The sequence below is a fragment of the Ictalurus furcatus genome, chromosome 11 (genome assembly GCF_023375685.1).
Source record: "Ictalurus furcatus strain D&B chromosome 11, Billie_1.0, whole genome shotgun sequence".
Classification (NCBI taxonomy): Eukaryota; Metazoa; Chordata; class Actinopteri; order Siluriformes; family Ictaluridae; genus Ictalurus; species Ictalurus furcatus.
The window spans coordinates 9,543,419-9,756,808 of record NC_071265.1 but is presented as its reverse complement, the minus strand read 5'-3'; the positions used below and the strand labels follow the sequence as shown (position 1 = coordinate 9,756,808).

The following is a 213,390-nucleotide window of genomic DNA, read 5'->3' as shown; positions in this document are numbered from 1 at the left end:
AATAATAATATATATAAACTAAGTCTGAAAACTTTTTGGAAGACATTTTGCTAAATAATTGTTAATTTTGCTTATGTATGGAGACTTTTGGGACACCCTGTTTATTATGATCTAGAAGTGCTATAAAGCTAAATCCCTGTTTGAGGGAAATGCTTTATATTATGGTTCCCTTAAAGTGCACCTATTATGGTTTTTCAAATATTACCTTTCATTTAGTGTGTTGTTAGAGCTGTTTGTGAATGTAAAAAGTCTGCAAAGTTTAAAAAATTCAAAGTGCACGACAAACAGGGTTATTGACTCCCAAAAGAAGGAAGCGATTCTGAACAGCTGAATCGAGTCGTTAGTGATTCCAGACTTATTTCCTGTACTAACCTATGTAGGTTTGTAACAAAAAGCCCCGCCTCTGGTCTTCATCGGCTGCTCGAACAGACTGAGCTGAAACTTGTTATGGTAGTGGGCGTTTCCTTTTCGACACCCGCTGACAGTGGTAGACCAATCACAACAGACTGGGACATCTGACCAATCAGAGTGGAGTATGCTCTCTGAAAGGAGGAGTTTAGAATGAATCCTTTAGAATGGATCATTGAATGAGTTGTTTGTGAAACTGGGGGAAAGGTAATGCTGCAATTTAAATTATGAGCACATTAAAGTGTTTGTTGACCTCGGATGCATGTAAATCTATTGTATGAGACCTTTTAAAACAAAATTAGGCACGTTTCAAAACCATAATAGGTGTGCTTTAACACCATTTGGTGCATTAGTTAACATTAACACAAAAAAGATTCTAAATTAACTATGTTAACATGTAAAAATTGGTTTTGTTTAAATGTATTCAATCATTAATGTTTATTCAATCCATAAGTCAAAAAAATGAGAGCTAATATTACAGTCTCTTTCTAAATGTTGATAACTTACTGGGTTAAACATTGGAACTTCAACCTTAGTTCTGAATTTTTCCAGTTAGCAAATGTAGACATGTTAAGGTGTTATTCATAGAAGTCATTATGGGTGATGAGTAAATACATAAAATAATAATAAATAAGCTGAACTTTCTTGTTGATAATTTGTGCACCTCAAATACCCTTAAATTATACTTCAAACAGTTGGGAAGCTATTGAAGAAAAAGTATTTGAGACATTTGACCTAGATCACCTAGTGGTGGTGGAAAAAAAGGTCTGTTAAATAAACCTTAGACCTCTTTGTTCTTAATGTTTCCTTGTTTGATTTGTCTGAGTGGTGTGTATATTTAGTCTTTGTTTAAAGACTACTCTGGTTATAATGGATATTATGGGGTTGTTGTTTTTTTTTGTACATTCCTGAGCTTGTGGATGTTATTTGTAGGTGTTGTGCAGGAGAGGGCGCTGTCTTCACTGTATCCACCTCTTTCTTTGGTTTAATCAGCACCAGAAAAGGCCAGATGATGGGATCAGAACATGTCCTTACAGAAAGTGCTCAATCTTTTACTGAATGTCTTCAGCCAAGAAGACAAATATTTCCTGATGATAATACAAAACAATGTAGCTACATTCCCTGAGCGAATCGATTCGTTTGTATCCCATATGTAGGGACAAAATTCTGATATCTCATATGTATGTAGTCATTGCACTATTTAGGAGCACATTTATGATGCCGTTCTGGTATCCAACACCAAAGCAGCAAGTTTGTGCTTCTGGTTTTCAAACATTCAGGGAAATCATGTTCGTTAATGAAATGAAATGAAATGTTACTGAAGCTTAAGAACATGAAGCCCTATTAGAGAACTTTCCATGGCAAAGCCTGGCATCTTTTCAAGAAAAAACCCACCCATTAAATATAATTATCCTCTTGCATGGGGTGTTTTCCTGTGAGAGGGCAGAGTAAGCACTACGCTAGAACTCTTTTATATGCCAGAGATCTGCGCACTCAGTTTTTCATGATCCCCGCTGGCCCAGAATGACAGCCGTTAAAAAGGACCACCATTGTTATTGTTTAATAGAAAAGCAAAATTTGTTCCCCAGAGCCCATAAATTGAGGAATTGACATAGGCCCGTTTTAGGTGGATGTCTGATGGGTAAAAAAAATAATAAAAATTGGTGATGTCAAGAAAATGCACACACTGAATCACTGAGTGGTCACCCAGCCTGAGCCCTCCATACAACTCCATGAGTGCAGCATCCTAGGGTTCAAGATTATGAACATACAGTGTGTGTGAAATTATCAAAAACTTCTACAGAAGAAGATAATCACCGTCATCACTATTTGGTATTTAAGTTTGCTCTTGTGTTGAGTTTGCTCTTAATAAATATGGTAGAGTGCAAAAGTTATCGCACCCTAATATTTCAAATTCTGAAACCAACAAAGCATTTGTCATCTTAAGTTTTAATAAAAAGATCACAAAAATGATTACGTGTTAAGAAATTGAGAGAAATGCTTAGTGAAACAAAGCTGTTTGAGACTTCTGTGGTCCTTTTTTTTTTCATTACTATTACATTCTTTGCTTGCCTCTTTTGGTCATTTTATTTCTTCCTGTATAATACATTGCACTACTGTATACCTTAAACAATTTAAACTATTAAATTATTACTATTACTATTACTTAAACTATTTTCTACCACTGTCCAGCTCAATATTTCAATATTTCCTGTTTTTAGTCTTAACTTTGGCATTGATGCCTAAACACATTTTAATAAATAATCATAATAATAAATAAGTAGACTGGGCACGGTGGCTTAGTGGTCAGCATATTTGCCTCGCCCCTCCAGGGTTGGGGGTTTGAATCCCACCTCCGCCCTGCGTTCAAGGAGTTTGAATGTTCTCCCCGTGCTTCGAGGTTTCCACCACGTACGCCGGTTTCCTCCGCCAGTACAAATACATATGTTGTAGGCTGATTTGTGTTTCCAAATTGTCCATACTGTGTGAATGGGTGTGTGCAATTGTGCTCTGTGATGGGTTGGCCCTGCCTTGTCCCCTGAGTAGCCTGGGATAGGCTCCATGACCCTGTGTAGAATAAGCGGTATGGAAGATTGGTAGATGGAAAAAAAAAAGTCAACTGACTTCTTGCTAGGACACAATAGCTGTAAAAATATAGTCTGTATGTCACTGAATTGGGACTGGAAGACCATCAAGTGAACATGAAATGTGTATCTGTACATTCTTGACTCAAAGACCAACAGGGATGTGAAGTTTTGCACTCCCATTTAGTCATCTGAGTGCGTGAAAGTATTCAGCAGATTAATTCAAATGAAATATTGAGATGGCCACCTCTCTGACTCTCCCCTGCTTGTCCTCCTTCTTCTCCTTCTTCACCTTCTCCTTCCCAATGTATTGATATTTTAAGAGATGAACTGTTGTGTCAGATATCAGTGCAAGCAGATCTATAATGACATTGATTTCTCTCTCCCATACTGGCAGATTGAAAATACCTCCAGTTGTGCTTCCTTTCAATTTAATGAGCTTTACTGGCATGACGGTATATATTTACAGTATTGCCAAAACATTACAGAAAACAGAACTGGAGTTTAGAGAAGATATACTAGATCAACCTATCTATCTATCTGTCTGTCTGTCTGTCTGTCACAACCACTGCCTCTGCCTCTATCACTTTTTCTGTCTCTCTCTCATGCTCATTATCAGTCTGTCTGTCTCTTTATGAAGCTATCTGTCTGTACCACAGTGACCAACGAAGTACCCACTTTTACCAAACAGGTAAGCAAAAGAATCACTGTGGAAAAGTGGTGATTTTTTTTATTTTTCCATGACCAGCAAAAATTCCATACTCCACATTCACAGCTACTTAAACACATTTGTGGTGAGAGCAATAAAAAAAGGGAAATGTGCATTTTTATAACAAGATTAAGAACGTCACAGGTGCTGTGGTCCGTATTAGCATTATGAGAGAGAACAGATGAACTGACCTACGCATAATTCACAGAATTACTTCAGGAGTGAAATAAATGATCCATGTAATAGAAACCTTTGCAAATGTTCAAGTTGTTCCCATGCCGTACAAGAATCAGTTTCCATCCTCACAGTGGATGATATCATCTGTGGGTGGTACAAGTTATAAACTATTGAAAGAAGGCAAAAAAAAAGAAAGATAGATATATATATATTGCTTTTAAAGTAATGAGAAGCTATGAGAGAGCCTTTCACCTGTCTGGTGACATTAGGATTATAAACAATAGACTCAGTCATGTCTCTAAATCCATGAATCTATTTTCAGAGCGCTATTCGTGACCCCAGGGTATGCTTAAACTTGTAGGCAATTCTATAGAGCTATTTTTCAGAGATTGGCCTGGAGCTTCTACTGGATGCAATGTGACCTTCTCGACCTCCAGCTCTCACTTCTCTGCACCAGGCACCAGTAGGAACGAGAATCTCTTGGTTACGTCTGTTTTTCTTTTGGAACACTGGTTTTCAGACTCAAATATTAGGTTATTCAACTGTGTATGATTATACTCTAGCTATGAAAGATTTTTGCATTACTGAAGTTTCCACCGACAAAACACATTAAGGCTAAGTTGACATTATTTATAGCTTGACTTGTTTTGAGGTTTGGATTAACCTTGTTCAATTTAAGTGACCAGTCAAACAGACTAATCTACATATTTTCTTGGTTGTGATTTCTACCACTGTATAAAAAAATAAATATAAAAAAATAAATAAAAAATCTGAAACACTGACTAAACTTCATGGGCCATATTTTATTTTGAGAAACACTGTTTTGGAATATATAGTAATATTTCAGATTTTTTTTTTTTAAACCTTTCACATAAACTATCTAGAGTTGTCAAATTCAATGGAAACAGTGACGTCCTGAAAGAGTGATGGAAGGACGTAGCCTACTGTGTGGAAAAACTTGCATTCCATGATTACCCAATCGGCAGGGACGATCAATTCTCAACTGACCTCAGAGCAACTGACCTATAGGTTTGCCCAAAGACTTTATCAGCTGTTATGTTTAGATCTTTTTATTTAGAGGTATGCAACACACATAACTATGATATAAATATTTGAGAATACAGTCAGGTCCCTAAGTATTTGGACATAGAATTTCGTAATTTTGCCTCTGTTCACCAAGATGTGATCGAAGTGTAAACTTTCAGCTTTAATTGAAGGTGTTTAACAAAAAAAAAATCGCATTAACTGTTTAGGAATTACAGCCATTTTTGTAAAAGTCCCTCCATTTTCAGCAAAATTACAAAAAAACAAAAACAAATTGTGTCACTGTCCAAATACTTATGGACCTGGATGGATATAAAACCGTGTTAACCGAATCAGCCTGCTACTTGCAGTAACTGTAGCTAATAGGGTTATGCTAAAAACTAGTTGGCTATAAATTAATACCTAATATTAGTTTAATTTCATGTTGTTGTATCATGTAAACCTACTCGTTATTATACCACAGCATACGATTCTCTAATCTAATCTAATCTTGTGTGGATTCATTTTCTATAACAGCATGGCTCTGACAGTAATTCCGACTCCAAATCAAATCACAGGTTTATATTAATGTGCTCAAGCTACGTTATTCTATTGTTATTGTTTCTATAGTGACAGCTCGTTCGCAGTGATTGTATGGCAGACACTCCACATAATCTAAGAATAATAGTTAATTGGATTAAAACTTATTATTTAACAAAGAAATATATACTGTACGATTTCCTTCTCACTGATAGAGTATTTATTTATCACAATACATATGCACACTGAAATTCTTTTCTTCGTATATCCTAGCATGTTAGGAAGTTGGGGTCAGAGCGCAGGGTCATCCATGAAGCAGCGCCCCTGAAGCAGAGAGTGTTAATGGCCTTGCTCAAGGGCCCAACAGTGGCAGCTTGGCAGTGCCAGAGCTTGAACCCCCAACCTTCCGATCAGTAACCCAGAGCCTGGCAGTGCTGGGGCTTGAACCCCCAACCTCCCGATCAGTAACCCAGAGCTTTAACTGCCAAGCCACCACTGGTGGGGCAGAAATCTTTGTACCTTTGTACTGTGTAACATGACAAGCTGTGTTTTTTTTTTGGTCTTACTAACTTTGAGAGAGAGAGAGGAACATCTGTTTACAACTGCTATAGCATAAGCAGGAACTATCTTATCTTATGGATGTTCAACAGCATCAAATGTAATTATAAATGGTTAAAAAAGTATTTATTACTTCTTATTACACTTATTTTGTAATAAATAAAAATTGTAATCATTGGCAAAGTGTTTGTATTATAAGAGGAATCACACTTTGGGACTAGAACAGCATGCTTCACTTAGCGTCAGGCCGTAACACACCACCCCGTCGTGGATTACTTTCCTATAATGGTAGGTTCTGTCATGTTTTATTCCTTACATAACATACTGCAAATTTGATAAAGTTTATTAGAATGAGCACTGAGTATCATGTAAGATAATTAAGAAATCAGCAGGTAACTTAGGCTGTCTTGTAAAATAAAATTTTTAACACAGTAAAATGAAACAATCTAGCTGGAGTTAGAGCTGTTTATGGAAAAATGGAAGGATAACACAACCAATTGGAAATGAGCGATTGATTTAGTACACATCTGGAATTGTAATATGACGATGACACCTTTCTGCAATGTGGACCTTTATTTATTTATAAACTATTAGCATTACAATTCTATTTATGTCATTTAGGTCATTTTATCCAGAATGACCTACATAAGTTGTAGCTTTGTAGTCTCCATCAAAAGCAGATCCTCATGCTAGCTTGACAGCATTACATGTTGCTTGAGTTGTTGCAGGGCAGATAAAGCTGCTGACACACTGCACAGGTGCTGTTTTAATCGGAAACACTTACTCAGATTGCAAGATTAAGCTCTGTCAAAGCTCTTGTCTTCACCCATCAGTGCAATGAGGCTCTCCCCACCTGTCTCTGCCCTCTTATCAAGGGAGCCTTCATCCATCTGGAAAATGGCCACCTTCCTTTCCCACATAAACATCTCCCTGTAAAATACCTCACCTCCCAGGAAACAGCTCATCAGAATCACAACAATCATAAACACACATGCTGGCATCTGATTGAATTTATCTTCCAGGGTCAGGCTGAAGTCATCTGGAAGTGATTTAAGACCCATAAATTATCCGTGTTTGTAGCGAGACATGAGGAGAGGGAAGAGAAGACAGGACCGTAACTGTGTTAAGTTGCCGGGGCAGTTAAAATGCAAAAGTAGTGAAATACTGTAGAACTGCATGTTTTAATGTTTCACCTATAAAAGAATATATCATGGCATTTTATTTACTGTACTGCAAGTATTGCTTGCAATTTATACAATGTTACTTATTTAATGAGTGATTATTGCATTATGGAAGCAAATGCTGCTGCACAAATCTGATTATTTTCATGCAAAGTACTATGGCCATGAATATCTATCATACACAATATATACCAAATATTACTGGCAATTTCTACTTATTTTCTTATTAAATATTACACAATTGTCATACTGTGCAAGGAGGTAATACCTAGCATATATATTCACTGCCAGTCAAAAGTTTTTTGAACACCCCATATTTCAGCATATTTCTTGACCTCAAATGACTGAAATGCTTGTTTGTTTGTTTGTTTTTTAAGAAATGACTTAATTTTATTGGAACAATCTAGATCTAATCTAAACAGATTATGTTTAACAGTAAATGCTAGCACTATTATGAGACAGACAGACTTTATTGGTCACATGTACATTAAAGCACAGTGAAATTCTTTTCTTACCCCATACATGTCAGGAAGTTGGGGTCAGAGTGCAGGGTCAGCCATGATACAGCGCCCCTGGAGCAAAGAGGTTTAAGGGCCTTGCTCAAGAGCCCAACAGTGGCAGCTTGGCAGTGCTGGAGCTTGAACCCCTGACCTTCTGTTCAGTAACCCAGAGCTTAGTAGTGCTGGGGCTTGAACCACAGTAGAACTGTGAGCAAACTTGAGCATTACATTTGGACTTAAGTTTTAAGTCTAAGGAACAAGAATGTGCAAAATGTTACCTTGTAATGTGCTCTAGAGATCGAAGAGCTAGGCCCATCCTCAACTGAGATATCGATGTTTCTGTAAACAGCTGTATAACCAAAATTTAACCCCAAATGTCTGTCATAGTTGTTGATCATGTTGTTTTTTGTTTTTTAAACTGGTGGTTTTGCAATGCCAATACATCGAGGTAATCACTAAAAAAAAAAAAAAAAAAAAAAAAAAGTGAAAATTAAAAATGGTCAAGCAACCTGTATTGGACCACTTGAGATGGAATGACCCGCCTCCACCATCACTGCCTTGTAATCAGAGTGAAGATTTAGAGATATGTTACAATACCTACATTGGTCAAAGGGATTTTACTTAAACCATCTGACTTTTGGGATCTACATAACTAACTCAACGGCTAGATTATACCTAGACAAACCCAGATTTTAAATTCCCTGGAAATTTACAGTCCTTCAGGAACATTTTGATGCATTACTACTGAGTGTGTAGGGAATGAATCGCATTAGATGTCACACACTCTGCTCTCAAAAAGCAAGTATTGCAGTAGCACTCACCATCACATATTCAAATCTTCTTCACATTAACGTGTATGGAATGTGTGTTTACTTGTAAACCAGGATTAAAGAAGACAAGTGACTTCCTAACCACAGAGATGAAGCAATTTCTAATGAAAATCTGTATTTATTTATCCCTTTTTTAGTATAGCATATTCCCTTGTTTTCCATTAGTGCCATATCATCACAAAGAACAGAACTGGTTAGTGTACAATACGTTATTGAATTCCTTGCGGTACTTTTAACATTACATTTATGTGACTCAGACAAGTTGTTGGTGCCCATCAAAGACACATAGTCCCATAATTCCAGCTTGTCTCACTATTCTTTCCTGGGTGCAGCTGATGAAGGAAGACCGAGGGGACATGTAACCACATGTGCCTGATGCGTGCCTGATGCGTGTATATCCTCTGTGCTCAGTCATGCAGTTGCCTGTTTTTTTGGCACAACAGGCACAAAGCTGACTTGTCCCTGGTTAATTAAACGTAAGCGCTGTTGAACAGGGTCCATTCAGATCAGACAACTGAGCCATTTGCCTTGCCAGCTCGGCATGCTTCATTTAAAGGTTTTTAGGATTTAACCTTTAAAAGCAAATTTAAATATGTACTGTATGTACTATGAACTACAAACACTTAGGCACTGTCACTTTGCTTTGGCATGTTTCACCTCAGACACTTGATACTTCACATCACAGGTGTTCACTATATCTATCTATCTATCTATCTATCTATCTAATAACACACTAATACACAGAGCAGTACTATTGGTTTAATTTGTATGTAACAGAGCTGTGGCAGTCATAAAGGGATGAATTTAATCTCACTATTATTAAATTAAAACTAAAAATCTGACTCACAAACACAAAAAAGTTAGAAAATTGAAAAATGGCTCTTGCACACTGTGTTTACAATAGGTAGTAATACAATTGTTATCATTTCTCTTAAGAAAAACATTTAAAATTTCCAAAAGGAAATCTTTTTCTTAAACTTGTTTACTTTGGATATTTGGTAAACTGAAAAACTGATTTAGTCAGTATAATGTCTCCTCATGCATACAGTTGAAATTTAACCTTTTTTATTATTATTTCATAAAGACAACCAACATTTCTCATAGTACATTGGTGTTCCGTTCTGAATGGAAATCGACTTATCAGACTTTTTCAATCAGTATAAACAAATGAATTATTTTCTCGCTGCAGGTCTGTTATAAGATTAGACACGGTTGGGTTTCTGTGTGTAGAGTAACGTGACTGTGTTAAACTGCTGGTGGGTGATGGGAAGGACTGATGGGTTCACAGCTCTCCACAAGAACATTGGTACAGAGATAAAATGGACAGCACAACTAAAACTTTTTGATAGTAAAACATTGTATACAATTGCCACAATAAAATCAAAAGCATCAATCTGATTGCAATCAAAAAAGCCTAGCCTACTAACCCTAGTAGGCTAGGTAAATAAAATAAAAACATCTTTAACACTTGTCTCCTTTCATATGAGCCATTAACCACTACTGTGGTGGGTGACATCACAAATAAATTCAAAACTGAACACTGGCAATTTGGCCATATTTTGGCCTCTAGTAAGGCCTTTGGCCTGGATCAATGTTGTAAAAATTTCAAATATGCACTTATAGTAATACATTAAACAAAAAAATTTTAAATATGCACTTATAGTAATACATTAAAGAAAGGAATTCGCATTATAATCAGACGCTTTTGAAGTGACACAAAAAATGTCAATAGGCTGCATAAACTGGCATATATTGATTTTAACACAATTATATTTTTATTTGTATTTTTTATTTTTTTTAGGTATAGTATATTAGTGGAAGGTAATTTCACATGCATAAGGCTACATGAAATGGTAAGGGAATAACATTTCATGGGAAAGGACAGTAAGCACTGTAATTAGGATTTCCACTAATTTCAAGGTCAATTTGACAAAATCAATAGACCAAAATGGCAGCGAGCCCTGCTGTTTCTATTATTACACAGTCTTAGATTAAAAAAGGAATTTCTTGAAGATTCTTTAATTGGTAAAACAGTCATTAGCTTCCTAAAGTGGTTTGATATGGAACTCCTCTGCTGTAGCTTAGGAAATACCCGTATACAGTATGTATATACTACAATATGCTCACATCGTGTACCATAAAACAGACCTGTATGTCATCATGTGTTGGTATATCGCTGTTATCCATTAGCAGTTCCTGAACAAGTCTCAGCGGACCTTTTTGCCCCTTGTCTCAATCTAATTACATCACTGCGTGGGAACCATGTGGCCTGTTCATGCCCCTCTGTTCTCTTCCTCCGTGGTCGCACACAGCTGGGCATCCCCAGAGGAAAACACTTCACTCTGGCAACTCGAGCTTCCATCTTATAGCCCTGTGACTTTAAACCACACACATGCACACACATGTTCGCTACCAAGTATGATACATTCAGAGCCATTCAAAGACAACAAGAGCTCATACTGTATTTGCTCATTGTTTAGATGTCTTAAATTATTTGAATTTGAATGAAATTATTAGAATGAACTAAACCAATAATATTTTACTAGACAGCTCTATATCAGCTCTCGTTCAGTGTTCCAGTTCTAGCTCAGATTCTAGTGGTATCGAAGTTTCCATTCCTCATAGTACTGGGAATAATAAAATGATATTATTATCCGAGTGGCTATGTGGGAACTACTGCAAACATGATGATGGAACGCTTACAGATGAGAGTCATGGAGTCACTATTGCTCATAGTGAAAACAAAATAATGGCCAAACTCTACACACATCACATACAAGCTTAAACAAAATGTTTCTGTCAGCATAGTTCTGGACTGGGTCTGGGGTATAATTTCAGCGAGGGAGACTAAGGACAAGCCACAGTAACGAAGAGGCTGATGGAGTTTTCTGGTAACTTAAGAGATGTTTTATATCAATTATAAATAAGCATGAATAAATAATGCTGTCTTTATGGTATACGACTCGGTCCATTAGTTTTTGGAGGGCAATATTTGTATATCTCAGGGGTACCTAGATGCATTTAATGATTTCTTTGCTACACCTGAATCCTTATGTCGTCTCAGGGAGTTTGTCTTTTCCACCATCATTTGGTTTGCTCATAAGATATCCAAACTTAAATCCAGATTTCTGTAAAACTGCTTTGTGAAAATGTCTCTTATTAACAGTTATGCACATAAAATTGAACTGGAATTGATCGATGGCATCGGTTCATTAGTAGGATTGAAAAATATTACAGAGGTTAAATGACTAAACTGTGCTCCTCTAATATTCATGTAAACAGCCGTAAATCACTCTTTAATATCACATCAACAGAATATGATATAGTTTTGCATATGCATATTTTCTTTACAGTATTACTAGTGTCTAAAAAATGCTAAACATTGAGCTACGGTGAATATTACAGCAGAACATCTCATCCATGATGGGATATTGGAGAGCCAAGATGGATGAAGTGCAACACTCTGGGGTCTTACAGGCAGTCATGAAACCACGAACTCCAGAGAACCATACACACAAAATGTATACACAGAAATCAAATCAGATTCTACAATGAACCTGACTATATGATCAGCAGTAAAGTTAATGGACAGGGCAGAATGTCTTAACTTTCCAGTAATCATCAGATATGGTAGCGTTTTGGTCTTCATAAGGCTGTTTATGGGAGTTCTGTCTTAAAAAGGAAGAGGAGAGCCACAACTGCATAAACACATCTGTCTTCACAGGTGTGGAGGCATCTGCAGATGAAAGAGTGCTGTATCGTATTTGGGGGTACGGATCAGGGCAGAGTCAGAGATCTGATTATCTTCCTGTTTTCGCTATAAAGCAACATCTGTATGCAATACGATGGGGCCTGTGTACATCTGTATGCAATGTGATAGAAAAAGTATGCATGAATATAGACATGCTATATTGAAAGTAGCTGAAATTCTAAGTCTAAATACTAGAAAAAAGCAACCCTTAATATCTGAATTGATTCAAATGATAAAACATGGTTGTGTAATGAAACGTTTCCATCCAGACAATATTTATTTTCGAACTATAGCTGGTTATTACAATGAACGCCTGTCACACAAATGTATTACACCGTAACCAAGACAGTAGACAGCTATGTTTGTATTGTATAAAGAGGTTTGTTGGCAAGAGGAGGCCCATTGTCAGTTCTAGCGTAATAAGAGAGACTGGGTTGGTGAGTAGTGTACTAGTAGGGCCACTTGGTTTTCCCCAGCATTTTCAGTACCAAAGTTTTTCATTTTAACACAAAGTGACTCTGAAAACTACAAATAATTTGTACCATTTTTATACTATTACTATTCTATTTAGCTTCAATATTATTTTCATGTCAGTTCATGGTTAAAGGAAACATTCAAGAGTCTTGAGTCAATCTTGAGCAAATTTGGAAACACAAACACCAAATCAAAATGGAAAGGGCAGGTCCTTATTAAATTAGCGATTTGAAAAATGTGAAAAATCTATAAAAAGATATAAATGCATTTTGTTTAGCAGCACTGAATGAATGAAAAAATGTTGCAAACATATACTGTTGAATTGTCATCATTATTCAAAGGAAGACTAAACTAAAAATTGAAAGAAGCATTTTTGATGAAGTTAGTATTTTGTTGTACATGCAACAAATTATATCCTCTGTTATTTACCTTTTTTTAAAAAAAAAAAACCAACCAAAAAAAAAAAAAACAAACAGATTATGAATTATCCATTTTAGCCAAGCACATCTGCCAGAATGACTTCAAAGAACTATAAGGGCACAGGATGTAGTGGCTGTTTAAGAGGAGTTGTTGTTAACGGTTCTTTTATGCCAGAAAAAGCATTTTTTTTCAGTAGCAACTATGTTCTAGTAAACAGAGGGATTGGATTAAGGCCACTATGAGAAACATGAACGGAAATGCCCTTTCAGTCTTTCTCAGCGTGCCTTTCTAGCTGTCTCCGGCAAGGCTTACAGCTGGCCTGTCTCACTGGCCAATCTGAAAGAAAGTTCACAAACCAACCAAAGGATTTTCCTCAAGACTGTGCAGGATGTGACTTGCCTTTCAATCAGAGTAAAAATCAGGTCACTTATATGGGAAAACATATGGTCACTATATGAAAACTATATGGTCGCTACAGGCTGTATGGAGTCACAGAAGGTCATTGCGTGTGTGTTTTTTCCCCAGAGAAAGCACATACTGTAGGACATGTTTAGTTTTTTGTCACACGGCATCCTGTCTGAATTTGGAGGGTCAGCAGTCTTGCCATTATTTATGATAAGCTGTAAAGTTAAACTGAAACCAAATGAGATTTTTGAGGAAAGACAATAGCATGGGGCTTCTCGGTCTGAAAATAAAACCATATCTTCTAACTGAAATAGGAAATTATAAACTGAAAAAGAAATTTGGGTTGAATTGACAATGTAACCACAAATATCCTAAAATAACTAATTCATGTGTAATATGGTGTGTGTATATATATATATATAATCACACACACACACCCTATTACAGATGTCTGAACAACCATGAAAAAATCAGATCATGCCAAGGTTTTTACTGGCCATGACAAATCATTAAAACAGAGCAGGAAGGAAAGATTGACTCAAAACCATGGTAAAGGAATAAAAATGAATGGCTTTGTGTTAATAATAGTCCAGTCTTTTTAATGTGTATTAAGCTCAGTATCAATTGGAGTTAGGGTTTTTGGACAGAAGAGAGACCAAATGTAGAGAGACCAAGAGGGATTAGTTAGAAGAAGTTAAATTAATCAAAAGATTGTTAGGAAGTATTTGAAGTATTAGTTGCTGCGTTTACTAAATATCTCATTTGGAACCTATTAGCAGCCTGCAGCCTGCTGGGTTGAAGAGAATGCTGAGTGTGCCTTGAGAAAGCTTTTAAACAGAGTCATTACACTGACACAACTCTAACTGTCAGCTATAAACTGTGTAAAATGTGCTTACTTTGCCTGTACTTTATTTGTTCATGGATCTTAAAAAATAAAAAGATGAAAAAATGTAGAAGAAAGTACAATGCACAACACTTGGTGTTAGATGAGCCGGTATCTGTTATTCTCTAGCATTTCACTACATCCATCATGAGAGAATATTATTATTATTATTATTATTATTATTATTATTGCTCTCTCAGTACCACCTTTGTTCTTTATGTTTTGTCCACTGATGTCCAACCTGTAGTCTGTCTCTCACTGTATAAGAAAACATCTTAGCAAGTGGAAATACCTTGAATATAGTAAAAATTCATCTAGTATTTCTTATTATAAGATCACAATAAACCATCCATACATTTTCTGTACAGTTTTCTGTCCATTATCTGTACTGCTCATCCTACCTTATTCGATTATTGAACCTATTTCAAATCATTTGTACTCATTTCGAGCTTGAAATAGTTTTGTTTTATTCTTTTTAATAGTTGTTTAATGATCCTATAGTTGGTTTATTGTAATCTTATAATAAGAAATACTAGATAAATGCGACTAGATTCAAGATATCGTCACTTGCTAAGATTACTTTTTTGGCAGCGCTCTTCCAACATAAAAAATACTGCCCATTGTCAGATTTAATATTCTGTTCACACTGAGACACATTCGATGAACAATTGCAAAACTTCAAGGCAAACGAAGGCTGCACCATTTCAGGACAGGCTGCTGATTTAATCCAATAAACTAGTACAAATATAGACTTGCGTGTTTATAGTTTACAAGTAGATTAATGTGTTTAAATGTGGGGTAAATCATAATGGCAGTATTGCTAGCCCATAATTATAATATAGGTGTGTGTGTGTGTGTGTGTGTGTGTGAGAGAGAGAGAGAGAGAGAAGAGCAGTCAGAAGATTACATGATGATCCACCCACAAAATGACTGTGTTTATCAGCCCGGTCAGTGGCCAAATAACCTACTCCGACTAATTTTACCCCATACATGTAGTTTTATTTACTGGTGCCCCGTGTAAGGACGATTAGCAACCAAAGCTCACCTTTCATCCAATCCAACTCATATCACTTCTTCTTCTGGCAAACTCAACCCTCTACATTTCTCTTATTTATGTCATCACATCCTCTGTCTCTTGGCCTCTTGTGCATCTTGATGGTCACTGAACAATCATGCACACACACATACACATCCCACACTAACAGTAGTCATGGAAACTGTTCCTAGAATCACAGCCATTATTAGCATTCAGTGTGGGTGTGTGGGAGAAAGAGGGCTGCTCCGAGAGCGTTGGGAACATTAACTCTCCAACGTTTGTCCTTAATACGCTAGAGAACACAATTTCACAGCTTTTCAGACATCCATGTTAACAATCCCGTACTTCTTTAACTAATCAACTTTGGTCAGACATCACCGTTTATTAGGTAACACATCAAATGTCAAATAGCATTTATAGCTTCATTACATAAAACTATTACAGCAGTGCAGTTCTCTGCATAAGTAAAACAGGCAAAACCACATCCAGCGGCACTAATATGGGTTAACACTAATATAAAAACTGCATTTAATTAATTCACTCCATGTGGTTTTTTTAATTATTATTATTACTACTATTTCTTTAATACAGAACCCACAGAAAAGTGTGACCTCTCAAATACACAAACCCACACATTTTCATGCATTCAATTCCCTGCATTCACAATCATGATGCTCTCACTACATTAATGTGCCTTTATACTACTACATGGTTGCATAAGAGTTGGTAAAAATGCTTTAGCACAATCCATCATAAATCAACAGGCCACATTTATCTGAATTAGTTCATTACACACACACACACACACACACACACACACACACACACATTATTATATATATATATATATATATATATATATATATATATATATATATATATATATATATATTTCATCTGATTATATATTGTATATACAGATTATATATTTAATCTGTATATATATATATATACAGTGTCTGATTATATATTTAATCATATTGCACAAGCATTTTCACATAGGCGCAGAGTCTATGCTTACTGTTCACACAGAAGTCATCCCGACTTTTTGTTGATGTCTTTACTTTCAGAATGACCAAGACATTAATGTTAAAGACCTTTCATTTTAGATTATTCGAACTTGCTTAAAGTTCCCCTTAGTCCCTAACTTCGATTATTAAACAGTTATCATGAAAATAAGTAGATTTCATTGTATTTTCTGTTTGCATATTCCACCCTTGAACCTCGAAGCATGGGTCTGCCACAGTGTGCTATTGCAAAAAAAACAAAAAACATCAATGTGCATTACTTTTATACTGCAAATGTGTCAAATGTGACAAAAACAGTGACACATTGTATTGATTATATTATATTTATGGAACTTTAAACTTTAGAATAAATAGAAAAATATCACTATGATGCCTTGTGATTTTGTAGCTAAAAACTTTGGTCCTCTCTAAAATACTCAATAACTGTGAGCTGATCTACTATTCATATCTCAGGTCTTTCAGGCTACGTCGGAGTTTACATGAAAATAAGAGATTGTAATTTACTTATAGTGATCACTTACCTTTAACCCTCCTGTTATGCTATGTGTCAATTTGACCAGTTTCCACATTTGAGATGTCTGAAATACTGGTTAATCTCTCTTATTCTCTTTGAAATTTTTTGACTTTCCTCATTTCGGGTCATGAACTTATATGCAAATATTTCTTCTTATAGTTTGTCTTGGACAAGCCATAATAAATGTTAACTGTTTTAAGCTGTTCTTTGCTGTTTTTGTCTGTATTTAACTGTGGAAGTCACTTTGACCCATAACATAATGGATGTAACTTTTTTTCCCAACATAATAGGAGGGTTAGTTTGAGATATTTTAACTAAAGCATGTTAAATTAAATGTTTGTATTGGTCAACTTGCACAAGTAAAGGAAAATCTAATCATTAATACTGATATTAACACAGAAAATGCTTGAGTTTATCAACCATATCTCTGCAAAGAAATATTTAAAGGAACTGGAGAACTTACTGATGAACCAGATTCCACCATCACATATAAAATACTGCACCAGCAATTCCCAGCTCTAGTCCTGGTGTTTTCCTTCCCTGCATGTTTGCTAGTTTTCCTGCTCGAACACACCTCCAACTAATCAGATAATTAACAGGTGCTTCCTGAGTCAATGTGGGAGTGTTAGAATGAGGAAAGTACTAAATTGTGCAGGGTAAGGGTACTCTAGCTCCAGGGCTGGGAATCACTGAGCAAAATACTTTTAATAGATAAACATTTGTACAGATAAATGATTGTAAACACAAATATAAAGTTCATGCTTTATAAGTTTTGGCCCCTTGGGATCTTTGACATCATATCTCTATATCTGAATTAATTTAAGATCGGAGTCAGTTTAAACGTACATAAGGATGTTCTTATCAACCGAGTAAACTCAGTCTGTCCAATAAGGCTCTGAAGTCCAAAATATAACCAGCCAACTTGGGCTGCATCTTTTAAACCCTCACAAAAATGTCACATCATCCTGTGAGTGCACCCAGCGCCAGTGTGCATCGTATTCCAAGTGCACTTTGCCACTCATTTTGCAGCTTTCCAGCTCCACCTTGCCATTCTTGTAAATCTTACCCTTAGGGCTCAGAGTCTTCGCCAGCCTCTCAGCTGCAAGAGCCTTGGGGGACTCTATGTCTTGTTTAACAGCGCTATCCAGGACTCCAGTATTCACTCCATTATTCTTACTAGCTTCTTCATGGTTAGAGTCATGGTTGGAAGGTTTCACATCATGGTTAGAAGGTCTCATGTCCTCTTTAGGGCCATTGGGTGTCACGTGAGCGGATTTGGAGTTGTCTGTGCACACAGGTGCGGAGCAGAGTACAGACTCGGCCCCGCTGGAGGTGCAGTACTCATCCAGATCATCAGCCAGAGTGTCCAGGTAGCTGCCGATGGAGATGTTGTCCAGCTTGTCATGGGGCTCATGTAGGCTGCTCCAGCTGCCTCCCAGGCTGTACTGACTGCCCGTCAGGCTGCTGCAGTGGCTGGTGAGCATGCCACGCTCTTCCATAAGCCACTTTGCTGCCTCAATTCCCTCGTGCAGTGCCACGAGTTGTTGCAGGATTCTCACATCCACCGCCCGGAGATGAGCCTAACATCACCAGAGACACAATAAAGATGTATTTAAATGTAAGACATGATGGGTGGTACTCATGCAACACATAATTCAGGGGAATGCTGCCCATCCTTGAATTCTCAAATCTGCAAGACAGCAAGGCCAGAGCTAAGAGCTAATCTGACAGTAGTGCAGTCTGCAATTTAAATCACAAGTTTCTATTAATGTATTCTTAATAATATAATGTTAGCATTTCTATAGTAACTACTAATGTTCAGGGACTTGTATAATGGATGCCATACTAACACATGGTACAAATGTGTTTTATAATCGTTGATATGAAGCTTTCTGTAAGATGTTTATTTAACATTCTCCAGTGCCAGTGCTTTGTAATGGTCTATAATTTCTCTATAACACTTGAGTCTTCAGGATAGGAGGGCTTTCCACTTTGCAGTTTCTCAGTAACATGGCAAGCTGCATTTTTTTGTCGGATTAAATTCACGCAAGACAAAAAAACAAAGAGGCCAGTTAGAGGATGTGTGAAGTGTTTATAGCTGTTATAACGTAAGTGATAGCAGGAACTACCTTGTCTCTCAGATGTTCTACATCCACAATGTTAGCATAAACAGTTAAAAGTATGTGTTGTTCATTAATAAATTGGTATAAGAGGAATAAAACACTTTGAGACATGCTATTATAGAAAATCTATACTTCATTATGGGCAACATTACACCACACTGTAATTGATTCCTCAAACAACGTACCCTGTCATGTTTTATTCCTTACATATAAAAAATGAAATGTACTGCTCTAAATCTTTTTACAGTAAATGAGAGATTGCAGCAGTCGGTATACTCGGATTAGCAATGCTTAATCCTAGTGTGAGATCTGCAGTTGGGTTGTTACGCTGATGAAGGCTAGAAGGTCATTATGGTAAGTGCTTTTGAAATTTATGGATCCCTCTGACAACATCAATTCTCTGTACTGAACCTCTTTACAGTATTGATGAGAAGTTCGGGTCACTTTACTGACTCGGATCTTTGAACCTTGTTCAGCAAAATGAACCAATCTTTTTTCGAGTCATTTCGTTCATTTCAGCAGAATATAATTAAAATGTTACATGTTAAATTCCCCAACACATTTAGTACTTAATAAACTATAAAATAAACTATAGACTAATGCAAACAAGGCTGAATTATGAGAAACAGAAATTATTAATTAATAGCTTAGCATTCACCTCTTGAGTCTTCGGGTTCGAGTCGTTCGTTCTTCTGGTGACCGCCGCATAGGCTGAATGCACTGGGGCTGTGATGTGATGAACGAACGACTCAAACCCGAAGACTCAAGACGTGAACTAATCATTTAGTGAACAGTGGACTAGTTCAACAAAACAGTCTTCATATAAAACCATAATGAACTTTCTTTTACTTTCACACTATCCATTGTTACTTAGATGAGGACGGGTTCCCTTCTGAGTCTGGTTCCTCTCAAGGTATCTTTCTCATATCATCTTAGGGAGTTTTTCCTCACCACCGTCTCCACCGGCTCGCTCAATAGGGATAAATTCACATGCTTAAAATCTGTATCCTGTGTTTATATGTTTCTGTAAAGCTACTTTGAGACAATGTCCATTGTTAAAAGCGCTATACAAATAAAATTGAATTGAATTGAATTGAATTTCTGTTTCCAGTACTGCATGGTGCATTGCCTATGCGGCGGTCACCGGAAGAACAAGCGACTCGAACCCGAAGACTCAAGAGGTGGACTAATCATTTCTGTTTCCGGTACAGAACCTATGGGGATGTTGGAGCGCACGCGCGGTCAAAAATGTACGGATCACTCTCTGAGACAACTCGTTGTTCCCGAGTCATATTAAAGATTCGTTCAAAATGAACGAATCATTCGTGAACGACACATCACTACTTTACAACGCTGGACATCTTTTCTTAATTAAGTAAATAGCAAACATAAGAATAGTATGCTTTATAATACACTGTTAATAGCAGTTTCTAAAATTTAGCGATAGAACCACATTAGGTGTGGCTATGTAAGGCCCTAGGTTTGTCTTATGAATATATTATGAAGCATTTTAGTAAGAAACTAATCTGTATTTTTTAGGGCAGTTCTTAAATGGTTGGAGAGCTTTTATGAAGTATAAATATATAGTGCCATATCCATAAAAGCATTTATTTCACACTGAGCCACTCATGTAACCCCCTCAAGGCCAAATCAATTGAAGAGATAAAGGGCGAGCATTGATTGCTCTTCCGAACATTTGTAAACCCATGTTATAATCTTTTTTTCTTGAACAAAGCAGCATGTATCAGATATCATATATCTGGAATGTAGGGTTGTAATGATACACAAAATTCTAATTACATACAATGAGATATGGGATACTTTCAATAAAGCAAGAATAAGCATTGCCTGAATATGTCCCTAATATTAAAATATTCAATAAGTACAATATATATGCAAAAGTTTGCGGACGCCTGACCATCCCATTCCAAACTTATTCCCCTTTTGCTGTTGTAATAACCTCCACTCTTCTGGGAAGGCTTTCCACTAGATTTTGGAGCGTGGCTGTGGAGATTTGTGCTCTTTCTGCCACAAGAGCATTAGTGAGTTTAGGCACTGATGTCAGGCAAGGAGGTCTGGGGTGCAGACAGGCTCCCAGTTCGTCCCAACAGTGTTAAGTGGGGTTGAGTGTCAAGAACACTCGAATTCTTCCACTCCAATCTTGGCAAACCATGTCTTCATGGACCTCACTTTGTGTACAGTAGCACTGTCATGCTGGAACAGGTTTGGGCTTCTTAGTTCCAGTGAAAGGAAAATGTACTGCTACAGCATACAAAGACATTCTACACAATTGTGTGCTTCCAACTTTTTAGTAACAATTTTGGGAAAGTAGCAGATATATAGTCAGCAAAAAAAAAAAAAAAAGAAACGTCCTCTCACATTCAACTGATTTATTTCCAGCAAATTTCTAAACGTGTAAATATTTATATTAACATAAAAAGATTCAACAACTGAGACATAAACTGAACGAGTTTCACAGACATTTGACAAACAGAAATGGAATAATGAGCCCCTGAACAAAGCAGGGGTCAATATCAAAAGTAACAGTAGAAAGGTCTTTTTAGTGTCCTAAGTTATTGTAACTGTGATCTTAATCGCCTACCACCTGTAAACTGTTCGTGTCTAAAGGACTGTTCCACAGGTGCATGTGCAATAATTCTTTACGGTTCATTGAACAAGCATGAAAAACATTATTTAAACCCTTTCCAATAAAGATCTCTAACAGCTTATTTGGATTTTACAAAATTATCTTTATAATACAGTCTCCTGAAAAAGGGACATTTCTTTTTTTGCTGAGTGTAGGTGTGATGGTCAGATGTCAACAAACTTTTAGCCATACGGTGTATAATAATTGAATGACACAGTGTTTGCATGATCCAGTCAGACCCTTGGCAGCATACAATGATACAAAAGCTGTGCAGTAGATGGAAACAAAATTAAATGTGGCTAACTTTTACCAGTGTGACTCACAAGGGGGACGTGTCTGAAGTGTGGCACTTTCTACATGTTGTAGTTAGCTAGTTGAGTTTTCACATGTCAGTCATGTAGCTCTCTGTAACCCTAAAATGTGTTTTTGAATCCTATGTTCTACATTACTGATGCATTTTCCATTACTATGAACTTCCCAATTCCTGCTGTGATTTCCTTATCCCAGATTTCCTCAGTTTAAACATTTGATATGTTTTCCATGTTCTATTATGAATAACATATCGGTTTATGAGATATGCCAATCACTGCATTCTGTTTTTGTTTACATTTATTTACATTTTACACAGCATCCCAACGTTTTTGGAATTGGGGTTGGAGATACCGAGGCAGAAGAGTGGTGTCAAACATGTTTGTGGTATTAGCGCTGGAGTACTGTACACATATTTGGCAGATTTGTGTCAAATGTATTGTTTCGGGTACACTGTGTGTCGGAGATCAGTGTGACAATGCACAAACAGGACAATAACTGACCAGAATACCGCTCATACAGTACAGTGAGTACTAATAATGCTAGCTACAAACAAACTGCTGTTGAAGTTGAGAGAGTTTAAATGTAACAGCCGTGATGGTGAGCATAATAAAGTTGTTATAGCTGAAGAGACAAAGATATACACTTGACTCTCTTATATATGGATCACAACCAAAACTGCTTACTGTTTAGAAATACTATTTAGCTCGTAGTATGCAGTTTGGCATATGGCCTTGTATAGTTCAAATGTGTATTGACTTGCCACTCACAAATTAATCCATGCAGTTGAGCAGAAAGACTTTTACAATTAGCTTCTAATATGGGTTCATCTCAAAAAATTTGTGGAAAAGTTAATTTTTTTTGGTAATTTAATTCAAAAAGTGGAACTTTCATATATTCTAGATTCATTGCACATAAAGTGAAATATTTCAAGCCTTTTTTGTTTTAATCTTGATGATTACGGCATACAGCTCATGGAAATCAAAAATCCAGTATCTCAAAATATTAGAATAAAGAATTTATAATACAGAAATGTCAACCTTCTGAAAAGTACGAATTACTGCATCAATGCGGCGTGGCATGGAGGCAATCAGCCTGTGGCACTGCTGAGGTGTTTGTTATGGAAGCCCAGGTTGCTTTGATAGCGGCCTTCAGCTCGTCTGTATTGCTGGGTCTGGTGTCTCTCATAGATTGTCGACCTGAGAAGAGCTCTAATCAGATAATTAACTCAAAACACCTGCAAAGGTTTCCTGAGTCTTTAATCTCTCAGTCTGGTTCAGTACACACAACCACAATCATAGGGAAGATGAAAGTAAATTTTGCATTTCATTTGGAAATCAAGGTCCCAGAGTCTGGAGGAAGAGTGGAGAGGCACAGAATCCAAGTTGCTTGAAGTCCAGTGTGAAGTTTCCACAGTCAGTGATGATTTGAGTTGCCATGTCATCTGCTGGTGTTGGTCCAATGTGTTTTCTCAAGTCGAGAGTCAATGCAGTCGTCTACCAGGAGATTTTAGAGAACTTCCTGTTTCCATCTACTGACAAGCTTTATGGAGATGCTGATTTCCTTTTCCAGCAGGACGTAGCACCTGCCCACAGTGCCAAAACTACTAGTAACTGGTTTGCTGACCATGGCATTACTGTGCTTGATTGGCCAGCAAACTCGCCTGACCTGAACTTCATAGAGAATCTATGAGAGACCCCAGACCCAACAATACAGACGAGCTGAAGGCCGCTATCAAAGCAACCTGGGCTTCCATAACAAACGCCTCAGCAGTGCCACAGGCTGATTACCTCCATGCCACGCCGCACTGATGCAGTAATTCATGCAAAAGGATTAAAGCTCAGACCGAGTACTGAGTGCATAAATTAACATACTTTTCAGAAGGTCAACATTTCTGTATTATAAATTCTTTATTCTAATATTTTGAGATACTGGATTTTTTATTTCGATGAGCTGTAAGCTGTAATCATCAAGATTAAAACAAAAAAATATTTCACTATATGTGTAATGAATCTAGAATATATGAAAGTTCCATTTTTTAATTAAAAAATGAACTTTTCCACGATACTCTAATTTTTTGAGATGCACCTGTAGTATTTTTCCATCTCAAAGAGCTTCTAACCACTAAATGTCCATATCCTACATACAGCAACTTTAAAGATGATTTCTGATGTAATGTTATCTACTCTGTCTGCCAGCAGCACTCAACATAAGCTTATGTAATATAAATAGCCTAGTCTATAAGGAGAATACTAACCATCCCTTTTGTGCTTTGTCTTTTCCCTGAAACCTAATGAACTTCAGCAGCTTCCCACTGATCTCCAGGCTGTTTAGCTCATATAGAATCTCTGAACCGTAGTGTCAGCCAAATATCCTACATTTTACCATACAGGTAGCTGGAAATATAGACAAACACAATGAAGTATGAAATACATACCTTTATGTGTAGCAGCATCTGTTTCTTTGTCCTGTTGTAACATTATATGTGTTTTATACATGTACTGTGAACAGTGAAACTAAGAACTGTAGCCTGATGTTAGCTAGTTAAAAAAAAATCCAAAAATAAATCAGTAGAGAAACGAAAGACCTTGGAGACACAGACAAAGCAGAAAACTTAGCCTTAAACGGTTTGTAAATGCATTATTTACTGCTGATGTCAGCCTCCCTAATTACAGTAAAAAAGACACAGAGAGAGAGAGAGAGTGTGTGCGTGTGTGTGTATGTGTGTGTACACACATATTAAGCCGTATGTATGGCCAAAAGGACCAAATGTCCTCATAATGATAGGATAGTATCAAATGCCCTCACAATAATACACTGTTTTTAAAGCATTAATTTGAAAAACTAAAAGAACCACATATTTCCTTCTGGTTAATAATGTTATGATTAAGGTTAGAGGAGGGATAGATATAGCATTAGATACAGTCCTCTCTGAAACTATTGGAACAGCAAGTCCAATTCAATTGTTTTTCTGTAGATTGAGGATATTTGGGTTTGAGATCAAACAATGAATATGAGAATGTTTTAGAATTTCAGCTTTCATTTCCTGGCATTTCTATGCAGATGTGTTAAACGACATTTCGTATCAGACCACCCAATTTGTAGGCAACCAAGAATATTGGGACATGTGACTGACAAGTGTTTCTTTTCACCCAGGTGTCCTGTTAGATTGTTGTTTAAACAATAAATATCTCTGAACATCTACTCTAGGTTTTAGCCTTCAGTTTCACCTGTGAAGACTGCATTTGCTTAAAAGGATAAGCCAACGTGAACATCAGAGAGCTGTCTATGGGAGAAAAGCAAGCCATTTTGAAGCTGAGAAAAGAGGGGAAATCAATCAGAGGCATTGCACAAACATTGGGCATAGCCAATACAACAATTTGTAATGTCCTGAAAAAGAAGCAACAGACACCGAATGGGTCGGCCAAGGAAAACAACAACAGCTGATGACAGGAACATTGCGAGAGCTGTGAAGAAAAAGCCAAAAACAACAGTCAGTGACATCAACAACAGCTTCCACAGGGAAGGGGAGAAGGTATCACAATCGACCATTCAAAGAAGAAATACAGAGGCCATATACAACAAGATGCAATCCACAACAGTCAGAATTGGAAAGTTTCGAAAATTGAATTTGAAACAAACAACAAACGAAAGAGTCTGCGGTATAAGCCTGGTAAAGCATCACAAAAGAAGAAACCAACAATTTAGTGATGTCAATGAGTCACAGGATTTCTGCAGTTATTGTAAGCAAGGGATATGCAACCGAATATTAAGTGTTATTTACTTTAATTTACTTCAAGTCTTATGTGTTCCTAATGTATCCTACCTATAAATACTAATCTATAACTTATCTGTTCCTATACTACCTATAATTGTTACTCACCTAAAAAATTGGGTGGTCTTATACAAAAGGTTCTATGTTTTATGTTGTTTAACACATTTAGATCTAAAAACAGGAAATAAAAGATGAAATCATAAACTCTCTTCTCATATCCATCTTTTGATCTCAAACCCAAATGTCTTTGGTGTATAGTACAAATGAATTGGCCTTGCTGTTCCAAAAGTTTCTGAGGGGACCGTTCAAAGAAGATAGAAAACTGACTCACTCTCTCTCTCTCTCTCTCTCTCTCTCTCTCTCTCTCTCTCTCTGTGTGTGTGTTTGTTTGTGTTTGTTTGGGTGTGTGTGTGTGTGTGTGTGTGTGTGTGTGTGTTAGAGAGAGCGAGAATCCAAAACGAGAGAAATAGTATGGTATTTTGCAGAAAATAGAAGGAAACTGCAAAACGAAAGGGGGACATAAAGGGAGTCCAGTACCTCAGATTCATAGACTGTGAAACTCGATTCCCAAACCACCACTGAATATTCTTACCACTTAGCATTTTGAATTTAATGAGCTCCATTGCTTGAGTTAGCTCATTATAGGCGTTTACATTTACACAGATACCTACTGACAGATATAATGCCGAAATCCTCACGACAGTAAAAGGTCAATTAATAAATAGGAAACTTTACAGCTAAAAGTCTGCTTTAATCAGGGAACAAATTAGGAAATCCTTCATGCCAGTACTGGTAATGTGCAAAACACCAAACCAGTTCTGAAGGGATTAAGGTGATGATTTAATTCTTCATGCTACTTTTGTTTGCACTTGAGCTTTTGTATACACACAAATTAAGCCTGGAGAACATGGCATTTTGCAAGTAGAAGTGAAAACTAGGTAGAGAAAGCGACAGGAAGTAGTAACTCAAATCCCAAGAGAGCCACTGTTCGGTCCTTGAACAAAGCCCTTATTTCGTCACATTCCATGAAAGCATTTGCCAAATGAATAAATGTAATGTAATGTAATGTAAAGAGAGAGTTGAGTAATGTGCAGAAAGCAAGGGACAACTAAAAACAGAGAGAGAGAAAGAAAGAGAAATGGCAGTAGAAGTGGATGTGTATGAGGTGGGCTCTGATTGCTGGATTCTTCTCTGAGGGTTTGGGCTTGGATCGGTTTGGCGCTACGCCTCAGTCTCAGGCAAATCGTGCTGCTCATAAATTCCCATTTCTTCCTGGCTCAGCACTGATGTGGTTAAGTTCCCCTTCCCCAACTCTCCCTGCCTGCAATGCATATTGTAAACCCATACGTGTTAAACTACATACATGAGTAATGTCTAGGAATATTCTGTCTAAGCCGTGAAGCCCTGAAGTCCTCCCTAATTGTGGTTCAACACTGGTGAGATATAAATGATTGTATACACAGTACATTTTATCAGTATGTAAAATAAATATGGGTATTAGTTCTAGTCTAAGGTTATTAGTCCATCATCCTTTGCAGACCCTTTTCAGTCACTGTCATGAGAGAGTGAGACAACATACCGTTATGTCTGAAGCAAACAGGGGGTGAAGGATCTTCACTTTCACAGCCAGACAGTTCCCATTTTTCCATTATGGATTCAGCTCTAATCCCTGGAATTCTCATTTTTCCTGCTAGAGGATTCTGCTCTGTTAAGTATCACACCTCAGGCCAGGGTCAAGTGTGCGCATGTATTTTTTTTTTTTTTAGGGTAACTGGTGTCTTTATTCTTCATCAGCTTCTTATCAAATCTTCTTATATGGATTTTGTCTTGCGTTTCCTGGCCGGAAAGTACAGTGGTGCTTGAAAGTTTGTAAGCCCTTTAGAATTTTCTATATTTCTGCATAAACATGACCTAAAACATCATCAAATTTTCACACAAGTCCTAAAAGAAGACAACCGCAAAACAATTAAATAAATGAGACAAAAATTATTATACTTAATCATTTATTTATTGAGGAAAATGATCCAATATTACATATCTGTGAATGGCAAAAGTATGTGACCCTCTAAGATTAGCAGTTAATTTGAAGGTGTTTTCAATCAATGGGATGACAATGTGACAATGTGTGAGTGATCGCCTGGTTTTATTTACAAAACAGAAATCTATCAAAGTTTGATCTTCACAACACATGTTTGTGGAAGTGTATTATGGCATGAGCAAAGGTGATTTCTGATGACCTCAGGAAAAGGAGTTGTTGATGCTCATCAAGCTGGAAAAGGTTACAAAACCATCTCTAATGAGTTTGGACTCCACCAATCCACAGTCAGTCAAGACCATTGTTACCCTCCCCAGCAGTGGATGACCAACAAAGATCGCTACAAGAGCAAGACATGTAATTGTCCAGGAGGTCACAAAGGAGCCAGGGTAGTGTCTAAGCAACTAAAGGCCTCTCTCACATTGGCTAATGTTAATGTTCATGAGTCCTCCATCAGGAGAACACTGAACAACATTGATGTGCATGGCAGGAATGGAAGGAGAAAGTCACTGCTCTCCAAAAAGAACATTGCTGCCTGTCTGCATTTGCTAAGGAAACACAGACAAGCCAGAAGGCTACTTAGAAAATGTTTTGTGGATGGATGAGACCAAAATAGAAATTTTTGGTTTAAATGAGAAGCGTTATATTTGGAGAAAGAAAAACACTGCATTCCAGCATAAGAACCTTATCCCATCTGTGAAACATGGCAGTGGTATCAGTGATATCATGGTTTGGGCCTGTTTTGCTGCATCATTAGGACGGTTTGCCATCATTGATGGAACAATGAATTCTGAATTATTCCAGCGAAATCTAAAGGAAAATGTCAGGACATCTTTCTATGAACTGAATCTCAAGAGAAAGTAGGTCATGCAGTAGGTCAAGTCAACAACCCTAAGCACACAAGTCATTCTACTAAAGAATGGTTAAACACAAGGGTGTTAGCTGGACTGTTAATCATCCAGGGCAGAGCCCAGATTTTTCTCCATCAAACAACCTTTTTAAATGGTACTTCTAAATATACTGTTTGTCTGCATTTTTCCTTAATTGTCAGGGCTAATTGTTTAAAAATGTGAAAATTGGACAAAAAGTTGGATTTATCATAAAACTTGCCTCGGGGGTTATCACTGTTTGCAGGACTACCAGACCAATAAAATGTCAAAATTTTTGGCTATCGAACATGAGACAAAGCCAGTTTGGTGTCACTAGCCAAGGGGAGGCATAACTAATCTATCACTGTATGGGTTTAGCTGCTACAGTGCCATGCAGAGTACGTTATCTTTCCTTATGCTGTACTCATATCATATTCACGTAACCTATACATATTCACATTTACACACCTTGTTTTCCTACTCAGCATGAGAGGATGTTAGTGTTTCAATCCATTTACTACTTAAAAAAAAAAATTGGCATATATCTGTTTCCTCATACTGACTATGTACTAGCATTTGGCGGAATTGAGAGCTGTCAGAATTGAGAGTGTTTCCACGTATTTTCCTGTAAACCATGTCTGATTGGTCTCGCCTCCGTTCACTGAAGATATAAAATTACAGGCTGTCTTTCTTTTCTAACATAGTGACAAACCGCTCCAAGTGGAGAATTATCCGGGGCTAAAGAAAAAATCTTCGGGGCTACAACCCCGAATGCCCAGACCAGGTTACGCCCCTGGTTAAAGAAAAATAAAGTTAATATTTTGGAATGGCCAAGTCAAAGTCCTGACCTTAATCCAAAAGAAATATTGTGGAAGGACCTGAAGCAGGCAGTTCATGTGATGAAACCCACAAACATCCTGCAGTTGAAGCTGTTCTGTACTGAGGAATGGGCTAAAATTCCTCCAAGCCCATGTGCAGGACTGATCAACAGTCACAGGAAACATTTAATTGCAGTTATTGCTCCACAAGGGGGTCACACCAGATACCAGAAGCAAAGGTTCACCTACTTTTGTCACTCACAGATATGTAATATTGGATCAATTTCCTCAATAAAAATGACCAAGTGTAATATTTTTGTCTCATTTGTTTAATTGGGTTCTCTTTGTCTACAGTTTTAGGTCATATTTATGCAGAAATATAGAAAATTCTAAAGGGTTCACAAACTTTCAAGCACCACTGTATGTCAGGAAGCAGGTCAAGGTAAAAAAAAATCAAATGCCATTTTGTCCAAATATTGCAGACTATTTGCAAACACAGCCTCAGTCTGTGTTGACGTCACAGGCAGCCCAATGTCAAACTGCAGTCATCATAGACTGCATGACTAGACATCAAACCCTGTATACCCCTGCATACACTGTTTTTCTCAACGTCTATTGCTGCACACAGAAATAATGACACATTTAATTATGAAAGACAGGACTTCTTTCACTGAAACTGTTCCACATTGCTCATACTGTCCTTCAGTGCTTCTCTGTCCTCCATGCAATTACTTAGCACTTCTCATTGCCCCTATCTAGCTAGAGTCATTGCTTCCATCTGTCAGCACACCATCCCCTGTGTTTTCCATCTGTGCAGCAGAGATACAGAGAGAAAAGGACAGGGAGAGTGGGAATGAGCAGAGAAAATGAGTTTATGCGTCACCCGGTGCACAGGTGTTCAAAACAATGTCCTTGTGGTAACTCATTTATCCAGCGGAGTTGTAGGTTTTATGTCCTTTGTTAAACAATGAAATGTAAACATTACAACCTCACTACCTCTACTTGTTCTGAGTAAAAGCAGACACTCTAACATCACATTCTTCATATGTAGTCGGATCAAATTTGTTTACATGCAGCTTCACTAGGCTACTTCTATCCTAAACTTTGGCCTTGCCTCTCTGTTTGTCTGCCTATCTGGGTAGGGACGGGAGGTGAAGACACTGCGGTCACACACTGCAGCAGAGCCGGGTGTCATAACCACACTGCGTGAGGTCTGAGTCACTGACAGCTAGCTCACCACTGCTTAGGACTAATAAGAAGATAATCTAACATCAATTGCGATCAAGCACCCCTTTGAGAGGAGGAGGACTGATCAAATATAAGCTGCTCTTGACATTGAGTCTGTAAATACACTGTCCAAAAAAGGTACTAGTTTTCTCCATAGTCCTTATCAGTGTGGTCAGTCCATCCATCCATTTTCCATATCAACCCATCGCAGGGCACAATTACACACACATTACAGACAATTTGGAAATGCCAACCAGCCTACAACACATGTGTTTGGACTGGGAGAGGAAACCTCTCTCTGGAAACCTGGAGGAAACCTCCAGATAGGAGTACCCGGCGGGAACCCCGAAGTACAGGGAGATCACACAAGCTCCAATCACACAGGGTGCTGGCGAGATTCGAACCCCCAACCCCAGCACTGCAAGGCAAACATGCTAACCACTAAGCCATTGTACCCCTGCCAGCAGTTTATGTATTTATCAAAACTCTCACATTCAGCATCAATAGATGCTCTGTTCAGAAGAGAAAATATTTCCATATGGCATCCCAGGCATTGTAAATTGTCTAAAAACAAATGACAAGAGATTAACAACACGTAGATGGCTCTTGGTCCACTCCTCCATGCATAATATTTTAAGATGCTTTATATTCTTTGGTTTTCGCAGGTCAACTTCCCTTTTCAATTCAAATTTGGAGGCTGAGATTGTTGTTGCAAAAATGTTGGATTTCTATGTTGACCAAGTGTGCTTGGCTTGGCTTTCTTTTTACAAGCTCCATCTTTGGTCTAGTCTGAAACTCTTGGCAAACACATTTTGGACTGAAATATCCTAGTACATTCATGATGCCATCAATCTTCATAACCACCAACTACAAAACAGCCCCAAAGCATTACTGATCCACTAGCATATCTTACCCTGGGTATTAGTTGCTTTTCCATGTGTATAGTTCACTTTTGTCACCAAATATTCTGCCAAAGTGACCAAAAGGATACATTTTGCTTTCATTTGATCACAACACATGATACCACTGGTCGTTTGAATGGAATCACTGTTTTAAATACAATTTAATTTTTAAATACAGTTTAAATACAGTGTGCACGGGTACCGTGTGCTCATGAGTCTTTAATACCTGTGCTCAACTCCAGGCAAATTTCCAACTATTTCAGATGTGAAACTTTTTTGGTCGAATTGTGCTTAATGGTATTTTTTAACTGCATATGTATTTTTTTAATATTAATTCCCTGATTTGGTCAGGTCAAAAACCATCTGTCTCTTTTGTGTTGAAAGTTCTTTGGTTTTAATTTTTTATGACCCTGTTTTAATGTGAAACTTTATGCATGTATCACTTCATACTATCCCTAACCCATACTACTACTATTAATAACAACAGCAATACTAATACTACTAATACATATCTGTATTTTATTACATATAGTACATAATAGTACATATCTGCTTGTTATTTTTTTTTAATGTAGAATATGCAGTAGCCAGACAGATGATCTTATCTTACCTTTTCGCCTGTGAATTAAACTGTAGTTCCCATTCCCAGCTATGCTCAGCACTTTTTCATGTTTTCTAACTGCTCGAGGCTAATAAGTGGGAGGTGAGAAATTGCATCAGAGGAGGTGAGAATACAATGAGGAGGAAGAGTACTGTTAAAATACAATTTGTCAGCTAATTATCAAGCTCTTCATTAGCTGAGTCAAGACCAAACAGGGTAAACACCACAATTTGTAGAGCCTATGTTCCTCAAGATTAGGATTGAGAACTACCCACCTAAAACCACAGAATTACTTGCTGTTCAATACAACAAACTGGTTGGAGCGGCTGGATTCTCCTGATCCGCAAACAGCCTAATCAATACTGATGTCCAGACTAATCGGAAATAAGGCTGACAGAGGCAGTACTTATAATGGTTTTCCACTGACTCCTGACTGCTTTCCCACTCAATCAAGAGACTTATGGTAACATCTAGGCCTTATTTTCTTAATGGCTTTGAATTATTTCAGTAACTTGCCTGTGGAATTCGTGAAGAATGTGATGGATCATGAGCATTTGACTAGTTAATGGAAAATAATAGTCTATATTTCAAACATTCTCTCCTTTTTCCAAAGAGGATGAGTGTATACACAAATTTAAAATGTCCAGATTATATCTTCTTGGTATTTTTCCCATGCTGTACATTTCACATTTAAACCAATTTTACACAAACACGTCCCTTAAGGTTCTGAATCTGGTTTGATTATATGGCAATTATACATTGCCAGTTCTCCTATTTCCAAAGTAGTATTGTAAGGACAAATATATGTAGGTCAGGTGTCATATCTACAGCTTTGTAACATGTTTAGAGCTTTGTTACATTGGCGCGGAACAATAATAAGTACTTTTATGTTTTTTTTGGGAATGTGGGTGGACTGGTCTGTGGAATTTGAGCTGTTATATATATATATAAGATGGTGAAGAAAGCAGCCCACATAAAGAAAATGCACATATCAGGGTCATATAGTTCACCTTAAGTGATTTTTAGACTTAATAACAAAATAGAAAACATGTAACTGCTTTAGAAATGAGCTACATGATTAATTGGTGATATTCGTATGTTTCATTTATATGAAAATGTTTCATGCCATTTTGCTAAATACATTTCATGTCAGAAAAAAAAGCTCAAGCCTTTATGCAGTCACAGCCTAAATGTTCATGCCACAATGTTTCACAAATGAGGTGCTCTGAATAAAGAGCAGTTCAATTTCTCCACCCTTCCTTTTTCCATCACTCTGGTACAGGCTAATCTCATCTCATCTTAGACTTTGTCCAAGAACATTACAGGCTGCTTACACAGGTTTTAGGAAACTGTAACCCATGCATTAAGTTATATTGTGGTCAAACCTTTAAAGAATATGGTGGTGTTTTTTCCTCTTTATGTTAGTCATATCTTTGCCTACATGAAGTGCCCTTGTTCATAATAGTTAGTAGTTTTTATTCAGGACTGAAAAGATATTTTAATAATTAATCATTGTGTTCTTGTTTGTGACAGTATACCCAACATTTTTCATACACATAATGTTTTGACTAAGGGGCCCAGTCATTAGCACCGTTGCCTTGAACCTCCAGGGTTGGGGGTTCAATTCCCACCTACGCCCTGTGTGTGCAGAGTTTGCCTGTTCTCCCCCTGCTTCGGGGGTTTCCTCTGTGTACTCCGGTTTCCTCCCCAGTCCAAAGACATACATTGTAGGCTGCTTGGCATTTCTAAATTGTCCGTAGTGTGTGCGATTGTGCCCTGCATCGGGTTGGCACCCCATACAGGGTGTCCCCCACGTTGTATCCCTAGTCCCCGGGATATGCTCCAGGCTTCCCATGACCCTATGTAGGATAAGCGGTACAGAAAATTGATGGATAATGATTTGACTCTCTCTCTAATTGATTCTAATTCACTTCCATTGACACCTCTTTGGATTTCATGTTTATGAGCCAAGAACAACAGACTCCAGACTCCAACAGACTCCAGACTCTAAAATCAACTCTAAAGATTTCCTTAGCTCTCGCTTCAACTATTAATGCATTGAGATTCATTTGGCCCAAAAAAAACCACAACTAAGCAGTTATTAGTTAGAGTTTTATATGAAGCAGGGATTCACTGGGACTGAAAATAAGTATTGCTATTGAACAAACATTGGCCTGAAATGCTGCATCTGCATCAGATCAGATCTGATACGTTTGTAAAATCAGTCCACTGATGCATTTTTCATAGACGCTGTGAGTGTGTATGTTGGTGACTAACACCCTTTGTTAGGACACCACCTTAATTTTAATAGTTAGGCGAGGTATAAAAATATCTGATATGGATGTACATATCCTGAATTTTATTATTATAGTCTCCATTTTATTACTGTTTCATTTTTAAATCCAGTAGGTTGGAGTGCAAAGCCATATGTTCCACTGAGTATGAGTGAGAATCATATGTACCAGAGCAGAGCTGTAAAAAAAAAAAATCAGATGTCACTACTATAAGTGATTCCTGACTAGTAATACTGTACTTGGGGTATCAAAGTGTCACACACACACACACACTGTTGCAGAGAAACATCACAACACAACCAGTTCTAAAGGATCTGTTGTTGCATGGCAACCTTGAGTCCTTGTGCTGATTCAACAGCAAATGGAAGCTGTACTTCAATGTGCATATTCAACAAGAACACTTCACTAAGCTGTAGAATTCTTGTTGTTAATGCTAGTCCGCTCCAAACCAAGGATGCTAGCAGAAATTTTGGGCCCCCTGACAGGTTATTGCCCCCATCCCTACTACTCTGCCAGACAGTCTTTGTTGCCTGGGGTTCCACTTGGACCCCCATGTCTCTTTTGGTGTTTGGACTTGTACCATTTGCTACACACATATGATTAGATTGGTCGGCCATCCACACATCCAACCAGCAGTGGTTTTACAATGGTCTTGTTCCACTGATGAATAGATATAGGGTTGGTGACAAGATCTGAATAACAACACAGTGAACATTTAACCCTTGTGTTCTGGGTGCTGAGTAGCAATCGATAATGGGTCGTACTGGTAGCGGAGACAAAAAATAATATTTGAAACGACCAATCTACACTCCTGGGCAAAAGTTTTGCCTTAAATGGCAAAATATTAAGTTTTAAATGTTGTCTTAACAACACATGATTGGTGAGGAAATTAGCAAGAATTAAACACATAGGTAAAGTAAATGTGTATGGGATAGCGTTTTCCTTTTATTTCTTGTAATGTTTAAGCCTTTTGGGTAAACTTGGTTAAACAGCTTCTTTTTTAAAAATGTATTGTATTTTTTACTTTATTTTAATTTTGTACATCTGGCCATGTGTTAGTTTGAATTTTACATCAAACGTTTGAATAATTATCATGAGTTTACCTTTGTGTAAAAGAAGACTATATAAGACTATAAGTCTATATAAGACTGCATAATTTCCCTGTTTCTAGCCTTCTCCCCCCCAAACACTTCACTGCAGGAAAAGTAAATGAGCAAACGGTGGCTCAGGAGGTCTCAGGACTGCATTTGTTTCGTTCTTACTAAATTTCGTACCAATGATTTGTTCTTAAAACCATAAAAAGCTTAATATTTACGCTTGGGCTCTTTCTGGGCTTGGCCCCCTTTTTTTTTTTTTTTTTTGCCTAGGACAGTAAATCATCTCTCATGTCTGGGTATGTTCTTGCCTGCAGGTAAGAATGAAATAAGTCGTGGACGTAATGTCAAATAGAGCGAATTCACTTATTTGTGTTGTTTTCTGTAAACTGGTGTGAACTGATATTTCAACACTTTTTATAATCTGTAGTTTAACCTGCAAAGCGAATGAACCAAATGTAAATTTGTCGTATTTCATGAGAAAGCACACACAGTTTAATGTAAAACAAACAAACAAACAAACAACTTTTTGATAGCAAGTATGCAGGTTTTTTGTTGTACCCAGACACTTTATTGAACATTATACAGTATTATGAACACATCTTTACGCATGAGGACGCAAAGAAGATGGGCTGTTACACGCTGGTTGACTCACCCTGTAGACACATACTACCCTAATCACTAGCAGATAGTAGTCTTACCATCTCGACTTTGAGCTTCCTGATCTTCTCATCCAGTGTCTGCTCCCCGCTGTCTGCGCTCTCCTGCCGGATCACTTTGCTCTGCTCGCCGCGTTGCGCTGCGTCCTGCCGCATCCACCTGAGCAAACCTTCCGGCGTCTTCCTCCCCAACTTCACCTCCAACTCTTTCAGGTCGGGCACACATTCACTGCCACTAACTTCTTCCATGATGTGGTCTTCAACAACAACAACAAAAAAGAACTACTTTCACTGCGATTTCTAAATTCGTGCTGTCGAGTCGAGCTGGTTGTGGCAGGCTGCTTTTAGACCGGATTGAATGAAACTGCAGTCAGCTCCAGCTCCTGTACCATTCGCACTGGCCATTCAGTTTCTGCCTTATACAGCTACAGAATCCATGAATGAGACTCGGGAATCATGCTATAAACATGACTGGCGTTGCGCTGTTCACAGGGAGGAAAAAAGGTAGGAATGACGCAGCGCAGTGGGAAAAAAAAGGTCTGAGCTTCTTTAAAGAAAAAAAAAATAAATACTGTTGTTTATTTTTCCAAAATAATGTCCATCCTCAGGTGTGCGGCAGCAAGACCCTTTCCAGTTTCGCATCATATGTCACTATGACAGCTCTATTAGATCGGATTAATAGCGAGTGGAGACTTTTTTCTGTCTGGAATCTGATGTGAAATCACTAATCCTCCGAATCTGATGAACTCAGTGGGTCAGTTTGGCCTCCATCGCGAGACGCAAATTCCACCTGCATGACAGCCAGTGCTGAATCAAACACACACACACACACACACACACACACACACAGCACTGCGAGTTAGCCGCCGTATATACTGTAGTATAACACCACCCTTCTCTCTCTCTCTCTCTCTCGCTCTCTCTCTCTCAATTCAATTCAAAGTACTTTATTGGCATGATTGTTTACATACAACATTGCCAAAGCATCAATATAGAGCTCTCTCTCTCTCTCTCTCTCTCTCTCTCTCAAACACACACACGCACCCACACACACTACCGTAATGCCGTAATGACACACTACCGAGTTTCCTCCCAATCCCACACCCTCTTCCAAATTCTAAAAAAGCAACGGTAGTAGCAAAAAAAATTGAATTAATTAATTAAAGTTTCATTTATATGTATATCACTATGTAACTTTGATTTGAATGTATTTTAATGTTGTAGCAAATAATAAGAATATTATTATTATTATTTGTTGTTGTTATTATTATTATTATTATTATTATTATTATTATTATTAAGACTAATATTTCTAATCATTTTTACATAACTAATGATAACTAAATAAAATAGCAAAGTAGTCCAAGTGATCCAGTTAATATGAAATGGATCATTTGGATTGAACACTTTATCACACAGTAAGTCATCCATCCATCCTTCCATTTTCTGTACCACTTATCCTACACAGGGTCATGGGGCACAAGGTGTGGGACACCCTGGACGGGGTGCCGACCCATCACCCGGCACAATTGCACACGCATTCAGCTCAAGCACACCTGGTGAAACTAGTGAAGCCCTTGATTAGTTGTATCAGGTACGCTTGAGACAACACCTGTTTTTCATATTTGTGCTGTTGTGAGGGATTCTATTCAGGGGGTTGAATAATTTTGAAACTGGAGAAATCCTTATAAGTTGCATTTTCAGTTGAGTTTGGGGAAACCACTTGAAGCATTCGTTGTGTTGAACTTCTAAAATCTTTTAATTTAATGTATGCATCAGCTTGATGGAAAACTTCATACCTACTTGCACTTGTACAGTGACAGTAAAGGTATTCCTATTCATCTGGTGGGAAACTACAAATTAAAAACTAACAGTCTCATTTATCTACCCCTGTTATTATAATATCAGCTTTGTGTTACCGTTGTACATAGAACATGAATGGTTATGAGTCCAGCACAGTTCTGTAATTCATCTGATTCAGCACCTACCTGCTGACCTAAGCATGTTGGATCAGCTTTGTTTGAGCAGGGATGTCAACAGCTGTGCTGGACATACAGTTAGGCTCTATAATTGCTATAACTCTGCTAAAGTGAGACACGTTCAAGTTAAATTCCAGCACTAAAATTCCTATGAATTATTGCATAAAATATCTGCTCCCAAACACAGCTGGCAGCTCATAAAAATGTGATTTCCTTTCTGAAGGTTTTTTTTTCTTCCAGAGCAGCCTTACCTGCCACATTCAGTAAGTTAGTCTCATATTTTTTCTACCTCATTTTCACTCCAAGGACATGCTTCCAGGGCCTGATGCAATATAGCCTAGTCCCAAAACCTGACACACAGCATTCTTTCCTGCAACACCAAATGAGAGATTTGGACATTTGGCTGTTAATAATACTGCCATGAATGCAGGGATGGGCAGTATATGCGACATTTAATATGTCTTTAAAAAAAGAATAAATAATTTTTTTTTTTTAATTTAATTTGATTGTGGTAAGGTGGGGGCTCCAAGCTCCTGTGGAGGATAAGCAGTATGAAAAATGAATGGATTGATGTTTTACAGTAAATCTGTATTTAACTTGTCTGATATAGTGTTTGTGTTCTTTGCTGAAGTATTTTGCAAAATATGCTCATTCTGGTGTAGTTAAGGCTGACACTCACACTGGAACTGTTCTAGGTCTAGGACCTTTGGTAAATAGTTCATGAACAGTACAGAATTTCCAAAGACCTAGACTGATCAGGGAGAGAACAAAGAGGTAATAGTGTGTTGGTGGACTCATGGTTAACAATGCCCTTTATACTGCCGACTAAACATAAATCAATCAATAAAAATACTGTATTTTATTGATTGATTGATTTATTTTGATATTTTACAGTCGGATTGTTTTGTATTAAGTATGAAGATACATTTTGATGTTTTGGCTTAGTTTTGGATTAGTTCAGGACCCATTGGTTAAATATTATATTATTTACAGTCTATATGGGTAGAATAATAAGCAGATGTGGAGTTTTAAACAGCATTTTTCTCGAAACTCAATTAATCCGTGCAGCTTCTAAATGAATCTCTTTCTAGGAATTATTAATAGTATACTCATAAACTCATATTCACTTGAGTAATGGGTCTGTCAGATATGGAAGTGGAGCACATGGTGAGCAGACTGAAGTGCTTGCAGACTAAAAGAATTTAGAAAGATAATATCATTAAAAGTTTGCAGGTAACACCATGGAAAAGTCATCATGAAGGAAAACTGAACAGCAGGGGAAAAAGGTTATCTCTCATTGCAGACATTAAAGACTTTTCATGCTTAAGTAAACAGATGGGGATCAGCTAGGATTCAGTTACTCCAGTTACTCCAACATGGAGACAGAGCTTTATGACCAGCTCGGGTTGTATTTGCATTGTTGCCGCATTATGGAGCTAATAATTCTTTATGAAAATGCTGCTGCATTTGAATTTTATGGACTGTGGAAACCGCCTAATAAATGATCTTGCTGAAGGCATTTTTCTACATGTTTTTTTAAATGGCCATGTCATTTCAGGGTGCTTGTTACTTATTCCAGCACCAGAATTCAGTTGACATCTAGTGGTCATTGAAGGAAATGCAAAATGATTGTGGTAGACTTTTTGCATTGAAATGACTGTAGTCGATATACAATACAGTGTGAATTGAGATATATTCTGAATTCCAGTATTGTCTTTTTGGCCATTAATACAATTTAAAAACACATGATACATATAATGTTTACAGGAAAAATATCATGTTTACAGGAAAAATGTTCACATTATAAAGATGCATGGCTTACCATTTTGCCAAAACTGACTGAACCATTTGAATGATTTAATGTTTGGGATATATACATATTTTTCCATTGGTTGAAGGTGCAATAGACAGTTTTAGGTTTTCTCCCCCCTTACAAGTACAAATAACCAGGAAAATATGCAGAGCATAATACAATTTAATGGTTTAAGCCATGACCTCAGCACAAGTGGAAGAAAAAACCTGTTTGGTAAACTGCCTTCCAGATCAGAAGTGTTTGGCTGGGCCTCGTGTCAACCATCTGACTGTTTAACAAGTGTTTTGGTCATGCTTGAGAGGCCTTCCACAGTAGGTCTACCTTGTTGCATAGCAACAAGCCACTTGTTGCAGAAGAAATGGCCACATTTGAAACATATTTGCTTTACTTTTCTCCATACCTAACAAACAATTGTATGAAAGCAGTAGAACACTCGAGGTTGTGTTTTCATGAACAGCATCGCAGCTGAGAAGATATACAGCTTGTGTCTGTGATGAAATCACAGATCTGGTGTTATTCACGATAACACAAGGCCTCGAGTGTTTTATTACTTCAGCATGTCCTCCGTCGCATTCCATGACATATCAAACAGCTCCAAAACAGAAGCTTACTGTAAGCAAGCTCGCTCTCTCTGAAGTGTTTTTTTTTTTTCATCTAAAAAGTTTATGGAGTCAGTAGACATAACAGAAAAGTTCTGTTTTGGAAAATGAGAACTTTCCTTGGGTCTGTTTAGAAACAATACAACATTATTGATGACAAAGCAGGTGTGTGATCTGACATGCATTATTGCTCACATACCTGCCCACTCAATTCCTCCATTCTAACGCCAAATGTATTGACTCGGGAGTGCAGGGAACCAATACTGAAAGAGAAAAGCACTTGTCAAACCACATCATTCTTCACTCTTCCCCTCCCTGGTAAACCTGTATTTCCTGTCCTGGTTACAACATAACAGCATTTCTAGTGTCGGGCACTATCAGTATTAGTGTGTTGGATGGTGAAGAGACAACCATGGAGGAGAGCACAGATGAGGACCTTGAGTCTCTGATTGAAGGCTTGGCCTTCATCCCTGGACACTTTCACATGCCGCTGAATCTAAACATCGAGCCAAGTGGGCCAGCCACCCTGCGCCTCCGTGACACGCAGATAAAACGTGAGAACCTACGGGCTGAGCTCGAGGCTGAGACGGGTAGGTTGCATTATGCTATACGAAACATGCTAGGCTTGCTAGCCTACCATCTTGATGAGCTAGATGAAGCTGAGGAGGTTTTCCATAGCATCTGCCAGGAGGATCCAGGAAACCTCAACGCTTGGGCCAACCTAGCCCATGTGTACGAGCAGCTCGGGAGGGACGGTGAGGAGAGCGAGTGTCTAGAACGTGTGAAAACTCTCATGGACCTGGAGGCCAATGAGAGCCCAACAGATGGCAGGCTCAGGGCAGCACGATGCCTGATAGAGCAGGCTTTTGCCCAGCCTCATGATGTGGAGCTGGATCGAGAACACCACCTGCAGGAAAGACTGACCACCGCACTCACCTTATATAATCGAGGTCTTCATTATGGAGGTGAACTGGTAAGACTTTGGCATTCCAGGAAAAGCCTTTATTTATTTATCTATAATATTTATTAAAATATAATTTGGACAGAAATTCACACGTTATCTCTCTGTTGATTTTTATAGGTACCTCAAGAAGAGAAGTGGAGCTGGTATTTCAAAATGGCAACAATTCACATAAAGTATGAAATTCTCCAATTTTAATGTGACTGTTTAACTATACCTCAGCCAAATATTGGCTGCTTTAATCATAGACGAGTAATACATTCCTCCAGACATACAATACATTCTTTTGAAATCCTCTTGCCTTTATAGATTGTATGGTATTGTCAATGATTCCAAGGATTTAGAGTATACTAGGCTTGCGCACTTCAACAAAGGTCTGACACTGCTAGTAGAGACTCTAAAATCAGACACGACACACATCAAAGGTAAACATTTGTCTTATTAGCATGATCACCAACAAAAGTTTTAGCTTTTCCTTTGGTCGTTTACTTTTAGCTTTTTACTTGGCTTTGCTGCAGCTTCTGCATGCCTTGATAGCTTATGTTTTTATTACTTTAAATGCCTTTTAAAAGTCAATGACTTTAATGTGGGATGTTAAATAAGAGCCATGTGTCACAGACAGGCCTGTCTAGTTTCTAATGTCATGACTGCCACGTCTCCATACCTAGTCTTTAAGCTGACTCAACTGCCTCTGTTCTTAGCACTTGCCTGGTGTTACATTGGCCTCATGCTTGAGAGGAAGGACGAGTTCTCCACTATCCCAATGTCAGTTCATGACTGTGGCCTGTCTGGATCTGAGCCGCTGTCGTGCTATGGATCGGTACTGTATGTTAATCCAGACATATCAGAAGCTATGCAGACTGTAGCTCTATAGATGTATAGATTGTATCCTAACTTTAATGGGTTGTACTGTAAGTTTACTCCACATTCCTACATTACAACCCTCTTGCTACTTATATGTTCTGAGTTTCTTAGCACAGACATTTATTTTAATTCCACAACATTATATAAAGCACTACTGTAATGTGTTTTGCATTAAAAGGAATTCTCCATTCTTTTTTTCTGCCTAATTCTATCTCTACTGCATAGGTAGTAAATGTGTGATTAAACTGACATAATTTCAACGTTCACTGTTAACTCAAAACTCACTTACTGAGAGTTGTTGGGGCAGTTTAAAGTATGCGACTGATACACATTCAGAATACACACACACTAAAACAAAGGTCTTAGGATGAGACATGAGTGAATGTCTTGTTAAAGTTGTACTTTTAAACAATGGAGCAATACAGTAAAAAGTAATTCCAGTTAAGGGTTTTTTTTTTTAATGCAAAAAACTTCAATTTACATAACTATAAATTCTTTAGAGCTTTTTTTTTTTTTTTTTACAAACAAATTTGACTCAACAATGAAAAAATTCAAATAAAAAAAAAATCTCCAAACATACCAGAGAAATCTTACATAAGCACTTACTGATGGAATACGAGTTTTTATTTTTTCCCCCAGAAAAGGGAAACATGTCAACATGTGATAATCACGTTCTACAGAAGCAGTAGATAGAGATTAAACATGTTTTTTAATGGGCTATTTCATTAATAGTTCTAACCCTTACTGCTGTCTATCTCTAACAATTCACCTAATCTAGTTTACCTCAGGCCTACATCAATACTGTCAGCCTTACACCTCCCACATACACAATTCAGTTGATATGCTAAAGGAAATGGCTGGTATGTTACTTAATTAGTTGTCATGCATTACTGAAATAATATGCAGTATGAAATGATCTTCTTTGGGTGTGTTTACAGGGAATCAAACTGGCCACAGATGATGCATTCACATTGAATCAGCTAGCCAATGTGTTTTTTTGGTCAGGCAAATATGAGATGTCAATGGGCATCTGTAACATGGCCCTGAATGTGCTGCCTGATGCAGAGCTAAACTGGAACGCATACTGCACTCGAGCTAAGGTATGTACAGCTCAGAAACACCACATAGCATATAGATATACAGTCAACTTCAAATGCATTGGAATGGCAAGACCAGTTTCTGATGAATATGCTAAAGATGAATGAGACAATAGATCTCTGCTTTTATTTCCTGATATGTACATCTAGATGGGGTTTAAAAAACAAACAAACAAACAAAAAAAACAACAACTTTGCGTGAACCCACCCATTTTTCAAGTGATTAAAAAAAATCTGAACATTTATTGAAGGGTGTTTCTTGTTGCCCAGGTGTTCCCTGTTAGATTGATTGTTTAAATAATTAATAGCTCTGATTGTCTACTCTTGATTTGAGCCCTTGGTTTCACCTGTGAAGACTGCATTTGTTGTTAAAAAGGATAAACCAAAATGAAGACCAGAGAGCTGTCTATGGGAGAAAAGCAAGCAATTTTTAAACTATTGCACAAGCACTGTCAATCTAACAATTTGAAATGTCCTAAAAATTTTTTGAAAGAAACCACTGGTGTACAAACAACCAAACATCAAACTGGTCAGCCAGGGAAAACAGCAGCAGTTGATTACAAGCATTGCATTACATTTATTCATTTAGCAGACGCTTTTATCCAAAGCAACTTACAAATGAGAAAATGCAAGCAAAGCACAGCATTGTGAGAGCTGTGAAGGAACAACCCCCCCTCCCAAGATGAAAATCAGTCAGTGTGATGTCAACGACTTCCACAGGAGGTATCACAATCCACCATTTGAAAAAGGCTTAGCAGAAATATAGAGGCCATACCACAAGATGCAAACCACTCATCAGCAGTAAGAATCAGAAAGCCAGATTGGAATTTGCAAAGAAATACAGAGATTAGCCACAAAACATCTGGAACCAGGATTAACCTCTACCAAAGTGATAGAAAGGCTAAAGTGTGGATAAAGAACGTATCTGCTCAAGATTCAAAACATACAAGATCATCAGTCAAGCACTGTGGAGGTTGTGCCATGGCTTGGAGTTGCATGGCTGCTTCTGGAACAGGCTCACTAATCTTTATTGATGTTGTAACTCATGATGGTAGCAGCAGAATGAATTCAGAAATTTACAGAAACATTCACCCTGCCAATTTACAGAGAAATGCATCCAATCTAATTGGGAGGGACTTCATCAAGCAGCAAGACAATGATCCAAAACACACAGCCAACTTAACAAAGGACTACATCAGGGGAAAATAGTGGAAGGGTTTAGACTGGCCAAGTCAATCACCAGACCTTCAACCAATTGAGCATGCATTTAACGTCTTTATACATAATCCATCATTGTGTTGTTGCATTAACAGTTTAATCATGAGAGAGCTATGTAAAGGTCTAAAGTTGATTATATATGTGGTATTTGTATCTGGAGGCCCTTGCTATGCAAGTGAAACAGTATATATTGTACATTAGCCATGTCAAAGTCAGCACTTTGATACATAATTTAAAGAAAAACCAGTTACATTCTTGTCCAATTGCTTACAGATTGCAGTGTAGATTTAAGAAAATATAAGAGGTAATATCAATGACCCTTTCATTATAAACTGACCCACTCTTCTACTCCTCAGTTTTCTTTATTTTCTAAGCATTCTGTCTAAGAAATCTTACCTGGTAAAACAACTTTTTCCCCCCATTCTCTCTCCAGCTTAAAATCACAAACTATGTTAAGGCCTTGGAGCAGGCAAAGCTGGGACTGAGTGGGATTCCTGACCGTCAGGACCTGAGAGAGGCCCGAGCTGACCTTGAGCGGGTGCTGAGTGTTCAGCCGTGTCTGAGGACTCACCTAGAGATGGGACAGGTGAGTCAAGACACCAAACATAGTTAAATGCTAGCTTACGTTGCTGCATTACTACAGAAAGAAATACCACGAACATGTTCAACATAAAAGTGCACGACATGTTAATACCAGTCATCACACCTGATCATGCATGAGTAATGACTCATAATTGCATTATTGGGTGTCGCCCAGTAGGGGATGGGTTTCCTTTTTGAGTCTGGTTCCTCTCAAGGTTTTTTCCTCATGTCATCTTGCCACGGTCGCCTCTGACTTGCTCTTTAGGGATTGAACTCTATATCCATATTTATATGCATTTATGCAAAGCTGCTTTTTTCCGGACTGACTGGATTTTCATGAATACCACATTTCTTTTGTAAAGACTCCTGCTAATGTTTGATGAATAAATCTGTTCATATCCAGCTTGATAAAGTATTATGAACCTTTAATATATTATCACATCTTTCTTCTGACAGGTCTACTACTACATGGGTGTGGATGCCGTGAAGGAGAGTATAATGGTGGATGAGATGTCAGTGAATCAGGCTTTGGTCAGCCTGGCACAGGCCTTGAAGTGCCCACTGGGTTCCACTCTGCCAGAACTACAGCTCCTGCGTGGCCGGTGCTTGCTGCTTAAAGGAGAAGAGGAGAATGCCATCGACTGCTTCAGACAATCACTGGAGCTGGAGCGACCTGGAAGCTCTGAGCAGCAGGCGCTGCACTTCCTGCTGGAGGCTCTGTTGACCAGTTTCGCCAAGAGCACAGGGAACATCAGTCACATTTTATCCCAGTTGGAGGAATGTGTAAAGCAGGCTGAGGAGATACATGGCACTGACATTGTCCGGGTAGAGCTCAGGCTGTTGTGCAGGACATACACTGATGAAGTGGCAGAGCTGTCAAGGGAGCTTGTGAAGAAGGGGAAGTTGGGAATGGTGAGGAGACTGCTGCAGAGCATACAGCCTCAAGATAAACTACCTCTGGGCAGATCTCTGTCTGTGTAAGAGTAACAGACAGAGGATGAGGAGGACCTGTGAGCATTAGACTGCCTGGGATTGAATTATCCCTCCTGTAGTTAAAAAGGGGGGGGGGGGTGCTAGATTGAGAAAAAAGTCATGAAAAAAATTCATGGGGTCACAAGCTACAGGCCAGTTGTAATAATAAATATAAAGAAACAAATAAAAGGCCTGACTGCTAGCATTAATCTGACCTTTAATTCAGGTAAATGTAGCTTAATAATACAACCCCAATTCCAAAAAAGTTGGGACGCTGTGTAAAATATAAATAAAAACAGAATTTGATGATTTGCAAATCTCATAAACCCCTATGTTATTCACAATAGAACATAGAAAACACATCAAATGTGTAAACTGAGGAAATGTACCCTTTTAAGAAAAAAAATTGGTGAGCCAGCCAGGAGGGTTATAAGGTAAACAGGGTTATTTTGGACTTCATGGCTGCAACACATCTCAAAAAAGTTGGGCCGGGGGCAACAAAAGACTGGGAAAGTAAGTGTTACTAAAAAGAAACAATTGGAGGTTAACTAGCAACAGGAAAGTATAAAAAGAGTATCTTAGAGAGACAGAGTCTTTCAGAAGTAAAGATAGGCAGAGGTTCAACAATCTGTGAAAAACTGCATCACTTGAAACAAATAATTACAGGGCACTTTAAATAACTAATTACAGATTTGACTCATAAGTTAAATTCGTCCAGTACAGTCTAGACAGTTGGTAAGTAGGTTTATATTAATATGCTGATTTACATATGTTACTGTTTCTATAGTCACAACTTGTTCACAGTAAGTAATTTGTATGTAAATGTAGACAATTTACATGTCTATTAATAACCAGATTATTTTTACTGAACAATAAAAAAAACTAAAGAAAAACAAAACAAAACAGAAGTGATGACATGTTCTGTAAGGAGACATTTATTTAACATCTGTGAAAGAAATCTCTGGTGTCAGTGCTCTGTACCACCAGAGGAGATTCTTCAGGATTGACGGCTGTCTGGTTTCCTAGTAATATGATTTTAAGAATAATAATAATAATTTTTTTTCTCTTATTAACTTCAAGTGAGATAAAAGGAGAGGCTGGTGATGGAATGACTGTTTATAGCTGCTATAATGTAAGTAATAAGAACTAACTTATCTTGTAGACAGTCCACAACATTAAACATAACTGTATACAAATATAAAGTGATTAAAAGCATGACATCATACATTAATAGGTTGTGATATTAGAAGAACAAAACACTTTGTTCAGGCAGTTATGAGTTACAAGAAAATAATCCACAAGGAGCTGATGTGATGTGGTCAGACCAGAAGCAGAGTTCCTCTTAACACACCTAAGTTGATTATTTCATGTTTAATTCTTTATGAAATAGCAGGCCAACTTCAGTTTGAAAGCAAATTGTGGGTTACTACTTTATAGCAATGTCTTTCATTATCTTTAATTGTGTCACTGAATTTCTGCTATGATATGCTGCCTGCATATCTACATGAAAGGCTCTGAGAATGTCAGTCTGTGTACCTTCCTGGAGTGTGTGTCTCTGGTCTTTCACGCACCTCATCAGTGATACACATCAGCTTCTCTCTCACATGATGAATTCTCACGTATTTCTGAACAAATGCTTCCTTTTCCTGGACTGAACTAGCTACTACTATAGTCATTTCCAGAACAAACTTTTAAAAATTGCTTCCAGACAGCCATTGTGTTCAGAACAAATTATGTGATAAACAGACATATACAGTGCCTCCAGAATTTATTCACCCCCAAGCGATTATTTGTGACCCCCCCCCCCCGCTTGTACTGCAACATCAATGCCAAGTATATTACAATGTGAAATTATTTATTTTATTTCAGTTCTCAAGAGAGTCATAATCCCATTCTAATATACTTAAATTTGATGTTGGTGAATACTTTCTGGAGGCACTGTTCATCAAATAATTATATACTGAATATTATATGACAGTTAGTACCAACCATGAAATCCAATCAGTTGTAACGTGTTCTAACGGCACAGATTGTTCACTGGATATGTATCATTCAGCTCACCATGGTCACATTACTCTGAGCTGTTTTAAATCATTATTCATTCAAATTAGAAGAGATTCAAACATATGACTTAGATCCTTTATCTTATATGGTCAGAGTTGGAAGAAGTGTGACATGACTTTTATTATTAAAACAGTAACTTAAGCAGTAACAGTGACCATTGAGTAGTTGCGTTTTCTTTTTTTACTTCAAGCGACAGTTACAACTTTTCCACAGAGGTTGGAATAATAAATACATGTTTACTAAACATGATACCTATATTATCTTTAATGATGAAGAGCTAGTTAGTGAATCTTATTGAAACACTGCTAGTTTACAGACTTGACAAAATCTATTTATTTCCCTAATTAAATATTCTGTTGCCTAGCAACAGGCACCACTGGTGGAACTACTTTGTGGCTGAAGGGAAAAAAAAAAAATAAATAAAAATCAACATTTGAAAAATATTTGTAGTTTTTTTGCATCATTCCCCCCCATTACTATGTAAAGTCTTCAAATGCAGCAACAATTCATGATAACACAGTCCCTCTCATGCTCTATTGTTTAAATTGAGTATAATTTGTGTATATAATGCACACAATCTTTATATTACTCTTTTTAAGAACATATTGCTTGAGTGAATCCTTATAATATTAGTTTAAGAATTGAGCAGAGAAAAATGTGGAGCAAAAGCTTACTGTTTTTGGAAAGGAGTTTATTTATATAACCCGTTTCTAGGATGTAGTTCTTTACTTGATCCAAGGAGGCAGTGTTTTCATTACATGGGGCTCCATTAAAAGCTTTGTCTTAAGAAGTCATGTTTTTGTTTTTTCACCTTTAAGCTTCTGTGAGGTACTCTTGTACGTGCATTAAAACAGTACTTTGGGTGAATTAGGGAATACTGATTATTAACATGAATTTGACCTTTGGCAAAGGTCATCACACCAATCAGCAGTCACTTATTCAGGACATGAAGAAAAACCACAGTACAACAGGTGCTTCATCAATGGCCAATACACTCAGTGTCCTTTAACCATCTTTCATTTCTGTCTATGGACTTTCTTTCCTGATAAAAACTGTTTACAAAATGGCGACCCTTTTACCAATATGATGAAGCTTGGAGTTCCTTCCTTTATAAAGCACCTAAACAAAGAATAAAAGGAATCCGTCAGAATAGCACATGCTATATTACTTTTTAACAAATTATTCAACTTGTTTAAAAGAAAGAAGGATGTTATGTCGGGAAAGGAATGCGGATGTGTGGTGTGTCTGTGATCGTGTGGGGACGATTGAGTAACGAATGTTTTCTTGGTGCTTGAGTGAACTCGCTGATTGTTTACACTGTGTACGAGTGAAAGAAGCGAGTAATTGAAGCAGTGTTTAGGTAGGCTATTGTGTTGTCCCATTCCACTGTCTTGCCTTATATGTGGCCGAGTGTACACCTCATTTGTATATATTGCAACCTATTGTAAATATTTCTTTTCTTGGTATCATGAAAGCTGGAGGGGTTGGGTGCCGTTTATTTTGAGTCGGTCTTTTGTTCTCTGTTTTGAATCAGCAAGGGAGTTAGCTTAGACTCTGTATTTTATTTCCAAGTACTTTTTCTGATGTTAGGTTATTTGAAATGATACGGGTCAAGATAACTCCCGTTTTGTTTTATTATTTTGCCCTTGCCCAGCCGTGAAGAGATTGGCTTTTGACTGATTGGTTTGTTTTGGGATTATTTCTTTCTTGCCAGCATTAAATTGGCAAAGAGAACAAAGATTTGAACGAAACGTGTGTCAACTTCATTATTATGATTATTAGTTATGTTACTACTCTTTATGTTCCATCTCGACCCTACACCGGGGTCGTAACAGATCTTTAAATAGGAAAAATTACCATGGACGCTGTAGGATGTCTAGAAGAGATGTCTCCAGATCCACTTCATACAAGTGCCCCTTCTTGTGATCTTCAAGAAACAGCTATAATAACGAGTTACATATGAAGACGAGGATGTGTCATAAGTTACACAAAAATTAAAAGCGGAAAAAGAAAAATCTAATTCACGCTATACTGAATTAAACATATTAAAATATGGGTAGAACTGGAGTTCTAGACTGACCTGAAGATTTTGTGGCTTATATTTTCTGTCTGTGTCCCATGGAGGAAGTTCCTCTCCAAACATGACTGTTAAGTGATCTATAAAACTGAACAACAAGCAAAACACACACTGTGAAGTGACCAGATAACTCTATAATTCACACACATACAGTAGGGTCAAATAAAAGTAGGTCTTACACCAATAACTGCATTTATTTTATTATAGGAATAAAACATGACAGGGCATGAGGTTATAGGAAAATAATGAATGACAGGGTGGTGTGATGTCGCATGACTTGAAGTGGAGTAACCCTGAAGTGGATTCATTTTCTATAACTGCACATACTGAAGTGTATTATCCCTTGTATATGACAGAAATTTTTGCCCGTGATTACAAGTTTTAATTTATTAATGAACGACGCATCCTGCTTTTTAACTGTTTTAGTAACATTTAATGTTGTGGAATGTCTGTGAGACAAGTTAATTTGTGTTATCACATATTATAGCAGCTTTCTTTGACTCTTTCAAAGTTAATCATACCAAAAAAAGAAAAGAAGAAAAAAAAAAAAAAGAAGTCAATTCATGCCATGACTCTTTCCCTAAATGTTCCCTAACAGAACATTTCCTGTATTGACAGCTATGCATTTTTCTTTGTAACATAGCATTAATAACACTTATTAATCCATTTATTAGTAGCTTTAGATCGTTCAAGATATAAAGCCCTGTGAATGAGTTGTTACTATGGAAACAGTAGCATATTAGAATAAGTGTAATAATATAAACTTGTGATATCAATTACAGAAAGTCCTATTGGACCTACTGTAATAGAGAACTAAACACTTTCTGACCAATCAGATCAGAGAATTCAACAGTGCTTTAGTAGAAAAAAAATCTAATGGAAATTTAAAGCTATTATTTTTGCTATTTAAGAATACATTACTTGATTTACAACCCCAAATCTGAAAGTTGGGACAGTATGGAAATGCTAATAAAAACAAAGAGGAATGATTTGTAAATGTACTTTGACTTGTATTTAAACAAAAAACGTATAAAGACAAGGTATTTGATGTTTTACCTAATAAACTGCATAGTTTTTGGAAGATAAACATTTATTTTTAAATTGATGCATGCAGCATGTTCCAAAAGAGTTGGGACGAGGCAATTTAGGACTAATAGCAAATAATAAGTTGAGATAAGAAGGTGATGTGAAACAGGTGAGGTAGTCGTCTAATCGTAGTATATAAGGAGCCTGCAAAAAAAAGGCCTAGTCCTTCAAGAGCAAGGATGGGTCGATGGGATCTGCCAACAGATGCGTCACCGAATAATCCAACACTTTGAGAACAACATTCCCCAAAGACAAATCGGTAGGATTTTGTGCATTTCACCTTCTACAGTACACGATATAATTAAAAGATTCAAGGAATCCGGTTAAATCTCAGTGCGTAAAGGGCAAGGCTGAAAATCACTTCTGAATACGTGTGATCTCCGATCCCTCAGACGTCACTGTCTTAAAAACCATCATGAGTCTGTAACGGATATCTTGACATGGGCTCGGGAATACTTTGGTAAACCTTTGTTAGTCAACACCATTCGCTGCTGCATCCACAGATGCAATTTAAGGCTTTACTATGCAAAGCAGAAGCCATACATCAACACTGTCCAGAAGCGCTGCCGACTTCTCTGGGCTCAATCTCATCTGAGATGGACAGTAGCACAGTGGAATCGTGTTTGGTGGTCTGACGAGTCAACATTTCAAATAGTTTTTGGACAAAACAGCCGTCGTGTTCTCCGGGCCAAAGAGGAAAAGGACCCTCCAAGCTGTTATCATCATCAGGTCCAAAAGCCAGCGTCTGTCATGGTATAACAAGCGCATGGTTGCGTAAACATAGTGTGCAGGTGCTAGCATGACCTGCCTGCAGTCCTTACCTGTCTCCGATTGAAAATGTTTGGCACATTATGAAGTGCAAAATAAGGCAACGAAGGCCCCGTATATTTGCGCAGCTGAAGAAATGCATAATGGATGAATGGGGGAAAATTCCACTTGCTAAACTTAACCAACGGGTGTCTTCTGCGTCCAAACACTTAATAAGTGTTATTAAAAGAAAAGGTGATGTTACACAGTGGTAAACAGTCGACTGTCCCAAAGTTTTTGGAGTGTGTTGCAGTCATCAGATTTTAAATGAGTGTATATTTTCAAAAATAAATTAAGTTCACAAAGTAAAACGTCAAATAATGTGTTAATAATGTGTTTTCAATATAGTACAGGAGGAACAGAATTTTCAAAACGCTTTTTGTTTGTTTCTTTTTTTGCATTTTTCATACTGTCCCAACTTTTTCGGAATTGGGATTGTATAGTAAAAAGTTGTAATCATATTAGTGAAGCAATATAAAGGTTCATGATACCATACATGAATGATTGCTAAACCATGACTGACGAATGCAGACCTGGAGTTTTCACAGAAGGCTGAGACGAAGTCGGTCTGTCTGTGCTCAGGGTAAAGGAACAGAACAGGCCAGTGGAGGACGCCCTGCTCATCCAGGTACACCTGTGCTCCTGTGACTTCCTGAGAGCTCAGTCCATCCAAACTCAACTCTGCCATGGCTGCTGTGGATCCTTCATCACCATCATCATCATCCTCACTGTCAGAGCCCTTATGCTGAGCCTTCTTAGCTTTTAGAAGCCTAATGCCACGCTCCTGGTCCAAACAGCATCTTGATCAGTTTCGACTTTTGGAAGGTGATTTGTGCTGGATGTAGGCATATAATACAAGGCTTTACCTTAATAGCAGCCAACAGTGCTCCTCTCTCGTTCTGCTCCTTTTTCTCTTTAGCTTTAGCCTTTCTGGCATCTCGTTCTGCAGCCCTCTAGAACACAAGACAACCGGTACAAATGCTATGGAAAATGGAGGTATAACACACAGATCACACAAACCCTATCTGCGATGCATGGGAATTAAAGTAAGACAAAAAATAAGCATACTGTACAGTTTAATATAACTTACAGCATGGTTATTTTTATTTATATTAATTATTTACGTAGTTGCTAGTCTCGGCTCTGCCTACCTTCTGTTTGTCTGCAGTAGCTCTGAGCTCCAGCAGTTTCTTATCGGTAGGCTGAACCTTGAGGCCTTCATCACACCACTGCAATGCATCTGTATAATTATGCAGCTCCATACAGCACTGGGCTCCTATAAATGCACACACACACAATGCTTAGAGACTACTGTTATTTGATAAGTAACTTGATTAAGTAGCAATTTATATATATCAAAATAAATTGCCATTATATTGAAATAATGTGTACATTATTACATATTTTTCTTGCTACTCACCTCTGATGATGGCTTTAATGTGGCCTGGTTTCAGTTTCCGTGCAGCAGTTGCATCATTCAAAGCTGATCGCATATTTCCTGTAGAAGGTGAACAAAATGAAAATCCAATTGTGGTATAAATACATTGCATAAATGTGTGCTATTACTGCTGTATATTAGTTAAATCAGCTAAATATTGTTTTCTTTTCTGCTCTTTGCAGTGTTTAACTTTGTGTTTAAAATCAAGGCAGACAAATCAAATCTATAAACAGACAAGTGACAAATTAAAGGAAAAAACAACGAATGCAGAGGGGGCATTTGTTTGCATCCGCTTGCCTCCTAAGAGGGAAGCATCACTGCAAAACAATTCAAAGTTCTTTTGAACTTATGATGAACCATTTCTTTCCCAATGGGAGTGGTCTCATCCAGGATGACCCCAGCCCCATCCACAGGGCACAAGGGCTCAATGAATGGTTTGATGAGGATATAAATGATTAAAATCATATGCTATGGCCTTCACAGGCACCAAATCTCAACCCAGTTGATTACCAATTGAACACTCTCAATCATCATCACCAAAACACCGACTGAGTGAATGTCTTTTGAAAGAACATTCAGTTCCAGAGACCTGTAGGATCCGTGTCAAAGCACACTGAAGCCACGCATTCTGGTCGCCTGTAGTGCATCAACAGTTTACTAAGTCATTTTATGTTGATTTTTCCTTTAGTTTGTCCTCATCCGTAGTTTACTCCAGTGCCACACATGACCAAAAATACACTTGCTTTAAGAGAAATATCCTCACCTAGATGGAAGTGGGCTGCAGCACGATTGGTATAAAGGACAGCGTTTAAGTCCGAGTCGGCCGAGTTTTTTTTCAGGCCTGCTGTGTAGGACACTACAGCTTTCTGATAGTTCTTTTCCTTAAAATACTCATTGCCCTCGTCCTTTAGACTCTTTGCTTGCTCTGTAGGGGAGGAAGTAAAGTTAGGTTTAGTAAACTGAAGTACTGTATATTTGAAACACTTTAAGTAATCCCTGTGCTTAAACAATTGCAACAGCCTGAGAAGCTGTATACCGGCGATATCTTCCCAAGTACTCCAAAAATCCAGTGGGTAGAGTCTGACCTGATCCAGCACCTCCTACATGGGCAGAGTCAGACCCAAAGTTAAGTGGGTGGAGTCTGACATGATCCAGGGGGTGGAAGCATGCAGCTGCCTAAAGGTGTTAAGTGTGTTGTTCCTTGGTTTAGGGATATAGGAGGTGTTGGATCAGGTCCAGCTCCACCCCTGGACTTATGGTTCTGCAGTGAGGACTACCTCGTACCATCAAGTGGTCGGTCATCATCATGTATAATGGATTGGATACAGGCAAGATCAGGATGTTTAACGGGGTCTATGTCCTCTGGGGCAGACTTCATGAACATGGGCACTTTATCAAACTCCTAGAATGCAAGATTATCACAGTTTAATACATTTGTGACTCTCATATATTAAATCAGTTAATATTAACAACCTTTTATGGGTCATCAATAGCTAAACCTTTTTATCATTACCCTTTTATTATGCAAGAAATGAACCTTTAATAGGAGAGGTGTTAAATGGCGCACTTATATACGAGTTATATTCTCTACTAATCAGCAAACACCTGTTACAGACTTGTCCACTCTTACCTCCTCCCAGTTGCTTTCACTGAACGCATTTTGGTATTTGCAGGTCTTAAATTTCTCCATGAACTCGTCCATGCCATCATCGCTTTCTTCTTCGTGGGCCTGTGAAGCCATTGCTTTTGTCACCTATAATGTATTTTTTATGAGACCTTCATACCATTTACCGCATTGCAAACTGGACTATAATTCACTTTCAGAAGAAACGACAAGCAGTACACTCCAACGTTATACATTTAGTAAACACATGTGCGTTCCGTTACTTCCGGGAGTGACGTCACGCCGCTACGTCACTCTAAACCGGCGCTCTCAGTGAGTTACCGAACCTGCTAGAGATATTTAGCGTCACCGTGTGGTCCGGAGTACATTTAAAGCCAACCTTCCTCCAAGTGAATAAAACTCCGACCATTTTTCTCAACCAAGACAGCATGGTGGAAAAAGGGAAAGAACATGCATTGCCAAAAACAAACCATGTTTCCTGCTAATGAGCTGCTATTGTAGAGCAAGATGGTCTAGAGCAGGGTTTCTCCAAGGTTTTAAATCCACTGACCCCCTTTGTAGCCTACAGATTTATTTAAAAATTTGTCAGATTTTTTTTTTTTGCAGCTTTCGATTATTGAATTTTCCATAGATACAACACGTTAGATTTGTGTTGACTTTGGTTCTGGACCCCTAAATATAATAACTGTGATAATGCTGGGTTGTGATTTCCATCACCATAAAAAAATAAATGCATAAATAAATAAAAGAATAAAATCACTGACCCTGTGTCTATGCTTCAGAGACCCTTGGGGGTTCCCTGGACTTTTGTTCTAGAGAGAATTTTATTTTATTTACACAAGACCAGTCCAGGATGATTCATCTTTGGCAGCTCTAAAAAGCATTAAATATTACACAATGCAGATTATGAAGTCTGGTACTACCCAACACTCAGTGCTCCCAAAAACAGACATATGCAAAAGGCACTTCACCTAAAGCTGTTCTCTGAGCACTTATTTACAAATAAATGTAATAAAATCTATTCAAATGTAAACTAATTGGTGGAAGCAGAAGTATTAACAGATCAGTTTTATTATTATTTATTTTAAAAAGGTCATCATCAGTACAAATGGGACGCACCATATTTGATACATACTGCCATGATATCAATACCAGTAAACTCCCTGTATTAAACGTTCCCTCATGTTACAGATCGTATGAAGTTACACACCGCAAAGAAGCTCAAATATATTAGATCAGAGTTTCTCAACTCTAGTCCTTGAGGCCCACTTCCCTGCAGAGCTTTAGATTTTCCCAACGCACCTGATCCAGCTCATGCTCGAAGCATGGAAAGCTTGAAACTGTACAGGATTCAAGTTTCGAATCCAAGCGTTAGATTGTCTCGACTCCAGTCAAAAAGTGCAGTAAAGCGTCTTTACTGAGGAACATGGTCTCTCCATTATGCTGACACACCACCTCAAACACAGGCTGCTCCTCCATGGCCTTATGCCCAACCACCACCACATATGGGTAACCCAGCATGTTGGCGTCTTTTAGCCGCTTCCCAATGGTCAGCTGGGTTCGGTCATCCAGAACCACCTCTCCTTTCAGGTTTGGTAAACTGTTTCCTAAGCTTTGGGTGAGTTCTTCTGCCAAGTTGATGGCTTCACTGGCTTTGCTGCCCTTTTTCGGGGGCAGGATGCACACTTGATAAGGCGCGAGTAGCCCAGGCCAGCGAATGGATTCCTCAGAGGAGAGTACTTCAATGGATGCAGCAAGGATGCGATTAACACCGAGGCCAAAACAGCCCATCTCTGTCACTGTAGGCTTGTTCTGAGCATTAACAAACGTGGCATTAAACACTTTGGAATATTTTGTTCCAAGATAGAAGGTATGTCCCAGTTCAATGCCTTTTGACTCGGTGAGATCGGTCATGTGGCACTGAGGGCAGTCAGTTTGATCCACTTCCACAGTTTCAACATTAGCAGAGAAGCCGCAATTCCCGCACATAAGCAGACGGTCTTCCCCTATATCAGCTGGCAGATGAAACTCATGCGAGAGCGTTCCCCCGATATTGCCTGTAGCAGCCTGCACCTGTACCCACCTCAGCCCGAGGCGGTCAAACAAGCGAGAGTAGGCGTGGCACACAGAGTGGTAGGTGTGGAGAGCAGCTTCCTCACTGATGTCAAATGAATACATGTCTTTCATGTAGAACTCTCGGCCTCGGAGCAATCCGAACTTCGGCTTCTGCTCATCGCGAAATTTCCGGGTGACCTGCAAAAATCAGAACTATACGTTAAGTCTATAAAAGTACAACATAAAGTAGAACAAAGAAACTCCATTCTGTAGCCAATACCTGGTAAAGCAGCAGTGGCAGCTGTTTATAAGACAACGTGCTCTGAGATGCCAGCAAATCCGTGACTGCCTCCTCGTGTGTTGGGCCGAGACAGTACTCTGCGTCGTGTCGATCCCGCAGCCTGAACATCTCCTTCCCCATGAGCTCCCAGCGCCCACTCTGCTTCCAGAGCTCCGCTCCACACAGAGCTGGCATGTCCACTTTCTGCCCACCAATGGCCTGCATTTCCTCATCAATGAGCCTCACTAGCTTCTCCATGGAGCGCAGGGCAGCAGGAAGGTAGTAGAAGCAGCCTGGGTTGGAGCTGTAAATGAGACCAGCCTGCATCATCAGCCTCTGGCTTCGGCATGTCATGTCCCCCATATCCTGGCCTTCACGCAGGTTTGAAGGCTGGAAGAGCCGTGATACCAGAGGTGTCAGAGTTACTGGTTTGGAGGACACACGAGTTGAGCACTGTGATGCTTGTGGATGGCAGTGGTGACTCCTTCTGCATGCTTTGCTCAGGGATCTGGGCAGCAGGGCACATGCTTTGCCGCGACAGAGGTGCAACAACGACTCCATTGTGAATGCTTCTGTTTAGAGACAAGGGAAAACAGATGAGATGATATGAAGGAATATTTGCCTTTAATTATTTTCCCTCTGACTTCAGGAGCATTCGCTAACGTTTTAGGTTCATTCATGTTTATCTCTGACCCTCCAACGTTATGTTAAATGTCACTTATGTCTCTGAATACATCCTCTCTCCTCTCTACATAAGCATCTGTAGATTGAACTGATGCACATTTTGTGAAGTTATTCTTCTGATGGCCATGCAGTTAAACTGAAGTTACTCCATTTATCCATGCATTTTTTGTATCACTTATCGTACACAGGGTCATGGGGAGCCTGGAGCCGATCCAAGGGGACTCAAGGCGAGGTACACCCTGGACAGGGTGCCAACCTGTCGCAGGGCACAATCGCACCCACGTTCACACACCACGGACAATTTGAAAATGCCAGTCCCCCTACAACTCATGTCTTTGGAATGGAGGAAGAAACTGGAGTACCCAGAGGTAACTCCTGAAGCACGGGGAGAACATGCGAACTCCATGCACATAGGCCCGAGGTGGGATTAGAGCCCCGAACCCCAGAGGTGCAAGGTGCAATCTCCTGATTGGTTTTTGACATATTTATAACAAAGAAAAATGGATAATCCATCCATCCATCTTCTATACTGCTCATCCTTCAGGGTTGCGGGGAACCTGAAGCTTATTCGAGGGAGCATTGGGCACAAGGTGGGGTACACGATGGACGGGGTGCCGATCCATCACAGTGCACAATCACATACCCACTCACACACCCACTCATACACTACAGACACATTGGACATGCGAATCATCCTGCATGTCTTTGGACTGGGGGAAGAAACTGGAGTACCCGGAGGAAACCCCCGCAGCACAGGGAGAACATGCAAACTCCACACACACAGGGCAGCAGCGGGAATCAAACCCACAACCCTGGAGGTGTGAGGCGAACATGCTAACCACTGTGTGCCCTATAACAGATAATAATAATAAATCATAAATCAGTGATAAAATATCAGTAGTTTGCACAAAGCGTACAGCCCAACGATCAAATGAAATCATATCTATCTATAGATGGTGTATAAAATAATTCCTCTTAATCTAAAATGGACCTTCTGCTATTGTAGATGTTCCCACATGGACACCCTACAGATTATACTTCCAAAAAAAAACAATTTATACCAAAGTCTCACTCTTGCTTCAGTGGATAATCTGATCTGGATACCAGATGACTACTGCAGTAATCATTAAGACTGTCCTGTACTCATCCCAGGACTCTTATCCCCAATATGTTCATACTGGACATCCAGTGAACACGCTGTACTGTGTCTTTACTCTTCTCCACCTGTACAATGTAATGAGCTATAATCCCACTCTCCTGTGTTTCTTCCTCATGTCCTCTCAGGGACATCTCTGGTTCCTGGAGTATCCTCTGGTTCCTCTGCTCATTAGGGATCTAAACTAACCTCCGGATTTCTTGAAAGCTGCAGTGTGACATTGTCTAGTCCTGTAGAAACTGAAATAGCCTCCTACTTCTTACAGACCAATGTCAGCAAATAAGAAGGTAGTTGACGCAGATACGTAGCAATATTCTGTGTCCAAACCGGTGTTCTGTCAATTTGTCCTACCTTGTGAGATTTTCCTACCATAGTGCAAAATTATAGCTATAGCTATCGATCCATCCTACCACACTGAACAATTTCTGCTTCTGTGACTACGTAAAATAATTCAGTGTAACTTTGCTGAAGATTCTTATTAGGCAATGGTAGGATCATTTTACAGTGCAAAATACCCAATCAGATTGTCCTACCAGTATACAATAAACAGGTAGGATGATTGACAGTGCAAAATACCCTATCAGATTCCAAGTCCACGCGCAATTAGTAAAAAAAAATGTTGGGCGTGTTGTTCAACGTGACAAAAATGACGCAATATTGATGTGAGCGTGCGCAATAAGCCCTGGTAGGACAACGTGAGGGGTAGGATGAACTGTCAGGACACCGGAAACAGTATTATTCTGACTGTTAAACGGAAATTACTCTGCACGGCCACTGTAACACCTTTTTACAAGGCCGTTTACTAATAACAATAACATACCGTATACACTTAATAGCTTAAAACATGACAGCTCGTTAGGCTGCTAATTGCAAAGAGAAAGTAAACTAACAAGACTACACCACATTAAACCAACTTACCGTGTATAATAAAAATAAGAAGAAAAAAGCTATTTGTTCTTAATTATCTGCTCTGACTTAAAGAAGAAATGCTATTTCCAGCAAAACATGCAGAGCTTTGAATAAACTCCAACGACATGACGGCAGGGTTTAAACACAGGCTGTAATCCAATTCTCTCACTGCAGCCTTTATACACACATATACACACACATATATACACACACACAGGGTAGGAAATGGTGGCTTCTACATCCTTCGTAGTGCACTTTATGTCTGATCGCCAGCCGTTTTGAAGTGAAACCGTTTTCTTCTTCAGCGTTTTGTGTAGAAGCCATGTCGCTGCTGCCATCTGGCGGTTAAGTGGAGGGACTGACATGTGTTTAGTCGGCAGGGTCTGTTACCGTGGTTACAGTAAACCAGCGCGTGAGAGTACAGTTCTGCTGTATGTTTTATAGTTGCGTGAAGATACACCATGTCCAACACCACGGCAAAGCAAGTGAGACCTACTGCAAAAGTGACCCGGTAAGTTATTCCTTTATGGATAAAATACCTATTTAGCGTAAACAACTTAAAGACTTAAAATGAGCTAACGCCACTATTACTAAACATTTTTGGAAATTAGGTAACGTTATAGTTCGTTTAAGTCATTTATCTGTATTTATTCTAGCACTTTAACATTTTAGTAAAGTGGAATTAGGGTGAAGTCAGCTAAAATGGGCCAGATAAGGTTGGAGCCTCATAGCCTTTTATGTTTTTACAGCCAATCACAATAACTGATCTTACATTGCTGCTACAACACTACTTGACATATAGCAATATTTTGATTGGTCTAAGGTTCTTAAAGTGGGCGGGGCAGAGTGTTATATGAAGCATGTCAGAGAAAGTGTATGGTAAGTGATCATGGCATAGTAAATTTCATTCATCACTAATAAGAGTGATAAAGCAATTATAAGTAAGCTTACCAATGAAGCAAAAGGTCTATGAACAATGTTTTGACAGGCTCTTTCAAATATTTTAATTTAAATATTGAGAAACATTGATTTTTTTTGTGGAAAAAAAAAGTCATTTTAGGTAGTGGCCCATTTTGGCTTAACCAGCTAGCTAAAATGGACCACAATTTTCAGCTAAAATGGGCCGCACACACACACACACACACACACACACACACACACACACACTCACTCTCTCTCTCTCATACACAGAAATTGAGGGTGAAAAATAGGTTCAGATATATATCCGTACAAAATCTTTTTAAATATTTTGTGTTGCAGACAGTATGGCAGGAGGACAGGCAAAGAAAGGAAAAAGAGACAGAAGAAGAGAGAAGAGAAAGGGAAAGGAAGGAAGATGTCAATACAACCAGTGGAGAAAGGACAGAATGAGGGGTGACATTAATGAATACCAGGAGATAGTTGATAGAGTGCAAACCTTAAATGTTCGCTTTTTAGCAAGGGCTTGGAACATTCCAAAGACGACTTTGCATAGGCGCATTAGTGGCAAAGTTGCTGGCTCTGGCTACGCATCTGTGAGGAAGCAGTACCTGCCAGTGGAATCTGAGAAAGAACTGGCCAGTCTTATCAAGCTCCTCTCCAAAAGAGGCTTCCCTCTTACCAAAAGAGCTGTCCAGGGTATTGCATTTAATTCTGCAAAGACCAATAATATCAAAGGCTTCTCTGAAGTAAAAGGCACTGCTGGATATTACTGGTTTCGTTTTTTTTTTTAAACGGAATCCAGACCTCAGCGTCAGGACACCAGAGGCCATTTCAGCAGCAGGAGCAGCAGAGCTGAACCCTGGTGTGGTAGGAAAGTGGCTTCAACGGTATGAAGACCTGCTGGAGGAACTTGCAATTAGAGATGTTTCATCACATCTCTGGAATTGCGATGTATTTGGCCTGCAAGACCAGCTTTGCTCTACCCGTGTGGTTGGGGATGTGGGTAAACCCTGTGTAGAGGTTACTGCTGGGAGAAAGGAGAGACCACGACGTTCCTTGCAGCATTCAATACAGCAGGAACATTTAGGGTGTGCTGTTGTCAGTGCAACTCATGGTACCACGAGAGCTGTGGAGAAGATGTGCCATTCTATTAAATGAAAGTTGTTGCTATGGCACACTGAACACAATAGTGTCAATTTACTGTTAAAATTAAAATGATTTCAGATGAAATTACCTGTGTTATCTTTTTATATTGGTCCATTTTAAGTGAACAGCTGGCCCAATTTGCCTGAACATTGTGCTGTGGCTCAAGAGGGTACCTGCCGATACTCTAACTCTCATAATTTTAAAACAATGATACTTTTTCACATTTTTGAAAGAAAATTATATTGAAGAGACCCATGCTAATTTATAAAAATATCATTAGATATCATGCATAGCTTATTTGATGGTATTCTAAATCATTTACCAAAAAGTGGACCATTTTAGCTGACTTCACCCTATATAATTATAGAGTTTCATGGTTCTAATTAAAAGCAGACATATATTCAGTACAATGTACAATATAAATAAACAACAACTACTTCTTCTACTGATCATCATCATCATCATCATCAGTCCCACCTCCACCCTGTGTGCACAGAGTTTGCATGTACTCCCCGTGCTCTGGGGGTTTCCTCCGTGCACTCTGGTTTCATCCTCCAGTCCAAAGACATGCACTGTAGGCTGATTGGCATGTTCAAATTGTCCGTAGTGTGTGATTGTGCCCTGTGATGGGTCCAGGGTATCGTCCACACCCTTGTGCCACGAGGTCCCTGGGATAGTCTCCAGGCTTATCCCCCGCGACCCTGTGTAGGATAAGCGGTATGGAAAATAGCTGGATGGACGGATTATTATCATCAACAACAACAATCATAATAAAGGATTGCTTTTCCTCATACTTTTAAAAAAAAAAAAAAAATTGTGGGTTTTTTTGTTGGTAAAATAAAATAAATAAATTGCAGTTTGGAGGTTGATGTGTAATATCAATTTGATGTAAGTCAAAAAAAAGCAAGCTGATTTGTTTAGTGTATGCAGTAAATGTATGGGCTATACACTGTACTGTGATGAATTATTATAGTATAATGATTAAAGTTAAGATGGTATCGGTAGAAATAAGGATTTATAGCTAGAGTAAAGACAAATTAAGTAAAATGTACTTTTATTTTACGAATGATTTGTGTTGTGTCAATTGATCATACTTTACATATATTATATTTCGAGTGCTGGTGATGGGTGAGGGTTTGGGATGATTTTTGGCTGCACATCTGACAATCCTGCACATGGCAGAGACAGACATTCATCTGTCCTCTCGTTCTTCATTATCCTTATTTTCTTCTTACTCTGATTTCTTTTGTCTCTCTCGCTTTCTTTAATCTTTAATCTTTAACTTTTCTTCCTCGAGCAATCCACCCCTCAGTAGCTTTTCAGCTTTTATGAGCACAATATTTATTTCAAGAAATACAAATTTTATGATGATGATGATGATGATGATGATAATTATAATCCTTAGATCATCACGAGTGATGAATCAGTCAGGATCTGGAACACTCCGTATAAACCGAAGTTCCACAAACAGGAGGATTGTCAATGCGTCTGTGAGCCGAAGGAGCTTCTCTTTAGCAAGAGACAGTAAAGTTCTTGATAAAGGCTCCGTTCAAACCCCCAAACACACTGTACAGGTAACAGCCATTACCCCAGGTCACTGTGTGTCTGAACTGAGACTCAATTTCAGGCTAAAACATCTGTTTAATGATGTGTTTGCTGACTTTTTGTTCAGGTGTTTGATGAAACAGGGAAGGATGTCACTCCTCAGCCTCTGTACCAGCTGGAACCCGGAGCCACGCAAACCAAACAGAGCAAAATATTCCCAGGACATGACGCATCAGAAGGGACCGTCTCTGACTTTCTGTCTACAGTGTACCACACCATGAGTGCGAGCTCTGCAGGACCCTTTACCATGTAACTCTGCTGCAAATCGAGTGATACGGTAGTTCACAGGTGTTCTTACAGCAGGGGAAATAAGTATTGGACACGTCAACATTTTTTTCAGTAAATATATTTCCGGTGATGTAATTCACATGAAATTTTCACCAGACATCAGTATTAACTCAAGAAATCCGGAAATATAAAGATTTCACAACATTAAAGTCCGTAAATTAAGTTATGTGTAATAAAGCGGAACGACACGGGAAAAAAGTATTGAACACGCTAACTGAAATTTATTTAATACTTAGTGGAGAAGACTTTGTTTGTAATGACAGCTTCAAGAGGACTTTAATGTTTGGATTTCTTTATATGTGTGGATTTCTTGAGTTAATACTGATGTCAGGTGAAAATTTAATGCAAATAGCCTCAGAGGAAATAGATTTACTGAAAAAAATGTTGACTTATTTCCCCCTCTGTATCTATAGTACACAAGCTCTCTCTCCCTTTGTGTCAATCCTATTCAGACTCTGAGAGTCAGCATGAATCAGGATGATAATAATTGAGGAATTTTCTATTCTAGGTCTGTTTTTGGGAGTACGTTAGTGTCGAGTCACTCTGCGATGGAATCGGTGAGCGATGAAATTGAGGAGATTTCTGCAAAACAGGAAACCTTGATTAGTCTCTCAGGTTTGCCCATCTCTTCTGATCTGTCTGCTTTGTGAAACTAAGCACATTATATGGCCAAAAGGTTGTGGATATCTGACCACCACAGCCATACTGTATGTGCTTGTTGAATATCCTATTCCAGATTGATTCCCCCTTTGCTGATATAATAACCTTCACACGCTGCGAAAAGCTTTGCACTAGATTTCGGAGTGTGGCTGTAGGGATTTGTGCTCATTCAGCCACAAGAGCATTAGTGAGGTCAGGCACCGATGTCGTGCGAGGACGCAATCTGTATTCCAGTTCATCCCTAAAGTTTTCAGTGTGTTATACAGTATGATCTTTGCAGGAAGGTAGTATAGGCATTTAAAACATTTATATTATTTATTGATTGAGCAAGTAGCATTCCAAGTGTGCTGAGATTTAGTATAATAGCACTGCTACATTTCACTGTTTGTATCACTCCAGCTGTGTGTGTGTGTGTGTGTGTTACAAAAAATAGCAATAGTTCATTACGTAGAAAGGGATGCTACTCTTACTGTACTGCACTCTGTCTATCCAGATGTGGCTTCATTGGGAACTATCTTTATTAATGGAGCAACAGTAAACAAAATATTTGTCCATATTGTGCCTGAAATATCCATCCATCCATTTTCTATACCGCTTATCCTTCAGGGTTGTGGGGAACCTGGAGCCTCTCCCAGGGAATATGGGGCACAAGCTGGGGTACACCCTGGACAGGGTGCCAATCAATCACATACACATTCACACACTATGGACATGCCACTCAGCCTACCATGCATGTCTTTGGACTGGGGGAGAAAACCCTTGCAGCACCGGGAATCGAACCCATAACCGTGGAGGTGTGAGGCAAACGTGCTAACCACTAAACCACCATGTGCCTTGTTTGAAATATCAGTTACTCAAAATGAATTTCTTTGTATAGAACAGGAGGCCTGTGGCTTTGTGCCTATCGCCAAATCATAGTCATACTATACTATATTTATTACAAAGGCACACTTGCTTGTGTGATATTGCTTAATTCAACATCGTTTGGTGGAATACTTTATGGATGCTTAATATTGAGCTGTCAAAGTATGTAATAGGAATAAAAATCCAATAAATTTTTTTATTTTTTTGTTTTTTTGTCAGAATTTAAGAAAAGCAACATCCAATAGGTTTTCCCAGACCACCACACTATATGGCCAAACGTTTGTGGACACCTGATCATCACACCCATATGCGTTTCTTCCCAAAACTGTTTCCACAAAGTTGGAACAACACAATTGTATTGAATGGCTACAGTATGTATGCTAAGAAGCCCTGTGCACAAAGCGAGCTCCAAGAAGACATGGTTTTCCAAAATTGGAGTGGAAGAACTCGAGTGTCCTGCACAGAGCCTTGACCTCAACCCCATTGAACACCTTTGGGATGAACTGGAACGCTGAATGCACCTCAGGCCTCCTCACCTAACATCAGTGCCTGACCTCACTAATGCTCTTGCAGCTGAATTTACACAAATCCCCACAGCCATGCTCCAAAATCTAGTGGAAAGCCTTCCTAGTAGAGTGGAGGTTATTATAACAGCAAAAAGGGGACTAAATCTGGGATGGGATGTTCAAAAAACACATATGGATGTGATGGTCAGGTGTCCACAAACTTCTGGCCATATAATGTATGTACTAAAGAGAAAGACGTTTCAGTTCAGGAAAGCATGTCAGTTTTAGAAATATATGTAGTCAAAAATGTGTAGTGCAGTGCATAAATTTTAACACTAAAACGTATACTTCATACTTTCATTTTGAACACTGACTTATATTTGTTTTTTAAAGAACTAAAGATCAAGAGTGAGGAACAAATCAAGGAGCCCCTGCTGGACAATCCAGTGGACATTTACCTCACTGAGACAGAGATCATGTGCTTCCTGGACATTCCTGCAGTGTCCGTATCTGTTGACTCAAAAGAGGCTGAAGCAGTCAAGTAAGATCATCTTTCATTGCATTGAAACACAAGCTGGTGTGTGAGGTGTGTAAAAGCTTTGCTGAGATCACGCAAATCAACGCCGAGCTCTTCTGTGGTTGATTTGTTTACTGAAATACTGACTTTATATCAGCTTGATGCATAAACATAACTCGATAGTTACGTACGTCTCTCTCTTTGTGCCTGAAGGAAACGGAACAAGGCATACGCAGAAATTTGCAAGAGCAGACAGGGAAATGATAAATATGTGGAGCGAGAAATGCAGACGATTAACGCAGCATCTAAATCTAAAGAAGTCCAAAGTGACCACATCATCAAGGTGGAAAAAGGCAAGTTACTGTGTATAACTGTAATTTTCCAATTTTTGACTGTATGACAAATTAAAAGATTTTGATTAGTCATACAGTATAATGCACTAATTGACTCAAAGATACAGTTTATAAAGAAATGCATACAAGAAATATAAAATGGTGTCTTCTTTAGAAGAACTTCTTACAAGTATCTTTACACGGGCGGCTGTGGCTCGGGTGGTAGAGTGGGTTGTCCACTAATCGTAGGGTTGGCGGTTCGATTCCCAGCCCACATGACTCCACATGCCGAAGTGTCCTTGGGCAAGACACTGAACCCCAAGTTGCTCCCAATGACAAGTTAGCGCCTTGCATGGCAGCTCTTCTACCATGCGTGTGTGTGTGTGTGAATGGGTGAATGAGACACAGTGTAAAGCGCTTTGGATAAAAGCGCTATATAAGTGCAGACCATTTACCAAGTATGAGCTGTGTCTGTAACAACGATGTATATATTTTAAAATAACATAACTGTGGTTTTTAGTGGTGTATATTTGCTGCAGTAATATTTTTGAACCTGTTATGCAATATATCAAGTAGTCTTGATATATGTATTTTTCTGTATGTTATCTGTTATACTGAATGGCATATCACTGGGCTCTTAAACCTATTCTAAATGTATTTGTTTTACTAGGATAACAATAGGCGTAATAAAATCCAACAAAGTCATTTAAAAAAGTGCAAAGCCTTTTAATTTAATTTAATTTCACAATGCATTTCTTCTGTTTCAAAAAAACTTTTCAGCTTTGTACCGGAAGCATTTATCATTCTGCACACGTCCTTGCTACTCCTGTTAAATTTACAGACATAAACATGATGAATTTGAAATATTTTCTCCACAAAATCTCATTCAGTTATGTGTCTATTACATTTGACTAGATTTTTATTAGATTTATATGTGCAGGTTCCATGGCCACCAGTTGGGACATCTATGACTTGTCTGTGAGCAGCAGCAGGGCAGAAGACTCAGAAGGAAGTAATACAGATAAAGAGAAACCCAGCAGCCCAGATGTCTCCTCCAGTCAGACTCACTTAGAGTCAAACAGAGGTCTCCAGAGAACCATGTCCAGAGTCAGTGCCACCAGTACGGGTAAGTGTGGCATTTTCATTTACCGTAACTTCCATGTTTCAGCCTTTTTAGTTGTTATTATTATGTAAGAAATAACACACAGGGTTGTTCTGTTATAGGTAGATGATGTGATGTGATGTGATGTGAAGTTTTATTCCTCTGATATCACCGCAATTTTTATCATCATGTTTATCCATTAATAGTTACATTCATTGCCGAGGAACGTCCATGAAGCAAGTTAGTTCCTGCTAGCACTCACATTATAGCAGCTATAAACAGTCGTTCCTCCCAAGTCCTCTATCCTGAAGACTCTGCTGTATTGGAAACCTACTGTTACAAAGCACTGACACTGGAGACTCCTTCCAAAAATGCGAAACTAATCTCTCCTCACAGTAAAATTCACTATGTCAACAAATACACACATTGTTATGTGGACGTTGTTAATGTGGACTGTCCACCATACAAGTCCCTGTGTAAGTTGTTACTATAGAAACAAGCACATTAATATAAACCTGTAATTTTTATTATAGTCAAAACTACCGTCAGAGCTGCTGTTATAAAAAATGACCTACACCTTCTGACCAATCAGTTTCAAGAATGTCATATGACATGCAAATAATTCACTGATTCTTTACGACTCTTTGTGTACTTAGTCAGTACCGCTAGCTCCCAAAGACAGATGGAGGCTTCCACAGCTCAGATGGAGGATGAGCCTGACCCAGAGCAGATCCTGCCCTCAGAGAAGTTCCAGCAGTCCTTGCAGGTGATGGAGAGGATGGTTCTGCTGAACATCTACCAACACAAACTAGCTGCCTACAGAGGGCTGTCCATACTGCCAGGTAATGAGTAGTGTCTAAACATTCATCTGTTGAAGTATTGTTTGAATAAAACACAACATGTATTCTTAAATCAAATGGCATTACTAAGACATTATTTTCAAAATGTATGTTGTATGTTCAATGAAAAGCCTGTATTTAGCTTGATTCTTTAGACACCTTGTGTCTTTTGTATGTTTCTATTTATATATTGAATCTAGTATATTTATAGAGCATGTCCATGGTTTCTTTTCTGCCCAGATCCAGACCATGTAGAGGACATGGTACCGGATAAGGAAGAGAATTCGCTCAACCCAGCTCTGGAGCTTCTCTGGACCTTCAGCTGTGAGCCAACCAAGGGCCACAGTGTCACCAGCATGGCCTGGAACAAGAAAAATCCAGTAATATACGACACACTCTTTCAGCCCTCCTTTTTCTCATTTGATTGATAAAAATGACCCTGCAATATATTCCTGATGCTCTTGATCGGCTTGCTTGCTCATTAGGGGTTTACATCTACATCTGTATTTCTGGAAAGCTGCTTTTTTTTATTGTTAAAAGCACTATACAAACGAAAATTTCATCGAATTCAACTGATTGTGTAAGATTTTATGATTAACTAGCAGTCATCTTACGTTTTACTGTAGGACATCCTGGCGGTGGGATACGGGCGGGTTGACTTCAAGGATCAGAAATCTGGGCTGGTCTGCGTCTGGTCTCTGAAGAATCCTACTGTATGATACATGTTCGCTTCGTAAATCCAAATGTCAGCAAATCTTTCTATAGCTGTGACCGTGCTACTAAGTGTTTCTGTGTATGTATCATAGTGGCCTGAGCGGATTTTCAACTGTAAAACAAGTGTAACATCCCTGGACTTCTCAGCCTCTAACCCCAGTCAGTTAGCAGTGGGCCTATATGATGGCACCATCGCCATCTACAACGTGCAGGGCACTAAGGCAGCACTGGTCTGTGACAACAGGTAGTAATATGAGCACTTTTACTTCACACTTCATCGGAAGCACAGAAGGATAGGGTCTGTGGTTCATTCTGAAATTATCATGCCTCCTGAGCTCTTCTCTTTTTGGAGCCAGAACTCTCCAAGCTACGAAGGGTCACACCCATGCCCCCCCCCCCCCCCCCTCAAAAGTCAACAGCCATTTTTTAAAAGCTTGCTTTTAACATGTTCTAGTGTTAAATAATTACCTACACTTATTTAAGCAAGAGCAAGCATCTATTTGTTTATTGATTCATTTTCAGTAACCTCTTTATCTTGGTCAGTTGTCTGCTGTTTAATAGTGAACAAATGGACTGATATGGACATTTACAGATATGCTAAATGAGGGGCACGGTGTTTAAACGTTAGCACGTTTGTCTCACACCTCCAAGGTTGGGGGTTCGAGTCCCACCTCTACCCTGAGTGCATGGAGCTTGCATGTTCTCCCTGTGCTTTGAGGGTTTCCTCCATGTATTCTGGTTTCCTCCCCCAATCCAAAGACATGCGCTGTATGCTGATTGGTATCTCTAAATTTTCTGTAGTGTGTGAGTGTGCCCTGTGATGGGTTGGCACACCATCCAGGGTGTCCTCTGAGAGGCTCCCCACCAGCCTGTAGGGTAAGCGGTACAGAAAATGGATGGATATGACACTATAGGCACTTGAGGCTATCTGAAGTAGAGATAAATACATGGAACCTACAGTATGTCAAAGAGCTAATTTGCTGTGAGACTACTTTCATTCTATTTTATTCATTGTAGTTGCAAATTACTCTTATTACACTTAACCCACATTTATAAATATAGGTAACCTCAAAGTGTTCAGTGTGTGTTCTCTTTGAAAATGACCCATCAATACTTCAGACTTGACTGCAGTCAATGGTTTGTTGTAATTAACATAAAAACCAGCTACATAAAAACTTTTTTTAAAAGCGTTTTCACTGGTTGTTATGACACAAGATGTTCACTTGTTAATGGTTTTTCTATTGATTCTGCTCAACACTAAAACATTTAAAACAGTAAAGCTGACACAGGAAGTAAGCCTGGCTAAGAGGTTTTCAAAGTCATAGACCTGTTTTTCTGCACTTCTATATGGACATGATGTGCTTAAATCAACATGAGGAAACATTGCCAGTAATAACATTCTTGGGTTTCCTGTTTCCCATGACCTCCCATCCTTTACAGTTTGACAGTTTCTCCACTGTTTCTAGAAATTTCTGTAGAAATTAGAATGAAATTGTGCATGGTGCTACATAGTGAAAAGAGCAGAGTACTAAGGAATACATGGTAAAAACATGTGTGGATAATTGTTTGATTGAAGGGTTCTGGATGATCACACTTTTTTGCCACATAAGGTCTGACTTTAGCTGACCTATCATTGACCGTGTTTCATACGCTTGTGCAGGGACTGTAGCCAAAAACACACAGCTCCAGTGTGGCAGGTGAAGTGGATCAATCGCATACAGAGTCCATCAGGAGAAGATAAAAGAGAGACACTGTTCTCTGTGTCTGCTGATGCGAGGATCAGTGAATGGTTCCTTCATCAAGGCCTTGACTGCACCGGTAAATTGATTAACAAAAAAATCTTTTCTGTAGTTATGAAAAACAAACAAACAAACCGTAGAACATGTCTGTGTAGTGGTGGAAATGGATGGTTGGTTCTCTGTTAAGGTCAAAGATGAGTTGATAAGATGTTCTACAGTCCTCCAGGTCCATTTTCATCATTAGACAAGACTGATCTACAGTATGTGACTAATCAAAAATAAAAATGTCTTATAACATCATGGTAAAGGTCAACTTACGTTCTTTGTGTCTGTTGTGCGTCGTTGCTTTGAACCAGATATTTTGAAGCTGAAGAGGATAAGGAACGAGAAAACGGAGCAAGATTGGAGGCATGAGCCATTCATCTCTCGCTGGGCGGTTGGACTGTGCTTCGATTTTCACCCCCATGTTAGAAACGTTGCACTGGATCAAACACAAACACAATTTACTGTCACTTACACTACAGATGTAGTTGGGCAGCCAAGATATACTGTATATTTTGGTATATCCTAGCCTTCATCCTCCCCAGTTAGTACTGTAGCTGTTGAATGATAAGGGAAGGCTAGCTAGTGTTTGGGCAACTGACCAATTTGAGAGAAAATGGGGTAAAAAATTAATCATCCCACAATAGACTTCATTTGGCTTAACCAAATTCTTTGTAACAAAACTGTTGCCACAATGTTGTCTAGAATGTCTGTATGCTGTAGATTTGCCCTCACTGGCACTAAGAGTCCTCACTAAAACCTGTTTCAACATGACTATGCCCCTGTGCACAAAAGGAAGTCTATAAAGACATGGTTTGCCAAGGGTGGAGTGGAAGAACTCGAGTGGCCTGCATAGAGCCCTGACCTCAATCCCAATGAACACTTATGGGATGAATTAGAATGCAGACTGTGAACCACTGTGTAGCAGGACAGAGCCTGACTTCACGAATATTCTTGTGGCTGAATGAGCACAAATCCCCACAGCCACAATCCAAAAACTATTGGAAAGCCTTCCCAGAAGAGTGGAGGCAGTAAAGGGGGACCAGCTACATGTCAATACCCATGGTTATGAAATGGGATGTTCAACAATTGCATATGGGTATGATGGTCAGGTGTCCACATATTTTGACAATATCGTGTATGTAATTTTGGAAAACAGCAGAATAAATGTGCATTAATCTGTATTAAGATGGCCAACAGGGTGTAATAACAAGCTTAAATTATTTTAGCTAGATTAGCCTTGTAGTTTCAGTGCAGAATTAATGAAGCGAACTTCAGATGGGAAACATGTCTTGGCTGATTGACTGCTTTTGGGTAGTGGAGAACATAGTGTAAATTAAATTTAATCACAAACTATCACTTAAATCAGGGAGAAGTGCAGCATATCTTTATTCAATTCAATTCAATTCAATTTTATTTGTATAGCGCTTTTTACAATAGACATTGTCTCAAAGCAGCTTTACAGAAATATCAACATGGTATACAGATATTAAAGGTGCGAATTTATCCCAACTGAGCAAGCCACTGAGTGGCGACGGTGGCAAGGAAAAACTCCCTAAGATGTTTTAAGAGGAAGAAACCTTGAGAGGAACCCGACGCAGAAGGGAACCCATCCTCATCTGGGTAACAACAGATAGTGTGAAAAAGTTCATTATGGATTTATATGAAGTCTGTATGGCCTTAGGAGCAGCCGTAGTCCCAGCAGTCTGGAATTAGAGAAGATTTGAGCTCCATCCAGAGGCAGAAAGGATCTGGATCTCTAGTATCTCCATAAATTCATGTGGGGCTCGGCGAAAGAGAGAGGGAGAAAAAAGATAATTATGACTGCGAAGTAGTAGAACAGAATCTAGTCAGGGTAGGCTTGAGTAAACAAATACGTTTTAAGCCTAGACTTAAACACTGAGACTGTGTCTGAGTCCCGAACACTAATAGGAAGACTGTTCCATAACTGTGGGGCTCTATAAGAGAAAGCTCTTCCCCCTGCTGTAGCCTTCACAATTCGAGGTACCGTCAAATAGCCTGCATCTTTTGATCTAAGTAGGCGTGGCGGATTATATAAAACCAAAAGGTCGCTTAGATATTGTGGCGCGAGACCATTTAGTGCTTTATAGGTTAATAAAAGTATTTTATAGTACTTGAAGAAACAATTTCTTTATTGTTTTTTGTATCTATGCAACAGGATTCCAACATGTATTTGGTGGGAACGGAAGAGGGACATATTCATGAATGCTCCTGTTCATACAACGAGCAGTTCTTGGAGACCTACACAAATCACCTAGTAGGTTCCTTCTGTACACATAGCCACACATACCGTGGTAACAATAATGCATAATACATAGAGGACTATTTGTGTTGTGTCTGTATCAGGTGTTAGTTACTCAGGACCATAAAGGTGCATCTAAAAAAATTTGAATATTGTGGAAAAGTAAATTTTTTCCCGTAATTTAATTGAAAAAGTGGAACTTTCATATATTGTAGAGTCATTACACATAAAGTGAACTATTTCAAGCCTTTTGTTTTGTTTTGTTTTAATCTTGACGATTCTGGCTAACAGCTCATGGAAATAAAAAATCCAGTATCACAAAATATTAGAATAAAGAATTTATAATACAGAAATGTCGACTTTCTGAGAAGTATCTTAATTTATGCACTCGATAATCCTTTTGCATGAATTACTGCATCAATGCGGCGTGGCATGGAGGTAATCAGCCTGTGGCACTGCTGAGGTGTTCGTTATGGAAGCCCAGGTTGCTTTGATAGTGGCCTTCAGCTCGTCTGTATTGTTGGGTCTGGGGTCTCTCATAGATTCTCTATGAAGTTCAGGTCAGGCGAGTTTGCTGGCCAATCAAGCACAGTAATGCCATGGTCAGCAAACCAGTTACTAGTAGTTTTGGCACTGTGGGCATGTGCCAAGTCCTGCTGGAAAAGGAAATCAGCATCTCCATAAAGCTTGTCAGTAGATGGAAACAGGAAGTGCTCTAAAATCTCCTGGTAGACGACTGCATTGACTCTCGACTTGAGAAAACACATTGGACCAACACCAGCAGATGACATGGCAACTCAAATCATCACTGACTGTGGAAACTTCACACTGGACTTCAAGCAACTTGGATTCTGTGCCTCTCCACTCTTCCTCCAGACTCTGGGATCTTGATTTCCAAATGAAATGCAACATTTACTTTCATCTTCCCCATGATTGTGGTTGTGTGTACTGAACCAGAGTGAGAGATTAAAGACTCAGGAAACCTTTGCAGGTGTTTTGAGTTAATTAGATGATTAGAGCTCTTCTCAGGTCAACATTTCTGTATTATAAATTCTTTATTCTTATATTTTGAGATACTGGATTTTTTTTATTTCCATGAGCTGTACGCTGTAATCATGAATGAAATATTTCACTTTGTGTAATAAATCTAGAATATATGAAAGTTCCATGATATTCTAACTTTTTGAGATGCACCTGTATGTGATACTATTTGACTTGTTTTTTTTTTTTTTCATATTGTTGTAGTCAAAAAGTACTTTCATATTGGGATTTGTTTTCAAACAACCTAAAATGTTATTTTGAATAATAAATACAAACAGTAACATTTAAAATTTGTATTTAATACATGATGAAATTATGATTTAGTATAGCTTTTCGTAGGGGACTTTCTACATATAGTGCCTTGCATTCACCCTCTTGAACCTTTCTACATTTTGTAGTGTTACAACCTGGAATTGAAGATTATTATGCAGTATATCATGATTTTACACAAAGTAGCCCATGCTATTGGTACATTTTGGGTCTTTTTAAATTGATGCATTTTTTTTTTTTATTTGGGCCTTTTAGTCAATTGGTAACACTGGTTTGCATTTCCTGACTGGACTCCATCAACTCATCACATATTGCTTCAATCTCATTAGGGTCCTGTCTATAAGGTCACATGGTCACCATTTTGTCCAGACATCTTCCTCAGCTGTTCTGCAGACTGGACCATTCAGCTTTGGAGTCAGGATCACTTTACTCCCGTGCTGAGCTTCACTTCCATCAAGGAACCTGTGTATGATATCATGTGGTCCCCTCGCTGGGCTACTGTATTCGGGGTGGTCAACAAGGATAGAGTGGAAATCTGGGATCTGGGAGCTAGCATGTAAGCACCCTCAGCATTCATATTTGGTTTTGTATCACTCTTTTTGCTGACAGATGATTAACCAATGAAAAGGTGCCCTATGGCATGGTTTTCTTTCTGCTACCTATTGCTTTGTTTTTCATTCCTGGATCATTTCTATTTCACAGTCTGAATCCGACATTAGTAAGTGAGGCCATTCCAGGGATGAACCCAACCTCTCTGCTATTTGCCATGAAGACAGACTGTGTTCTAGTAGGGGACAGTGAGGGCCAGGTCAGTGTCTACAAGCTGAAGAACTTCACAGCAGGAGAAGCAACAGAGGTGAGCTTCAACAAGTCAAAATGTTCATCCTGTGCATCATAAGTCATACAGTACAGTATAATAGGGCCTAAAGGTTTGAGGACACAAAGAGGAGAAAATTATATGTCTTGTAAAGCAAGATTAGATCATTGTTTGCTAAAGTATATAAAACAAGAAAAAATTTGTTATTGACTGAAAGTAGTTGGGGTGGCAGTACTTAATAAAACAGGTTCTAGTTTTATGGTTATATTGTATAGTATATACCTTTCCTACACTGGTGCTTATGAATGCATTGGTTTGTTTTGTTTTTTTTTTGGCAGGTGGACACACTGAATAACATAGTAAGCTCCACACTGGCCAGGCAGCACTGAAAGAGAGAGAGAGAGACCACGTGGGTCTGTTACTGTGGTGCTGGATGTGAATCAGGACTGAGCTGCTCTAATAATAACAATAATCTGATAATTCATTTTATGTAACTATCACATTAAAGAATACACTTATGAATTTTCCAGATAAAACTAAAGTGAAATAAAATAAGAAGAAATGCAACATACAAATACAAATGTGAAATAAAAAATGGAAATAGAGTCAACCTTGGCAAAGGGATTACTATTGAGGTGGACAGTGTTTTGCAGGGGGAAAAACACTTAATATAAAATAATTAAAGAACACAACAGGATATTATATTATATTATATTATAAGAAAATAATCAACAACAGCGTGATGTGATGCAGTCTGACACAAAGTGAAGGATTTTTATCATTACCACATTTTATTTATTAAAGAATGACCATAAGTTTTATCCATTTATATGCACATTTAATGTCATGGAGTGTCCATGAAAAAAGTTACTTTCTGTTATTACTTACATTATAGGAGCTACAAACAGCCTTTCTATCACTAGCTTTTCTTTTTTTTCTCTCTCTTGTAAAAGTTTATGGTAAAAAATGCTTGCGTGTTTACCTCTATCCTGTACTGGAAAACTTTGGAACGTCTACCGCAAACAAAAACAAGTCAAGAGGCTATCACACTTGACTTATGCTATAGGTTATCATCTAGTGAATTTTTAGGGTAAACCAATTTATAGCAGTTGAGGGTCACAACATACAGTTATCCAGCATACAGTCTAGCAGCTTGTTTTGTGCAGTTTTAGATGTTTGTTCAACAGCAGGTGAGTTTCCAAACTCAGACAAAAGTCCTTCATCATCTGTGCAAGTAGAGTGCTTCTGAGGCTGTAGTTAAACCAGTGGATATTCAACATGCTTGAGAACAAGCAGAGAATTTCAACACTTAAGGCTGTAGTAACTACAAACAGACTCCTGTCCCCTAAGCAGAGTTTCTAGAATAACCAAAAAGATTGATTTATTTTAAGAATCTTAAGATTCGAAGATTTGAATAGAGGGTTTGAGTTTGGCATCATTAAATATGGTAAATCTGCTAATCCAATCTAAGTGGAATCCAAGAATAAAGAAATGTTTAGGAAATTGTGATTAAAACATCTTGCATTAACATGGGAGGGGATGTGATGGGTTTAATTGTAACACACTAAAAGTTAATGGAGAGGGAAGGAACAGTGTGATTGCCAGAACCTGTCGACAGATTACAACCCATCCATGTCATCAACACCCCATCACAGATCTGCAAATGGCTGTCATTATGTGAGCTGCTGTAACCCATGATTCATTGGAGAGTTCAATATTCAGAGTCTTTTAGTGCAAATCAAACAGTTTTAGTACTGAGCAGTTCAGTCAGTGGCTCTGAGCAAACACAGTGGAGAGCTTCATCAGAGAAGTAGTTATGGGGGGATGTCTATCTTAAATGGGCCTATGATTATATACGGTACATGTTTTAGCCAGGGTGTCATGTCTATCCATTACAGACATAAGCACTACACTCTCAGTGGTTTACTTGTTGAAACATTCTCAAAAAAAGTTGTAAAATGAATTTTGCAAAAATTCATGAACAAGTTAGCTTATACAGTGGGGGAAATAAGTATTGAACGCATCAACATTTGTTCCAAATTTCATGTGAATAACCTTATTGGAAATGTATTTACTAAAAAGAATGTTCAATACTTATTTCCCCCACTGTATAGTATAGAACACGTCAACATTTTTTTAAGTAAATATATTTCCAATTAGGTTATTCACATGAAATTTTCACCAGACTTTGGTAAAAATTTGGAACAAAAGTTGGCGCGTTCAACACTTATTTCCCTCACTGTATAGTATGTACTTGTGTACATTGTAGCACCTTGCTGTCATGCAAGAAAAAAGAAAATCATCCCCAACATCTTGTTATAACGTGATCTTTAAAATACAGTCTCCCGAAAAAGGGACATTTCTTTTCTTTTTTTTTTTGCTGAGTTCATAATCCAGAACACTCTATATGCATTCATATTGTCATATGTTTAAATCTTGTAATGTGAAATTGGGCTTCAACAACAAAGTGTTTGCTTTCCTATATCTTTTAATATTGTACAGTGCATGACAATATGACCGATCATTTATCTCTAAATCTCAGTCATATAGGGACATATTAACCTTCTCGTGGGAGACGTCGCTCTGACAATAAAGCCATTATGGTCCAGATTAGAGTGATCATAATCATTTCCACTTTTTATTTGTGGTCCGGCTGGTTTTAGAGAATGTAACATGCCAATCAGATTATGTGATATTGTAGGTTTTGCACAGGGGAGAGCTCTGTTGCTCAAAGTGACTCGATTAGCTTTGCATTATGAAAGATATCACTGCAATGAAGCCATTATACTGGAACAGTCAGGAGACAAGGAGACAAGCTGTTTTCCTGAAAGGGATGTAATTTGATTCTCAATTGGGGCAGTAAAGCACTTACCTACCTGTTGAAAATGCCTTTTCCTCTGCCTTTAGAGATAGCAGGCAGTATAAACATGTTTAGCTGAGGGGGACTCTGGGAGCAGGGTGGAGTTTGAAGGGGAGGTGGACTAGATGAAACAGCCCAGAAGGATGGAGAATGCCACTATATAAATAGAGCACAAGTTACAGGACATTTCATAGACCAGCTTCCAGCCTTGAAGTTCGTGAAGAAGCAGAGAACAAGAAGGGAAGAAGGACGAACGTGCAGGAGCCATTATGAGAGCAAGTTATCGACTTCCTCTGGTGCCCTTGTTGCTGCTGTGGGCTGTTTGCAGCGTGGTGCAGGTGCAGGCAGAGGTCAATTCGGTCAAGCTCTGTGGCCGCGAGTTCATCCGGGCCGTGGTCTACACCTGTGGAGGCTCCAGGTGGAGAAGGCTGCTTACACCAGAAAACGATGGTGAGTCAGATTATCCACAGACATAAATTTCCTCTATAAGCGGTACTGGCTGAATGCATTTTTTTTTTTTAATTATGCCTGTTTTTCCTTAGATTGCTGCCATTTTAAAATCTAGCATGATTTTTTTTTTGAAAACATCTGGGTTTTTCTTTTCAGTTTTATTTGTACATCACTTTTTATTTATTTATTATTTTTTTTTACAATAGACATTATAATCACAAAGCAGCTTTACAGAAATATGGATGTAGCTTTAGATCCCCAATAAGGACTGGGGATCAGTGGTGAGGAAAACTCTTGAGAGGAACCAGACTAAAAAGGGAACCCCCATCCTCTTCTGAGTGACATTAGATATTGAAATGATAACTCATTACAGTATACAATTGTAAAATAGCGAAGGCAAACACTACTGACTGTGCTGAAAGTTCTGAGCATATTTTAAAGACTAAAGCAGTATGTTTTATATTAAAGCAGTTCTTAGGTCCAAGTCTGCAGTATCCAGGTGAGATTATACAGTAAAGAAAGGCTGAGACTTGGTAGAAACTGTTTTTGGGAAATGCAAATCTTTAGGACCATCCACAAACACAGAGAGTGATTCTTAAATAAATGGCCTACTGTCATTTGACTGAATTAAATGCATTTAATTAACCTTATTTTATCCAATCGAGACAAGGAACAATTGAGCAGTTGATGAAGCACTCGGTGGTGCTGGGATCTGAACTCATGAACTTCCGATCAGTAGCCCAACGCCTTAAAAAATGAGCTCTCGTGTCTCAAAATAGAGAACAGGAGTCCATCGGCTTCTTTCTGCTCTCTTACTGTAACTTAGTAGCAACTTGTTTTTTCAGTCTACACAAAAGCACAAGCTTTTCAACTATTAGCATTTCTCTCTCTGTTCATTAATGATCCACCAATCTAATTCTCTAATACCATTTGCTGTAATTTACAGCTTTAAAACTTGGATTCATTGTCCAGATTCTCCATCTACTGTACATCCAGATGTCTGAATGAACAGCGCTGATGACAGCACCAGAACACAGGCCTGATCCGTTACGCAGTGTAATAACGATCAGCGATGTTAACATGCATTTCTAATAGATACATCATGCTGTGTAACTGGATTTTCTCTGCTGTGTAATTGTATAATCTAACTGGACATCTCTGGAGCCTCGGCCTTAGGAAAATATTGTTTCTCCGAACCTGCTTAATAACTTCCGTTTCTTGGTTATCAATTCTTGTTTGTATCTCTGTTGGATCACTATGCAAATTCAATTACCTGCTTTTAAACTGCTTCAACACTGCCTGTGAAAATGATATGTTCTTACTGAAAAGTGGATGTACTTACTAATCTGACGTTTGTGGGTGTTCCACAGTGTTTTCTCTTGCAGAGCAGAGCAATGCTGAGGAGCTGAGTGAGAGCACAGGGTCCGACTTGTCAACACGAGACCTGAACCCCATGATGACCAACATGTGCTGTCAGGTGGGCTGCCGAAAGAGTGACCTGTCTCTTCTGTGCTGAGGACCAGACACACTCTCGTAACAAGTTCACAAGCTCTACAGTGTGTGCGTGTGTGTGTGTGTGAGAGAGAGAGCGTTATCTTCTGGGCATTATTTAAGATGTTTTTCTGTTCATGGTACCAGACATAATTGGTGAAACAGTAGGACATAAAAAACAAGCATTACGTGTCCTGATTTGTTCAAATGCTGTGCGTTCAATACGATAGGAGTGCTTGGTTTGTAGAAAAAATATAACACGACAGGTTTTGTGTTCAATTCAGTGGCAAGTGTCTACAAGAGTGTTGAAGAACCATAAAGTTTGATTGTAATGTATATGTTGAATTTCTTTGTCTAATAAATGTTACTGCATAATTATATACGTCTATATAGGGGTTTTTTCTTCAGTTTATATATTACATAAAATCTTAAATGATTAGTTCATGATTTGTTGTATATATACATCTTTGATTGAACTATAGAATATACATCCATCCATTTTCTGTACCGTCACGGGAAGCCTGGAGCCTATTCCAGGGGACTCGGGGCACAAAGCAGGGGACATCCTGGATGGGGTGCCAACCCATCACAGAGCATAATCGCATACACACAATCACACACTATGGACTGTTATTCACAGACTCCTGTTTATGTGGAGTTTTGCATGTTTTCCCTGCATCCGTGTGGGTTTCCTTCGGGTTCCCCCTTATGAAAGGGCGGGGCGGCTGTGGATCAGGTGGTAGAGTGGGTTGTCCACTAATCGTAGGGTTGGCGGTTCGATTCCTGGCCCACATGACTGCACATGCCGAAGGGTCCTTGGGCGAGACACTGAACCCCAAGTTGCTCCTGATGCCAAGTTAGCACCTTGCATGGCAGCTCTGCTACCATTGGTGTGTGAGTGAGTGTGTGAATGGGTGAATGAGACACCGTGTAAAGCGCTTTGGATAAAAACGCTATATAAGTGCGCCATTTACCATTTATCCTCCCACCTCGCCTATGCTAAATTGCCCCTAGGTGTGAATGAGTGTGTGCATGGTGCCATGCCATCCAGGGTGTATTCCCACCTCACGTCCAGCGTTCCCAGGATAGAATCTGGATTCCTCATGATAACGTAAACCAGGAGGAAGTGCTGACTGAAGATGAATGAAATGAATGAATGCATCAGTCACATCACAACAGTATAAACATTTTTTGAAAATCACTGTAGTAAAAGAAAAAAAAAACATTCATACACTCTGCTTACATCTTTTATTGGTTTGGAAAGAGCAAAGAATCTCGGGTTCATTGTTAACACCATCTGTACAAACACAGCTTGCACATGTCATGTTGCTGGCAAGAAAACTCTAAAATGATCAAACAGACAGTCACGCATGCTCACAACTCAGGAACACTCACATACATACTCGCACACCACTCACACACACTTCAATTACAGTACCTGACTGACATACAACACAGCTTCTTGCCTCTCAAGCACAGCCTGGATAACACTCGAGTTTGGATTACGGAGAGAACCTCCTCCACTGCTATAGAACGCACTCAGGATGCTCATAATGAGTTAAATTCAACGCAGAATGTTGTGTTAATGTTAAAGGCCAGTGCATCGGGGGTTGGTGTGGGTTGGGAACTCAAATGGGGGAGAAAAACTTTTTCCGAGCACCAGTGTTTTCTCTATAGCGGTCACTTGATGTGACAGGAGGATGTTTTTGTTCTTCATATCAGATATCAGAGCATGTGGGAAGTTAAAAGTAGCACAGTGGTATTCTTTCCACAAGAAACAATATTATATGACTTTATTAATAGTTTGTAACATTTAAAAATATGCAGCTTATTCTCTCTTGGGGACAATTTTGGAGATACACACAAATATAAAAAAAAAAATAAAGAAGAAGAAAAAGAAAAAAAAAGAAGGAAGAAGCGTTTTGGTCATCCTAACCACTTGCCAAACCTCATCCTTGCCATCTCACAGAGACATTATGATTCACAAAATAAATCCATGAACTCAAGCGCTGGGATGTTTGACAAGGGTTCATGCTTGAGACATCAAATAAAATGCACAGGAAGATGAGAACAGTTAAATACAGCACGATGGTGCGAACGGTAAAAGTGTTTAAACCGTCCAGAACCGATTCATATTTCAACTAATAGTGCAGATATACATAACACTGCTTTTCAATAAGCATGATCCACCCACACGATACAGTATTTCAGCCACTTTTAACCCCCACCCATATACATACAGCTTGATTCTCTGTTGCACTTGAGTTTAAAAAATTATATCTGAAATAAATGTAAAAATTATACCTCCGCATTATACTGTACACAGGTTACCCAACTACACAGATAGCAAAAAAAAAAATCAAATATTTATAACTTTAAGGATTCTAAACTGTGATACCATTCAAAGTTTATACATATACAGTCACTGCATTTTTGTTTCTTTTTTTTTGTACAACAAATGATCAGGAATAAATAAAAATAGAGTGATGTACTCAGAAGTCTAACACTGCTGTCTTAGGAACAACAGAAAGGCTATTCACCAGTATGAGGAAAAACACCAAACGCCCTTCAATATATATATTATCCATTTAAAATTACATTTTAAACAGCTCTTTTTTTTTTGCAACTGAAAGAAATCCTTTTTTTTTTTTTTTTTTTTTTTTTTAAATACAATCGCAAGCAAGACATAGTTTCAGCTGTGGCTGCCTAAACAGGAGCACAAAAACATTGGTTTTTCACATTAATGGTTCAAATCTACTGTGACCGTCGATCATCTTTCCTTTCCTTTAACGCTGAAGAACCTGAATGAGTAATAAATTAGAAGTATCTAAAATGATCTGCCCTCTAGTGCCAATAAGGCAAATGTTAAGAAGCAGCAGGCCGAATCCTGAACAGTTTCCTATTCAATCTGAAAGAAATAGGTCGTGTCGGTTTGGAATCACCTTCGAAGTTCTAGATGGAACATTTCTCTATCAGCAGAAAGACCTTGAGCTTCTCATCCTCATCAAGACAAACCGTCTTACTGAACAGCTTGAACACTGACAGCATGTTTAGAGAGATATACAGTATTCAGGCAGCCACAGCCAATGAGTTCAACGATTAGACGTTAGACAGACGAGAGGCTAGTTTTAGGAGAAACCCATGCTGTCTAACAGCAGCGATACAGTTCTGAAATGTTTTACGATTTTACAAATACGAGAAGTACACCCTAAAAATACTGCTGGAGTGCGGCCTCCGCCTGGGTCAGACATCTATAAAGGGAATCCCCAAAAGATCCGGCAGAGGTCAGAGTGATCATCCCTCCTACGGTTTGAGTAAATTTCATTTCGTCCATAAAGACACACTCTTCTTTCTGCATGGGGCTGTGGTGCAGATTAGTTATCTGCCAAGTATTTTCCTAGAAAGAAAGGACGATTTGAGTAATTTTACAGAATAAACACTGCAATATTTTAATATCAGTTCCAGAACAATCCTGCAGCAACCTCTAGTTTCATTCATTCCCTGCTCAGATATATTTAACTCAGGTTATTTATCAAACCCTTCCCTATTTGACCTTGAAACCTCCAACCTTGAAAATCAGAATATTTTCTTTTACAGTCTTCACAGTTTTCAGTTTTAATCAGGTACCACTGTCAGTCAAAAGTTTTTGAGCAACCTGTATTAACATTTTTTGGTTCAACTCCAAAATATGTTCGAGTTAAATACTAAATTAAATACTAAATTAAATAGTTAAATATGAGACGAAACTGGTACAAGTGAACTGAAAATGGTTTAGACTTTTTATTATATTGGTAGAAAATCTAGATCTGATTGGAAAAGGGCCGATGCAGATCATTCACTGCAATAAATGACACTCGAGGTAAAATATCTTGAATTTCGTAGAAATTGTCGAGCATTTCAGATTATAAGACTACAATAAACCAAATATATGCTTATTAAAACCATTTTTAGATATTTTAAATAAAAAAATATATAAATTAGTCGTGTTCTATAGGCAGATAAGAACAATAAGAAACAGAATAAGAACATTTAAAGCTTGACATGATTAATAAAATGTCTAGACATAGGATTAATAATCTTATAATTGGTTTACTGTAATTGCTGTTCATTTTGTCAGAGATGTTTTAGTTTAGTCTTAGTCCTGTGTCAAATGTCCTTGATCGTTTTTTATCATATTTATTTATTTATTTATTAGTCAAGTTTTAGTTGACTAAAAATCCGGGAATTTTAGTCTTATCTTAATCAAAGAAAACGTAAGTATTTTAGTCACTGAAAACGGTAGATATTTTTAGCCATAAAATTATTATTGATTAACATCAGTCAATCTAGTCTAGACAGTGGTGAAAATAATAAATATAAATACCTCTATAATATTATATATATATATATATATATATATATATATATATATATATATATATATATATATATATATAGTTTTCTTAAGTATCTAGACAGGAACTTTCATGAATTATGTGTGGCACAAAACAAACACCGTTCATTCATCCTCATTTTCCATATCACAACCCTCTGCACTCTGTCACTCCTAGTTGTTTCACCAGGTGGTCCAAAAGTTATTTAATATAGTTTTTAGTTCACCCTGCCCAACTGATTGTCTCTCTCTCCTTTAAACTCTTCTCTTTCTTTATTTTTTGACTATCAACAAAAATAAGAGTGACAGCCTGTGTAAGTGCTATTTTATAAAAAAAATAAATAAATAAAAAGGCATTGTAAAAGCTCACAGTGACTTGAGAATCTGCAAAAAGGATAGCTAGACACTTTACAGACATTACATATTTCTCTATGTAACTACTGACCAAGTTTCTACTTGTAATAAACCTGTAGGCTAACATAACTGTGGATATAATACTCCACAAGCTGTGATAATGAAAATAAAAGAAGATGAATTCAACCTCAAAATAGATTAAACCTGGATCATTACAGGTCCGTGCACTGCCGCTCATGCCATCCAATGAACAGGATTTTTGGATTGTAATTTAGAAAAAATATGTAATATTTTTATATAATATTTTGTCTCGTCTTTTTTTTAAAGAAAGTTTTAGTCTACTCTTTTTCGTCAATACTGCATGTTGATATAGTCACAGTTAGCGCTTAATGACGTCAGTGTCGTCTCGTCATCGTCTCATCTTCGTCGTGGAAAAAAAGGTCGTCGACGAACATTTTTCGTCAACGAAACAAACACTAATTGCAATCCTATAACAGGAAATACCAAAATAAATGTAACGATATTGAAGATATTTCCCTTGCTGAGATGTCATTTTTTTGCAGTGTTTTTAATTAGGCATTTTGTAGCACACAACATAGGCCCATTTATAATAGTGTTTCCCATTTATAAAAGTGTTTAACCATGTTTCGTTCTCACCTGCAGCAAACCTCTTCTTGATGAGGGAGAATCGGTATCCAGAGCCGAGCAGCTCGATGTCGCAGCCTGACAGTGTGCTGCCCTCGCTGGTGAACTGCACAGCCAGAGGGGCGGGTTTACTGGGGCCGTTCGTTAGCTGGAAACGGGCCAACAAGGAGCCAACGCCTGGAACGGAGAACAAGAGCGCGGACAAGAGCTGAAACAGCCAATAACGGCTGTGACTAGATTAAATAAGAGGCAATGAGATAAAGTAAAATGAAATTTTGGGGCATGCTTTTTACCTCCGTTCTCAGACTTTTGTGAGATATCCGGAATCTTCCACAGGATTCTCTGCTGTTCTGCGTTCCTGGGTACAACAAATTGGAAACAACAACAAAAAAAAACATCATCTAGCAGACTCAGCACTCTGCATCATGCCCTTAATCCACTCCTCTTTCAATCTGCACTCTCAAACTAGCCTACAATAAGATTCACACACTGCACTGTTTTACATACTGTATTGATAAGGTTACACTGCAGGATATAATATCAAGTGCTAGTTGCCCAAAAGCAAAAAAAAACAACCAAAAAACACCTCAACTAGTACATTTTCTTATATAAACTCCACATACAACAGATACAAAGGTCACTACAGCACTGCACTCATGTCTGGAACCTCCTGCAAGTTATGAAGAAGCTCTAACTTTCAATTCAATTCAGTTTCAAAGAACAAATCCATATCCTTCTACTCATAGGAAATTGAGTAAGAAAAAACAGTAGACATATTGTGCAAGCTCTATAAATAAAAGCTTTTGTTTTGCCTTTTTTTTTTCTTCTTTCATTTTTCTCCTATGATGTTGGACTTATGGGGCACCCTGTAGATTTAGATTTAACGAGCAAACCTAGATGGTCTAGGGTTTATGACATCATGAGGAAGCAACCACGAAAGGAATCAAGCAGTGGTTTCTGGTTCATTTCATATTAACTACAAAAATTTTGTTAATTAAAGCAATACATAGCTTAGCACTCTGCTATTTAAGTGAACTAGTGACCATGTATTATAATACTCTTATAATACTCAACTGCCAGAAAATCTATAGAGGAGATTGTGTTCAGAGGGCTAAAACTTTGGAAAAATATATAAACTAATGTTCGTAATACAGATGCTATAATAATTTTGAAATCCAAGCTAAAATGAGGTGTTTTAATAAAATACAGCCTTAAGAATTTTAATTTTAAAACTGTTCCTTGGTATGTTTTTAGGAATTTTTTTATTACTTGATTTATAACTTGATTCTTATACTTCTTGTGCTTTCTCATAAGTATTATTTTTTACTGCACTTATGCATATCCTATTGTATATTACTATTAAATTTGCTATGTTTAATTATGTAATGCTGACGTGATATTTTTAAAGTAAAAAAAAAAGGCACTATATAAATAAAGTTGAGAGGTAAGGTATTTAGGGTACTTTCACATATGCAGCATTAAGTCCACTCGAATAAAATACTGGTGTGTTTCAAACGTGGACCAAAACAACCGGTCCAAAATAACTTGACCAAGACTAATTGATAGGAAAGAACCCTTATACCCTTAATCATAAAGATGATCACTACTGAAGAATTTGGTTGTTGTTCTCTCACCAGACAGCTGGAGGAAGGACAGCTTGTAGCTGTCCGACTCCTCCATCTACAGGAACGAGGAACTGCACGTTATTGAGGGCCACTGGTGTGGTCATGGCATTGCCATTGTATCTGTAGTCTATTCTCAGGTCAGTGCTAGTGGGCTCGCATCTCCAGCTCATGGCTAGGTTCAGAGGAGTGGACTGAAGACTCTGTGCTGATACCTGATACACACAAATACATCAGTGTAGACATGAGGTGCTTATAAATATATTAAAGATTAGATCATACACCTTATCATTTTGTCAAGGATCTTATCTATTTGCATCTCCATTATCAAATATGATGAGTTCTTACCTGATATTTCAGCATGTCTACATTGTAGTAGGTGGCCTGAGGTTTCTGCTCAGCCACTTTCTTTAAGTGGGTCATGAGGTTCGGCATGTTCACCCAGAATTCCTTGGAGTTGGGTTTGGACTGGGCGGTGTCGCTGTGGGAGCAATGGCAGGACAATGTAATACAGTTGGATGTAGGGTACCCAAAACCCAAAATGGATTTCTTTTTTCAGGGCTGTGTGTGAATAAACAGCCTGCCAAGTACGAAGCTGGCAACGAAAGCGATGAGCTCTGCTGAGTAATCACATGTGAGTCACCATCAGCTGACTCAAGGAAAAAAAGAAAATGTCATAAGCTGAAATAATGGCCTGGACCAACAAATCAGATAGACAAAATAATAAAATAAAAGATACAAATACAATGAAATGTTTGACATGAGCAAGAAATGTTACTGTTTTAATTGAATGAGGTCAACAAGGGGCATGTCAGAAATCTCAAAACGTGTTATTGCCCAGGCTGCACTGGGTTGGGAATATATAGATGATAAAAGTATGTAAGAAGTGTTGTTTACCAGCTCAGTAACTGGGGGTTAGGGAGGACGTGCTCAAGATGACTGTAGTTGGTTATGCTAAAAGTTAGCACTGCAGGTGTGGGGTTATTGGCAAAATGCCTGGTGATGCCAGCCGGGAAGGATATCACCATCTCACCCGTGATCTTCACAACACACCTTAAAGATGGATAGTGAGATTAAACTACTGGATATTGATAACTATTAAATGTTTGTACTCAAAATGCTCATTGAATATTAATATACTCCTCACAGGTACTGTAATATTCCACTTTGTATCCAATTTATTGCATGTTAAATGAATATGTCAGCAGGCTTACTTGCTGGGATCAGTTCCCTTGAAGTAAGCATTGACCGTCTCTGTGAATGCAGCAGCCACGGGCAGGGTGTCCTGGGCGCCCATGGTGAGGGGACTGGGCCCACGAGAGCAGCCTGGAATACACACACACACCCCACATCAAGTAAGATGTAATGGAGATATGAAGTAAGAAAATTGCTCTTTAGAGATCTACAGTATGAAAAATAAGACTGAAAGAAAAACTAACTAAGAAACAAAACAGATGACTGAAAACAGTACATTAAATAAATTACATAATATGAAAAAAATACATAATTATGTACATCAAATAAAGAACTTACAAATACATCCCTTCCCCTTGGCTCCATTTGTAGAACCTGGCTCTACTTCTTGTTCTACATGTACCTTAAACTAACTGCCTGACATGGAACTAAAGAGAAAGGCTTAAACTTCAAATTCTGTGGAAGTACCCTAATTACTGCACACAAAGTGTCTTTTTTTTAACAACATACAATGTATGTAACTAGATCTGGATATTGAATAACCTGGTAACCCAAGTCCTGATTTACTAATGGTTTGTATGTTTAAGAACATATTCAATCTTGAAGGCACCTGCAAAAATCCTACAAGCTGATTGTCTGGCTTGTGTCTTCGCTTTAACGAATATGAAATTTGGAGCATTTCTACATAAAAAAGTGCAAAATACAAGGGGGGAGCATCTATGCAACATTTACTGCAACCTGAAAGTCACTTTAGGGCTGTCAACTGCATGCGCAAATGATTACAACCAAAGGGGGAAGTGCTAAATTTGCATAAGCCTGCCTCCACAATTCAGATAAATTAATTAAGTAATGAAGGAAAACTAAAACATATTATGCTACTTGTCCACAAATTCCACCAATTTATTATATCAGTAAATAAGGCATCCAGCACATAAATGCATACACTAATTATATATTATATATATATATATATATATATATATATATATATATATATATATATATATATATATATATATATATATATACACACACACACACACACACACACACACAGTATCTCACAACAGTGAGTACACCCCTCACATTTTTGTAAATATTTGATTATATCTTTTCATGTGACAACACTGAAGAAATGACACTTTGCTACAATGTAAAATGGTGAGTGTACAGCTTGTGTAACAGTGTAAATTTGCTGTCCCCTCAAAATAACTCAACACACAGCCATTAATGTCTAAACCGCTGGCAACAGAAGTGAGTACACCCCTAAGCGAAAATGTCCAAATTGGGCCCAAAGTGTCAATATTTTGTGTGGCCACCATTATTTTCCAGCACTGCCTTAACCCTCTTGGGCATGGAGCTCATCAGAGCTTCACAGGTTGCCACTGGAGTCCTCTTCCACTCCTCCATGACGACATCACGGAGCTGGTGGATGTTAGAGACCTTGTGCTTCTCCATCTTCTGTTTGAGGATGCCCCACAGATGCTCAATAGGGTTTAGGTCTGGAGACATGCTTGGCCAGTCCATCACCTTCACCTTCTTTAGCAAGGCAGTGGTCGTCTTGGAGGTGTGTTTGGGGTCGTCATCATGGTGGAATACTGCCCTGTGTCCATGTTCTTCTTCAGTATGCCACAGTACATGTTGGCATTCATGGTTCCCTCAATGAACTGTAGCTCCCCAGTGCCGGCAGCACTCATGCAGCCCCAGACCATGACACTTCCACCACCACGCTTGACTGTAGGTAAGGCACACTTGTCTTTGTACTCCTCACCTGGTTGCCGCCACATACACTTGACACCATCTGAACCAAATAAGTTTATCTTGGTCTCATCAGACCACAGGACATGGTTCCAGTAATCCATGTCCTTAGTCTTCTTGTCTTCAGCAAACTGTTTGCAGACTTTCTTGTGCATCATCTTTAGAAGAGGCTTCCTTCTGGGACGACAGCCATGCAGACCAATTTGATGCAGTGTGCGGCGTATGGTCTGAGCACTGACATTCTGACCCCCCACCCCTTCAACCTCTGCAGCAATGCTGGCAGCACTCATACGTCTATTTCCCAAAGACAACCTCTGGATATGACGCTCAATTTTTTTGGTCGTCCATGGCGAGGCCTGTTCTAAATGGAACCTGTCCTGTTAAACCGTTGTATGGTCTTGACCACCGTGCTGCAGCTCAGTGTCAGGGTTTTGGCAATCTTCTTATAGACTAGGCCATCTTTATGTAGAGCAACAATTCCTTTTTTCAGATCCTCAGAGAGTTCTTTGCCATGAGGTGCCATGTTGAACTTCCAGTGACCAGTATGGGGGAGTGTGAGAGCGATGACACCAAATTTAACACACCTGCTCCCCATTCACACCTGAGACCTTGTAACACTAACAAGTCACATGACACCGGGGAGGGAAAATGGCTAATTGGGCCCAATTTGGACATTTTCACTTAGGGGTGTACTCACTTTTGTTGCCAGCGGTTTAGACATTAATGGCTGTGTGTTGAGTTATTTTGAGGGGACAGCAAATTTACACTGTTACACAAGCTGTACACTCACTACTTTACATTGTAGCAAAGTGTCATTTCTTCAGTGTTGTTGCATGAAAAGATATAATCAAATATTTACAAAAACATGAGGGGTGTAATCACTTTTGTGAGATACTATATATACACACATATACATACACACACACACACACACACACACACACACACACACACAGACAGGCATGCCAGTTTATTTAGCATACCAATCTAGTAACTAATAAATGGAAACTCATATGCACACATACAATTAGTGGTGTAAATGCAGCATGTAGAGTCAATAAACTCAACCATGGCACAGGTGCCAAGATAATAAGGTGATTAAAGCAACATTAAATGCAACTCAAGTACATGCAGTTATTATCTGAACCGTCTAGTCAAAAATTCAAACGATTAAAGCCACAAAAGCATTGAATTAATGATGACAGGTTAGTGCCGGACGTGAAAAATAATGATTCCCAATGAAAGGTCAGGCTGCTACAGTATGTTACATGAGCAGATGAGCGCTGTGATGCAGAGGAGAGCAGGAGAGCAGGGAGGAGGCACTGGCTGACCAAAAACCAAGGAGTCTCTGTGGGTGGAGAAGTGACTGATGGAGGGAGAAGTGGACGAGAATGAGGATGGAGAGATAAGACTCGAGTGCGAGTACGCGCTACGTCCTTGGGTGAAAAAACCTGACTTACCTTCAAAGGTTAAATAAAACTTGCCTCTGTCAAACCATACGAGGGAGGGCTGGTCTGTCTCTGTGTGAAGGGAGGAGGGAAGGCACAAGGATGAGAAGGGGAGGGTGTAGGGGAAAGAGGGAGAGAAGGACACTAGCATGAGTAACATCACAGAGAAGGGGCCAGGGGCTTAGGTCAAAGGGCTCCAGCTGGGAAGGCTGTCATTCATAAAATATTCATTTACACATGAGAGGTGGGCCATGATACATGAACTATATTGTTATTCCATACAATCCATACTCAAACTCCATGTCAGCTGAGCAGTTTGAGCTTGGTATGAAAAATGTGAATGAACCGCACTGTAAATATTAGTCATACTGTAAATGACCAATATGATTATCAATATTTATAAAGTCCCCATGTCCTTGTGATTGCATGTGTGTGCATCATTAATGACTAAATAGTGGCAAGAGGGAAAAATCTCACACCTGCATCCATTCTGGCTTCCATATAAATACTACATGCCAGTTTTGATTAGTCAGTATCACAGGTGTAACTTGCACTGGGACCACTGGGACATCTTGCAACTGGAGATTTATAATTGATTACTACACGAGTGAGTTTCTAGGAGGTTTCATTCATTGCAAACCCCGATGTTTGTGTCACGCACAGTGATATAATCACATTTATCGCGTCATGAATTTATTAAAAGGAAACTACAATCATTACTTGGTGGCATCTGAATAGAAAGTGAAGCCCTATCATAACGGTCAATTTATGAAAGAATATGAAATCACACTTGGTTTACTTTCATAAACTTCAAAAAGATCCACCACGGTCTTAAATATTTACAAAAACTAGTATGCATTGAAAATCAGTTAAAATGGAAGTATAGGTGCTTTCAGTGTGAACTGGCCTGGTTTCTATTTGAACACCTTTTTTTTTTGGCCTTGTCATCATTCCTGGTCCTAGTATACTTTTAGAACAAGTTACACCCATGTTCATGGAAAACATTATTTTATACTTCTGTATATGTCTCTGGTCTATAGGGAAGGGAAACTGTAAATCTGTGGTGTGGATGATGGACAACAGGGGGCGCTAATGAGTGACTGAGCAGAGTAAGCCTGATGGATATAACTTACATTTTTTGTCTAATCTGGACAGAAAGCGTATACTTTAACTCAGAATGATATTAAAAAGGTTTAGAAACGGATCAATGTGAGGAGCGCTTCATTTTTAAAGAGTCCTAAGCAATGTGTGTGTTCCTCATTTTCATTCTGGAATGTGTTAATAGTGACACTTTGCAGTAAGAGGCATTAAAGAATCTGAGATTTTCACACAGGTATAAACTAAATGCTTTGAAATCAGGAATTAAACCCAGGTCTAACGTCTAAAGTGCACTCCACTCTCAGAAGAGAGGAGCGAAGCATACTGATTAGCACTGCTGCTTTCTGGGCTACTTTCCAGATCAGACGTCAAACCCACAGAGGCCTTGTGTGTGCTTGAGTGCGTCTGGTGTCTGGCTGGAGGATGGTCTCCATCAGGTTCTGAAGAGTGTCCTGGGAGACAGATGCTCTTTGGACACACTATAAATGATACACAGATAAGCTTATTGCGTCAGTGTTGGCAATGTTATGACAGATGTGTGTACTATGAAAGAATGTCTTTTCAAGCAAATGGAGTGAATTATGAGAGGATGGGGAAAACTGATGTGAAATGTCCAAGCTGATTCTGCCTTCTGTATCGTTGGCATTAAAGGTGGGATTTATTATCTATGGTGTGTATGTGTATGGGATTTTTTTTTCCTTTTCTAGGGAAAAATACGGGAGGAGGACAACGATGAACTCACTAGTACCATACAAGTATGGCCGATCAATTTGCTAGTTTATTCATAGAACTATGATGATGATTCATAGAACTTTAATGTCTTAAGGATGACTTATGCCAGTTGGTTCAAATGCATTGTAGGTTACATGGGCATTTGAAAGCCATGGCTTAAATTTGTATTAAATTCATCCACCGGATCGGGAAAGGCCCATACCGTACCTGCTAGGAGGTCAGCTCGCCTCTCAAAGCTGGGCAGTTTGTCTACAAAAAGGTCATCTTCCAACATCAGACAAAACGTGAGCCCGAAACACAAGACGAGACAGACGTCAAAACAAAAACAAAGGGTAAAAAGCAATTCAAAATCAAAACAACAAATATTATAAGGAAAAAAATAGCCATTAAACACAAGACAAGGTCACGCTACACAGACACACACAGCACAAGCTGAAAGTGACAGATGAACAGAACGGAGGTAACCAAAACAACTCAAATGGATGGCATGGAAAAGGCACCAGACGTACTGCAATTCATCATCATTACTCAAACTCTTGTGTTAGTTTCCAAGCTACTTACTGTATGGTAAATGGTCTGCACATATATACCGCTTTTTTTTAACCTTAGCGGTTCTACAAAGCGCTTTACACTGTATCTTATTCACCCATTCACACTCACACACCAATGGTAGCAGATCTGCCATGCAAGGCACTAGCCTGCCATTGAGAGCAACATGGGGTTCAGTGTCTTGCCCACTGGCATGTGAAGTCACGTGGGCCTGGAATCGAACCGCCAACCCTACGATTAGTGACAACCCGCTCTACCACCTGTGCCACAGCCGCCTACACTTATGGTAATATGACACTAATCTAAATTGTGTTGAAATTCACAACCCTGAAATGCATTCTAAATCCAAATCCAACAAGTAACTACAGAGTGCTGGTTTTAAATCTGCCCCCAGAGCAAGTTCAGTTTAAAAATCATCAATCTGCATGTAATGAATCACATGCAGACTCAATTGTATTCTCTGTCCAACAAAAGTAAGTTACTTACTCTTATTATCATCCATCCATTATCTGTACCGCTTATCCTACACAGGGTCGAGGGGCGCCTGGAGCCTATCCCAGGGGACTCGGGGCACAAGGCGGTGGATACCCGCCCCATTCACACACTACAGGCAATTTTGAAATGCAAATCAGCCTACAGCGCATGTCTTCGGACTCGGTGAGGAAACCGGAGTACCCATAGGAAACCCCCGAAGCACGGGGAGAACATGCAAACTCTGCACACACAGGGCGGAGGCGGGAATCAAACCCTCTCATTATCAAACAAATTAAATATGTTAAAATAGAGACAGAAATGTCTTCTGCTCATTCTTTTACTACAATGAACTGTTGACACTCAGTTGTAGCGAACTACTGACATCAACACACCACCCTTACATCAAGAATACCCATAAAGCACATAACTTATGAACTAAACGGATGTTCAAAGTACCACCGCAAGACAAATGATTAGTCTAGAATCTAGCCAGCTAGGCAGTCACATTGGACTTTGCAAACCAATTAGATTTGCAAACACATACACACCGAGCAGGAAGAATGGCGTCACACCTGACACAGACACGGAGAGCTCTTTACCGACAGTGGGTGTAGACGCAGCGCTGAGGGAGTTGGTGGAGGAGATGGAGGAGGTGCTCTCTGCTCGTGCCAGCGGTGCCAAAGGTGGCGGGCTTGACGAGTGGGTGGGAGGGCTGAAGGGCCGATTCTGTTTGGGGAGAAAAGGAAAGAGGTTCCGAAAAGAAGAAACCTATCAGTGCTGGTGCTATCAATATTGTGTCTTTTCTTGAGTGAAACTTAATCTGCAGCTCTGTACAAAATTATACCAGTTCACCTCACTAAAGTACTGTTAGCTTTGGATTAGTTTCAATCAGTAGCTTGGTAATGTAACTTGTAAGCGGACTGACAACAGACAGTGAAGATTTGTACTGGGGAAAAAAGCTTTACTGTATAGTAGTTATTTAAATGATAGTACATCCTTAGTAAACCTAAACCAGCTTAAGTAATGTAGCATTTGTGTAGATACCTTGGAAAAGTGAGTATTTTGACAGCTAGTATGTGATTATAAACTACTACTAACTGATTAGACTTTAATCCGTTTTCCTTATACAGTCAGTATCTTGCTGATATTCTCCATGTGAGGAAATCACACGTAGCTAGCATGGATTAGTTTAACTGTGTTTAACAGTTTAGATCATTTTGAGGGGAAATATTTATGGAAAGAGTAGAGTTATCAAAGTATATTACAGGCAAAGAAAACAGATTTTTTTTGTGTGTGTGGCTGAATTCAGCTGCAACATTTCCCAGACCACCACACATTTTTCATGAGGCACTGCATCCTTATGTGGAGAAACATCCATAAACTACAGTACCAACAGGTTTTTAGCTTCCAGTTATCACGTTACTATACTAGGTTACTAAACTACATGCAGCTAGGGAAAAATAAAACCACACAGAACTATAAAGTCTCATGAGAATAAAGAGACATTAAAACACACTGACACACTGAATGGCTTCTTGCATTTCATGTAAAGATAACCTGTGCCACCGTTAACTGTTTTGCTGTGTATCAGAAGCTTTGTGCTATCACATACCGCATCCCCTACGCTGCCTTTCCCAGAAGCCAGTTTGGGACGGGAGGGCGGCCGTGGAGGTGGAGGGGGAGGAGGAGGGCTGCTGGCAGCCAATGGCGTGGCAGGGTGTACAGGGGATGAGGAGCCTGCATATCAAGGACATCTCATTAAAACAACATTCAGCTGAGGGAGGAGGGATAACATGATCTTATAGCCATTTGCAAATAGTTATAATGCATTTCTGATCAGCCGTATACATATACAACATCATCTTTAAGCCTCGTCAGTGTGAAATATGTGAACGTGCCTTGAGAGGCGAGCTGACCTAAGAGCAAGTACGGTATGGGCCTTTCCCAATCCAGTAGATGAACTTAATAAAATTTAAGCCATGGCTTTCAAATGCCCATGTAACCTACAATGCATTTGAACCAACTGGCATAAGTCATCCTTAAGACATTAAAGTTCTATATTTTCCCTGTTGAAATTTTCAAATATGAACACTGAAGTTCGTGGGTGTATAGTAGTGGTTTGGTAAGAAATGATTAAGAGCCGAGCATTTTAGTCAATTTTTTTATGCCTGGCTGAATTTAGACTGATGCTTGGGCTGTTCCATTAGCACAGCTCCAATGTGCTGGGTCAATGCTATCACTCTCATCATCTTCTCATTCAAAATCATAACATGTGTGCCATTAATAACTGTTATACCACAGCACTGTTAAACTATTGTACCTAATTGGCCAGAGGTCCTGACTGCAAGGCAATTAAAAATGTGCTCTTTCTAATATGCTATAGTTTCTATAGGAACAGCTATTCACAGGGATTTGTATGGCACAATCTAAAACTAATAATAGATGGAATAAAAACAGAATTTTGTAATTTAACAAAGTAAAATGTATAATTACACGGTGAAGGTTTCTGTGTAGAGACTTTTATTGAACATTTTTGGAAAGAGTTTCCTGTGTCAGTGCTGTACAACAGTCAGAGTTAAGCTATTCCTTTGGGTTTTCTGACACAGGAAATTCTAAGCTTGAAGGAATTTGTGCTTTGATGTTTCTTGGTAACAAGCTGCAGTTGTTCTGTCTTATTAACTTTGAGTGAAAGTTATTCAAGAGAAAAACATCAAGGCAATGTCTGCTTATAGGTGCTATAACCTTGTGATTAATTTGGAACTTTTGCAAATGCTTCACAACATGAAATAACACTAATATTGGCACCCTTGGTAAATATGAGCAAAAAAGGCTGTGAAAAATTGTCTTTATTGTTTATTATTTTGATGTTTTGTTAAAAAAAATTCACAAACATACTCTGCTCTCATGCATAACAAAAAATTGCACATGTTTATAAAAAAAAAAACACTTTGTTAAATATAGGGGTGCAACAATTATTGGCACACCTATGAATTCATATGAGAGAAATATATTTGAAGTATATTTCCATTGATATTTTAAATTATTTTTAGTATACCTGGGTGACTAGAAACAGGAAATTATTCAACCATGACTTCCTGTTTCACAGGGGTATAAATATGAGGTAACACACAGGCCAAATTCCCTTAGTCATTCATAACAATGGGTAAGACCAAGGAATATAGCTGTGATGTGTGGCAAAAGGTTGGTGAGCTTCACAAAATGGGAAGTGGCTATAAGAAAATAGCACAAGCATTGAAAATGCCCATTTCCTCCATCAGGGCAATAATTAAGAAGTTCCAGTCAACTGGAAAGGTTATGAATAAACCTGGAATTGGACGTGTGTCTATATTGTCTCAACGCACTGTGATGGTTCCAGTGGCCAGACAATCTCCAAGGATCACAGCTGGAGAATTGACATAGTTAGTTGTGTCTTGGGGTCAGAAATTCTCCAAAACTACAATCCGAAGTCACCTACATCACAACAAGTTATTTGGAAGGGTTTCAAGAAAAAAGCCTCTACTCTCATCCAAGAGTAATATAAACTCAATGATGAGTAAAATAAACTCAAGCATCTTCAGTTTACCAGACACTAGTGGAACCTCAAATGGGATCGGGTTCTATGGTCAGATGAAACCAAAATAGAGCTTTTTGGCACTAGAGGTGGTTTTGGCACACAGAGAGGGTTGCCTTATGGTATAGTACCTCATGCCCATGGTTAAACATGCTGGTGGTGTTTCTTAAATATTTTGGGGCTGTTTTTCTCCCAGAGGACCTGGACCTATTTCGTTAGGATACATGGCATCATGGACTCTATCAAATATCAACAGATATTAAATGAAAACAGAAAGCTGACAGAAAGCATCCAGCAGGACAATGATGGTAAATGGTCTGCACTTATATAGCGCCTTTTAACCTTAGTGGGTCTACAAAGTGCTTTACACTATGTCTCATTCAACCATTTGCACACACACACACACACACACCAATCACAGCAGAGCTGCCATGCATGGCACTAGCCTGCCATTGTGAGGAACTTGGGGTTCAGTGTCTTGCTCAAGGACACTTCGGCATGTGGACTCATGTGGGCCAGAAATTGAACCACTAACATGCGATTAGTGGACAAACTGCTTTACCACCTGAGCCATAGCCGCCCCAATGATCCAAAACATACAGGAAAATCAACACAAAAATGGTTTACTGACCACAAAATCAAGATCCTGCCATGGTCAGCCCAGTCCCCTGACTGGAACCCATAGAAAACCTGTGGATTGAACTGAAGAGGAGAGTCCACCAGTGTGGACCTCGAAATTTGAAACATCTGGAGAGATTCTGTATGGAGGAATGGTCTCAGATCCCTTGCCATGTATTCTCCAACCTCATCAGGCATTATAGGAGAAGACTCAGAGCTGTTATCTTGGCAGAGGGAGCTAGCACAAAGTATTGACTAAAAGGGTGCCAATAATTGTTGCACACCTATATTTAACAAAGATTTTTTTGGATAAACCTGTATTTTGTTTTCAATTGTTTGATATCCTTGAGAGCATATTATTTTTGTGAATTTTTTTTAACAAAAGGTCAAAAGGTTAAACAATAAAGACAATTTTTCACAGCTTTTTTTGCTCATATTTACCAAGGGTACCAACTGTAACTACAAAACGATCATAAGTATGATGTGTCACTCTTAAGTTAATAAGAAATTACATCGTACTACAAGATCACTGAATGTTTTCTAAAATCAATTATTTAAAATCAGGCTTCTCACCATCTTAAGAATCTCTTTTTACTTTTCATGGGCCAAAGCCTTGAGAAAATCAATTTTTAGTACTAGTGTGACAATTTTAAAACAAAATAGTGACTGAGACAACATTGAACAGTTTTGTCATGACCACTAGATCTGGATCAGACTCACATATCACTGTGGTTGAGGAAAAAACAGTACCGTTTTAATAACATTGTAATAGCGTTTAAATAATAAAAGCTCTTTTATTTCAGCCCATATGTATTCCTGAGATCGAGTCATTCTTTATTCAATGTGCCAGTAGCAAATGACTTCATCTGAGAGTGTAAAACAAAGTGTACATATGAACTAAGTGCTAAGTGTTCATTTTTGATGATGCACATCTATGACTCACCACTGCCACTTCCTCCACTCGTGACTGCAGGTGTAGGCCCAGGAGATGACACCACTGCCTTGTATGTGGGGGGTGGAGGAGGTGGTGGTGGTGGTGATCTAGGGCTCTGATCAATCTCTTTGGGTGAAGCACTGCTTTCACTTGGTTCCTCTTTTGGATTGCCCTCCTCAGGGTTGTTCTTCTCTTCATGATTAAGGGCCAGGGGTGGGGGGACTGTATGTGCATTTATCTCCAGACCACTAGGTGGAGTCTTGGCTGAGCCAGACCTTGTCTCTGTATCAGGAATAGGCTGAGCTGATTTAACATTTGGCTGGAGAGGTTCATCTGGAGGAGGCAGGGCTACCTCGTCTGGAGGAATGGGTACTTTGGGGGGAGAAGGATCTTTGGGTGACAGAATGGGGGCTGGAGGAGAGGGTGTGGTGTTTCTTGGTAGTTCGGGTTTAGGAAGAGGAGGGGCAGGTTCTTCAGGAGGAGGTGGAAATTTTGGTAAAGGTGGACCTGGCTCTTCTGGTAGAGGAGGTCTTTGAAGTGAGTCATCGGTGAAGCAGACCCAATTGTCTGCGGCGCTGTCTCCAGGTTTGGAGGAGTCCGCTGGGCCGAAAATGTTGTCTAGATCTGCTATGGAGGGTTTGTGTGTGTTCGCTGAAGTGTCCTCTGCTTTCACATCTGCATCAGTAATATGTGAAGACACCATAATTGAAGAAATCATTAAAGGTAGAAAATGCTGAGATATGAAACGGGGTGATTCGAGACCCTGCTTCATGTCAAATGGTGCTTCAAGTGAAATGATGTATTTCATATAGAAATAAAGATACTGATATCACCATCATAACATACAAGACATACAAATGGAATGGAGGAACATACACATGAGGAAGAAGCACCGGTCTTACCGGAGGAATCTGGGCTTGTAGTGTTGCTTGGAGGGGGGGAAGTCGGCACATTCTTGGGTGGAAGAGGAGGGAGTGCTGCAATGACATCAGGGTGGCTGAGCAAGCATTTTCAAATGCCCCCTAGTGGTCAGACATTATGCCCGCACTGTACTAGCTCAGAAAATCAGGACTATACCATGCCCAAAGCACCATGCATATGCAAGATCTTACTCATTGGATGCAAGGAGAAGGTGGGAGGGCTGGGACATGGGATGAGTAACTCACAGAGAATGACAACACTTCACTCCCTGTGGCCTGACCAATTTGCTCTGAATGATACCATACAGAGTGAGAGTAGGTGTCCTAGACTCTCTAGTGAGAAATAATGTAGAATTGACATTTAATTTTATCAGAAATACTAAAAACACAAATATACAGCGTTAATAAAACGTTCGTACAGTGGATATAAAAGGTCTACACACCCCTGTTAAAATGGCAGGTTTTTGTGATGTGAAAAAAAAGAAAACAATAAATCATGTCGGAACTTTTTCTACATTTATTGCGAAACTTTAACCTATTAAGTAAAGCGAAAAACAATAAGAATCATTTTAGGGAAAAAAAAGTACAATAACCTGCTTACATAAGTGTGCACACCCCTAAACTAATGCTTAGTTGAAACACCTTTAGATTTTATCACAGCATTCAAACTTTTTGTGTAAGTGTCAATCAGTTTGGCACATTTTGACTTAGCAATATTTTGCCACTGATCCTTGCAAAAGCATTCTACCTCAAATTGTCAAATTGGCCAGGCATCTCCTGTGCACAGCGCTCTTCAGGTCACCCCATAGATTCTTGATTGGATTTAGGTCTGGACTCTGGCTGGGCCATTCTAAAACCTTGAACTTGTTTTGGTGAAGCCATTCCGTTGTTGATCTACAAGATTGCTTTTGGTCATTGTAATGCTGAAAGGTGAAATTCCTCTTCATCTTAAGTGTTTTAGCAGGATCCTTAAGCTTTTGCACCAAAAATGATGGTATTTGCAGCTATTCATTATTCCCTCCACCCTGATTAAAGCCCCAGTTCCAGCTGAAGAAAAACAGTCCCAAAGTATTATGCTACCACCACCATGTTTCCTCATGGAGATGGTATTCTTTTGGTAATGCGCTGTTTGATGCCAAACATATCGTTTGGTATTGTGGCCAAAAAGTTAAACTTTGGTCTCATCAAAACATAGCACATTATTCCACATGGTTTTGGGAGACTGGATGTATTTTTTATTTATTTTTTGGTTAAAAAAGGCTTCCGTCTTGCCACCCTACCCCACAGACCAGAGTTATGAAGAATAGTCACATGTAGGGAGCAACTTGTACCTGCCAGAACTTGCTGCAATTCTTTTAATGTTGCTATTGGCCTCTGGGCAGCCTCCCTGACCAGTTTTCTCCCGAGTTTCTCATCAATTTTCGAGAGACATCCTGTTCTGTCGTGACATATTTTCTCAACTTGTTGACTGCCTTTACTTGATTTGTAACCCTCTCCTGATTGGTATTTTTCAACATTGAGATCCCATACCTGCTTTGTAAGCTCTTTGTAGCATATGGCCTTTCCAGTTGGATGTTAATAAGAGGATATCAGGAAAATCCTATAGAAACAGCTATACTTTATTTGGGGGTAATCAGTCACTTGAATTGATGGCATGTGTACACTAACTAGTATTTAACATGAGTTTGATTGTGACTGGTTGATTCTGAACACTGCCACATTCCCAATTATAAAAGAGTGTACACACTTATGCAAGCTGGGTATTGGAAGTTTTATTATTTTCTTTTTTCCATAAAAACATTTCTGGGTGTTTGTCACTTGATATTTATATGTTGCAATTTCACAATAAAGGGGAAAAAGGTACAGACGTGATTTATCTTGGTCTCGTTTTTTTACATCACAAAAACCTGCCATTTTAACAGGGGTGTGTAGACTTTTCATATCCACTGTATATAGGTTTATCCAGACATTTAACTCACATCTACCTATATCAAGGGTTTATTTGACCAGACCTATATGAAATAGAGTTTTACATAGTAGTCAACTGAGGCCACATCAAGTAAACCGTCATCATAGGAGATTTAGCCATGGGCTAAACTGGATGACTTTAGGGATATGAGTTTGATTGGTTTTCCTCGCTAAGGATTTGTGAAATTAGTGGGTTACTGGAGCTTACAAAAGAGCAAACGTTAATGAAAACCACATTCCCAGATGATTCTTTACTCATACAACCATTTGGAAAGTATGGAGGGAAAGAGTTCATGATCCCGACGAGAGACAATTCGTGCCACATTACCAGAAACTTACGTCCTGGAGGAAAAGGTCTTCCTAGAGAAGAGTCTGGGTTTGGCTCATGTAAAGGAGCACCCCAAACATCAGGTTCCTCCATCATCACTAATATATGGAAGATGGCACAACACAGTCAGTGGACAGCAATGTTACCCATCATGGAGCTTAGACCTAAGCTAGTCCTAGACCAGAGGTGTCAAAAATATACAGCCTGTGGGTCAGGACAGGACCAATAATGTTTTAATTCCAACCCAATTAATAAATTTAGAATCAATCAGTGTTCTAAACTAAAATCCTCTTACTGACTGTAACTGAATCTTTTGAAACACAAAAAGTGCTTTGTTGTTCCAATAGGAGAGAAATAAGCAATAAACAGGGGTCCATAAGCTCAGCCATTAACATGTAATTCTTCATTAGCAAGCTAAAGATCTGATGCTGAAACACTTCTGTAATCACAACTTTGATAATTTTATTTGTAAATAGTTATGCTAAATATTTAGCATAAATATAAAATCATGCAGATACAGGTCAAGAGCTTCAGTTAATGTTCACATCAAACATCAGAATGGGGAAAAAAGTGTGATCTCTGTGACTTAAACCGTGGCATGGTTGTTGGTGCCACATGGGCTGGTTTGAGTAGTTCATAAACTGCTGGTCTCCTGGGATTTTCACACACAACAGTCTCTAGAGTTTACACAGAATGGTGTGTAAAACAAAAAACATCCTGTGAGCAGAGGGCCTGCAGACTGAAACACCTTGTTAATGAGAGAGATCAGAGGAGAATGACCAGACTGGTCGGACTGATAGGAAGTCTATAATAGGTCAAATACCACATCAGGTTCCACTCCTGTCAGCCAAGAACAAGAATCTGAGACAGTATACTGGACAGTTGAAGAATAACTGTCCAATTTGGGTGAGTCTGTGCCCATGATAGCCTCAGCTTCCTGTCTTGGCTGACAGCAGTGGAACCTGATGTGGCCATCTGCTGTTGTAGCCCATCCACCTCATGGTTTGACGTTTTGTGCATGCAGAGATGCTTTTCTGCTCACCACGGTTTTAAAGAGTGATTATATGAGTTAATATATCCTTCCTGGCCATTTTCCTCTGACCTCTCTTATCAACAAGGTGTTTCCCCCCACAGAACTTCGCTCACTCAATGTTTTTTTCTTCTTCACACCATTCTGTGTAAACTCTAAAGACCGTTGTGTAAAATTCCCAGGAGATTATTAGTTTCTAAAATACTCAAACCAGCCAATGGCTCCAACAACCATGCCACAGTTAGTCACAGAGATCACACTTTTTCCCCATTCTGATGTTTAAAGTGAACATTACCTGAAGCTCTTGACCTGCTGATTTTATGCATTGTGCTGTTACCACATGATTGGTTGATTGGATAACTGCATAAATAAGCAGGTGTACAGCTGCTCCTATTCAAGTGGATGTTGAGTGTATATACACTGTATAAATATATATAAATACTGTATAAATATGTGCATTGAGAATCAGTTAAATGCTGATTAATGAATTAAATGCTGAACATGTTTAAGAGAACTGGTTGATGTGTTACTGGTCTACTAAATGGATCTTTTGGTCTGACCTACAAGTGTTACATGGTCCTTAAAATGACCTAAAATGAGTGACACCCCTGTCCTAGACCTAAACCACTCAAACACTTTCCCTTCATTTTCTCAGAATAGAATATGTTTAAAAAGTAGCATCTATAGACAAAATAGATGTTTAATGATTTATGTTCTTGAAATCTAGGATTAGTGTGTTTGGTGATAATATACGATTACTAATCTGAACATGAGACTATGCAGAATTGTATCAAACAGATCTGGAACAATTTAGAATACAGTATAATCCCACGTTATATTCTTTACAAATCCAAACATCACAAATGTGCATGAATGGAAGTATGTGAAGGGAAAGAGGTAATTGAATGGTTGTGTATCTGCTTGGCATTACAGCAACACTAAGCTGAAGCATTCAGTGATCAGTAATAATCAGTGTACTTCACAGTCATTAACGGCTGCTCTTTGTACCTTCAGTCCTCTGCTCTTCAAATGCTGTCTCCAGTGGAGGGCCAAATAAGGCTATTGCATCCTCCGGCACTGGAGATTTGTTACTACTGAAACAGAGAGAAGGCAAAAAGCAAAGCAGACATGTGTGACAGAAAGCAACTTTGGAGCACTGATCTCATCCAATTAGCAATTATTTTGACATCTAAACCTTTTCATTTTTCTCCACTTAGAGTAGTATAAATCATGTAATGCAGTGGTGCACCAAACAATGACTGTATGATTGTGTGCGTGTGTTTACCTGGGAGGTTCTGGTACAGGTACAGGTGCAGGTGCAGGTGTAGGTGAGGGGACTGAGACTGGAGTAACAGTGGGAACTGAACGTCTTGGTCGTGCAATTTCGATTTCTTCACCTAAGAACAAAACAATAATGATTAAAAAAAAACATCCACATAGACTCTAACACACTGTTTACATTGTCTATTTTAAATGACAGAACAATATTGTGCTCAATTTAGAGACTAAACTGCAATTGCTCATTCATATTTTCCAAAATGTACTCACTAGGCACATCTCTTTTTGCCAGACCCTGGAACAAAAACAGAAAACAGAAAGCAAAATACTGACTCACAAAAAAACTAGTACATTTATTGATCACTAATTAATCAAAGAAAAGCTTGTTTTGTGAAATATTTTTAAAAATCTCAGGACTGTGCAACAACATTTCCTTAATGTGCTCAACACTCAACTGAATGGCAAGAGTATCATTTTATATTATTTTTATTATTCTAATTATCATCATCATTAGGAGTAACAATGGCTAATTATTATCTCTTGTCATTCATACATTTATAATTACAGTGGTGCTTGAAAGTTTGTGAACCCTTTAGAATTTTCTATATTTCTGCATAAATATGACCTAAAACACAATAAGATTTTCCTAAAAGAATTCCTAAAAGTATATAAAGAGAACCCAACTAAACAAATGAGGCAAAAATATTATACTTGGACATTTATTTGTTGAGGAAATTATCCAATATTGCATCTCTGTGAGTGCAAAAGTATGTGAACCTTTGCTTTCAGTATCTGGTGTGACTCTGGGATGTTAGTGGGTTTCCTCACATGAACTGTCTGCTTCAGGTTCTTCCACAACATTTCATCATAACTTTATTCTTCTTTAACCATTCTTTGTTAGAATGACTTGTGTGCTTAGGGTCATTGTCTTGCTGCATGACCCATTTTCTCTTGAGATTCAGTTCATGGACAGATGTCCGGAAATTTTCCTTTAGAGTTCGTTGGTATAATTCAGAATTCATTGTTCCATCAATGAAGGCAAGTTGTCCTCGCCCAGATGCAGCAAAACAGACCCAGACCATGATACTACCACCACCATGTTTCACAGCTGGGATAAGGTTCTTATGCTGGAATGCAGTGCTTTCCTTTCTCCAAACATAACACTTCTCATTTAAACTAAAAATTATATTTTGGTCTCATCCATCCACCAACAATTTTTCCAGTAGCCTTCTGGCTCGTCCACATGATCTTTAGCAAACTGCAGAGGGACAGCAACGTTCTTTTTGGAGAGCAGCGACTTTCTCCTTCCAACCCTGCCATGAACACCATTGATGTTCAGTAGCCAATGTAAGAGAGGCCTTTAGTTGCATAGAAGTTACCCTGGCTCCTTTATGAACTCACAGTCTATAACATGTCTTGTGCTTAGAGAGATCTTTGTTGGTTGATCACTCCTGGGAAGGGTAACAATGGTCTTGAATTTCCACCATTTGTTCACAATCTTTCTGACTGTGGATTGGTGGAGACCAAACTCTTTAGAGATGGTTTTGTAACATTTTCCAGCCTGATGAGCATCAACAACTCTTTTCTCAAGTCCTCAGAAATCTCCTTTGTTTGTGCCATGATACACTTCCACAAACATGTGTTGTGAAGATCAGACTTTGATAGATCCCAGTTCTTTAAATAAAACAGGGCGCTCACTCACACCTGATCGTCATCCTATTTATTGAAAACACCTGACTCTAATTTCACCTTCAAATTAACTACTAATCCAAGAGGTTCACATACATTTGCTACTTGATATGTGATATTGGTTCATTTTCCTCAATAAATAAGTGATGAAGTAGAATATTTTTGTCTCATTTGTTTAATTGGGTTCTCTTTGTCTACTTTTAGGACTATTTTTTTCTGTGAAAATCTTTATTAAGTCTTTATTTATTTAGATATATAGAAATTCTTAACACTTTTTTTCCCCACAAACTTTCAAGCACCACTGTAATAATGCAAAATTACAAACCCTACCACTACTCCACTTACTGTAATAATAATAATAATAATAATAATAATAATAATAATACAAAAATATGACAAAAATAGTAGTATCAGGAGTTAACATTAATTGTATGGTATTTCCTCACCTTTGGTTTATATGAAACAGTAAAGCTCAGCTTTGGGCAGAAATGTACATTGGAATAATGGTGATAATAATAATAATGTAATATGATTGTTAAATCTGATAAACAAGCTAAAAAACAAAGTCTGCCACTGAATTGTAATTAGTTAAGCTTTTAGGACAAAAAACCCCACATCGTTTAATCATATTTTCATGGTATTAATGCTGAGATCTCTACTACTACCACCACCACTACTACTACTACTACTACTACTACTAATCATCATCATCTTAATCATCATCATAATGTAGTGCTTCTCTACTGCATACATGACTGCTTATGCTTTCATAAAATGCACTGCAGTGTAAGCAATTTTATGCTCACATGGGTGTTTTCGTCAATATGGTGCAGGTAAAGTGCTCAGCACATAGCACATCAATACAAATGAACTTGAAGTGTAGCACAGCTGTCACACAAAAAATAGTGCTAAATTATTAATTATTAAAACAGTCACAGTCCTCACAGCCTTCATAACCACAGGCCTGTTCCAGCTAAAGGACTACAGAGAGCATTAGGAAACAAAAAAGCAAGAATACAGCACTTACCGGGCTACGTCTCTGTGACCAGCAAAAAGGAAGAGAGAACAGACACCTGGTCAGAGAGTGACAAATAAGTAATACACACTCTTAAAATAAACTCTGTGTAGAGAATAGAAAGTGAAGCATTCAAACCCGAACCCCGCCCCCAAACCACATTCAAGAAACGACACCAAGTTTCTAACCGTTGTAAAAAGTTCAGGAAAAAGACACGTTCATGTTTTCAGACCAAGGTTTAAAAAAAAGTGACTTTGTAAATATCTGAACTCAAACACTGCACAAGCATAAAAATGATACTTTCAGATATATTTCCAGATTTGGAGTGTGAATAAATTAATAATTAAGCCAAAAAATGCTAACATGGCATAGAGTATTTTGCTAGCCAGCAGGACACTTACCGTGACCATGCTAACTGCTGGTTTCATAGCCTGATACCTTCTGTTCACATTTTTGCCTGAACAAACCCCTTACAGATAACCCAGAATATTTATTACTACAGCTGCAATTTTCCACTGTGCACCATGGGAGGTCTTACAAAGCAAGCAGCTTTTACAAACTACCTCCAGAAAAAGTGAAGTGAGAAGTACGAGGAGAAAAAAAACTTTATATATATATATATATATATATACACACACACATATATACACACATTTAAAACACAGGTGGGAGGTTGCTGCTCTACAACATGCACAATACTCTCTGGAAAATAACATAATGACTGCTTGTTATTTTAACATAGATACCCATAACACAGAGATTAATCTCCAAATGATTCTCTACTCACTCCCAAATCTGCTCTAAAAAGCAGCTTTTAGTCTTCACACCTTGCCATATTTCTGGCAAGACTTAAGGTTAAAAACAGCCAAACTGTGTTTGCAAAGCCCTGTCCATTTCTCCCATTCCATATCCATGTCTGTCCATGCTGCAGAAAGAATCTTTTTCTGTTTGGTCTAAACACCATTCAAGGAAAATGTACTCAGCAAGTTGGAAGTGACTCTTGAAATCTGTGTTTCAGTACAATACAAATTCATCACTGGCTATCACTGCTAGGTCCATTTCTTAGGGAAATCCTGCTATTAGCCCACTAAGGGTTAGCAAGATACTGTAGGTGGTTAGCAATATGACCAATATGGTTCAAACAGACCACACTGTACAAACCACAAAGGAAACTGTTTCAGCTATGTTGTGTTCACAGGTGAAAAAATCTCCTTACCTCTAATAAGAATTGACCTCCAAGTCAATTCTTATTAGACTGAGGACATGGTCTACACAAAACAGCCAGGTAGAGCTCAAAACTGCTAAGCAGAAACCGTTGCCTGAAGTTTTAAGACTAACAAGACCACAGATGGGTGAAGACCCACCAACACTGTGCATTCATATATAGTATGGGTTTTAGAATATGAAATTCCAGAAATATTGCTTTTCAAACTTGCAGCTGCTTGGTAGAAGGTTAAACTGGTGGCTGTACTCTTTCATGATGTGATATATACCTGTATACACATGTAGTGTACAATACGATAAGACAGAGTTCTAGACATATACAACTGCTATAACTTACATGACACCGACATAAGCTATGTTCATAGAGCTACATCTTAACTACATAAGCCATCTATAGAGAGCTACATGACACATACATAATTCATCTTCGTACTGCAATATGACACCAACATAAATTATTTTTATAGAGCTACGTGGCATTCACATTATCTGTGTTCATAGAGCTACATGACAACAACATAAACCATTTTTATAGAGCTACATGGGACCTATATAAGCTATGTTCATAGAGCTATGACACCTTCTTAAACCGTGTTAACAGAGGTACAACACCTACTTAAACCATGTTAACAGAGCTACATGACACCTACGTTGGTAAACGATAGGTAAAACTGAACTTTTTGGAAGTTTGGCCTACATAACACCTACACAAACCCTTTCTGACCATCTGACATAAACCTATTGGGCTTCAGGTATTGTTAACATGGTTTAAGTAGGTGTTGTAGCTCTGTTAACATGGTTTAAATAGGTGTCACAGCGCTATGATCATGGCTTATGTAGGTGTCATGTAGCTCTCTTTATACATGGCTTATGTAGTTATGATGTAGCTCTATGAACATAACCTATGCTGGTGTCATGTAGCTCTATGGACATGGCTTGTGTACAGTATGTGTCATGTTGCTCTATGAACATGGTTTATGTAATTACCATGTAGATCTATGAACATGGCTTATGTAGTTAGCTACCAATGTAGTTATCATGTAGCTCCGTGAGCTTTATGTAGGTGTCATGTTTTCATAATGTATACATAAATGCTTAATTTATTCTAAAATGTATTTTTTTTAAAACCCAGGCTATCTATGAAAAAGACATGCTGACAATAAAATATAAAATATTCTTACATTTTCCTAGACCTATAAAACACTGGCACTACAACAACTCAAGTAAACTCAGCCACAACTACGGCTGTCTTAGTATTAATTCCAAGCACCACATGGACCCTGAAATATGCTTAGCGCTGCCCATGAACCTTATTCCATAAAAAAGAGAGCACAGCACTCCTGAACAGACGGGGAAAGAGCTTACCGGACTGCTCCTCTGAGGAGGCCAGCGTTAGAGAGAGGGAGAAGGAAAGAAAGAATCAGAGGTACTATTAGTACAGGTATGGTTTCATAGGGCTGGAACTGCAGATGAATGAAATGGAATGAAGTATACTTTTAACATAGCTCTTGCAAATTAGAAAAAAAAATTCATGCATTAATATCATGTTCTGTTTTCTAATAAGCATTGGCTCTTAATTATAGATGGAATTACCTACATGTACATTAAAATGTGACAAAACAAAGATGGTTAGAAGTGTATCGTAAATCCACCATTCAGTTAAAAAAGGGCATGTTAAATCCAGCATGAGAATTTGAACTACAGTTCTGATTTTAGGCAACTCCCAAAATGAACAAACATGGAGCTGTTTATTTTTAGGAGCTTTAAGACTTTAATGGATGACTAACCATATACAAGAGTCCTAACCATAGTGTAGGTCTTCTCAATAAAAGCCCAAAGAGCACCTGCAACCCAGCACACGGTTCCTATATGTGCTATATTAGGAAAGTCTGGGCCTTTGTGTAATGTTTCAGCTCGACTCAGCTCGCTCCCAAGAGAATACAACAGCCTACATAAATTATCACTATGTTCTCAAGTACAGCACCAAATACAATGAGACCTGCGTTTCTCTTGTTTAGCTTATCAGGCTTGTTAAACATTGATCAGATTTCATGCTCAACCCAACACTAAGGTTACAAGTAGGGGTGGGCAATGAACCTAAAATTTTATATCATGACTTAATACTAAAAGCTTCAATTCTATTTAAATGTACACCAATGACCTGATGTTACTAGACTAAATGTTGTAAAGTAATATTTAATGCAAATGCATACTAAGTTGAAGTAGTAGCTTTAATCAACCATTCATTCTTTCTTCTTCAGTAACCTCTGGTCAGGGTCAGAGTTGATCTGGAGGCTATCACAGGAATACACACTGGGTGGGAAAATGCTGTCACAGGGCAACATGCCCACCCATTTACACACTCATTCACACCTAGGGGCAATTTAGCATAACCAATCCATCTACCGGCATGTTTTTGGGAACCCGAGGACCCTGAATTGATGATGCAGCACCACAGTGTCACTCCCTGTAAAACCATATGAGAAAAATTGCACTGGTCGGCCAGTTTAGATCAGTGTCCCATATCTAATGATGTATAAGCCACCATTACAAATGAAACCATGAGCTCAGCACAAAGACTTAAATACAGTGTGTGGATTTGAAGAGCATAAGCATTTTGTGCTACACTAACCAGGTGTCACTGATTAATGTTAAATGTTAAAAAACAGTGTACCATCTTATTATATGTGTTAAAAAATACAGACAGAGACAGATAAAGAATTTTGGGTATACAGTATATATATATATATGTGTGTGTGTGTGTGTGTGTGTGTGTATATATAAGAAAAATATTATATACACACACACACAATATATATATATATATATATATATATATATATATATATATATATATATATATATATATATATATATATATATACATACATACATATACATATACACACACACACACACACACACACATATATATAGATAGATAGATATAGATAGATAGATACAATGACTGCTGGATGAGTGGGACTTCTGAATAGCTTATCAGTCTTTATTCTAAAAAATAATTAATAAAATTATGGCATTTGATTTTATTGTATACATAAAATCACATGTATTTCCAATTTGCATATCTTATTTATGACATCGTAAATATTAAGTGTACAAGTGTGTTTGCTTTTAGATAATCTAATGGATAAGTTATCTAATCTAGATAACTGTTCCTAAAATACAGAGCTTTACAATGCATGTTGGCTTAAGCCAAATGCAGTGGAAAAGGAGAAGAGGTAAGGGATAAGGGTAAGGGTGCTTTAAACTATATTTCTGCTCATGTATGAAGAAAGTATTAGGTGTCATGGAATGTGGCTGCTTGTTGTGGATGATGTAGAGAACATATAATCCTGTCAGAATACCAACAACCTGTACCAACATGGTTATCTAGATGACCATGCATATCCATGCAGTGCATGTCGCACCTGACCATACGAAAACATGCTTTGTGAAACTTCCACACAGACCTGCCTTGCCTTGCTGTGATTCTTGCTTCAGTGCACGTGTGTGAATAATTCAGTGATGTGGCTTTCATATGACACATGCTGCACTCGTGCTTCTGTTCTTACGTGGCTATGTCATACAGCGTCACTGTGCCTAGTTTCCAAGCTGAATTATTGAGGGAGTACACTCAGTACTCCAGCACACCTGAGACGTAGTGCGCACTAGACCCATCGCATTAGGTCAGCGAGAGCACACGTCTCGCCTCGAGTGCACCGTCAGAGTCAATCGTGCTGTGAAAATACTCATTTCACCGTTTAGGTTTTCAAAAAATGTATAAATATTTGCTTTAGTATGATCTGAAACTACTATGTAGCTTGACATTTATAAAATATAAAAGGAAGCATGCAGTTTGTTCTAATCAGAACAAAACTGATTTGAACAGTTTTAGAACAGACTAACAGTCAAAGCGGGAAGATCTGTCGCGCTGACGAAATATGTTTAAAGATGTAGTTGATTTCCTTGCAGACTTGTCAACCCCAAAAAACATAGGCCCATGGAAAGGAGGGAGTGTAAAAGGAGGGGAGGGAGTAAAAATGCAGCTAACAGTAAAAAAATATATAACACAAGCCACTTTGGTGCAGTCCTTTTACATAAGCTTGTCTAATATCTCTTGTAGAAATCGTGACATGGGCCCGCACGTCCAACATTTTTCACTACCGCTTTGCTGCTCAAACGGCTTGATCACTGACCAGCGTCTAATTCATTGTAGACTTATTTAATCTTCTTTTTGAGTAAAAAAAACAAATTGACCATTATTGATGGCTGAAATTTTGGTGCATCCCTAATAAATATAGTTTACTGATGTTAACTACACAATATGGCCAAAAATAAGTGGACACCTGGCCGTCATACCCATATGTGGTTCTTTCCCAAACTGTCGCCTCAAGTTGGAAGCACACAATTGTCTAGAATGTCTTAGTATGCTGTTGCATTACAATCCCCTTTCACCGGAACCAAGAGGGCCCAACATGTTTCAGCATGACAATGCACTGTGCACAAAGCGAGCTCCATAAGACACGGTTTGCCAAGGCTGGAGAGGAAGAACTCAAGTGGACTGCACAGAACCCTGACCTTAACAAAAGCAAAGAGCTTTGGGATGAACTGGAACACAGACTGCATCCTGGGCCTTCTCACCTGACATCAGTGCCTGACCTCACTAACGCTCTTGTTGCTGAATGAGCACAAATCCCCAGCTCCATGTCCAAAAACTGATTGAAAGTCTTCCCAGAAGTGTGGAGGTTATCATCACAGTAAAGGTGAACTACGTCCAGAATGGGAGGTTCAAAAAGCATACATGGGTGTGATGGTCAGGTGTCCACAAACCCATATAGTGTATATACTTGTCTATCCATCTATACATTTTCTATACCACCTATCCTACACAGGGTTGCAGGGATCCTGTAGCCTATCCCAGGGGACTTGGGGCACAAGAGGGTGGACACCCTGGATGAGGTGCCAACCAATCACAGGACACAATCGCACACACGTTTACACAATTTGGAAAGGCCAATCAACGCATGTCTTTGGACTGAGGGAGGAAACCAGCATACCCAGAGGAAACGCCCAAGGCGTGTAGAGAACTCTGCACATAGAGGGCGGAGGCGGGAATCGAACCCCCAACCCTGGTTATTCGAGGCAAACATGCTAACCACAAAACATTTTTTATTTACCTTGACAGAAAGCGAAGCCACCATCTGAGCGTGAGAAAATCAAGCTGACTTGAGAGCATCAGCAAGATTACTAATATGAAATGGATTCATATGTTGATATGTTGATATCTTCCATTTATATTGTGGGAGGGAAAATGAAAATATTGCTCTGTTTTGAGAAATTCTGAGTAATGACTCAAAGGGTAAGCTGGTGTTAAAATGTGAAGTTCTAAAACAAGTGTGTGAAGGTTGGAAGGTCTTTTTTTTTTAAGATCGCTAAAAATATACTTTTTTAATTTGACGTATACATGCCATCCGTGTTTGTAGATTTGAAGTGGCTCTGTGGTCATAAATAAAATAACTACCAACACACAACCTCACAGGTTATGTAGCTAACTAACAATAACAGCCAACTAGCTGTTATTTAGGAAACAGTAGTCCAGTGTGTTTGAATCTATTAAAGGTTATGACATATGATGACTCTCATGATGCCTTTCTGTCTTATAAGTCAATGTATTAAAAGGCAGCATTTCAATATGTATGAAGGCACCTAGAAGGAAATGGTTTGTGGCTGGCTTCAAAGTCCACATTGCTAAGATACCGACCTTCGCAAATGAGGCACTAACCCCAACTGGTAGGACAGTTTGAATAAAGTACCATTGTGGGAAAAAGATTCTTTTTAGTAACAGTTACTTTTCCATCCTTTTGTTGTTCCCCCGTCCCAACTTTTTGAGACGTGTTGCGGCCATCAAATTCAAAATGACCTTATTTCTTCCTTAAAATGGTACATTTCCTCAGTTTAAACATTTGATATATTTTCTCAGTTCTACTGTGAATAACATATGGGTTTATGAGATTTGCAAATCATTGCATTCTGTTTTCATTTACATTTTACACAGCGTCCCAACTTCTGTGAAACTTCTTTGGGGTTGTACACAAGGATATTTCTCATCAGAAATGAATCAAGTCAAAACAATTACAGACATATTTATATACAAACGGCTTGCTTAGCCAATGTCTTAGTACCTAGTTCAGTGAATGAGTATGCAACTTGAGTAAGCAGTAATCATTTGATAATCATCATCATCATCTGTTAAACAGCTAAAACTTGTAAAACAAGCTCACTGACAGCACCTGACCTTCCAAAAATATGTCTCCTGCATGTTTGACTCAACATCAGCAGTCGCCAAAACAGACATGCGGGTTTGTGGTTTTGTCAACATGTGGCTCAGTAAATGAGGAAATGTAAGGGGTGAAGAGTCCAAAAGCTGCAGCCACTCCCTGAGACTCGCTCATTAATCAGGGAGCAGCGCAGAGAGCTGTACCATCACTGCTTTTATGTATGGAGCATCTATAATTAAGCCAAATAGTGCATGAAATCAGTTCATGCATTCCTGAGTGTTTTTATTGTCAGTACAATAAAAAAGTGATGTGGTATGAATGAGCATCAGTATCAGAACGATTATTTCTCATACACTAGACTAACTAAAAAGCATTAGCAGAAATAAAAATATTAAAAACAAAGCAACAGTGTGGATGACAGGAGGAAATACCATATATGGACAATAAATTATAGATAACATAGGCAGGACTCACCAGAGGAGAAGGAGATAGAGCTATGTTGCCTATGGAGGCTTTTAATTCATCTACCGAAGGAGCCACAAACTCAGCATTGTCAGCAAGCAGGGGTTTGATCTTGATCTTAAATTTTTTGCGGTGGTCCTCCTCTTCCTCGGACTCACTGGATGAGAAGAAGTGGGACTTGTCTTTAGGGGTTGGTAGATAGCTGTTAAGGAAAGCACTTGCATTCGAGGATGGAAGTCATCATTGGTCAAACAGAACAAAAAAGCAGAGACACTTTATTATACATTTGTCGCAAGTGCTATGATATGTACCAGACACTGACAACTAATATAGAAGATCTTCTAATCAAATGGTTCCTCATATGGCATAAGTGCAGGTCAGGATATCTCCATCTTCATCTGGTCTGATGCTATAACCTTCATCATCCACCATGGGAGAGTTCTATAACATAGAGCAATAAGAGTCAGCTAAAGTGATTTCACCAGGTCCAGATAGCGATATATAGATATATAGTTTTTAATAACAAAAAGAAAAGTGCCTCTGTTTTACAATTTATGTACACGTAATAGAATTCCAAGATATTAAAATGAAATGTGAGCCAGCAGCAAGACCAGGGACTAGAAATGTTACGGAGTGAAAAAAAGAACAGATTGACTGAACATAATGAAAAATGCAAAGAAAGAAAATTGTTCCAGAGTGAAAATTTGATCTGTAACTGGTTAATAAAAAAATAATAAAATTCTGTTCTGGTGTGATTTCAAGAAAACATTTTCCTAAGAGGCCTAAGTTCCTGAAGAACTCCATGAAGATAGTCACCGTAGCTGGGTTTTTGAAGATAGATGCTTTGAAGAAGTTTTCATTTGGAAATGTTAAAAATAAGTACCCGTTTTTGGTTTAAAGCAGCATTTGGTTTTATTTATACCCTAGGTTTCGTATAAGCAGAGAATAGTTAATAACCTATATCATGTAAAGAACATTATTAATTATTCTTTTATTTCCGGGTTCCAACTAAGGGGTGTGGAGTGCTGGAGCATGACTGTAAAAAATATTGTTTCTAAATCAAAAATGGAAAATACATTGTTTCTAATCCCTGAGAAAGACATTAATCTGAAACATGAGGCAAGACATATTTTGAAAAGAAAGAGTGATATATAAGCTTTTGAACTTAGATTATTTAGATTTTTAAGGTGTTAATATTTCACCATAATTCGCTAAATTAATTAATTCCCTAAAGTTTCTGTGGGTATAAATTGAATTTCTGCCTTCTTCATTTTGTCCTAAGGTTTGGCAAACTTTTGCACTGAACTGTATGCAAATAATTTCATTTTTATTTCAGTCTACCAATATATCAATCTCCTTTCAAATTAGAGTTGAATAATAAACACGAAGAGAGAATAAGCAGATATATTTTTACGACTTTCTACTAATTTAATGAAAAACTAATTGCTTACATATCGGTCCCAGTCAATCTCGCCGTAGAATCCATTGGGAGCTCCATTGCTCTTCTTCTGTGGCTATGAGTGAATCAAAGCAGAATTCAGTTACAGAACATAATTTATTCGCATCCAGTAAACTTTATAAATACATTCGAGCTAGATCAGTGTTTTTCAGTCCTGGTCCTGAGGTAGCACCACCCTACACATTTTAGTGTTTTTTCTGTCTCAGACTGATGTACTGAGTGAAAATTTGACCCGAGACATGTCTATGAATATTTTATTACAGAGGAATTAAATGCACAATGGAAAGAGAGAGAAAGTATTTGAATTACCTAAAGAAGACACAACTTTGGAAAGGACAGGATGGCGAAAGAGAAAGAGACAGACTTCCAGAGACACTGACAATTTATACTGCGAAAAGATTTAACCCTGGACAAAAGGATCATAACCAATGAAATGGCCCTTTCCTGAATTTCTAAAGAAGAAGGGAGAGATCTGGTCAGCATTAAACTGTATAACGAATTAGGTGATAGTGACCTGCATGGCACAAAGTACTACTAATTTAGTACATCACAAAAAAACTATACTTTATTTAAATTTATCCCATGTACCATAGATTCACCTGATTCAACTAATCAGCAAGCCTGAACTACAGTGCCTTGCATGAGTAACTGTTTAATAAATATTGCGTAAATCAAATGGTTGAAGGGGGTGAATACTTATGCATGGCATTGTAAGTTGAACTGGGTGCATTAAGGTAGGGAAAATACCAAAATGTGCAGGGTGGTGGTTCCTTGTGGGTTCTTTTTTGACTACATGACTACACTCAGGACATGTTTTAGTGCTGATTGCTGGCCCTGTTGTGGAAGCCCATAGAACAGGAAATTAAAATAAATGTCAGCTTATGGAAGATGATTCAGCTTTCACAACCTTAGCATTTATCCAATAATTTCATATTTATCAAGCTACTTAGTACTTTTAAACATTTATGTGCTTAAAGTAAAATATTGATTGCATAAAGGAAAATTAATACCATGAATGTAGAACAAAATGATATCTAAAAAGCTATTTATAAACATTTCACCACAATTTAAACTTCAAATCTGAAATTTCACCATTGAGGAAAAAATGATCTATAATATTCAAACAAAAGCTGGCGAAGATGTACTTACTCCCCCTTCTCTATCTGGTGAACCTCTGTGAGAGAAAGAGACAAAAGAGAGACATGTGTCCTGCTCTCCAAACTCGGTTTTACACTCAAATACCCGTTCCTTGGATTTGAATACAAACACACTTACACATCCAAAGAGACACAAAATGTAGGTTGCGGCTGGAGCTACTGGTCCATAATGGACTGAAAACGCTTCACTTCGTCGAGTTAACGCGCCCTAAAACACTCAAGCGTGCTTTCTATCATCAGCCGTGCAGAGAGAGTCTGCTTAAGCAGCTTACATTCGCGACACATTAGCAATTTTGGGTAGTGATCTAGCAGAGAATCATTCTGTTTAGAGAAGGTATTGACTAAACAGCTGTATGGACAACAGCGTTGCAGTTCTCAAAGACAAACATGAACCATGTGAGGAATTTAATTCCAACTTTCAGCTCTATTACATTTCAAAAATTCTGCAATACACACCAGCTTATAAAGAGTGGTTCATATCCTGGATCAAAAATTCAACTTACGTGGAATCAGAGTCCTTCTCTTTTTTCCGTATCCCAAATGCCTTCCTGGTACGTTTTTTCAATCCTGCAGATAAAGTGAAAGATGAACTCAGACACCAGACCTCCTGAATACCAGTGTGCACAAAACTCCAAATATACAGAAAGGGATTCAAAGGGATTTAACCAGACACTACTCACTGTGACAGACAGCCTGCGCTTTGTGTGTATGTGTTTGTAAAACGAATAGCAGTTCAAAAAGATGGAGTAGAGACTGACCCATGACCTTAGAGATCAGAACAGAGGCCTTCATTCATTATTAAATCACACTGTGTCGATATTTATAGTCTTACTGAGTGGTTTGTTTAGCACTTATACCACAAGGCTGCCGAGTTCTTCATTCTGATTGGTCAGAAGGTGTTGATTCATTTTCCCATAAGAGCCGCTCTTACAGTACATTAGTCCTGACTCTAAATAAGATCACAGGTTTATATGAATCGGCTCTTTATAATACGTTATTTTTCGTGTAATAATGGCTAACGTTTTCCGAAAGGAGGACATTGTTTTGCAGTTAATCTACAACAAGCCTGTTTTTTTTTTTAAATTAACTCAGAGACTGCTATAATGTAAGTGATAACAGAAACTAACTTGTTTCAGGGTTCCGCAACATTAAATGTAACTATAAATGGATAAAAAGTGCACGTCATTCTTAAATAACCAAAAATTTGTTAGCAGTAGCAAATTGCTACAGTATAAGAGGAATAACGTACAGCTGTACTAGGAAAATAAATCAAATCACACAAACCTGTCATTGTGTATTTCCTGCTAAAAAAACACTCCCTGTTATTCCTTACGGAATTAATGAACTGCTAGTGTGTGTCATTTGTGCTTTTTTTTTGTTTGTTTTGTAAATAGCACTTTTAGCAGGCAAAATCCCAAGAGGTACCTTATCTAGTCATAGATGCTTTCAAGGAAACACAAGGCTGTTCTGCAGAAATTGGTCACGTCACTTGTCGGGAACATTAACTATAAAAAGGCTCATTTGGGATTAGCTGTAACGACCAGACAGAGAGTATATCAAAGTTGGGCTAAGCTCTAAGCACTCCACAGGGCCTGGAAGAGTGTCTGGCACACATCAATCCAGCCAGGAATTGGGAAGCGAGGAGGAGCTGCTGCACAACGACTGGCTTTATTGATCCTCGCTAAATATTTCCCCACACCTCCTCAAAGAGTCCCATCTGGCACACAAAGCAATGCTAACCCTTCTGACTAGTGGAGCTATATTTTTCTATCCTTTTCCCTCTCCTCTCTTATAATGTTTTTCTTTTTGCATTATTGGTTGATTTGGTATATCTCGATTAAAGTTGATTCCCCTCCCCTTAATAAAATACAATATCTCAAGGATTTCCTGAAGTAAAGGCTGGGAAAAACGCATACGAATTTCACAACGCGTGCATACCGTATGAAGGAGGAAATAATAAGAGGCTGCGTATCTGGTTCTCACACAACAGCGCCTTTGACGTGTGCAATTCACGCAGCTTGGTTGACCACATGCGTACACCCACGCCCACACGCATTCGCTTTGATTCACTGCCAGTGATTCTAATCCAACATGTATCAGATTGAAACCAGGGTCTTGTTTAGAGAATTAAGAAGAAAGAAGAAGGCCCACAGAGACCCTGGAGGATTGAATCAAACAGCAGATCAGGATAATCAAACAGCCGTCTCTCCCACTCCCTGCTGCGCACACCCACTGAAGGACAAACACATGGGCAAGAATGCGACTCGGTGTGCCAGAGGCGATGCCAGCCTAAAGACTCGTCCAAATTAGTGTCACATACAAGTGGATTCATGACGGTGTGCAGTTTCAGAAAGCATCTGCAGAGAATATGGTCCGAACTCACGAAGAGGAATAAGCAGACACTCAGCTATTGGGGGAATATGTATGATTAAGATCAGAGTTTCTACATAGCACATAAACCTATAACACTGACCAATCACGTTTGATTCCAATATATCCAGTTTGCTTTACCTTCTGTGTTTGCCTTTTCAGATGATATGAGTCCACGGTATTCATCTATTCCCAACAGATATGTTGACGTAATAACATCCGTATGCATGCACATGTGATGGATGCAGTAACATAATTAGCAGCAGCTAGCCAGGCCTAATCTTATCGAAGGACAACCACAACAATATGGCGTCCCAGCAAACAGGAAGTGAGGAGAATCATGAAAATAAACTAGACTGCCTGGAACTGAGGGAACTGCAGAGTAGGAGGAAAACAGAGATGCTTAATAACGATGCTTTGTAATGTACATTACATAGTGATCTGTAGCATTACTGCAGATTACTATACAGACAGACAGAGGAGGTAGAAAATATACTCAGTTTAGAGTATTGAATCTTTCGAAAAGGTTATATGTTTTAGTCTACATTTCTAGTATAATAGCCCTTCATGCATCCACACAGCACAGCTGTTATGAAACATTATCTGCTGCTCTGTTTACTGATGGTATCTTTTGCACACAGCCTGTGGAGCAGATTGCAGATAAGTATCATGCAGTGCTGCTGAGACACTGCCGCCCAGTCCCATGGGCTTGTGAGGTACTTTCCACTGAAATAAGATAGACATCACCAGCAGAGGCTCATCCATAGGGGCAGGTGGGTGAGAACCCCGACATATAGATCAGCCATTCGACAAACGGCTTAATTCTTAATTCACAACTCTATACATTTCAAAATCCATTGAAATGAGAATTACTTGTTTTGAGTGAGCAACGATTTAAAAAAAAATGCTGCTATTTGACAGATATAACCGATGTTCTATTGATTTGGTCGCCTAGATGCTGAGCAGTCGTGGGGCAGTGCAGTCACTGCCCCGTTTGGAGCTGTAATTATTGTTGCACCTAGTGATCAAAAATACGAACGGCAAGAAATGCTAATAGAGGTCCACTGGGACAGGAATCAAGCTGACCCATGCACTCTCTCTGTGAACACTTCCAGAGGAGGAGGAGAATGAAATCTAATAAGTTTCCACACAGAAAGGCAAAACGTTAAGTACACACAGTGTGGCTATGATGTATAAAACCATTTCTATTTCTATTACATTTATTCATTTAGCAGACGGTTTTATTCAAAGCAACTTACAAATGAGGAAATACAAGCAAAGCGATATATCAAGCAGAGAACAATACAAGTAGTGCTACCATACAAGATGTTTAATTGAGTGCTAGAGGAGCAAAGTGCACAGATTAGAGGTGTGAGAGCCAGCATAAGTGCAGTTTTGTTTAGTTTTTTTTTTTTGAGTAGGGGCAAGTAAGGGGTTAGTAAAGTATTTTTAATGTATTGTTATATATATATATATATATATATATATATATATATATATATATATATATATATATATAGTATAGATTGAGAGAGAGAATTATGCTGTCAAGGGGATTACGAAGTGGATAATGTCCATACATCAGAAATGCGTGTGCACCACGGTGACCTTGGTTATCCTGTGAAGGCTGAGAAAGAGTTGCTAGACTGTATGTTAGATGACTGTATTTCGTCGACTCTCAACTGCAGATTACGTGGTTACTCTATAAAATCACTAGATAGGAGCCTATAGCATAAGTCAAGCGTGATCAGCTTTGGACTAAATTTTGTTTGAGGGTATTATTAATTTCATCCTGTACTACCAAAATCTATGGTCATAAGTTGGACCTCACTTTCATAAAAATAAAACACATTCTCTCAAATAAAATTGATAGAAAATAGTATTATTATTATTTTATTTTATTTTAGAACAAAAATTAATCACTTCTCGTATTGCTTGTGTGGGAAATTTGAATCCTCATATGCAATGTTTATTTTATACAATAATTTTATGAAGGGTGCCAGTAATTCTTAAGACCACAGTATAACATGCTTCATCATTTCTGTAGCACCTGACACACAAACCACATCACCTCCCACATAAAAAATGACTACAGAGTGAGCTAAAAACCCTGAAGATAAAAAAAACAAAAAAAAACCCCTGAGCATTTGTCTTACATCTCATGGCCTCTTATTCACACTTCTAACATTCTGACAGTAAACGCTGGAGCTGGAAATACATCCAAAAGAGCTTTAAACATTTACACAGCACCAACTAGATGACTGCACATACTGAAAAGACATTCTGCTCGAGTTCCCTCTCAGTGAGTGTTGTACAGTATATGCCCTAAAGTGGGTCAGAGGAAGAGAAGCTTGGCTTATTGGCATGACAAAGCAGGCAAACACGAAGAAAAAAGATTTTAGGATGAGCAGAACCATGATGAAATGTTAGTATCCAACTTATGATTGAGCTATTGAGCATTTAAATGACATTTTTAGGTCTATGAACCAAAAATGTGTATGGAATCTGCAGCTTTAAGGACCGGAAATGATCCATATCCTGAAGGTCTTATTCACAAGAATCCAAAACTAATCTCCATGGCAGTGCTCCTATCTGTTTCTCTTCATTTACGCCATCATTCTTCCTCACTTACACTATATCCATTCTTACGTTCCTGATCCGCTTTCCGTTTTATGTCAGATTTGCTTCTTAATATACTAGCAAACCTGGAAGTTATTGTTTAATTTAGGAAAATATACAATTCTTCACGAAGGACCCAGAGTTTTTAAATGTCCGTATTTCAAAAACATAAATATTCAAATTATACATGTAGCCGTGAGGGACGTTTGTCAGCGAAGTACAGAAACTCTTTACAAACTACATTGTCTCTACAAAAAAAGGTTTTTAGGATAAATTGTTTCATTCCATGAAATTACTTAAAACAGTGGTTATCATCTGATAGAGCAAAATATTTGAGTGTATTTAGCCTAGCTCTCGAAAAAAAAAAATACTGTCACAGATCTGATCTGCTCTGATTAGAAAAGTGACAACCTGGCTTGTCAAAAAAACAAAAGAAAAAACTTTGATGACAAGACTAGAACGTTTAAATATATTTAGACAGAGAAGTGTGCATTTATGCATCTCTGCATCAAATACAAAACAGAGAACTAGCTGTTCATGGTGCTAGTCAAAAGAGGTAATGTAAAGTGCCCTTCATGTCACCCTTCATTTATTTTGGTTCAGTTATTTGCTATTTCGGACATTTTTGAAGCAAGGAATTTTATGTAGCTGGACCTTCAATTTATTTATTTATTTTTAAATACCCCTTGACTTAAAGCATGACAATTACCAGCTACAACATAAAGAATAACACTATGATATCTTTAACTATGAATAGTCATATTGTATGCAAGGCATCATTACATAGGCACCATAGCTGCTAATGTTAATGCCATTCTTTATCCCAACCAAACACAAACACCTACTAGAAGAGAGCAAAGCAGGAAAACAGATACACAGTAATTGCTCTGTCTCATTTAGTTTCATGCATCACTGCATGGCAGAATTGCTGAGGCAGGAATTAAAGTTCAGGTGGAGAGAGCCACAGCTATTACAGCAGGAAAAGCAAGCAGCAGCTGCTTTACTTTTGCTGCTGTCGCGCTCTCTCATTCTTCTCTGAGCTGATGAAATGACTCCCGAATACCTCACAGTATTGACCTAATCCGAAAACTGGAACAGATGCTGTCTGGAGACCCAATTTTAGTCTGCAAAGATAATGAAAGTTTAAGCAATCACATACACATAAGCAAAAGCTCAAGTTATCTGATTGATAAAATAGAACAGTAATAAAAAAAAAGTGTGGTTCTTCAAGGGTGCTTTAAGGCTTTATTGTAATAATCATGAAGCTTAGTTTCCCAAATGGGGTCTACATGGAACCCTTTGTGATAGAGATGACCCAGAAGCACAACTGAAGAACCCCTAAGAGTTCAAACTTTTCGAAATGTATATGTAGGAAATTTTTTAATAGTGGTCCTTGAGGTGAACTAAGGGAACTGTTGTACAGTATACATCGGCGATTCCACTGATCCATCAGACGTCCCAACACATTCACTTTCATCCCATCAATACTGTATTAGATTTGATTAGAAGTCATCGTACAGGGCTGTTACCACTCCAAAGATGTTACAATAGATCCTGGAGTGTTTCATTCCTCTTACTCATTCTTTTTATAGCTGCATTTAGTGTTGCAGAACTTCTGCAAGATAAGTTAGTCTTATCAAATTGTGCACAGCTTCTACAACTTATATATTATAAGTTGTCCCAGCTATACACAGTCATTCCATTACCAGCATCTCTTTTTTTCTCTCTCTCTTGAAGTTAATAATACAAAAGAAAGTGCAGTATGCAGATTGTCCTCCATCTATTTTCTGTACTGCTTATCTTACACAGGGTTGCCTGGAGCCTATCCCAGGGAACCTGAGGCACAAGGCAGGGCACACACCCATTGACACACATTCACACACTACAGAAAATCTGGACATGCCAGTCAGCCTACAACGCATATCTTTGGACTAAGGGGAGGAAACCAGAGTACCCGGAGGAAACACCCAGAGCACGGGGAGAACATGCAAATTCCACACACACAGGGAAGAGGCAGGATTTGGACCCTGGAGGTGCGAGGCAAATGTGCTAACCACTAAGCCACCATGCCGCCGCAGCTCGTCATGTTACCAGAAAATGCACAAAGACTCTCCAGTGGTAGAAAACTTACTAACCATTACAAAGCAATGATACTGGAGACTCCTTACATAGACGTTAACAAACATCTTACAGAAAATATAACCATCTCAACAATTAGAAGTTTTTCTTTATTAAATGCATTTTTTTTCAGTTTATTATTACTCTTAGATTATGTGGACTGTCTAGCATACAAGTCAGTCTGAATGAGTGAATACTATAGAATCAAAAATGTTTAAGCAAGAGTGCTATAATATAAACCTGTGATTTGCCTTACACATGGTGGTGCAACAGGTAGCATTACCGCATTACAGCTTCCGGGTCCAAACCTTACTGCCCATGTGGAGTTTCATGTTCTCCCCATGTTCACGTGGGTGACTCTAACTGCCCCTAGGTTTGAATGAGTGGGTAAATGTGTGTATGCATGGTGTGCTGAAATGGACTGGTGCAGGGTTTATTCTAGCCTCATGCCCAGTGTTCCTAGGATAGGCTCCAGATTCACCTACTCAGGAGGTTACTGAAGATGAATGAAAAATTTGCCTCATAGTCACCCATCAGAGCTGCTCTTACAGAAAATTATGCAACACCTTTGGACCAATAATATTTGAGAATTCAACAGCGCTGTGGTATAAATGGTATAACAACTGCCTTTAAAGAGGTTAAAGTCAAATAGGTGAGCAATGCAGGGGTACACAACTATAGGTCTATATAATATAAAGTATCAATATTATCATATCATAGAGAAAGCACAATTTGGTCAAAAATAAGAGTCTAAGTCCATGGCTTCAATAACAATTCAATGATAAGCAATTCCACAGTAAAGGTTTGCCAGTAACATTTCTTTGACTATCCCAATCTGAAAAAAAAAAAAAAAAAGCTAGGACTGATTGATCACATTTTCTCCAACAATGCAGCACTGCTACAGTTTAATATAGCAGTGTAAAGAAACATCATTAACATTCTATCCCCACTTCAGCTTCTCTAAACACACAGAATCAAGTCTTGTTTTTCTTTGCCAATGGATTTTACATCATCATGTGCAAACAGTGGGACCAGATGATGAAAAGACACCTTTTGAAAGTGACATTTCATCAACAGGACCATACCAACCAACAGACCAGCACTGTAGATATGGCAAGATATCAGTCATGTGAGCATACTTGGCAGATACTTAGCAAATAGCTTGGGGTAAAGAAAAACAAGGGAATGAACAGGGGACACCATTAGCCACAGGCTTTTCCTCAGCAGCCTGTCTGACTGACTGTTGGCATTGGCACCTTGCTTTGGTGTTTTTCCCTCAGGCTGGATTGACTACTTCAGAACAATAAAGTGATTTACGTTCTGTAGGAAGTGTAGAGGTGATTCTAGATGTGCCATTTGTACCTGGATACTGTTGCTATTGTTTTGCATCACAAGATGCACACGAGCATCAATAGCAGCAAAGCGGCCCATAATGAAATTGTAGAATGATCTTCGGATCAAAACTGATCAAAACATTGTCCAGAAGGTCACCTTAGATGTATACAAGACTACCATAATGAGAAGAGCACGTAACGTAGTGTTACGTTAAATGGTTTAACCACAATATATAGCCACTGGTATGGCTTAGAAAAAAAACAGAAATGTCAGGTTACCATTGTGTCTTATAGACTTACAGACACTAGACCAAAACACAGTTTAATGCTCAAATCTGATTGGGTTAAATAGTGTTGATTAATGGTATAATCTGAAACAGCACAGCTCTGACAGTACAGCACTTTGTAACACTCAGAGGTAAAGCTGTTCCTTTACGTTTTCAGACACAGGAAAATCTTCAGGAAATCTTTGCTGTCGCATGATCGAACGGAGTGCTTCAAATCTCTTCAAATGGAAATTCAATTTGCTGAAGAATACTGGCTAGAACAAACAGCTTAAACATACACAGAATTCCTCACAGCCACTTTTTGACTCGCCACTGACTTTTTGACATTTCACTTACTAACAAGCAGACTCCCCAAAACAAGCAGTCACTGAAAAGGTCATACAGATCAATAGAGCATCACTTTTCCTTCATGGCACAGAGAATATGCTGAGTCTGGATCACATGCATGGTGTGTTATTCCTAAATAAACTGAAAAATTTAATCATTGGCAACCTGCTGTGGTATAAGAGGAGCAAAACACTTGCTGTTTTTGGAAGATAATGAACTTCAGGGTGGTAACAGTAACTCAGCTTCGTCTAAGGCCACATCACATCACGCCATTGATTATTTTTCTTTAACAGCATGTCCCCAAACTGTGCATTATTCCTTACATTTTGCACAATTAATTTGCTGGGTTATTATACACTAGCCATTTTTTGCTGCAACTTTTACTGAAAGAGGCTTAAAAAAAAAAAGGTACACTAAATTTCTTGATACACCTTATTGAATCGAGTAACTGCGTGAATTGCATTTAAGAATATTTGCACCCTTTATGAAAATGAACAGAAATTAGTAAAATAATAATAATAATAAATTGTAAATTTTTAGTATTTTGTCTTCTGGGAGACGAGCAACTATCTTATTTAGCGTCTGAAGGGCAGTACTAAATGAAAAAAAAAAATCTTTAAACAAAATAATAACAATTTACACTGATCACCCTGTTCAAAAGTTTACATCCCCCTGGCTCTTAATGTACCTTCTTGAGCATCAGTGAATGTTTGCACCTTATGTAATAGTTGTGTACGAGTCCCTCAGTCGTCCTCAGTGTGAAAAGATGGATCTCAGCATCATATAGCCGATGTTGGAAAGGGATCAAATATGCAGAAGGTGCTGGAAAATCAAAGAATGTGCAGGACCTGGAGGATTTTTCTAAAGAACAGTGGGCAGTTTAACTGCTCAGGACAAACAAGGGACTCATGAACAACTATCACAAAACATAAAAACATTCGTGGATCATCTATGTAACGACACACAGTGTAAAGAATCAAGAGTATATAAACTTTTGTACGGGGTAATTTTTTATAAATTCAGCTATTATCTTGTCTTGTGGACTATATGTAAACATCTGTTATGTGAAATAGCTTATTCTGGACAGAACTAAATAAAAAAAACAACATGGGATTTTTATGATCCCTTTTATTTTGTTAACAGTATTAAGATTTAGCAGATTCTGCCAGGGGTATGCAAACTTTTGGGCACAACTGTAATATATCAATAAAACAATTACAAACAATAGGAAATGATTTTATTGGAGTTTCTTTTTTTTACATTGTAGTATATTCTCTTACAAATTTAGCAACTTTATTAATGCCCCAAACAAATATGTAAAATATATGTAAATGTACACGTCATTCTTTTAACTTTTATAATTGTTTTCAAACTCCAGGAACACAGACCATGTACTGTTTCTATGGGGTAAAAATAAAATAACCCTTTGATTTCCATCACCATTTGGAAAACTAAATAGCGTCCAACACAGTTGAGATGACCGGTTATTAACCTGCAAAAGTCAGGTCACTTATATATAATATATTATATTTATAAGCAGTAAGCTTACCATTAAACACAATTCTACCATTAAGCACATGTTATTATGAGGGCCATAATAACAGGATTTTAAATTTAGACAACTGCACAGTTTAGTTGATTCTTGAGGTTGTCAATTTTCAAGAACAGCAATCTGTTTATTGCTGTTGTTCAGGACTGTAAACAAGCAATAATCTCCAGATTAGCAGGAGCTCAACGTCTACATATATGTTAGAAATTTACACATAACCAGAGACAGTAATACCCAGCATATCTGAAGTTTCCTTTCTGTGTATGTTGGAAAATTTGTACAGAGGAAATCTGTAAACTAGTCTGTTGATTATTCTGCACAAGACACACAGAATTGTTTACTGTTTCTTGTTACTTAGCAGTAGCAGCTCGGTTTATCCAACCATAAATAAGAATAACTGATTCAGTGGGGCATAAAATGCTGTACCACATTTCTTCATGACAGAAATAAAAGAAAGCATGCTGTGCTTGTCATCTAAAACTGATTGCACTGATTAGACACTGTGAAAGACGCCTAAATCTAAATGATGGAATATTTGGAGTACAGCTGTGACCCTAAAACCGAGACAAAACACAGACGAATGGCCTGATCAACCTCATCTGGCCCAGTTCAGAGAAACGTTAATAGTCTAATGGGTGCAAAAGGGGACAGCTGCCGTGTACTGAACTACACTTAATTACATAATACACGTGCATGCTCACATGCGCACACATGCAGCCAGGGAACACAAACCATGACTTTCATTTCAAAAACTGCATGATGCCCATGCATCATCACAAACCTTTATATTTCGGAGCTAATGCACTATAAAATACTAAAAGTGCACAGTTTTTCATATCTTTATGATGTTATTGTACTCCCATGAGCACATTTCTCAGAAATCTTTGAAGTATTTGTTCTTTTACATTGTGTTTTGATCACGAGATTTATTTATTTATTTATTTTTAAACAAGTGATCTGGCAATCTGCCTTTCTCTGATTAAGATGTTGATTTTGGCAAATGTACTATCTTAAACCTAATGAGCTGTAGTGCCCAGAGCCCTATAATTGCGATTTGTTGAGTCACAGCACTGAGCAATTTCTGGTGAAGGTCTAGGCCTTGTGCTTCAGGGTAAAGAAGGAAACAGTACTCTCCTGACAATCTATGTCAGCTGGGCGAAATCCTTGACATACCCGTTAGCGGAACAACCAGTCAATCTACAGTAATGGTTTATGTCCCGAGTCCGGGAAGAGAAACTGCACTGTAACAGAATGTCAAAAACTTAATTTAGCAGCAGAAACCTGCATTTACGTCATACTTTCTGATTTCTATAAGGAAACACCACCATACCACAGATTAATTAAGACACGAACAAAATAAACCCTTTATTATGTTTGCGACACAGTTTTGGAGTGAAACACATTTATTTGTGGGAAAGAAAATAATTTAATCTTTTCTAAGATATTTTAGTTTCAAAAAGCAGTCCTTAATACTGCCTACCATAGAAATCATCACGAGGTTCACAGACACGTCAAAATGTGCAAAAATCCACAATTTTTAATTTTATTATTATGTTTTACTATTTTGAATGAATTAATATCTGGGTTTAACAGTACTTCAAATGAATTTATATACTGTAGATATCTTTATATACTGTATATACCTGCACATTCAATGCTGAGGTCCACTGCAGTCATAAAAGCATGATGAATCATGTTGAATTTATCACATGCACTTAAATCATGTGACCATATAGAGGGAAATGCCCATAAAGACCATAAATAGTGAAATAATTAAATTGCTCTTCTTTGTATGATGATTTGGCATCATAAATTGGTAGCCATGTCATTATTTATTGACAAAATAAATAAAGACTGACTTCCTGACAACACAAGCATCTAATACCTGTATAAATGGCTCACAGATAATGGGATAGAGGAGCAAGGGGATAGTCTGGTTTGGCAAACACAAGAAAAATGACTAAATGCAATTCAAGCTTTTTTAAGAGCTAGCCAAAATGTTTCAGTATACATGTATGCAGATTTATAATACCTAGATTTCCAGACCAAGGCTAACTGAAGCACATTTACTGCATTTGCAGACACCCTTATCCAGAGTGACTTACATTTATCTCATTTACACAACCAAGCAGTTGAGGGTTGAAGGCCTTGCTCACGGGCCCAACAGTGGTAGCTTGGCGGTGCTGGGAATTGAACTCGCAACCTTCCAATCAGTAGGCCAACATTTTAACCACTGAGCTACCACTTCCCACAAACTAATTAGCACAAGCTGGCAATAAGGAGAGGACACTAAAATTTTATATGCACTTACTGTATCTGAAACTGCTTGCATAATGTCCACCTGATATTATATTCAAACTACAGGATAAAACATTTCATAAAACAAACATTTCCCTGCGTGAGTTAATACAGTGATCTGACAGGAGAAGTGGCAGATTTGTATCTGAAAAATCCTCTTTAACAAACAAACAAAAAAAAATAATAATCTAACAAATCAACTACTTCCTTTAATTTACAAGATAGAAATTTAGTAAGAGCATAAACAGGAAATACGGTCTCTGGTAACGTGCCTAGATAAGCAGAGAATTCGGGTACATCAGGACCTTCATAGCAGGCAACACACATTTTTATTTTCTAAAATGAATGTGATGTCTTTCATAGAGTCATACATCAGTCCTCTAAAAAATACTGAAGATTAAAGTCATCACTGACACCAAATGGGGCCATTGTGTTCAGTGTGTACATCCAGAACATTCCTCACTGAGAGAGCTATTATTCAATAATAGTACTTGTATGTAAAATGGACACATCACTCTAGGTGAAGTGGCTCTAGATGAGTCATACCTCATTTTTTCAACTCTATATTTTTTGCAACCCCATTTTTGCAGGCCAACTTCAACACAAACTGCCTGCCTGCTCTCGTGCTTTCTCTTATAGTTACACCTAAAGATTGCCTAGCTGTAAGTTTGAAATTCAGCCTCATTCCCCATATCAGTAGTCACACAGGGCTAACCCTAGCCCTGGGTGCTGTGTGGAACTGATGGGGCACTGGGCTCATTCAATGCATCCGCCTCTAGAACAGCACGGGGAATAACCAACCAGGATCACCTGACCTGATGTCAACCTATAGCCCCATGAGCAAAACCCCAACCTCAACCATTTTCTTAAATACTCTGCACAAGCTACCTCATCATTTGTGACAAATCATCCTTCATCAGGTACTTCTTAAGACAAGAGACCCTAAAAAACTGGAAGGGGAAAAAAAACCAACTCACTAGCACTAGCAACATACCCAGGTCAAAACAAGTCCACTTAAAACCTTGTTTAGCACTTTACAAAATGTTGAATCTCACACATAACTAACGTATCAAGATCCCAGTTGAATACATTTCTGGTACATTGACTCTCTTCAAAATGTCCACCAATTTAGGTAAATCTATTCTTTTTTTATATAAATATATACCTTCAAGCTATAGTCCTGTAATATCAAATTCAAAGCTTCTCCTTGTCAATAAGGCCAAAGCTTAAAAAAAAAATGCAGACATGTACAAGCTACTTTATGCTTGTACATGCATGAACCATACTAACCTAGGACGTGAGGCAAACTATTTGTGTAACAATGTATATTTATGTATCTGTTTATAGTCCCAATTGGTACAAAACAAAACAAAACAAACAAACAAACAAACCCCAATCATGTAATAAATTACCTCAGGTTGTCAAACCTTCTAGTAATAAGACAAAAGCTGTGAACGGAAAGCCTCCTACCACTTTTAGCAGAGGTCTGGTTGGTTATAATAGAAATGTCATTAGCAACTACACATGAATGGGTGATGACTCCTGTTCACGTCAGAGGATGAGTTCTTTTCTTTTGCAAACAGCTGGCTCTATTGTAGGACATGCTTAATGGATTATGTGATACACAGAGGTCTGTGGGAAAACATCTTTACATCCTTACAGTAGGTGATGCATGAACAGTAGATTATATATTCAAAGGCCAGTGTACATGGTCAGTTCGTTCCTATTGCTGTCAAAACATATCTCCGCATCACTTGCTCTCATTTTCTGTCTCTGTCTGGAAGTGGGTAGCTCCAGGAATGTCTGTGGGTTCTCTAGCTTAACCACTGTCTTTAATTTAATGTGTAAGAGTGCCAAGTCACATCATTTTGTTTAGTTGGTAAGAGTAACTTTGCTAATTAACTGAGGTTGGGTCTGGGACCAAAATAAATTTTCTGTCTTCAGATGAGCACATTTAAATAACCTATATGAATTTTTTTATCTTCCAACTCTTTAAATAAACACAACAAAACAGATTGATTTGTATTAAATAAACAAATACCCTCTTTATAGCCTATGGCACCACTAAATCTGTTCTGTTTTTCCCTGTATTCAAAAGGCCATACAGACCACTGGCCATTTGTTTTATATTTATTTTATTTTATGCCTTGTTGGTTATTTTAACATAAATAGTCATTACTTTAAGAAGCAGGAGTGAGCGGAACTGCTAACTTCTTACAGGACTTGGCCATAATCACTAACATTCCTAGTGTCCTCTGTTGATTATACTATAAACAATACTGTACTGGCAAAACTAACAAATGATGTATGATGGTCAGTTGAATAGGTTCTTTTTTGAACAGCACTAGTGAATAACAAGTAGCCTCAGACCCTCTTTAATAAGTAATGTAAGGTTTTTGTTGTAAGTGTGTTATGTTTTTGGTTAGCAGTTCAACGCATATTCCCAGATGGGGATGCTCTGCACATTAGGGAAATATTTTTGCCCTCTACATGCAATGACACGGACATGTGATCCGGGGCATTAGCTGGACTGAATGACTAGTTAATCATCCGGGACTGAAACAAGATTTCATCATCAAAAAACTTTTCGATGCATTTTTTTCTTGCATGTGAGGGCTAATTGGTTAAAAAAAATTGAAAATTGGACAAAAAGTTGGATTTATCAGGACTACCAGACCGATAAAATATAAAAACATTTTGGCTAGGCTAGTTTGGTGTCGCTAGCCAAAGGGACGCACAACTAATCTATCCTTGTATTGGTTTAGCTGCTACAGTGCTATACAAAGTACATTAGCTGTCCTTTGTGCTCTACTCGTATCACGTTCATGTAACTTGGAACTCATATAGGCATTTACACACCTTGTTTTCCCGCTCAGAATGAGAGGATGTAAGTGTTTCAATTTCAACCCCTTTACTGGTAATAAATAAATAAATAAATAACAAAATTGATGTATATCCATTTTCCCCCCCTCACACTAACCGACTGTGTGAGCTAACGTTTCCAGGATTGAGAGCTGTCAGCCAATAAGACATGAGTATTTCCACGTATTTTCCTATAAACCCTGTCTGATTGGTCTCACCTCTGTTCATCGAAGATACGAAATTACAACACTTCCTGGCTACAGCCCCGAATGCCCAGGCCAGGTTACGTGCATGTGATCCAGTGTTGGAAAATGTTCTTAACCATGTTGTAAGCACCAAATGTAATAGTAAAAATAAAAGACGTCAATTTGCATTTGTGTAGATTATTGGGGAATCAGTTCTATACTGAACTGAAAAAACTTTGATCACTTTGCTCATGTATAAATGGTTTTCCACTTCAGACCTTCTGGATAAGAAAAAGGCTACTCTTACTGCTTACCTTGGCCTATTTGAGTTTAATCAGATATCTTTTGGCATTTGCAATGCCCCATCATGTTCCAACATCTAATGTAACAGACTATGAGGGGCCAGGTCTCTGAATTCCTATTGGGTGTATCTAGTGTAGTTAGCTATTTTTGTAACCTTTAGGACAGATCAGCATCTTTCTCGGCCTGCGTGAGAGTCACTGTACTGTATTTACTTTACTTTAACTCTAATACGAATACACACAAGGGAATATACCTAGAAAGATGTACACGCACATTTAAAGGGCAAGAGCTAAAGATGGCTCAGTATAGAGTATGTTCAAATACTCTCAGACCAGCGGGGACTTCAGGTGATTTTTGGAGCTTCTAAGGGTGTCTGCAATGAAAACAGTCATGGGAATTCATCCAAGTTTGTGCTCATATTGTACTGCTTTTAATACTCCTGTCGTTCTCTTCCTATTACTTGTCTTTGCTGATTCTGTAAATCAGTGGCGGCTCTATTAGGGAGCAGTGAATTCTAATGAAACCTAATAGGGATGACTCATCTTTGGGACCGGGACAGAAGCTGAACAGCGTCTATCAACACCGTACTGTCCCTCATACAGCCTACGTGAAATGTTTCTTATGCATGTAGTGGTTGACATACATTAAATGGCAGGCATAAACAAGACCTTGTAGGCAACAGCTTATTCCAATTGCTTCAGTAGTACGACTTCAATGGTTTGTCATATAATTTACAGTACATCAGCACATATTTACTGAATATGTCACATTAACTTACATTAATTTAGCCCCCCCCCCCCCCATTTTTAGTAGCAATATTGCATCTCCTCATTTTTAGCAGCAATATTATTTTCTCTGCTGTGCTCAAGTTCTGTTACATGGATTTGAGTCCAGACAGAGTGGCTAAAAATGATCAGGTTAGAAAATAGAACAGCTTAGTCATTAGCAGCTACTGCTAACATTGCCTGTCAACTTGGAGCGTAATCTCTGTAATGTCTGCCATCCTTGAGATGACACAGCCCACAGAGAGCAGCATCGCTCATTCAGATGACTCATCCGCTGCCTCAAACACACGCCCCAACACTTTCAGCACCAAAATATTCACAGGCACATGAGCAACAACATGCTGCACAGCAATCTACAAAACAAATCAAATAAATGATAAAGTGAAACAGATTCAGGATGTACAATAATCATAGATAAATTTTTTTAGATGATGGCCCCAATCCGTATGATCATGACAAAATAAAAAGGCAGAAGATTGGAATGTTTATATACATTATATTATATATATATATATATATATATATATATATATATATATATATATATATATATATATATATATATATATATATATATATAAATAACTTTTCCGGGTGTGGAAAATAATATGATTAGGGATGCAGCTGTATTATGAAACAAAACAGGCTCCAGGTGTGCATGGTGTAGATTTCATGGCCATATTTATGTGGCAGCAATAACCAGTTGGCTAACTTTATTTGAATTATTATTATTTTTACATTTATTCATTTAGGATAGGAAATGCATGCAAAACAATATATCAAGTGGAGAACAATACAAGTGTTGCTACCATACCATACCATACCATTACTTCACTTTCACTTACTGATTTTGCGTCATTATTTTAGTGGTAGTATCACTTGGGTAAAAGTGTGGCCATTTTACCATGGAATCCAACAGTCCAGTCCACAACTGTAATAAAAAAAAAAGAGGTAACTATACCTCAGGCTAATAGGTCTATATCAGGCCAATATACTAACCAGAATAGTAGAAACCAGCTGACTGATGGCTGACCATCCACTGCACAAGTTGCATTTAGTGAGTAGTCAAGTTATCTAGCCAATTTATGCTGAAGTGTGGTGACAAAGAGTGAATACCCACAAAACCAGGTTGTAAGAATTGTGACAGGATTTTTAAGCTATTGCTTATAAATATATTCACTCATTATTATTATTATTATCATTATTATTTCTCTGGCAAGCTATACATGTTACTGCTGCTGCCTGAAGGGATGTTGGTGCCTGATCCTGACTCTCTCTGCCCTCCAGACCTGCCTGATCCATTCTGATGTACTACGTCTGCTTGGAGCTTTCGGTACTTGCGATTCATTCTCTGCTGCTGGGGATGGTCCCACATGGAAATCTGAAAGAATGCTGTGAACAGGCCACATGGATAACCTAAAGATTACACTTACCAAACACAAGTGATGCCCAAGACTCAGACTCAGACTTCATTGGATAAGTCCACTCGGATACCTTAGACTACCTAAAAACATCTACTGTAATCATAAAGACCCTGACACTCAGGATTGTTTAAAAATATAGTATACAGTTGTGGAAGAGTAATGACTTACAATCCTACTATCCGGTATCTGGCTTGAGTCTGGTTCCTCTCAAGGTTTCTTCCTCAGATCATCTCAGTTTTTCCTCACCTCTGTCACCTCCTGCTTGTTCTTACGGGATCTAAATCTACATTCAGATTTCTGTACAAGATGCTTTGTGACAATGTCCATTAAAAGCACTAAATAAATGTCAGTACAGTAGAATTATTTTCTCACTCCATTTATGCTAAAAGCTGGTGAGACAAACACAATTTTGACCAAAGTTTAATAATTAAGTATAATGTTTTTGGTCTCACTTGTTTAATTGGGTTCTTGTTGGCTACTTTCAGTACTTCCGTGAAAGTCGGATGTTGTTTTAGGTCATATTTACGCAGATATACAGAAAATTCTAAACGCTTCATAAACTTTTTCATGCACCATTAGTGTGACAAATACCAAACATTTGATGTCCAACAAAACTCCATAAGAGGCAAAGTTCACAGAGAGCTAAATGACAAAATGATTACTAAATGGTCATAGAGGGCCTGCTAAGCATGTGCTAAATCTTCCCGGATTGCAGCTCAGCCATTGCAGCGTGTTGGCTACCACAAACACACAATAAGTGTTCCTCCTCTTATAGGGTACCAATACATTTGTCCTAATGGAATTGCTAGTCTTATCTAAATTTATGGATTTCTTTTGGTTCGTTTTGTTTCAAGACATTAGTATGAAATCATTTTTATATATTTCTTTACAAAATATTCAATAAATTCATCTATGCATTTGAAATAAATAAGCGATTTCAAACTGACAACATAATCTGTATGCATATTTAGAAGGATATTTAGCATATTTAGAAATTTGTTGTTCTACGCTTTGACAAATGAGGCTCTAACACCGGCAGGAACGTATACATTTAAATGGTAAGTCTATTTGTCCAACCATACCACTGTCCTTATTGTTATGTAGCTAATGTATTATCAAATGAATGTTAGCAAGTCTGTGAATGACACCTCAATCAGTTGAAGTGCTTGGATACTGAAGCACACTGCCGAGAATCCTGCTGTGTTCCTGATCTCTGAGTAGTCTGATTCTGATTTCCCAAAAGCAATCTCTCTCTCTCACACTCACTCTCTCTCTCTCTCTCTCTCTCTCTCTCTCTCTCTCTCTCACACCCCTAACCTAGAAGAAAACAGACGAAATCATCCATGAATAAATTTGTAGGCTGATCAATGAATAATGGAGGTAAATTAATAAAACATAACTAACATAAATCAAGCTGCTTAGAGGAGCAGCATCTTCCAGCCTAGTCACAGACAATAGGGAAGAGAGTGAGAGAGAGAGAGAGTGAGAGAGTGTATGTTTAACATAATCTATTCTTAACCACTCTTTATCTGTTCAATGTTTTTATAAGGAGTAATACTCCTTCCTTCCTGACACAATCTTAGAGATGCTTGTCCTGTGTTTATGTGCAGAGCGTGTGCAGTAATGTGGTGAAGTGCCTCTCTTTCACCCTAATGTCTTTAATTTGTCTTTAATGAAGTCAAACATCTTTGGCAGCTTAAGATATATAGATGATCATGGGCTCTTTTTTCCCACAAAGAAATTGTAAACAGGAAACAGGTCTGCGCCAAGTGCTCATCAGCATCACTACAGAATTTTTTTTTTTCCAAACAGAAATATGAACATCACATTTGCCAAGAAGAGCAGAGACACATTTTCAAACTCCTATTCGGGTTATAGTTAACTCCTATTCGGGTTATAGTTAACTCCTATTCGGGTTGTAGAGCTTTTACAGTTCTATTTTAACTTCTAACAGTATTTCAGCTCAATTTTATTTATTTATTTATTTATTTAAAAAATGCAACTTCTTAAAAAATATTTGAAATTGTCTCCGTTTATGTTTAAAACTTTTGTATTTGGGAGACTACTAATGAACACTTTTCATGTTTGTGACACGCAGTGATACGATTATATTATTGTATCACTGAATTTATTTACATTAACCCGCAATCATAATATTGATGCATAAGCAAATATAAAAAGTGTGAGACGTGATTCATTTAAATAACCTGTTTAATTAGCCTGATTGTGGTGCTTTGGTTTATTTTCGCTTTTTCTCTTCTAAAACCTCTCAGTGAAACGCAATATACACAATAATGCAATATAACATAACCGCTAAATTTAAAAGGCTTCTTGGAACGTCCACTGTGCTCTTATTAGTGTAGTAGAGTTTTAGAAAGCTCCTGGTAGAAATGGAAACATTATAGACCATAGTAAGCGCTTCATATATGCATATAAAAAAAATCATTCAGATACAGTGAAGAACAAACTTATCCCATTACATACCTGTAGGATAAATTTTCTGGAGGTTGACATTTCTCATACAGTGCTAGTGTGAATCGTTGTTCACTAAGAACAATAGAAATATTTCAGCTTCATTTTAGTCTGATGTACTTTGAACTCTGCATTTCGATTTACACTATAGGACCAAAGGTATGTGGACACCCGAGTATTGAACATCCTATTCCAAAAGCATGGGCATTAATACCTGTTAATAGTTGTTCCCCCTTAGCTTGTATACCAACCTTCATTCTTCTAAAAACACGACTGAAAGATGACTGTGGGGATTTGCTCTTTCAGCCACAAGAGATCAGGCACTGATGTCTACTGAAAAGGACCGGCGCAAAGTGTTCCAGTTCATCCCAAAGGTGTTCAGTGGGGATGAGGTCAGGGCTCTGTCCAGGACACTCAATTCTTCCACTCCAACCTTGGCAAACCGTGTCTCCATGGACTTTGCTTTGTGCACAGGGGCATTGTCATGCTGGAACATATTTGGGCTAAGCTTACAGCATTATAGCTTATAGCATACAGCCATTCTACACAACTATGTGCCTCTAACTTTGAGGAAGGCTCACACAGAGATGTTATGGTCAGGTGTCCAAATACTTCTGGCCATACAGTGTATGTGAAGCAACATAAAACAGCCAAGCAAACAGAACTTTCTGCATCAAAGTGTCTGTGTGCTTTAAAATGACTTGAGCGATGATTGCATTGACCGTTAAATGGTCTACACTATTTCTAACTTCATAAACCTGTCCAGGTTCGGTACTCTTAACACACGGACAAGAATAATAACCAAATTCAGTATGGGTTCATGTAGTATAGTTCAGCCAGCAATAGAAATAATGATAATCATGGATTTCTTTACTGTATCATGCATACAAAGGAAAAGAACTTAAAGTAGAATCCTCTTCAGTCCACATTCAACCTCATTATACAAACACACACACACACACACACACACACACAGCCCTAAGGTGACAGAAATACTCCAACTGTAATTGGCTACAGGACAAAGACTTTTTAGCCACATCTTTCCATTTTCATCCACTTCTCACTGGCTTTCCTTCATCTAGACAGTGGGAGTGTATTTCTGAACCAACCCCTGCTTTTCTTTGTGTTGCATAATTCATTCTTCCTGCCACTTTATCTCTTTCTCTCACACACACCATCTCTCTCACTCATTTACATGTTTATTGTTTACTTCTCTGTAATTCTGTGTTATAGCAGTGAGAAAATATTATAATCCTGGGCCATGCTTGGAGTACAGCTATAATCTGGTGCCAGTGAGACCTCCCTGCCAACCTCTCTCTCTCTCTCTCTCGCTCACCCACACACACACACACACACACACACACACCCACACACATACACACACACGGCTAGACCTGACATACAATCTACAGTAGAATTTCAAACTGGAACATTATGTACTTTTACAAATATGCATTTTCAGGTTGCACTAGTTTATGGTTAATTTTGTTTGTCAATTGATTTTTTTCCCCCATGCGTGCATTTACTCTATTATCATAATGACATGTAGGGATGGGCAATGTGACAATATAATATTGATATTATGATAACTTATTAATACACTTTTCTGAGATATGGCAGATATCACAAGCTTTACTTTTTAAATAACAGTTTTGATGAATAGCAGCTCATTAGATGTATTGCTTTGAAGCGTCAAGTTTTGAATCTTTAAAATGGCAAAATATTAAATTTTTATATTTCCCCCATTCTTTTCAGTGCTATATCATTCATCTCTGTAGACATTAAATAAATATATGATTAAACTCGTTTTTTGTTTGTTTGTTTTCTTTTTAAACAAAGAGGCTGTTTGTTAAACTAAAACCTTGTGCATCATAGAAATGTCTTCTAGTGTTGTGATATGATATTTTTGTCATTTCGCCAAGTCCTGATGTCAAGTCCACTTTAATGCAATGTTAAAGATCAAACTGCAACATTCCACCGAAATATTTCATAGCTCAAATCCAGCTCTACATGCATTAACAAAACTTTGTTGTCAAATGTAAAAAATCTTACACAACACATGACCCTCTAAATGATTCGTGCCTAAAAGTCGGATAAGTAACTAAACACAGCAGGGTGTTCTACTATAGGAAAATGATCAACAACAGGGTAGTGTGATGCAGCCCAAAGTGAAGCATTACTGTTACCACACCGTAGATGATTATTTTCCTATCAGAGAATGTCCAGCACTAGTGTATTATTCCTCTTAAATTATGTGGCCGTCCACAGTACAAGTCCCTGTGAATGAGCTGTTACTATAAATAGTATTAGAACAAGCACGTTAATATAAACCTGCAACTTGCTTTGCACTACATCAAGAGTCATGACGTCAAAGAAACTTCATCAACAGCCTCTTAAAAGGAATTGAGAATTCTACAGGGGGATAAAACCTTATCATTCCAAGGTGGTGATATGTAAGAAAAATAATAAAAATAAAATAAATCAATAAATAAATAGACTTGGGTGTAAATACAGAGTTGTCTGCTCCAGACAGAAAACACACACACACACAAAGCAAATAAAATACCCATTTTCCTGGTACATGGCGCTAAGTACTTTTCTGTGTGCCGTTTAGGCATTGAGCAGCAGCAAAGCAATGTTTCTTTTCATTCATGCAAAGTAAGTCCATTTCCTTCTATGCCAGCCATACGGCTACTCTCTATTTGTTTTAGCCTGCTGGGAAAAAACACTTCTACTCTCATTTCAGCTACTGCCAGTGCACCCTGCAGCCTGTATTGCTCCTGTACAATGCACGCCATTTCACACACTCCCTCCTTTCTCCTAAACGTCATGTTCCTTCGAAGCTAATGTGCAAGTTGTATTATATGAATCAAAATGCATTTGCCTTCAGTGCGTATGGTCCGTTCAATGTTTTCAGGTTCATTAAGGGTAAAGCGAAATGACATAACCGAGTTGTTCTTTTCTCGCCCCACCTGAGAGACAGAGACAGATGAATCTCCGGTTACTAATATAAAAAGGCCACGGGGAGTGGGTTAGACATTTGAGTCTACACACAGAGCAAATGTCTTGACGTAAAGCAATAAAGAAAAAAAAGAAAGAAAGAAAAAATACAGATAGCAGTGGTGAATATGTGCTGGTGTTACAAACAGAATATGGACAATAACCGTCTGAGAGAAATTACATAATAGAATTAAAAAAAGAGAAAGTCTAAAAAATAATCTGATCCAGTCCAGTCCTCTGTTGCTGTTTTATATAGGGAATTCTTTACTCCCTTTGCCTACAGGAACTTTAGTGACCCAAGTGAACGTGTGGTCACAAACACAAGGGTGGTGTTGGGTGGGGACAGATCCTGAGCTGTAACACAGGAAATACTATCTACCACTGACACTATTTCCAGCAAGTCCTCCATAGCCTGCTCTGCTATTTATATAAAATAAATAAATAAATAAATAAATAAATAAATAAACCACCTACACCACACCTTACCAGGACCACAACCATTAGAGTCGAGCCTGAAATACACACCGGTAGCCTTAAGGCTTCCATAACAGAACAAAACGGCAGAGAGTAATGTATACACTTTATGTACAGAACGGTTTATTTTTCATTCATTTTCTTTCTTTTTCAGATTTTTATTCACATTTTTTATTTTATTTTTATTTTCTCATTTTTGATTTTTCTGTTGAATATTTTGTTACTGTATTTTGTGAATTGGGCTGTAAAGCCTTAAAAGTCTCTTCACTGTTTCAAACACACACACACACACACACACACACACACACACACACAAATACTGGCACCCTTGGTAAATATGAGCAAAGAAGGCTGTGAGAAATTCTTTATTGTTTAACTTTTTGATCTTTTGTTAAAAAAAATTCACAAAAATACTCATGGATATCAAACAATTACAAACACAGCACATGTTAATCCAAAAAAATTATATCTTTGTTAAACATAAGTGTGCAACAATTTTTGGCACCCCTATAAATTCATATGAGAAAAATATATTTGAAGTATATTCCCATTGATATTTTACATTTTTTAGTACACCTGGGTGACCAGGAACAGGAAACCATGACTTCCTGTTTCACAGGGGTATAAATATGAGGTAACACACAAGCCAAATTCCCTTGGTCATTCATAACAATGGGTAAGGCCAAAGATTATAGCTGTGATGTGCAGCAAAAGGTTGTTGAGCTTCACAAAATGGGAAGTGTCTATAAGAAAATAGCATCAAGCATTGAAAATGCCCATTTCCACCATCAGGGCAATAATTAAGAAGTTCCAGTCAACTGGAAATGTTATGAATCAACCTGGAATTGGACGTGTGTCTATATTGTCTCAACACACTGTGAAGAGGATGGTTCGAGTGCCCATAAAATCTCCACGGATCACAGCTGGAGAATTGCAGAAGTTAGTTGCGTCTTGGGGTCAGAAAGTCCCCAAAACTACAATCTGAAGTCATCTACATCACCACAAGTTGTTTGGAAGGATTTCAGGAGAAAAAAAGCCTCTACTCTCATCCAAAAACAAACTCGAGCATCTTCAGTTTGCCAGACACTACTGGAACTTCAAATGGGATCGGGTTCTATGGCCAGATGAAACCAAAATAGAGCTTTTTAGCAATAAACACCAGAGGTGGTTTGTACCTGGAGGAAACCCCTGAAGTACGGGGAGAACATGCAAACTCAGGGACAACAAGCAAACGCAAATACAAACGCACACAGAGGGAGTCCACAGATAGATAGGTCAATGTTGCTAAATTCACAGCAGAGTAGAAGGAAACATTTTTACAGATTAGATTATATGTTTAAAATGTGCTTCTGATGTTAAAAAAGAGCATTCAAGAAGAGTCAATCAACCAAGTGCAGCACTGTTCAAAACCCTGCAGCACTGTTCAAGCTTGAGACAAATGTTTCAATTCAGAAACCCCTTATATTTGGGCCTTACATAATGCACCGGACCTTTTTTGTGCAATGTTAAAGTGTCTACAGAAACAGCAATACTTTTCTATAAATATACTGTGATGACACAGGAATAACAGGCAAGAGGCAGAGAAGGTCCAAAAATCTGAAAATACACTGCGCACACAATTTTAGCCAAGAAAAAAATCTCTCCTGTGTTACTGCTTCAGATATTATATGATACTGTAAAAATATAAAACTGCAATATTGACTATGTCAGCAAGACTACGAGGCCATGGACTAGTTTGTCAGCAGTCTCTATTTTTATGCATGAAAGAAATAGCTAATTAGATTTAAAGCCTAGCAGTGAAACTGAATAGATGGATGTTGATTTAATAACACTGTACATTTATGTTGAAAAGGATCAGCAGTATTAACACCTAGGATCATGAGTGTCAATATCTATAATGTTACTGTTATGGGCATGATTTCAGTCGGATACGAGATCGCTTCCATAAAACCGTGCTGAGAGGGGAAATTACCATTCCCAGTTCCCAACTGTGGAACAAACTGTACTTAAAGCTATAGTGAATAGAATTTTTGTTTGTTTGTTTAAATTGTTGCTGTGGCAATATTGTAATAGTCAGAACAGTGTTGGGTCAGAAATTTATACCCAGATTCCAGCTCAGATACATCAAATATCATCATACACTCAGTGAAAGAAGTCTGTCTACAAGGTGACTGGAAGAAGCCACAGCTAAATCAGGGGAGAGTGTGAGAGAGAGAGAGAGAGAGAGAGAGAGAGAGAGAGAGAGAATGCAAACAAAGCAAACAGGTGTGAGAGAGTGAAAGAGTTCAATCCAAGAAGAAATGGAATACAGGACTGATGGAGTCTCTTTTTTTTTCCTTTACTGAACGTGTAAGACATTTATTTGCTCTGTAATTTGGAGGGAAGCTAGTGAATTACAGCCAGCCGATCCGATTTATTCTCATTACGGCTTTTATATCATTAACCAGTTGTTAAGCTGTTTCGTGATTTGCCTAGTGGCTAACAGACTGAGTTGGGTATGTGCGCATTTTAAACTGGACAAGAGCAATTCGATGGATACTTCTGTATTTATCCTATAAACTGTTTTACCCAGCTCACTAACATAGGCCAGCTAGTGGCTTACAGGTGATTTTGGCCTTCTTGTTTCTGTACATTAGTCATTTAAAACTCAACATATTGTGTAAAACTTACTTTACTTACTTTAGTGTGTGTATTTTGTCTACAGATCACTGTCTTCTCCTTTGCTGCTCCGCTTTAGCATGCTTGATGACTAATGGCTAATGACCAAGAGTGTTTCACGTTTTTTTTTCTTTTCTTCGTATTTTATGCATTTCAAACACTGCTATATCTGGCGAGTTAGTCGGTCGATTAAAAATATGAAGGTGTTATTCTCATAACACTTCTGTGAACCTGAAGGGAAGGCAATAACAGCAACAACATTCTACTCTACTATATAATATTCTCGTGCACCTATGATGTCGATACTATTTAGCCAACCTATACAGTGCATCGAATACGGTTTAGGACACAGCCCTGAGTTCTCATTGAATGTGTGCTACTTGCAGCCATGATAATAATCAGGATGGTGGAGAAGGATGTAGCACAATGCACATTAGAAAACATTCTTCCATGTAACTCTCTACCAGGGAGGGAGAAATGTAAAAATCTTTCATCCTGCAGCTTTAATGTCAGGTGAACCACCAGAAATCATATCACGAACATTGTAAACACTTGCATAGTAATTCAGAAATGGACACAATTTCTGTAGCATGAACGCTGGATAACTTTGAGACACCCCAACAAGCGCATGATAATAAATTAGGTGGCATTTCCCTTTAAATTAGATCCATGGTTTCATTTTTTAACTACTAACTGTATTTAGTTTATTCATTTATCTTCAGTAATCACTTCATGCTGGACAGGGTGGATCTGGAGCCTGTCTCGACAATAATGGCAATAACCATTGTTGTTGTTTTTTTAAAACTTAAATTACGTCACAAATATACCAATAGCTGGATTTACTGCTTAAACACACGATATCCTCCATGTTGGATTTAAATCAGATACCAATTTACAAGCTACATTGGTAAATCAGGCTTACATACTGTAAAATAACAGAAAGAGACTCTCCAAAGCTTTCAAGGATTTTATTTTCTAATTTCAAAAATGACTCTCGACTGACACACCCTGCAAGAATTATGTAAAAACCCCTGCGAGCTTCCCCATTCCGTCTTTGCTCAGTAGGACCTGACCTAGCTGCAATATCTCTGCCAAGAAAGAAACCGCAGGCCTGTTAGAAACCTGAGATCACTCAAGTCACCTTATTCTGCAGCCATACACCAGCTCCAGCTGTCACACAGACACACAGGGTTCAGAATTTAGAAAGCACTAGGAGAAGTGGATTAGCTTCCTATTTTACACCAGCAGGTAATCCAGGAAACACTGCTAAGCCTGTACTAGCCACACTAAGCAACATTCATCTTCATGTCACGCAGCTATCTGGATGCAGTCCCCCTCACTGTCACTTTCTGTTCCTGTGCTGTTATCTAACACCTAAACACCTCCATGGACTTGCACAGCCACATGCACACACATGATACACAAACATTACTTATGTCATGAGAGATAGAACATGAATGAATAATATAGGTAGTGTTGGGAGGATGGTGGCCTATATTTGCGCACACACACAAAACCACTAAGGTAAAGGCTTGCATTAAATTATACTCTAATCACACTGGTACATTACATTTGGAAATATTCATGAGATTAATGGGGAAGCCAATCAAGCTCACATTTTTGAGATAACGCAATACTTGGAGAATGCACAAATATATTCTTCACCAATAAAATACCTGTCTATGCTGGGGAACATTTGACAGGTGAATGAAATATGTGAAAATGCGCTTTGATGCCTAACATGCTAACAGAATCAGTTGGTACACGTACAAGGAATTTGTCTTAGTGAGTGCACATATAACATATTAAACATACGCCAAATGGTAGAAGAAACACATGACTCACTATATAACCTGAAACACGACCAAATCGCATCCACAACCGATACTGATTTGATAGGGTGCACTCTTTTAATCCAGGTTCTCATCGGGGGAATTACATAAAACCTCCGTCATCGCATGTGGACAAGCCAGCCTCCATTTCACTCCCAAAAATATAGCTGATGGCACACACACTGACACCAACACACACATTGACAAACACAAATATACAAACAGAACATACTTTCTGTCTGGGGGGAAAAAAAGGGACCTGCACAAACATGCTATTACAGTAGGACTCTGTTCTGTTGTATGATGAATGTATGTATGCGAGTGAGTGAGAGAGAGAGAGAGAGAGAGAGAGTGAGAGAGTGAGTAAGCGTACATAAGTATGTGCGTGGGTGTGTATTTGTGAAATAAACTCCTTATACAAAGAGAATTCTGACCCAGCCAGCTGGGCACATAAGCTGCAACTGTGAAATCCAAATAATCCTTTACCACGCCAAGCCAAAGGAAGGGGGTGAGAGGAGAAACGAGGGGGAAAAACAGCAATTATCCCTGCTAAAATGTGTGTACTGTATGTGTGCGTCTGTGTCTGTGTGTGTGTGTGTGTGTGTGTGTGTGTGTGTGTGTGTGCTTAAGATAGCCAGGAGCTTCTGCTCTTTACCGAGAATGATATGCAAGACACCAGAATGGCAAGCCACTCAAAATAGCCAGAGAGCTTATGGCATTTAAAGCCACCCCACACTCTCAAAGCTGAACATACAGTGAAAGACAAAAAGCAATATGAGAGAGAGAGAGAGAGAGAAAGAGAAATTAATACATGAAGTATAAGCAGACACAACCCTTACCTTCCATCATGATTGCAGATTTGCATTCCTCTATCTCCAAGGAGCCTGCAACGACAGGAGGAGGGGGAGAAGCCCCTGGTTAGCAGATGGAGAGCAAGAGAGGCAGCACACCACGGCCGTGCTCGAGAGATTCCCAGCGGCTGTCGCCTGCCTAATGCTCGGCCGTGCGTGTTTAGGCCATGGATGCTGCTGCTGCTAGTCACTGCGGCTTTCATAGGATGCTCAAAGGGAGGAGGAAAAAAGCAGACCAGGCAGAGAAGGGAAGGGAGCTAAAGAGGGAGGGTGCTAGAGAGAGGGAGCGAGAGGAAGAGAGGGAGGGGGGAGAGAGAGAGTGAGAGAGAGAAAGAGAGAGGGAAGGAGGTTTGCTGATGTCACAGCCAATCCCTGAGGAGCTGTCATACGTCACACAGCACACAGCTCACAGCTTCTCTCAACACCCTCACTGGGAATACACACATGCACCTAAACACACACACACACACACACACACCTCATTATGGTGCCAGCTACCGCCAGAACAGAACAGAATGGGATTAATGAAGTGAACTGAAAGATGCCTGTCCACGTTCCATGTGCTTGTTCGTTCCGACAGACCTGTTTCTCACACTCTGTCCTGAACCTCATACAGCATCTTAAACCCCTAGACTAAGTGTCTCATTTTCTTTGTACAAGGATCCACTGGCAGTCAATATCTCGTATCTCTTCCTCTCTCTTTCCAGCCTTCTCACTCTCTCTGTGTCTGGATAACAATCTGACGTCACATCGAAAAAACGCTCATGCCACTGTGGGAGGAGTCAGTGCAGACAACAGAGATTGGCAGACACATTACAAGGGGAGGAGAGGAGAACACAAGAGGGAGGAGACACAATGAGAAAGGAAGGCGATTGATTTAACATGAGGAGGTGGAGCTTATATGGAGGATGTGCACTAAACATGAAAAGGCGTTGGGTCTCGGGTGTACGATCCGATCGTCCTCAATCCATCATAAAGGCATCGTCAAGAATTACCCTGGAATAGAGGATCATCATATTATATCAGCTTTACACGCCTGCCAAAATAAAACCAATAGACAGGGATTCGTATTCATAGTCATATATGAACTGGTTTATGCTCTTAAGCAAGACGCTGATTCACTCCAGGGCCTCCTTTTCACCACAGTCGTGCTGTAGACCTAAGGTCGTCAACTAGTGGACTGTGGTCAGGATGACTGTGGACCTAGACCAAACCGAATACTTTAAAATAAAAATACAGTAGCAGAGCAGATCAACATATGAAAAGAAAAGGCTGACTGTAGTTCTGCGACTAGTTTTCTAAACATGAACCAGCTCGGCTTCTGTAGCAGATTCTCTGCTGTGTCTTAACTAATCTCATGCATTTTATGTAAACGATTTAACTGAAGGCAGGTCATCCGACCAGAGACTAGCTGCAGAGTATTTAACAGTAATACAGGGTACTTATAGTATTTCAAGTCATAGAAGAATGCAAAACAGAGGTGTCTCACCTGTTCAGAGTCCATGGCACTAGTCAAAAATGGCACTACGAAGTCACTCTGAAACAACACATCACCACGTCCAACTGTCTTACTGTACATATAATTAATGAACTAACCATTAATGGTTAAGCAATCAATTATAACTTGTCACCATTCAGTCATGTTCGTTCCTTATTCCGGACTTTAGTAAGTACCTGGATCTTTACAGAATACTATACTCCAGTTCTAGTCCATGTGACCATCTCTCTCCCTCCCGTTTCCTCCCACAATCCCTCTATCCTTCTTTGTCTGTCTAGATCATCCTCTGTCTCATCCGTCGTAATGTTTCCTTTCTCCATGTTCAATCATGTGTAGGCCAGGCTAACAGCATGTTTAATTAAGTAAGCAGTCCCATCAGCAGACTCAATTTATCCACCATCTTATATGTAATAGCAGATGCCGTCTGTGTTTTACTCCCCCGCATCCCCTCTTTGGCCAGACTCATCCCAGTGTGTGTGGGTGTGTGTGTGTGTGTGTAAGTGTGTGTGTGTGTTTGCATTACCAAGAGCAGTTTGTGTAATCATTTATATGTGCAGTAAGGTCACTGATAGAGTTTGTATGTAAGCATTTAAATTCCCTCCAATGTGGATAAAGAGAGACTGCTAAATAAAGCACAATGCCAAACATAAGGTCACTAGTGGATGTGTATGGGTGTACACAAGGGAATGATGCAGCAGAGCATACACAACCAACACACATGCTCACATACAAGCATGGCAGTAAAAGAGAAGACAAACAGCAGAGACGGCATCTTTCTGGTGCTATGCTGCCATCTTCTGTTTTCAAAAAATCTAAACCCATCATAAAGGCCGCAAGCCTAAAACCTCCAAGTCCGATTTACTGAGTGAAACTGATGAAGAAGAAAAAAAACGTCAGTGGAATTTGTGTTTGGTTTAGGATCAGATTTGACCTCATTTGCAGAAAATGGGCCATTATCTTCCGACCCCAATGTGAACACATCACACTCTGGAGCAGAATCACATGCGCAATGCAACATTTATGGCTAGAAGAGCTTCACTTACAAATCACATGTTTAAAAGGTTAGATTAATCATGCGTAATGAGAAGCAATCAATGTCATATCTTCAGGTTGGGATTTTACGTTAAACATTACAACCCACATTTGCAATACATGTTTTAAGTCGCTTTAATTCATTCTGAACCGCTCAGGTAACTTAATAATCTGTTTTTTTATGCAAGTTGCAGCCTATAACACAAGGCATGACAGTCTTTCTATTGGAACAATGACACTAGTTAACATGCTTAAATTTGGCAAGATCTGACACCCAACTGTGAGGATGAGATCAGGACGAATGTGAAATTGGATTGACGTACACCGATCAGCCATAACATTAAAAGTGAAGAACACTGATTGTCTCATTACAGTGACACCGGTCAAGGGGTGGGATATATTAAGAAGCAAGTGAACAGTCAGATGATGGAAGAAGGTGGCCTGGTCTGATGAATCACGTTTTCTTTTACGTCATGTGGACCACTGGGTGCATGTGCATCACTTACCTGGGGAAGACATGGCACCAGGATGCACTATGTTCTATTGTGAATAACATATGGGTTTATGTGATTTGCAAATCATTGCATTCTGTTTTTATTTACATTTTACACATCGTCCCAACTGTTTTGGAATTGGGGTTGTATAAAGACAGTGATGAAGATATCTGGGACTTACCTCAACCAAATGGGCTTACCAATTTAAGGGTTGCAGTGAGGAAAAATCTGACTGTAAATACATATGGGCCCAACAAATACGCTGTGACTGCTTAGTTGCAAAAGCAGAAGCTCGGGTTGTTTGGAGATGACATGTATATTGACATATAGATAGTCTCAATGACATTCAGGACAGACTCAAAGTGGCAGTGAGCAAGGCTAAACTGAACTCAGGTGTTGGAAAGACTACTTTGACGTACCTCTAAACCTGAGGGAACAAGTCTCTTAAGCAGACCTAATATGGGCCTCTGGGATGGTACCATAGGGACTGACAAACAACATGAAAGAGTGCAGTGTGTCAGTTATCATGGTAAAACACTCCTTAACCTTCACTGGAATATCTAGAACAATGCTACTGGAAAGGACCAATAATCTGATAGTCATATATTTGCCAATTCAGTCTACAGTTGTCTAAACTTTGATAATGCATATAAGCGTGTTCCCAAAGTCCAAACGGTTCTGGAACAAATGCCTCTACAGGGACTAGTACCACATGCCTTTCAGTCCAGATACATTTGGAATACAAAATGTGTCCAAATACACAGCATTAAATCACACTTATTCAGTGTAGGCATGGTCATGCCTTCTCACTTCTCCTCTTCATAATTATCTTGAACAAGATATCAAGGTGTAGCCGATGACAGGAGGGAATCAAACTGGCATCTCTGTTGATCTCATTGGCTACATTGGAATGTAAAGGTATCTAATAAATAAAACAGCACCTTCAAATCTGAGGTCAGGTTCTGTCCTGGAAAAGGATGGCATACAGGTAAAGAAGGAGAACTTACTCCAAGCAGAGAAGTTTAAGGATCTTGAGATCTTAGGCCAGGGTTACACTTGGAGTATGACGATGCCACAAGGCAAGGCAAGGCAAGTTAAGATTGCAGGAGTTGTGTCTGGGTGTCTCTTTAGACCATTTTTTGTTTCTACTGCTAATAACTAATAAGCATCTGTGATTATTTATGGTCAACAAAACAAAATCAAACAAATTAACTGTTCTTTGGCTTTCAGATAAATATAAAAGTGTATGCTCCAAAGCAAAATATTCAAATAAGGTTATATTAAAATGAGAATATTTTAATCATTTTGTCATAGTTAGCAGGGTTAACTGCTAAATGACATTAAAAGAGACAAAACAACAAACTTGCTTGTACTTGCAAAATAATTAGCTACCTGCAATTATACAGAACCAGTCAGTAACAAGCTGCCCAGGTTTCTACAGCAGTCCTGTCTGCACAGGTTACTGGATGAATAAAGGGATGTTGCCCTGGAGTCGCACAAGGAGGGATATAAAACCTGCAACAAAGGAGAAAAGGGGACATTCCGTCTGTCTGATAGGCACACAAACAAAAATATTCCATAAAAACAGTTAACAGGTTTATATCGGCCTAATGTTATGCACATATTTCACAGTTGGAAATTGCGCAAGTTAATCTTAATGCGATTAGTTTATCAGACGTAACTAAGTGTTTAGACGTTCATGATGTCTGCCACGGGTTTCCTCCGGGTACTCCGGTTTCCTCCCCCAGTCCAAAGACATGCATGGTAGGCTGATTGGCGTGTCTAAAGTGTCCGTAGTGTATGAATGGGTGAGTGAGTGTGTATGTGATTGTGTGATTGTGCCCTGTGACGGACTGGCACCCTGTCCAGGGTGTACCCCGGCTTGTGCCCGATGCTTCCTGGGATAGGCTCCAGGTTCCCAACGACCCTGAAGAAGGAGTAAGCGGTAGAAGATGGATGGATGGATGGATGTCTGCCACCTGCTGTTCAATATTTGTCATTACATCTGATCTCTCTTCCAGCAGTGTTCCCCGCTCTGAGCTCATTTTAACCTCATTAAGAACTGAAGGGATCAGGAAGCAACACAGCACCAAAACAAAATAAAGGCATTATTCCCTAACAATAGAGAGTATATATGTGTATTTCAACCAAGCATAACTTAACATGCACTGCGAGTCAAAACTCAAAATTAGTTTACTTACTTACCCTAAAAGGATAATGCATCAGTGTGCATTTGACTGCAATCATAACAGACCTGTTAAACCATGCATTAGAGGACAGGTATCTTCTCATCTTGAATAATACCCCAAAAGCAACCTATTGCTACATGCACAAACTTGCCCAGTCATGGGATTGAGCCTTTAAACTGCATGAGAGAGGCTTTCCGCTGGTTCCACACAGTTAAATCAGAAAATGTCCCACAAACTGCATGCAACCTGAGCTAAAAAATATTTAATATTTGATGATGGTGGTAGAGAACATTGACAAAGATGTCACTCCAAAATTTTGCATAGGTGTTCAACTGGGTTGAGATCCGGTGACTACAAAGGCCATAACATATAACAAATTGATTTACATCAATTTCACCCTCCATGAACCATTCAGTAAGCCCTTATGGCCTATGGATGGGGGAAGAATAATTTTGTAAGAGACCACTCCCGTTAGGATAGAAATGTTTCATTATAAGATAAAGGTGATCAGTCAGAAGAACTTTGAATTGATATGCAATGATGCATCCATCTAAAGGGACTCATACCATACCAGAAAAAATAAATTTCTTTAATTTGTCACTGGTCTGTATTTGCCTTTGTCTTTTCATATCTTACCAAAAGAAAATAATTGAAATGCTAAATTATGTACAATTTCATTTGACTGTAATTGCAAATGGAAGACTCGCAAACTCCTGAATAGGAAACAACTGCAAAAGTTGCAAACTGCAGTTAACCAAATTTTCCTCCTGCATGTTTAAAACATGTTTACATTCACTAACAGAGTGAAGAACATACTTAAAATATCTACAACATATAGGTCAATTACTGATTAAATGTGATCAAATGTTTGCTACAGTAAATTTGTAACAATAATTTGACACCATTGTGTCAGTGATAAGTGGAGTGTGAGATAGTGATCTTTTATCTCTCCAGTCTTCTACCTCACCCCTCCCACGCTGTTTGACCTACTTATTGGGCAGACGTTCCTGCTGTCTCCGATAGATGGCACACAGATTCTGGGTGCAGAACTCATTCATCTGCCTAAAAACATCTAGCAGCAGCTGCACAAGCCCTGCCACACACACACACACACACACACACACACACACACACACACACACAGACAGACACACACGCACAGACACACACACAGAGTTTGGGGGTGTGGGGGTGTGCATCTGTCCAGCAGTAATTGTGAGTTAAAGGACTGATTATTATTACATGAGAGTGTCACAGAAGTTAAAAGCGTGCTGATTAAACTGTGAGTAAAATGTGCTGCAGGGATTAAGTGTTGCTCTGAACATTGCCTCGTGACCAAGTCAACCCATGGCCACAGTCTACAAAGGACCAGAGATCGTTCATGAATCAACACAAAGGATCATTCATCAAACAGAAATCGTGAATGAGAATAGTTCTCTGTGATAGATGAGAATAGTTCAGTGTGATTTTGTAAAATGCTTGTAAGGTTTTCAGAATTGTTTGAGAAATCTATATCCCAGTGGCTTGATACAAAAGTTGAACTTCAGCCTCATAAATAAATGTCATCTAATAATTAGTTACAATAAAATTGGCAAAAGCTACACTGAGAGCCTGATGACCTTTATTGCAAATAGGCAGGAAGTGCACTAATTTCTGAGTGGTTAAATGAAATAATTAAGTAAGTAATAAAAATGAATTAAATTAATCTAGAGAGTTATTAAATTAAGTAATAATTAAGTAACTCCTACTTTGTGTGCAATGTTCCCAGGATTGGCTCTGGATCACCAGGATAAAGTGTTTACTGAAGATGATGTCCCCTTAATTTGAGGGTTGTTTTTTTTTTATTTTTTTTACGCAAATTGGGATTATACCACTGGACTCACATGGATGACTTTTACGATGCCTTTACGAACTTTTTGGAGCATGAACGTTTTGGTTATTTGGACTGTAAATGGACGGACACAAATCTCCCAGGTTTCATTAAAATGTCTTCATTTGTGCGCCAAAGAGGAACAAAAGTTTTATTGGTTTGGAACGACATGAGGGTCAGTAATTGATGACAGAATTTTCATTTTTGGCTGAGCTATCCCTTTAAGCACATACACTATATGGTCAAAAGTTTGTTGACAAATGACCATCACATTGTTTTGAACATCCTGTTCCAGATGTAGTCCCCCTTTGCTATTAATAATAACCTCCACTCTTCTGGGAAAGCTTTCCATTAGATTTTGGAGTGTGACTGAAGGGATCTGTGCTCATTTAGCCATAAGAGCGTTAGTGACGTTAGGCACTGATGTTAAGTGAGGAGGCCTGATGGGCAGTCGGCATTCCAGTTCATTCCAAAAAGGGCTCAATGGGGTTGAGGCCAGGGTTCTGCGCAGGCCACTCGAGTTCGTCCACATCAACCTTGGCAAACCATGTCTTCAAACTCTGTGATGAGCAGGTGTCCACATACTTTTGGTCATAGTGTATGTATACATAATATAGCACTTTTATATGTGACCTCATGATATGTGACCTCATTAAGGGTCATATCACTCATTCCTACTCTACACAAATCAACCCATGACATCAACAAAGGAAGTCCTAATTGTTTCGTAAATTCATCGTCTGAGCCAACTCCTTTAGGGCTGCAAGGGGGAAGGAAGGCCGCTGATGAGGGTGTGTGAGCATGTGTGATGGCTCGTGCCAGCCTTCTGCAGAGCATCGCTGGTCAAACAGCACGTAGGCACAGGAGAAGACCAGACGTGTAGGACTCTAATCTGTGCCATCGCATTATGCCAAAGTCACTGGAGGAATGTTGTTTTGGGCTAAAGGGCCGCTCCCACAATCATCACCGCTGATCACCAACGGGTGTGTGTAGTGTTAGAGAGGCATGTAGGGGCTTTCCGCAAACTCGGTCACGTTCCACAGCTAGCCTTGTTTTGCACAACGGAGTGTGACGTGAGCTAGCGAACGTGAAGTTGTTACACGATGCGGGCTTATTTGAAAGAGTGCCAGGATAAGGATCAGGAGAGTCATAAGTAACTCTGTAAATGGAAAATTTTATGCTGTCAGAAAGTCTACATGTGCTACCAATCTGCAGAGAGCTATACTGCAAAAGAGTGGCTTATAATGCTAAAAATCCCATATCTGTCTTTTTCCTTCTTCTTCTTTGGATTCACTTTGGATTACAGCAATGCACCTTTTACTATAGTTCAAATGTAGCAGGCAGGGTTTAATGAATCCTGTAAAGGGAAAAATCTGTACATCATTCACTCGTTACTAGGCATAAACCGGTATTAAATTCTCTTAGCACTATCATGACCTAAAAACTTATTAGGTTTGCAATAAGATCACAATATTACATTTAAAACAACTGGAAATTTTTGTGATGTAGTTAGCCCACCAGGCGAGTAAAAGTGTCACTGCACTACGTTCTGGTTACACAAAAATATCAGCCACAAAGTGATATCTAGTAGAATTTAATCCAAATCTAATGTAATTTTAATTTGGTCATTCCTGATCTAATACTAATTAATCTATTCACTCCTGATTTAACTTAGTAAGTTCTGATAACTATATTACTATGGGTGGGTTGCACCAGTAAGGATTAAATTAAGCACAGTTTAGAGTTAATCTAGGATTTGTTGATCTGGGATTTATTTTAAATCAAGTCGTGTTGCGTCACTTAATTTTAAACTCAGATTAACAAATCGGGGATTCGAATTCTAACCTGCGATTAAAACCTCCATCTACGATTCATTTTCTCCATCATGATGGATCCGCCATTGACAACATTGCGGCAGTGCATGTGGATTTCATAAACGTGAAAATATATGAATTCTCCAGTGTAACTAAACCGCAACAACGTAACTCTTTCACTTCCACTTGAATGACTACAAAGGGATCGTGAACTTTAAACTTTGAATGAAAAAAAAAAAAATTCAACTGCCATTATTAACCGCTCATTCGCATAACCGATACAGGCTGGGAAAATGAAAAAATTCAAATAAAAAAATTAAAAATCTGAGTTTAAAGTGATGGAGCAACAAGATTATAGTTAATCCAGGTTTATTGTGAAATTAAATCCAGGATTAAAGTGATGGTTTAAATGTAAGCCTGCTTATTTTAAACAAGGTTTAAAGTTTGGTGCAACAGAATTATTAGAAAAAACTTTGATTTAATCTAGATTTAAGCTTAATCCTTATTGGTGCACCCCACCCTATATGTCTTTAAATATTCGTTAAATGTAATTATTGGTTTAAAAAAAAAACAAAAAAAAACTACGTTGTCAAAAATTTTGAATTCAGAAATTGGATTTTAGAGCTCCATAATTTTGTGTCTATTTGCATACTTGACGTATCAAATTGTCATTAGTTGTCACCATGATGCAGCAGGTTTACTTGATAAGGCAAAAACAGTACAATTAAAACTAACTATAAATAAGTATTACAAAATACATTTAAACATAATTAGCTATATTTCTTACAAGTGTGAATAGTTGCGCATGTTATTCATTCATTCATTCCTTCATCAGTAATCAATTTATTCTGGTCAGGATCATGGTGGACCTGGATCCTATTCCTGAAACTCTTTGTACAAGGCACACATACACACTGATTCACACAGGGGTAATTAGCATAGCCAATCCACTTACCACCATTTTATTGATAGGTGGGAGGAAACCAGAGATCCCAGAGAAAACCCACGTGGACATGTGGTGAGAACTTGTGAAACTTCACACGGGCAGTAATCTAAGCTCAGTATCAAACTGACAACACTGGATTGTGAGGCGGAAATGCTACCTGCAGCACCAGCATGACTTTTATTTATTTATTTATTTTTTACACGTTTACCCTTTCATTAAACATCCGTAGAAATTCTTTGTAGCGCACACAGTAACTGAGCTGTTAAATCATCATCGTGTCTTACGTACAGTAGAATCAGTACGCTCAGGAAGTAAGCGAACATGCTGTCAAGGCATTTTTATAGCAGTAGCTCCAGTCTACAGTCTGCTGGACAAACTATGACCTTAGGAGGAGAGGCACGGAGTGCACGTAACCAAGGCTTCGTTCGAACAATGCCTCTTTCTTTTCATAAAAAAAGCATGTGCTCAGATCATGAAGGTCAACAGAACACACTGCTGTCTAAATAACTAAGATTTCAAACAAGCATACAGGGAAATTCTTTTCATTATTAAAAAAAATGTTGACTATAACAATGTAGGTGCATATAAGGATATGAAACTCGATTGGACGTGCTGTTATAGGAAAATGATCCATGGTGTTGCGTAAGGCTCTCTTTTTTTCCCCTCTCTGTCTCTTGAAGTTAATAAGACAAAAAACAGAGCAGCTTATCATGTTATAGAGAAACCAGAAGGCACAAAGTCCTGAAGATTGTTCCGTGGCAGAACTGACCTCTTTAGAGCATGCGGACAACCAAGACTCCTTCCATAATATGTTAAATAAACTTACTTACAGTGATTATACATGTTTTCAATGATTATATTTTTTTCTTTGTTAAACAACAGCATGGTTTTCGTTATTAAACTTAGACTATGTGGAGCGTCTGTCATACATGTTCCTGTAAATGAACTGTTATTATAGAAATAATAATATATTTGAACGAGATCAATTAATTAATATAATTATGTGATTTGAGTTACAAACAGTACTATCAGGGCCATCGTTGTAGAAAAGTAATCAACACCTTCAGATCCGAGAACTCAAAAGGTATTAAAAAAAAAAACATTAAAGCCTAGTATGGACCAATGTTCCTCACTTGACATCCATTTGTTGAAAGAACATATTGGTGTGTTTAAAAAAACAAAACAAAAAAAAAAACCCTAGCCACATTCTCTGTTAAGAAACTTTTCCCTAAGGTCAACAAACCCCACATATTCACATAAGAGTGACAGACTTAGTTCTTTTAGACTTCAAGTGAAGTTTCACCGAAGACACATTTTCATATTTGACCAAATTGTTAGCGACGTGGAGGGAAAAGGCTTCTTTGAAGCACGAGACTACTTTCCAAGACCATGAACATGAAATGAAATAAACCAGCCTATAAAAACTTCACACTAGGCTCAGCAGATGTTAAGCTCCTCCTAAGAGAGCAGTCAAAATACTGAACTTTTCAGCGATATACTTAATCTTTAAACCATCACACAACTCCAAAACTTACCACTTACGCTCTTTAAAGAAAGTTTTAAAAACTACACCAGCGAGGCCTGTTGTTTCAGGTCTTCCCACAGCGTTGCATTTCTAGTTCAATGGTATATGTAACATTTTTTGCAGATATCAATTTGCTTACTTTTACCTAATTAATTATTGTAAAATAAATAAATAAAAATTTTATATATATATATATATATATATATATATATATATATATATCTGCAAATATAATAATATAATAAATATATAATAAATATATAATATTTATTTTTTATATTATATTTATATATATATATATATATATATATATATATATATATATATATTTATATATATATATATATATATATTTATATCTATATATATTTTATTTGTGCAAATATTTCACATCTGAAAAAAAAAGTCAGTTTGCTACCTAGTGGAATTATTAGTTGGGCGTCAATCAGATGCAAATTGTTGCTCAATAAACAGGCACATCCCCGCTGTTTTCCCTCACTTCTCGGAACAGAAAAATACGATGTATTCAAGTAACTTGGTCCAGTTCCTGACTTCACCACATACAGCATTTCAGGTAATGGCTGGATGTTTGTATAGCACTTTTATGCCACAAATCTGCATTAAGCCTATCCTATTTTTAGATAATCTCCCATAGGTTATGTTAGAGAAACATAAACACCCATTTTGACTCTATAAAGCAAATACATTTACAGTTCTGTCTTTTAATGTAGCCATTACACTATAAGCTGCCATTTGTACTTGCTCTTAGTGAATAGACTGGACAGGATATCATTCACAAACCTCGAAAAAAAATATCTCAAAACGAGTGTGCTTCTGTTACTTATATTCATTTACTCTTATTAAAGATGTTAAATTCAACAGTTTCTCTTCTGTTCACAAATGATGGCGAGTGAAGTAAATGCTCAGAATGAGAAAGTGGAAAAGTTAAGCTTGTTGCCCCTCTCTTAATACAGACTCTCTTGAGAGGGTCTTACTTTAGCCCTTCTAATGATGTCATTATGGTTCATATGTGTGTTTATGAATGTGTGCATGTGTGTGCGTGCGTGCGTGCGTGCAAATGTGTGTGTGTGTGTGTGTGTGTGTGTGTGTGTGTGTGTGTGTGTGTGAGAGAGCGAGAGAGACTCTCATTCATACCAGCCTATATGTCCAGAGGGGAGTTCAGGCCCAAATGGCAAATGTATTCTGAAATCAGCTCCACATCTGCAAATATCTCTGTACCACTCCCTCCTCTACTTTTCTACTGCCCTCGCCTTTCCTTTACCTCAGGCAACCTAAAACGTATATACCTATAAGATTAGAAATAAAACTGGAGCAGATGTACAACGAGGACGGTATTAATTAATTCAAGCGCCAGTGTATTAATTCAATTATTTATTTAGACAACCAAGAGGACCAACTCTTAGCCTTTAAAAGTCCATCAAAACTCTACAGAAAAGCTGTTTACTATTGTTTACTCGTTAAAAAGTTCGTTAAAAAACTAGTTCACTTTAAAAATTAAATACTATTGCTTATTTAATATGTTGCAGCACAAATTTATAATAATAATGATGATGATAAATTTGTAATGCAATCTCAGAAGCACTTTCTTCACACAGCTGATGAAGAACTTTTGTCCGAAAATGTATTTATCTGGGAATTGTGTGTACCACACTTAATTTTTACTACATTTACTAACATGACTGAAGTACACGGCAGTTCCTTCCTTTATTTATTTATTTCTTTTTTAGATCTAAAATAGTGGAAAGCCGACACAGTTGTAGCACACTTGTATTTAGTAAATGCACACATGCAACTGCAAGTATCTCCACGTCGGTTCTAAAAACAACAACAACAACAACAACAGCAGCACGATTCCTCCACTCCTTCTGGAGTTTACTGCCATATAGGTAAAAATAAAAAATAATAAAAAAAGAAAAAGAAATAATTTTCTAATTGATTTTTTTCCTTGTGTTCAAAAGCTGAAAACTGCGCAGTTGTGTAGCCTAGATACTGAGACGGTCATACTTTCTTTTGGTTCTTCTCAGATTACTTTTGAACGTTTGTTTTGCTTTCAGGTTTTGGATTACTGTCTTTTTCTGCGTTTTTACCACTTCCTGTAAATCCATTGCCAATTTCCTTACTTCTCTCAGAAACCATGGGGGTGAAAATGCTCGCATTCAGCTGCAACAAATGCCATATTTCCTGTGCACTGTATACCCTGATAGCAGTACACCATAACACTTCTCCTCCCAACAATTCCTCATTCTTAATACTAAGAATCTTACGTTCAACTTAAGTAGAAACTATTGCTCCAATCGTTCCCCCCCTGATGTTATTGAACACTCTTCTTTCATTCACCCCTCACACTCACTTTCTCTCCCTTTCGCTCTCATAGCACTATAAAAAGAGAGAGAGAAAAAAAATCTACTGTAATTTGGGTTGTACGTCTGCAATGACGAAGATGTGCTCCAGAGCTACCTGCATGACGCACTTAACTGGGTCTCTCTAATGGATGTACAGCTTCCTCAGCGAACTTAACTGATAGTTAGCTTCCACTTTTAGATGAGGCCTACTTCTGCTACGTGTCTCTCTGAGGATCCTGCCATGCTAACGTTAGATCAAGCCTCCTGGTTTTGGAGCTTTTCTCTGAGGAAGTGGAGGAAGACTTCCTTAAGACATGCTGGGGAATGGATATGTAGGCCACACCTACACATGAAACCTACACAGCGAAAGAAATAAAACTGCATATACAGTACACTTCTGCTGTAGTCAGTAAGTGCTTTAATATGAGCACTACAGACACACAGCAAATGAAGCTGCCATATAAGTAGGTTGGTTTTTTTCTGCAGATGGGTGATTTGACCTGATTTTTTTAAAAATAGTAGTTTACTTCAAATTAAATTGTTTCACTAAAAAAAAAAGCATATTTCTAATTTATAAATTAGTATATGCAGATAACAAATGCTCAATCCCTCCTCTTCTAGCCTAAAACTCTGGATCTTTAAGTTATACTAACTAGTTCACTGGTCCAGCATTGGTGTTTTTAGTACACATTGCACTGTTATACCTTGAGCATTTAGGAGAGGATATTCATCCTCATGGACAGCTGGTTTATTAGAGATCAGCCCAACAGCAGCTGCTAAAGAGTGAATGGGTCAGCAAAGGGTGAGCAGGCAGTATGAGCACTATGACGTACATAAGGGTTTGGATTACATTACGGCCCTTTTGCTGCATGACAGTGACATGACCCCAGCATGGAATCGTATAACGTCAAATGAACTGGTAACTCTTCCATTTCAACTGCAGGAGTCTTGATTCAAGATCACTTACATACCCGTCATTACGTAATATTTTCTCGCTGCAGCTGTTGAAAGCTTTCTAAGCAAAATGCTGTCTAACAGTGTACGGTTTCCCTTTGACGCCAGAGCTCATGCAGAGGATATGATCATTTGACTATCTCACTCTTTCGCACAGTCGCTCTAAGAGACAGCTGTCTTTCCCTTAACCTCACCACCCTCCTTCTTTTGGCAACTTCATGAATTCCTTTAATGTGAACCATTGCATGCGTGTGTAACAAATTTTAACAAGCTGTTACATTCTCTCAAGTGTATGTCAGCAGATCACCATGGTGCTGACTTCAGTAGACCCCCCATCACCAGCCTCAGGCCTAAGACCAGTGAAAACAACAAGCTATTCAAACCAGAACTTTCATTTTACTACATTTACTAAAGTTTCCTTAATATTAATATAAAAAATACTACCTCACACAATAACAAAACAGCAATGTAGTACAGAAAAGAAATACTCCATGCGAAAAATGAGTAAAATGGGTAATCTAGTAAAGAAATCTAAATTTTTAAAAAATACTGACATGAAAATTTTACTGTTCAAACGGGAAAACCTTTTTTTGTCTTTTTAAAACTCATTTGTTTTACTACCACTGTACAAACAGGCTAGCGTTCACAATAGTCAAAGGACAGAAAAAAAAAAAGCAAAGCAGATGTCTATTCAAGAATCAGGGCACGTGGCAAAAACAAACCCATTTTTTTTTATTGTGAGGTTTGACATCATATCACAAAAGCAAAACTGCTTTTATTTTAGCAACATACTTAATTGATTCAAAGCACCCTTTCTTTTTTATATTAAACAAAGTGTATATCCACCTTGGGCTTAAAGGCCAAGTACAAGTATCCACCCTGGACCTACTGGCAACGTGCACAGCTACCATTGACTTTCTGGCCAAGTGCACATCCACACAGGGCTCCTACACTGAGAATACATTCACCATGGACTTACTGGCCAAATACACATCCAACCTGGGCTCCTACACCAAGTACACATCCAGCTTGGGGTCCTACACAAAATAACACATCCAGCCTGGGCTTACTGGCCAAGTACACATCCACTCTTGTCTCCTACACTAAGAACACAAGCACCTTGGACTTACTGGCCAAGAACACAAGCACCTTGGACTTACTGGCCAAGAACACAAGCACCCTGGACTTACTGGCCAAGAACACAAGCACCCTGGACTTACTGGCCAAGAACACAAGCACCCTGGACTTACTGGCCAAGAACACAAGCACCCTGGACTTACTGGCCAAGAACACGCCCACCCTGGGCTTCCGGGTCAAGTACACGCCCACCCTGGGCTTCCGGGTCAAGTACACAAACACCCTGGGCTTCCGGGTCAAGTACACGAACACCGTGGGCTTCCGGGTCAAGTTCTAGACCAAGTGCAGGATCCCTGATGATGATGATGAGGTGGAGGAGGAGAGGAGGATGGCACCATAGGATTATCTCCCACTGAACAAGTAATAAGTGAAGTGCCAAAGAAACTGTGAGATGCCAGTAACAATCCATGAAGGTCATTTTGTAATATTAAAATGAGCAGGAACCTCACTATATTTTGAGCCCAAACGGGAACTCGTAGGCTAAATCTGTAAATAAACCTGGTACCTAGTGTTTGATCTTCAATGCCATCTTTTACGAAATCACGAAGCTCACACAACTGATCACACAGGCTAAACTTTTCCTGTTCCTACTCAGGTGTGAACAAACAGCACAGTTCCTCCTCAAAAAAGCGAGTACACGCACGCGCGCGCACGTGGTCGCTGATTTATTCATTTTAACACTTTGTTATTTACTAAATCAAATTTGCGTTTGAGCAAAACACAGCGTTGGGTTGCAATAAAACAGAAACAATAGCGATTACCATGAATTTCGGGATTTACCTGAGTAAACTCCCCTGCCCCGGTGTCAGCCCTGACTTCACACAAACAAGGAAGAGTTTCAACGCCCAGTTCATTAAAAGCAGTGAGACAGTATATTCACCTTGGCTTCGTCAAACTGATGTTCTCCTTTCGGGTTGGTGTAAGATATTTAGCTAATTCTGTCAGGTTTATATTATAGATATTATTTTCCGTCTTTTACGCCAATTTGGATGCAGCCAGAACAAGGCGCACGAGCGTGCAGTTTACAGCAGGAGTTTAAAGTGGGCCAGAAAAACTCCATTCATCACTTTTCCTGCAGAATAAAGCTGTGCATTTCTGCTATTGCATTCATCACTTTTCCTGCAGAATAAAGCTGTGCATTTCTGCTATTGCATTCATCACTTTTCCTGCAGAATAAAGCTGTGCATATCTGCTATTGCATTCATCACTTTTCCTGCAGAATAAAGCTGTGCATATCTGCTATTGCATTCATCACTTTTCCTGCAGAATAAAGCTGTGCATATCTGCTATTGCATTCATCACTTTTCCTGCAGAATAAAGCTGTGCATATCTGCTATTGCATTCATCACTTTTCCTGCAGAATAAAGCTGTGCATTTCTGCTATTGCATTCATCACATTTTCTGCAGAATAAAGCTGTGCATATCTGCAACTAGTTCATCACATTTCCTGCAGAATAAAGCTGTGCATATCTGCAACTAGTTCATCACATTTCCTGCAGAATAAAGCTGTGCATATCTGCAACTAGTTCATCACTTTTCCTGCAGAATAAAGCTGTGCATATCTGCAACTAGTTCATCACTTTTCCTGCACACTAATTGCACATTTATGTAATCTCACTTATTTATCTATTGCTGCAAAACTGTGACATTATACTATGATTAGGGTAACATGAGCTTTTTTTTTCTCAGATTAAAAAAAAAAAAAAAAAACCCACAAAAAACATAGAGACATGTGATCACTTATCATGAAAGATCATGAAATGAACCTCTTATAGAATATTTGAAATCCCATAATTCAGATAGGACTTCATTTACTTTCCCAAGAAGACATCTCAGCTTTTTCTGAGACTTGATAAATGATAAGTACATTAAAAAAATATATCTTTTGTATCTAATGTGATCAAAGCATATAGAATCACACGTGAATAAATACAGTAGCCTTTAGAATGGCAGCCTTCATAAAATGAGCAGAAATGATTGTATAAATTACATTTGCTACAATTGCTCCCAACTGCAAAATTTCACGAACTAAATCATTTCAGTCTAAAACCTGGTTACCTCTGCCAGGAGGTAATTGCAACTAATTAGAACTTTCAACAATATTATGAGCCAAATATGCTTCCAAAGCAACACAGAAATGCTTGGAAATGGTTTTGCAATGACTAACTCAGTCTCCAGGTTTGAGCCGTACTGAAAACATGATGATGTACTTGATGGAGAACAAGTACCTCCAACCTTGCTAGACATGAGGGCAGGTGTTATTTTGAAACAATCATTTTGTGTTACTCTGGAGGGCACTGTATGTGATAGATGAAATGCAGAAGAAAGACCACACCTGTACACTATCCCTCCACCATATCTAATCATGCACTCATACACATTCATCGCTATGTGTTTTGTGTCATGTTCTCAGACCCACCATGTCCACTTCTTCTTTCTGCTTTGTGTTTATTTTTAGGTCTCCAGAGGGCTTTGGCAAGATGCCACCCAAGATAAAATCAGATAAGATAAGTTCAGTATCCCTGTCTTGTTTTCAAATCCCTTATCTACTTTATCAAATGGTCCCAAACAGTTGATTCAGCCTAACATCTAACAGTGTTGTTAAAAATAAACACATTCTGCCGTGGATTTAATGACTAAATTCTTGTGAATGAATGCAAATAATAAAATGTGTAAATGAGTCTGTTCATATTCACTTATTGTTGATGCCTCAAACCCTTCCCAAGCTCTACAGTCCCCTCTGAAATTATTGGAACGGCGAGGCCAATTCATTGTTTTTGCTGTAGACTGAAGACATTTGGGTTTGAGATCAAAAGATGAATATGAGATGAGATTTCAGCTTTAATTTCCTGGTATTTCTATGTAGATGTGTTAAATGACATACTGTAGAACATAGCACATTTTGTATCACCCAATTTGTAGGCAAGCACAAATATTGGAACATGCAACTGACAAGTGTTTCTTGTTACCCAGGTGTGTCCTGTTAGATTGATTGTTTAAACACCAAATAGCTCTGAACATCTACTCTAGGTTTTAGCCTTCAATTTCACCTGTGAAGACTGCATCTGTTGTTAAAAAGGATAAGCCAACATCAAGATCAGAGAGCTGTCTATGGGAGAAAAGCAAGCCATTTTGAAGCTGAGAAAAGAGGGGAAATCAATTACGGACATTGTACACATGGAAACCTTGGGCATAGCCAATACAGCAATTTGGATTGTCCCGAAGAAGAAATGGGTTAGCCAAAGAAATCAACAACAGCTGATGACAGAAACATTTTGAGAGCTGTGAAGAAACCCACCAAATCAACAGTCAACAACAACAACAACAGGTATTGGGGCAGTGGTGGCTTGGCGGTTAAGGGTCTGGGTTACTGATCGGAAGGTTGGGGGTTCAAGCCCCAGCACTGCCAATCTGCCACTGTTGGGCCCTTGAGCAAGGCCCTTAACCCTCTCTGCTCCAGGGGCACTGTATCATGGCTGACCCTGTGCTCTGACCCCAACTTCCTGATATGTGTGTATGTGAAAAAAAGAATTTCACTGTGCTGTATATGTGACCAATAAAGACTCATTAACACTAACAACAAAATAATGGAAAGGCTAAAGTGTGGAGAGTGAGGATCTGCACAGGAGCAAAAACATACAAGCTCATCTGTGAAACATGGTGGAGGTAGTGTCTTGGCTTGGGCTTGCATGGCTGCTTCTGGAACAGGCTCACTAATCTTTATTGATGATGTAACTCATGATGATAGCACCAGACTGAATGCAGAAGATTACAGGAACATGTTGTCTGATAATTTACAGAGAAATGCATCCAATCTAATTGGGAGAAACTTTATCATGCACCAAGACAATGATCCAAAACAACTCAACAAAGGACTTCATCATGGGAGGAAAAAGTGGATGGCTTTAGACTGGCCAAGTCAATCACCAGACCTTAACCCAACTGAGTATGCATTTCACCTCCTGAAGAGGAGACTGTTATACTGTATGTTTCGTGTTGTTTAACACATCTAGATACCAGGAAATAGAAGCTGAAATCCTAAACTCTCGTCTCGTCTCAAATGACTCTGGCATGTAGCACAATCAAATGAATTGGCCTTTCTGTTCCAGTAGTTTCAGAGGGAATTGTAGTTGATATTTAAGACTTTTAAGAACTGCAGTCATCAAACTGATAATAGAGTTATTAAATAACTTTTGGGAGAATAAATTTTGGGAGAAAAACAGTACACAGTCGCTCTCCATGTCATACACTTGCAAAAGGCGTGCAGTACTTACTTTAGGCATGTTCTTAGCATCGCATTTGATTTTGATTTATACTTGCTGAAATTACTTTCTGCAACTCATTTGCTTTTGAGGTAGTATAGCCTACGAAGAATGAGATGAATAAATCGGGGAGCCCTAACAACACCTCAAATAAAATCATTAAATCATGTGGTTCATTATGGATTGACTACAATCACTGCTCTGAGGAAACATTTCAGCAGCTAAATATACTCATATTTAACTGGCAAGATCTAACTATGCTATTGTGTTAATCCTTAGCGAGGGAATGGTGGCGTGTGAGAATGTTTGGGTGGCATCACATAAAGCCCAGTTGAATCAGCCAAAGTCATTTTTAATAGGGTTGCCATGGCAACCCCTGCTCAGCAGTAGCCCAACTTTAGAAACCATGCTGTGGCAGGAGCTCAGCGCTTCTACGGTACAGATAGCAATGATTAAAACTGCAATTCTCTCTCTCTCTCTTGCTCTCTCTTACTCTCTCCATATCCCTCTCAGTGTCTCTAATTTCACATACACACACTTTCCCCGCTGTACTTTCTCTGTCCATGTATCTCTATTTTCATATACACACACTTACTCCACTGCATCTCTCTCTCTCTCTCTCTCTCTCTCTCTCTCTCTGTGTTTCTCTAGGTACCTGTTGTTTGGCTCAGCATTCTATCATGTTATTTCCAAACCCTCCATACCAGCCCTTCATTACCATCATCTCTGTAAAGAAAGGACTCCAAGTGATACTCGATTATCACCCTATCCCAGAAACCCCACACTCCCACCACACACACACACACACACACACACACACACACACACACATATATATATATTTTTTAAAATATATGAGGCAGTGTATGTATGTGTGTGTGTGTGTGTGTGTGTGTGTGTGTGTGTGCGCGCATGTGTGTGTTTTCACAATACAAGCAGCAGAACCAGCCTCAGTGCGAGCAGAAGCAGTGCACGTGCAATGTCCAGTAAATGTCAGAAATCATTTTGGTTCCTGGGCCGAGAATCAGCATGTTCCCTCGAGGGAAAAGTCACCTCCCTCCTCCATCCTTCCCTCTGTCAGTCTCACTGCACTGCCACTGCACTGCGCCTTTCCCAAACATTGTGGCTCAGTGGAAGTGAGGATGCGTGGGAGAAGACAGAAGCAGCCAGGGAGATTTAGGAGAGCTTGTCTTAATAACAGGATATTTTACTGTTTAGTCCATGAAAGGAGATTGGAACTGGTGTAGGGTTTCCTCATGTGATAGGAATTTCTGTGAAGCATATTAAACCTGGTAGTACCGAAGTTATCCAGTGGTGCAAGCTTATCTATGAAATATTCTCTTTAGTACTTATAGTACAATAACGGTATATAGTATCCACTTCTGTTCATATGTGTGTCAGTGTTGTCTGTGTCGTTGTCTTTGTTATCATATTGTAATGTCAAAAGAATTCAGCTCAGTTACATTCCTCATGTACCAGTGTTGTAACACAATGCCATTATCTGTAACTGTTTAGTGCTCCAAATATTTGCATCTGTATTTAAACCTGAAGTTGGCATGGCCTAAACCTGTAGTCTTTCTTTCTTTCTTTCTTTCTTTCTTACTTTCTTCCTTCCTTCCTTCCTTTCTGTCATTCAGAAATGTGCATGGGACTGTTTTTTTTTTTTTTTTTTAAATCCAGCTCACACAGTTTTTAGCTTTGTTTGTTCCAGCCTGCAACATTTTTTAAAAACATTAATTAATTATTAATTAATTAACAGCCTAATTTAATTCACTGTGACCCTGACCAGGCAGGTTTTTTTCTCTTGTAAGATTTACTGTAAATCTGATCACTCACACGCATGAAGATCTAGTCTCATCCACATGGCATGTGAGCAAGCTTTCAAATAAATAAATAAATAAATAAATAAATAAATAAATAAATAAAGAAGGAAAAGAAGGAAAGAAAAACTAATGTGCCACCTGGATTTGTATTTTGTTTATTTTTTCATTCCATATTTATTAGTGTTTGGCTACATCCTTACAGCGCCCTCCACTAATATTGGCACCCTTGGTAAATATAAGCACAGAAGGCTGTGAAAAATTATCTTTATTGTTTAAACTTTTGATCTTTTGTTTAAAAAATTCACAAAAATACTCTGCTCTCATGGATATCAAACAATTGCAAACAAAACAGAGGTTTATATTTTTTAAAAAAACTTTGTTAAATATAGGTATGTAAGAATTTTTGGCACCCTTTTAGTCAATACATTGTGCTACTTTACCTTCCTTTGCCAAGATAACAGCTCTGAGTCTTCTCCTATAATAGCTGGTGTGTGCTGGGTGTTCTGGTGCTCTATGGCTGCTGTCGCATCATCCAGGTGCATGCTACACACTGATGGTGGTTGAGGAGATTTTCCCCCATACAATGTAAAGCGCTTTGTGTGCCTAGAAAAGCGCTATATAAATCCAAGGAATTATTATTATAATGTGTGATGAGGTTGGAGAATACATGGTAAGGGATCTGAGAACATTCTTCCATACAGAATCTCTCCAGATCCTTCAAATTTCAAGGTGGACTCTCCTCTTCAGTTCACCACACAGGTTTACTTTGGGTTTCAGGTCAGGGATGACCATGGCAGGACCTTAATTTTGTGGTCAGTAAACCATTTTTGTGTTGATTTTGATGTATGTTTTGGATCATTGTCCTGCTGGAAGATCCAACCACGGCCCATTTTAAGCTTTCTGGCCGAGGCAGTCAGGTTTTCATTTAATATCTGTTGATATTTGAGTCCATGATGCCATGTATCCTAACACAGTGTCCAGATCCTCTGGGAGAAAAACAGCCCCAAAACATTAAAGAGCCACCACCGTATTTAACCGTGGGCATAAGGTACTTTTCCATATGGCTACCTCTCTGTGTACGACAAAACCACCTCTGGTGTTTATTGCCAAAAAGCTCTATTTTGGTTTCATCTGACCACAGAACCCGACCCCATTTGAAGTTCCAGTAGTGTCTGGCAATCTAAAGACACTTGAGTTTGTTTTTGGATGAGAGTATTTTTCTTGAAATCCTTCCAAACAACTTGTGGTGATGTAGGTGACTTCAGATTGTAGTTTTGGAGACTTTCTGACCCCAAGACACAACTAACTTCTGCAATTCTCCAGCTGTGATCCTTGGAGATTTTTTGGCCACTCGAACCATCCTCTTCACAGTGCATTGAGACAATATAGACACACATCCAATTCCAGGTTGATTCATAACATTTCCAGTTGACTGGAACTTCTTAACAATTGCCCTGATGGTGGAAATGGGCATTTTCAATGCTTGTGCTATTTTCTTATAGACACTTCCCATTTTGTGAAGTTCAGCAACCTTTTGCCATTCCACCACAGCTATATTCCTTGGTAGATCTCAAGGAACAGGGTTGGTGACCACTGCTCTAATGTACTTGGCCAATAAAGCAGGATTCTGAATATGAAGTTCTTTAACTGGCCAACATCCAACTATTTCCTCTAGCAAAAATGCTTTTTAAAGAAAGAAATCCCACATAAGAAGCATATCGCTGATAGTTACAGCAAAAAAGAAACGTCCTCTCACATACAACTGCTTTTATTTCCAGCAAATTTCTTAACATGTGTAAATATTTATATTAACATTAAAAGATTCAACAACACAGACGTGACAAAGAGAAATGGAATAATGAGTCCCTGAACAAAGGGGGGGTCAATATTAAAAGTAACAGTCAGTATCTGGTGTCTCCACCAGCTGCTTTAAGTACTACAGTGCATCTCATCCTCATGGACTGCAGCAGATTTGTCAGTTCTTGCTGTGAGATGTTACTCCACTCTTCCACCAAGGCATTTGCAAGTTCTTGATCATGTGTGGGGGGACACATGCAATTTTCCACTGCAAGGACGATCAGCTGTCCTTCCTGTCTCCCTGTAGCGCTGTCTTAGACGTCTTACATTACAGACATTACAGTTTATTGCTCTGGCCGCATCTGCAGTCCTCATGCCTCCCTGCAGCAGGCCTATGGTATGTTCACGCAGGTGAGCAGGAACTCTAGACATCTTTCTTCTGGTGTTTTTCAGAGTCAGTAGAAAGGTCCCTTTAGTGTCCTAAGTTATTGTAACTGTGATCTTAATCGCCTAGCGCCTGTAAACTGTTTGTGTCTTAAGGACTGTTCCACAGGTGCATGTTCAATAATTGTTTATGGTTCATTGAACAAGCATGGAAAACATTGTTTAAACCCTTTCGAATAAAGATCTGTAAAGCTTATTTGGATTTTACAAAATTATCTTTAAAATACAGTCTCCTGAAAAAAGGGACGTTTCTTTTTTTTGCTGTTTATTTCACGAGAAACATATTGAATACCTCTCAAAAGAGGTGCAAGTGAGCTTGTGCAAGGGAACAGACTCCATAGTCACGATGCCATATCAATGCAGAAATGCTTACACTTCATGAGCGGCTTCAGAAATATATTTCTGAGCAATCTCTAGTGAATAACCATCCATCAACCCATAAACAAGCAGGAGCGAGAATAAGGGAATGTTTTGATCACGCAGTAGAACAGTAGATTAAAGCATTCTTTATGGAGAGACTTGATTTCATAAATCTGCAGAGTGAGTCAAGGATTTACATAGTCCTTTTGTCCCATTACCAGAAACAAGGAATTTTCCTCAACTTCCTGCAATTAGACTGTTAGTGACAGATATAAGAGGTTGTTTTTGTACTCACAGTAAAGCGTGTAGTATTCCCGCATACAGCCATGAGCTCTCTGAAGAGCTTTGAAAAAAGCTGGGACTGCCAGAACATTGGTGTCATTCATGACACTAAAAATGGTACTTGGTTTTGTTGATGAGGCAAAAGGTCATGCATGAACTCAGCAGGACAAAACTGGAATCAGTAAACAGAAAGCAGAGATCAGATCAGTGAGATTAAACAAGCAATGACAATGGCTCAGTAATGCCACAAGCAAAATGCTGGAGCGAGATTTTGTACTAAATATTTGGTTTGTAAATCCAGATTATTTCAAGGAGTGTGTGAGTTTAATCAGAAGGTCTCTTAGATAGGTGTCTCTTTGGACTTGGAGGTTTTGGAGGTTGTTTTTTTTTTTGTTGACAGGTGCAGATGTGGACATGACAGTGAATAAATCTCAGCAAGTTAAAACTTCTACAAGTTTTAAAATGGTCTAATAATAATACTTCATAGGTGGCATTGTGGTCGCCTACACTGTGGAGCACTGCTGCCTCACAGCTCCGGGCTCATGTTACTTTTCACATGTTCACTTCCTGTGTCCATGTATTTCCTCTGGGTTTCTCAGATGTCCTGCCCTGCGTGTGGGAATTGAATGTTATCTCGTGCTAGAGCTGGCATGTTCTCCTTGTGCTTCAGGGGCTTTCTCCGGGTACTCCAGCTTCCTCCCCTATGAGCTGTAGGCTGATAGACATGTCTAATTTATCTGTGGTGTGTGCCCTGGGATGAGTTGCACAAGTGCGGTTGTGTGTCCATGTGTGGTTGTGCCCTGCGATGTGTTGGCACCCCGTCAGGCACCCCGTGTCCCTTGCCTTGTGTCCCGAGTCCCCTGGGATAGACTCCAGGCTCTCTGCGACCCTGCATTGGATAAGCAGTACAGAGAATGGATGGATTCATTATCAGTAAATGCTTTATCCAATTTTATCCTTTACCTACACATAGGGGCAAGTTAGCGTAGCCAATCCACCTACCTGCATGTTTTTTAGGAAGTGGGAGGAAACCAGAGGCAACCCATTGCAACAAACTCTACATAGACAGTAACCTGAGCTTAGGATTGAACCAGAGACTCCAGGAGCTGTGAGTTGGCAACACTACCCACTACAATATCATACAGTGGCAAGACTATGAGCAGGGATTGGTTTAAATACCTTCACCATCATACACTTATATTCCCGATTTTTATATCATTGTTAATACTCTGGCTTTCCACAAGTGGGTCAGTTGTCAGATCACTGTGCACTTAAATATGCACAAAAATACAATGCTCGAAACATCCAATTCTACATTTTATGGTGTTCTGCAATTTTGATTTGTCTCTCTGTGTATTTCTTAAGGAAATAAAGTGCAAAAACTTTTCAGGTAAAAAAATAATAAGGCTATATCACATGAACACTATAGCTGGCTAACATCAGTTATGATATCAGCTCTCATGCTGTAGGAGCGTCTGTAGGTTTAACTTTAGTTGCAAACAATACGTTAGCTAAATGTGAGTAGATGAGTGGCCACCTAACTTTTTACACCCGAAATGTTACAGTTCATAATTTTACAGCTAGCCAAATTAAGCAGTTAATGCAAAAGAGAACAACAGAAGCTACTTATATACATGTTCAACCATCTGAAGATGAGGTCTACTTGCTTTCTCTGCTTACTGAACATCCTTCCTTTCAATAGGGCCATGTAATCATCGAACATGCATGTTGAGACACATCATGAACAACAGGTCAATAATGATCATAAGTTTTCCGGGGGGGGGTTGTGTGTGAAGGTTCTCACGTTGGTCTTTGTCTGGTTTCTGGAGTCCCATCAGGAAAAATCCTTATCTATACTATAATGATTTTGTCTGAGCAATTCCTTGTATATTAATACAATGTATATGTCTATAGAATATACATTTATGACCTAACATGCTGCATACATGAAAACACTTTTCATAAAACACTGCCATGTGAATTTGTGTGTGTGCGCTGATGTGTCTAGGAATTCAGCTCTGAACAGATTGCGGAGAGCTGCGGGAGCTGCAGATGCTCTCAGCACTCTCGGCTCCACTCGCGTCACCGCTATATTCTGCTAATTGGCCAGAGGTTAAAAATAGTTTGGGCTGGCCAGGACGAGACTGATTTACAGATTTCATGTACAAAGTTAATACTCTCTCAGGGGGTGAAGTGAACTCCTTACACCACATTCTAACCTCTTATTTACCTCCTGACCTTTCATGTTATTTTAATCCAGCCATTTTTAATACCACAGCCTGCTTCTGTCTTACTGGAGTAACACAAGTCAAAAGATGAAGCAATTATCCTAACAACTGATTCATATTTTTAAAAAAAAATTATGTCAGACATTTCAGGCACCAAAAATATCGACAGGCCTACTTGGAGGAGAGCAACTACTCTTGTTCACCTCTCAAAGAGATGAAAATAATCAGACTGTTTTAGCATCACTTTGGGTCCTTAATGACGTTACACAATCAAGAGCGCAATCATTGGTGAAGTGGGTGAAACAGCCTTCAGTGGTTCTTTAAAAGAACATGTGCCATATGCTTTAAAGTCTCAGTTAATAATCTTACTTATTCACAGCCTTCTGTGAGTGCACATGTTGTTAAAACATTTTGTTAATACAGTACCTTCCTACACTTTGCTAATACCTTCCAAATATTACTGTTGTCAGTTCTAATAGCTAAAATCTATCCACCCATCCATTCATTTCTGTACCGCTTATCCTACACAGGGTCACAAGGGAACTCTCAGGGATCTTGGTGCACAAGACAGGGGACACCCTGGAAGTGGTGCCAATCCATCACAGGGCACATTTGCACACCCATTTACTCACTATGGACAATTTGGAAATGCCAATCAACCTACAACGCATGTCCTTGGACTGGGGGAGGAAACCAGAGTACCAGGAGGAAACCTCTGAAGCACGGGGAGAACATTCTAAGTCTGTGCACACAGGGCGGAGGTGGGCTTCAAACCCCCAACCCTGGAGGAGTGAGGCAAAAGTGCTAAACACTAAGCCACAGTGCAGCTAAAATCTGATATCTATCAATTGTTGACAAATAAACTATTAGATTTGAGCAATTCATTACTGCACAAAGTCTCACTGATGGCATGATAAGAATGGTGTGGACCAAACTTTAAAATACACACACACCCACACACACACACACACACACACACCAACCCTCGTCCTTGAGATCTACCTTCCTGCAGGTTTCATCTCCAAGACTCAAATCTAACACACCTGTTTTAGTTCAAGGTCAAGAACATCTTAAGGCAACGATTAGATGGTCAGGTGGGCACGATTATGGTTGAAGCTAAAGTCTTCAGGAAGGTAGATCTCCAGGAACAGGGTTCATGCCATGCTGAGACATTAAACCGATGTCCTGACTCTCTGTGGTCAATAAAAATCCTAGGACACTTCTCGTAAAGAGTAGGGCTACAGTATAACCCCGGTGAAATCCTTGTGAAATTCCTCCATTGGCCCTTATCTATCATGGCCCCCTAATAATCTCCATCTCTGAATTGGCTACATCACTCTCCTCTCCTCTCCACCAATAGCTGGTGTGTGGTGGGCGTTCTGGCGCACTATGGCTGCCGTCAGGTGGATACTATACACTGTTGGTGGTTCAGGAGATTTCCCCCATACAATCTAAAGAGCTTTGAGTGTCTAGAAAAGCACTATATAAATCTAAGGAATGATTATCATTATTATTATGTTTCCTCTGATTACCAAACTTGGTATCCGAAAAGCTTTAACTCTTCATTCAATCAAACAAGCAAAAAAAAACTCCCATCTGAACTTTTGTATCATTTGTGCATTGATTTATCAATGTGTACAATGAATTTATATTCTTTTAGTTTCTCCTCTAATTGGATTTGCTTTGGGGGGGAAAAGGGTGATAAAATAAATAATCCACTTTGTTTTCATTCATTACACCCATGACTGTATTTCCCATGCATTTTCTCAATCATTGCTGCTGATGTGCCCTGTATGTGTGTACGAAGCAAGCTGGAAAATGCTAATCAAATCTACAGGGTGTTTCATTCTGTGTAATCTCCTGACCTGATTGCCACTGATGGACTGCATGAATTTACAGTCTGGTCTAGAAGAAATCAGCCCTAGTCTTGCTTCTTTATACCATTCTGTCTGTTTTTCTTTGGACCATCTGTGGTGCTATTGTGCTTGGTTCCTCAAAAGTCCAAAATAATACACTTTAAGATCTTTATAAATAATCTGATTTTGATGCTAAAAACAAAACCTTATATTGAGGCTAAGCCCTGCTAGCAGTAATGTTTTCTCTGCTATTCAGCAGTCACATGTACTTGACTGATCAGTAATAAAATCGAGAATTATGTAGTAATGATTAAATCAAACTCTAAAATTAAATGTACAAGGTCACGATCAGGTTGTACTATAATGTAAGTGTAATTTAATATTGCAATTGAATACACACAGGGTTGGGGGTTCGAATCCCACCACGGCCCTGTGTGTGAGGAGTTTGCATGTTCTCATCGTGCTGTTTCCGGGCGTTTCCTCAAGGTACTCCAGTTTCCTCCCCCACTCGAAAGACATGAATGGTAGGCTGATTGGCATTTCCAAATTGTCCGTAGTGTATGAGTGGGTGTGTGAATGTGTATGTTATTGTGCCCTGTGATGGATTGGCACCCCGTCCAGGGTGTACCCCACCATGTGCCCCATGCTCCCTGGGATATGCTCCAGGTTCCCTGTGACCCTGTTCTCCAGACCTGCCTGATCCGTTCGGATGCCCCACCTCTGGATGGAGCTCTCATCAATTCCAGATGGACACACTCACTGTGGTTGCTGGGACTAAGGTTGCTTCTAAGGCCAAACAGACTTCATATTAAACCATAATGAACATTCCTTTACTTTCACACTATCCGTTGTTACTCGGATGAGGATGGGTTCCCTTCTGAGTCTGGTTTCTCTCAAGGTTTTTTCCTCTTAACATCTTAGGGAGTTTTTCCTCACCACCGTCGCCACCGGCTTGCTCAATAGGGATAAATTCACACACTTAAAATCTGTATCCCATGTTTATATATTTCTGTAAAGCTGCTTTGAGACAATATCCATTGTAAAAAGCTCTATACAAATAAAATTGAATTGAAAATTGAATGGATGGAGATATATATATATATATATATATATATATATATATATATATATATATATATATATCCATCTATCTTCTCTATATAGATATATTTTTTTTTTACAGATATATTTTTTTTTTACAGTACATAAAAATATAGTGGAGTGGGTCAGAAAGATCTGTGAAGTATAGCCACTGTTCTGCCGCTGCACAGTCAATGCAGAGTTTATCCTGGGAAACAGAGCAGTGAGTTTGAGCCTGAGGACGTCACACAATGTGACCCTGTCATACTGGATTCAGCTCTGCACAAGCTGCGACATGCCAGAGCTAAGCACAAGGCTTCTTACAGCTGCCACGAATAAGCTCCAGCTCATGCTCACAATTCTGAATCTTTTTGGATTAAGGATTATTTGTATAATTGATGTGGGGTATAAAAAAAACTATGGGGCATACTGTAATAGGAAAATATTCTACAACAAGGTGGTGCAATACAGCCCGAGGTGAAGTAGAGTTCCTGCTAGCACCTGGAAGTTTATCATTTTCGAATAACAGCATGTCCTGAACTATTTTGTTCCTCTTATTCCACTACACATGCTGATTCATTAAAGAAACACACGTCATATGTTTGAACTGTTTATACATATATATGTTACTGAGAAACTGGAACATGCAAAGTCCTCTGTTCAGAAGACTTTTTCCTGTAGCAGAAAACTTCACGTTATAGCTTTATCTCCAACTGTTGCGAAGCGCTGACACTAGAGACTCCTTCCATAAAGGTTCAATTAAATCTCCTCACAGAAAGCTTCACTATATAAACGAGTAAACATTGTTCTTTGTTAAATAATGACATCTTTTTAAAAATCCATAGATTATGCCACGTGTCCCATACAAGTCCCTGTTAATTAGCTGTTACTATAGAAATGATAATAAGGGCATTAATATAAACCTGTGATTTGCCGTACAGCCAGCAACTCTCAGAGCAATGTTGTTATAGAATATTAATCAATACCTTCTGACTAATCGGATTGGAGGATTGGAGAACGGTACTTTAGAGTAAGTTTATGTAAAACATCCTTCAGTCATATGATCACAAAGAGGGATTAAAACCAGTCCTAGAAAACAAAAGACACCAAAACAAGGAAAATATATTCATGCGTCATTTTTAATCACTTCATAGAAAAGTAGTTTTAGATTTTATTGAACACAATATACAATATTATACCATACATTGTGTGAAACATTAAATATTCACCTGCAACAATGTGGGATTACTAGACGAAAAACCCATCCCTCATGCAGATATTACTAACTCTGACTAATCCTTTTGGACACAAATCGGACCAAAAGATCTTAAACATAGATTAACAAAGTTATACTGACAAATTGAATTTCAAAACTGCTAACAAGGTCAGAAAAATAGTTCACATTAGCACAAAGTTACAGAAGATCACATTTTTTTTTTTTTGTAATTCATATCAATTTCACATTGGTGTTCAGTGATATTTGTGACCAATGTGTGTGGTATAAGAGTCCAGCATCATATAAATATTTCTGAGCCATTCTTAACAATCTGCATTCAAAATTCTGCAGAGGTCCCGAGCCGAGTGCCACTTTGTCTGTGATTTCGTGGTATGAAATTCTCAACGTTGCACCGAATAGTGATACACAAAGCTTCTAATGCCTGACGGATGTCTACAGTATGTTTGTGTGTCTTATCTACAGGCTCTCCCGGTAACCAATGGGGTGTGTGTCTTTAAGCTACTTTTCTGGGCAGTTGTATATTGTGCGATATATTTATATAGCATATATAGTATTATATATATATATATATATATATATATATATATATATATATATATATATATATATATATATATATTTATTCAGCAATATTTAAAACAAACAAACAAACAAAAAATTACAAAATATAACAGACTCAATCCAAGAGCCCACTACACAAAAAAACACCACCAAATGTCGGTAATGCAAGTGCATATAAATTAAAAATAAATTTACAAAGAAATATCATTCCGTATTTACAAAAGGTAATAAATACACTGTTATAAACAGCAAAGGACCGACTTCAGCTAATATAAACAAAGCAAACACAGGAGGTGGGGGGAAAAAAAAAGCATGGGTAGATGATAGAAGAGAAAGAACTGTGCGCACACACACACACACACACACACACACACACACACACACACACACACACACACACACACACACGCTACTTTGGCCATGAAATATACCTACTGGTGATAAACAGGACAATAACATGTATAATGTGGTCTAATTGAGTGGTCTAATGCAGGTGTAAAGTAGATTTATGCTTTAAATAAACTGTATTGGGGTTCAAAAGGTTTAAAGCTAGAACTGTTTATTTATTTACTTTTTTATTATTATTATTTTTTTTTTACTAATTTCTTTGTTTTAGTGAGATTCCAAAATTAAATCATGACAGCATAACCCACAGAAAATGTATTCTGTGAGAAACTCCTTGAAGAATGCTTTCTGTGAGAACTGGTGTTAATGAATGGAAGCTGAAGGAAAAAAATTTTGACCTCATTTTGTAAAAAGTACTGGGGGGGGGGGGGGGTGTTTCTATTGAGAAAAACTGAATATAGATTCAGTTGGTTATATCCAATCAGTATATTCAGGAGCTCTGAAATCTTTGTCTAAGTGCATTTGATTTAAATTTGCCAAATTTCAAATCGTCATTATGCTCGAATGCTTATTGTGAATTTGTGTATATATACACAAAATGAGCTCATAGCAAATTCACAACTAAACAAGACCAAAAGAACTGGACGAGTATAAAAAACAATGACAAAGTGCATCTTTGACTGGAATATACATTTCAGACATTTGGATTATTTCGTTCTATTGCCAAATATAAAGGAAGACACTGAGTTTTCTCTTCGGTTTATAGAAAACGACTCTGCGTGTAAGCTGTCTGGTTTGCCTTTAGAAAAGAAAAAAAAAAACTTTTCCATGTACAGTTATACTAAAGTGTGTTCAATAAATAAAAAAGACCATTAAAAAGACAATAGTAAAAAAGGCACACAAAGTCTTTAGACAAATGGTACAGAAAAGTAAACAGTTTCTTTCTTTACAAATACTTGTTCATCAGTAGTTCGTATGCTACCCCGACTTATCCCGATAGCTTTAGAAAAAAAGTCATTTGGTACAAAAAAATCTCTCAGTAGTGTCAACTCCATAAATGTTCGCCTACTAGACAAACACAAATCTATGATTGGCCCCAATCCTTCCTGTATCTTAGAGTCACCCGTCAGTCATTCAGCTCCAAAAAAAAAATGTCTGCAGCATTTATTTCCTGAGAGCTCCAACCCAACTGGCTCCAAACTTAAGTGCAAGGAGGGCCAGTCATGCTCCTCCCAAGAGGGCCAAAAAACGCTCTCTCTCTCTGGGCTTCGTTAAAAAGCATCAACTGCCAGATTGTGAGGGGGAAAAATGGTTACTAGCCATTAAAATGGGCTATGAGGTCCTATGTATCCACCGGTGAGGCGTCTTCAGTTACGATCTGGATGTGTGTGGTCGCCGGCTCCATCTCCTCCTCTCGATCTTCCTCCTCTGCTTCTTCTTCCTCCTCCTCATCTCCCTGACTCTGTTCATCTTTTTCTGTGCCTTCTGAGTCCTCCTCCTCCAGGGTGAGCTCGAATTGGAACTTGTCAGCCACTGGTCCTCCACCGTGTCCCTCTTTTTCGGGCTGGTAGAAGGGTGGAGATGGACTCTGAGGAATCATGCTCTGGTACCAGTTCCGATTGTCCTCCAGTGTGTCCAGGATATCCTGCGCATCAGGGTGGACCAGGTCAGCCCAGGTCTCCCATAGCGGATGGACAATATAGTCAATAAAACCAACCTAGATGGAGAATAGGCACAATAAGTTAGGATGTTAAAATGTGGTATAATCCATCAGGACTCTGATGTATTGGCTCATATTAGGAATTGCTTAAGTGCTAATACGGACCTGTGATTTTTCTACGGAAGCTGTGTGTTTGTCACACATGGGGCTGATCTCCATGCCACGCTCTCTCTCCCGGTCGCCCTGGTGGAAGAACTCCTCCATGATGCGGTCCGTCCACTGCCGATACAGCTCCAGAGACTTTGTGGGGTTGCTCAGATCAGCGCAGTGCACCATATTTCGAAGAACCTAAATTGAAATTCAACAAAAATCTGATTAGAATTGATTGGGCTAATCTTTGAAGTCATACCTTTCTATCCAATCATTTCAAGCTTATGTACTTTATCTAAATAAATGTAAATGTAACAGCAAAGGCTTGAATGAACTATTATTCAGCCACCAAAGCAGAGCGTGGTACAATACAAGATGTCTTTTCTAATGAGCCGACCTTGTAGTTGCTGCACGCTGAACAATAATTAGCTCGGTTAATATCGGATAGAGGAGGAAGTGTTCGACTCGAGCCGTTTTTGGACAGGATATTTCATTGTGAACTTCTTGGCCAGGGCCGTCCTGGCGTGACGTGTTGCTCGAGAGAAAGTGTTGCTTCACGGAACAACTAACCTTAGCAAACTAGCTAGCTGTTTGTTTGTGATTGATAAAAAAAATACGTGATCCAGCCTTACACTCGTTTTCTATTGGCTCACTCTTCCAAGATTCTAAGTGTTAAAGTTCATGTACATGGTGTGAATTTAAATCGGAGGAGGTGGATTCAAAATTAACCACCACCGTAAGCAATCATTCACTTCCATTCCAGTGAATGGGCTTTTTCGCCAGATGCATTTTATGTTCATTCGGTGTGACTGCTGATTTACACACACCACAGAAGAAGGTTCTTACCTGTATCCTGTCTGTGTAGTTGTCCAGAAGCAGCACCCCTGAACTGGTAACTTTCTTTGTCTCCACCATCGTCTTCAGATCGGCTAGTAAGCTCATATGTTTAGACATATCTGTTGCAAGTACCTAAAGACCGGAATAAAAAACAAGCTTAGACGCATGTATGAACATAAAGACATCATGTTAAAGACGTGCATGAAATGGCGCTAAGTTTAAGACAAGAGCATCTCACCATGTCGATGACCATCTTCCTGAGCGATTGCCTCTGTTTCTTTGTGATGTTCTGGAAGATATCACAGTTTTCCTCCTGAAGGAGCTTGAAGCCTACAGCTAGGTGGTGGTTCTCCAGCACAGACTCATCATTATACATGAGCGCCAGCTCAGAATCTAAGAAAAAAAAAAGATGAGAGAGATAATGAGCCATCTTGTTCAGACTACGATGATGGCTGTTGACACTTTCGAGAAGCTAAGTCATGTCCACTTACTTGTGTTGATGAGGAACTGGTTGGAAACACCAGGATGATCCACATCATGGATGGCTGCTGCAAAAATAGCAGCCAGGATCTCCAGATCAGTAAAGACAGCCTGGGGACAAAAATTAAACAAGACGATGAAGAAACCATCTCAGCTGAAGGGCTCAAACGCAGTCCAACACTTTCTATATGATCTTGAAACCCCAAAGAGTATAAAATCAGTCTCCTTACATCTAGTGCAGGTGTGGACAGGAGAATATGTGTGGATTGGGCCACGTCCGCAGCATGAAGACTGTTGTGGTAGGCTACATCCAAGTGGTAGTGATCCTCCAGCGTCATCATATACGTCACAAACGTGTCTGTTGGGATCTTAAACGTCTTGAGCAAGTCTCGTTCCTGTTGAGGATAGATCAGGAGTTGGAGGGTGGACTGTCAAGTGTACAGGATTCGTCAATGGAAAAGCTATTCGGAAAAGGAGAGAGGACTGACCTGGAAGATGGCGTACATGATGCACGTTAGAGGACGATTGTTGGAATATTCTGACACAGTAAAGATGTTCAGGCCCCACTTGTTCAGATCTTCTAATTCCTGCGGACAGAAAATGGCGACAGACTCTGGTAAGACTTCTCAAACTCGAGCACTTCCTTACGCTCTTTTGACAGTTGGTTTGATGGCGTTACCTTAGACAGCAGCTCTTCCTTGTCAGTTTTGACACCGAAGCGGGTGATGCCGCTGTTGAGACTGGGCCCGTGAGACACCTTCTTCACGCCGCTGATCTGAGTCATCAGCTGCTGCTTCTTCTTCTTCTCCCGAGCCTTTGGTGTGGGTGGAGGAATCTCCACCTCATTCTGTTTGTCTGCAGGCAGGAATCAGAACAACATCAGGACACGTTCAGTTTTTGTTCGTTCGGTTTAACAGCAGACCTCGAAAAATTTTATTCGCGCACCGCCTACGGTCTTTTTGTTCTTTACATAATAAGATCACTATAAGTGAAGGAGCTTTGGATGGACAGCATTCCAGAGTACTTAGTCTCATCTTTGTAATATTCATGCAGAGAATACAGCCATTGTTTGAGAACCAGTGAAGGTGAAACGGTTTTGTCTGAATGACGTCAGCAGCTGCCTTTAGCCCGAGAGCAACCCAGGTGCACTCGACAGCTGAACGCCTCACACCTATTCTTCAGTATGTGTGCGTGTATGTGTGTGTGTGTGTGTGTGTGTGTGTGTGCAGCCGACACAGTAAAGGAGAGATCAGTACTCTCTCACTGAGCTTTCTCCTTCATTGAGAAGAGACTCCATCTTGCCTTCTATCTCACACTCAGACATAATCGAGCCCCTTCAGGGGTCGCTTGCATTAATACGATGTCTCTAAAGGTCAGGCCTTAGGAGCCTTCCATTGACAGCGAGCTAAAAAGACAGCACGGTCGGGGTGCCGTTTCTTGAGACAGAAAACACTAATGAAGAGCTTCGTTCATAAACCATCACTGTGGAGAGCTTCCTAACGTACAGATATTTTGGCTTTTTTTATTTTACGTGGGCCGCAGCGTACTAACCGACAGTTTTCTGATTTGAACTGTTCTGCAAAACCAAAGATGGTCTCGTGGCTTATTTGTTTCAGATAGCCTGTTAATGATGATGATATTCTCAGTCTCAAATGTGTCTAAGCAGAAAGACAGAAGATCAAGCACTAGGCATTATTAATTCATAAGCATCGGAAAAGGAGTCTTACTGAGACAAGCCGTTTCCCTGCTATCTGTGATGCAACTGAAGTGGAAATCCAAGGTTTTAGATGAAAGATTAAGTGAAGCCGAATTAGTCCTGTATCAATTGGCGTCTTTCGGTCTTGTAGCGTCGAGCAAGCATATTCTGCTCGATATCAAGACATTTCTTTTAGACATGTGCCTTCTCTCTCTCTCCATGCACCTCAGCTCTCTCAGCTTCATCTAACTGTTATTAAAAATTAAAGAGCTCCATATGCTTCCTCTGACTTCCAGATGTGTTAGAGAGAGAGAGAGAGAGAGAGAGAGAGAGAGAGAGAGAGAGAGAGAGAGTAAAGGAAGGCTTTAGTTTTTGGTCACGTTTTAATCCCATTAACTGTGCTACGCTTGCTCTTTTCCATGTTGACAGATGAAGTGGAACGGACCAGAGAGGCATGAGGAGAGCAGCCACACGTGACAGACGCTTCACTGCTAATAGCCTCAATAATCCTAATGGTCTCACAATCCTAATCCTCATCTATTCAACATGAAAATACATATGGAACGCAGAAGAATAAATAACGACACGTGTCATGAGTCGATTATTCACAGGACTGTTTGAGATGATGAATATTTGCTCGGAATAACACAGAAACTTCTTAAACTGTGAGAGCGGATGTGTGTGGATGGGTGTGTGTGGATGGCTTCCCAATCTGATATACAGAACTAGATGAGTCATAGATTTACTGCCTGGCTCTTCCATAACGGGGCTTCCACCGTGAGTATCTCTGTACAGCAGGATCCCCCCCCCGCCCAACCAGTCCCCATCCCACCTGCATCTCCTTTTCTCCATCTTTCTCTACAGCATCACCCCCCCGCTTTTTTTTCCTTTTGCTGAATGCTGCATTGGGAATTTCTCTCTCGCTGTCTATCTGAAATACCAAGCTTATGACATAGCAGGCATGAGAGCTAAAGTCAAGCTTTTAACAATGAAAAGCTTCCCTCTCTCATGTTGTCATCACTCTCAAAGCCTCAAAAGAAAATACTTCTACTTTTTGGAGCATGTCTTTTTTTCTCCTGCCATCCATCCAACCAAATAACACCCAACAATTCTAAACAATAATTCATTGGATGTCTGTGTTTATGTTTATGCATATGTGAGTGTGTGGGGCAGGGGGTATGGGGTTGGTGGTCACCTAGGAAGGTGTTGGAGATGAACTCTGACACCTGGTTGCCAGATCTGCTCATCTCGGAAAGGTGCGTCAGCTCCCTGTTCAGCATTCTCTTGAACTGGAAACATAAAAAATAACAGAGGATTGATCATTAATGCAAAAATATTTTCATATATTTCTTTATAGAGCTGCAGTTAAACATTGAGGTTGTAATAGTGGTTCAATTCTTGTTGCATAATTTACATTTATTTACATGCCTCCATTTAGAACATGCTGGTGATAGTGTGATATTATATATGAGTGTTTTAATGAACACGACTAAATAATATTATATTCCATATAAATCATATCTACATGCAAATGAATATATAGCATTTGGATAAAAAAAGGTTCATAAGCAGGTTGATAAAACTAGCAAAAATGGAGGTAGAATCTGTGTATGAAAACGTGGCCCGACAAACATGCAATGTCTTCCAGAAATAAATAAACAAATGAATATATAATTAAATAATCAACATGGCAGCCATATCCTGCGTCACATCGAAAAATTGCACAAGCTGCTAAATATGAGCGCACACCACTAATGAAAAACCCATCACACAATGTTTTTGATAGGTTTTTTATCGCATCTGTGTGAAATTAAGACCGTTTAGACCAAGAAACCAAAAGGAAATCCAAGGCTGCGCATTCCAGCAGAGGCACCCCAGCAGTGCTAGTCATTTCTCAGAGTCCCCCAGACCACCAACACTGCAGAACACACACGTAGTGGGAGCAACCAGACCAATAACCGACCCATATAGCATCCATTTCCTATCACTTTCTATACACACCTTAATGTAACCCCAGGACACTGAGAGAAGGTAGTTCGCTTCGGGCATTTTGGATCCTGGTTTATATCCAAAAAAAGACAAAAATCCACAATAGCGAGCGCTTATCCACAAAAAAATGACTAGCTAGAGAGAGAGGCAGATGATAGGGAGTGCAAAAATCCCTTCTTCTCTCCTCTCCTCCTTTGCTTGGTCTGGATCAGCGAGCAAACAGCAGATCGAAGCCGACATCCTGGCTCTCGGCCGACGCACTCCTGTGCGTGGTCTCCATGTCCTGGGCAGCAGGGTCCAGCAAGGTGGTCCACGACAATCTAAACTGGAGCTGAAGCTGAACAGGAGGGTTTGCTAGCACCAATGAATTATGGACGAGATGAGGCAAGGGAGCACAGGGAGGGAGGGAGGGAGAGATGGAGGAATGAGGAAGAACACAGGGATGCTCATCTAGCTGGAGGGGGGCTTCCTCTTTTGGATTAGTGCTGCTCTACTGCTGCTGCAGCTTTCTCTCTCTCTCTCTCTCTCTCTCTCTCTCTGTGTGTCTGAGTTAGCTTGTTTTACCCCCTCCCTTTTTGCTTTGCTTGCCCCAGCAACATGCACGCCAGCGCAGATATGATTTGACAGAAAGACGGTAGAGGAGGGGGAGACCCCGCTTTGTTATGCAGGGGAAGGAGAGGAAGAACACAAAGACAGAGGGATGAGGATGCCCTCACTTTCCTGCATTCCTTCTGTCTGTAGGTATTATGTTTGGGAAACAATTTTTAATGGACTTTTTTGGGTGATGTGAGCCTCACCAAGCTGTATAGCTATAGCTGTTATTAGAACCCAAGGAACTTGGTAGAACAAAAGGAATGCTTTTTTTTTTTTTATATTGCCTTTCCAAACCACACTAGGTTCCAATCATGCTCCCCTCTCTCTCTTTTTCTCTCTCTCTCTCTCTCAATGTCCTGTGCTATTTTCACCCCACAGATGCTGGATGGCTAGAAGCAGTGAGAAAGTAAGAGTGAAAAAAACAGAAGAGAGGAGAGACCAGGATAATTGCCTTCGCCCGTCTGCTTTTTTGTGACATCAGCTCTCTTTCTCTCTCTCTCTCGCTCACTCGCTCCATGCTGCCACCAACTACACCTCAACGCCATGGCAACAGCATCACGTGGCTTTGACTGCTGCAGAAGCATCTTTCCTTTTTTTTTTTTTCCTCCAGCAAGGCACCTCCCTCCCTCCCTCTATGTCTCCCTCTTACCCCTGTCAGTGCACACTGGGACATCACTGCACCTCAGCACCATATGCCACACACACACACACACACACACACACACACACACACTCTCTCTCTCTCTCTCATTCACTGCTAAGAGGCAAACAGCCAAAATCAATGGGCTGTCCTTGCAGCACCCAGGACAGAGTCCAGCCACTGGGAAAACCCTATTGAATTGTACTGATGACTAAGAATAATAGCAAAAAAAAAAAAAATAGTATTAACATTGCCTTATGAGATATTTCTTTTGCAGAGCTACTCAGACATATAAAGCACCTTGAACTTGACTGTTGATGACAGTAATAGTGATGACACAGTCATGTAATGGCAGAAAATCTCAGGGCTGTGAGAAAACATGCAAGAGAAAAGGTGCAAGAGGGAGATGAGGGCAGACGAGAAAGAAAGAGACAGAAAAACAATCGCAGAAAGTCTCTCTGCAGTCTGCTGCAGTGGGGGAAACCTGCCTACGTGTCTGTGCTATTCTGGACCCAAAACGTCAAGTGGAATTCTTTTCCCCCTTTCATTACCAAAATAAAAACAAGGAGATCCATGCAAAGCTGACAAATCAGAGTCAGAATTGAAGGTGGAATTTCTTTTTAAAAAAACCCCTTTGTTTGTTAATTAACTCATATATCCCTAATACAGAATAATAATAATAATAATAATAATAATAATAATAATAATTCTCTCTCTAAAAAAAAAGGTGGAAATCTGGCCCAGGAATGGGAAACAGCATATTAAACCTCCTCTCAGCTTTAAAAGCAGTAACCACGATCTCATACTGATTTTACGGATTTCAGCTCTCACCTGTCTTAATACTGCGAGAATAAAATGCATTCATGCTGAATTCCAGCTAAGCTCAATGACCTACTGTGTCCACTAGTGGGCAGTATAAACGTAAGGTTGCTCTACTTGCTCGTGAGGTTCGTCTAAACTGCTCTGTATTCTACGCAAGTCAAAAACCCACACTATGATCTCGAACATATCTTCAGATACTGTACAACATATTAAAGTACACACATACAACTTTTTGTACCTCTTTCTTCCTATCAACACAACTCAAGTATGCATTTCCTCTGAGTACTTGACTGACATTAAGGTGCTGGAATGCCCCTTCACTAAATGTTCAAGAGCTCATTACTCATGGCTGTGTCATTCAAGGAACTCAGCACTGCAATAGCGGTAAGTCCATTATGTTCATCTACACACCAACACATCATCGGCACTGGCAAAACCTGATGACGCACGTCAAGGTGACAAACCAGTTCACGGACAATTCATCGGTTGTGACGTCTCATTCTTAAGAAATAGACAAGTGTGAACGAAGCAACATGTTGAGAAACCGATGTTTCACTTTAGTGTTTCGCTTCCTCTAAGTGACTCAAGTGATGCTGGGTCTTTGTGTGAGAGTGCAAAGCTGCGAGTCAGAGTAGAAAATATGTAGAAAATGCTCAACTTGCCTTGCAAAAAGTTTAAAAAAAAAAAAAAAAGGCATCTTAGCAAGTGAAATGATCTAGAATACAGTTAGAGTTATCTGGTTTATCTTCATTTATAAGATTACGAGAAATCTAATGGATGATTATTAAACCTATTTATAGACAGTTTAGTCTTGTTCTATTGGCAAATGACAAGTAATAGCATCTAAAAACAGGCTGTATCATTTTATATTTGATTTATAATCTTATAATATTAAATAATCACATACACATTACATTTTGTCCAAATTCAAGATATATTGACTTGCTGACATAGCTTTTTTTTTTTTTTTGCAGTGTTGCTAACATAAATACCTTAAGTCTAAAAGAAAGTAAACTGGCTTGAGTGTTTTTTTTTTAAAGAATTTTTTTTTTTTTAATGGAGAGGGAAAAAAACCCCTTAAAACTAGTACACAGCTCCATGCTTAGAAGATTACAGTTGAGAAAGCTGTACACAGTTTCCCAATGCACCACTAACTTCACATCATAACTGACAGAGACAGTTCAGTGTAATGCTCGCTATAGCATTTCAAAAAAAAAACATTCGCTATGAATTAGAGCCAGTTCTGAGAGTCTGGACTTGCACTAAACATGTTGAAAGGAAAAAAAAACCCTCTCTAGTTAACAAGAACTAGTAAAAGGGGAAAAAGCACTGCTTTATTTTGTTGTTTTGTTACACTGTTCGGAATAATGGAACATAATGAGTCAGTGTTTCGGTGCTCCATAAAAGTTTGCACTAAGATTAAAAGCCTACCGATGTGTAAAAATCTTCCTCTCCTCCTAAAAAAAAAACAACCCAACTTGTACATGTCCATCATGTTTTTTTTCCCCCGTCATTTTGTTACATGTATTCTGTATTACAGAACAGCAAGGCAAACTGACCCTTCTGACACACTGCTACTCAGGTGGATTATATAGAGACAGTCTTTGCAAACGCTTCGAGCATGCTGCAGACACTGAAACACTCACTAGTCTGGATTTAACTGTGCGCCAACCAAGGTTTGAGAGTTCCAACAGATATCTGAGAAGCATGTCGAAAAGTATTAAAAAGCTGAGACTCGTTGCATGTGAGGAACACCAGCAAGACAAACCTTTAAGAGAAGCTGACCAGCAGTAAGGACGAGCAACATTTTGAGACCAGGAGTGTGAAAACAGTACAAAGCACAACATAAAGATAAAAGAAAAAGGACGGATTTTCGCATCAGCTCACCTTTCTCCAGCAATTAATTTTTCCGAACTTTTTGTGTTCCTTTCTTTCGAAGCAACAAGCTCCCATTTTGAGGCAGAGTGTGAAGTCTTTCTTTGCGCAGACACGTGTGTGTTAGTGCCGAGCAACGCTGAGATTTGGCATCTGACACACACAGCAGAGAGTTACTGACTCACTTTGAGCTGTTCGCTCTGACTAGTCTTCACTGTGCGAGTGTGTCACTGTCTACACGCACACGCCCTCTCAATGCTGGGACCTCCCTCTTCTGCCTCAAGCACGCGTGCGCGCGCGCGCACACACACACACACACACACACACACACACACACACACAGTTGCAACACAGTTTACAGTTTAAACAGTCTTCTTTGTACTGGAATGAGATCAAGTATATAGATAAGATCATGGCTTTTCCTGCCATCAAGTTAAACAACACCCACACAGTCACATCAGATAGCATGGTCAATTCCTAAATACTGGAGTAACAAATCAGGTGTCCTAATACTCTCTCCTTAGCACATTGCAGAATTTCTATGTGACCTCCATAATTCTGACCCCCAACAGGAATCGTAGTCCTTGCATCATGATCATCATCATCATCCTTGTACTGTACAGTACTGTTCTGTTCTCTTGGGGATTTTTTTGTTTTTTGTCCGTACCCCCAAGATCCATAACTATTCTATCACTCTCCAAAACTCACTACCTTCTCACGGTGACCAGGCAACACTGCCTCCTCAGGACACAACAAGAAATGTAGAGTAAATAAAAAAATTAAAAATTAATAGTAATAAAACGTGCGTGTGTGCAGGCACTACAACTTTACATTTCATTTATTCATACAACTTTATGTGTGAAGTGACACAACCTGACAAGCTGCCCTGCATATTGATGTGAAAAATGATTTCCGATGAGATTTTTTGCCCTCTGTGTTGTTTTTTTTTTTTTCCAGCTGTCTAAATATTCCGTTTTGATCTAATCTTATTCTCCAGCGAGTTCCACTTGGTGTGAGTAAATATATGGTGTGCTTTTACAAATAATTGCTAATATGTACAATGTGTGAATATGAATCATCTTTCCAGTGTAATTGCTCTGTGTTTACATGAAAAAAATACATATTACAGATATAATAACACGGGACGTTTTTAAACAAGACGTGACACAGGAAAAACCAGCAGCTCCGTTATGTTGGTGGAGGATGCGGCGGGGGGCGAGGGGGGCATTTATTTCTTTTTCTGGCTGCTCATTTCTCATTAGAATGACGCGTGACTGAAAATCAACACGAAGTGCTTCTGATTGATCCCCTTTATCGTCTAAAGAAACGTTTCTATGCTGATTAGGCGTGGTCTCGTCCTGGATGACCCTGCCCCCATCCGCACGTCTCACCGAACGGTTTAATGAGGATGAAAATGATGTAAATAATATGCTATAATCCTTTACCGTCTCAATCTCAACCTAATTGAACACGTATGGGAGATTCTGATTGGTCAGAAGGTTGATTCGTTTTCTATAACAGCAGCTCTGACAATACTGATGCGCTTGTTGAATGAATAATGTTCGCTACTGTTTCTATAGGGATGTTTTATTTTAGTCACGTCACGTCACAAGATTTTAAAATGTCTGGAGTCGGTGACATGGTCACGTTTTTGACACGCTGTGCTTTTTCCTTCTTTCTGTAACATAAGCTGCGTGTCTTTGTCTTATCAACTCCAAGAGAAAGAATAAAAGAATAAAAGTCTGGCAAGGGAATGACTGCTTATAGCCTTATAACAGAAGCGAGCTCAGAAACTTACTTTTGCGAATGTTCCACAACGTTAAATATGAAAAGCATGACGGGAAAACTGATTAATCTGCAAATTGTTGTCGTATAAGAGGAATAAAACACTTTCAATTTTTTATTTCATATGTGTGTGGTATGTATGTGATAGCAATCAACCCTATTGTGTTCATCAGAGTCCCCTTGTTGTAGTTTGACGTCAGCAGAAGGAGAAACAAACAAGGGGAGCACGCCTTGTCCTGACACAGCACTCTCTCCTATTGTAGTCTGCACCTAGCTACGGCTTAGGAAGGAGACAGGAAACCTGACTCACACATCTGCAGTGCGCACACACACACACACACACACACATGCTGGACAGTACAACCTGGGAGCATGTGTGATTCATTCAAACGTACTCCTAATCACATGCAAATAACGCATGGACCGTGAGCAACGTAATATGACTTTAAATATTATGCTCACAGATGACATCCTAACTACACGCTAACTATGCTCTTTGGTCCAGTGCTACTTTATGAGCTAATATTAATTAAATATTAGACTACACAATAACAGCAGACCATAGCTGCCATACTAGCAACCGAATACATAAATATATCATATACAGGCTGACATCTAACATCCTGAGCGTCATGTTGCGTGCTATCAGAGGATCATTAGACATGGCAGGTGCTTAGACTTTGCTTAATAGCCATATAACTACTCACACTCACGCAAACACTCGTGTCTAACTCCAGCTCATCGTCTGGAAATCCTTTACAGCAGCGTGAGACATGCTACGACCTGCTCAATGAGGAAAGCAGACCTGCTTAACACACACACACACACACACACACACACCTCAGCTCTTGCATATGGTGTCTTTCAGCTAGTGTACAACTCTGCTGCATTATCTGACCTGGGATCAGCTCGGATGCTAAACACCACGGAATCATGATTTCAACACATTTGTGCTATGATAGGAATTTTTCCGTGTGCCTTACAGGCATGATATTAGTCCCGGCATTTAGCGGATGCTGTCTAAACTGTTTTTGTCTCATGTACTTTGCTCTGTTGGCACCGGATTCTCAATAGCGCCATTCATAGAGACCGAGAGTCGACCAAGTCTGAACAAAAGCAAAGCCGAAATATAATATCACAGATTTGCTTGAGTAAAATGTTCTAAAAGTTACAGTAGGGTAGTAAGAGAGTTTGCATGCTGCTATTTTATTGCTTGTGTGTCTGCATATGTATATATGTATATATGTGTGTATATGTGTGTGTGTGTGTGTGTGTGTGTGTGTGTGTGTGTGTGTGTGTGTGTGTGTGTGTGTGTGTGTGTGTGTGTGTGCTGTAGGGGTGCGTAGACTCAGCTCACCTTGTTGGAGGCCATGTCGCTGACGGACCTGTAGGTCTGGATGGTCTCGAGTTGATCCAGGCACCAGTCCAGCTCCTCCATGGTCTCCACGGCCAGCTTCTGGTACGACTCGTCTGTGTAAAGGCACACAGAGACAGACGCTCGCTTAAAACGATCCTGCATGGCTACTCGGGCGCTCAGGCGATCCTTCATCCTGGGCTCACACACACGCACTGAGGGGCTTGCACTCACTCGCTCCCTCACACACACACACACACACACACGTTTGCACAGTATATGGGAGTGAGGGAGTGAAGTCTGCAGCTGGATGAAGTGCCTGTAGCTGGATGATACTGCCTCCTGGCTCTAAGCCCTTTCTCTCACTCGCTCTCCTTCTCTTTCTCACTGTCGCTTGAGTGTTAGTGAGTTGGCTGTGGTCAAGCGATACTGCCTCCTGGCTCTGTGCCTCCAACCCCTCATGTGCTGCCTAGACCACCCTTGTCAGCTGTGATGTCAATAGACAGGAAGATGGGGTGCTGGGGGTGGGGGGTGCTTTGCATAGCCCCACACACACATACACATACACACACACACACACACACACACACACACACACACACACACAGTCACCCACTTCCTCATTTACAAAAATCTAAACCTCAAGCCAATAAGCACAAACACACAAAGTTACACACCTGTATATATATACACTCGCAGACTCACACACTTACACACACATTCAAACACATTAAACCACAGCTTCACGGCATACGCGCACATACTAACAGTCCATGAAGTCCTGCTGACTTCAGCCTGTAATCTGGTGGATGCCGGCCAGAGTAAAACCTCAGTACTGTTAAACAGGGGAAGGACTCATGAAGGCTGGACACAGAAAAGTCCTTGTGTGCCTCGTCTGTGTACGCTGCGTTTGTGACTCGCAGCTGCATAACAACACAATGTGGGGAATTACATCTACGTACGTTCGGTCATTCAGTCACTGGGCAGCTCTGATTCACAATGACTTGTACATCCAAATAACCATGCCAACAGCTAAAGGAGCAAAAAAAATAAAAAAGTATGCTTATGATGATATGGTTCTGGTTCTAAAAATCAAGCAATGAGCGAGCAAACTTATTTAAAATATGTGGTCGATCTTGAAGACTGGTGTAAACTGAGTGCCTTGAACATAAAAATAAGGAAAACAAAAAAGATGATTTTCACTGTTAATTCTGGTGGACAACATGTGTTAGGGAAAGTAAAGTTAAATGATCGAGTTGGTGAGATTGTGGAACGTTTGGAATATTTGGGAACTTATTTGGATACAAGTTTGAGCTTTTGTGAGAATGTAGACAATATTTGAAGGAGTCCAAGGGTTCATTCTTATGCGTAAACTGAAGAGTTTTGATGTTAATCGATCCGTTTCGGAAATGGTAGACAAAAGTCATGTTGAGAGTATTTTAATGTTGAATAATACAGCCTGGTATGGTAACCTAGGCGTGAGGAATGAAAATAAGTTGCAGAGGATAGTGAGAACTGCAGGAAAAATAATAGGACGCCAGCAAACACAGCTCGATAAACTGTATTTGCTGGCAATACACAGAAGAGCAACAAGGGGTGTATTTGATTCCACACACCCACTGAACTCCATCTGGAAGAAGGTACAAGGTCGCAAAATATCTTAGAAATGTGTATAAACATTCCTTTATACCAGTGGCAATTAGAATATTAAACGAAAGGTAAGCGACTCCTTTTGAGAATAACTGTTATATTGATGTATGTGCATAACTTGTGTATTGTGGGTTTATTTTTATTTTATTTATTTTATTTTTGTTTGTGTGTTTGAGAAGCCAAAGAAGAATTTCCACATTAGTGGACAATAAAATTTAATCCATCAATCTATCAATCAAAAAATAGTTCGAAATCTGTAAGGATTCGTAACCTGAAAGTGTAGAGAGTTTGAGAGTCTTCGAGTCTTCGAGTCAAAAGGACAATTTCAAACCCAAGTCAGTCAGGACTTAAGTATGTCAACCGACAAGAATCCTCAATTTTTGTCAACGGTCCAACATGGATACCCTAAAGATCGGCACGTCCCAAAAACAGTTCTGGCCAGAACCAGTGGATAATCTCAACTGCATACTGTAGACTTGTATAAATAAAATAGAACTGAATTGAACAAATACACGTAAGTTCACACATAGTTTCAAAACTAATCACTATAACAAGTGCATGCAGAAAAAAAAAAAGACAAAAACAAAGTGTTACAGAGAAAGAAGCTCATTTAAGACAGGAAACTAAAGCGTCGAACTCTCTCCTTGCTTTTACAGTCAAGTCCAGAATGCTTCAAAAAAACAAATAAAGCTTACACACATTTCAAATACGTCACTCAAGCAACTGTGAAAATGCTGTAGCAAAAATCCTTCTCATAAAAACTCTTTCAGTAACACTATTTACTCTCAAAAAAGGATGCATCAAAAATATTGACAGCCTTTTAAAAATAAATAAATAAATAAATAAATAAATAAAAACTCTCCAGGTCTCTGCTATCATACAAGAACTACTAACCAGAGCAAGTGAAGGCTAAAAACAAGCTTCCTCTGAGACACTCGAAGCATCTTCTCAAACTGCTGCTCATGCAGCATCACAGGGCGGCGTAACAGTCCGAGGAAAGCACTATCTGGACTTTTCTTGCGTACGTGAGCTCACAGATGCGCGTGATTGGCTACTGTGATCGACAGGGGAGACAGTATTCAATTCAATTTTCTTTGTATAGCGCTTTTTACAATGGTCATTGTCTCAAAGCAGCTTTAGAGAAACATATAAACACGGGATACAGATTTTAAATGTGCAAATTTATCCCTATTGAGCAAGCCGGTGGTGACGGTGGCGAGGAAAAACTCCTTTGGGTGTTAAGAGGAAGAAACCTTGAGAGGAACCAGACTCAGAAGGGAACCCATCCTCATCTGGGTATCTGAGTATGTCATCTCTCTCGCCCAGACAGCACAGCCAATTTCGCCAGAAACTCAATTACTGCCTTCGATTGATAAGAAGGTTGCAGACATGTTAAATTCCTTTGTCATGCATCATCATGGGAAGAAAGCAAAACACTTTCAGCACTAAAGAAGCAGATGCTCGTTGACTTACAGGTAATTGATATACTGTATAACTTTTGGTAGATATTCCAGGAAGAGTCTCCACGCTGTTATGAATTGGAAATGCTGAAAACTTTGAAACGGAAAGGAAAAAAAAAAGGTTCAGCTTGATTTTTTTTTTTAACGCTTGAAGAAATATACAGTGTTTCATCTCAAAAGATCACCCATTGCATATTGAATCTTTATTCTGGCTCGTTTAAGTTAACGGTGCTAATAATGATCAGGTTGAGGATGGATCTCAGAGAAGGACATGCTAGATGCCCTGCAGTGAGTGGGTAAACTGTCAGTAGAAACATGTGGAACAAACGCCTGGAGTCTGATCTCAGGCATTAGTCTTATGAGATCCACTCTCGGTTTCTTGGCACCATCGCTCAGCTCTGTTTCTGTTCCTTTTTCTGTTAAAGGGAGGTTTCTTTCTTCTGTTCTGTGGAGAAAAAAACAACAACCCTGCATGTGCATTTAGTTCGTTGTGCTACAACCGATAACAGGCATGTTATCATTTCATAACAGATCGTAAAGCGCATGCTGCTGATAAGTGGGAATCCTGCTTTTATGACGTCTGGATAAAGCGTTAATCTTTTATCGTGTTTTATACTTATGAATGAAGGTGTAATGAAGCAGGTGATGCACCATCACTGTGATCTTTATTATTATCAGCAATAAAAGCTTACTGAAAAAGACATAAGCAGTTTTCCAACTGTAATCGACCCCTGCTTTCTCTCTCTCTCTCTCTCTCTCTCACACACACGGGCTATGAAAATTAAAGATAAAAGTATACACCGCTCTTTAGTCCCTTTGCCATAAAGTGAGATTCAGACGATGTGTGCATGAAAGCGCTAGTGAAGTGGCTGACCACATATGCGTAAGAGGGGTTTTCTCCACTACCACACACACACCCTGACCAGCACATTTGGAGCTCGAGGCAATGGGCCAGGAAAAAAATCTGACATATGCCCATCTTGCATCTACCCACAAAGCATGAGGTCATCCATTTAGTGATCTTAATGGGAGTGGACGTTGACGAAAAGGTTCTTCCATGGATAACAGAAAATAAACGTCTGTAATAAACGGTTATCCGGTCATTTTCCCTTTCGATAACCACACAGCTGTGTAAGAGATCCTGAACTGTATCCTCAAAATGTCACTCTGACATTTCCAGCAATAATGCATTTCATGTAATATCTTTTCTTTATGCGTGGGTGTGTACTGCATGAGTGTGTGTACTTGCGTAAAATTTTCGGGTCACGTAAGGGCAAATGTGGGGGAGTTGTTATAAGCGGAAAAATCAATGTTTTGTGGATTCAAAATATGTAAATGTATGAGTGTGTGTGTGTGTGTGTGTGTCATTTTGGATCTTTTTAATTCACATAATTGTGATGTGCTCCAGTTTGACAAAGATATCTGTGTGTGTGTACACACTCTGTGTGCATATGTGTACAGTGTTCGAGAATGAAGAGGATGTGGGATGTTTGTGGCAACAGCTATGACATTCGTGCCTGCTTGACAAGTGTGACGATGTGTATGAACGTGTGTTTTGTTGAGCAGACGAGGTACGCAAGGTTAAGCAGCAATTAAAAAGAACAACAAAAACCTGCACAAATTTACACAGCTAATTACAGAGTCCAAAGAAATGTCAGGACAAAACATGATCAATACCTTCAAATTATATTTCAAAAGCACCACAGTACTGCAGCCTATACTTCAACCTCAGAATTATTGGCACCCTTTAACAGAATTCAAAAAGAACACCACGTGCAACTCACTTATTGTTTTTGCTTAATTTCAGAGTGCCAATAATTTTTTACATTTAAACACATGAATGATGCATAGTTTTATTTGAACACAATATATATATTTTTTAATGCACTCTTAAGAAGTGCATTTTTTTTCCTCAATGATATTCGCTGAAGCCTCCACTGGTGAGAATTACGACACTGACATCTTGGACACTCCTCCATGCAGAACATTTCTTCTTAGGTTTGTACGTGTGGACTGCTCTCTTCAAGTCAGACCACAGGAATGATCTCAATAGGCTTTAAATAGAATTTTAGGCCAGACAATTAGGTTGCATTTACTGTAATTAGTATCAAAGGGTGCCAGTATTTCTGGAGTTGGGCATGTATGGGGTAAAATACAATAATTAAAAAGTTAAGCAGCAGTTTGAGTGAAAACGTTGTAGTATATTAGTGTATTGTTTACTTTAGATGATCATTTTAGCCTATCTATATATATTTTACGGGTGTCAATAATTCTGGAGTTGCTTCATTTCCAATCCCAGTGGATGAAATGCCTCCCAAGACTGTTCGTATAATTTATACACAGCATAAACGAATCGTTTCCAAAGACAAATGCTAACTGGTGGGCAGAAGTTAATACTGCGTACTAGTGACCAGAAGGTTGCGAGTTCAATTCCCAACATTGCAACTATCCGGACCCCCTTAACTGTTAGCTGCTCAGCTGTGTATCTGGACTGTATTCGGTTTCAGTTGTAAGTCACTTCTACCACCTCCTAAATGATAGTCATCGAGTATAAACATACTGTACATGCTACTTAATCCACTTTTCTTTCTAAACAAAGAAGTCTGCAAACATATTTGACACTGCATGCCATTTTAAAGGCTTGGGAGACCTTCAGATAAATACACATTTACAAAACGGGTTCACGCGGGGTGAAACATCTACCCAAGAGAAACAGTGTGTACGCATGGCTGCATGACTCTGTCATGCTCTGGCCTGAGGTACCGAATACAAAGGACACTTTGAGCAGAATTGTCAGCTGTGTTTACCAAACCCGAGACACTCTACCATATTAGGATTGTTTTGAACCTTCGTAAATAGCATTGTCCGTCCAATATCCCAGTGTGCATATTAATATTATTGCTCCCATTAGAAACAGCTACACTTCTAACACTGTTCAGTATTTTAGAAGCGTTATTTCATTCTATTATATGTATAGTCTTTTCATTTCAGCTTAAGATTCCTTTCAGAGCAGGACAGGACTAAATATACTGAAATGTTTTCCTTAAGGAAGCCGGATCTCCTGCTCGGCGTAGACGCGCTTAAACAAGTGAGGCATTGAGCGAACAGGCAGGGAGGAGCGGCGCGTGCTAACCTAACCTAACCACATGAAGGACAAAACCTCGGTAGACCTCACATGGCCCAGGAATTGTGAACTCATTAGACCACACAAAATGAGCTTGTATTTTCACACATATTTTTCTTTCTGATGACAGGAAATGCAGAGAAAGACTCCCCCCCCCCCCCCCTTATCGTTCCAAGGCTATTTGGTGAGGCAGTTACCTCACATCATTATCTGCATAGGAAATAACTTCATTAATCTAATTTGTTTACTTTGGAATTTTTTTTAAGGCCATTCAGTAATCAACATTTTTTCAGCATGCCATCATCTATTTAAGTGGTTCGTTTTTCTTCACAGACATGAGATTCCCTAATACAGTTTAACACTGGATACTTGTGTGTTTATGAGAGAGAAATATTGAGAGAGCTTGAGAAAGAGGGAGGGGACATATTCCATAGCCAATGGCCTGATCTCTGTCGGGCCACTCAGTCCTCGCTCTCCACGTTTCAGACCATCCATCCCCTGACAGTGAGCCCCCTGTCTCTCTTCCGCAAGGGGCATTCCGGAAAATATTCCACACAGATTTATGAAGCCACGCTTCAGAATCATACACCAAGGCGGGAAGAAAACAGGCCAGGCGGTGTTTTTGGTTATGGTGTGGCATGCAAGACAGGAGCTGAATCATGCGCTAGTGGCTTGGCGACTAGCGCATGATTAGTCTTCCATCACCCCTTGCTGTTTCATCATCCTAACCCTCTTTTCTTTTGATGGTCAGAATTGCTCGTACACTCCAACCTCGCTAGACCTGTTTACAGAGTCCTGGTCAATTACGTAAAGAAGTTTGGTGAAAAGTCGAGAAGATACCACAGATTCAAGGCTCTTTACACGTTCAACGGGAACTTCAGATGGGACAGAGCACGGCAGTTCGGAAAAGCATTCGAATTCCCACCTCCACTGTGACTGACTGGCTGGAGACGGCTGCAGAAACCAGATGCATCGTGTCTCTCATTTTAAAGCAAAATTTTATTGACCAAGTACCGGAGATGAGTCGGACATGCCTTTGAACTCATAGCTGAATGTAGAGAATAAAACAATGTAGTGTTTTATCTCCGCTACTCCGTCATTTAGTTTAAGAAATCGACTAGAGCGCTTTTTCTCTTTCAAGTCAGTGCGGTGCAGCTGTTTATTTCTGAATCAGTGTTTAATCACTTCGATTAAAATATAATATCTCAGCTAGCTACATTTATGTAATCAGATTTCCCGTTCACATTTCAACTGTAACAGAGCACAAGCGGGAGACGAGTCTGACTGTGAGTAAATTTCAAAAGCGTCAAATCATGCTTTCAAATGAATGTTTCCTATTAGATGATGGGATTCTGGATCATTTTCATCAGATGGGGCTGTGGCAAAAACAGGAACGTCCTCATCATGGTCGCTTAGAATGTACATTTGTGTTCGATATTTCAACGGCCTTCATTAAAACGTGAGCTTTTGCTTATCGAGTTTTGCTGTTTACGCTATTGTTTGACAGGCAGCTAATGTTCACCTACTGTTTAGACAGACTATGACAGCTCAGAGACTTCCAAGTCCTTTTCAATCAAGTCCAAAAAGCAGGTCTGAAGAAATACAACAATGCTTTGAATTGAAAAAAGAGCTTCTGCTTTTAATTAATCAGGATTTACATCATTTAAAGAGGCTTCCTAGGTTCCCATGAATGGTCCACTGTTTTGTAGTGAGACTGGGATTTTATCAGATTAGATGAGATAGAGCTGATCTTTTATACATTCATTCAACTTCAAAAAGCATTGTATACCTCAGGGACACGCTGGATCCAGAACATATCCCGGAAAACACCAGGTGCAAGGTGGGAATATAGCCCGGATTTAATGCCAGTCCACTGCACACGCACCGTCACACACTCAATTGTACCTAGGGGCAAATTAGTGAAGCTAGTCTATCTATATGCATGTTTTTGGTAGGTGGGAGGAAACCAGAGAACCTGGAGGAAACACATGCAGACCCATTGAGCATGTGTGTCCAGACCAGGATCAAATCGAGGACCCTGGACAAGTGAGGCGGCATCCGCTACCCACAGTGCCTGAAGTTGATCTGTAGATCAATAATTGGATAGAAAGCAAATGACACCCATGTCTGGTCCAGGGAGGGCATCTGAGGTTAGTGCAGAATCATGGATAACAGTTCCATCATTTATCAGCGTGGGTATTTACTTACACACACACACACACACACACACACACACACACAGTCAATGCTTTGTCCTTTTACCTGACATGAACCCGTACAGCAGAACCACTGCCAGATTTCAATAAGTTCATTGTGTTAGAACCCTCTATTTGACCCTCCTAACTCCATTGGGACAAATTAAAAAGCCAACACATTCCAATTAATTCCAGTCTAATTCAGCAGGAATTTGTCCTCAGTTGGTTGTTTTAAAGCATGCTGGCAGGTTTCTTGTTGAAAATGTGTGAGATGGAAGCAGGAGCATGATTACCCTCGGCATGCTGAAATGATTTTTATCTTGTCACGTTAATGAGCATCAGCTGCACACCATGTCATTTCAGAAACTCTGCTTAACAACATATCGTCGGTGGTGTAATTTGGCATCATTTAAATAAAAACCAAAAAAAAACAAAGCAAACTCAATATCCACAGAAGAGGGAGGCAGAGAGAATGACTGGTCTCTGATGGAGTCCAGACCAAAGCGAAAGTCACACTCTTAGGTCTCTCAGTTGCCAAGTATGTTACTTTATTCCACTGCTCTCAGGTCTCTTTCCTCCGGAATATCGTGGAAACAATATGGAAAGGATGTGTCTGGTGCATGATGGAGTGACATGCAGAAGGATATGGAAATGCCATAGAATCTACATCAGTTCACTTTCCACGGATTTGTTGCTTCTGACACACTTTACATTTCCTCTAAATCATACCATCTAGGCTCAAATCTCCTCAACCTTATTGCAGAACTATATCTTCATTTTATCCCTTAAAGACAGCAGCTAGATCCACTGAGCTAATGTGGGTTCACCTGTCAATCATCAGGCAAACATTATAACAGGAACCAGAGTCTGAATAATTCCAATCACACGTCAGGTGGCAGGAACTACAGTACAGTGGGAAGTGTCTATAAGAAAATAGCACAAGCACTGAAAATGCCCATTTCCACCATCAGGGCAATAATTTAGAAGTTCCAGTCAACTGGAAATGTTATGAATAAACCTGGAATTGGACGTGTGTCTATATTGTCTCAACGCACTGTGAAGAGGATGGTTCGAGTGGCCAAAAAATCTCCAAAGATCACAGATGGAGAATTGCAGAAGTTGGTTGCGTCTTGGGGTCAGAAAGTCTCCAAAACTACAATCCGAAGTCATCTACATCACCATAAGTTGTTTGGAAGGTTTTCAAGAAAAAAGCCTCTACTCTCATCCAAAAACAAACTCAAGCGTCTTCAGTTTGTCAGACACTACTGGAACTTCGAATGGGCAGATGAAACCAAAATAGAGATTTTGGCAATAAACAACAGAGGTGGTTTTGGCGCAGAGAGGGTAGCCTTATGGAAAAGTACCTCATACCCACGGTTAAATATGGTGGTGGCTCTTTAATGTTTTGGGGCTGTTTTTCTCCCAGAGGATCTGGACATTGTGTTAGGATACATGGCATCATGGACTCAAATATTAACAGATATTATATGAAAACCTGACTGCCTCTGACAGAAAGCTTAAAATGGGCCGTGGTTGGATCTTCCCGCAGGTCAATGATCCAAAACATACATCAAAATCAACACAAAAATGGTTTACTCACCACAAAATCAAGGTCCTGCCATGGCCATCCCAGTCCCCTGACCTGAACCCCAAAGAAAACCTGTTTGGTGAACTGAAGAGGAGAGTCCACCAGTGTGGACCTCGAAATTTGAAGAAATCTGGAGAGATTCTGTATGGAGGAATGGTCTCAGATCCCTTACCACGTATTCTCCAACCTCATCAGGCATTATAGGAGAAGAGTCAGAGCTGTTATCTTAGCAAAGGGAGGTAGCACTAAAGTATTGACTAAAAGGGTGCCAATAATTGTGGCACACTGTATTTAACAAAGATTGTTTTTAAATATAAACCTGTATTTTGTTTGCAACTGTTTGATATCCATGAGAGCAGAGTATTTTTGTGAATTTTTTTAACAAAAGATCAAAAGGTTAAAGAATAAAGACAATTTTTCACAGCCTTCTCTGCTTATATTTACCAAGGGGGTCAATATTAGTGGAGAGCGCTGTACATGTACAAAACACCTGGAGGTTGTAAAGAGTTCTGTACCATTATGCACTTAAGTGACGCAGTAACCCATACCCAATTGTCCCATACCCAGCTAATAATTTTTAAGTTTACATAGCAATTATGTAAAGAATGAAATATGACGAGGTGTGCTGAAAAGAATCAGCGATGATGTGAAGCAGAGTAACTGTTGATTATCAAGCTGATTATTATTATGACATCGCAGCCCAAGTGTTCTATTCATCTTATACCACGACAATTTGTCAAAGTAATTTTTACTTAATGAAAAAGCAACACATCATATTTGTTTTATTCATTTATGTTATGGAATGTCTGTGAAACAAGTTAGTTCCTGTTATTCTGGCAAATACTCTCTGAATACTCATGAAAACTTGAAAACTCTCCCATGTCTGTAAATGTGAAAGATCGGCCTGGTCTCTGACACTGCAGACTCCCAGATCAGCAATTACACACGTTATATGTGTTTTTGTTTAACTGTGCGACTTTCTAATTACAGTGTGAACAGATGTTTTTCAAACATTGCAGGAATATTATTGTTATAATGTTACAGCCTAACATTATACTGTACATTACTCAGGCCCTGCAGAATTTCGTGATTTTGCAATCGCAGAAATCACTGCAAAGTCAAGCAAACTCCGAATTGTTCAGAGGAGCTGGCAATTTCTCAGAAGTACTGCAGATTTTACACCGATTTGTGTCAAGATGCGTCATGTGACATCATCACATCATCGATTCCTGTGCGTCGAACATGAGTACAGTTAAAAGGTCTCATTTACCAACAAACATTAATGTGAAATACCGTGAAATTTTGTGCAACTGCAATTTCGCCAATTCAAGTAGTTTCCCACAAAAAAGCTCTGCAAGTTGCATCGCAAATTAAAAAAAAAAAAAAAACCCCACATGGAATCCTGTACGGACTGATGAAATGTTCTGCTAAAGTTTTATTGTTGGTATTATATCTTGGTATTACTACGATTGGGACAGAAGAAAACTAAGCTAAAGCTCCTCTTTCGCGTGAGGTCCACTCTATTTTATTCTTTGTCTTATGATGTTATTTAATGTGATGTTATATGATGTTTTGTACAGCACTTTGGTTCAACTACTCTCATCTTTAGATGTGCTTTAGAAAAAGTTTCTTTTTTAAACTCAAGTGCAAAACATCGGTAAATGTTCATCAATGAAATGAAATGAAATGAAAGTTAAAAGACATTGCAATAAACCAGTTATCATTTAACCTATCCTACTGAACTCCTTGTATCATGAAGCGTGCAACATACATGACAAATGAGTGCTTTACAGATAAGTGCTTTGTATATTGCTGGAAGAGTATGTGGTTCCAGTAGTATACAAAATATTTACCTAAATTTATTCCCTGAAAAATACGGAACAAACAAGGAGTGAGTTTAAGGAATGTAACAGCTTGACAGGCCCATACACTTCACCAGTCAAAAACATGACCACTAGCACAGCTGTGAACTTATGCTTCCCTTTAATGATGTAATTTCTTATTTAGGTTTCCCCATTCATATAAGAGAAACCTGCTTCTGTGTAAAGAAACTGAATGGTTATTCTTATGAAATTCTGACTAAGGTTATTTTAGTTACCCACATGACATAGAAACAAAGGCTGTCTGAATTACAGGTGGACCTTATTGGTTTTTTTTTGTTTTTTGTTTTTAAATTCTTGTTATATTGTACCTTCCTTTCCAAAGCCACAAACAGGACCTAAAACCTTGACATTCAGAGTACCCACTCCATATCAAATCTGACAAATATTTTACCAGGCAGCTTTTAGGGACTAGATCCTATTTGAGTAAAACAAAAGAGCCATGCATATCCAAATAACCTCTCTCTCTCTCTCTCTCTCTCTCTCTCTCTCTCTTTGGTTGGGTTTGTTTGAAAACTCACAGGCCCCTTTGGCAGAAGAGCTCACAGGGGAAGGGTAGTGTGTCTGCTTTATGGCTGTGCTGACGTCAATGGCATAATTCAGATAGTTAGCAGGGTGCACTGCTCCCCACCAGGCCGATGCCAAAACCCGACACAGACTTCCTTCTCTGAGCCAGGCAAACATCTGCTCGTCTAATACAGACACAGTTCCCAACTCAAAAACTTGCCTGTCTGACTATGCTAGAGTGTCTGGTTTTACTTTGAAGAGTTGCTTTTACTTTATAATAGCATATAACAGCATATACCGGGTTAGAGCCTGAAGAGAAAAACAATTCCGTTATAAAGTACAGGAAATGGTGTGTATCTGGACTGATTCCTGTCAGTGTATTCGCAGCAGCCCATGTGACACTTGCATTTCTTATGTGACTTCTTGTTCATTGTTTTGGAAAACTGTTTTGATTCAAATCACAAGGGGGGGGAGGAAAGAAAAGATTCCACTGAGGCCTAAAACCTAAAAATATAGTGTTCAACCAACAAGGATTCATCTCTGATCCTAAGTAGATGGATTGCATGAACAAGCTTTAGAACGTTAGATCTTTCCAGCAAGTGTGCCTCATGCCCAGTACAGAGGTATCTGCCCTTTCTGTTCCCCCCTAAAGATAGTAGTGTTGTTTGTGATGTGGACCTGATGCCCCAGCTGCCGTGAGAGAATCAACATTTGCAAAAGCCAAGCTCTCTCATTACCACCCAAACTATTCAAGTCAGCAGTCAGCTGAGGAGGGGCTATGGAATTTAATCACCTTTCACCTTATGTGTCTGATATTTCGTTTTCCTAAAAGATGACACATCGTTTGTTCTTGGTCTGAGATTATAAACTGTTTGTTACGAAAACTGTATTGCGTGGGCAATTACAAATTACAGTTATTTCACATTCGCAAAAGTTAGCATTTCACAATGACAGCAAAGTTAGCATTTCACAATGACAGCTGAATGAGAAGTTTTCTGATGCTTTTCATCTCGATCACTACTACAGTCTCAGAGTATAATGGCGAGGCATGCTGTTATAGGAAAATCATCAATGATGGGGTGGTGTGATGTGGCCCGATGTGAAGCGACATTACTGTTACCACCATGGTGTTGATTATTTCCGTAAAACTCCATGCCCTGAAGTGTTTTATTTCTTTTATACTGCAGCAATTTACCAACAATGATATCTTTTTTGTTAATTAAAGAATGACATTGTACTTTTTATCTTTGTATGTTTACATTAGGTGTTGTGGAATGTCTGCGAAACAAGCTAAGTTCCGTCATCACTTACGTTTTAGCAGCTATCTGACAGCCATCATTCCCTCACCAGTCGCTATTTTTTTTTTCTTTTGACGTTAATAAGAGAGGAGAGAGGAAAAAAAAAACACAGCTTGTCATGTTGCCAAGAAACCAGAAAGCGCAACGCCTGCTCTGTCCTGATTACTTTCACTGACAGAAAACCTACTGACAGACAAAGCGCTGGCACTGGAGACTCCTTCCATAAATGTTAAATAAACCTCTCCTCTCATTTAACCTCTGGGGAAAATGACATTTTTATAAAATCCATTAATATTAGCATATTAGATTATGTATAGATTATGATTGGAATTACACTCAGCACTACTATCAGAGCTATTCTTACAGAAATTTAATCAACAGCCTCTAACTAATCATTTTTCAAATTCTCAACATATTAGGTTCTTTAATTGGTACATACACTGATATAGTGAGTGAACTCAAAAGAGACTCTGCTCTTAGTCAGTAATCAATGGCATAGAGGGACTCCAAACCCTAAAAATAAAGAACTTCTGAAAACAAGGCCTATGCAATACACTGTCAAAAATTAAAACAGTTTACAACCTGGGGAAAAAATTGAAGTAATTTACATATCCCTTAGAGAAAAGGGCTGCACTATGTTTCTGAAAGATCTCAACATCAAACCTGGAAAGACACAACGCACAACATGTAGAGAAATTCAGATCGTTCTCTTTTACCAAGCAGGGTAAGTCTATCAAAGGCCGATAAATTACGGTGGTTTATATAAGCTGTCGTGATTTAATCTGAGAAGTGTATGAAAGAGTCATGGTCTGAAACCTGCACCACTCCATAAATCACATCACAAAGAGCGGTAGAAGAAAAACAGCTTGAATCACTGCGGAATCATTACTCGGGTGATATACTAAAGTGGAAAAATAAGATTGCGATTGTGTAATATGGCAGGGTAATAAATGAACGAAACATCTTTATAGATCCATCATGTTCCTGTTGACTATTTGAACAATCTAAACCTTATCCCCATGAGAGGACACTTCATCCTTCATTTCACATGCAACAAGACCTCAGAGTGCAACACTGCTTCAGGTCTAATGGCTAATAGAATATTATTATTTAAAATGTTCTCAGACAATTCCTAATGCTAGCATAACACGACTGGAAATACTTCAGTATGAAGTATAATCCTGTATTAAACAGTCCGTACAGAATTTCGCAGTTTTTTTTTGTGTGATTGTTGCGGCCAAAAATGATTGATTTTACTGCGGCTTTTTTAAAAAAGTTTGTGCTTTTTTTTTTGCGGGAAACTATTGGCGAAATCGCAGTTGCAAAAAATTGCTTTACACGGTCTTTCACAGTGATGTTTGTTAGTAAATGAAACCTATTAGCTGTTCTCATGTTCAACACGCGTGAATCGAAAGGGGCTTTGGCTGAATGTGCATTGTGATGATGTCACAAATCTGCGGAAAATCTGCTGTAAGTTGGGAGCTCCTCTGAATATTGCGGCGTTTCCATGATTTTGCATTCGTTTCTGTGATTGCAAAATCCTAGAAGGACTGATTAAACATTTACTTCATACCATAGATAACAAAAGGTGCATATAGTCAAGGAGTAAAGCAGTTGTTTGGCAACATTAGCCAAATTTATTTAGAGTTTTCCTTTTCTTATCTTATTGTAGGTGTGCCCTTGCTTCTGTAGTCTAATAATCATGGTTTCTGAAATTGTTCGGCCTAATTGATACGTAAAATGGCTGCATCACTAACACTCTAACTGCCTCGACACAGGATATAAGAAATTATATTTCATATATTACTGATCCGAGTTGTTTTTTACAGTGTAAACTCCAAAATCCTCCATAGTTACTCATTGAAAAATTAATACTAAACACTAAAATGAAGCATGTTGTGTGTGTGTGTGTGTGTGTGTGTGTGTGTGTGTGTGTGTGTGTGTGTGTGTGTACATGATATTCAGATAGCTTTAGTTTTCCATAAGGAGAAGTCTATTTAGCATTTTTGTTAAAGATAAGAAGGTGCACCTTTAAGTTTTTCGAAGCAAGGAAGTATTTTGTCAAATTTGTTTTGTCAGTAACATGACAAACTGTTTAGGAAGGAAGCTGGTGAGGAAACAACTGTGTACAGCTGTTATAATGTAAGTGATAACAGGGACTAACTTGCTTTGTGGACATTCCACAACGTTCAATGTGACAATAAACGGATACATAGAACAATATGTCATTCTTTAATAAAATAAATAAATAAATAAATAAATAAATAAAACGGCAATTGTTGACAAATTGATGTGTTATAAGGGGGACAAAATACTTCAGGGTGCGCAGTTATATGAAAATAAACAACCCTGTGGTGGTAATACTAACTCTGCATCACACCACCCCATCGTTGATTATTTAAAAAAAAGAAAAGAAAAGAAAAAAAGCACACCTCGTAGTGTTGAATTCCTTATTTATATGAACACCTACGGTATACTGAAGTGTAACCAAAAACATTTTTAATATCCACCGTTGGCTAAAAATGATCCATACAAAAGTTGGTGTAGGTCATATGTTAGAAATGTTCACAATATCAGCTATTAGTGAGATTCTGCCTGGGATAAAAACCTACCTGACATGCCATACCATATAACCGGTTAATGGTCTATGTAACGTCTACATCATTCTAGACATTTTAAAAGGTCAAATTTGAATTGCCCAGGGTTTTACACTTACACCATCCCCGTTCCCCGAACACACACCCCTCTCACTGGAGACCAGGTCTGTTTGAAAATATTTGCAATGATGTCATCCTATCTCTAGGGGTTTGGAGTACATAAACATGGTGCACGGCTCAGATCTGAGGCCAGTTTGGCACATAGGAGTGGACCGATGGCTTTGGGACAGTAGTGTGGTATTCCTCACCTCCGCACACAGAATCAACACATTCTGCACATCAGTCGAGCAGGCGGCCTGCTACGACATGTAAACAACACACGCAAAGTTTCTCACATCAGTCAAAGTCAACTAGTGGGCAAACGCCATCACGTAGGCATGGCCGTGCACTGGTATACACACACACACACACACACAAGATCTTCAGATCCTTAAGTAAAAGGAACTAAAAGCTTAAGCCAATCCACAATCCTCACACACACACACACACACACACACACACACAGCCGGACACTTGACTCAGTAGGGATGTGGTGTGCAGAAATCTGGTCGAGCCGTCATGGTTATCACACAGACTTCCTTTGGGCTGACGTTTTCCCGACAGACGGGAAGACCCTGTGTGTTTGGGTGGCCTGTTGCTGCTACTGTTGCTATGGCTACCATGCCCAAGACAGATGATGGGAAAGGATTTGGCTGACGATGCTCTGCTGTTCCTAGACGGTGCCTGTGTTTAGTGAGTGTCTGTACTTTATAAATGAAGCCTTTTTCTTATGTTTTTTTTGTTGTTGTTGTTTTTTTTTTGCAGTAGTTTGAACATTGCAGAAAATAAGGGAGAGGAGGGAGACAGCAAAAGGGAAAGAGTGAACAATGCAGATAGTGAAAGGTAATAATTTATAAGAAAATGAGTTTTAATTTATTCTGTGTAAAGCCTTTCATTTAAAAAACAAAAAGCCCATGACTGTTTCAAAGAAATGACTCAAGCAAAACCCAGACAAAAGTAATACAGGATACTGTACTATGAAAAAAAATCACAGATAAGAAATGATAGTGTAAGTAGGTTTTAAGCTGGACTTTGGACCAGGAGTTACACTGTGCTTGAAAGAGAAGCATTAATAGAATGTTTCCTATTCCTTTATTACTGTATGAGGACAAACAATCCATTAGCAGCCCTGGTTAGGCTGTTTAATGGCGCATGCCGGCGTGTGAGGTCAGCCGAGGCCCTGTTCTGGAAAACCGCCTGGATAATAATGTGTCAACTGACTCCTACTGACACTACATAGCCTGGGAACAAGCAGAAAGTGTGGGAGACAGAGCAAGCGAACAAGGCCACACACACACACACACACACTGTATGTTCATCACTGTGTCTGTGTGTGTGTGTGTGTGTGTGTATGCGCGCGCCTGAGTGCCAGGGAAAAATGACCTGACAGGACTGGGTCACAGAGCACATTACCACATGCAGTATATGTAATACGACCCCAATTCGGAAAACGTTGGGACAGTATACGAAATGCTAATAAAAACAAAGAAGAGTGGTTTGTAAATGTACTTTGACTTGTATTTAAACAAAAAACGTATAAAGACAAGGTATTTGATGTTTTACCTAATCAACTGCGTAGTTTTTGGAAGATAAACGTTTATTTTGAAACTGATTTATGCAACACGTTTGAAAATAGCTAGGATGAGGCAATTGAGGACTAATAGCGAATAATAAGTTGAGATAAGAAGGTGATGTGAAACAGGTGAGGTAGTCGTCTAATCGTAGTATATAAGGAGCCTGCAAAAAAAGGCCTAGTCCTTCAAGAGCAAGGATGGGTCGAGGCTCGCCAATCTGCCAACAGATGCGTCACCAAATAATCCAACATTTTGAGAACAACATTCCCCAAAGACAAATCGGTAGGATTTTGGGCATTTCACCTTCTACAGTACACGATATAATTAAAAGATTCAAGGAATCCGGTCAAATGTCAATGCGTAAAGGGCAAGGCTGAAAATCACTTCTGAATGCACGTGATCTC

General features: G+C 38.9%; 8 protein-coding genes across 21 annotated transcripts in view; 3 read left to right on the top strand and 5 right to left on the bottom strand.

Annotated features, from left to right (window-relative positions):
- Nucleotides 1-16,452: 16,452 nt before the first annotated feature.
- On the bottom strand, nucleotides 16,453-37,572 carry lurap1 (leucine rich adaptor protein 1). The gene is made up of 2 exons (XM_053636859.1): nucleotides 36,418-37,572; nucleotides 16,453-18,602 (listed from the first exon to the last, which is right to left on the bottom strand). Exons 1-2 carry the CDS (start codon nucleotides 36,622-36,624, stop codon nucleotides 17,967-17,969), a joined length of 843 nt encoding a protein of 280 aa, XP_053492834.1. The 5' UTR covers nucleotides 36,625-37,572; the 3' UTR covers nucleotides 16,453-17,966.
- A 3,310-nt stretch (nucleotides 37,573-40,882) lies between these two features.
- On the top strand, nucleotides 40,883-46,553 carry ttc22 (tetratricopeptide repeat domain 22). Its single transcript, XM_053636712.1, has 7 exons — nucleotides 40,883-41,739; nucleotides 41,848-41,903; nucleotides 42,037-42,152; nucleotides 42,429-42,547; nucleotides 43,530-43,691; nucleotides 45,340-45,492; nucleotides 45,945-46,553. The coding sequence occupies exons 1-7, from the start codon at nucleotides 41,179-41,181 to the stop codon at nucleotides 46,467-46,469; spliced, it is 1,692 nt and encodes a 563-aa protein (XP_053492687.1). The 5' UTR covers nucleotides 40,883-41,178; the 3' UTR covers nucleotides 46,470-46,553.
- Nucleotides 46,554-49,198: 2,645 nt separating this feature from the next.
- ttc4 (tetratricopeptide repeat domain 4) lies at nucleotides 49,199-55,875 on the bottom strand. The gene is made up of 10 exons (XM_053636711.1): nucleotides 55,563-55,875; nucleotides 55,217-55,334; nucleotides 54,696-54,857; nucleotides 53,915-53,992; nucleotides 53,646-53,770; nucleotides 53,361-53,447; nucleotides 53,028-53,278; nucleotides 50,605-50,689; nucleotides 50,382-50,464; nucleotides 49,199-49,643 (listed from the first exon to the last, which is right to left on the bottom strand). Exons 1-10 carry the CDS (start codon nucleotides 55,671-55,673, stop codon nucleotides 49,541-49,543), a joined length of 1,203 nt encoding a protein of 400 aa, XP_053492686.1. The 5' UTR covers nucleotides 55,674-55,875; the 3' UTR covers nucleotides 49,199-49,540.
- Nucleotides 55,876-56,621: 746 nt separating this feature from the next.
- pars2 (prolyl-tRNA synthetase 2, mitochondrial) lies at nucleotides 56,622-60,900 on the bottom strand. Of its 3 annotated transcripts, none has more exons than XM_053637075.1 (3): nucleotides 60,856-60,900; nucleotides 57,892-58,463; nucleotides 56,622-57,809 (listed from the first exon to the last, which is right to left on the bottom strand). In XM_053637075.1, the coding sequence occupies exons 2-3, from the start codon at nucleotides 58,450-58,452 to the stop codon at nucleotides 56,928-56,930; spliced, it is 1,443 nt and encodes a 480-aa protein (XP_053493050.1). In that variant the 5' UTR covers nucleotides 58,453-58,463; nucleotides 60,856-60,900; the 3' UTR covers nucleotides 56,622-56,927. The 3 variants fall into 3 exon arrangements, with proteins under 3 accessions (XP_053493050.1, XP_053493049.1, XP_053493051.1); XM_053637074.1 differs by lacking the exon at nucleotides 60,856-60,900 and adding an exon at nucleotides 60,650-60,839; XM_053637076.1 differs by lacking the exon at nucleotides 60,856-60,900 and adding an exon at nucleotides 60,650-60,839 and having other exon boundaries at nucleotides 57,892-58,460.
- Nucleotides 60,901-61,004: 104 nt separating this feature from the next.
- dnai4 (dynein axonemal intermediate chain 4) lies at nucleotides 61,005-77,562 on the top strand. The gene is made up of 17 exons (XM_053636944.1): nucleotides 61,005-61,151; nucleotides 64,113-64,281; nucleotides 64,380-64,561; nucleotides 65,109-65,215; nucleotides 67,024-67,171; nucleotides 67,361-67,500; nucleotides 68,420-68,605; nucleotides 69,238-69,423; nucleotides 69,661-69,800; nucleotides 70,047-70,133; nucleotides 70,227-70,378; nucleotides 71,795-71,952; nucleotides 72,230-72,339; nucleotides 74,095-74,193; nucleotides 75,819-76,045; nucleotides 76,192-76,345; nucleotides 76,645-77,562. Exons 1-17 carry the CDS (start codon nucleotides 61,102-61,104, stop codon nucleotides 76,693-76,695), a joined length of 2,346 nt encoding a protein of 781 aa, XP_053492919.1. The 5' UTR covers nucleotides 61,005-61,101; the 3' UTR covers nucleotides 76,696-77,562.
- An 898-nt stretch (nucleotides 77,563-78,460) lies between these two features.
- Nucleotides 78,461-81,485, top strand: insl5a (insulin-like 5a). Its single transcript, XM_053635850.1, has 2 exons — nucleotides 78,461-79,616; nucleotides 80,987-81,485. The coding sequence occupies exons 1-2, from the start codon at nucleotides 79,436-79,438 to the stop codon at nucleotides 81,130-81,132; spliced, it is 327 nt and encodes a 108-aa protein (XP_053491825.1). The 5' UTR covers nucleotides 78,461-79,435; the 3' UTR covers nucleotides 81,133-81,485.
- Nucleotides 81,486-82,341: 856 nt separating this feature from the next.
- Nucleotides 82,342-151,124, bottom strand: sgip1a (SH3GL interacting endocytic adaptor 1a). Of its 4 annotated transcripts, XM_053635846.1 has the most exons (25): nucleotides 149,514-151,124; nucleotides 149,024-149,068; nucleotides 119,791-119,854; nucleotides 119,280-119,304; nucleotides 118,123-118,185; nucleotides 117,058-117,112; nucleotides 116,684-116,865; nucleotides 108,717-108,728; nucleotides 106,271-106,295; nucleotides 106,008-106,119; nucleotides 105,731-105,816; nucleotides 103,704-103,790; nucleotides 101,379-101,453; nucleotides 100,486-101,151; nucleotides 96,966-97,090; nucleotides 95,902-96,079; nucleotides 94,538-94,594; nucleotides 92,513-92,572; nucleotides 89,315-89,426; nucleotides 88,998-89,153; nucleotides 88,449-88,581; nucleotides 88,113-88,315; nucleotides 86,772-86,836; nucleotides 86,491-86,655; nucleotides 82,342-84,504 (listed from the first exon to the last, which is right to left on the bottom strand). In XM_053635846.1, exons 2-25 carry the CDS (start codon nucleotides 149,031-149,033, stop codon nucleotides 84,482-84,484), a joined length of 2,739 nt encoding a protein of 912 aa, XP_053491821.1. In that variant the 5' UTR covers nucleotides 149,034-149,068; nucleotides 149,514-151,124; the 3' UTR covers nucleotides 82,342-84,481. The 4 variants fall into 4 exon arrangements, with proteins under 4 accessions (XP_053491821.1, XP_053491822.1, XP_053491823.1 ...); XM_053635847.1 differs by lacking the exons at nucleotides 94,538-94,594; nucleotides 149,514-151,124 and having other exon boundaries at nucleotides 149,024-149,507; XM_053635848.1 differs by lacking the exons at nucleotides 94,538-94,594; nucleotides 149,514-151,124 and having other exon boundaries at nucleotides 95,926-96,079; nucleotides 149,024-149,507.
- A 29,712-nt stretch (nucleotides 151,125-180,836) lies between these two features.
- Nucleotides 180,837-213,390, bottom strand: part of pde4ba (phosphodiesterase 4B, cAMP-specific a) — a 176,114-nt gene continuing 143,560 nt past the window's right edge. For 8 of the 9 annotated variants that reach the window (XM_053636548.1, XM_053636546.1, XM_053636547.1 and 5 more), the window contains 10 exons: nucleotides 195,018-195,130; nucleotides 187,151-187,244; nucleotides 184,939-185,114; nucleotides 184,748-184,846; nucleotides 184,490-184,654; nucleotides 184,271-184,370; nucleotides 184,018-184,172; nucleotides 183,789-183,911; nucleotides 182,958-183,140; nucleotides 180,837-182,849 (listed from right to left, as the gene is read on the bottom strand). In XM_053636548.1, coding sequence (XP_053492523.1) covers nucleotides 182,475-182,849; nucleotides 182,958-183,140; nucleotides 183,789-183,911; nucleotides 184,018-184,172; nucleotides 184,271-184,370; nucleotides 184,490-184,654; nucleotides 184,748-184,846; nucleotides 184,939-185,114; nucleotides 187,151-187,244; nucleotides 195,018-195,130 — 1,583 coding nt within the window. In that variant the 3' untranslated portion in view covers nucleotides 180,837-182,474. Of the gene's footprint in view, nucleotides 182,850-182,957; nucleotides 183,141-183,788; nucleotides 183,912-184,017; nucleotides 184,173-184,270; nucleotides 184,371-184,489; nucleotides 184,655-184,747; nucleotides 184,847-184,938; nucleotides 185,115-187,150; nucleotides 187,245-191,887; nucleotides 192,576-195,017; nucleotides 195,131-213,390 lie in introns of those variants that run through there. The other variant, XM_053636553.1, reaches the window with a different exon arrangement.

Bases quoted from the DNA above. Each gene is read 5' to 3' on its own strand.
- lurap1 (XM_053636859.1), bottom strand. From the start codon at position 36,624: ATGGAAGAAGTTAGTGGCAGTGAATGTGTGCCCGACCTGAAAGAGTTG. The intron at 18,603-36,417 runs GTAAGACTACTA...TGGTGATGTTAG, and splicing joins GGAAGCTCAAAGTCGAGATG to GCTCATCTCCGGGCGGTGGA.
- ttc22 (XM_053636712.1), top strand. From the start codon at position 41,179: ATGGAGGAGAGCACAGATGAGGACCTTGAGTCTCTGATTGAAGGCTTG. The intron at 41,904-42,036 runs GTATGAAATTCT...TTGCCTTTATAG, and splicing joins ATGGCAACAATTCACATAAA to ATTGTATGGTATTGTCAATG. The intron at 43,692-45,339 runs GTATGTACAGCT...TTCTCTCTCCAG, and splicing joins CATACTGCACTCGAGCTAAG to CTTAAAATCACAAACTATGT.
- ttc4 (XM_053636711.1), bottom strand. From the start codon at position 55,673: ATGGCTTCACAGGCCCACGAAGAAGAAAGCGATGATGGCATGGACGAG. The intron at 53,771-53,914 runs GTGAGTAGCAAG...GTGCATTTATAG, and splicing joins CATTAAAGCCATCATCAGAG to GAGCCCAGTGCTGTATGGAG. The intron at 53,279-53,360 runs GTAAAGCCTTGT...TGTTTGGACCAG, and splicing joins CACTGTTGGCTGCTATTAAG to GAGCGTGGCATTAGGCTTCT.
- pars2 (XM_053637075.1), bottom strand. From the start codon at position 58,452: ATGGAGTCGTTGTTGCACCTCTGTCGCGGCAAAGCATGTGCCCTGCTG. The intron at 57,810-57,891 runs GTATTGGCTACA...TGATTTTTGCAG, and splicing joins TGCCACTGCTGCTTTACCAG to GTCACCCGGAAATTTCGCGA.
- dnai4 (XM_053636944.1), top strand. From the start codon at position 61,102: ATGTCCAACACCACGGCAAAGCAAGTGAGACCTACTGCAAAAGTGACC. The intron at 64,562-65,108 runs GTAACTCTGCTG...TTTCTATTCTAG, and splicing joins TCTGCAGGACCCTTTACCAT to GTCTGTTTTTGGGAGTACGT. The intron at 72,340-74,094 runs GTTAGAAACGTT...TCTATGCAACAG, and splicing joins GCTTCGATTTTCACCCCCAT to GATTCCAACATGTATTTGGT.
- insl5a (XM_053635850.1), top strand. From the start codon at position 79,436: ATGAGAGCAAGTTATCGACTTCCTCTGGTGCCCTTGTTGCTGCTGTGG. The intron at 79,617-80,986 runs GTGAGTCAGATT...GGTGTTCCACAG, and splicing joins GCTTACACCAGAAAACGATG to TGTTTTCTCTTGCAGAGCAG.
- sgip1a (XM_053635846.1), bottom strand. The intron at 101,152-101,378 runs GTAAGACCGGTG...TTACTGATGCAG, and splicing joins TACAAGCCCAGATTCCTCCG to ATGTGAAAGCAGAGGACACT. The intron at 89,154-89,314 runs GTAAGCCTGCTG...TCCATCTTTAAG, and splicing joins AAGGGAACTGATCCCAGCAA to GTGTGTTGTGAAGATCACGG.